Source organism: Hyla sarda, chromosome 1 (assembly GCF_029499605.1).
Source record: "Hyla sarda isolate aHylSar1 chromosome 1, aHylSar1.hap1, whole genome shotgun sequence".
NCBI lineage: Eukaryota > Metazoa > Chordata > Amphibia > Anura > Hylidae > Hyla > Hyla sarda.
In genome coordinates this window covers 594,116,383-594,404,740 of record NC_079189.1, presented here as the reverse complement: position 1 = coordinate 594,404,740, position 288,358 = coordinate 594,116,383, and the positions used below count along the sequence as shown (strand labels likewise).

The 288,358-nt window shown below is 44.9% G+C and overlaps 1 protein-coding gene and 1 non-coding gene across 3 annotated transcripts; both read left to right on the top strand.

Annotated features, from left to right (window-relative positions):
• The first annotated feature begins 50,699 nt into the window (after positions 1 to 50,699).
• SPEF2 (sperm flagellar 2) lies at positions 50,700 to 258,752 on the top strand. Of its 2 annotated transcripts, XM_056546656.1 has the most exons (37): positions 50,701 to 50,889; positions 73,708 to 73,810; positions 79,328 to 79,580; positions 83,239 to 83,409; positions 92,667 to 92,807; positions 95,942 to 96,009; positions 100,104 to 100,293; positions 112,477 to 112,665; positions 113,828 to 114,015; positions 120,167 to 120,320; positions 144,995 to 145,211; positions 146,314 to 146,441; positions 146,843 to 146,915; positions 148,601 to 148,671; positions 157,846 to 157,949; positions 163,513 to 163,769; positions 164,767 to 164,827; positions 177,397 to 177,554; positions 179,617 to 179,775; positions 186,208 to 186,273; positions 189,069 to 189,214; positions 192,910 to 193,037; positions 196,939 to 197,077; positions 202,168 to 202,305; positions 209,641 to 209,801; positions 215,430 to 215,613; positions 220,423 to 220,561; positions 223,638 to 223,769; positions 229,516 to 229,654; positions 231,506 to 231,735; positions 232,646 to 232,752; positions 235,828 to 236,010; positions 245,346 to 245,444; positions 248,327 to 248,497; positions 250,144 to 250,341; positions 256,756 to 256,878; positions 258,528 to 258,752. In XM_056546656.1, exons 1-37 carry the CDS (start codon positions 50,832 to 50,834, stop codon positions 258,609 to 258,611), a joined length of 5,310 nt encoding a protein of 1,769 aa, XP_056402631.1. In that variant the 5' UTR covers positions 50,701 to 50,831; the 3' UTR covers positions 258,612 to 258,752. The 2 variants fall into 2 exon arrangements, with proteins under 2 accessions (XP_056402639.1, XP_056402631.1); XM_056546664.1 differs by lacking the exon at positions 112,477 to 112,665 and having other exon boundaries at positions 50,700 to 50,889.
• A 14,968-nt stretch (positions 258,753 to 273,720) lies between these two features.
• LOC130343618 (U2 spliceosomal RNA) lies at positions 273,721 to 273,914 on the top strand. Its single transcript, XR_008882907.1, has one exon. It is a non-coding gene; the product is annotated as a U2 spliceosomal RNA (small nuclear RNA).
• Positions 273,915 to 288,358: the final 14,444 nt, after the last annotated feature.

Genomic DNA, 288,358 nt, shown 5'->3' with positions numbered 1-288,358 from the left:
TATATAATGTGAGGGGTGGACTCACTTATGGGAGATACTGTATATATAATGTGAGGGGTGGAGTCACTTATGGGAGATACTGTATATATAATGTGAGGGGTGGACTCACTTATGGGAGATACTATATATATATATAATGTGAGGGGTGGACTCACTTATGGGATATACTGTATATATAATGTGAGGGGTGGAGTCACTTATGGGATATACTGTATATATAATGTGAGGGGTGGACTCACTTATGGGATATACTGTTTATATAATGTGAGGGGTGGACTCACTTATGGGATATACTGTATATATAATGTGAGGGGTGGAGTCACTTATGGGATATACTGTATATAATGTGAGGGGTGGACTCACTTATGGGAGATACTGTATATAATGTGAGGGGTGGACTCACTTATGGGATATACTGTATATAATGTGAGGGGTGGAGTCACTTATGGGATATACTGTATATAATGTGAGGGGTGGAGTCACTTATGGGAGATACTGTATATAATGTGAGGGGTGGACTCACTTATGGGAGATACTGTATATAATGTGAGGGGTGGACTCACTTATGGGATATACTGTATATATAATGTGAGGGGTGGAGTCACTTATGGGAGATACTGTATATATAATGTGAGGGGTTGACTCACTTATGGGATATACTGTATATATAATGTGAGGGGTGGACTCACTTATGGTATATACTGAATATATAATGTGAGGGGTGGAATCACTTATGGGAGATACTGTATATATAATGTGAGGGGTGGACTCACTTATGGGAGATACTGTATATAAAATGTGAGGGGTGGAGTCACTTATGGGATATACTGTATATATAATGTGAGGGGTGGACTTACTTATGGGAGATACTGTATATATAATGTGAGGGGTGGACTCACTTATGGGAGATACTGTATATATAATGTGAGGGGTGGAGTCACTTATGGGAGATACTGTATATATAATGTGAGGGGTGGAGTCACTTATGGTATATACTGTATATATAATGTGAGGGGTGGACTCACTTATGGGAGATACTGTATATATAATGTGAGGGGTGGACTCACTTATGGGATATACTGTGTATATAATGTGAGGGGTGGAGTCACTTATGGGATATACTGTATGTATAATGTGAGGGGTGGAGTCACTTATGGAATATACTGTATATATAATGTGAGGGGTGGACTCACTTATGGGAGATACTGTATATAATGTGAGGGGTGAAGTCACTTATGGGAGGTACTGTATATAATGTGAGGGGTGGACTCACTTATGGGAGATACTGTATATATAATGTGAGGGGTGGACTCACTTATGGGATATACTGTATATATAATGTGAGGGGTGGACTCACTTATGGGATATACTGTATATATAATGTGAGGGGTGGACTCACTTATGGGAGATACTGTATATATAATGTGAAGGGTGGACTCACTTATGGGAGATACTGTATATATAATGTGAGGGGTGGACTCACTTATGGGAGATACTGTATATATAATGTGAGGGGTGGACTCACTTATGTGATATACTGTACATATAATGTGAGGGGTGGACTCACTTATGGGATATACTGTATATACAATGTGAGGGGTGGACTCACTTATGGGAGATACTGTATATATAATGTGAGGGGTGGACTCACTTATGGGATATACTGTATATAATGTGAGGGGTGGAGTCACTTATGGGAGATACTGTATATATAATGTGAGGGGTGGACTCACTTATGGGATATACTGTATATATAATGTGAGGGGTGGAGTCACTTATGGGATATACTGTATATATAATGTGAGGGGTGGAGTCACTTATGGGAGATACTGTATATAATGTGAGGGGTGGACTCACTTATGGGAGATACTGTATATATAATGTGAGGGGTGGACTCACTTATAGGAGATACTGTATATAATGTGAGGGGTGGAGTCACTTATGGGAGATACTGTATATAATGTGAGGGGTGGACTCACTTATGGGATATACTGTATATATAATGTGAGGGGTGGACTCACTTATGGGATATACTGTATATATAATGTGAGGGGTGGACTCACTTATGGGAGATACTGTATATATAATGTGAGGGGTGGAGTCACTTATGGGAGATACTGTATATATAATGTGAGGGGTGGACTCACTTATGGGAGATACTATATATATATATAATGTGAGGGGTGGACTCACTTATGGGATATACTGTATATATAATGTGAGGGGTGGAGTCACTTATGGGATATACTGTATATATAATGTGAGGGGTGGACTCACTTATGGGATATACTGTTTATATAATGTGAGGGGTGGACTCACTTATGGGATATACTGTATATATAATGTGAGGGGTGGAGTCACTTATGGGATATACTGTATATAATGTGAGGGGTGGACTCACTTATGGGAGATACTGTATATAATGTGAGGGGTGGAGTCACTTATGGGATATACTGTATATAATGTGAGGGGTGGAGTCACTTATGGGATATACTGTATATAATGTGAGGGGTGGAGTCACTTATGGGAGATACTGTATATAATGTGAGGGGTGGACTCACTTATGGGAGATACTGTATATAATGTGAGGGGTGGACTCACTTATGGGATATACTGTATATATAATGTGAGGGGTGGAGTCACTTATGGGAGATACTGTATATATAATGTGAGGGGTTGACTCACTTATGGGATATACTGTATATATAATGTGAGGGGTGGACTCACTTATGGTATATACTGAATATATAATGTGAGGGGTGGAATCACTTATGGGAGATACTGTATATATAATGTGAGGGGTGGACTCACTTATGGGATATACTGTATATAAAATGTGAGGGGTGGAGTCACTTATGGGATATACTGTATATATAATGTGAGGGGTGGACTTACTTATGGGAGATACTGTATATATAATGTGAGGGGTGGAGTCACTTATGGGATATACTGTATATATAATGTGAGGGGTGGACTTACTTATGGGAGATACTGTATATATAATGTGAGGGGTGGACTCACTTATGGGAGATACTGTATATAAAATGTGAGGGGTGGAGTCACTTATGGGATATACTGTATATATAATGTGAGGGGTGGACTTACTTATGGGAGATACTGTATATATAATGTGAGGGGTGGACTCACTTATGGGAGATACTGTATATATAATGTGAGGGGTGGAGTCACTTATGGGAGATACTGTATATATAATGTGAGGGGTGGAGTCACTTATGGTATATACTGTATATATAATGTGAGGGGTGGACTCACTTATGGGAGATACTGTATATATAATGTGAGGGGTGGACTCACTTATGGGATATACTGTGTATATAATGTGAGGGGTGGAGTCACTTATGGGATATACTGTATGTATAATGTGAGGGGTGGAGTCACTTATGGAATATACTGTATATATAATGTGAGGGGTGGACTCACTTATGGGAGATACTGTATATAATGTGAGGGGTGAAGTCACTTATGGGATATACTGTATATAATGTGAGGGGTGGAGTCACTTATGGGAGATACTGTATATATAATGTGAGGGGTGGACTCACTTATGGGATATACTGTATATATAATGTGAGGGGTGGACTCACTTATTAGGGATGTAAGAAAAAATCGATTCTCGCGATAATCGCGATTTTTCATTTGCCGATACAGAATCGATTCAAAATATTTTTGAATCGATTCTTTTAGGGATGTGGAATTTTTAATAAAACGCACTTTTCTTACCTGCCAACGAGCCCCCGGAGCTCCGGTACAAGTGTTCGGTCCCCGGGCTGTATTCTTCTTACTTCCTGTTAGCCCGGCACGTCACATGGAGCTTCAGCCTATCACCGGCCGCAGCGATGTCCCGCCTCCGCTGGTGATAGGCTGAAGCTCCATGTGACGTGCCGGACTAACAGGAAGTAAGAAGAATACAGCCCGAAGACCCAACACCTGTACCGGAGCTCCGCGGGCTCGTTGGCAGGTAAGATAAAGTGCGTTTTATTTTATTTTGCAGCACCGGAGTACTAGATCGCCGCTGTCAAAGCTGACAGCGGCGTCTATTGGGATCTATGAATGCTCCCAGGTGGGCGATATATCGCGATGTATCGTCACCTAGACGGTATCGCGATATATCGCGATATATCGAATCGTCACACTGGTATCGCGATTCGAATCGAATCGCCAAATTCTTGGCGATTCACACCCCTATCACTTATGGGATATACTGTATATATAATGTGAGGGGTGGACTCACTTATGGGAGATACTGTATATATAATGTGAAGGGTGGACTCACTTATGGGAGATACTGTATATATAATGTGAGGGGTGGACTCACTTATGGGAGATACTGTATATATAATGTGAGGGGTGGACTCACTTATGTGATATACTGTACATATAATGTGAGGGGTGGACTCACTTATGGGATATACTGTATATACAATGTGAGGGGTGGACTCACTTATGGGAGATACTGTATATATAATGTGAGGGGTGGACTCACTTATGGGATATACTGTATATAATGTGAGGGGTGGAGTCACTTATGGGAGATACTGTATATATAATGTGAGGGGTGGACTCACTTATGGGATATACTGTATATATAATGTGAGGGGTGGAGTCACTTATGGGATATACTGTATATATAATGTGAGGGGTGGAGTCACTTATGGGATATACTGTATATAATGTGAGGGGTGGACTCACTTATGGGAGATATTGTATATATAATGTGAGGGGTGGACTCACTTATGGGATATACTGTATATATAATGTGAGGGGTGGACTCACTTATGGGAGATACTGTATATATAATGTGAGGGGTGGAGTTACTTATGGGATATACTGTATATAATGTGAGGGGTGGACTCACTTATGGGATATACTGTATATAATGTGAGGGGTGGACTCACTTATGGGAGATATTGTATATATAATGTGAGGGGTGGACTCACTTATGGGATATACTGTATATATAATGTGAGGGGTGGACTCACTTATGGGAGATACTGTATATATGTGAGGGGTGGAGTCACTTATGGGAGATACTGTATATAATGTGAGGGGTGGACTCACTTATGGGATATACTGTATATATAATGTGAGGGGTGGAGTCACTTATGGGAGATACTGTATATAATGTGAGGAGTGGAGTCACTTATGGGATATACTGTATATATAATGTGAGGGGTGGACTCACTTATGGGAGATACTGTATATATAATGTGAGGGGTGGACTCACTTATGGGAGATACTGTATATATAATGTGAGGGGTGGACTCACTTATGGGATATACTGTATATAATGTGAGGGGTGGAGTCACTTATGGGATATACTGTATATATAATGTGAGGGGTGGAGTCACTTATGGGAGATCTGGTCCACAACTGGTTTTGTTCTTAACCTCTTCAGGACATAGGGCGTATGGATACGCCCTGCATTCCATGTCCTTAAGGACCGAGGGCGTATCCATACGCCCGTGGGAATTCCGGTCCCCACCGCTAGCCGGTTGCCTGGGATGCCTGGTGAAATCGTTAAGCAGGCATCCCGGCATATCGCCCAGGGGGGTCATTATGCCCCCCCATGTCGGCGATGGCCGCAGATCGCTGGACAATTCAGTCCAGCGATCTGCGGCGATTCCGGGTCAATCGGGTCTCCAGTGACCCGATGACCCGGAATTACTGGCTGATCGGCGCCGTCTCTGACAGCCCCGAACAGCCATAGCCAGCACGGGTGAGGTGGCACTGGTGCCACCTCACGATCGCCCTGATTCGTCGGCCGGTCGACCAATCAGGGCGCCTGCTACGGGTGTCACTCCCGCAACCCGCTCCGCCCCTCTTCCGGAGGACGTGAGCGGGTGCGGGAAGAAGACCCCGGGTGCTGGGGACCCCGATCCCTGGCGTCAATGTTGGGATCGGGGCGCCAGGAGCGGCGACGAGGGTCTGACCTGTGTCCCGGAGCAGCAGCAGGAGGTGAGTAACAGCCTCCTGCTGTTGCTTAGCAACAGCTCCCAGCATGCAGAAAGGGCATGCTGGGAGCTGTAGTTATGTAACAGCAGGAGGCAGACAACCACAACTCCCAGCATTCCCTTATGGGCATGCTGGGACTTATAGTTTTGCAACAGCTGGAGGCATATTTTTTCTATGGAAAAGTGTACCTTCAGCTGTTGTATAACTACAACTCCCAGCTTGCACAAACAGCTAAAGTGCATGCTGGGAGTTGTAGTGGTGAATCTTCTGGTTGCATAACTACAACACCCAGCAAGCCTGTTGGCTGTTGGTGACTGCTGAGAGTTGTAGTTTCGCAACAGCTGAAGGCACAATGGTTATGAAACTCAGTTTTTTTTTTTACCTAACTCAGTGTTTCACGACCGGTGTGCCTCCAGCTGTTGCAAACTACAACTCTCAGCAGTCATCGTACACCATGCACCGTACATGCTGGGAGTTGTATTTATGCAACAGCTGGAGGCACACTGGTTGTGAAACACTGAGTTAGGTCACGAACTCAGTGATACATAACCAGTGTGCCTACAGCTGTTGCAAAACTAAAACTCTCAGCATGTACAGTCTGTCAGTGCATGCTGGGAGTTGTAGTTTTGCAACAGCTTGATGTCCCCCCCCCCCCCCCCCCCCCATGTGAACGTACAGGGTACACTCACATGGGCAGAGGTTTACAGTAAGTTTCCGGCTGCAAGTTTGAGCTGCGGCAAATTTTCTGCCGCAGCTCAAACTGCCAGCGAGAAGCTACTGTGAACCCCCGCCCATGTGACTGTACCCTAAAAACACTACACTGCACTAACACAAAATAAAATAAAAAGTAAAAAACACTACATATACACATACCCCTACACAGCCCCCCTCCCCTCCCCAATAAAAATGACAAATGTCTGGTATGCCACTGTTTCCAAAACGGAGCCTCCAGCTGTTGCAAAACAACAACTCCCAGTATTGCCAGATAGCCACTAACTGTCCAGGCATGCTAGGAGTTATACAACAGCTGGAGGCACTCTGTTTGGGAATCACTGGCGTAGAATACCCCTATGTCCACCCCTATGCAAGTCCCTAATTCAGGCCTCAAATGCGCATGGCGCTCTCACTTTGGAGCCCTGTCGTATTTCAAGGCAACAGTTTAGGGTCCCATATGGGGTATCGCCGTACTCGGGAGAAATTGTGTTACAAATTTTGGGGGCTATTTTCTGCTATTAAAAAAACAAAACAACGTAGTCTCAAGGTGATAACAAGTGCTCAACCCCAAGTGCAATTGTGCACACATACAATGGGGTAGAGGACCCGCACCTATGGACAAGAGTGGGGTCTCAATCCTGTGGTTAATATATACAATGATATTAGCTAATCCTCAAAACTGATGTAAAAATTAGACATTAGCCAGTATATCCTTATATGAAGGACCTACCTATAATTCAAAAAATTCCATTAGCCCCAATAACTCAATAACTACAATAAGCCCCATTAACTCAAAAAATACCGTTAGCCCCAATAACTTAAATAACAACGTTAGACGCAATAACGCAAAAAATCCCATTAGCCCCAATAACTTAAATAATAACGTTAGACCCAATAACTCAAAAAATCCCATTAGCCCCAATAACTTAAATAGTACAATTAGCCCTTATAACTCAAAAAATGACATTAACCCCAATAACTCTGAAAATCCCATTAGTGAGACTATATGTGTAAAACTTAATGGAAATGTAAAGTGTATGTTCACAAATGCCAGAAGCCTAGCAAATAAAATGGGGGAGCTTGAGGCCTTGATACTGGAGGAACATATTGATATAGTTGGGGTCACTGAGACATGGCTGGACTCCTCGCATGACTGGGCTGTTAATCTGCAGGGGTTTACATTGTTTCGCAAGGATAGAATGAACAGAAAAGGTGGTGGAGTCTGTCTGTATGTAAGAAGTGGTATGAAAGTCAGTGTGAACGATGCCATAGTGTGTGATGATTCTGAGGATGTGGAATCATTGTGGGTAGAATTACAAAAGGAGGGAAATACTGAAAAAATAATATTTGGTGTAATCTACAGACCCCCTAATATCACTGAAGAGATAGAAGGTCGGCTGTATAAACAAATAGAGAGGGCCGCCCGGGCAGGTACAGTGGTAATAATGGGAAATTTTAACTATCCAGATATAGATTGGGGTCCGGGGTTGGCTAAAACTACAAAGGGGAGAAAATTCCTAAATTTATTGCAGGATAATTTTATGGGCCAGTTTGTGGAGGACCCAACAAGAAGTGATGCCTTGTTGGATCTGATCATTTCCAACAACGCAGAGCTGGTTGGTAATGTAACTGTGCGGGAAAACCTTGGTAATAGCGACCACAATATAGTTACTTTTGACTTAAAATGTAGAAAACAAAGACAGACGGGGAAAGCAAAAACATATAACTTTAAAAAGGCAAATTTCCCTGGGCTGAGGGCTGCACTACAGGACATAGACTGGGGGGAGGTGTTCTCAAATACTGATACAGAAGGTAAATGGGACATCTTTAAATCAACTCTAAATAACTATACAGCTAAATATATACCAAAGGGGAACAAATATAAACCATTAAAACTAAATCCTACATGGCTGACAAATGAGGTTAAAAGAGCAATAAACAACAAAAAAATAGCCTTCAAAAAATACAAATCTGATGGGTCAGCGATAACATTTAAACAGTACAAGGAGCTTAATAAAATCTGTAAAAATGTAATAAAAACAGCAAAAATTCAAAATGAGAGACAGGTGGCCGAAGAAAGCAAAACTAATCCTAAATATTTTTTTAGATATATAAATACAAAAAAACCAAGGGCAGAACATGTAGGACCCCTTAATAATGATAATGGGGAGGTTGTCACGTGCGATCAAGAGAAGGCGGAGCTACTGAATGGGTTCTTTAGTTCTGTATGTACTATGGAAGAAGGAGCTGACATTGGTCAGGTCAGTGCTGGTAACACATCATATAATGTATTGAACTGGCTTAATGTAGAGATGGTACAAGGTAAGTTAAGTAAAGTAAATGTAAGCAAATCTCCAGGGCCGGATGGACTACACCCAAGAGTTCTTAGAGAGGTAAGTTCAGTAATATCTGTACCCTTGTTCATGATATTTAGAGATTCTCTGGTGTCTGGTATTGTGCCAAGGGACTGGCGCAAGGCTAATGTGGTACCAATCTTCAAGAAGGGCTCTAGGTCTTCGCCAGGCAATTATAGACCGGTAAGTCTAACGTGCATTGTGGGTAAATTGTTTGAAGGACTTATAAGGGATTACATACAGGAATACATAGGGGATAATAGTATTATAAGTGATAGCCAGCATGGGTTTACTAAGGATAGAAGTTGTCAAACCAATCTAATTTGCTTTTATGAAGAGGTGAGTAGAAGCCTTGACAGAGGAATGGCTGTGGATATAGTGTTTCTGGATTTTGCTAAAGCATTTGATACTGTCCCTCACAGACGTCTGACAGGTAAGTTAAGGTCCTTGGGCTTGGAAACTTTAGTTTGTAACTGGATTGAACACTGGCTCATGGATCGTACCCAGAGAGTGGTGGTAAATGATTCGTACTCTGATTGGTCCCCGGTTATTAGTGGTGTACCCCAAGGTTCAGTACTGGGCCCGCTGTTGTTTAATTTATTTATCAATGATATAGAGGATGGTATTAACAGCTCTGTTTCTATCTTTGCAGATGACACCAAGCTTTGTAGCACGGTACAGTCTATAGAGGATGTGCATAAGTTACAAGATGACTTGGATAGACTAAGTGTCTGGGCATCCACTTGGCAAATGAGGTTCAATGTGGATAAATGTAAAGTTATGCATCTGGGTACTAATAACCTGCATGCGTCGTATGTCTTAGGGGGGATTAAACTGGCAGAGTCACTGGTAGAGAAGGATCTGGGTGTACTTGTAGATCACAGACTACAGAATAGCATGCAATGTCAGGCTGCTGCTTCCAAAGCCGGCAGGATATTGTCATGTATAAAAAGAGGCATGGACTCGAGGGGCAGGGACATAATACTCCCCCTTTATAAAGCATTGGTACGGCCTCACCTGGAATATGCTGTTCAGTTTTGGTCGCCTGTTCATAAAAGGGACACTGCGGAGTTGGAAAGGGTGCAGAGACGCGCGACTAAACTAATATGGGGCATGGAACATCTTAGCTATGAGGAGCGATTAAAGGAGTTACAATTGTTTAGTCTTGAGAAGAGACGTTTAAGGGGGGATATGATAAACGTATATAAGTATATAAATGGCCCATACAAAAAATATGGAGAAAAACTGTTCCAGGTTAAACCCCCCCAAAGGACGAGGGGGCACTCCCTCCGTCTGGAGAAGAAAAGGTTTAGTCTAAAGGGGCGACACGCCTTCTTTACCGTGAGGACTGTGAATTTATGGAACGGTCTACCTCAGGAACTGGTCACAGCAGGAACAATTAACAGCTTTAAAGCAGGGTTAGATACATTCCTGGAACAAAATAACATTAATGCTTATGCAGAATTATAAAACTACATCCCTTTCCCTTATCCCCTTACATCCTTCCCTTCAATCCCCTGGTTGGACTTGATGGACGTATGTCTTTTTTCAACCATACTAACTATGTATACCTGAGCCCGCACACCACGCCAAGGTTTCTCATGTGATGCGGGACCTATCCACTAACCTTTTTTGCCTGGCCAGATGCATAGAACCAGGAACCAGATATACAGCAGCCTAAGGTCCAACTTGCAGACTGCTCCCCAGTCGCCTCCAGTGTGAACTCAGCACACATACAATGGGAGGGGGGAGACAGGTTACAAGCCCCACCCTTGCTGGTTTATATATAGCAGGCCTCACAGGTGAAACCCCCAACGCTACCCAATAAGATAAAAGGGTGCATTGGTATAAGCCTTAAAAGACGCTTGCCGGCTTATATTTGCATGGACATGGCTATAGCAGGAAACTCAACCCCAAGTGCAATTGTGCACCTTCGCTGGGGTGGAGGCCCTGCACTTGTCAACCGTTGCTAAGGGCGATGTCCCCAGCAAAAATTGCATACAATGGAGGATGCCTGCAGACGGTCACAAGTACCACAATCACATCCTGACACCTGATAAACGTGTATATGGATGCGTACAACATGACTGACTTTAAACAGAAAAACAAAACAACGTAGTCTCAAGGTGATAACAAGTGCTCAACCCCAAGTGCAATTGTGCACAAATACAATGGGGTAGAGGACCCGCACCTATGGACCAGAGTGGGGTCTCAATATTTTCTGCTATTACCCTTTTTAAAAATACATTTTTGGGGAAAAAAAGCATTTTAGGTAAAAAAAATATATATTTTTTTTACATATGCAAAAGTCGTGAAACACCTGTAGGGTATAAAGGTTCACTTAACCCCTTGTTACGTTCCCCGAGGGGTCTAGTTTCCAAAATGGTATGCCATGTGGGTTTTTTTTTTTGCTGTCCTGGCACCATAGGGGCTTCCTAAATGCAGCATGCCCCCAGAGCAAAATTTGCTTCCAAAAAGCCAACAGAGCACTTTTCACCCCCATATGGGGTGTTTTCTGAATCGGGGGAAATTGGGCTTTAAATTTTGAGGGGTATTTTCTGCTATTACCCTTTTTAAAAATGTTACATTTTTGGGAAAACAAGCAAATTTTTATTTTTTTACATTTGCAAAAGTCATGAAACACCTCTGGGGTATTAAGGCTCACTTTATCCCTTGTTACTTTCCCCAAGGAGTCTAGTTTCCAAAAGGGTATGCCACGTGTTTTTTTTTTTTTGCTGTTCTGGCACCATAGGGGCTTCCTAAATGCAACATGCCCCCAAAAACCATTTCAGAAAAACGTACTCTCCAAAATCCCCTTTTTGCTCCTTCGCTTCTGAGCCCTCTACTGCACCCGCCGAACACTTTACATAGACATATGAGGTATGTGCTTACTCGGGAGAATTTGGGCTACAAATACAAGTATAAATTTTCTCCTTTTACCACTTGCAAAAATTCAAAAATTGGGTCTACAAGAACATGCGAGTGTAAAAAATGAAGATTTTGAATTTTCTCCTTCACTTTACTGCTATTCCTGTGAAACACCTAAAGACGACCATTGTATGTTGAAACCATTGTATGTTGAGACCAGAACTTTATGGAAACCTGGTAATTGGTTCTGAAGCCCCCAAAATGTCATCCAAAAATAGGAAAAAGTGAGTATTAAAGAAAAATAAGTAGATAACTAATATAAACAAAGCAAATCCTTCCATATAAAAGTAAGAAAGATCTGCTGGGAGCTGTAAATCACTGTCTATGTTAATGTTTCTCAAGCAGGGTGCCTCCAGCTGTTGCAAAACTACAACTCCCAGCATGCCCGGACAGCCGTTGGCTGTCCGGGCATGCTGGGAGTTGTAGTTTTGCAACAGCTGGAGGCACCCTGGTTGGGAAACAATGGTTTATGTAGAGGACAGGAGCTTCTTCAGGGTCCTATACAGTACACACAGTGTCCCAAATGGAGCCGCCCTTACCTGGTGTCCAAAGGAACAGCTAACCCTGGCACAGGTAAGGAGTAGTACAGAACTTGTAGTTCCTCCCTGTACTGTAGGGGGCGCTACCGGACAGCCAGTCAGTGCATACACTTCAGTAATACAGGTAAAGAGTAGTACAGAACATGTAATACCTCCCTGTACTGTAGGGGACGCTACCAGACACCAGTCAGTGCATACACTTCAGTAATACAGGTAAAGAGTAGTACAGAACATGTAGTACCACCCTGTACTGTAGGGGGCGCTACCAGACACCAGTCAGTGCATGCACTTCAGTAATACAGGTAAAGAGTAGTACAGAACATGTAATACCTCCCTGTACTGTAGGGGACGCTACCAGACACCAGTCAGTGCATACACTTCAGTAATACAGGTAAAGAGTACAGAACATGTAATACCTCCCTGTACTGTAGGGGGCGCTACCAGACACCAGTCAGTGCATACACTTCAGTAATAGAGGTGATTTACCAGTAAAATGCCCATTCTGATTGGTCAGTTCCTCCAGTTGTGACAGGTATCACAGATCTGGACTGTCCGTACATTGTATGTTGAGTCTGGTTTCAAGTTACAATGGTCCAGAAATGACCATTATATGCTGCAACTATTGTATGTTGAGGCCATTGTAAGTTGAGGGATCACTGTATAAATCAAGTTCTTTTTACCCCATACGTCATGTGTACTTCCCCCACATTTAATAAAGAAGTGCACATTCTTAATGAAGAGCAAAGTAGCCTAGATGAAGACAAGTTTCGTGGTGTGGTCCGGGTTGGTGGGAGGCCGCGTCAATTGAGTGATTACACAAAAATTTGTAACAATTTATATGACTTTTTGATCTATTACGTAAAAATGTTTACCTTTTTAACACCAAAAAAAAAGTGTGAAACCAATGATAATTTCCCCCAAAGTGTAAACAGTCATTTTTATAGCTGAGCTGAGAATGTCATGTGACATCATCTGCTCTACTATAACAATGCAGTTAAAGGGGACCTCTCATCAAATAAACTTTTGATATATTTTAGATGAATGAATGTTGAATAACTTTCCAATAGCATGTTAATGAAAAATATGCTTCTTTCTATTGTATTTTTCCCGATCAGTCCTGTCAACAAGCATTTCTGACTCATGCTGGAGTCCTAAACACTCAGAGCTGCCAGCCTGCTTTGTTCACAGCCAAACAGGCTGTGAACAAAGCAGGCTGGCAGCTCCGAGTGTTCTCCTTTGTGAACAAAGCAGACTGGCAGCTCGTAGTGTTTAGGACTCCAGCATGAGTCTGAAATGCTTGCTGCCAGGACTGGTAGGGAGACCCCTAGTGGTCATTTCTTCAAACTGGAAAATTAAATAGAAAGAAGCATATTTTTTAATAACATGCAATTGTAAAGTTATTCTGCATACATTAATCTATAATATATCAAAAGTTTTTTTGATGAGAGGTACCCTTTAAATCTTACATTAGCTTTTTCCTATTTTACTGCAAGTCAGGGGAGTACACAACATGGGGGTTACATGGTTAGAACCCCCCTCCCCCTTTGCAGTTGGCCATATCTTTTCTCTCCTCAGCACCGGCCCCTGGGATTCCTCCTGGTGCCGACAATACACAAGCTTACCTTGCTAGTGCACAGTATCAGCATTGGGAGTCCTGGCAGGTGTGAGCGCTGAGCAAAAGAGGATCTTGGCAAGTAAGTGGAAAGACGGGAAGGGCAGAGCATGGGGAGGGCTGGGATGGTGGCTTAGGTTTAGGTGGTTACCACATGTGGAATGGCAGGCTAAAATGTCGTATGTGTATGGTGTAGCGATAACAACTTACAGTTCGTGACAACAGGGTAGCGTTGACCTCCATGCTCCAAGGATTGTAGCTTCCTGGGTCAAGCGCTGGGGTAATAACGACCAGAGATGTGGGTTACGGAAACTACTAATTTTTACTCAGGAACTTGCAAACATTATACAGGAACAGTTCAAACAGTAGGGTAAACTTCACTGGAGTTGGCTTCTGGGATCACAGTTGCTTTAGGGAACTATGGGGCTTGTAGTTCTTGCTGATTAACTACCTTCTTGCTTGCTTAATATTGTTCAGACTAGGGATGTCCCGATACCATTTTTTTCAGACCGAGTACGAGTACCGATACTTTAATTCTAGTACTCGCCGATACCAAGTACGAGTACTTCTATTTTAAAGGGAATCTGACCCCAGGGTGACCCGGTTTCTGGCGCTGCTTACCGTATGATATGTGGGTCCTTGTTGTGTACAATGGAGGCGGCTGCTGTAGTATGAGCCAAGATTTCTCTCTTCTCCATTGGACAGAACAGGCCGATGACCACATGATGAGCAGCGGTAGAAACCGGGTCACCTGACCTATCTACATATAAATTCAAGTTAGTGCAGGTGACTCTGCAGTAAGATTACCTTTAATAGTAGGTAGTATCCCCTTGCAGACATTAGCAGCAGCCCCCTTGTAGACAGCAGCCCCCCTGTAGACATAAGTAGCAGCCCCCCCCTCCCTTTAGACAGTGGGCCCCCATTTAAACAGCAGCAGCCCCCCCCCCCTTTAGACAGCAGCAGGGCCTCCCCTTTAGACAGCAGCAGGGGCCCCCCTTCAGACAGCAGCAGGACCCCCCTTTAGACAGCAGCATGGCCCCCCCTTTAGACAGCAGCAGTGGACCCCCCTTTAGACAGCAGCAGGGCCCCCCTTTAGACAGCAGCAGGGCCCCCCTTTAGACAGCAGCAGGGGCCCCCCTTTAGACAGCAGCAGGGGGCCCCCCTTTAGACAGCAGCAGGGCCCCCCCTTTAGACAGCAGCAGGGCCCCCCCGTTTAAACAGCAGCAGGGCCCCCACTCCGTTTAAACAGCAGCAGGGCCCCCCCATTTCAACAGCAGCAGGGCCCCCCCCCCGGTAGACACTAGTAGAAGCCCCCCTCCTTGCAGGCAGCTCACCTCCGCTGTCGGGTGCTACTGCTCCACTGCCCCATTCTCCTCCGGTCCGCATCATGTGGTCTTATAGAGGAGCATGTGACATATACGTCACTCTGCTTCCTCCGTAGCGTTACGCCGGGTGCAGGGGAGGAGGCGGAGTGAAGTATATGTCACATGCTCCTCCATAGGATGACATGATGCGGCCCGGAGGACGGAAGAACGGGACAGTGGAGCGGCAGCAGGTATCGGGCATGGTATTGGGGACATTAAACGAGTCCCGATACCATGGAAATAGCTAGTATCGGCCCCGATACTGTTACCAGTATCGGTATCGGGACATCCCTAGTTCAGACTGTACTGGCTTGGATTGTTTAACTTATATGAGACTTGGGAGCTGACAGACACTAACTCTTCTCTCCTGTAGATTTATGGACTGGAGTTGTCCGAGGCTTTCTATCTCCTGTAATCCTCCTTTTTGCTAATGGGGTCCTTGGGCTCTCTTGGCTCTTCTCCAGACTTACTTCTGATTTGCCGGACAACCTGGTTGGTGGAATCCCGTAAAGGGTGCTGTAGATCTGGAACAATTTATTGCAGCAACCATTTTTTTAGGCCTGTCCTGAGGTGGTGAGGTACAGGTGGTCCACATCAGAGGTCTAATGGTGACCTCCACTCCCTCTCCTCTCTCCTCATAACTTTTAACTCCTCCCTGTCTAACAGACTTGGGGGGAGGGCAGGGCAGCAGCCCTGGTTGGCTAGCAGCAAACATGTGATCCCCTTAGAATCCTCCTGCACAAACAGGTTAACCCCTTAGGGCACAGTAGCATGAATGTGTATAGACAATATAATACAAGGCAACAAATACCACAAATAAACCTGCGTAGTGGGTCCAGAGCAGACATGATAGGGGAAATCCATCTGACAGGCCAGGAAGACAGGTATGTTCCGCACCGTGACACCACACACAGAGAAGGTAGGGGGGCACGGGGTCACAAATAGGGCAAGGATGGGGGTTTAGAGCACAGGAGAGGCAGAGAGGACACAGAAGACTTGGAAAGGGAAGGGATTATGGTTTAAAGTACATGGAAGGTGAAGAGGGCACAGGGAGATCGGAAAGGCAGGAAGAGCACGGGGAGAGCAGGGATGGCATTTTAGAGCACAGGGAAGGAAGGGAGGGCACAGGGAAGATGGGGAAGGCGGGCAGAACACGAAGAGGGCAGGGATGGTGGATCGGAGCACAGGAAAGGTGGAGAGGGTACAGGGAAGACGGGTAGGGTGGGTGGAGTGCAGAGAGGGTGGATGGTGTTGTAGAGCATCAGGAAAGGCAGATGTAATATGGGAAGGGTGGGTAGAACACTGGAGTTATATACAGAGGGCAACCAGAAGGGGGCCTGCTAATCCAATGTGGGTGGGTAACGGTCATACGTCACTTGGGCTCTGCTCCTTCTTCTGTTACAATAGAACCTGGGGGAGTGACAACTAGTACCAGTGACAGCAGCCCAGCCAACACTATTAGGCTAAGTATGTCATGTGACTTGACTGGGAGTACTGGTAGGATATCCTTACGACACTGGCTGCAGTCATTGCTTGCTAGGGGAGGTATAAGCAGTGGGGCAACTGCAGCCAGAACCATGTATGGAACAGGTGGAGCCTGATGGAAGTGCGGAGCTCATTTGCTTCTTCTCAGTCAGTGGCTTTAGTGCTTGGGAGACGGGGCAGCATTTTAGGTGTTCTCACTGACTGTGTACATAAGGCTCATTTTCTTAGAGAGTAATTGTTTTCCCTTAAAGGGGTAGTCCAGTGGTGAAAAACTTATCCCCTATCCTAAGGATAGGAGATAAGTTTGAGATCGCGGGGGTCCGACCGCTGGCGCCCCCTGCGATCTCTCTGTACGGGGGCCAGGCTCTCCGGCCAGATAGCGGGTGTCGACCCCCGCACGAAGCGGCGGCAGACACGCCCTCTCAATACATCTCTATGGCAGAGCCGGAGATTGCCGAAGGCAGCGCTTCGGCTCTGCCATAGAGTTGTATTGAGGGGGCGTGTCGGCCGCCGCTTCGTGCGGAGGTCGACACGCCCCCTTCCCGTGGGCTGTCGGGGCTCCGTACAGGAGATCGCAGGGGGCCCCAGCGGTCGGACCCCCCGCGATCTCAAACTTATCCCCTATCCTTAAGATAGGGGATAAGTTGTTCACCACTGGACTACTCCTTTAACTAAAAAAGCTTTTGTAAGTAGCAGCCAGAAACATAGCTTCTGGACCCTGATGCAAAATCTGCAACATGGCCCCATATGCCTATTATAACACTGGACTATACCTCTGCACCCACTATAGCTACACCCCTGGCAGCAGTGCCGAATTTTTTTTTTGCTGTCAAACAAGTTTCCAGAGCTGGTATCTGCTCCACTGTGCTCTAATCCATTTTGTACATTGAATTTCGATCTGTTGTTATTCAGGACTGGAGCAGCGCAGAAAAGAACATTCTGTTTTCTTCTACACGATTTTCTATTACTGCTTCGCACAGACATTTTCGGATTGATAAAGGCTCTGGCACTGTGCAAATTCATAAAAAAAAAAAAAGGTTAAATCCTTGAGAAACTTCTGCGTCGGTAAATCCAATCATAGTCTTAAGGGGTCATGTGACATGATGTTGTGACTTAGTGCCTTGTTCATGACCTTGTGCACTGCAAAGTCTAAGGCCGTAGAAGATGTGGTCATGGGATTGTATCATGAGACCACGGTGAAGGACATATTATTGATGTATATACTGCGCACAGTGATCACACACACTGAATATTAGTAAGTGCCCTGGCTTTATTATGGTCTAAAGTTAGAGTCTTCTCGGTAAACCTGGGACATTTCTAGTGTCATTCGGTTACCTTATAAATCAGGTTGCTGCCTGTGAAGAAATTCTGGGACCTTGAAAACATTTCGTGCCTGAATCGGAATTTTTTGCGTTATCTGAAAACAATCAGGAAAAAAGATTGCACAATATGATTCGAGCTTTAGCGCAACCCTCATCATAGATAGGCCCAACACTAGGGGTTGGTCTTGACCGATGATTGGCTAAGTGGGCACTTTCCTGTGTCTAGATGCAAAGCAAGAAGTGTTGAGCAGCAGTCATCAGCGTGGCAGTGCTACATCATGATACCGCCGCTCCCATTCCTGAACCTGGACCATTCCTGAACCCGGCGCTGCATACCATACCATATGCATCACCGTTCACTACATCCATCAATAGACATGTTACATCTGTACTGAGATAAATAGAAGCTGCAAAAACCACAGAGCTAATGCCCAACAGCTATTGGAAGTTTACAGCCACGTTTACGATGGACAGGCCCTCCAGGGTGAGAGATCCTCCTTATAGATGTTCTTCATCCTGGCCAAGAGATGAGAACTTCCCCTCTGTTAATTGCCCGTCACCACAATAAAGTCAACAGAGAGGTTGGCCCAGTTCTCCATGAACCCAACACCAGTTATTGAGCTACGTCTTTACCTCCCTAATCTCTCGCTGTCTCTCTGGTGTGGCATGTGCTACAGGTAATATGTCAGAAAATATGACCTTGAAGGTCCTTGTCCTAAGCTTATAGGCTAAGTCCTAGAAATAATTTATAAGGATCCTACACCTACCCCTTACGTTGTCATTTGTACACCACGACCACTAATCTGTCAACCTGATTTGCAATATGTCAAACACAAATGCCAGTCTGGCCCGCTGTCTGAATCTGGCCTGTGGAAGGGTACCAAGTACACAAAACAGCTGTCACCTTGTCAGATACCGGGTGTCCATGTCTCCCTGCTTTTAACTATGTGTTGTGTACTGCACACTGAATAAACAAATCCCCGCTTCTGATCCGATGAGTGCCGCGTTCCTCATTTCTCTGCAACGTCTTGCGGGTGTGCACCAGATCAGGACCAGCCACCCTGGAACTTTTCTCCCTGCCTTGCCTTCTTACAGTCACCCAGTTGGCTCCCTCATTCTCCTTCACCTAGCATGCACTACCTACTTCTTCCCCGATGAGTGCCCACTTGGTGAGCAGCAGACCTCTTGCCAAGTTGTCAATTGATCTCAATGTTGCAATCTGTTCATTTAGATCCAGAATCTGGGCTTCCAAACAAGAAATGTGCCCACATCTCACATACAGTAAAAACCCTGTAAATGGCAGCTCAGGGACTGGATACATTGCAGGTCAAAGTACAGTGACCCCCCCGACCTACGATAATTTCAACATGCGATGGCCTCTCAGAGGCCATCGTATGTTGAAGGCAGCATCAACATACGATGCTTTTGCATGTCGGGGCCATCGCACAAGCGGCTATCCGGCAGCGCAGGCTGCTTCAGCTGCCAGCGGATAGCCGTTTACGGTGCACCGTGTGTTCCGCTGACGATCACTTACCGGTCCTCGGGGCTCCAGCGCGTCCTCTTCAGGATCCCCTGCAATCGTTGGCTCTCTCCATCACGTCGATGCGCACGCCGTCCTGTCATCCAATAGAAGCGGCGTGCGTAGCAACATGATGGCGGCGATGGAGAGCGAGGAAGCAAAGGCCTTGCCGGAGCATCGGGGTCACCCCGGGAGGGCGATGGAAGGCGACATCCAGGGTAGCGGTGGCGAGTGGTGGGGACAGGTGTGTACAACTTCCTATGCCAGTGATCTTCAACCTGCGGACCTCCAGATGTTGCAAAACTACAACTCCCAGCATGCCCGGACAGCCAACGGCTGTCCGGGCATGCTGGGTGTTGTAGTTTTGCAACATCTGGAGGTCCACAGGTTGTAAACCACTGTTCTATACCTTACATTACACGGATCCCTCAACATACGATGGTTTCAACAAACGATGGTCCATTTGGAACGGATTACTATCGTATGTTGAGGGACCACAGTATAAACAATAGGAAGGGGCTTCTGTCAGCAGCCCCTACACTGGAATTGCAGGGGACAATTGAGTTGCTATGGCAGCCGGTTGCCTAACAAAGACCCCTATGGCTGCCATTGCTAAGTCCTTACTAAATACTCTCAGCCCTGAGAGGTTATTATTAGAGATGAGCGAACTTACAGTAAATTCGATTCGTCACGAACTTCTCAGCTCGGCAGTTGATGACTTTTCCTGCATAAATTAGTACAGCTTTCCGGTTCTCCGGTGGGCTGGAAAAGGTGGATACAGTCCTAGGAAAAAGTCTCCTAGGAATGTATCCACCTTTTCCAGCCCACCGGAGCACCTGAAAGCTGTACTAATTTATGCAGGAAAAGGCATCAACTGCCGAGCCGAGAAGTTCGTGACGAATCGAATTTACTGAAAGTTCGCTCATCTCTAGTTATTATTGTGCATTAGGCTCTCAAGGATTCTTCAGCTTTATTAGGCTTATCAGTAATGTGTGTTTTATGCTACATAAACTTTACACGATATTCATTTATATTTATGAAAAGTCTTCAGTGGATGGATATGGACGATGGCTGGTTTGCTGTTTTCTGATGGGAGTATTGTGACAGCACTCAGCAGTATGAAAGATGTTGTCCTGAAACAATAGGGTTAACACGTTTCTGCTCTGAGGATGGATGTTGGCATACATTATAAGTGGTCACAATTATTGTCGAGTTCTTTAATCAATGTTCTTATAATGCTCAGCTCTTCCCCGGGTCTCGCTCTGATCTCGGTGAGACATAATGTAATGCCATTAGTCTAATTATCTCCCTCCTACGTACACTTCTGTGATCTGACAAGGGATGACCACTCCTTTGTTTATTGTACAATTTGCACAAGTTTTTTGTTTTATACTAATGTATAATACAACCAGGAGCAAGAGCAGGAAATAGGCCTCAAAAGCCAGTATGCGACAAATACAGCAATATTACAGTGCTCCCTCATGTTACAATATTATCGGTTCCAGGACTTCCATTGTATGCTGAGACTATTTTATGTTTGGTAGACATGTGCAATTCGTTTCGGACGTAATTCGTTTTGGTCCGAATTGTGCATATTTTGTACATTCGGATTGATCCGAATGTACGAAATATTTACATCCGAATTAATCCGAACTCCGTACAAAACTAATTGTACATGCCTACGCAACTGTGAAAAACTGTGAATTTTATTTTTGTTAAAACAAAATTCGTTTTCATTTAGAAGCAAGGGACCATTATCGGGAGTGGGTGCACGGAAAAGAAGAGACCCGCGGAGATCAGAACATTAAGACAGGTAAGATAATGTATAATTCTATGTGATTCATTAATACATGATGTAATGTTAAATGAATTAATGAATAAATGAATGAATGAATGAATGAATGCTGTATAAATGATTGATGTGTTTGATCGATGTGTTTGATTGTCGGGTGATTTATGTATAACATGTCATGTCACTTGCGCTAACACTGTTTCTGTTACTGTTACCAGGGTGCCTCCAGCTGTTGCAAAACTACAACACCCACCCAGCATGCCCTGACAGCCAAAGGCTGTCTGGGCATGCTGGGAGTTGCAATTTTGCAACAGCTGGAGGCCCCATGGTTCATTGGCAAAGATGCGCAAAGCTATTTTTCATCTTTCATTTTTAAATTTCCCTCTATCTTTTCTAAACTGGATTAGTAGGTCAATGAAATGCATAGTAATTGCCGTGGGAACATTTTTCATTCATAAAACCGCAGACTTAATTGGATAATTGCCATTTAGAGCGTTTGGGGTCCCAACGTTCTAAACGGCAATTATCCAATTAAGTCTGCGGTTTTATGAATGAAAAATGTTCCCACAGCAATTACTATGCATTTTATTGACCTACTAATCCAGTTTAGAAAAGATAGAGGGAAATTTAAAAATGAAAGCTGAAAAATAGCTTAGCGCATCTTTGCTAATGAACCAGGGGGCCTCCAGCTGTTGCAAAACTGCAACTCCCACCATGCCCAGACAGCCTTTGGCTGTCAGAGCATGCTGGGTGGGTGTTGTAGTTTTGCAACAGCTGGAGGCACCCTGGTAACAGTAACAGAAACAGTGTTAGCGCAAGTGACATGACATGTTATACATAAATCAACCGACAATCAAACACATCGATCAAACACATCAATCATTCATACAGCATTCATTCATTCATTCAACATTACATCATGTATTAATAAATCACATAAAATCATATTAACTTACCTGTTTCTAATGTTCCGATCTCTGCGGCGGCCCTCTTTTCCTGCACACGCTCCCGATAATGTCCCCTGCTTAAAAAAGATTTACCCGAATGTACCCAAATACCGAATGTATCCAAAAAAAAATCAGCCGAACCCCCGAATACCGAATGTATCCGAAAAATCAAGCCCGAAAAAGTTACCGAAACGAAAATTTTACCCAAAACGAAAAAACAAAAGGAAACAAAATGAAAAATTTTCTTGTGCACAAGTCTAATGTTTGGACCATTGTATGTTGGGACCATTGTATGTTTGGACCATTGTATGTTGGGATCATTGTATTGTGGTGGCAGGGTGTGTGGTGCAGGGCAGATGTTGTTACCCTTGGGGCAGATGGCATTAACCCCTTGTATTCGTGACGCCAGGGCCTGGTTTAGCCTAAAACCACCTGAAGGTATACCGCTGGATCCTTGGCTTGGCACAGGGGCAATAAAGACTTCAACACCAAGTTAGGGACAACAGTAGCTTTACTGAGGGTAGACAGTTGGTAAAGTCTATACAGTTCAGCCAGGGCCCAAGGAGGTGACCAGTGACGCAGAGACCTTAAAGGAGAACTCCAGAATACAAAAATTGTCCTCCATACTGCCAGCAGTAAAAAAATAAATAGATACATACCTTCCTTCGCTCCCCCAGAGCCTACGGTAACCGGCTCCGGCCTCCGCCGCGATCCTCTTCCTGGTTGCCGGTGGTTGGCGAGTCATACTGCACTCAGCCAATCACTGGCCGCAGCGAAGTCCCGACTCGGCTGGCGATAGGCTGAGCGGCAGTGTGACGTTTTCGGCCCCGGCAGCAGGTGCCGGTGTAGTGAAGAATTGTGTGTCTTGAAGCGTTCTCACACTGCCGCTCAGCCTATCGCCGGCCGAGTCGGGACTTCGCTGCAGCCAGTGATTGGCTGAGTGCGGTATGACTCGCCGACCACCGGCAACCAGGAAGAGGATCGCGGCGGAGGTCGGAGCCGGTTACCGGAGGAGCGAAGGAAGGTATGTATCTATTTCTTTTTTTACTGCCGGCAGTATGGAGGACAAGTTTTGTATTCTGGAGTTCTCCTTTAAGGGCTTGCTGGGACTTGTAGTAGGACTGGACAATTGAATGCAGACCACGCTGACTTGACAGATGACAGGGACTGACTTGACTTGACTCATAAAGCTGTGACTTTATCTTACTTGACATGATGGTGGCTGCAGGACTTGACTTGAGGTCTCCAACACTCTGGATACACACACTAGGCGACTGCACTGGACCTCAGCTTAGCAGAAGAGCAGAGCCCAAAGAGAGGGAAGCTAGCTCCACCCAGGGCCAGGACCGTTTGAAGGAATTTGGGGGCCCCAAGCAAAATAGACATGGAAGCCCCCCCCCTTCCCCACATGGGGCATTATATGTGGGGGGCACGGGACAGGGGGGCATTATATGTGAGGGGAACATGACGGGGGCATTATATGGGGGGGCACAGGACAGGGGTTATTATAAGTGAGGGGCACATGTCAGGGGGGTATTATATATGAGGGGCACATGACAGGGGGGCATTATATGGGCACATGACAGGGGGGGGGGCTGTCGTGTGCCCCTCACATATAGTGCCCCCCTGACATGTGCCCCTGACTTATAATGCTCCCCTGTCATGTGCCCCTCACATATAATGTATAATGCCCCCCTGTCATGTGCCCCTCACATATAATGTATAATGCCCCCCTGACATGTGCCCCTCACTTATAATAACCCCTGTCCTGTGCCCCCCACATTTAATGCCCCATGTTCTGTGCCCCCCTGTTTTAATATTTTCCCTGTACCATAGCACCTGAGCAGCTCTTACCTTGCTCACACGCTGCTCCGTTCTTGCATTGTGAGCCGCGGGGACGTGATCTCCGGGCGCCGGTGCGATGGTGACGGAGTGGTGGTGTATAACTTCTATATATCCTGATCCCATAGAGATAGCAGCAGCAGTATACAGATAGAGCTGGGAGGGGGTTTGGGAGCTGCCAGAAGAACCTGGCCATCCTGCAGTTCACATGAAGTCAGCTGACCCAGGGCTGACGACCCCTGATACATTTAACATTGTGATTTCCTGTGGGTCAAACTGGTGATAACATGAGCCAGTTACTGTCATTTAAACAAATGGAGGCAGCTGTGCTGGTATAAAACAGATAGTGCTGCAGGACTCGTGATGATGAGTGTGAATTATAGGAGCAAAAAAGAAAAACCTGGAATGTTTCTTTAATAATTTTGATCTTTTGCCCTCTGCTGCCTCAAATACAAAAAAAAAAAAAACAATCCGATGTTGACTTTCCTTGGCGCTGGCTTTACACGTTGCTGATTCACTACATATGGGAACTACTACATTCTGCTGATGTGATGGGGGATAAGAACACGTTCACAAAACTCCACGGCCAATTCCTAAAATATTTGGTCCCCCCCAGGGAATGTTCCTTCATCACATCCTGATTCCTTTTACTTCTATCACATCCTGCTTTAATGAACTCCTGCGAGGTCTGTGCCTGTTATATGAGAGACATTAACTCGTTCATAACACATCATGCTCCATAAGTCATACTGCATGTTGCGTCTTACAATGTACTATACGTTGATACTTATTCCTTTTTTTTTCTTGTCTGTTTTGTTGTCTAATTATGTAGATTTGGTGATTTCCTGTACATGATTATGCTGACAGCAATTTTGCCTGGGCTGCTGCCCCATTTAGTTCCCTGCGGGGCCTGTGGTTAGTTGTCATATGCCGCGTTCCAGATGTGCATGTGAAATTTATACTATTTTGCTATTTCTGTTTTTATAATGATTTATGCTGTTATGCCATTGTAACTAGACTGACTGAGGTTGTCACATACAGATAAAAACCATGTAGAAGTAAAGAAGGAGCTTGCTATGGTCCAGCCTATATGCTGAGAGGATAGACAGATCAGTCCTAGACCAGCCTCTGTAAGGAGAGGAAATCTAGAGTAGCCTCTCTACTAAATGGTTGTCAAAGCAAAGTTGTCCAGGACCAAGGCAACACCATTTTCTGCTCAGAGTTTTATCCATGGAATACTAAACTAGTCCTTATCTGAGTGCAGAAGTTCCAGAGTTTGCCCTGGGTCCAATGGAATTCTAGTTACCCACAGAAGAATCGAAGAGCACCGTGTAACTTTAAAGGGGTACTCCACTGCCCCAGCATTCGGAACATTGTGTTCTGAACACTGGGTGCGGGTTGCAGGGTTCGTGGTGTAATGGCCATGCCCCCCATGATGTCACACCACGCCCCTCAATGTAAGTCTATGGGAGGGGGCGTGGCGTGATGTTGCGAGGGGCATGGCCGTGATATCACCACCCCCGCAGCCCACACCCAGCATTCTGAACACAATGTTCCGAACACTGGGGCAGTGGAGTACCCCTTTAACATTTCGCCATCCCACCTGTGCAGAGTTGTGTCCTACACAGCTCCGCCTTCCCCTTCCCCTCGCTGTATGTTTGGAAATCTAAGGACAGCTGAGGGGAGGGGCTGATGCAAAATTGCATGGGGCACAGTTTTGCACCTCACACCGACCATAAAAGGAAGCAGGAAGTCCCACCTCTTTAGTATGTCAGAGAGCACCAAGATGGCGTCTGGAGCACAGCATGTTGCAGCGGCTGCCGCAGAAGTCTTTACCTTGTTGGCAAAAAAAGCTTGTCTTCATTCTGGAGGATTAGCATTGTCTTCATGTCCCTCTGCAAGACAGCGATAGCAGCTGGCCAGCTACACCATAAAAATGTTGCTCGCGAATATTCGCAATGCAAATTTTATTTGCGAATATCGCATATTCGCGAATATAGCACTATATATTCGCAATTACGAATATTCATTTTTTTTTCTTTTCTTTTCACAGTACACATCACAGTGATCATCCCTCTCTGCTTCCAGCTTGTGTGGTGTAAAGAAGGCTCTAATACCAATGTGTGAGACTGGCGTGCGAATTTTCGCATATGTAAAAAATTTTTATGCAAATGTTTCGCATATGCGAAAATAAAACGCGAATATTACAAATATGCAAATTTAGAGAATATATGACGAATATTCGTCCATATATTCGCGAAATATCGCAAATTTGAATATGGCTTATGCCGCTCAACACTATTTAAGAGTTGTACCATGTGAAAAGTCATGTGATTGTTACCCAGGAGGTATCAGTGACCAAGTGACCCCAAGAGTGACCTATGGGCTCCCTGCTAGTCTCCCCCATATAAGCCCTGGGTGGAGCTAGCTCTCTCTCTTTGGAGATAAGTCTTAGCTTAGGTCATTCATGCCTAGTGTGTGTGTCCAGAGTGTTGGAGGCCTCAAAGTCCAGTCCTGCAGCCACCATCAAATGCAAGTAAGCAACAGTCATAGCTTTGTCAGTCTTCAGTCAAGTCAGTCCCTGTGAACTGTCAAGTCAGCGTGGCCAGCATTACATTGTCCAGTCCTACTAAAAGTCCCAACAAGCCCTTAAGGTCTCTGTATCATACCTCTGTGGGCCCTGGCTGAACTGTATAGACTTTACCAACTGTCTGCCCTCAGTAAAGCTGCCGTTGTCCATAACTTTGCGTCGGAGTCATTATTGCCCCAGTGCCTAGACCAGGATCTAGTGATATACCTTCGGGTAGTATCGAGGATAAACATCGCTATAAGGAGTTAATGCCACCTGCCCCCAGGGTAACAACATCTGCCCTCATCCCACCCCGTCACCACAACTTTTGGCGTCACAAACAGGATACGGGTGTGCGCCTTATGCCACAATTCCTCCCACCTAGTCTGAACGGTGTCCAATATTTTCTTCAAAAACCACATGCCGATGCGATTTAAGTCTGCGCCAAAAATTGTACGGGACTTTGTCTATGAAATGTGTTTTACCTGAGGCGCTTGTGAAATAGTGGGGGAGGTGAAGAAAAGTTTGTTGCCTGCTATTTGGAACAGTATGGAAGTCGTGAAAACCATGTGCGAGATCAGATCAGAAACTATGTTACATTGCCAAGTATTGCCTTTACCTACAAGGGTTAAAGATGTGCCGGAGAAGCGCAAGAAAATGTCCCGCGCTGGTCAGCGTCCCGCGTCTGGGCGTGGAAACCATATTTTTGGATCGATGCCGAAGTGGAACTTGTTCCCGGGGAGCGGAAGTCAGCGCTGCACTGCTGATGCACTTCCGTCCGGCGGCCATTTTCCCAAAGACCTGCATAAAAGGAGCAGCGCCGCCAGAACCTCTCAGTTTGACAGAAGTCAGTAAGAGGAGCAGCATGGCAGAACAGGCAAGCACACGTGCAGAGAGTCCCAAAATGGTGCCGGAGGCGTGGAAAGTTGCCGCGGCGCAGATGTTTCAGGAGCTGGCAGATCGTCTACAGCGCGTCTCAGTCGGGGCAAAGAGGCCTGCTACTATGTTTTGCTGCCCGAGGATGATGGAGACTGGCCACCAACCCCGGAGATGGGAACGCTAGCATCATCTAGTGCATCATCGCCAGTGAGGCTGTCCCCTCACCACCGGACCTGGGGGTCCTGGGCCGAAAATTCACACTGAGCAGTCAGAAGTGAGTACCCCGGCTTAGGCCGTGTTTTCTACCCCTCCTTCTACCCCTAGCCCAGAGCAAACCCCCCAGGCCCAGAAGTCTGTCATTCATCCCCAGTCACCACCATTACCTAAGTGGTTGATTGGCCTGGACTGATCCGATACATGAGGGAGCACCTTTTTTCCCTGCCAGGGAAGTCCCATCCCCCAGTCCCTCTGGCCCAGACCGAGAGGGCCAGAAGAGAGGCTCAGGTAGCTGAGATCGTAGAGGGACTGAGGGCACAAAGAGTGGAGAGATATGGGCAGAAGCTGCTGCCATATGAGGTGTGACAGGTGCAGCAACAGGACACCAAAGCATTAGAGGCCCTGTACATCAGAAAATTGGAACATCCCCGAGGAGAGCCACCTCTGGAACACCGCCACGCTACGGGGGTGAAATTCGACACAGTGCAGGCATTTGGCACCCTCATGGACTGTCGTCATGGAGGGACCATCCTGGTCAATCGTCGGGCAGTGCAGAAAGACTATCTCCCCTCATCATTGCATTCTCTAGAGAGCGGGGAGATCATGGAGTATATTCCTGTACAGAGCTTGAGAGGAGAGTGGGCGGCTGCGGTGAACTGTCCGAAGAATCCAACCCAGATTCTGTTGGCCTACTTCGCATCGTACGACTGGGACGCCATTCCCTTTGGGTGGCTGCCGCCTAAAGTCAGAGGTACAGTCCAGGAGGAGGAGGTCTACATGCCTGAAGTGCCTGTCATGGCACCAAAGTATCTACCACAGTCGTCTGTGAATATGCCCAGGCCTACTCCTGTGGTCGAGGAGGTTTGGCCTAACCAGCAGGCACCAACTGCAATGTTTCAGCCTACTTTCACAGAGGAGGTTTGGCCAGCCCAACAGGCACCAACCGTTGTTCTCATCAGTCACCATCAGCCCCACCATTACAGAGGCCATGTTGTCCCAAGTGAACTGGAACACCCGAGTGTGTCCATTAGAGGGGCACAGTCCCTTGGACCCAGTTACAAATCCCAGCCTTGGAAGCAGTCCAACCGGCGAGGCTGGGATGGCAAGTTCCGAAGTTAGGGAAGGCTACCCGTAATAATTTTGATATATCATTAACTTTGTTTGTGAAGTACTTTTGTTCTTCACAGATTATGCAACGTTTAAGAAAAGTGCCTGACGAACTTGTCAAGTGTAAAATATTCTATATACCGTTAGAGTAATATATTTTTGCTCATTACCTTTGCACAAGTAAATACTTATATTGGTGTACTATAGTGGTTATGGTGTGCTGTACTAAAATGTGTATAATATGTTTGTGTTAATGGTGGCAGGGTGTGTGGTGCAGGGCAGATGTTGTTGCCCTAGGGGCAGATGGTATTAACCCCTTGTGTTCGTGACGCCAGGGCGTGGTTTAGCCTTAACCACCCAAAACTATACCGCTGGATCCTGGGCTAGACACGGAGGCAATGGAGACACCAACGCCAAGTTATGGACAACGGTAGATTTACTGAGGGTAGACAGTTGTCACAGTCTATGCCGTACAGCCAGTATCCCAAGGTGGTGACCAGTGACACAGAGACCTCGCAGGTTTGCTGGGACTTGTAGTAGACAGGAGAATTTAGTGCAGGCCACACTGGATAGACAGAAGACTTGACTTTACTGAGAGGACTGTGACTTTAGCTTACTTTGCACTTGACATGTGGCTGCAGGACTTGACTTGTGGCTGCAGGACTTGACTTGTAGCTGCAGGACTTGACTTAAAGGGGTACTCTGGTGAAAACCTTTTTTCTTTTAAATCAACTGGTGGCAGAAAGTTAAACATATTTGTAAATTACTTCTATTAAAAAAATCTTAATCCTTCCAGTACTTATTAGCTGCTGAATGCTACAGAGGAAATTCCTTTCTTTTTGGAACACTGATGACATCACGAACACAGTGCTCTCTGCTGACTTCTCTGTCCATTTTAGCAACCATGCATAGCAGACGCATAGCAGACATATGCTAAGGGCAGCATGGTGGCTCAGTGGTTAGCACTGCTGCCTTGCAGTGCAGGGGACTTGGGTTCAAATCCCACTAAGGACAACAATGAATAAAGTGTTATTATTATTATAATAACATCAGCAGAGAGAACTGTGGTCGTGATGTCATCAGAGAGCATTCCAAAAAGAAAATAATTACCTCTGTAGTATTCATCAGCTAATAAGTACAGGAAGGATTAAGATTTTTTAATAGAAGTAATTTACAAATATGTTTAACTTTCTGCCACCAGCTGATTTAAAAGAAAAAAGTTTTCCACCGGAGTACCCTTTTAAGGGCACATTCCCACTTGGAATATACGCACCGTATTTCATGTTGCACAAATCCACCGCCACCTTGCTCACCATCCACCATCCGCCAAGGCAGCCCTATGTGTGCAGTGAGTTTTGGAGGCGGGGCCGTGTGCTGGCGTGACTGTGACTAGTGTTGGGCGCCAATATTCACATTTCGAATTGTTACCGCGTATATCGCAAATTCGCGAATATATTCGCTATATATTCAAAATTACGAATATTCGCTTTTTTTCCGCATATTCTTTCTTTTCACTTGTGGGCCAATTAGAATGATGCAAATACACTTGTCAGAGGTTATCAACAACATCCCTAACAACCAATAGTAAAGCTGCCCACCCCCTCACTGTTTTCTTCCTCGAATACGCGAATATGCGAATATAACAAATGTGCAAAATTCGCGAATATAGGATGAATAAATATTTGTCTATATATTCTCGAAATATCACAAATTCCAATATGGCCAATGCCGCTCATCACTAACTGTGGCACGGCTCATAGGGCTGCTGCCGGAAAATCTTGTGTGTATGTGAGCAAGGGATACGCAACGTACTTCCCGCTGCTGCAGATTTTGCGCACTGTAAAATACGCTGCATATACGCCAAGTGGGAACGTGTCCTAAAAGTATTTGGTTGGCAGCAGAGTTTCTACTTGACCAGCATTGATATTAACCCCTTAAGGACCCAGGCTTTTTCCGTTTTTTCATTTTCAATTTTTCCTCCTTAACTTGAAAAAATCATAACTCTTAAAAATTTTCACCTATAATTCTATATGATGGCTTATTTTTTGCGTCACTAATTCTACTTTGTAATGACATTAGTCATTTTACCCAAAAATCTACGGTGAAACGGGGAAAAAAAAACAATGTGCGCCAAAATTGATGAAAAAACACTATTTTGTAAGTTTTGGGGGCTTCCGTTTTTACGCAGTACATTTTTCAGCAAAAATTATACCTTATCATTATTCTGTAGGTCCATACGGTTAAAATGATCCCCTACTTATATAGGTTTGAATTTGTATCACTTCCGAAAAAAATCATGAATACATGCAGGAAAATGTATACGTTTAAAATGGTCATCTTCTGACCCCTATAACTTTTTTATTTTTCTGTGTTCAGGGCGCTACAAGGGCTCATTTTTTGTGCCGTCATCTGAAGTTTTTAGCGGTACCATTTTTGTTCTGATCAGACTTTTTGATCACTTTTTATTCATTTTTTTGTGGTATAAAAAGTGATCAAAAATGCGCTATTTTGGACTTTGGAATTTTTTTGCGCGTACGCCATTGAACGAGCAGTTTAAAAAGCGGTATATTTTTATAATTCAGACATTTCCGCACGCGGCGATACCACATATGTTTATTTTTATTATTATTTACATAATGTTTTTTTTATTCTTGGAAATGCCGGGTGATTCAAACTTTTATTAGGGGAAGGGATAATTGAAAGGGTTAATGATTTTTTTACACTTTTCTTATGCCATATTATAGCTCCTATAGGGGGGGCTATAACATTGCATTTACTGATCTTTTACACTGATTGATCCATCTCCATAGGAATGGATCTCAGGCTTGAAGCATTCATTCGGCGATCGGACAGCACAGGAGAAGGTAAGAAGACATCCTCCTGGGCTACAGCGGTTCGGGATGCTGCGATTATACCGCAGCGATCCCGAACAGCTCCCTGAGCTAACCGGCACATTTTACTTTCGTTTTTAGCCGCGCGGCTCAGCTTTGAGCGCGCGGCTAAAGGGTTAATAGCGCGCGGCACAGCGATCAGTGCCGCGCGCTATTAGAGGCGGGTCCCGGCTTCACTATGACGCCGGGCCCGCCGTGATATGATGCAGGGTCACCGTGTGACCCCGCGTTATATCGCAGGACCAGGACCCAGGACGTACCCATATGTACTGGGTCCTTAACCCCTTAAGGACTCAGGGTTTTTCCGTTTTTGCACTTTCGTTTTTTCCTCCTTACCTTTTAAAAATCATAACCCTTTCAATTTTCCACCTAAAAATCCATATTATGGCTTATTTTTTTGCGTCGCCAATTCTACTTTGCAGTGACATTAGTCATTTTACCCAAAAATGCACGGCGAAACGGAAAAAAAATCATTGTGCGACAAAATCGAAAAAAAAACGCCATTTTGTAACTTTTGGGGGCTTCCGTTTCTACGCAGTGCATATTTCGGTAAAAATTACACCTTATCATTATTCTGTAGGTCCATACGGTTAAAATGATACCCTACTTATATAGGTTTGATTTTGTCGCACTTCTGGAAAAAATCATAACTACATGCAGGAAAATTTATACGTTTAAAAATGTCATCTTCTGACCCCTATAACTTTTTTATTTTTCCACGTACGGGGCGGTATGAGGACTCATTTTTTGCGCCGTGATCTGAAGTTTTTATCGGTATGATTTTTGTTTTGATCGGACTTTTTGATCACTTTTTATTCATTTTTTTATGTTATAAAAAGTTACCAAAATACGCTTTTTTGGACTTTGGAATTTTTTTGCGCGTACGCCATTGACCGTACGGCTTAATTAATGATATATTTTTATAGTTCGGACATTTACGCACACGGCGATACCACATATGTTTATTTTTATTTTTTTTTACACTGTTTTATTTTTTTTATGGGAAAAGGGGGGTGATTCAAACTTTTATTAGGGAAGGGGTTAAATGACCTTTATTAACACTTTTTTTTAACTTTTTTTTTGCAGTGTTATAGGTCCCATAGGGACCTATAACACCGCACACACTGATCTCCTATGCTGATCACTGGCGTGTATTAACACGCCTGTGATCAGTGTTATCGGCGCTTGACTGCTCCTGCCTGGATCTCAGGCACGGAGCAGTCATTCGTCGATCGGACACCGAGGAGGCAGGTAAGAGCCCTCCCGGTGTCCTGTAAGCTGTTCGATTTCACCGCGGCGGTCCCGAACAGCCCGACTGAGCAGCCGGGATACTTTCAGTTTCACTTTAGAAGCGGCGGTCAGCTTTGACCGCCGCTTCTAAAGGGTTAATACTGCACATCGCCGCGATCGGCGATGTGTGGTATTAGCCGCGGGTCCCGGCCGTTGATTAGCGCCGGGACCCACGCGATATGATGCAGGATCGCGGCGCGATCCCGCTTCATATCGCGGGAGCCGGCGCAGGACGTAAATATACGTCCTGCGTCGTTAAGGGGTTAAGAGGTTAAAGGGGTACTCCGGTGAAAACCTTTTTTTTCTTTTAAATCAACTGGTGCAAAAAAAGTTAAACATATTTGTAAATTACTTCTATTAAAAAATCTTAATCCTTCCAGTACTTATTAGCTGCTGAATGCTACAGAGGAAATTCCTTTCTTTTTGGAACACTGATGACATCACGAGCACAGTGCTCTCTGCTGACATCTCTGTCCATTTTAGCAACCGTGCATAGCAGATGTATGCTAAGGGCTGCATGGTGGCTCAGTGGTTAGCAATGCTGACTTGCAGCGTTGGGGCCTTGGGTTCAATCCCACTAAGGACAACAATACATAAAGACTTATTATTATTATAATGACATCAGCAGAGAGAACTGTGCTCGTGATGTCATCAGAGAGAATTCCAAAAAGAAAAGAATTTCCTCTGTAGTATTCAGCAGCTAATAAGTACATGAAGGATTAAGATTTTTTATTAGAAGTAATTTACAAATCTGTTTAACTTTCTGGCACCAGTTGATTTAGAAGAAAAAAGGTTTTCACTGGAGTACCCCTTTAAGATTTTAACTAAATAGTCAACCGGTGGTGGGGTGGGGGAGTAGGTTGATACAGTACCAGTATTCCCTTTTTCCAATGTTGAATGAATACATTTTTGCCAAATTTTGAAGAGAAGATCTACACCCTGTCTTAGAAGTGAATGGAGCAAGTTCTGGTACTGTCTGGTAGGGTCACATTTTAATATTAGTGCAGCAGCCAGAGGTATAACTAGTAGCTAATAGCTTCTGTGCCCCAATGCAAAATCTACAACAAGGCTCCGTGTGTATTATAATACTGGTCTCTTATGGGGCAGAGATGCTTTGGGGCCCCCTTAGGGACCAGAGCCCCGTTGCGACTGTTAGCTCTGCACCCCCTCTAGCTACACCCTTGATTACAGCCATTTAATTGATGCAATGCCTCCTGTAAAAAATACTCCTTAACCCCTTAACGACGCAGGACGTATATTTACGTCCTGCGCCGCATCCCGCGATATGAAGCGGGATCGCGCGGCGATCTTGCATCATATCGCGTCGGTCCCGGCGCTCATCAACGGCCGGGACCCGCGGCTAATACCACACATCGCCGATCGCGGCGATGTGCAGTATTAACCCTTTAGAAGCGGCGGTCAAAGCTGACCGCCGCTTCTAAAATGAAACTGAAAGTGACCCGGCTGCTCAGTCGGGCTGTTCGGGACAGTAACGGTGAAATCGCGGCGTCCCAAACAGCTGATCGGACATCGGGAGGGCCCTTACCTGCCTCCTCGGTGTCCGGTCGGCGAATGACTGCTCCGTGCCTGAGATCCAGGCAGGAGAAGTCAAGCGCCGATAATGCTGATCACAGGCGTGTTAATACACGCCAGTGATCAGCATGAGAGATCAGTGTGTGCAGTGTTATAGGTCCCTATGGGAGCATAAGAGATCAGTATAAGAGATCAGTGTGTGCAGTGTTATAGGTCCCTATGGGAGCATAAGAGATCAGTATAAGAGATCAGTGTGTGCAGTGTTATAGGTCCCTATGGGACCTATAACACTGCAAAAAAAATGTAAAAAAAAAAAAGGGTTAATAAAGGTAATTTAACCCCTTCCCTAATAAAAGTTTGAATCACCCCCCTTTTCCCATAAAAAAAATAAAACAGTTTAAAAAAATAAATAAATAAACAAATGTGGTATCGCCGCGTACGTAAATGTCCGAACTATAAAAATATATAATTAATTAAACCGCACGGTCAATGGCGTACGCGCAAAAAAATTCCAAAGTCCAAAAAAGCGTATTTTGGTCACTTTTTATACCATTAAAAAAAATGAATAAAAAGTTATCAAAATGTCCGATCAAAACAAAAAATGAGTCCTCATACCGCCCTGTACGTGGAAAAATAAAAAAGTTATAGGGGTCAGAAGATGACATTTTTAAACGTATAAATTTTCCTGCATGTAGTTATGATTTTTTCCAGAAGTGCGACAAAATCAAACCTATATAAGTAGGGTATCATTTTAACCGTATGGACCTACAGAATAATGATAAGGTGTAATTTTTACCAAAATATGCACTGAGTAGAAACGGAAGCCCCCAAAAGTTACAAAATGGCGTTTTTTTTTCCGATTTTGTCGCACAATGATTTTTTTTTTCGTTTCGCCGTGTATTTTTGGGTAAAATGACTAATGTCACTGCAAAGTAGAATTGGCGACGCAAAATATAAGCCATAATATGGATTTTTAGGTGGAAAATTGAAAGGGTTATGATTTTTAAAAGGTAAGGAGGAAAAAAACGAAAGTGCAAAAACGGAAAAACCCTGAGTCCTTAAGGGGTTAATCAGGGGGAGAATAATAAGTGCAGGTGCGCAAAACAGTCCGTCGGCCATTGGTGCAATTGCGATCTGACTGAGTGTGTAATACGTGAACTATAATAGTGAGCGCCAATTGGATAATATTTATTGGCTGTGTTCACATTTGGATTGAGCACAAGTGGATTATTTACAGGAGTCTGTTAATGTGACTCTGCCGTGCACGGACTCAATCCAAAAAAACAGCGATAGTGCCAATGTAATTCCCATAAGGTGCCACTAGGTGGTGCCCTGCCATCATGAGGAATCCACACCGATGAGATAATGGATGGTAGAGAGATGATAAATGACGTACATCAGATGTGACTGGTAAAACGTCTCCCGTCTCGTGGCTATGAATGACAATTAGACCAATTCTTTCTTCAATCTGCGCTGCTGGAATATCCAGCACTCAAGATGAGCACAAAGGTCCAACACTTGATTTGTGCCGTAAATTGTGCTATCAGTAAACTTTCCGTTTAATTAAAAAAAAAAGGAATGAAAAATCCTCTTTAACCCATTAACTTAAAGGGGTACTCCGGTGGAAAACAAATGTTTTAAAATCAACTGGTGCCTGAAAGTTAAAAACATTTGTAAGTTACTTCTAAATGAAAATCTTAAAGGGGTACTCCACTGGAAAAAAAATTACAATCAACTGGGGCCAAAAAGTTAAACAGATTTGTTAATTACTTCTATTAAAAAAAATCTTAATCCTTCCAGTACTTATCAGCTGCTGTATGATTCCTTTCTGTCTGACCACAGTCCTTTCTGCCGACACCTCTGTCCATGTAAGGAACTGTCCAGAGCATGATGGGGATTTGCTCCTACTCTGGGTAGTTCCTAAAATGGACAGAGGTGTCAGCAGAGAGCACTGTGGTCAGACAGAAAGGAAATTCAAAAAGAAAAGAACTTCCTGTGGATCATACAGCAGCCAATAAGTACTGGAAGGATTAAGATTTTTCAATAGAAGTCATTTACAAATCTGTTTAACTTTCTCGCACCAGTTGATAAAAAAAAAAATGTTTTCCAGTGGAGTACCCCTTTAATTTTTCCAGTACTTATCAGCTGCTGTATGCTTCATAGGAAGTTGTGTAGTTATTTTCTGTCTGACCACAGTGCTCTCTGCTGCCACCTCTTTCCATATTAGGAACTGTCCAGAGCAGGAGAAAATCCTCATAGCAAACCTCTCCTGCTCTGGACAGTTCCTGACACGGACAGAGGTGTCAGCAGAGAGCACTGTGGTCAGACTGGAAAGAACTGGAAGGGTTAAGTTTTGATATAGAAGTAATATACAAATATTAATCAAAAAAAAGGAAAAGAGTCTCAGCTCACCTGGGGCGTGCACGGCTACCTCCAACCAAAGTAGAAAAAAGTAGAAAAAGGCCAGAACGGCTGAATGAAATCTTCAAAGCTTTATTCACGAATCCTCGTTAAAAACCTTCATGGTGGCAGAAAGACACGGACATATACAAAAATAGAAATATTGCACATGGAAAAACAGTCCCAAACAAGGCTGACGCGTTTCAGGTTGCTATACCCTTACTCATAGCTTGCCAATACTCAAATGAGAATGCCTTATATACTGCAAGGCCATCCCTTCCATTAGGAAGGGGAGGGACATCTTATGTCAGTGTGCAATCCAACACAAGTAAAACCAGGAAAATACATGTATCATTAAAAAACTCACATATAAAATCCAATGGGACTATATAACAGCTATGGGAAACAAAACAAGTGGTGGACTTTTTAGTAATGTAGTATTAAGTCCGTCTTGTTATTCAGGCCATGCGGATATGTACAATTCAACAAGTAAATCCACATAATCTCTCTATTATGAAGAATACGTATAAGATCACCTCCTCTTTTACTTCCTTTTATTTTTTCAATGCCATAAAAACGCAAGGACGATATGTCTGAATTATGTTTAAGAAAAAAGTGTTTTGAGACATTAGACATGCTAGGTATCAAAGGACCTGCAGCATGCCTGATATGCTCCTGCATTCTCTTTTTTAAGGTGCGTTTAGTGCTACCTACATAATCCATTTTGCAAATAGTGCAGGTGACTCTATATATTATGAAGGTACTATCACAGTTAATAAACTCGCGAATCATATGGATTTTACCATCTATTGTGCCTTCTATTTTATTGCCCTTTGTTGCATAGGGGCACACCACACACCTTGCGTTACCGCACTTATGGAAACCTTTAATTTTCAGCCAGGTTGACTGCTCCTCCTCTACACAAACCATACTAGGAACAAGCAGGCTCGATAGAGTTGGAGCACGTCGGGTGGAAAACCGGATCCCTGGTTTGATGATTTCCCCTACTACTGGATCTGCTGCCAGTAGAGGTAGATGTTTGTTCACAATTCTTTTGATTTCATTGAATTCCATACTATAAGTGGTGACAAAAGTCACCTGATCATGAGTACTGGAATGTTTCCTACCTGTTAACAGGTTGTTGCGGTCCATATGATCTACCCGGGCCCGGGCTTTGTTCAGGAGCCAAGGGGGATATCCACGCGCTGTCAAGCGGGTGCAGACCCTTTCGGCTTCCCTCTGATACACTTGTGATGAGGAACTGTTCCGTTTCATACGGATCAATTCCCCAACTGGTATGGCAGAAATGGTATGCTTAGCATGGCAAGAATCAGCTCTTAAGATAGTATTGCCCGTAATATCTTTGCGGTAAGGTTCTATTTCTACTTTTCTTGTTATGGAGTTACCCCGTAACAATAGATCCAAGAAGGGAACCTCCTGTTTGCTGTATGTGTACGTAAATTTTAGATTACAATGATTATCATTCATATATTGTATGAATGCAAATGCCTCCTTTGGATCGGATTTCCAAACCATAATCACGTCGTCCACATACCTCCCGTACCATGAGAGGCATGTGGAAAACCGATTCTGATCACAAAAAATGAAGTGCTCCTCCCACCAAAAAACATAAAGGTTGGCTAACGCAGGTGAAGATTTGGCCCCCATTGAGGCACCTGTGTGCTGTAAATAAAAATCCTTGCCAAACAAAAAGTAATTGTGCTTCAAAACATAATCCACCACCTCTATAATAAATTGCTTTAAATCAAAGGAATAATCTGAAAAACGATCCAAGATTTCCAAAATGGCAACCAGAGCCAAATTTTGGGGGATGCATGAATAGAGCGACTCAATGTCGCAGGTAATCCACGACAGAGAGTCGCTCCATGTGAATCCATCCATAATACCTAAAAGATGTTTCGTGTCTTTGATATAGCTTGGACAGAGGTTTACAATGGGTTGGAGAACAGAGTCCAACCACTCACACACATGTTCGTTTAGAGAACCGATCCCCGCTACGATGGGACGCATCGGCGGCGGGAATCGGTTCTTGTGCAATTTTGGTAGTGAGTGGAAGATCGGCAAAATTGGCGTCGGCACAAACATATAGTCCACTTCCTTCTGTGTTAAAATGGATCTTGACCTTCCCTCCTCCAGGAGTACTTTCAAATCCTTTTTAAATGTATCGGTGGGATCCCCACGAAGTTTGAGGTAAGTGTCTTCATCTGACAAAAGATTTTTATTTAATTCCACGTAAAGTCCAGTATTGAGGCATACAATTGACCCGCCTTTGTCGGCGGATCGAATAGTTAAGTCCTTGTTTTCTTTTAATTTTTTGATTGCGTTAGTTTGTTTCTTGGAAAGATTGTTGTGTTTTACTTCAGCTGATGCTTTTGCTTGTAACGTTATTAAATCCTTCATAATTAAATCCTGGAACCGATCAAAAATAGGAGGCCTAGTTTGTACTGGATAAAAATCACTGTTTTTTGTGAAAAAATTCTTTGCACTGCAGGTTTCTTCTTGTATTGTAAGACCACTACTTGCTAACGTGCATAGATCCCTATATGCCATTTGATCAGAAAGGGTCCGCATAACTGGTAACTCTGTATTACTTTGTATAGGTAGCTGTTCCACAATATTTGAAGGTTCATTATCTTGAAAAATACTATCTTCTATTTCGCCTTTGAAAAAATGTTTTTTCACCGTTAGCTGTCTCACAAATTTATTTACATCCAAAATAGTTTTGTATACATCAAAGTGGTGCGTGGGAGAAAAGCCTAGCCCTTTTGAAAGCACAGAGATTTCATCTGCCGATATGATGTATGATGAAATGTTAATGACTTGATAGTCATTTATTAGTTGTTTTTCCATTTCGTTTTGTTGCGTTCTGACGCTCTTCGTCCTATGCTTTCTGCCACCACGCCTACCCCGTTTTTTGACTGTTTCTTATCCTTGCGGTTTTTATTTTTGTTGTTCACATTTTGCGTTTCTGAATCTCCACTGGTGTCAGTGGTGTCTGATATTTCCGATGCATCGGACGTTTCATAATCCGATGAACCAAAAGTAACGCGTTGGGAGGTCTGATTTCTTTTGCCACGTTTATTGTGTTTTTTTAGGATCGATCTCGGAGTTTTAAAAACGTTTTCCCAATGTCCCCAATTAAATTGTCTAATTGGGGACATTGGGAAAACGTTTTTAAAACTCCGAGATCGATCCTAAAAAAACACAATAAACGTGGCAAAAGAAATCAGACCTCCCAACGCGTTACTTTTGGTTCATCGGATTATGAAACGTCCGATGCATCGGAAATATCAGACACCACTGACACCAGTGGAGATTCAGAAACGCAAAATGTGAACAACAAAAATAAAAACCGCAAGGATAAGAAACAGTCAAAAAACGGGGTAGGCGTGGTGGCAGAAAGCATAGGACGAAGAGCGTCATAACGCAACAAAACGAAATGGAAAAACAACTAATAAATGACTATCAAGTCATTAACATTTCATCATACATCATATCGGCAGATGAAATCTCTGTGCTTTCAAAAGGGCTAGGCTTTTCTCCCACGCACCACTTTGATGTATACAAAACTATTTTGGATGTAAATAAATTTGTGAGACAGCTAACGGTGAAAAAACATTTTTTCAAAGGCGAAATAGAAGATAGTATTTTTCAAGATAATGAACCTTCAAATATTGTGGAACAGCTACCTATACAAAGTAATACAGAGTTACCAGTTATGCGGACCCTTTCTGATCAAATGGCATATAGGGATCTATGCACGTTAGCAAGTAGTGGTCTTACAATACAAGAAGAAACCTGCAGTGCAAAGAATTTTTTCACAAAAAACAGTGATTTTTATCCAGTACAAACTAGGCCTCCTATTTTTGATCGGTTCCAGGATTTAATTATGAAGGATTTAATAACGTTACAAGCAAAAGCATCAGCTGAAGTAAAACACAACAATCTTTCCAAGAAACAAACTAACGCAATCAAAAAATTAAAAGAAAACAAGGACTTAACTATTCGATCCGCCGACAAAGGCGGGTCAATTGTATGCCTCAATACTGGACTTTACGTGGAATTAAATAAAAATCTTTTGTCAGATGAAGACACTTACCTCAAACTTCGTGGGGATCCCACCGATACATTTAAAAAGGATTTGAAAGTGCTCCTGGAGGAGGGAAGGTCAAGATCCATTTTAACACAGAAGGAAGTGGACTATATGTTTGTGCCGACGCCAATTTTGCCGATCTTCCACTCACTACCAAAATTGCACAAGAACCGATTCCCGCCGCCGATGCGTCCCATCGTAGCGGGGATCGGTTCTCTAAACGAACATGTGTGTGAGTGGTTGGACTCTGTTCTCCAACCCATTGTAAACCTCTGTCCAAGCTATATCAAAGACACGAAACATCTTTTAGGTATTATGGATGGATTCACATGGAGCGACTCTCTGTCGTGGATTACCTGCGACATTGAGTCGCTCTATTCATGCATCCCCCAAAATTTGGCTCTGGTTGCCATTTTGGAAATCTTGGATCGTTTTTCAGATTATTCCTTTGATTTAAAGCAATTTATTATAGAGGTGGTGGATTATGTTTTGAAGCACAATTACTTTTTGTTTGGCAAGGATTTTTATTTACAGCGCACAGGTGCCTCAATGGGGGCCAAATCTTCACCTGCGTTAGCCAACCTTTATGTTTTTTGGTGGGAGGAGCACTTCATTTTTTGTGATCAGAATCGGTTTTCCACATGCCTCTCATGGTACGGGAGGTATGTGGACGACGTGATTATGGTTTGGAAATCCGATCCAAAGGAGGCATTTGCATTCATACAATATATGAATGATAATCATTGTAATCTAAAATTTACGTACACATACAGCAAACAGGAGGTTCCCTTCTTGGATCTATTGTTACGGGGTAACTCCATAACAAGAAAAGTAGAAATAGAACCTTACCGCAAAGATATTACGGGCAATACTATCTTAAGAGCTGATTCTTGCCATGCTAAGCATACCATTTCTGCCATACCAGTTGGGGAATTGATCCGTATGAAACGGAACAGTTCCTCATCACAAGTGTATCAGAGGGAAGCCGAAAGGGTCTGCACCCGCTTGACAGCGCGTGGATATCCCCCTTGGCTCCTGAACAAAGCCCGGGCCCGGGTAGATCATATGGACCGCAACAACCTGTTAACAGGTAGGAAACATTCCAGTACTCATGATCAGGTGACTTTTGTCACCACTTATAGTATGGAATTCAATGAAATCAAAAGAATTGTGAACAAACATCTACCTCTACTGGCAGCAGATCCAGTAGTAGGGGAAATCATCAAACCAGGGATCCGGTTTTCCACCCGACGTGCTCCAACTCTATCGAGCCTGCTTGTTCCTAGTATGGTTTGTGTAGAGGAGGAGCAGTCAACCTGGCTGAAAATTAAAGGTTTCCATAAGTGCGGTAACGCAAGGTGTGTGGTGTGCCCCTATGCAACAAAGGGCAATAAAATAGAAGGCACAATAGATGGTAAAATCCATATGATTCGCGAGTTTATTAACTGTGATAGTACCTTCATAATATATAGAGTCACCTGCACTATTTGCAAAATGGATTATGTAGGTAGCACTAAACGCACCTTAAAAAAGAGAATGCAGGAGCATATCAGGCATGCTGCAGGTCCTTTGATACCTAGCATGTCTAATGTCTCAAAACACTTTTTTCTTAAACATAATTCAGACATATCGTCCTTGCGTTTTTATGGCATTGAAAAAATCAAAAGAAGTAAAAGAGGAGGTGATCTTATACGTATTCTTCATAATAGAGAGATTATGTGGATTTACTTGTTGAATTGTACATATCCGCATGGCCTGAATAACAAGACGGACTTAATACTACATTACTAAAAAGTCCACCACTTGTTTTGTTTCCCATAGCTGTTATATAGTCCCATTGGATTTTATATGTGAGTTTTTTAATGATACATGTATTTTCCTGGTTTTACTTGTGTTGGATTGCACACTGACATAAGATGTCCCTCCCCTTCCTAATGGAAGGGATGGCCTTGCAGTATATAAGGCATTCTCATTTGAGTATTGGCAAGCTATGAGTAAGGGTATAGCAACCTGAAACGCGTCAGCCTTGTTTGGGACTGTTTTTCCATGTGCAATATTTCTATTTTTGTATATGTCCGTGTCTTTCTGCCACCATGAAGGTTTTTAACGAGGATTCGTGAATAAAGCTTTGAAGATTTCATTCAGCCGTGCTGGCCTTTTTCTACTTTTTTCTAATATACAAATATGTTTAAATTTCTGGCACCTGTTGATTTGAAAACATTTGTTTTTCACCTTTACCTATAGTTCTGTTAACAATATGATAAAGTTGCAAGGTTTTGAAGTGCACTCCAGTACTAAAATATGTAAAACCTCAAAAAGTCACTAAAAGTGCTATGATAATAATAATCATACAGTTTATATTAGGATCATTATAAGTGTGATAATGTATGTGTGTTGAGGGAAGGAGGGGGAGGAGGGGAAGGCTGCTGCCTCTGTGTCCCTGAGATTGATTATTGTAAGACAGGTTGGGGAAAGGGGCAGAAGTGATTGTGATCTGTACTATAGGACGCCTAGACATCACTATCTACCTATGGTAAAGGAGAGAAGTTCTACTACCGCTGGTGTTTGCTGTTCATTGATAGTGTTGAGCGGCATAGGCCATATTCGAATTCGCGAATATTCACGAATATATGGACGAATATTCGTCATATTCGCATAGTCGTAATATTCTCGTTTTATTTTCGCATATGCGAAAATTAGCATATGCAAATTTTCGTAAATGCGAAAATTTGCACACCAGTCTCACACAGTAGTATTAGAGCCTTCTTTACACCACACAAGCTGGAAGCAGAGAGGGATGATCACTGTGATGTGTAATGTGAAAAAAAATATATATATATTCGTAATTACGAATATATAGCGCTATATTCGTGAATATTCGCGAATTCGCGATATTCGCGAATAAAATTCGAATTGGGAATATTCGCGAGCAACACTATTCATTGACACATCTGTGATTTGACTGTAATAAATAAACTATAAGTCTACGTCATTGAGCACCATGAGGGGCATTTACTAATCTTTTACTATGTAGTCTGGTTTTTACCCTGTTTTTTTCTACTTCATTTTTGACTATGTGCGACAAATTTACTAAATTGTTGAACGTCATTAATAAATTTGGCACACAAAGGCAAAAGTGGGAAATGTACTTCATGTAGTAGAAAAAAAAATTTGGGGTTGGTATTTGGCTGAGAATAAAAATAGGGGGGACCATATGTGTTTTAAAAAAATATTTAATTATTTATTAAAAAAAAAAAAAAAAAAACGCATAGGGTCCCCCCTATTTTCATTCTCAGCACAATACCAACCAAACAGCAACAGCCTGACGTTACCAGGGTGGGCGAGGACCATTGTTACTGGCCCTCCCCAGCCTAAATAACGCCAGCCTGTTACCGCCTAGGCCCAGGAGCGCCATTTTTGACGCTCCAGGCGTGTTGGTACCGGCTCTTCCCGGCATCCCTGTGGCGTTGGGTACCGGGTAATAATAGGGGGTTAGCGCTAGCTGTTTTTGTGGCTAACGCTAAGCCCAGCTTAGTAATGGACTCCGCCTATAAGACAGCTTCCACTACTAAGCCTGTCTAGTAAAGTAAGGAAAAAACACAACAGGTTTAAAAAAAAAATTATTGCAAAAAACACTCCCCCACAAGCCCTCGTTAACCATTTTATTAAAATCAAACAAAGAAAAATGCTGGTCCACCAAATCCGAAGGAGTCCACAGGATACACGGATCTGAAATGAGAAGAAAGAAAAAAAATGGGTTAGTACATTTATTATCACCTGCTCACACATCTCCCACCTCGCATGACTACAACTGCCAGCATGCCCTTACAGTAAGGACATGCTGGGAGTTGTAGTTGTGTGTTGCAGGAGATGTGTGGGCAAGTGACAAGCTTGTCCCCTGCCCCCAGCTGCAGGACTACAACTCCCAGCATGCCCTTAAAGTAAGGTGGGGCGGAGGTCGGGCACAGTGTTTCCCAACCTGGGACTTGTAGTTTTGCAACATCTGGAGGCACCCTGGTTGGGAAGCACTGTTTTAGGCCAGTGTTTCCCAACCAGGGTGCCTCCAGATGTTGCAAAACTACAACTCCCAGCATGCCTGGACAGCCAAAGGCTGTCTAGGCATGCTGGGAGTTGTAGTCTTGCAACATCTGGAGGCACCCTGGTTGGGAAACACTATTTTAGGCCAGTGTTTCCCAACCAGGGTGCCTCCAGATGTTGCAAAACTACAACTCCCAGCATGCCTGGACAGCCAAAGGCTGTCTAGGCATGCTGGGAGTTGTTGTCTTGCAACATCTGGAGGCACCCTGGTTGGGAAGCTTGGGCAACTTACCGGCTTCCGTAGGATCCAGCACCGCGCGACATTGCCGCCCGACGATCTCCGTCACCGATTGTCGCTGGAGCCTCGGAAGGGTAAGTGAACGTCTTCGCCGGTCCCCTTCAGCTGTTTAGTTTTGCAACAGCTGGAGGACTACAGTTTACAGACCACAAACCAGTGGTCTGCAAACTGTGGCCCTCACGCTGTTGCAAAACTACAACACCCAGCATGCCCTGACAGCCAAAGCCTTTGGCTGTCAGGGCAGGAGCCCGGGCTGACATTACAGTGCAGCCGCCCGGGGTCCTCATACGGCCTCCCCGGTACCCTCACTTATGGGGACACTGATATACATCCCCCCCTTGTCTCCCGCCCGCGCCGCTCAGCTCCCGCTGCTACAAGACTACAGCGTGTCCTCACTGTAAGGGCATGCTGGGACTTGTAGTCTTGCAACAGCAGACAGATGGGAGTTGTGTGGCGCTGGCAGGTGAGAGGGGGGGGGGATATAAATCACTGCAGTGCCCCGGTAGCGCAGTGAGGGTAGCGGGGAGAAAGTATGTCGGAGCCCGGGCGGCAGTAGCTTTTCCTGCTCCATGTTGGAGCTGGAGTAAATTTAGTCAATTTTTACGGCCGTTGCGACTGTTTATTGCGCAGCTGCGACTGTCGCAGTTAATACATTTCTGACCACTGAAAGTAAAAAATGAAAACTTGCGTAAATTAAGCGGGGAAAACAATTTGACTTTCTAGCTCTTGCTAGAGAAAGTCGCACAAAAAATAGGGTAGGCGCAATTGCGACAATTTTGCGCCAAAAACAGTCAGAAAAAAAATGACTAAACCCCTTAGTAAATGCCCCTCAATATGATCACTTTATTTATTGGTTAATATACTGAAATCAGTCTAAATCCTGCTGGTTATTATGGTAGGTTAGGGGATCGAAGGTGAACCAGGGGTATTGGACTGCTGAACCGGACTTACATGGGTGAAACTATGGGGTAGCGGTTGCATTTAGTAGGCAAAGCTTGAGGGGACCCAAAGGACACTCTGCCGAATAAGACACCAGTATTATAAGTGGACTATGGTAGGACAGGGACCCTTTTATAGATTTTGTACTAGGGCTTAAAGTTTCTCCTCTGGGTCCAAGGAACAAAAAAATATTTTTACAAAATATAAAATAAAAGGGTTTATTGCCCCATGTGCCTAGCCCAGGATCCAGCGGTATACCTTCGGGTTGTATCGAGGATAAACCATGCCCTGGTGTCACGAATACAAGGGGTTAATGTCATCTGCCCCTAGGGTAAAAACATCTGCCCTCATCACACACCGTTACCACAAATGTTATGGGGAGAAGTAGCTAAAGCCGATGGGCCCCATTAGCACAGGCATCAGGGTAGAGAGCCTCAGGCAGCACGATCCAAACCAACTATTGGCCACCAAGCAGTTTCACAACAATAACCTTGCTCAATTCATCCTGGTTAAATACCCCAAAAGACTGAGCATATATGGACATTGGGGGAGATTTATCAAAACCTGTGCAGAGGAAGAGTGGGGCAGTTGCCCATAGCAACCAATCAGATTGCTTCTTTCATTTTCCACAGGCCTCTTTAGAGGCCTGTGGAAAATTAAAGAAGCAATCTGATTGGTTGCTATGGGCAACTGCCCCACTCTTCCTCTGCACAGGTTTTGATAAATCTCCCCCATTGAGTAAAAAATGCCACATGGACTCTTCCCCAGTTCATCAGCCCTGTGAAGAACATTGGTGCAATGCCCCAGGAACTGTCTCAGTGGTCCCCAGTGGCCACTTTATTTCATCCGCCCTCCAGGACTGAGTGCCGAGGACGGCTGTTGTTAACCCCTTAAGGACCGACCCATTTTTTTACCTCTATGATTAGGCTCTTTTTTTTTTTTTACATGTATCTCTTTAAATGGTAACAACTTTGAAATGCTTTTTCTGAGCAGAGCGATTCTGAGATTGTTTTTTTGTGACATATTGTACTTTATATAACTGGTGCATTTTTGTTGACACATGAAGCATTTTTTGTGAAAAACGTCAAAATATTGTGAAAAACTGGAAAATTTCTGGGGGTTTTTAATAAAAAATTTTTATGGTGTACACTGTGCGGTAAAAGTGATGTTATTTATTCTGTGGGTCAGTACGATTATGGTGATACCAATTTTATATAGTTTTCTATGTTCTTTTTCCTTTTCTGAGCAAAATTCTTTTTCTGCCATTCATTTTCCAACAGCCGTAACTTTTTTATTTTTCGTCCGACGCCATTGAATAAGGGCTTATTTTTTGCAGGATGAGCTGTACTTTTTATTGGTATCATTTTTGTGCTACGCACTACCTTTTGATCTTTTTTATTCCACTATTTGTACCAAAATTGGCGAATCTTGCGCTTTTTTTTATGGCGTTCACCGTGCGGGATAATTTACATTATAGTTTTACAGTACAGATCATTACGGACGTGGCAATACCTATTATGTATATGATTTGTGTTTTTGATCTTTTTTGGTGATAATACAGGGCTTTTATTGGGAAAGGGGCATTTTTTTTTCTACACTTCATACTTTTATTGAAGAACTTTTTATTTTATTCTTTACACTTTTTACAGGTTATACTATGCTGCAATACATTTGTACTGCAGCATAGTATAACTTGATGAGCTGCAGACACTACAGCCTGTGCGATCCAGTCTCTGGCTGGATCTCACAGGCTTCCGTAGCAGGCAGACAGGAGGTCTTGATCTGACCTCCTGCTGCCATAGCAACCAACAGCGACCTGCGATTGTATCGTGGCGCCGCCGTTGGAGAACAGGGGGAGAGCGCTCCCCCTGTCAACACCATAGATGCCGTGATTAGGATTGATCACGGCATCTATGGGGTTAATGCTGCCGGGACCGGCGCGATCGCGACTCCGGCAGCTGCGGCGGGACTCCGGCTGTGACTGACAGCCGGGTCCCGTCGCCGATCTCGTGCGCTGCCCGCGGCAGTGACGGAGATCGCTATGACGTATGCATACGTCCAATTGCGCGAACGTCTCGGACGATTGGACGTATACATACGTCCTATAGGGGGAAGGGGTTAAGAGGGGTGTTTGTGGTGGTCCAGTACAGGAGTTGTACCCCTGTACCCTTGCTGTCCTGTGTGGCAGACTCTATTGCAGTGTCCCCTGAGTCCCCCTTAATCTGTGAATGCCTTTATAATTGTAAGACTCACGTTTCAGTAGACAGGAACACAGGAGGAAGTGGATCTGCTGGACCTGTGTGGCAGATGACACGGACCGTACCAGGGAGCGGAGTCTAAGGTGCCGCTGGTTTTCACCAGAGCCCACCGCAAAGCGGGATGGACTTGCTGTGGCAGGCGGCAAACAAAGGTCGGTACCCCTGGCATGGCTCGACCACACAGGCAGCTGAGGAATAAGGCAACTTGTGGTCAGGATAGCAGGAGGTTGGGGCAGGTGGCACAGTAGCGTAGTCAGGAACATGGCAGGTGGTCAGTAGGCAGGTAGCAAAGGAGCAAGGTCAGGTTACAAAATAAAGGGTACAATAAACGGCACGGCAATACTCAGGAACGCTTTCTCTCAGGCACTAGGGCAACAAAGATCCGGCAGGGAAGTGAGGCAGGTGGAGGAATTTATTAACTGTGCCACAGGTATCACTTAATTAATGGGCGCACTGGCCCTTTAAATCTCAAAGCTCCGGCACGTGCGCACCCTAGGGGACAGGGTCACGCGTGCCAGAGCATAGAGGCCAAGGAGGAGGCAGGAGGAACGGGCTGTGATTCGCATGTGGGTGCGTCCCGCGATGCGAATCCCAGCCCCGCCGGCAGCAGAAAAGAATGGGGCCATGCGCTCACGGCCAGCGTGTGCGGCCGGAGCGCATATCATAACAATAATGTTATATACCTTTAAATGTTGTTACCAAGTCTTGTAACCTGGGAAGGTGTCAGTGACCATATGACTTGTGGGTGACCTATAGAACCCCTCCCAAGTCTCCCCCATATAAACCCTGGGAAGAGCTAGCCAGTGCTGTTCTGTGCTGAGTGCAGTGAAGTCAAGACCTGAGAGTGTCTGGTGTCCTGAGGAGACCCAAGGCCTAGTGACGCAGCCACGCTTCCATCTCCAAGTGCCCCGCAGGTGAACGTCAAAGCCTGGTAAGCTACACTAGGTTTTCAGCATTCTATCCAAGTCCACTACAAGTCTCTGAAGTCACTGGTCACTTCCTTGGGCCTAACTGAGGTGTAAAGACTATTCCATGTGTCTGCCTCAGTAAAGCTGCTGTTGTTCCGTAACTTGACGTCAGAGTCATTAATTGCCCCGTGCCTAGCCCAGGATCCAGCGGCCATACCTCGGGTGGTGCAGAGGTTAACCACACCCTGGCATCACGAATACAAGGGGTTAATGCCATCTGCCCCTAGGGTAATAACATCTGCCCTCATCACACCCTCCCCACACTAGGTTTCAAATATAGAGCTGAATCCATTAGCAGCACGCTATATACTGAAGACTGGTGGCATCTCTATCAAGCAATACTGTCTAGTGCGTGCTCCGATTTGTGACATCACTAACAGGACGAGCAAAATTTTTTAAAAACTCCTGGCGCGTTTCATAGACAACGGTGTTCTTCATCAGGGATAGTTTCTGCCAGACAGTAGGACAGTGTTTCACAAACAGAGTACTTCCAGCTGTTGCAAAACTACAACTCGCAGCATGCCCGGACAGCCTTTGGCTGTCCGGGCATGCTGGGAGTTGTAGTTTTGCAACAGCTGGAGGCAGCCCGGTAGGGAAACACGGCAGTAGGTGTAGGGGGAAAAAGAGAGAGAGACCTGTGAGCCATTTTATGTCAGGGCATGTTTGATGTCAGGGCATGCTGGGAGTTGTAGTTTTGCATTGAAGAACACTGAATGGGTTCAGTAATAAATGATTCAGTTCTGCAGCGCCTGACAGCAGGTGGCGCGCCAGAGGAAGCAGCCAGTCAGCGCGCCGCGCTCCAGTCTCTATGGTGTACACCGTGGCCTTGGTAACAGTATCTATGGCACCGGTTGTCAGGGAGACGGGACGCGGCCTGGAAGCTCCCGTGAAAACTGGAAGATAAAGCGCGGCGTGTGATGATCCCGGGCGGCCGAGAACCATGACGGAGATCATCTGCCAGTGGCTGAACGACGAGGTGGGGCTGTCCAGGCGCGTAGGTGAGTGACGGGATACTCGTATAGTGCCCGAGGACATGCTGGTACTTGTAGTGCCACCACAGCTGAGGGGGTTCAGGGCTGTCACTATGTAAACCACAGGGTACCTACCCAGCTTTCCCAGGACCCTGTGTGCCAGGTATGTCTCTGTGCCCCGCGTCTTTGTCTGGGAAAGCTGTAATGACTGACACCCAGCTTTCCCAGGACCCTGTGTGCCAGGTATGTCTGTGTGCCCCGCGTCTTTGTCTGGGAAAGCTGTAATGACTGACACCCAGCTTTCATACAAAACAGTGAATGCTCCCTCACACCGCACGTACCCCTTGTTGAAGCCAGCATAGGACTGCTGCAGAACCTCTTACCATCCCATACACTGCTGCAGAACCTCTTACAATCCCATACACTGCTGCAGAACCTCTTACAATTCGATACACTACTGCAGAACATCCTACAATTCCATATACTGCTGCAGAACCTCTTACAATCTCATACACTTCTGCAGAACCTCTTACAATCTCATACACTGCTGCAGAACATCCTACAATTCCATACATTACTGCAGAACCTCATACAATCCCATAAACTGCTACAGAACCTCATACAATCCCATTAACTGCTACAGAACCTCATACAATCCCATTAACTGCTGCAGAACCTCTTACAATCCCATTAACTGCTGCAGAACCTCTTACAATATCATACACTGCAACGGAACCTTTTTCAAGCCCATACACTGCTGCAGAACTTCTTACAAACCTATGTACTGCTGTAGAAAACCCTTACAATCCCGTACACTGTTGCAGAACCTCTTACAATCCCATACACTGTTGCAGAACCTCTTACAATCCCATACACTGCTGCAGAACCTCTTACAAACCTTTGTACTGCTGCAGAACCTCTTACAAACCTATGTACTGCTGTAAAAACCATTACAATCCAGTACACTGTTGCAGAACCTCTTACAAACCTATGAACTGCTGTAAAAACCCTTATAATCCCATATACTGCTGCAGAACCTCTTACATTGAGGTTCTGCTCACTCACTGCAAGTTGTCTTGACCACTTGTACATGCCTAAATGCATTGAGTTTCTGCCACATGATTGGCTGATTAGCTATATGTGTTAACAAGCAAGTGGACAGCTGTACCTAATAAAGTGGCCAGTGGGTGTATACTTTGTGTAGTGTGTGTGGTGTGTACTGCTGTCCGGGCATGCTGGGAGTTGTAGTTTTGCGACAGCTGGACGCACCACTGTTTGGAAAACACTGCCTTAAAGGGAGACCCCGGTAAACAGAGGAGTTTCCCATAATTCAGGAGGGACTCCGACAGACTCCCCACAGAATAACTATACAGTGAGGTTTGGGCCATTGCCTGGTAACAGGAGGTTATAGAGCAAGAGGATGTGCTGCATTTACTTCTATCACTAATGGCACAGTCAGCTCTGCTACATCCGTCTACACTACAACTTACATCACTACTCCAAACTTATTACTGGCACAGTCAGCTCTGCTACATCTGTCTACACTGCAACTTACATGACTACTCCAGACTTATCACTGGCACAGTCAGCTCTGCTACGTCTGTCTACACTACAACTTACATTACTACTCCAGACTTATCACTGGCACAGTCAGCTCTGCTACGTCTGTCTACACTACAACTTATATCACTACTCCAGACTTATCACTGGCACAGTCAGCTCTGCTACATCCGTCTACACTACAACTTATATCACTACTCCAAACTTATTACTGGCAGTCAGCTCTGCTACATCTGTCTACACTACAACTTACATCACTACTCCAGACTTATCACTGGCACAGTCAGCTCTGCTACATCCGTCTACACTGCAACTTACATCACTACTCCAGACTTATCACTGGCACAGTCAGCTCTGCTACATCTGTCTACACTGCAACTTATATCACTACTCCAGACTTATCACTGGAACAGTCAGCTCTGCTACATCCGTCTACACTACAACTTAAATCACTACTCCAGACTTATCACTGGCACAGTCAGCTCTGCTACATCCGTCTACACTACAACTTATATCACTACTCCAAACTTATTACTGGCACAGTCAGCTCTGCTACATCTGTCTACACTACAACTTACATCACTACTCCAGACTTATCACTGGCACAGTCAGCTCTGCTACATCTGTGTACACTGCAACTTATATCACTACTCCAGACTTATCACTGGAACAGTCAGCTCTGCTACATCCGTCTACACTGCAACTTACATCACTACTCCAGACTTATCACTGGAACAGTCAGCTCTGCTACATCCGTCTACACTACAACTTACATCACTACTCCAGACTTATCACTGGCACAGTCAGCTCTGCTACATCTGTCTACACTGCAACTTACATCACTACTCCAGACTTATCACTGGCACAGTCAGCTCTGCTACATCGGTCTACACTGCACCTTACAATCACTACTCCAGACTTATCACTGGCACAGTCAGCTCTGCTACATCTGTCTACACTGCAACATATATCACTACTCCAGACTTATCACTGGCACAGTCAGCTCTGCTACATCTGTCTACACTACAACTTACATCACTACTCCAGACTTATCACTGGCACAGTCAGCTCTGCTACATCTGTGTACACTACAAATTACAACCAACCCAGCTTACAATAGTTTCGGTCTCTTCTGGACCATTGTAACTTGAATCCAGACTCATCATACAATGTACACAACATACAATATACACTACATACAATATACACTACATACAATATACACAATATACAACATACACATCATACAGCATACACATCATACAATATACACAATGTACAATATACACAACGTACAACATACACAACAAACAACATATACATCATACACAACGTACAATCTACACAACGTACAATCTACACAACATTCAATCTACACAACATTCAATATACACATCACACAATATACACAACATACTTGTTACTTATATGTCCATTGAAAATATAGGATAGTTAATTTAACCCTTAACTACCCCTATTTGTGAGGGTCGGGGTTTTTGTTTAAAGTCTCATGCAAATTAATGGGAAATGTATGTTCCCACATAACTTCTGTACGGCTGGAGATATTTCAATACCTGGTACACATATTACGGGACGGGATAGGAGGTCGGGATAGGAGGTTGGGATAGATGGACGGGATAGGAGGTTGAGATATGATGTCGGGATAGGATGACGGGATTTGAGGACGGGATATGGGGTTGGGATATGACAACAATATATGGGGACGGGATATGAAGTGAAAAGCTTCCTCTTTTGTTCATTTTCCTCCCCAACAAGGATTAAGAAGGAAAAACCGGGCAACGCCGGGTATTCAGCTAGTGTGTGTATATATATATATATATATATATATCTACATTCTACAGGCAGCTATTTTCCATGTGATCATGAAGGGTTAAATGGTAGTGTGTTTCCGATTTTTTTGGCAGCCGCCCTGTATTTGCTTTAGTTACAGCCGTGCTTTACCTTAGTGGACCTGGTGTCTGTCCCCAGCGTGTCACCTGTGTACACCTGGGAGGATCTCCCTTCACCGCAGCACAGCGAGGCCGCTCTTCATCCCGCTGACTTCCTGCCAGGACCCAGTCGTGCATCATTATCCTGCCGTCATCTTTTGGCTTCTGTTAACTATACCAATTTCTTTAATTGAGAAACAAAATATTTCATATTCAATGCAGATGGCAGGTTCTCACTGACCTCCACCGACCATTGAGTCTTTGGTATAAAACAATAAGGTGTAAACAGGAAAAACTCAACATGCCACCCTGGGACCATGTGGGTAAAAAAAAGGTTAGGATTTTTTTGTAAATGAGAATTATGAGATGAAATTTCTGAATAAGGCTGCATTCACATCACGTTTGGGGCATACGGCAGCCGTATCCGGCTGCCGTATGCCCCAAACGTGATGTGAATGTGCCCTAAGGCAGTTTTCACACTGCCACTTTAAGGGTAGGGTCACACAAAGCGCATCTGCAGCGTATTTGACACTGCGGATGCTCTACTCACCTCCCCTAGAGTGTGTCTCCTGCTGTCCCCGTGCATCTGCTTTGTCCGCTCGTAGCAGAAATCCACCGCTACGAGCAGACACACAGTGATCTGAGAGTCGCCGTGTGCATGCGCAGTGTACTCACCTACATTGTGGTCACTTCCCCCTGCTCCCTGAGCTATGCCGAGAGCGTCCGCGATGTCTGTGAGTACACTGAGCATGCGCATCGACTGTGTGCCTGCTCTTAGCGGCGGATTGCTGCTATGAGTAGACAAAGCTGATGCACGGGCACAGCAGGAGGCACACTCTAGGGGAAGTCAGTAGCACATCCACAGTGTCAAATACGCTGCAGATGTGCTACGTGTCACCTTACCCTTAAAGGGGTAGTCCAGTGGTGAAAAACTTATCCCCTATCCTAAGGATAGGGGATAAGTTTGAGATTGCAGGGGGTCCGACTGCTGGGGCCCCCTGCGATCTCTCTGTACGGGGGCCAGGCTCTCCGGCCAGATAGCGGGTGTCGACCCCTGCACGAAGCGGCGGCCGACACGCCCCCTCAATACATCTCAATGGCAGAGCCGGAGATTGCCGAAGGCAGCGCTTCGGCTCTGCCATAGAGTTGTATTGAGGGGGCGTGTTGGCCGCCGCTTCATGTGGAGGTCGACACGCCCCCTTCCCGCGGGTTGTTGGGGCTCCGTACAGGAGATCGCAGGGGGCCCCAGCGGTCGGACCCCCCGCGATCTGCAACTTATCCCCTATCCTTAGGATAGGGGATACGTTTTTCACCACTGGACTACCCCTTTAAGGGTAAGGTGACACGTAGCACATCTGCAGCGTATTTGACACTGTGGATGCGCTACTGACTTCCCCTAGAGTGTGCCTCCTGCTGTGCCCGTGCATCAGCTTTGTCTACTCATAGCAGCAATCCGGACTACTGGACTACTCCTTTAAGGGGTATTCCGGTATCAAAAAGAATTTGATATGTTGCAGGGGGAGCGGAGAAATCAAAAAACAAGTCATACTTACCTACTTTGATCCCCCTCAGTTCCCATTCCAGCACCTTCCTGTCTACCACTTCCTGCTACTTCTGAGGTGAGTCCTCATAGCAGAACCTGCCAATCGCTGGCTGCAGTGTTGGGCCGACAGGCCTTGCTCTGAAGTCTCATCTTGTAAGAAGCAACAAGCAGCAGGGGACTGGTAGTCATTGGAGCAAAAGCTGCGGGGGATCAAGGTAGGTGAGTATAACTGTGAGTGTAACGTATCAATAATGGTTTTTGATACTGGTATACACCTTTCAATTCATCAGAATCTATAGCAATGATTATTGATAATACGTTTGATGGAACCACTTCTTATTAACCCATTATCTTAAGGTCCTTATGCATTGCTTACATTTAGAAACTCTAATTCTTGGATAACTCCTTTCATCAAAATTGTTGTCCATTTTGTCTAGAGCACACATTGGTCCATTTAACTATCCCTCGGAAACGACTACTGTCATATCTAAATATTAAAGGGGTACTCATAGGATAGGGGATAAGATGTGTGATCATGGGGGTCCCACCGCTGGGATCCCCACGATCTTCGTGCAGCACCCTGCGTTCTGAACATTATGTTCAGAACACTGGGTTTGGGTGGCTCTGGTCGTGTATGGAGATAGCGGGGGTGTGTGGAAATTTAATAAAAAACTACTTGTCCAAGGGACAAAAACAGAAATAAAATAGTAAGTAAATAAGGTCTTTATTATTATATTTCGTTTTTGCACTCTCATTTTTTTCTTCCACGCCCTTTAATAGCCATAACTCCTATTTTACCTTCTACAGACCCATATGAGGGCTTGTTTTTTGCGGGGCCCTTTGTACTTTGTACGGACACATTTCATTTTTCCATAACATCTGCTTTGAAACAATCTAAAAATATTTGTGAGGTGAAATTGAAAGAAAATGCAATTTTGCTAATTTGGGTTTTTTATTTTTTACGCCATTCACCTTGTGGTATTTTGATACTTTAGGTCGCTCTGATTACAGCAATACCAAATGTGTTTAGTTTCTGTCATGTTTTACTATTTTAAAATTCTAAACTGTTTAGAATTTTTTTTTTTTATTGTCGTTTTCTGATCCCTATAGCATTTTTATTTTTCGGATTACTGGGCTGTATGAGGGCAAATTTTTGCACCGTAATCTGCGGTTTGTATCGGTACCATTTTGGTATTGATCGGATTTTTTAATGCCTTATTACTTGATCTTTTTCTGGAATATGATGTTATAAAAAAAGCTATTCTGGTTTTTGGTATTTTTTTACGTTTTTTAACGCCATTAACCGTAGGGGATATGGTATATAATGTTATATTTTATAGTTTGGACAATTACGCTCCTTTCAATACCAAGTACATTTATTTTTATTATGTTTACATGTTTTTTGTATGGAAAAGGGGGGGGGGGGTGATGTGAACTTACAATATGGAAGGGGATAACGTGTGTTTTTGAAACTTTAGTTAAACTGTTTTTTTTTTTTTTTTTTTTTTTTTTACACTTTATTAGTCCCCTTCATTAGATTCCTCATACAGATGAATGCAGTTCTATTGACCTCTATTGATCCGTGTCATCTGGGCTCATTTGGCTGTGCCTGCTCCAGGCAGGCTCAGTCACATTCAGATCCATGGGGCAGCCATAGATGAAATGGTTACCTCCACAGTGGATGTTTTTTGGTCACATAATAAAAAATCTTCTAAAAAGTAAAAACTCCCATCTACGGTATTCCAAAATGGTAAACATAAAAACTGCACATCATGGCGCAAAAATGCACCTTCATACTGCCCTGTAGATATAAAGATAAAAATGTTATAGGAGGCGGAACTGGGTGATTTTGAGTACATATATTTTTTTTTTACCAGTACTAAAATAAAACAAAAGCTATATAAATTTGGTATCAATGTACTCATACTGACCCTTAGAATAAAAATAAGGCCTGTTCACATTGCCGTCGGACTCCGCTATTCGGAGTTCTGGCCAAAACTACGGGAGTTTATATGAAATTTTGTGGGGGGAAAAATAGTGCTTGGACTATTTTTTTCTCCTCTTAATTCCTGTAAAATTATCGGATCATTGACTGACCCCATGCAAGTGAGTGGGGTCTGTCGGGACCCGGTGGTAGCCGTTTTAGGGTTCGATCGGCTAAAAAAAAAGAGCCGATCGGACCCTTGATGGGTCGGATGCGAATGGCAATGTCAACCTAGCCTTACATGCCAGTGCACTTTGTAAATTAACTGGTGCCAGAAAGTTAAACTGATTTGTAAGTTTTATATATATATATATATATATATATATATATATATATACAGACAAAGAATAAGTCAGCCAGCACTTTAGTTGATACCAAACTATTATATGGACCTGGCCTACAGGTGCACGCTACTAGGCTAGATATACAGCAACAGAAGAATAGCCTAGTAGCGTGCACCTGTAGGCCAGGTCCATATAATAGTTTGGTATTCACTAAAGTGCTGGCTGACTTATTCTTTGTCTGTATTGCACATACAGGGGAGTGGCTACCTCCATGTTGGCCTTGCACCCCACCCACCTCTATCAGGTGTGTATATAAGGTGTCTTGGATGTTCCAGACCCTGCCATGCTTACTGAACCGTTCACACAGAGGCATATACACAGTGTAGGGTCCGTCCCAATGAGGCCACCTTATCGCAGTGGGACGGTCCAAGCTATTTGACCGCCGGCGGAGACAAATTTGCGAGCTAAGTGCCTCACTATTTCATAGTTTCACATTTGCATCTATTACACCATAGCTGTATAGCTCTCCATATTTTATCTGCATGTTCATGTTTCACCTATATCCTTGTGCTGGCAGTGTGCTGCTGCATTGTTCTGTTGCTGTGTATATATATATATATATATATATAAATCTTAATCCTCCCAGTACTTATCAGCTGCTGTATGCTCCAGAGGAAGTTGTGTAGTTCTTTTCTGTCTGACCACAGTGCTCTCTGCTGACACTTCTTTCCATGTCAGGAACTGTCCAGAGCAGGAGAGGTTTGCTATGGGGATTTGCTCCTACTCTGTGCAGTTCCTGAAATGGACAGAGTTGTCAGCAGAGAGCACTGTGGTCAGACAGAAAAGAAATTCAAAAAGAAAAGTACTTCCTCTGGAACATACAGTGGGGATCAAAAGTTTCGGAACCCCGGGTAACAATCTGTATTAATGTCCATAAAGAAGCCAAGGAACGATGGAAGGAAAGATGAAAAATGTAATAACACAGTCTTAGGGGAGGTGTTATAACTACTATATATCCTGATCTTATATAGATTACAGCAGCAGTATACAGATAGAGTTGAAGTAAGGGTGTATATTTACTGTATGTCTTGATCTCATAGAGATAGCAGCAGTATACAGATATAGCTGGGTTGGGAGGAGTCTGGGAGCTGCAAGGAGGGAAAGGTAATTATATACACCTGTAGTTCACAGGATGTCAGCTGATCCTGGAAAGACACATTAAGAACTGTCATTTTCTGTGGGGTCACACTGGTGATCACATGACTCAGTTACAGTAACTAGATGCATGGATGAAGCCGTCCTGGAATAAAACAGATGACACTGTAGGACTAGGGATTGTGAGTTTGCATGATATGGGGGGAAACATCCTAGAATACTACTTTAAGACCTCATTCAGTACCCGGGCTCTTCTCTGCCTGCCCCTTTGGTCCCTCACTTCGGCATCTCTCGGCCTCCTGGGCCAGCGCCACCCACAACAAAGTCGTTCCCAGAATATCAACCCCCGTAAGGGCCCAGGCTCCATCCCTCCTTCTATCACCAAATGTTGGCCCCTGAGCTTACAATGAGGTTCCTGGTTAGGAGCCAATGTTATCATTTCCAGTCATTTATGACAGTTCTCCTGTTCTGTGAGTCACCTCCAGCAAACAAACAAGAACATGTGGGAGTAAGAAGGGAAAACAAAGGCTTCTCAGTCCCCATAGGACTGACTTCACATGCTTGTACTGGTCCGAGCCGATGCATTGGGCAAATAGTCAGATATTTATTCTGTAATGATTTGTTTTTCTCCCTCCTGCAGATATAGACCAGCTACCTAGTAATGTTGCTATAGAATTTGCAGACCCCTTTCTATAGCACAAATATTCATTTAGTTTAGTAACATAGTTGTAGTCTTAAGTTTTCATACCCTTAGGGTAAAGTAATTAAAGAGTACCTGTCATTGTCACGATTCGGCTAGCTGGATGTGGATCCTCTGTGTCAGCGAGGGATTGGCGTGGACCGTGTCGGTGGACCGGTTCTAAGATGCTACTGGTATTCACCAGAGCCCGCCGCAAAGCGGGATGGTCTTGCTGCGGCGGTAGCAACCAGGTCGTATCCACCGGCAACGGCTCAACCTCGCTGACTGCTGAGAAGGCGTGGGACAGAAGGACTAGGCAGAGGCAAGGTCAGACGTAGCAGAAGGTCGGGGCAGGTGGCAAGGTTCGTAGTCAATGTGGATAGCAGGAGATCTGGAAACACAGGCTTGGACAACACTAAACGCTTTCACTGGCACAAGGCAACAAGATCCGGCAAGGAAGTGCAGGGGAAGTGAGGTAATATAGCCAGGGAGCAGGTGGAAGCTAATTAGGCTAATTGGGCCAGGCACCAATCATTGGTGCACTGGCCCTTTAAATCATAGAGAGCTGGCGCGTGCACGCCCTAAGGAGCGGAGCCGCGCACGCACGCGCTAAGGAGCGGAGCCGCGCGCGCCAGGACATGCCAGCCGGGGGCCGGGACAGGTAAGTGACTTGGGATGCGATTCGCGAGCGGGCGCGTCCCGCTATGCGAATCGCATCCCCGCCGGCAATGTCAGTGCAGCGCTCCCGGTCAGCGGGTCTGACCGGGGCGCTGCAGAGAGAGGAACGCCGCGAGCGCTCCGGGGAGGAGCAGGGACCCGGAGCACTCAGCGTAACAGTACCCCCCCCCCCCCTTAGATCTCCCCCCTTTTTTGTCCGGCAATTGTTTCACATGGGACGAGGACACTGGGAGCGATTGTAGGGTTTCCTCAAAGGCAGGCAGTACAGCAGGAGTGGGAATGGGGAGGGAGGGCAGAGGGTGAAGCTTGGCACGGGGCAGGGTGTCACCAGGACGGGGGCCATGAGGAGGCACGGCACAGTCCTGATAGGCCTTGGGGAGACCAGGTGTAGGAGGAGGCACTGAGGCTTGCCTGACGGGACTGGGAGGAGATGTGAGGCATCTCTTGCGGCAAGCAGGACCCCAATTCTTGATCTCCCCGGTGGTCCAGTCAAGGGTGGGAGAATGATGCTGGAGCCATGGCAGACCAAGGAGAACTTCAGAGGTACAGTTGGGAAGGACGAACAATTCAATCTTTTCATGATGGGATCCAATGCACATTAAGAGAGGTTCTGTACGGTAACGCACAGTACAGTCCAACTTCACTAAGTTGACGGAAGAAATGTAGAGCGGCTTGACGAGACGGGTCACCGGGATGCAGAACTTATTCACCAAAGAGTCCAGAATAAAATTTCCAGAAGCACCAGAGTCCAAGCAGGCCACGTCTGAGAAGGAGGAGTTGGCAGAAGGAGAAATCCGCACGGGCACAGTGAGACGTGGAGAAGCAGATTTCATACCAAGAGACGCCACACCCACGTGAGCTGAGTGCGTGCGTTTCCCAGACATGGAGGGCGAATAGGGCAATCCACCAAGCAGTGTTCGGTACTGGCGCAGTACAGACATAAATTGTTATCCCTACGGCGAGTCCTCTCTTCGTGGGTCAGGCGAGACCGGTCCACTTGCATAGCCTCCTCGGCGGGAGGCACAGGGGTAGATTGCAGAGGATACTGTGAGAGAGGTGCCCAGAGATCAATGTCTTTTTCCTGGCGGAGCTCCTGGTGTCTCTCAGAAAAACGCATGTCAATGCGGGTGGCCAAATGGATAAGTTCTTGCAGGTTGGCAGGAATCTCTCGTGCGGCCAGCACATCCTTGATGTTACTGGATAGGCCTTTTTTAAAGGTCACGCAGAGAGCCTCGTTATTCCAGGATCATTCGAAAGCGAGAGTACGAAATTGGATGGCGTACTCGCCTACTGAAGAATTACCTTGGACCAGGTTCAGCAGGGCAGTCTCGGCAGAAGAAGCTCGGGCTGGTTCCTCGAAGACACTACGGACTTCAGCGAAGAAGGACTGGACTGTGGCTGTGGCAGGATCATTGCGGTCCCAGAGCGGTGTGGCCCAAGACAAGGCCTTTCCAGAGAGAAGGCTCACTACGAACACCACTTTAGACCGTTCTGTAGGAAATTGGTCCGACAACATCTCCATATGTAGGGAACATTGAGATAAGAATCCACGGCAGAGTCTAGAGTCCCCATCAAATTTGTCCGGCAGGGACAAGCGGAGGCTAGGAGCGGCCACTCGCTGCGGAGGAGGTGCAGGAGCTGGCTGAGGAGATGGTTGCTGCTGTAGCAGTGGCAGAAGTTGCTGTAACGTGGCGGTCAACTGCGACAGCTGCTGTCCTTGTTGGGCGATTTGCTGCGATTGCTGAGCGACCACCGTGGATAGGTCAGCGAGACTTGGCAGCGGCACATCCGCGGGATCCATGGCCGGATCTACTGTCACGATTCGGCTAGCTGGATGTGGATCCTCTGTGTCAGCGAGGGATTGGCGTGGACCGTGTCGGTGGACCGGTTCTAAGATGCTACTGGTATTCACCAGAGCCCGCCGCAAAGCGGGATGGTCTTGCTGCGGCGGTAGCAACCAGGTCGTATCCACCGGCAACGGCTCAACCTCGCTGACTGCTAAGAAGGTGTGGGACAAGGACTAGGCAGAGGCAAGGTCAGACGTAGCAGAAGGTCGGGGCAGGCGGCAAGGTTCGTAGTCAATGTGGATAGCAGAAGATCTGGAAACACAGGCTTGGACAACACTAAACGCTTTCACTGGCACAAGGCAACAAGATCCGGCAAGGAAGTGCAGGGGAAGTGAGGTAATATAGCCAGGGAGCAGGTGGAAGCTAATTAGGCTAATTGGGCCAGGCACCAATCATTGGTGCACTGGCCCTTTAAATCTTAGAGAGCTGGCGCGCGCGCGCCCTAAGGAGCGGAGCCGCGCGCGCCAGGACATGACAGCCGGGGGCCGGGACAGGTAAGTGATTGGGATGCGATTCGCGAGCGGGCGCGTCCCGCTATGCGAATCGCATCCCCGCCGGCAATGTCAGTGCAGCGCTCCCGGTCAGCGGGTCTGACCGGGGCGCTGCAGAGAGAGGAACGCCGCGAGCGCTCCGGGGAGGAGCAGGGACCCTGAGCGCTCGGCGTAACAGTCATGATCTTGTTAAATTTTATAATCCTCCCAGTTCTCTGCCCCCATCATGATAAACCACCCCCTGCCTTTATATTTTATTATTTTTAGTTTTCTACCTTGATATTGCTCCGTATTTTCTGCTCAGTCTCAGTCAGATTCCCAGACTGGGAAGGGGTGTTCTCCAGCAGGTGTGATATCATCTGAAGCCATACAGGGGAGAACTTCCTCACTCACTCTGCTACATACAGCTCAGAGCAGTTCAGTGTGAGATGAGCTATGGATTGGCTAAGGCTGCACACACTCCAGACAGCATTTCCTGATTTTGGACTTCTGCTAGGCCAACAGGAGTCCAAAGTCTGTGCAAGAGATGGGGGGGGGGATGTGCTCTGGACAAGTAGCAGCTTTTTTAAACACAGATAAAACAAAGAAAACTTCATTGTTATTTTTTTACACAAAGTAGAAAGATTTTTTTATTTACCATAAGGAGTGGAAGGGTGGAATAGCAAAAATTAGTTTTAATGACAGTGCCCTTTTAAGACTCCTATTACTTCCCTCCCCACATTCTAGTTCAACACACCATAGTCTCAGCAAGTCTTTTTAGGTACCTACTTTGTAAATGACAGAAATACCCCCCAAAAAACAAGCACAGAAAACAGAAGCAAAACACATAACCGTAAAAAAATAACACTAAAACACCTATGCAAAGTAGCACAGTAACTACCTCTAAATAGTGTAGGTGACATCATGTTGTGATCTCCGTACGGACATAACTAAGACAAAAAAATGAAAGTCACTTTAAATTTTATTAGTAAAAAAATGTTTTCATTGATAAAAAAAAATCTCGTAAAAAAACACTAATAAAATAGGCACCATTGTTTTTAAAAAATTTTGACATGTCATAGAGATATGTGAAAAGTTTTTATTGGTCGGAGTATCAGTGCTGAGATCCCCACCGATCAGAGGAAATCGCTCACTTTACTCCCCAGTTCTCGGTGATTTTTTTCCTGCTGCTCCGTTATAAGTCTATAACTGTGTGTGTGTGTATATATATATTCATGCTCGTAAATGTTGGCACCCCTGAAATTTTTCAAGAAAATGAAGTATTTCTCACAGAAAAGGATTGCAGTAACACATGTTTTGCTATACACATGTCTATTCCCTTTGTGTGTATTGGAACTAAACCAAAAAAGGGAGGAAAAAAAGCAAATTGGACATAATGTCACCAAACTCCAAAAATGGGTGGGACAAAATTATTGGCACCCTTAACTTAATATTTGGTTGCACACCCTTTGGAAAAAATAAGTGAAACCAGTCACTTCCTATAACCATCAATAAGCTCCTTACCCCTCTCAGTCGGAATGTTGGACCACTCTTCCTTTACAAACTGCTCCAGGTCTCTTATTGGAAGGCGCCTTTTCCCAACAGCAATTTTAAGATCTCTCCACAGGTGATCAATGGGATTTAGATCTGGACTCATTGCTGCCACTTCAGAACTCTCCAGCGCTTTGTTGCCATTCATTTCTGGGGGCTTTTTGACGTATGTTTGGGGTCATTGTCCTGCTGGAAGACCCAAGATCTCGGACTCAAACTTTCTGACACTGGGCTGTACAGTGCCAACCAAAATCCGTTGGTAATACTCAGATTTCATGATGCCTTGTACACATTCAAGGCACCCAGTGCCAGAGGCAGCAAAACAACCCCAAACATCATTGACCTCCACCATATTTCACTGTATACAAAAAAAGAGGATTGCAGCAGCACACATTGGTCAAAAAAATTGAGGCTCTTAGCGCACTTTTTGATCAAAACATGTCCCCCATCCACCACGGGGAGGTGGCCTCATTTAGGATGGGAACCTAGCACAAATTCTGAGCCTAACACTCAACTATCCACTCACCTCTGCTGGGCATACAGCCTCTGACTGGGTGACATGCTGGATCCATTTAAAACTCCACCTTTGAGAAAGGGGGAGGGGTGCACAGCTAAACAGGGTGCCATTACCCCCTGAATTGTACACACAAGAAAAAATAAAGATAGCCGGCACAACAGCCTAATACACGGGTGCACACTGCCATGGCATCAGAGTATACAAAAAAAGAGGATTGCAGCAGCACACATTGGTCAAAAAAATTTCACTGTAGGTACTGTGTTCTTTTTGTAGGCCTCATTCCGTTTTCGGTAAACAGTAGAATGATGTGCTTTACCAAAAAGCTCTATCTTGGTCTCATCTGTCCACAAGACGTTTTCCCAGAAGGATTTTGGCTTACTCAAGTTCATTTTGGCAAAATGTAGTCTTGCTTTTTTATGTTTCTGTGTCAGCACTGGGGTCCTCCTGGGTCTCCTGCCATAGCGTTTCATTTCATTTAAATGTTGACGGATAGTTCAGGCTGACTCTGATGCTCCCTGAGCCTGCAGGACAGCTTGAATATCTTTGGAACTTGTTTGGGGCTGCTTATCCACCATCCAGACTATCCTGCGTTGACACCTTTTCATCAATTTTTCTCTTCTGTCCACGTCAAGAGAGATTACAGTACCATGGGTTGCAAACTTCTTGATAATGTTGCGCACTGTGGACAAAGGCAAATCTAGATCTCTGGAGATGGACTTGTAACCTTGAGATTGTTGATATTTTTCCACAATTTTGGTTCTCAAGTCCTCAGACAGTTCTCTTCTCCTCTCTCTGTTGTCAATGCTTAGTGTGGTACACACAGTCACACAATGCAAAGACTAAGTGAACTTCTCTCCTTTTTATCTGCTTTCAGGTGTGATTTTTATATTGCCCACACATGTTACTTGCCCCAGGTGAGTTTAAAGGAGCATCACATGCTTGAAACAATCTTATCTTTCCACAATTTTGAAAGGGTGCCAATAATTTTGTCCAGACCATTTTTGGAGTTTGGTGACATTATGCCCAATTTGCTTTTTTTCCTCCCTTTTTTGGTTTAGTTCCAATACACACAAAGAGAATAAACGTGTATAGCAAAACATGTTACTGCAATCCTTTTCTGTGAGAAATACTTAATTTTGTTAAAAAATTTCAGTGGTGCCAACATTTATGGCCATGACTGTATATATTATGACCAATGCCACAAAGTGCACAAATAATTGGTATTTCAAAAAAATACACACCCAAATATACCAATATATGTGTATCTGGTGCACTAAGTTAATTTTGCCTTTAAAATGTAAATAGCTTTGAAAATTCTAGAATATGTGATGGTTTTAGAAGCTTCTTATAGGCTTATTGCCATCATGTGAGTTGTATCTGGGGTTTTTAAATGTCCCTGTACTTTAAAATATTTTATAAAGCTGCCTCTTTTTATTACATTAACCCTTCAGAGTGGTTACAAGGTGATTTTAGAGTGTATACTGCTGTTATTGAGCCCCTCCATGGTGCACAGATATTTCTCATTCTTCTCTTTCAGTGAAACCAGAGCTGAGCTTTTTACCAGTACTATGCACACAGGGACTTCCTTTCCCTTACTTGTCTAGCAGTAGCACAACATAGCACTCACTCCTCTTTACTATGCCATGACATAGTTCTGGGGAAAGTGCACTGAACTGCAGAGGCTGACATTGTGCTGGGGAATGGTTTACAACACACTACTATAGGTTGCAAGTGGATAAAAGGATTTATAAAGGGGTACTCCGGTGGAAAAATTATTATTATTATTATTATTATTTTTATTTTTATTTTTCAAATCAACTGGTGCCAAAAAGTTAAACAGATTTGTAAATTAGATCGTGACATGTACAGAGATGGCAGCAGGGAGCAATGTGGTCAGACTGAAAAGAACTACACAACTTCCTGTACTGGAAGGGTTAAGGTTTTTTAATAGAAGTAATTTACAAATCTGTTTAACTTTGTGGCACCAGTTCATTTGAAAAAAAATAGTTTTCCACCGGAGTACCCCTTTAATGCACTGACTTCTCAAGGTGCTATGAGAGAAATAAGAAAAAAAATGTTGCTGCAGATGATGATGACAAGCCTGTAGACCAATGTTACCCAACCAGGGTGCCTCCAGCTGCTGCAAAACTACAACTCCCAGCATGGATCAAAGAATCCTCTCCACTGGTGGTCTGTCTGGGCCAGTGTTTCCCAACGAGGGTGCCTCCAGCTGTTGCAAAACTACACATCCCAGCGTGGATCAAAGAATCCTCTCCACTGGTGGTCTGTCTGGGCCAGTGTTTCCCAACGAGGGTGCCTCCAGCTGTTGCAAAACTACACATCCCAGCGTGGATCAAAGAATCCTCTCCACTGGTGGTCTGTCTGGGCCAGTATTTCCCAACTAGGGTGCCTCCAGCTGTTGCAAAACTACAACTCCCAGCATGCCCGGACAGCCAACGGCTGTCCGGGCATGCTGGGAGTTGTAGTTTTGCAACAGCTGGAGGCACCCTGGTTGGGAAACACTGCTGTAGACTAAAGGCTTCAGGGTGGGGGACATTACTATTAGGAGGCAGCATTGGTTACATACCGTAACATTAACACTGTTATTTACGGGAAGGACAACTGCCCAGAACTTTTTGGGTGGTCAAAAATGAGAGGGGAGCCTCAATTTACCATTCAATGACAGCATGGATTCTCTGGAGCAAGCAGACAGGCTCACAGATTGCAAGTACACAGTCAATGCTCTCTCTCTCTCCTGTTCATAGCACTAGCTAAGCCCTGCCACCACTTCTTATGTGTCTTCTTGGTATCCCTGATAGTAGATACAGACTGAGCCTAACAACAAGCAGTGGACAGTAGATTGCAGAAAAGAGAGACACCTACAGGACAAGTTTTTAGGATTATTTTTCTGCAGTAAGGAGACAATTTTGGTAAATGAAGAGATTGCAAATATGTGAGGAATAATGAGGCTATCACGTGGATGGAAGTTGTTTGTAATGACAGTGAGTTCTGAGTGAAGCTCATAGGAGGCAGCACATGTAGCCAGGAGCTTTTCTGGTAGAAGGGACTGATGGGCGGGGGGACACTGATGATCATATTGTTATTGTTTCATTTATTTTTCTGTTTTCCTTTATGTTTGCCTTGTAATATTACAAAAAAAAAGAAGAAGGGACTGATAGTTATAGCGGAGAACAGAATTGGCAAGGCAAAGGGGCAGATGAGTGCAGGGTTAGTAAGTTAGACTGGCAGCCTAGGCACTTTTGAATATTACCTTCCGGAATACATCTTTAAAGGCAACGCTACCAAATACTAACTATGTGTATGTAAACTTCTGAGCCACTAATAATGTGATGAAATAAATAAAAGCAGAAATAAACTCCAGGGGTGCACTCACTATCCTGCTGGTGGAGTCACTGTGTACATACATTACATTACTTATCCTGTACTGATCCTGAGTTATATCCTGTATTATACTCCAGAGCTGTACTCACTATTCTGCTGGTGAGGTCACTGTGTACATACATTACATTACTTATCCTGTACTGATCCTGAGTTATATCCTGTATTATACTCCAGAGCTGTACTCACTATCCTGCTGGTGGAGTCACTGTGTACATACATTACATTACTTATCCTGTACTGATCCTGAGTTATATCCTGTATTATACCCCAGAGCTGTACTCACTATTCTGCTGGTGGGGTCACTGTGTACATACATTACATTACTTATCCTGTACTGATCCTGAGTTATATCCTGTATTATACTCCAGAGCTGTACTCACTATTCTGCTGGTGAGGTGACTGTGTACATTACATTTCTTATCCTGTACTGATCCTGAGTTATATCCTGTATTATACTCCAGAGCTGTACTCACTATTCTGCTGGTGAGGTCACTGTGTACATACATTACATTACTTATCCTGTACTGATCCTGAGTTATATCCTGTATTATACTCCAGAGCTGTACTCACTATTCTGCTGGTGAGGTGACTGTGTACATTACATTTCTTATCCTGTACTGATCCTGAGTTATATCCTGTATTATACTCCAGAGCTGTACTCACTATTCTGCTGGTGAGGTCACTGTGTACATACATTACATTACTTATCCTGTACTGATCCTGATTTATATCCTGTATTATACTTCAGAGCTGTACTCACTATTCTGCTGGTGAGGTCACTGTGTACATACATTACATTACTTATCCTGTACTGATCCTGAGTTATATCCTGTATTATACTCCAGAGCTGTACTCACTATCCTGCTGGTGAGATCACTGTGTACATACATTACATTACTTATCCTGTACTGATCCTGAGTTATATCCTGTATTATACTCCAGAGCTGTACTCACTATTCTGCTGGTGAGGTCACTGTGTACATACATTACATTACTTATCCTGTACTGATCCTGAGTTATATCCTGTATTATACTTCAGAGCTGTACTCACTATCCTGCTGGTGGAGTCACTGTGTACATACATTACATTACTTATCCTGTACTGATCCTGAGTTATATCCTGTATTATACCCCAGAGCTGTACTCACTATTCTGCTGGTGGGGTCACTGTGTACATACATTACATTACTTATCCTGTACTGATCCTGAGTTATATCCTGTATTATACTCCAGAGCTGTACTCACTATTCTGCTGGTGAGGTGACTGTGTACATTACATTTCTTATCCTGTACTGATCCTGAGTTATATCCTGTATTATACTCCAGAGCTGTACTCACTATTCTGCTGGTGAGGTCACTATGTACATACATTACATTTCTTATCCTGTACTGATCCTGAGTTATATCCTGTATTATACTCCAGAGCTGTACTCACTATTCTGCTGGTGAGGTCACTGTGTACATACATTACATTACTTATCCTGTACTGATCCTGATTTATATCCTGTATTATACTTCAGAGCTGTACTCACTATTCTGCTGGTGGGGCCACTGTGTACATACATTACATTACTTATCCTGTACTGATCCTGAGTTATATCCTGTATTATACTCCGGAGCTGTACTCACTATTCTGCTGGTGAGATCACTGTGTACATACATTACATTACTTATCCTGTACTGATCCTGAGTTATATCCTGTATTATACTCCAGAGCTGCACTCACTATTCTGCTGGTGAGGTCACTGTGTACATACATTACATTACTTATCCTGTACTGATCCTGAGTTATATCCTGTATTATACTCCAGAGCTGTACTCACTATTCTGCTGGTGAGGTCACTGTGTACATACATTACATTACTTATCCTGTACTGATCCTGAGTTATATCCTGTATTATACTCCAGAGCTGTACTCACTATTCTGCTGGTGAGGTCACTGTGTACATACATTACATTACTTATCCTGTATTATACTCCAGAGCTGTACTCACTATTCTGCTGGTGGGGCCACTGTGTACATGATCTGTACAATTGCTCCCACGGTATTTCATGTATAAAATAAAATAAATGCAAAAAATGCAGAGATTAAAAAGCTATAAAAGACTGATACTCTAGTGGTCATCCATAAGGGGGCGATACAGTAACACTTTCTCTAAAGTTATTATTGTGCCAGTCACTCAGTAAGCTGTAATGGATGTCGTGGACTTTTGTTTGCAGTCCTATTTCAGCTCTTAGCCTTCTCATTGTTGGATAGGTCTCAATTGTCGGACCCTGCTAGTGATATATGGTCCCCGTTCACCCACACTAAACCCAATGCACGGGGTTATAGTGCAGGTGAACAGGAGATCGATGCGGGGTACCCCGCATTGGTCTCCGGTTCACCTGCACTATAACCCGGTGTATTGGGTTTAGTGTGGGTGAACAGGGACCATTTTCCTTTAACCCCTTAAGGACTCAGCCCATTTTGGCCTTAAGGACTCAGACAATTTAATTTTTACGTTTTCATTTTTTCCTCCTCGCCTTCTAAAAATCATAACTCTTTTATATTTTCATCCACAGACTAGTATGAGGGCTTGTTTTTTGCGCGACCAGTTGTCCTTTGTAATGACATCACTCATTATATCATAAAATGTATGGTGCAACCAAAAAACACTATTTTTGTGGGGAAATTAAAACGAAAAACGCAATTTTGCTAATTTTGGAAGGTTTTGTTTTCACGCCGTACAATTTATGGTAAAAATGACATGTTCTTTATTCTGAGGGTCAATACGATTAAAATGATACCCATTATTATATACTTTTATATTATTGTTGCGCTTAAAAAAAATCACAAACTTTTTAACCAAATTAGTACGTTTATAATCCCTTTATTTTGATGACCTATAACTTTTTTATTTTTCCGTATAAGTGGCGGTATGGAGGCTCATGTTTTGTGATCTGTACTTTTTTTTGATACCACATTTGCATATAAAAAACTTTTAATACATTTTTTATAATTTTTTTTTTTAATAAAATGTATTAAAAAAGTAGGAATTTTGGACTTTTTTAATTTTTTTTTCGTTCACGCCGTTCACCGTACGGGATCATTAACATTTTATTTTAATAGTTCGGACATTTACGCACGCGGCGATACCAAATATGTCTATAAAAAATGTTTTTTACGCTTTTTGGGGGTAAAATAGGAAAAAACGGACGTTTTACTTTTTTAATTGGGGGAGGGGATTTTTCACTTTTTTTTACTTTTACTTTTACATTTTTTTTTACACTTGAATAGTCCCCATAGGGGACTATTCATAGCAATACCATGATTGCTAATACTGATCTGTTCTATGTATAGGACATAGAACAGATCAGTATTATCGGTCATCTCCTGCTCTGGTCTGCTCGATCACAGACCAGAGCAGGAGACGCCGGGAGCCGCACGGAGGCAGGTGAGGGGACCTCCGTGCGGCGTTATGAATGATCGGATCCCCGCAGCAGCGCTGCGGGCGATCCGATCGTTCATTTAAATCACGAACTGCCGCAGATGCCGGGATCTGTATCCCGGCACCTGAGGGGTTAATGGCGGACGCCCGCGAGATCGCGGGCGTCGGCCATTGCCGGCGGGTTCCTGGCTGCGATCAGCAGCCGGGATCAGCCGCGCATGACACGGGCATCGCTCCGATGCCCGCGGTTATGCTTAGGACGTAAATGTACGTCCTGGTGCGTTAAGTACCACCTCACCAGGACGTACATTTACGTCCTGCGTCCTTAAGGGGTTAAAGGGGTACTCCGGTGGAAAACTTTTTTTTTTTTTAATCAACTGGTTGCCAGAAAGTTAAACAGATTTGTAAATTACTTCTATAAAAAAATCTTAATCCTTCCAGTACTTATTAGCTGCTAAATACTACAGAGGAAATTCATTTATTTTTGGAACACAGAGCTCTCTGCTGACATCATGACCACAGTGCTCTCTGCTGACACCTCTGTCCATTTTAAAAACTGTCCAGAGTAGGAGAAAATCCATCCCATAGAAAACATATGCTGCTCTGGACAGTTCCTAAAATGGACAGAGATGTCAGCAGAGAGCACTGTGCTTGTGATTCAGCAGAGAGCTCTGTGTTCCAAAAAGAAAATCATTTCCTCTGTAGTATTCAGCAGCTAATAAGTACTGGAAGGATTACGATTTTTTTAATAGAAGTAATTTACAAATCAGTTTAACTTTCTGGCACCAGTTGATTTAAAAAAGTTTTCCACTGGAGTACCCCTCTAAACCCCCTTAAAAAAAAGCTGTGAAACTGTTCCTATACAAATGACCCGATCGGTATATATATATATTAGGGATCGACCGATTATCGGTTTGGCCGATAATATCGGCCGATAATCACGATTGTGGGCATTATCGGTATCGGCAATTACCTTGCCGATTAATCCGATAATGCCGCACCGCACCGCGTCGCACTCCCCACCGCAGCGCCCTGGCCCCATTGCCTCCCCCATCCCCGGTTTTATAATTACCTGTTCCCGGGGTCCACGCTACTTCTGGCTCCTGCTGCGTCTTGCGTTACGCTGTGCGCAATGACGAGTGACGTGACGCAACGTGACATCACTCTCAGTGCGCACAATGACAGCTCAGGAGGACGCTACCGGAACCAGATGTAGAGTCGACCCCGGGAACAGGTAATTATAAAACCAGGGTTGGGGGAGGCAATGGGGCTGGGGCGGTGCGGCGTTGGGGACGGTGGCGGTGATAGGTTTCAGGACTCCTGGACAGGCAGGGGGAGAGAAGCGGGTGGCGGCGGCGGTCTCTGGCACCGCAAAAGCCGCTGCAGTTCATTGATTTAAAGCGCCCGCTTTAAATCAATGATCTGCAGCGGTGTCGCGGGGGGATAAATAGCCGATAACTTATACAGATATTCCGGTATAAGTTATCGGCTATCGGCCCTAAAAAAACGATATCGTTCGATCCCTAATATATATATATATATGCTGCTATCATACATAGACAGATCTGGACGACACTACTGGATTCTATGTCATGTTCATTGCTGATCGGGTAATTTTTATAGGAACAGTTTCACTGCTTTTTTAAGGGGGTTTAAAGGGGTACTCCGGTGGAAAACTTAACTTAACTCAACATACACCCCATCTTCTCAGAGAATGGATCCATGCAGATAGCAGATGTGTAGCAGGGGTTCTCCCACAATTCTATATTCTCACCTTTTTTTTTTTTTATCTTTCTAGAACCAAAGAACTTTGCCAAGGAGTTTGCCACTGGATACCTGATTGGCGAAGTTTTACATAAATATGAACTGCAAAATGACTTTGATAAGTTTTCACAAAGCAGGTGAGTGGCCCCAAGTCTGTCGCATGTTCAGGGGTGATCTCCATCCGGTTGCCTGATTATAATATAGATTTCTATTACATAACTCAGCGCTCCCCATGTCACCACTTTTGATCAGTCTGGGTGTTCCGACCTGTACAGACGAGTGGGAATAGGATCAGCTGTGCACTTCGCTCCCCAACTTCCTGCAAGGAATCCATCTCCTGCAACGAGACGGGGAGGGAAGCATTCAGCCACCTGCTAGCGATCTGTTTGGGGCTAAATACCCAGCCTCTAAACTGATTGACTTTTGACATAACTCTGTGCCATGTTAAAAGTTTTAATATCAATTGGTGGTTTAACCACTAGAATTTCCATTGGTCTGCAAGGGTCTGCAGTGTTGATATAGTGCTTGTGTCCTCTTTTAAAGGGGTACTCCCGTGGAAAACTGGTGCCAGAAAGTTAAACAGATTTGTAAATCACTTCTATTAAAAAATCTTAATCCTTCCAGTACTTTTTAGGGGAGAAATCCAAAAAAGACAAGCATTTCCTCTGATGTCATGAACCCAGTACTCTTCTGCTGACCTCTGCTGTCCATTTTTGGAACTGTCCCACGCAGGAGAAAATCCCCATAGCAAACATATACTACTCTGGACAGTTCTTAAAATGGACAGCAGAGAGCACTGTGGTCATGACATCAGAGGAAATTAAATTTTTTTTGGATTTCTCTTTAGTACACAGCCCCTAAAAAGTACTGGAAGGATTTTTTAATAGAAGTGATTTACAAATCTGTTTAACTTTCTGGCACCAGTTGATTTAAAAAAAAGTTTTCCACGGGAGTACCCCTTTAAAGGAACATTTTGTTCAGAACGCTCGGAGCCAGCCGGAGGCTGTGATTGTGATGTCTCGTTCACGCCCCTCACGATGTCTAGCCACGCCCCTTCCATTCATGTCTGTGGGAGGGGGCTTGTCGGCAGATACGCCACTTTCCATAGACCTGAATGGAGGGGGTGTGGCGTGACATCATGAGGGGGCATGATTGAGATGTGATCGAGGGGACGTGGCTGTGACGTCAAGACCACTGCCCCAGGAACCCAGCGTTTGTTTAATTTATCATAACTACTTGTTTAAATCATAACTACATGCACCAAAATGTTGTATGTTTAAAATTGTCATCTTCTGACCCCTATAACTTTTATTTTTCCATATACTGGGCTGTATGAGGGCAAATTTTTTGTGCTATGATCTGTAGTTTTTATTGGTACCATTTTTATAGGACTTTTTTTTAACACTTTTTATTAGTTTTTTTATGGTATATGAAATGGTCAAAAATGCAGTTTTGGACTTTGGTGTTTTTTTATGTGTACGCCCCATAGGGGGCTATACCATGCAATCTTTTGATTGCATATACTGATCAATGCTATGCCATATCATAGCATTGATCAGTGTTATCGGTGCTCTGCTGCTCCAGCCTGCATTGTAGGTTGGGAGCAGCAGAAGACCGATTGGACGGCGAGGAGGCGGCAGGTAAGGGCCCTCCTGCCGTCCACTCAGCTGATCGGGACCCGCGTTGTCGCCGCAGAGGACGCGATCAGCTCCACTGAGCTATCGGCACCCTTAACACACATTTTAGATGCCGCTATCAATTTTGATCGTGGAGTCTAAAGGGTTAATGCGGGGCATTGGCTCTATTGACGATGCCGGTGTGAGGTGGTTTTTTGCGCCCCCGTAGATCCATGCGTCCGCTCCTCCCCCAGCTCTCCGAACATTTCCGAAGCTTGAACTGGGGGAGGGCAGAGCAAGGGGAGAGAGAAGGTCCACACCCCCTCCCTCATCTCCCCTCTCTGAGCTCGGCTGCTGGACGCAGATCTCTACGGCCACGCCCCCTCACTGAGGACTTAAATCTCCACGGCAGGTCCCCTCCCTCATCTCCCCTCCCTCAGGACGTAGAGCAGTGCTCCCAATGAGCTCTATGTGTAAAGGGGGACATACTGTACGGGGACATACTGTACAGGCTAAAGGGGACATACTGTACGGGCTAAAGGGGACATACTGCACGGGCTAAAGGGGACATACTGCACGGGCTAAAGGGGAACATTTAGCCCGTGCAGTATGTCCCCCTTTACACATAGAGCTCATTGGGAGCACTGCTCTATGTCCTGAGCTCGGGGAGATGAGGGAGGGACCTGCCGTGGAGATCTATGTCCTCAGTGAGGGGGCGGGCCGTGGAGATCTGCGTCCAGCAGCCGAGCTCAGGGAGGGGAGATGAGGGAGGGGGCGTGAACCTCCTCCCTCCCCTTGCTCTGCTCTGGGAGGAGCGGACGCATGGATCTACGGGGGCGCAAAAAAACACCTCACACCGGCATTGACCGTGGGTCCTGGCTTCCCATAGCAACCGGGACCTACTGGGTTTAAAGCGTTCTCCACTCGTGAGAACAGTTTAAACCACAGTAACGGGACCAGGGCATACAGATACGCTCTCAGTCCTTCAAGGGGTACTCCAGTGGAAAACATATTTTTTTTTTTTAAATAAACTGGTGCCAGAAAGTAAGACAAATTTGTAAATTACTTCTTTTAAAAAAAATCTTTACCCTTCCAGTACTTTTTAGCAGCTGTATGCTACAGAGGACATTCTTTTCTTTTTGAATTTCTCTTTTGTCTTGTCCACAGTGCTCTCTGCTGACACCTGATGCCCCTATCAGGAACTGTCCAGAGCAAGAGAAAATCCCCATAGCAAACCTATGCTGCTCTGGACAGTTCCTGATACGGGCATCAGGTGTCAGCAGAGAGCACTGTGGACAAGACATAAGAAATTCAAAAAGAAAATAATTTCCTCTGTAGCATACAGCTGCTAAAAAGTACTGGAAGGGTAAAGATTTTTTAATAGAAGTCATTTACAAATCTGTTTAACTTTCTGGCACCAGTTGATTTAAAAAAAAAAAATATATATGTTTTCCACCGGAGTACCCCTTTAAGTACCAGGACGCAAGGGCGTACCTGTACGTCCTTCGTCCTGGACGGGTTAAAGGATCCAGAATACAAAAATTCTCCCCCATGCTGCCGGCAGTAAAAAAAAAAAAAAAAAAAAGATACATACCTTCCTTCGCTCCCCCGGTGCCTCCGGTAACCGGCTCCGGTCTCCGCCGCAATCCTCTTGCTGGTTGCCGGTGGTCGGATGAATCATACTGCGCTCAGCCAATCACCAGCCGCAGCGAAGTCCCGACTCGGCCGGCGATAGGCTGAGCGGCAGTGTGAGAACGCTTCAAGACACACAATTCTTCACTACACCGGCACCTGCTGCCGGGGCAGAAAACGTCACACTGCCGCTCAGCCTATCGCCAGCCGAGTCAGGACTTCGCTGCGGCTGGTGATTGGCTGAGCGCAGTATGACTCTCCGACCACCGGCAACCAGGAAGAGGATCGCGGCGGAGACCGGAACCGGTTACCAGAGGTCCCTGGGGAGCGAAGGAAGGTATGTATCTATTTATTTTTTTACTGGCAGCAGTATGGGGGAACATTTTTGTATTCTGGAGTTCTCTTTTAAGGTGATAATACCTTAGGATATGATGGCACATCCTAGCAGCGGGCATACATTTTATACAGTGGGTCACTGCAAAAAAATAAGAAGTCTACTGTGCAGGAGATATTTTCCTACAATGGGACCCTATGGCGATCTCCGCCTATGCAGAGTAATACGTCAGAGTTATACGCCAGGAGTGTATTCCCCGTAGCAGAAGGCTTGAACATTGAGTGCACACAGGCTAATAGATGTCTTATGAGACATCATAAAGAGACATCATAGAGATTCATGGATTCTCAGGAGAAGAATTAACTTGCAGCTCTTGTACCCAATGTGCTAGATAAACTATTAACCCTGAAGGGACAAACTGAGAGAATAAAGCAATGACTGATGTGACACAGCCAACCTAAGCATAGGGGATAAATTTCAGATCGTGGGGGGGGGGGGCGGACCGCTGGGGCCCCCCGAAATCTCCTGTATGGGGCCCCGGCAGCCGGCGGGTAGGGGGCGTGTTGACCACCGCATGAAGCTGCCGTTGACACGCCCCCTCAATACATCTCTATGGCAGAGCCGGAGCGCGGCAATCTCCGGCTCTGCCATAGCGCTGTATTCAGGGGGTTTGTCGGCAGCCGCTTCATGCATTGGTCAACACTCCGCCTTCCCGTGGGCTTTTGGGGCCCCATACAGGAGATCGCGGGGGGCCCCGGCGGTCCAAACCCCCGCGATCTGAAACTTATCCCCTATCCTTAGAATAGGGGATATGTTTTTTAGGACTGGGCTTCTCCTTTAAGGGAGTCAGCAGGATTTTGTAGTGCTGAGGGGATCCATAGCCTACAGGTGAGGGTCCATCCTCGGAGGGAGTAGATGGGGGTGCTAGTGCCGTTTACTGCTGTCAGTGGCGGGATCTGTAGTACCGTGATACCCACTACCTTCTGATCACCAGAAGCTTCTACCTTGTAAACACATGGGAAATGTAGGCAGCATTAGGAAAACATTTCACTGATGGAATTGAAATCAGTATGGTTGCAAACTCATGCCTGCCACATCAGCTAAAGCAGGTAAGCACAAGGCATAAGCAAGAACCTCTCCATTGTTATCTAATAATAGCCTGTGCTGCACTTTATTAACATTTAATACATGTTAAGATTTTGCAAACATTTGTTGTCACTCATTGGGCTCCCTAAGGGTTACATTCCATGTCCTCCACTGGTCCACAACTTGTAGTTTTGCAAGAGCTGTGGAGCTCTGCTTTAGTAGGGGCTAGCCCTATGTTCATGCTGGGCTTTTAAAGTGGTACTCCGCCCCTAGACATCTTATCCAAAGGATAAGGGATAAGATGTCTAATCGTGGAGGGCCCGCCGCTGGGGACCCCCTCGATCTCCCTGCTGCACCCGGCGCTCGGTTAGAGCATCGGGTGCAGCACCGGAGGCTCGTGACACCACGGCCACGCTCCGCTCTTGAAGTCACAGCCATGCCCCCTCAATGCAAGTCTATGGGAGGGGGCGTGACATCGTCACGCCCCCTCCCATAGACTTGCATTGAGGGGGCGTGGCTATGATGTCACGAGTGGCATTAAACGTTGTTATTCTCTACCTCTCTCTCTCCCTCTCTTTCACTTTAGCTGATGATTTTTCGATTTGGTTTTGCAAACAGACAGGAGTAGTAATCTTTTTTAGACCTGGTCGGGAGGTGGTCTAGTTTTGCGGGTTTTTTGCGCCAGTTACGCAAAAAAAACACCCAAATAATAAATTTGTGACCACCGCATCCGTCACTTTAAAAGAATGGTCTAGCAACACCAAAAGGTCAAAATGACAGATTTTTGAACTTTGAATAAAAACAACACAAAAATAACAATAATTAGCAAATGTAGACAAAAAAAAAGCAATAGAACACAGTGATAAATAACCGCCATAGCCTTGTGGATAGTTTGATGTAATTTGGTGTAACTTGGTTTTGAGAATGTTGACATCGGAGATTACAGACTCTACATTAATGCTTTTTCTGTATCTGTTTTTCTGCAGAGCAACCAACTCCAAGCTGAACAATTTCACTCGAGTGGAACCCACCCTGCAACTTTTGAGTATTCCCTTTGACCAAAATGTGGCCCAGAATATCATGTCTGAGCAGCACGGAGCTGCTACCACACTCCTGTACCAGTTATACATTGCACTGCAGAAAAAGAAGAAAGCCGGGCTCACTGGTGTAGCCCTGGAGACATTAAGAGCAGCTGCCCCGGCAAAATTACAAAGCATTGGATCGGAAATATATAGGGAGGTAAGTGCTCCAAAATGTTCCATGTTCAGCAGTAGAGATGAGCGAACTTACAGTAAATTCGATTCGTCACGAACTTCTCGGCTCGGCAGTTGATGCCTTATCCTGCATAAATTAGTTCAGCCTTCAGGTGCTCCGGTGGGCTGGAAAAGGTGGATACATTCCTAGGACTGTATCCACCTTTTCCAGCCCACGGGAGCACCTGAAGGCTGAACTAATTTATGCAGGAAAAGTCATCAACTGCCGAGCCAAGAAGTTCGTGACGAATCGAATTTACTGTAAGTTCGCTCATCTCTATTCAGCAGTGTTCCCAAACCTGTAGCTTTCCAGCTGTTGTAAAACTACAAATCCCAGCATTTCCACTGTGGGCATTGTAATATGCACTATGTATGACAGTCTTCCCCATCTTCTGGCTCTCCAGCTGTTGCACAACTTCTACTCCCATAGTTTCCACTGCATTGTACGATGCATTATGGATGACAGTGATCCTCAACCCGTGACTCTCCAGCTGTTGTAAAACCACAACTCCCAGCATTTCCACTGTGGACATTTAAAGGGGCTATTTAATAAAAAAATATTTTTTATATTTCCACTGGCTCCAGAAAGTTACGCAGATTTGTAAATGACTTCTCTTAAAAAAAATCTTAAAGGGGTATTCCAGGAAAAAAAACTTTTTATTCATTTATATCAACTGGCTCTAGAAAGATAAACAGATTTGTAAATTACTTCTATTAAAAAAATCTTTATCCTTCCAATAATTATCAGCTGCTGAATTTGAGTTGTTGTTTTCTGTCTGGCAACAGTGCTCTCTGCTGACATCTCTGCTAGTCTCGGGAACTGCACAGAGTAGAAGAGGTTTGCTATGGGGATTTGCTTCCACTCTGGACAGTTCCCGAGACAGATGTCATCAGAGAGCACTTAGACAGAAAAGAACAACTCAAGTTTAGTAGCTCATTAGTACTGAAAGGATTAAGATTTTATAATAGAAGTAATTTACAAATCTGTTTAAGTCTCTGGAGCCAATTGATATAAACATTATTTTTTTCCTGGATAATCCCTTTAATCCTTTCAGTACTTATGAGCTGCTGAAGTTGAGTTGTTCTTTTCCTTCTAAGTGCTCTCTGATGACAGCTGTCGTGGGAACTGTCCAGAGAAGAAGCAAATCCCCATAGTAAACCTCTTCTACTCTGTGCAGTTCCCGAGACAAGCAGAGATGTCAGCAGAGAGCACTGTTGGCAGACAGAAGAGAACAACTGAACTTCAGCAGCTGATAATTATTGGAAGGATTAAGATTTTTTAATAGAAGTAATTTACAAATCTGTGTAACTTTCTGGAGCCAGTTGATATATAAAAATATTTTTTTCCCCTGGAATACTCCTTTAATTATGCACTATGTATGACATTGTTCTCCAACCTATGGCTCTCCAGTGGTTACACAACTACAAATCCCATAATTTCCACTGTGGGAACTTTACTGGGCACTATGGATGACAGAGTTACTCAACTTGTGACTCTCCAGCTGTTGTAAAACTACAACTCCCAGCATTTCACATGTGGACATTTTATTATGCACTATGTATGATATTGTTCTCCAACCTCTGGCTCTCCGGTGGTTACCCAACTACAACTCCCAGCATTTCTACTGTGGACATTTAACTATGCACTGTGTATGACATTGTTCCCCAACCTCTGGCTCTCCAGTGGTTACACAACTACAACTGCCAGCATTTCCACTGTGGACATTTAAAGGGGTATTCCAGGCCAAAACTTTTTTTTATATATCAACTGGCTCCGGAAAGTTAAACAGATTTGTAAATTACTTCTATTAAAAAAATCTTAATCCTTCCAATAGTTATTAGCTTCTGAAGTTGAGTTGTTGTTTTCTGTCTAACTGCTTTCTGATGACTCCCGTCCCGGGAGCTGTGCAGTTCCTATGGGGATAATCTCCCATCATGCACAGCTCCCGGGACGTGACATCATCATTGAGCAGTTAGACAGAAAACTTCAGAAGCTAATAACTATTGGAAGGATTAAGATTTTTTAATAGAAGTAATTTACAAATCTGTTTAACTTTCCGGAGCCAGTTGATATAGATATATATAAAAAAAAGGTTTTGCCTGGAATACCCCTTTAACTATGCACTATGTATGACAGTGTTCCCCAACCTCTGGCTCTCCGGTGATTACACAACTACAACTCCCAGCATTTCCACTGTGGACATTTTACTATGCATTATGTATGACATTGTTCCCCAACCTCTGGCTCTCTGGTGATTACACAACTACAACTCCCAGCATTTCCACTGTGGACATTTAACTATGCACTGTGTATGACATTGTTCCCCAACCGCTGGCTCTCCGGTGTTTACACAACTACAACTCCCAGCATTTCCACTGTGGGCATTTTACTATGCACTATGTATGACATTGTTCTCCAATCTCTGGCTCTCCACTGGTTACCCAACTACAACTCCCATCATTTCCACTGTGGACATTTTACTATGCACTATGTATGACATTGTTCTCCAACCTCTGGCTCTCCAGTGGTTACACAACTACAACTCCCAGCATTTCCACTGTGGACATTTTACTATGCATTATGTATGACATTGTTCCCCAACCTCTGGCTCTCCGGTGGTTACACAACTACAACTCCCAGCATTTCCACTGTGGGCATTTTACTATGCATTATGTATGACATTGTTCTCCAATCTCTGGCTCTCCAGTGGTTACACAACTACAACTCCCAGCATTTCCACTGTGGACATTTTACTATGCACTATGTATGACATTGTTCTCCAATCTCTGGCTCTCCAGTGGTTACACAACTACAACTCCCAGCATTTCCACTGTGTGCATTTTACTATGCACTATGTATGACATTGTTCTCCAACCTCTGGCTCTCCGGTGGTTACCCAACTACAACTCCCAGCATTTCCACTGTGGGTATTTTACTATGCACTATGTATGACATTGTTCCCCAATCTCTGGCTCTCCAGTGGTTACACAACTACAACTCCCAGCATTTCACATGTGGACATTTTATTATGCACTATGTATGATATTGTTCTCCAACCTCTGGCTCTCCGGTGGTTACCCAACTACAACTCCCAGCATTTCCACTGTGGACATTTTACTATGCACTATGTATGACATTGTTCCCGAATCTCTGGCTCTCCAGTGGTTACACAACTACAACTCCCAGCATTTCCACTGTGGGCATTTTACTATGCATTATGTATGACATTGTTCTCCAACCTTTGGCTCTCCAGTGGTTACACAACTACAACTCCCAGCATTTCCACTGTGGGCATTTTACTATGCATTATGTATGACATTGTTCTCCAACCTCTGGCGCTCCAGCTGTTGCACAAGGACATCTCCAAACATGCCCTGACAGCTGAAGACAGAAGCTAGGGAGCCTTGGTTTAGGGCAGTGTTTCCCAACCAGTGTGCCACCAGCTGTTTCAAAACTACAACTCCCAGCATGCCCGGACAGCCGAAGGCTGTCCGGGCATGCTGGGAGTTGTAGTTTTGCAACAGCTGGAGGCACACTGGTCGGGAAACACTGGTTTAGGGTATACTGATATTGAAAATCACATATGCTTCACAGTCCAGTGGGCTAAGGTTTGGTTTTTTGTTTCTTTCATTGACATTTCTAGAGGTTAAAGACCCTGGTCCCTCGGCAGTCTGACATAAGTCTGCAGCAAGTCACCAAACAATTTGAAATAAAAGCCAAAGAGATGGAGGAAAGACTCGCCCAGATTCAGAACGACGAGTTGAGGAAAATCCAGAAGATACAAGAAGAATTAAGAATACAAGATATTGAAAAGGTAAAATGTAATAAGCTAATTAGAGATGAGCGAACTTACAGTAAATTCGATTCGTCACGAACTTCTCGGCTCGACAGTTGACTTTTCCTGCATTAATTAGTTCAGCTTTCAGGTGCTCCGGTGGGCTGGAAAAGGTGGATACATTCCTAGGAAAGAGTCTCCTAGGACTGTATCCACCTTTTCCAGCCCACCGGAGCACCGGAAAGCTGAACTAATTTATGCAGGAAAAGTCATCAAGTGCCGAGCCGAGAAGTTCGTGACGAATCGAATTTACTGCAAGTTCGCTCATCTCTACTAATAATGGTGATAATAAAGGAAAGCTCTGGGCAGATTTTCACAATTGGTTAAAGGGAATTATGAGGCTATGTGCACGTTACGTTTTTATGGGGCTATATTTTATAGCTCAAAAAATTCAATTTTTTTCAAGAAAGACTTAAAAAAATGAAAATAAAATAGACTTTTTTTTAAACTAAAATATGGCCTTTTTGGGATATATTTTAAGCCGTTCATAGCCCAAAAAAGCGTAAGTTTTCATCCCAAATTGTCTGATCAGGGATGTGGAAATTGTATCGCTCGACGCCCGGGACATGAAGTTGTGGGCGCCGGGCAGGTGAATTCTTCAGGCATTTAGCCCTGCTTCGGGCAAGCAGGGCTAAATGCCTGAGGAATTCACATATAATGGGGCAATCATTCTCACCCCGTCACTAAACTCCTAGAGACTGCAGCCTATAGGGAGCCGTGCAGGACGTCGGGGTCCTGGCGTAGGCACATGTGATGATGTCACTCATCACGCACCTCCGTCAGGACTGAGGATGGGGTCCAGCAATGTCGGACAGGTAAAAGCAGAAAGAGGGGGTTTGGTTAATCAGTGAATGATGTGGCAGGGGAGGGTGTAATATAATGGCATGGGGGTTGAAATATAACGGCACGGGTGTGGGGGGCTGAAATATAATGGCACGGGTGTGGGGGGGGTTGAAATATAATGGTATGGGGGGGTTGAAATATAATGGCACGGGTGTGGGGGGGTTGAAATATAATGGCACGGGTGTGGGGGGCTGAAATATAATGGCACAGGGGGGGGCGCTGAAATATAATGGCACGGGGGGGGGGGGGGCGCTGAAATATAATGGCACGGGGGGCTGAAATATAATGGAACGGGTGTAGGGGGTTGAAATATAATGGCACGGATGTGGGGGGGTTGAAATATAATGGCACGGGGGGGGCGCTGAAATATAATGGCACGGGTGTGGGGGGGTTGAAATATAATGGCACGGGTGTGGGGGGGTTGAAATATAATGGCACGGGTGTGGGGGGGTTGAAATATAAGGGCACGGGGGGCTGAAATATAATGGCACGGGTGTGGGGGGGTTGAAATATAATGGCACGGGTGTGGGGGGGTTGAAATATAATGGCACGGGGGGGCGCTGAAATATAATGGCATGGGGGGCTGAAATATAATGGCACGGGTGTGGGGGGGTTGAAATATAATGGCACGGGTGTGGGGGGCTGAAATATAATGGCACGGGTGTGGGGGGTTGAAATATAATGGCACGGGTGTGGGGGGGTTGAAATATAATGGCACGGGTGTGGGGGGCTGAAATATAATGGCACGGGTGTGGGGGGCTGAAATATAATGGCACGGGTGTGGGGGGGTTGAAATATGATGGCACGGGGGGGCGCTGAAATATAATGGCACGGGTGTGGGGGGTTGAAATATAATGGCACGGGGGGGGGGCGCTGAAATATAATGGCACGGGGGGGCTGAACTATAATGGTACGGGGGGCTGAAGTATAATGGCACGGGGGGCTGAAGTATAATGGCACGGGGGGGGGGGCTGAAGCATAATGGCAGGGGGGGGCTGAAGTATAATGGCACAGGGGGGGGGGGGGCTGAAGTATAATGGCACGGGGGGGGGGGGGGGGGCTGATATATAATGGCCCCGGGGGGGGGGGGCTGAAATATAATGGCACGGGGGGGGGGCTGATATATAATGGCACGGGGGGGGGCTGAAATATAATGGCACGGGGGGGCTGATATATAATGGCACTGGGGAGGGGCTAAAGTATAATGGCACGGGGGGGGGGGGCTGATATATAATGGCCCCGGGGGGGGCTGAAATATAATGGCACGGGGGGGCTGATATATAATGGCACGGGGGGGGGGGCTGAAATATAATGGCACGGGGAGCATCAGAGAAGGGGGAATATAATGGCACAGGGTGTGATAAAGGGGGGAATGAACTGGCACAGGATGGTAGCAGCTTTTCTAATGCTGTTACTCGTACTATGTTGTGCATTGTCGACACGCAATGTGATGCATGCAATTGGCAGTATAGCAAGGAGTGTGTCATCAAACTATGTAAGGGCGTCACCATGAAAAGTTTGGAAAGCTCTGACTCAGAGAGTATAATTGTTTAAATGGGAGCCCTACCTGCCTACCTGATGGGGGTCATATCTATCTGGGGCCTGTCTACCTACTGGGGGAGCTCTACCTAATTGGGGTCATTTCTATCTGGGGCTCTGTCTGGGAGCCCTAACTTTTTACCAACTGGTGGAATATATATATATCTGGGGCCCTATTTCCATACTAGGGGAGCCTTTCATGCCTGCCTACGTGATGAGGGGATGTACCTACCTGATAAAGGGACATACCTACCTGAAGGGGGGACTACCTATTTAATGGGGCAGACTTATCAGGGGCCCTATCCACCTAATGGGGTGACATACTGGTCTGCCTATTAAGTTTCTATTAATAAAGACCTTATTTACAGACTATTTTGGTTGGAATTATTTTATGTACCAGGACAAGTGGATCGTCATGAGGGACAAATAGATTGTGTTCCATTTTATTCCCTTGGACAAGTAGTTTTTTTTTCACACCCCTGTGATGTCATACCGTGCCCCCTCCATTCATTTCTATTGGAGGGGCGTGACGGCCGTGATGTCACTAGGGGGCGTGGCAGTGGCAGCTCCCGGCACAGAATGCTGGAGGCTGCACCGAGATCACGAGGGTCCCCAGCAGCGGGACCCCAGCCATCATACATCTTATCCCCTATCCTTTGGAATACCCCATTAACTCTGATCTCCAGTTATACTGGGTGTATACAGAGGCTAAAAAACAGATCTTGTCTATGTGTTCTGGAATCTTCTATGCAACATTACCCCAAAAATGTCAATAGATGGCAGTGCTGCTTAGCTTATAAATCTAAATACAGTGTGGGTGGTACTATATGGTAACTCTTTCATTGCCTGTCAGGAATACTGGTACAGGTAATAAAAAGTGAATAACATAAAAAAGAAAAAAACGATATATATCATAGATAGATATTTGTTACATTTGGAATATTTACACAACAAATACTGGAGGATACTTGAGCATCCCTTGATAAAGTTCCTTAATGAAACGTACGCCGGGGTTGGCTGGACCGGTGTCACTATGGAGGAGTGTTCAATGGCGATGTAACCCATTTGGGGGGAGTTAATCTTTGGGGTCCACAGGCCTTAAAGGGGTACTCTACCCATACATATCTTATCCCCTATCCAAAGGATAGTAAATAAGATGTCTGATCTTGGGGGTCCCGCCGCTGGGGACCCCCGCAATATAGCATGCAGCACCCACCTGTATCTGCTTCTGGCAGCACTGGAGGCTCTGGCTCCCGACCAGGGGAACGGAAGATCGTGACGTCACGACTCCGCCCGCCTGTGACGTCTCGCCCCACCCCCTCAATGCAAGTCTATGGGAGGGGGCGTGGCAATGGGGAAGATTTATCAAAACCTGTGCAAAGGAAAAGTTGCCCATAGCAACCAATCAGATCTGTTCTTAAATTTTTGCAGAGGCCTTGTTAAAAATGAAAGAAGGAATCTGGTTGCTATGGCCAACTGGGCAACTTTTCCTGGGGTATTAACCATATAGACACATGAATATAATACAGTGTTGTAATGTCCCCAGCTTCCTAACCATCATTATAAAGAAAAACACAAATACAAATGGTGGCAGTCATAGCATTTATTGACAGCAAAGATGGTAGAAAATAAGGTCAGTTATTGTGGATGATCATATAAGGCATGGATGTGGTTTCGGGTATTAGGTTTTCTTTCTCCTGAATGCCCTGAATATCCTTTTATCCATGCGATTGTCCTCGGTCTGAATGATGACAGGATGATAATAATCCGACCATGCAGGACACACAAAGCTAAAATCATTAAAGATCTTGTGAGTTTTAGCTGTGATTTCCAATGGTTGTTCCACAAGGTGCCCAGTTTCTTCAGCATTTGGGTAAATCATAGCAGGACCTGCCGTCATGTTTGCTGGTGGTCTCATCCTTCTGGCTTCCACATCTTTCCAGTTAATGTCTGAAAAAAACTGATGTGTCCTGATGTTGCATGTAACTCCTAACCTCTGAAACTGGTCTTTACAAAGCAGTCCTCTTATGATGTCTACGGAGTCAGGAGTCAGGAACCATGGGTAAAATGCATCATGATCATTCATCATGTAAACTGTAAGTCGTCCAGTTAGCATTTTATAGAGGATGACGCCAATGGAATAGTAGTCCACTCCTCTCCCATGTGCCTTGTTCTTTACAAGTTCTGGGGCTGCGTACCCCGGTGTACCTCTGATCTTCAGGAAAACATCTCTCGCAGCAAGGCCAAAATCTGTTATCTTGATGTGGCCGTCTTGGGTTAGGAGAATGTTTCCCGGTTTGAGGTCCCTATGGACAATGTCTTTACTGTGTAAGAACTGTACGCCACAAACCACCTCAGCTGTGATAAATTTAGCTGTTCTGACACCAAGAGGACTGTTCCTTAGGATAAAGTCATTCAGATCCCCTCTGGTGGCCACCTCCATAACATAGTAGACACTTCTTAGTGATTGGAAGGCTGCCAGGCCATGGATTAAATAAGGGCACTGGTGGGAGAGTTGGAGGACATGGCGCTCTATGAACGTGTGTCCATATCTTGTGAACCACTTCTTGTTTGTTTCTTTAATGGCCACATATTCTTTTCGTATGATGTCTCTTCCTAAGTAGACTTTGCCATAACCTCCTTTCCCAAGTATACTGTGTAAAGTGAAGCAGTGTAGTGATAGGGGGACTGTTTTAGATGACGTACCAGGCTGTAGGATGGTATCATCCCCCTCATCATCTTTTTCCTGCTCTTTACATGTACTGGGTCCTGGGATTTCCTCTCTGACCACATATGACCCTCTCCATTTTAGATCAGAAAGCCACTTCCAAGGTGCCTGTAGCTTGGCTAATGAGACCCTTGGACATTTCTTGGCTTCCTGTGCTGATGCCTTGTGACCTTTTACGGAGGAAATGTATGGGGTTTCCTCATTGAGTACATATGATCCTCTCCATTTTAGATCAGCAAGCCACTTCCAAGGTGCCTGTAGCTTGGCTAATGAGACCCTTGGACATTTCTTGGCTTCATGTGCTGATGCCTTGTGACCTGTTACGAAGGAAATGTATGGAGTTTCCTCATTGAGTACATACGATCCTCTCCATTTTAGGTCAGCAAGCCACTTCCATGGCGTCTGCAGACGGGCTAAGACACTTGGCCTTTTCTTGTCTTTCTCCAGTCCCTGGTTATTACAAGAGGTCCTACCTTTGCCGTCCATCTCATTAATGTTGCTGGGTCCTTGGAGTTCACTTAAACTTCTCTTCTCTTTGTCAGAAGTTTTTCTCATCCAGGTCCCGGGGTTTTGCAGGTAATCTAAGAACCTGTTCTTTTTTGGTTTCTTAGTCTCCTGCCCATTATCTCTCTGCTCGATGGCAGTTTTCTCCTCCTTCTTCTCTCCTTCTGTTTCTAAATGATTTCTCTTCTTTGTTGCCTTCATTGTATGAAGAATGCGAAGAAAAAAATCTCTATATAATCGCGGAAATCGCAAGTGAGCACTCACATGTAACTCTCCTGAGTAAGTAGTAGCAAGTGAATGAGGGAAAGTCAGCGAGTCTGTCTGAATAGAACCTTCATGATGTCATTGTGATGTCATCAACTGTACTTTGTACTTCAGTTAGTGAAGGGATAGATATAAGTATAAATATATATATATATATATATATATATATATATTTATTTTTTTTATTTTTTATTTATCTTTTATTTATTTATTTATTTATGTAAATAATATTTAACCAAAGAATCTTGTTTCTCTCAGTCTTTAAGTGTATCTTTGTAACCATATTGGTGGAGTGCTGCAGTGACATTTGACCTTCTGGAGGTTTCTTTTATCCGTACTCATCTGTTTCCTTCATGCGTCCTTCTTTCGTGCTATAGCAATACAGCTCACCGTCCATTTTCAGCTTTTCCAAGGCAGCTAGAACTATAGTGCCATGGCTGGTCATCATGGTCGTCTTTGGTCATCATCATCACTGTCTATGTGGGGGCTTTTGAAATTTTTTTTATTGATAGCCACCATAGGTGGGCATCCAATGTAGTGTTATTTAAACCATACATAGATGACACCATATTTATTTGGAACAGAGAGGTGGTGGATATTTTGGACACTTTATTTTTCATCATACTTTAATGTGTTGAATTCTTGGACTTCATTCTCCACAGCACCGTCCCCCATGTGTGACCCAGCGCCATGTGGAGACAGGTGCTGTGGGTATGGGAACCTCTGTCATATCGCCTCTATAGACTATTGACTATGGTGCCCAATGCTGCATGGTATCCATCTGTCTACAAAACATTAGCTTTAAGGATATACTACCAAATGATACAGGACACAGTTGGCAATTTTCATTCTCATGTGTCGGGTGAAATGTTCTCCATTAAATATTATATAAACTGTCCATCCATCTATATTATACGATATTCTATATCTGATAGAGTGCTGGTATAAACAACAATATGTGGGGTGGTATACCCGGCCCCTACATCGTCACTTAATCATAGATGGAATATAACATTATAATCAAGAAATACACAGATCTCTGAATTTAAAGGGGTACTCCGCCCCTAGACATCATATCCCTAATCCAAAGTATAGGAGTAAAATGTCAAATCATGGGAATTCCAACCACAGGGACCCCCAGGATCTCCGGCCTGGCACCCAAGTAATCTGCTGCACGGAGGGAACTCCGCTACAGTCCGTATTATGAGCGACCACAACCATCACCCCCCTCCCATAGACATTAAGAAAGAGGTAGCAATGACCATGGCCACCTGCAGTCTAGGGCAGCTGGCATTCTTAACATAAAAGCTCAGAATGCCAGGGTGCCGGACCGAGATCACGGGGGTCGAGCGTCCGAACCACCAGCGATCAGACATCTTATCTCCAATCTTTTGGATAGGGGATAAGATGTCTAGGGGCGGAGTACCCCTTTAAACACACTTTGATAATCCTGACAAGATGGCCAAAAGAACACATCCAGACAAAATTACACAAAATATCCTATAGATTTTATTTTATTTTATATTTAGTTTTTATTTTATTGTATTTTCTCTTTCTCATATACAATCCATAGAATGCCATAAAACCCATAAACATATTGGACAAATTAAAAACTGTGGTGGCGGAACACGAAATATGATGAAACAAATGGTAAATCTACATACAGTCATCAGGGATGTGGAAATTGTATCGCCCGACGCCCGGGACATGCAGTTGCGGGCGCTTGGCAGGTGAATTCTTCAGGCATTTAGCCCTGCTTCGGGCAAGCAGGGCTAAATGCCTGAGGAATTCACATATAATGGGTGAATCATTCTCGCCCCGTCACTAAACTTCTAGAGACTGCAGCCTATAGGGAGCCGTGCAGGACGTCTGCGTCCCGGCGTAGGCATGTGCGATGATGTCACACATCGCATGCACCTCTGTCAGGACTGAGGATGGGGTCCAGCAGCATAACCACCAACCCCTTGAGCCTGCCGGAGTGCAAATGGTGACGGAGGACAGGTAAAAGCAGGGGAGGGGGTTTGGTGAATCAGTGAATGATGTGGCAAAGGAGGGGAGGGGGGGCTGAATTATAATGGCACGGGGATGAAATAATGGCATGGGGGCACTGAAATATAATGGCAAAGGTGGAGGGGGGGCTGAAATATAATGGCACAGGGGGAGGGGAGGCTGAAATATAATGGCACAGGGAGCATTAGAGAAGGGGGAATATAATGGCACTGGGTGTGATAAAGGGGGGAATGAACTGGCACAGGATGGTAGCAGCTTTTCTAATGCTGTTACTCGTACTATGTTGTGCATTGTCGACTCGCAATGCGATGCATTCAATTGGCAGTGTAGCAAGGAGTGTGTCATCAAACTATGTAAGGGCGTCACCATGAAAAGTTTGGAAAGCTCTGACTTAGGGAGTATAATTGTTTAAATGGGAGCCCTACCTGCCTACCTGATGGGGGTCATATCTATCTGGGGCATGTCTACCTAATAGGGGTCATTTCTATCTGGGGCTCTGTCTGGGAGCCCTAACTTTTTACCAACTGGGGGGACATATATATCTGGGGCGCTATTTACATACTAGGGGAGCCTTTCATGCTTGCCTACATGATGAGGGGATGTACCTACCTGATAAAGGGACATACCTACCTGAAGGGGGGACTACCTTTTTAATGGGGCAGACTTATCAGGGGCCCTATCCACCTAATGGGGTGACATACTGGTCTGCCTATTAAGTTTCTATTAAATAAAGACCTTATTTACAGACTATTTTGGTTGGAATTATTTTATGTCCCAGGACAAGTGGATCGTCATGGGGGACAAGTAGATTGTGTTCCGTTTTAGTCCCTTGGACAAGTAGTTATAATTTTTTTTTTTCACGCCCCCGTGTGATGAACCTTGACTGTATTTTGCCAAGACGGAGCAAATAACAAGCCATGAACTGCCTGTAGAGCTCAGATACAGGATTGTATGAAGTCACAGATCTAAAGAATAACTCCCCAGAATAACTCCTTTTAATTTTAAAGGGATTGTCCAAGTGTATGGTATATGGTATCAAAAAGTATAATAAAGCAACTCACTAATAAAAGGTTATTAGCCAAAGTGCAGAGATCTTCCATTTCAGCTGTTCTCTCTCCCTTGTAAGCTGTGACGTCACGTCACAGGAGGGAAGAGGGGAAAGAGGGATGGGAACTTTCTGCTTTTAGAGACTGTCAGCACATGTTGAGACTGCAATACTGTATACAACCTGAGTACAGTGGTGGTGCTGTATTTTTTTTTTTAGATATTATCAGCTTTGTTTTTATAATCCTGAATAACCCCTTCAATGTTAACTCAGTGGGCTCTGACATATATATTTGTTTTACAGCTTCGTCGAGCAAGAAGGAGACAAAATGAAATCATGGCCAGAATTCAAGCAGCAATTGTGCAGATTCCTAAACCACCACCAAACCGCACATTAAAGGCCATTGAGGCGCAGAAAATTCAGAAAAGAAAGAAGGAAGCAGAGGTTGGTTGCATAGGCAGGATTCTGTGCCCATTGCATATATATATAGTAACAGTTTGGTGTTGCAAAGACTGAGGACATAATAGATTTGAACCTGTAACTCTACCAGCTTCTGATTTCACATTACCAGCTCTGAATGGGGGAACAGTGGACTGGCGGACACAAACTCCAACTATACAGAACAAATGATGCTGAACTATTGTAGGGTGTTCTGAGTAAACAGAGGGGTCACTTTTTTAGGACTTCATCTATTAGCCAGAGTGGAGAATGACTGCAAAGAGCATCTACCTTTTAGATAACTAGGCATGGCACAGGCAGGGGACTGATTTCAATGTCCAGCGTGCAATACTATATTCTGCTTGTGTTGGCTTTGCAGAGGAAACCCTTGTGGAAAAATCCGGGCTGGGATGATGTATTAAATGGGAGAACACTTGGGGCGACTGACATGGAAAAGGACTCTGGGGTCTTAGTTAACAGTAAATTTAGCTGTAGTGACCAGTGTCAGGCAGCTGCTGCCAAGGCAAATAAAATCATGGGGGGCATCAATAGCGGTATAGATGCCCACGACAAGGAAATAATTCTACGGCTGTACAAATCACTAGTCAGACACACATGGAATACTGTGTACAGTACTGGTCAGACCACACATAGAATACTGTGTACAGTACTGGTCATACCCCACATGGAATACTGTGTACAGTACTGGTCAGACCACACATAGAATACTGTGTACAGTACTGGTCAGATCACACATAGAATACTGTGTACAGTACTGGTCAGACCACACATAGAATACTGTGTACAGTACTGGTCATACCCCACATGGAATACTGTGTACAGTACTGGTCAGACCACACATAGAATACTGTGTATAGTACTGGGCACCAGTGTACAATAAAGATATAGCGGAGCTGGAGAGGGTTCAAAGACTGGCAGCCAGGGTAATATGGGGAATGGGAGGACTACAGTACCCAGAAAGATTATCAGAATTAGGGTTATTTAGTTTAGAAAAAAAGAAGGCTTAGGGGAGACCTAATAACTATGTATAAATATATCAGGGGACAGTACAGAGATCTCTCACATGATCTATTTATACCCAGGACTGTATCTATAACAAGGGGGCATCCTCTACGTCCAGAGGAAAGAAGGTTTCTACACCAGCACAGACGGGGGTTCCTTACTGTAAGAGCAGTGAGACTGTGGAATTCTCTGCCTGAGGAGGTGGTCATGGTGAACTCTGGAAAATAATTTAAAAGGGGTCTGGATGCATTTTTGGAGAGTAATAACATTACAGGTTATGTATACTAGATTTATAGGGACAGAACGTTGATCCATATAAACAACAAATCCCCCGGGGATTCCAGGGCAAAATATGCAAACAACAACTTTTAGGGGTGCTCCCCCAAAGGGGTTAACCCTAAAACTAGAAATCCCCCCCCCCCCCCCCCCCATTTAAAACTTCAATGTTTTATTATAACTCTTAAAATGAAACAAATAGAAAACAACATTAGTCTTTGGTGCACATTTAAAAACACGACCATTGCTCAGCTTATTGTATCTATGAGTCCACTAATATGTCAGCCTTTCACTCTTTCATATGGCTTTTAGCTGTGGACTCATATATGTCTTTCTATCTATACTGGCTTTATGGTCGCTGCTTAAAATAAATCACTAGCCATCCGCCCCCCGACTTCTGACTTTATCAAGGGAGTCCGGCTATATGGAACGATGATCCAAGGATTTATTCTGATGCCATATTTGGAGTAAGGAAGGAATTTTTACCTCTAGTATGAGGGTTTTTTGCCTTCCTCTGGATCAACTCAGTAGGGACTCAGTAGGGATATAGGTTGAACTTGATGGACGCTGGTCTTTTTTCAATAGCAAAATAGCAGTAGGATACCTTGAGATCAGTTTATTGCCAGGGGACCCTTTTCACAAATTGCCCATTGTAAACGTACAGGTCTGTGGGATTGTCTGGTATCAAAAACATATATATATATATATATATATTTTTTTTTTTTAATACTCCATGAAAGGATTCACAAAAAATGTTCCATCACTTTCCATCACTTTTAATCTCCTTCATTCATTCACTCCTTATTTCATATTACAGTTAAAACTGAAAATATATATGGAAATATTCTCTATGAGTCCGAGAAAATCAGCCAAGTCCTCCTTCTCCTCTTTACAGTCCTTTTCTGGCTTTAATAAGGTTGGCTTCAGCAGGAGCATCCCCCCTCTGCCCTTCTGTGTTAGGACACAAAAGGTTTTTAAGCTCCACCCCTTAGCGACACCCCACCCCCTTAACCATTCACTACCTGAAGAGAGCAGCAGGAAAGTAACTTCTATTTTCTTAGCAGAATTTCTACAACACTATTTGTTCAGAAACACCCAGAAAACATTCACTCTGCCACCTCATTCGCCAGGGGGGACACTTGACCTCCTTTCTTGTGACCTGGGATTTGCACTGATCAATTAGTTGTAACTTTCTTTCATTCTTGAAAAAAAAACCTTTATGGTCTATGCACACATACAGTATCCTGCGCATATTTACATATTTGATGCGCAGGATTTGAAGTTTCAGATTTGATGCTGCATTCTGTTATTTAGTTTACATTGAAATTTGCAGCATAAAGTCTGGAGCTTCAAATTCTGTGCATCCTGCACACCCTTAAAGGGGTATTCCACTGCTAGACATCTTATCCCCTATCCAAATGATAGGGGATAAGATTTTTGATCGCCGGGGGTCCCGCCGCAGCACCCGGCGTTCTAAACAAACACCAGGTTCCTGCGGCAGTGGTCATGACGTCACAGCCACACCCCCTTGTTACGTGACACCACGTCCCCTCCATTCATGTCTATGGGAGGGGGCGTGTAAGCCGACATGCCCCTACCATAGACATGAATGTAGGGGGCGTGGCGCCATGACACGAGGGGCGTGGATGTGACATCACGATCATGGCCTCAGGCTCTTAGCGTTCTGAACAGAGTGTTCAGAACGCTGGAGCACCGGAGTACCCCTTTAACCTGGTTGATACTGTCCAGCTTTAAAACTAGGGTTTTCTGTGTTGGCTTTTCATTTGTTACCTTGTAACTAATTTATTCAACATTAACAATGTTATGTTATGTTTTCCTAGGAGGTTTATAGTGAATTAACAAAATTTGAGAAGTCGGTGAAAAAGGACAGTGTCACCCCAAATGGCAGGTAATTCATTGGGGTGTATTCGCTAATTAAACCCCCACAGTTGTAGGAACACATGCTTGTTGATAACTTGACAGACTGTTCTATGCGGAAGCCCCAGAAATCTACAACATCATCTATGATCTGGTGTAGATTTCAGATATAATTTACACCTGCTAGTAAATTCACTGCAGGAGGGTGGGTGGGCACGCCCCCTTTTCACAAAACCACACCCCCTCTGTGCCAATTACTTGATGGGCACAGCAGAGATCTGTGAAGAATCACAATATTGTGCGAAAACCATGTGTTTGGGCAAATATTTACAACTATATATCAATATACGCCAGGCACAAAGTTTCATAAATATCCCCCTATGTGTTTATCTGAGCTTTTTTCATGGTGTTGCTGTTGTTGTTTTGGCTTTTACAGGCCTATATGATTTGTTTGGTCTCCCCTCATAATTATAGCAATCTACATGCGCTGTTGCATCTGCTTCTCCATTAAAGGGAACCAATCATCAGATTTTACCCTATATAACGCTTGGCAAAGCGTTATATAGGGTAAAATCTTTATTTTCACCATTCCCGGGGGACGATCCTGCCCCCAGGGATGGTGAAGATAGAAGTTATAAACTAGTCCCCGCCGCCGCCGTAAGTAGTCACCTGGGCGGGGAGCTCTTCTCACCTACTCCCGTTCTTCGGCCGGGAGCGACGCCCCCTCCGCTTGATTGATTGGCCGCGTCATTGTTCCGCTCACTGAACAGACGGAGTAGAGTGATGACACGGCCCGTCAATCAAGCGGAGGGGGCGTCGCTCCCGGCCGAAGAACGGGAGTAGGTGAGAAGAGCTCCCCGCCCAGGTGACTACTTACGGCGGCGGCGGGGACTAGTTTATAACTTCATATCTTCACCATCCCTGGGGGTAGGAGCGTCCCCCGGGAATGGTGAAAATAAAGATTTTACCCTATATAACGCTTTGCCAAGCGTTATATAGGGTAAAATCTGATGATTGGTTCCCTTTAATACTCTGTTTTTTCTCTAATTCTTGGTGGCCACAGCCTTTTGGACTTACTTTTATTAATCTCTTAAAGGGGTACTCCACTGCTCAGCGTTCGGAAAAAAACTGTTCCGAATGCTGGAGCGGGCGCCGGGAACCCGTGACATCATAGCCCAGCCGCCTCAATGCAAGTCTATGGGAGGGGGCGTGACGGCCGTCACGCCCCCTCCCATAGACTTGCATTGAGGGGGCTGGGCTATGATGTCACGAGCTCCCGGCGCCCGCTCCAGCATTCGAAACAGTTTGTTCCAAACGCTGAGCAGCGGAGTACCCCTTTAATGCTCATTGACAAACATGTAATTCATTGGTAGGATATAATTCCTTCATAGTGCCATACGTGTAGGTCACGGAGATTGCATGAACACAACAGCTGTACTCTTGTAGCTATCATATTTTTGCTGCAGATTTGCTGCCCATAGATTTCAATAGGTAGCAAAATCCCCTACAGCAGATCTGCAGCAGAAAATATGCTTGTGTGCCCTTACACTAAGGGCTCGTTTACATGGACAGATCCGGAGCGTATTTTGATGCTGCGGATCCCTCGACAATGGACCCCTACATTGTGCCTCAAACTGTGCCTGTTGGTAGCAGCGATCCGCCGATACGATCAGAAATGCTGCGATGTGTGAGTCACCGCGCTCATGCGCAGTATACTCACACACATTGCGGCCGCTCCCCCTGCACCCTGAGCTAGGCCGAGAGCAGCCCCAATGTGTGCGAGTATACTTTGGAGTGCTGCTTTGAGCAGGTACAGATGGAGGGACAATGTAGGGGTCCATTGTAAAATACGCTGCGGATCTGTAAGTGTGAATGTGGCTTAAGGGTCTATTCACAAGGGCAGAATTTTCGCACATCCGCACCAATTCCGCTTCCGCATTCATTTGGGTGGTTTCTGGCTTGTGAGGAATTGGCGCGGAATCCGCATGCGTAAATTCAGAAGTGTGAATGGGAGTGCGGAATCCGATAGAAGTCTATTGGGCTTCAATTTGAGGCAGAATCCGCATGCGGAATCTGTGCGGAATTCTGCATGCTGAGATTCTGCCGTGTGAATAGACCCTTACAGCTGTTTAAAGTGATTCTGTCACCTGTTCTATGCTGCCCAAACAACAGGCAGCATGAAACAGGTGCAGGTAGCGGAGTCCCAGAATACTATGATGTACTTTGAATCACTTGGTCCTTTCAGAGAAATCATAGATTAAACAAAGCCTCTGGGACCTGGGTAACTTGTCATTGGTGCAATTATACACAGATAGGAACAGATGTTCACAGTGTGGATTGTCCGCAGAGAAGATTTCCGTGCGTACATTCCACAGACAGCGGAGCACCAACAGAACATGCAGGCGCTAGGACTGCTTAGAAATGCACCGTCTCTTAGACTGCAATCCACAAAAACATTGGACAGGTTTCTGCTGCTGTGGAAATTATGCCATGTGAACAGCGCAGCACAATTACACTAAAATCAATGGGACTCTGCTGCTGCAGAATGTCCTTGCAGAATATTCATGCGGAATTCCACACAGATATGCCGTGTGAACATAGCCATAGGGAGAGAGGTGTCACTATGTAATCCTGACCTGGAAGTTGTTTTAAACTATGATTTCTTTGAAACTCCCCAGCGTTTCAGAGTAAATTGTAGTGTTCTAGGACCCAGTATGCTGCTCCTGTTTCATGCTACCCGCTGTTGGGTAGCATAACAGGTGACAGGTTCTCTTTAAAAGGGGCTTTCCCACATTCTACATGTAACACGTATGTGCAGATCAACTACAGAGATCCCTAAGATCACTAATAAGTCCTCCATTTCTCCTCATCACATGACTATGGTGAAGAGGGGTTTGAGGCGTTCATTGAACATGTGCCGTACTGCTTCATTTACAGAGGTACTCCGGTGGAAAACTTTTTATTTTATCCAACTGGTGCCAAAAAGTTAAACAGATTTGTAAATTACTTCTATTAAAAAATCTTAATCCTTCCAGTACTTATCAGCTGCTGTATACTACAGAGGAAAATATTTTCTTTTTGGATTTCTTTCCTGTCTGACTACAGTGCTCTCTGCTGACACCTCTGTCCATGTCAGGAACTGTCCAGAGCAGGAGAAAATCCCCATAGCAAACCTCTCCTGCTCTGGACAGTTCCTGACCTGGACAGAGGTGTCAGCAGAGAGCACTGTAGTCAGACAGGAAAGAAATCCAAAAAGAAAAGAATTTCCTCTGTAGTATACAGCAGCTAATAAATACTGGAAGGATTAAGATTTTTTTTATAGAAGTAATTTACAAATCTGTTTAACTTTCTGGACCTGGTTAATTTAAAAAAAAAATAAAAAAAAAGTTTTCCACTGGAGTAACCCTTTAATCTCTGTGGGGCTGACAGAAATAACAGTCACTGAATGAGAACTGCCTTAAAGGGGTTATCCAGGATAAAACTTTTTTGGATCAACTGGCTCCAGAAAGTTAAACAGATTTGCAAATTACTTCTATTTAAAAAATCTTCATAATTTCAGTACTTATGAGCTGCTGAAGTTGAGTTGTTCTTTTCTGTCTAAGTGCTCCCTGATGACACGTGTCTCAGGAACCGTCCAGAGAAGAAGCAAATCCCCATAGCAAACCTCTTCTACTCTGTGCAGTTCCCAAGACAAGCAGAGATGTCAGCAAAGAGCACTATTGCCAGACACAAATGAACAACTCAACTTCAGCAGCTGATAATTATTGGAAGGATTAAGATTTTTTAATAGAAGTAATTTACAGATCTGTTTAATTTTCTGGAGCCAGTTGATATAAAAAAAAAAGTTTTTCCCTGGAATACCCCTTTAATCCCTTTTGCACTTTGGTGAGTACTTATTGTGATAAGACAGATTGTAGGGCCCCACTTTGTCCTGTGACCATCATGCCGGACATTGTGATCACTGGGCTTGAAATCTTTGGCCTAATAAAGTATTGACTAATAACTAGCCTATAATTTATTCAATTCCAATGTCCAGAACAGTATTACATTATAGTCCATCAAAGGTAGGTGCAGCCGTTTTGACTGTGCATCTCCGTAATAAATGGCAACACCACTGTTTTTCAGGAGCCCAACCTTAGAGAGACTCAGGGGCGCAGCCAGCATTGGGACGGCCCTGGTAAAGGTGGATTGTTCTGAAGATTATGTCAGGAAAATTCAGAAGAGGGTTGAGGAGGACACCCTAGCTCGTGAGCAGCGGGAGAAGCGTCGGCGCAGAATCCTAATGGAACAACTTGTTGCTCATGGGGCACAAGAGGTAACGTATAGATGTATTTTGTATCTTTGCTCATAAAAGGTTTGATCAGGGTTTCCCAACCAGGGTGCCTCCAGCTGTTGCAAAACTACAACTCCCAGCATGCCCGGACAGCCGAAGGCTGTCCGGGCATGCTGGGAGTTGTAGTTTTGCAACAGCTGGAGGCACCCTGGTTGGGAAACACTGGGTTTTATAATGGTTAAACCACAGGCATAACATGAAGTATCTCACTGTATGGGTGTATACCATTGTGGTGACACTTAGGCTCCTTATGTACATGAAGGACATAGTAAATCTAATATTGCAAAATATATAAAAAATTTCCAGGAGCTTTGCAGAATTCTTTTAAAAGTCACCTCAGAGAGGAATATTTCATACATTCGATGCAGCCGGTGTAATGTGTCTGGCTTCGGAAAACCCAGGCATACAGCTGAATTTGCTGGAGGATGACAAAGCCAACCAGGCATTTACACTGTATTAGGGTACGTTCAGACGTGCGGATTTACAGCGTATTTTAGGCTGCAGATCCACCGCTAAAGGACCTCTGTATGCTGCCTTTACATGTGCCTGCTCGGAGCGGCAATACGCCTTCGCTGTGCATGCGCGGTGTACTCGCACACATAGCGGCCGCTCCCCCTGCTCAATGAGCTAGGCCGAAAGCTGCCACCATCGCACATCGCAGTGTGTCTGCTCGTAGCGGCCTATTACCGCTCCAAGCAGGCACATGTAAAGGCAGCATATAGAGATCCTTCAGCGGCAGATCCGCAGCGAAATACGTGCGGAAAATCCACTCGTCTGAACCCTTATATGGTAGCATTGCTTGAGTCTACCAGAACTAGATGCAGTAAATGGGTATCTTAACCCCTTCAGGACGGAGCCCATTTTGGCCTTAAGGACCGGAGCGTTTTTTGCACATTTGACCACTGTCACTTTAAACATTAATAACTCTGGGATGCTTTTAGTTATCATTCTGATTCCGAGATTGTTTTTTCGTGACATATTCTACTTTAACATAGTGGTAAATTTTTGTCGATACTTGCATCCTTTCTTGGTGAAAAATCCGTAAATTTGATGAAAATTTTGAAAATTTTGCATTTTTCTAACTTTGAAGCTCTCTGCTTGTAAGGAAAATGGATATTACGAATACATTTTTGTTTGGTTCACATATAAAATATGTCTACTTTATGTTTGCATCATAAAATTGACGTGTTTTTACTTTTGGAAGACACCAGAGGGCTTCAACGGTCAGCAGCAATTTTCCGATTTTTCACAAAATTTTCAAACTCACTATTTTTCAGGGACCAGTTCAGGTTTGAAGATGATTTGAAGGGTCTTCATATTAGAAATACCCCATAAATGACCCCATTATAAAAACTACACCCCCCAAAGTATTCAAAATGACATTCAGTCAGCGTTTTAACCCTTTAGGTGTTTCACACGAATAGCAGCAAAGTGAAGGAGAAAATTCACAATCTTCATTTTTTACACTTACATGTTCTTGTAGACCCAATTTTTGAATTTTTACAAGGGGTAAAAGGACAAAATTTTTACTTGTATTTGTAGCCCAATTTCTCTTGAGTAAGCATATACCTCATATGTCTATGTAAATTGTTCGGCGGGCGCAGTAGAGGGTTCAGAATGGAAGGAGCGACAAGGGGATTTTGGAGAGTACGTTTTTCTGAAATGGTTTTTGGGGGGCATGTCACCTTTAGGAAGCCCTTATGGTGCCAGAACAGCAAAAAAAAAAAGCACATGGCATACCATTTTGGAAACTAGACCCCTCGGGGAATGTAACATGGGATAAAGTGAACCTTAATACCCCACAGGTGTTTCACGACTTTTGCAAATGTAAAAAAAAAAATATTTTTTTTTACCTAAAATGCTTGTTTTCCCAAAAATTTTTAATTTTTAAAAAGGGTAATAGCAGAAAATACCCCTAAAAATTTGAAGCCCAATTTCTCCCGATTCAGAAAACACCCCATATGGGGGTGAAAAGTGCTCTGCTGGCGCACTACAGGTCTCAGAAGAGAAGGAGTCACATTTGGCTTTTTGAAAGCAAATTTTGCTCTGGGGGCATGCCGCATTTAGGAAGCCCCTATGGTGCCAGAACAGCAAAAAAAAAACCACATGGCATATCATTTTGGAAACTAGACCCCTCGGGGAACGTAACAAGGGGTTAAGTGAACCTTTATACCCCACAGGTGTTTCACGACTTTTGCATATGTAAAAAAAAAATTTTTTTTTACCTAAAATGCTTGTTTTCCCAAAAATTTTACATTTTTAAAAAGGGTAAAAGCTGAAAATACCCCCCAAAATTTTTAACACAATTTCTCCCGAGTACGGCGATACCCCATATGTGGCCCTAAACTGTTGCCTTGAAATACGACAGGGCTCCAAAGTGAGAGCGCCATGCGCATTTGAGGCCTAAATTAGGGACTTGCATAGGGGTGGACATAGGGGTATTCTACGCCAGTGATTCCCAAACAGGGTGCCTCCAGCTGTTGCTAAACTCCCAGCATGCCTGGACAGTCAACGGCTGTCCGACAACTACTGGGAGTTGTTTTGCAACAGCTGGAGGCTCCGTTTTGGAAACAGTGGCGTACCAGACGTTTTTCATTTTTATTGGGGAGGGGGGCTGTGTAGGGGTATGTGTATATGTAGTGTTTTTTACTTTTTATTTTATTTTTTGTGCTAGTGTAGTGTTTTTAGGGTACAGTCACACGGGCGGGGGTTCACAGTAGTTTCTCGCTGGCAGTTTGAGCTGCAGCAGAAAGTTTGCAGCAGCTCAAACTTGCAGCCCGATACTTACTGTAATCCTCCGCCCATGTGAGTGTACCCTGTACGTTCACATTGGGGGGGACATCCAGCTGTTGCATAACTACAACTCCCAGCATACCCGTTGGCTGTCGGTGACTGCTGAGAGTTGTAGTTTTGCAACAACTGTAGGCACACTGGTTATGTATCACTGAGTTTGTGACCTAACTCCGTGTTTCACAACCAGTGTGCCTCCAGCTGTTGCAAAACTACAACTCCCAGCATGTACGGTGCATGGTGTACGGTGACTTCTGAGAGTTGTAGTTTGCAACAGCTGGAGGCACACCGGTTGTGAAACACTGAGTTAGGTAAAAAAAACTCTGAGTTTCACAACCAGTGTGTCTTCAGCTGTTGCAAAACTACAACTCTCAGCAGTCACCGACAGCCAACGGGCATGCTGGGAGTTGTAGTTATGCAACCAGCAGATGCACCACTACAACTCCCAGCATGCATTTTAGCTGTTTGTGCAAGCTGGGAGTTGTAGTTACACAACAGCTGAAGGTACACTTTTCCATAGAAAAAATGTGCCTCCAGCTGTTGCAAAACCATAAGTCCCAGCATGCCCATAAGAGAATGCTGGGAGTTGTGGTGGTCTGCCTCCTGCTATTGCATAACTACAGCTCCCAGCATGCCCTTTTTGCATGCTGGGAGCTGTTGCTAAGCAACAGCAGGAGGCTGTCACTCACCTCCAACGATCCACGCCGGAGAGTCAGTCCCGCCGCCGCCGCTGCTCCTGGGGCCCCGATCCCAACATTAACGCCGGGGATCGGGGTCCCCAGCACCCGGGGTGCACGTCCCGCACCCGCTCACGTCCTCCGGAAGAGGGGCGGAGCGGGTGCGGGAGTGACACCCGCAGCAGGCACCCTGATTGGTCGGCCGGTAATCCGGCCGACGAATCAGGGCGATCGTGAGGTGGCACCAGTGCCACCTCACCCCTGCAGGCTCTGGCTGTTCGGGGCCACCAGAGACCAGAGATCAGCCAGTAATTCCGGGTCACTGGAGACCCGATTGACCCGGAATCGCCGCAGATCGCTGGACTGAATTGTCCAGCGATCTGCGTCCATCGCCGACATGGGGGGACATAATGACCCCCCTGGGCGATATGCCGGGATGCCTGCTGAACGATTTCAGCAGGCATCCGGCTCCGGTCCCCAACCGGCTAGCGGTGGGGGCCGGAATTCCCACGGGCGTATGGATACGCCCTCGGTCCTTAAGGACTCGGGATGCAGGGCGTATCCATACGCCCTATGTCCTGAAGAGGTTAAAGGGGTACTCTGATGGAAAACTTGTTTTATTTATTTATTTATTTTCAAATCAACTGGTGCCTCAAAGTTAAACAAATTTGTATATTACTTCTATATAAAAATCTTAATCCTTCCAATACCTATCAGCTGCTGTATGCTCCAGAGGTAGGGGCAGATTTATCAAAACCTGTGTAGAGAAAGAGTAATGCAGTTGCCCATAGCAACCAATCAGATTGCTTCTTTCATTTTTAAAAGCCTGTGAAAAATTAAAGAAGAAATCTGATTGGTTGCTAGGGGCAACTGCTCCATTCTTTCCCTACACAGGTTTTGATAAATGTCCCCTCTAGTTCTTTTCTGTCTGACCACAGTGCTCTCTGCTGACACCTCTGTCAGTTTCAGGAACTGTCCAGAGTAGGAGCAAACCTCTTCTGCTCTGGACAGTTCCTGACATGGACAGAGGTATCAGCAGAGAGCACTGTGGTCAGACAAAAAAGAACTACGCAACTTCCTCTGTAGTATACAGCAGCTGATTAGTACTGGATGGATTAAGATTTTTTAAAGGGGTACTCCGCCCCTAGACATCTTATCCCCTATCCGTAGGATAGGGCATAAGATGTCAGATCGTCGGGGTCCCGCTGCTGGGGAGCCCTGGGATCCCCTCTGCGGCACCCCGCTCTCATTACAGCACAGAGCGAGTTCGCTCTGCACGTAATGACGGCCGATACGGGGGACGGAGCAGTGTGACGTCATGGCTCCGCCCCTCGGGACATCACGGCCCGTCCCCTTAATGCAAGTCTATGAGAGGAGGCGTGACGACCGCCACGCCCCCTCCCATAGACTTGTATTGAAAGGGGCGGGCCGTGACGTCACGAGGGGCGGAGCCGTGGCGTAACGATGCTCCGGCCCCTGTACTGCCCGTCATTACGTGCAGAGCGAACTCGCTCTGTGCTGTAATGAGAGCGCGGTGTTGCAACGGGCATCCCAGGGCTCCCCAGCAGCGGGACCGCGGCGATCTGACATCTTATCCCCTATCCTTTGGATAGGGGATAAGATGTCTAGGGGCGGAGTACCCCTTTAAATAGAAGTAATTTACAAATCTGTTTAAAGGGTACCTCTCATGAAATAAACTTTTGATATATTTTAGATTAATGAATGTTGAATAACTTTCCAATAGCATGTTAATGAAAAATATGCTTCTTTCTATTGTGTTTTTCCCGATCAGTCCTGTCAGCAAGCATTTCTGACTCATGCTGGAGTCCTAAACACTCAGAGCTGCCAGCCTGCTTTGTTCACAGCCAAACAGGCTGTGAACAAAGCAGGCTGGCAGCTCTGAGTGTTCTCCTTTGTGAACAAAGCAGACTGGCAGCTCGTAGTGTTTAGGACTCCCTCATGAGTCTGAAATGCTTGCTGCCAGGACTGGTAGGGAGACCCCTAGTGGTCATTTCTTCAAAGTGGAAAATTAAATAGAAAGAAGCAGATTTTTTAATAACATGCAATTGTAAAGTTATTCTGCATACATTAATCTATAATATATCAAAAGTTTTTTTAATGAGAGGTACGCTTTAACTTTATGGCACCATGTGTTTTTCACCGGAGTACCCCTTTAAGGGGGAGGGTTCCCCTTCTAATATACGTCTTCGATTGTATTGTGGTTGCACGACAGGCACAGTAAATCGTGTCCGCAGCTGTCATATGACGTCAGTGCTTCTTTGTGTGGAAACAAATGCAGGCAATCTGCAAGAATCACAACTCATTACCTTTATGACTCACAAAGGTAAGGATTAAAGGGGTTATCCAGGGTTAAAAAGAACATAGCCACTTTCTTCCAAAACAGCGCCACTTGTGTCTTCAGGTTGGGTGTAATATGACAGCGTGGCACCATTTACTGCAGGAACTGATTGTCACTGTTTCCAGAAGTAATTAGCTTAGTTTATTTCTTCTTTCTTTTTTTTATATATCCTGGATAACCACTTTAAATCTGCTTGACTTTCATGGTGACCCATGATTTTACTGTAACCAAAAGTTGCTGTGAAGCCCTAGCCCAGTGTTTCTCAACCAGGGTGCCTCCAGCTGTTGCAAATCTACAACTCCCAGCATGCCCGGACAGCCAAAGGCTGTCCGGGCATGCTGGGAGTTGTAGTTTTGCAACAGCTGGAGGCACCCAGTTGGGAAACACTGACCTAGCGTCATGCACTTCAGTTGATGTTCTACAGTATACATATATGCCCAGATTTATCAAACTGAGAAAAAGTGGAGTGATTTTCGCACAGCAACCAATCACAGCTCAGCTTTCACTTTACCAAAGCTATTAAGCTGAGCTGTGATTGGTTAATATGGGAAAATCACTCCACTTTTTCTCTCACACAGTTTGATAAATCTCCGCCATTTAGTTTATTATTATTCTGAGATCATGAAAATTTCCACTTGCAAATATAAGTTATTTGTCCTTGTTTGTCAATACGTTAAAAGGTGTTTCCAGGCACACTCTTCTGTCCAGTCTGAAATCGATCTTGGAGTGACTATACTGTGAATCCATGCACGATACTCTTTGGGTGTTGGTTGGTTATCCCAGCAACTGTGATGCCCCATGAGCATAATTGTTACGAGTATCGCCGCTAGCCGCGGGCGCTTTCCCTGCCCGTCTCCCCGTACAGACAGTCTGCGCTTCGCATGATGCAATTAGAAAGTGCGCGGTCCGCTGCTTCTCACCTGCCCCGCCATTTTCCTGCTTCCTCCGTTCTCCCTGCTTGCCGGCGCACGCATACCCACCTCCTAGGGCACGCACGTCCTGGTTCTCAGAGATTTAAAGGGCCAGTGCACCACTGATTGGTGCTTGTCTGGAACTGACCCTATTTAACCCCGCACTTGCTCCTGTTCCCTGCCTGATCTTTGTGCCCTGTTGCCTTAGAGAAAGTGTTCCCTGTGTTATCTGCTATTCTGTGTACCAATTTTCTTTCTACGTTTCCTGACTACAGTTCCTTGCTGCCAGCCTTGACCTACCTGCCTGTCCCCGACTCTGAGTTCATCTCTTCCTTCTGTGCCTCGCATCACCTCGGCTGCCTTTGTGGACGAGTCGTGCCAGGGGTAGCGAACTGGGAGACGCCTGCTGCAACAAGTCTATCCCGCTTTGCGGCGGGCTTTGGTGAAAACCAGCGGATCCGTAGACTCCGCTCCCTTGTGCGGCTAACTCCATCGTCCACACAGGTACAGTGGATCCACACCACCAGCCGTTACAGTATGATCCAGCCATGAATCCCGCCAAGGTGCATCTGCCAAATGTCACTGATCTATCTGCCATAGTGGCACAACAATCTCTGCAGATTGAGCAACAAGCTGAATCAGCTATCCACAGTGATGCAGTTCCTCCTCTCCGTTCAACAGTCCCAGCAGCCTCCACCTGCTCCAGTGGCTCCTCCGGTGTCTGCAGCTTCCGTGGCTTCCATTGGTTCCAAGTTACCTCTGTCTCTGCCGACGAAGTTCGAAGGGGACCCTAAATTGTGCAGAGGGTTTGTGACCCAATGTTCTATGCATTTGGAACTTATGGCTGATGAGTTCCAGATGGAGCGTGCCAAGGTGGCGTTCGTGGTCAGTCTTATTTCTGGGAAAGCCCTGGCCTGGTCCACACCTCTCTGGGACAGAAATGATCCAGTGTCCTCCAATCTGCAAGCCTTCCTTTCGGAATTCTGCAGTGTCTTTGAAGAGCCTGCAAGAGCCTACTCGGCCAAAACCGCACTTCTGAACCTCCACCAAGGGGACTCTACTGTTGGTGACTACGCGGTCCAGTTCTGCACCCTTGCCTCCGAATTGGCCTGCAATGATGACGCTCTGTGTACTACTTTTAAAAAGGGACTTTCCAGTAGAGTTAAGTATGCTCTCGCTGCACGAGATCCTCCATCTTCTCTGAGTGAGCTCATTCTCTTGTCCACTCGCATCGATGTGCGTTTTGCAGAGAGGCAGGAGGAACTTCACCAAGAACATAAACCAGTTCAGACACGTTGTTTTCCCCGATTGGCCCCAGTGTTCCAGCGGCCACCTCATCCACCAACGTTGCCTCCTGACGAAGAGGCTATGCAGGTGGACCGTGCCCACTTGTCCCAGCAAGAGAGGTCCCGCGGATGTGAAGAGAACTTGTGCCTGTATTGTGCCAGCATGGAACATTTCCTCAGAAATTGTCCTCTACGGCCACCACGTTCTGGAAACGCACGCACCTAGGGCACGTGGGAAAGGCGTCTCTAGGTGTGAATTCTCCCTCTCCTCAACTAAATTCTATTACTCACCTCTGCAGGAGCTTCGTTCCATGCCTCTGCCTTCCTGGATTCAGGTTCTGCAGGAAATTTTATCAACGCTTCCCTGGTTCACAAGCACCGTCTTCCAGTGACATGGCTCATCAAGCCTTTATACATTTCCTTCATCAATGGTGAAAGCTTGAAATACGCAGTGCACTTCCACACTGAACCCCTTTGGTTGCAAGTGGGTGCTTTACACAAAGAGAAGATCGAGTTCTATGTGCTTCCTCAGTGTACTTCGGAGCTTATCCTCTGTTCTTCCCTGGCATCACGCCCCGGTTCTCGACTGGCAAACTGCTGAAGTCATTCGCTGGGGATCTGTCTGCCAAAATCGCTGTCTGGCATCACCACGGCCTAAGTATTCTCTACCTCCTTCATCTATGCCGGGTTTGCCTGTTCCTTACCAGGACTTTGCAGACGTGTTCTGCGGAAAAACAGGCTGAAAGTCTTACTCAGCACCGTCCCTATGACTACCCGATTGACCTTCTGCCAGGGACTTCGCCTCTTCAGGGAAGAATCTACCCCTTGTCTGTTACCGAGACCCAAGCCATGACTCAATACATCAAGGAGAATCTCCAGAAGGGCTTCATCCGGAAGTCCTCCTCCCCTGTCGATGCAGGATTCTTCTTTGAGGAAAAGAAGGACGGGTCTCTCCGCCCTTGTATTGATTACCTGGGACTTAACAAGATCACTATCAAGAATCGGTACCCCTTATCTTTGATTTCTGAGCTCTTTGATCGCCTGCAATGTGCCAAGGTCTTCTCCAAACTTCATCTGCGAGGAGCGCACAACCTTGTCAGAATACGGGAAGGAGGAGATTAATGGAAGACGGCCTTTAATACCCGTGATGCGCACTTCAAGTACCTTGTGATGCCATTTGGTCTCTGTAACGCCCCGGATGTTTTCAAGAATTTGTCAATGACATCTTCCCTGATCTTCTCTACACTTGTGTCGTGGTGTATTTGGATGATATCCTGATCTTCTCTCCCAACTTGGAGGTCCATCGCACACGTGCGTCAGGTCCTACGACGCCTGCGGCATAATCACCTTTACGCCAAACTCGAGAAATGCATTTTCGAGAAGACAAGTCTTCCGTTTCTTGGATATATTGTCTCCAACCAAGGCCTCCAGATGGACCCTGATAAGCTGTCTTCGGTTCTTAACTGGCCTTGACCTTCTGGCCTGTGGGCTATACAACGCTTTCTGCAGTTCGCCAATTATTTTCGACAGTTTATACCGCACATCTCATCGTTGGTTGCACTGATTGTGGCTCTCACTAAGAAAAATGTTATAGGGCTACTCTGCCCCTAGACATCTTATACCCTAGTAATGATAGCGGGGTGCTGCAGCGGAGATCCTGGGGGTCCCCAGCAGCGGGACCCTGGCGATCTGACATCTTATCCCCTATCCAAAGGATAAGATGTCTAGGGGCAGAGTACCCCTTTAACCCCAAATCCTGGCCTCTTGAGGTCGAAGAAACGTTCTCCCGACTGAAATCGGCATTTGCCTCTGCACGAGTATTGTCAAGACCTGATCCAGAAAAACCCTCCTTTCTCGAAGTAGATGCCTCTTCTGTAGGAGCCAGAGCAATACTGACACAAAAGACCTCCAGGGGTAAAACCGTGATTTGTGGGTTTTTCTCCAAGACGTTTTCGCCTGCCGAGAGGAATTATTCAATTGGAGACCGTAAACTTTTGGCCATTAAGCTCGCCCTGGAAGAATGGCATCATCTACTGGAAAGATCTACTCGTCCAGTCAGTATCTACATGGATCATAAGAATCTTTTGTATCTTCAATCTGCTCAGTGTCTGAATCCCCGGAAGGCCAGGTGGTCTCTTCTCTTCTCCAGATTCGATTTTCTTATTCATTTTCTTATTCATTTTTATCGGCCCGCGGATAAGAACATTAAGGCCGATGCTCTATCCGGGGCTTTGATGTGGTGGGTCTGGACTCCTCCCCTAGGCACATCGTGCCTCCTGAACTTTTGATCTCAGTCGCTCCTCTCGGCCTACAGCAAGTTCCACCAGGAAGGTCTTTTGTGCCAGCTCACCTGAGAATTAAGTTATTGAATTGGGGACACTCTTCTTTACTGGCCGGGCATCCAGGAATACGAAAGTCCACTCCGCTCATCTCCCGACATTATTGGTGGTCGAGATGTTTCAGATTTTGTCTGTTCCTGTGTTACCTGTGCCCGTGACAAGACGCCTCGACTTAGACCTGCGGGTCAACTACAACCTCTGCCCAGTCCAGAGTGTTCTTGGACAGACATAGCCATGGACTTCATCACTGATCTACCACCCTCCTCTAACAACACGGTCATCTGGGTGGTCACAGATCGTTTCTCCAAAATGTCCCATTTTGTTCCTTTGCCTGGACTTCCCTCTGCTCCACTGCTGGCGGATCAATTCTTCTGGCATATTTTCCGTTTACATGGTTTACCATTACTTATTGTCTCTGACCGAGGGGTCCAGTTTGTTTCGCAAGTTTTGGCGAGTTCTTTGTTCTCGTCTCAAAGTCAAGTTGGACTTTTCCTCTGCATATCACCCGCAGACCAATGGCCAGGTAGAGAGGGTGAATGAAGTTTTGGGCGACTACCTCCTTCACTTTGTTTCTGCACGACAGGACAATTGGACCAACCTACTTCCTTGGGCGGAGTTTTCATATAATCACCGAGATTCCGAGGCTACTAGAAAGTCACCATTCTATATTGTCTACGGCCGCCATCCTTGCCTTCCTTTTCCTTTACCTACTTCTTGTGGGGTACCTGCTGCTTCTCACCTGCCCCGCTGTCTTCCTGTTTCTTATGTTCTCCCTGCTTGCAGGCACACACATACCTGCCTCCTAGGGCACGCCGATTCCCAGAGATTTAAAGGGCCAGTGCACCATTGATTGGTGCCTGTCTGGAACTGACCCTATTTAACCCCGCACTTCTTCTGTTCCCTGCCAGATCTTTGTGCCCTGTTGCCTTAGAGAAAGTGTTCCCTTTATCTGCTATTCCGTGTACCAGTTTTCTTGCTACTTTTCCTGACCACAGTTCCTTGCCGCCAGCCCTGACCTACCTGCCTGTTCCCGACTCTGAGTTTGTCTCTTCCTTCTATGCCTCGCATCACCTCGGCTGCCTTTGTGGACGAGTCGTGCCAGGGGTAGCGACCTGTGAGCCGCCTGCCGCTTTGCTGCAGGCTCTAGTGAAAACCAGCGGCACCTTAGACTCTGCTCCCTTGTGCGGTTCATGCCATTGTCCACACAGGTACAGGGGATCCTCACCACTAGCCGTTACAATCATTTTTACTGCAAAAGTGCCATTTTCCTGCTATTTTGGTAAAACCACACAGCATGTGGACAAAGACGCAGGTATGGTGTATAACTACTGTAGTGGAGGGGAGGAGTCTGGAAGCTAGTAGGAGTGATTTGATAGGTGATGATGATGTCATCCTGTCCAGGAAGTCAGCTGACCTAGGACAGACTACTTCCACTCACTCATTAAGCACTGATTTTCTGTAAGCCACACTTGCGATCACATGACCCAGTTGCAGTGATGAAACGCATAAATGCATCTGCGCTGGAGTGAAACATGGTACTGTATGACTAGTGATGGTGAATGTGCATGATATGGGCAACAAAAAACTTTTTTTATTTTTTATTTTGTGAGAGCTTCAAACCATGTGAACTTTTTCCTTTCTAAAGGGGAAATTTTCTGTATTAGGGCATATAATGGCCAAACAGAAGGCACGTATACTGACAAAGTAATGCAAAGATGTGAGTGAAAACATATAACTAGATTGTGATAAACTTACCAAGTACACTGGGCTACAGTTACATATCATAAAATGTTGTCTTCTCAGGAAGCTTTTCGGGAAGAGCAGCTTATTAACCGTCTGATGCGACAGTCTCAGCAGGAACGCAGGATTGCCGTACAGCTAATGCACGCTCGACATGAGAAGGAGGTCATGAGACAAAACAGAATTTTTCGGGAAAAGCAATATCAAGAAAGACGGGAACGAGAATTCCAAGAGGCTCTTGATATAGAAGCGGTATAACAGAATTATACATATATATATATATTTTTTTTTCACTTACTATAGGCATTGATCCTTTGCACAGTCTGTGTTTCAGGCTCTGTTCTATTAAAGGGAACCTGTCACCTGTTTCATGCTGCCCAAACTACGGGCAGCATGGAACAGATACTGGCAGTGGATGAGGTTACACTATGATTCACTCTGAAACACTCGGTAGATTCAGAGAAATCGTAGTTTTAAAAAGCCGCTGGGACCTGGGTAGTCACAGGTACGGTTTCCCACAGGTTGCTCTTCGCACCCAGACAGCCCTTAGTGATGCATCTCTCCTTATACACTACTAGGTAGAGACGCATTACGAGTGGCAGGAGCAGCCGCAAGGAACCCCTCAAGGACTAGTTACCCGGGTTACAGCGGCTTTTGAAACTATGATTTGAGAGTATATCATAGTGTCTCAGCATCTCACCGCCTGTATGTGTTCCATGCTGCCTGTGGTTTAGGCAGCAAGAAACAGGTGACAGGTTCCTTTAAAGGGGCACTCCGCCAGAACCCCCGCGATCTCCGGGCCAGCAGTGGTGGCCTCCGGAACATGTAGGCTTGGAGTTTCTGTGTTCGTGATGTCACGCCACAACCCCTCCATTCATGTCTATGCCAGGGGGCGTGACGGCTACTACGCCTGGAGGGGGCGTGATGGATGTAGTCGCCAGTCATCCGGCACGGAGCGGAGTTCGCTCTGTGCACTGGATAACTGGGGTGCCGCAGCGGAGATCGTGGGGGTCCTCAGTGGCGGGATCGCATCGATTAGATATCTTATCCCCTATCCTTTGGATAAGGGATAAGATGTTTTCCGGCAGAGTTCTACTTTAAATGCATTTGCAATATGTTCCCATATATACATCTATATCCAACATTGCTCCTTTATTAAATTTGAGCAATTCAAGTCGGAGAAGGCAATATGCAGAGCATTCGGATTCTATATGGCTTTCCCCCCATGTGGTATAGAAGACAACTTGACAAAACTGCTCTTATTCATTAGAGAATTTCTGCTTATTCATAGGAGAAAAGTCTGGGAACAGAAAAACAAACAAACCCTTTTTAAATGTTAAAAATTCAGTTTCAGTATTATTTGAGATGATGAACCATTGGTCTTATCTTCATCATTCTAATTCTTATGGCGCAGGCCCTGCTAAAACAAGCCAAAGTGGACCGCGAGGAGGAGATCCAAAATGCCCAGAAACTGTATGACCATATAGCAGCAGAGAGAGCCAAGGCCCGATACGAGAAACACTACTCCACCTGCCGGGCAGTAGCGAGTCAGATTGTGGATCTGGTCACAAAAATTGCAGAATACAGAGAACTTACAAATAAGTAAGTGGTTTAATCCTAATACGCTTGTGTACATCAGGGGTGTACAGGGAAATGGGGGGCATTTGTTAAAGGCAGTGTTTCCCAACCAGACTGCCTCCAGGTGTTGCAAAACTACAACTTCCAGCATGCCTGGACAGCCGAAGGCTGTCCAGGCATGCTGGGAGTTGTAGTTTTGCAACATCTGGAGGCACCCTGATTTGTTAACACTGGTTAAAGGAGTACTCCGCTGAAAACATCTTATCCCCCTATCCAGCAACAGTGGTGCCTGGAACACGGAAGCTTGCAGCTTCCGCGTTCGTGACGCCACGCCACACCCACTCCATTCATGTCTATGTACTAGCCGTCACGCCTTCTCCCATAGACGTAAATGGAGGGGGCTTGGCAGCTGGCTTCGCCAGTCATCAGGCACGGTGCAGAGTTTGCTCCGTGCACCGAATGACAGGGGTGCCACTTCGGAGATCGTGGGGGTCCCCAGCATCGGGCCCCCCCGTGATTAGACATTTTATCCCCTTTCCTTTGAATAGGGGATAAGATATTTTCAGCAAAGTACCCCTTTAAGTGACTGGGCCTATTTTTAGGAACAAAAAAATCACACTTTTGTGCAAGCTCTTAGTTAGTCCAAGAAATGTGTACATTTTTATTTTTTTTACCTTCTACACCAGTCGTTGTCATGCTGTTTAAAAAAAAAAAGAAAAAAAAAGAATGGGCAGGGCTTGGTGTAAAAGGGGGTGTGACCTAAACTCGCCTAATTTAAAGGGGTATTCCAGGCAAAAACTTTTTTTTTATATATCAACTGGCTCCGGAAAGTTAAACAGATTTGTAAATTACTTCTATTAAAAAATCTTAATCCTTCCCATAGTTATTAGCTTCTGAAGTTTTCTGTCTAACTGCTCAATGATGATGTCACGTCACGGGAGCTGTGCATGATGGGAGAATATCCCTTGCATGATAGGAAAATATCCCCATAGGAGCTGGACAGCTCCTGGGATGTGAGTCATCAGAAAGCAGTTAAGACAGAAAACAGCAACTCAACTTCAGAAGCTAATAACTATTAGAAGGATTAAGATTTTTTAATAGAAGTAATTTACAAATTTGTTTAACTTTCCGAAGCCAGTTGATATATATATAAAAAAAGTTTTTGCCTGGAATACCCCTTTAATACAATATATGCCAGCAATTAAGCATATATTGTACCCGAAATCTACACCAGCCCAGAGCTAGTGTAGATTTCAAAGTGCATCATGTGGGGCGGCTGTAGCAAAAAGTATTGAAAGCATATTACCACCACATGGCCTCTGAATAATGCCACCATATTGTTACTCAATGTAAGACCATGCCTGTAGCTCTCCTCTAACAACTTTTCGATGCCCAGTGTTAGTTGCCAGACGCGACTATAGAGGAGATCCAGCGATGCCCTGGAAGCCAAAACAATTGAGGCAGTATCACCTCTGACGTTGCCTGACACCATGACACATCTGGTGCACGTGCAGTTTTGGCCATGATTTTAGGAAATTTTAGATAAGTAATTCTAGGAAACTTGTTTCTATTTAAAAGGTTTTGTAAAACAGCTAAATTTATAGATTTTACATTCTGTTTCTATATCGTTTTTCCACTGTCATTGTGGAAAACATTACACAAAACTTCCCTAAATCTCCTCAAGATTGTTCTGTAGTTCAAAAAAAGATGCAATGTGCTGAAATGGCAAAATGAGAAGTCAGCAGCATCAGACTCTCATGACAGGGGATATATTGTATTGTGTAAAAAGCCCTCCGGCCACATTATTTATTCTGATTGTAGATTCACATAAGCCCCTTGTTTTTTGGTGACAGATCATTGTCCAGAGCCATTGTCTGCAGTAAGATCTTTTGACATTCCTACAGTGCCATTTGTTTCATTCCAGCACAGCCGCATCATTGCATTTCATTACTGTAACTGGGTCGTGTGATCAGAAGTTTGACCCATAAAAAAAAAAAAAAAATCAGTGTTTAATGTGTCAAAGGAAGTGGTCAGTCCTGGGTCAGCTGACTTTCTGTAAACAACAGGATGACAGCATCACTTTTCAGACTCCCTTGGCAACTCCATGAAGCTATGTTCACATGTACACAGTGCAATTGCGCAACACCCAGTAAAATCGTGTACATTTTTACAGCAATTTTCGGAAACTCCTGTCAAAACGTTAAAAAAAAAAGTGTCAAATAAAATGTGAAGTGTGAAGTTTGATGACCGTCTAACAGTATTCTCTGGGCCTTTTTTTCTAATTGATTAATTTATTAGACAGAGACACAGAGGGGGTTCTAATACTATACAAGGACACAGATGGGAATCTACTACTATACAGGAGCACAGAGGGGGTCTATTACTATACAGGGGCACAGAGGGAGACCTAATACTATACAGGGGCACTGAGGGGGATCCAATACTATACAGGGGCATAGAGGGGGGGGGGATCTAATACTATCCAGGGGCACAAAGGAGACCTAATACTATACAGGGCACAGAGGGGGGGGGGGGGTCTAATACTATCCAGGGGCACAAAGGAGACCTAATGCTATACAGGGACACAGAGGAGACCTAATACTATACAGGGGCACCGAGGAGGATCTAATACTATACAAGGACACAGAGGCGGATCTAATACTATACAGGGAGACCTAATACTATACAGGGGCACAGAGGGGGTTCCAATACTATCCAGGGGCACAAAGGAGACCTAATACTGTACAGGGGCACAGAGGAGACCTAATACTATACAGGGGCACAGAGGGGGTTCTAATACTATCCAGGGGCACAAAGGAGACCTAATACTATACAGGGGCACAGAGGGGGATCTAATACTATACAGGAGCACAGAGGGGGATCTAATACTATACAGGGGCACAGAGGGGGTCTATTACTATACAGGAGCACAGAGGGGGATCTAATACTATACAGGAGCACAGAGGATGATCTAATACTATACAGGGGCACAGAGGGGGATCTAACACTATACAGGGTTACAGAGGGGGATCTAATACTATACAGAGGCACAGAGAAGACCTAATATTATACAGGGGCACAGAGGGGGATCTAATACTATACAAGGGCACAGAGGGGGATCTAATACTATACAGGGGCACAGAGGAGACCTGATACTATACATGGGCACAGAGGCGGATCTAATACTATACAGGGGCACAGAGGAGACATTATACTATACAGGGGCACAGAGGGGGGATTTAATACTTACAGGGGGATCTAATACTATACAGGGGCACAGACAAGGATCTAATACTATACAAGGACACAGAGGGGTATCTAATACTATTCAGGGAGACCTAAAACTATATAGGGGCACAGAGGGGGATCTACTACTATACAGGGGCACAGAAGGGGATCTACTATACAGGGGCACAGAGGGGGATCGAATACAATACAGGGGCACAGAGGGAGATCTTATACTATACACAGGCACAGAAGGGACCTAATGCTATACAAGGGCACAGAGTGGGATCTAATACTATACAAAGACACAGAGGGGGTTCTAATATTATACAGGGACACAGAGGGGATCTTATTCTATTCAGGGGCACAAAGGGGACCTAATACTATACAAGGGCACAGAGGAGGATCTAATACTATACAAGGGCACAGAGGAGGATCTAATACTATACAGGGGCACAGAAGGGACCTAATACTATACTGGGGCACAGATGAGGATCTAATACTATACAGGGGCACAGAGGAGGATCTAATACTATACAAGGACACAGAGGGGGATCAAATACTATACAGGGAGACCTAAAACTATACAGGGGCACAGAGGGGGATCTAATACAATACAGGGGCACAGAGGGAGATCTAATACTATACAAGGACACAGAGTGGATCTTATTCTATTCAGGGGCACATAAGGGACTTAATACTATGCAAGGACACAGAGGGGGATCTAATACTATACAAGAACACAGAGGAGGATCTAATACTATACAAGGGCACAGAGTATGATTTAATACCTTACAGAGGCATAGAGGGGGATCTTATTCTATACAGGGGCACAGAGGGGATCTAATATTATACAGGGGCACAGAGGGGGATATATTACAATACAGGGGCACAGAGGGGGCTCTGATACTATACAAGGGCACAGAGGAGGAGCTAATAATATACAGGGGCACAGGGGGGATCTGCTACTATACAAGGACACACAGGGGTATCTAATACTATACAAGAACACAGAGGAGGATCTAATACTATACAAGGGCACAGAGTATGATTTAATACCTTACAGGGGCATAGAGGGGGATCTTATTCTATACAGGGGCACAGGCGGGATCTAATATTATACAAGGACACCGAGGGGGATCAGATACTATACAAGGGCACAGAGGGGATCTAATATTATACAGGGGCACAGAGGGGGATATATTACAATACAGGGGCACAGAGGGGGCTCTGATACTATACAAGAGCACAGAGGAGGAGCTAATAATATACAGGGGCACAGGGGGGATCTACTACTATACAAGGACACACAGGGGTATCTAATACTATACAAGGACACAGAGGAGGATCTAATACTATACAAGGGCACAGAGGATGATTTAATACCTTACAGGGGCACAGAGGGGGATCTTATTCTATACAGGGGCACGGGCGGGACCTAATATTATACAAGGACACCGAGGGGGATCTAATACTATACAGGGGCACAGAGGGGATCTAATATTATACAGGGGCACAGAGGGGGATATATTACAATACAGGGGCACAGAGGGGGATCTGATACTATACAAGGGCACAGAGGAGGAGCTAATACTATACAGGGGCACAGAGGGGATCTACTACGATACAAGGACACAGAGCGGGATATTATACTATACAGAGTCACAGCGTTGGATATTATTTTATACAGGGGCCCAGAGGGGACCTAATACTATACAAGGGAACAGAGGGGGATCTAATACTATACAGAGTCACATCGGGGGATCTTATTTTATACAGGGGCACAGATGGGACCTAATTGTTTACAAGGACACAGGAGGATCTAAAACCATACAGGGCCACAGAGGGGGATCTAATACTATACAAGGACACAGAGTGGGATCTAATACTATACAAGGACACAGAGGCGGATCTAATACTATACAGGGGCACAGAGGGGGATCTAATACTATACAGGGGCACAGAGGTGGATCTAATACTATACAGGGGCACAGAGGGGGATCTAATAATATGCTAGGACACAGGGGGATCTAATACTATACAAGGACACAAAGGGGGGTCTAATACTATACAGGGGCACAGAGGGGGATCTAATACTATACAGGGGCACAGAGGTGGATCTAATACTATACAGGGGCACAGAGGGGGATCTAATAATATGCTAGGACACAGGGGGATCTAATACTATACAAGGTCACAAAGGGGGGTCTAATACTATACAGACACAGGGGGATATCCTACTATACAGGGGCACAGAGGGGGATCTAATACTATACAGGGGCACAGAGGGGGGTCTAATACTATACAGGGGCACAGAGGGGGATCTAATACTATAAAGGGGCAGAGAGGGGGATCTAATACTATACAAGGACACAGAGGGGGATCTAATACTATACAGATGCACAGAGGGGGGTCTAATACTATACAGGGGCACAGAAGGGGATCTAATATTATACAGAGGCACAGAGGGGGATCTAATACTATACAGAGGCACATAGGGGGGTCTAATACTATACAGGGGCACAGAAGGGGATCTAATATTATACAGAGGCACAGAGGGGGATCTAATACTATACAGAGGCACAGAGGGGAGTCTAATACTATACAGGGGCACAGAAGGGGATCTAATATTATACAGAGGCACAGAGATTACATCAAGGCACTGGCAAGTGCATTAAACCTGTACCAGATGAACTCTACTGAGCAACTCTTTGTATTAGACCCTACTGAATACAGCAAGACTACAAATGCCACATAGTCATTGATGGATGCTCATTGCTTCCTTTGCAAATCTGCAGGCAGGAAAATGCACTCGATCTATCAGCCACAAAGGATTAGGAACCCCAAGCCAAGATAGGGCTCCCCAAACAAGACAAGGAAGCATTTCTGTGCTCTGTTACTGCTGCTGACTGTGGGTATCATATTGTCATAGTTCTTTATGTTTCTTCAGACTTATCCCTGGTAAACTAATGCGAGAATGGAAAGAAATCTTTTTTACGGGATTGCCTCTGTATAAAGAAGCTTCTATAGATCCAACTACTGAGCAACGTGTAGAACTGGAGAAAGAAAGTGTGCTGGATGAGAAAGACTATGAAGAATACAAGGTACAGCGAGAGTCACCCCCACATTGTACACTGCCCTCCAGCTGTGAATCATTGGAATAATAAAATCCCAAACGTGAGATTTTGCCTATGATTGACTTCTCTTTTGTTAATCTCAATTTATTCAATTATTAGAATGAATTAGATTTGGGTGAAATAAAGGGTATTGCAATCAAATGTAGACATTGTAGACATTACAGATGATACCATTGGTTGGGGCTGCAAGTTCCTCAGGCTTTGATATCAGTAGGGGGGTGTCCGTGTTTATGGACTTTTTTTTCTGATGTCATAGGATATATCACAAGGTTACTTTGCATTGATTTTTCTTATACCTGGTTGCGGGTTTAGAGTGAATGTGTCACCTAGATTTTTTTCTTTTTTTACTGAATAGATCCAGATCCTGACACATATTTTATTATTATTTTTTAAACTGTTTATTGTGATGTAAGTGCAAAACAGAATAAAGGATAATATAAAATAGAGGTAAGAGAGCATTGGATTCCGACCGGCACGTCAGGCACAGCATGTAAACAAAATACAGAGTCACAACAAATACATCACAAAGCCAGTTCTAATACAATCAAGAAAATATAACCAACCACCATAGTGGGAACTGGTGACACTCATGTCAACTAAAGGAAAACAAACTAAACAAGGACAGACCCACATCAAAAGACAGACAAATAAACAATGCTCGCTCAGCTGACCCCAGAATTCTCATGAAGTGATGAAGAACTAGAGAGAGGGGGAAGAGAGTAGGGAGGAGAGGAGGGAAGAGCAAGGGGAGGGAGGCATCGGGGGGGGGGGGGGGGGGGGGGTCAAGGGTCAGGGAAGGAAGGGGGGGGGGGGGCCTGAGACGTTTTTAACAGCATTTAAAGATGTGCTTTACAGCAGGCCTCGTGGACATAGGTGACAATAGACCGAAGCTAGTTCAATATAGATATGTCGGCACTTCTGTGGAATCTGCGGTGGTGCACGAGATAGGGTAAAGCCACAGGTAGAAGAAAGATGATACCCAGCACTCTACCTAGGCAGACAGCTGCGGAAGGCTCCCATGCCGAAATGCATCCTTGTACTACACTATGGCATAAAACATTTTCACTGTACATTACTTGTGAGTGCTTGGTATCCTCTTTCTTCTACCAGTAGACAGAAGCTCTCCCATTGACATTAATGGGAAAGTGTTCTGGTCGTGCTCTGTCACCTTTGCTGAAGTCATTCTGGAGGGAATTGGGGGCCGATCTGTGAGCAACAGCTGTTGTGTGTACCGTTGTTAGGTTTCAAGGGTTAGACCTAGATGGGCTTCTGCTCTTAGCCCCAGGTCAGACTTCTTTATAATATAAAAAATACCTTTTACTGCTAAATAATAAAAACCCAATGTTATAGGAATAGCTATACAGATAAAACATTACACCCAGGTATAGGTAAAGGGGTTATCGAGGAAATTTTTTTTTCCATATATATATATATATATATATCAACTGGCTCCAGAAAGTTAAACAGATTTGTAAATTACTTCTATTAAAAAATCTTAATCCTTTCAGTACTTATGAGCTTCTGAAGTCAAGGTTGTTCTTTTCTGTCTAAATCCTCTCCGATGACACGTGTCTCGGGAAACGACCAGTTTAGAAGCAAATCCCCATAGCAAACCTCTTCTAAACTGGGCGTTTCCCGAGACACGTGTCATCAGAGAGGATTTAGACAGAAAAGAACAACCTTAACTTCAGAAGCTCATAAATACTGAAAGGATTAAGATTTTTTTTATAGAAGTAATTTACAAATCTGTTTAACTTTCTGGAGCCAGTTGATATATATAAAAAGTTTTTCTTGTACCTTTCTTATTGGAAAACCTTCAATAAACTTCTACTGTTTAAAAAAAAAATAATAATAAATAAATTATTGCTCCTAGCTGGAGAAAAAATAAATAAATAAATAAATAAATAAATAAATAAAAGTTTTTCTTCCAGGAATACTCCTTTAAACAATACATGTGAACAATAAAAACCTATATGGAGCGGAAATCTTTTTTAAAATTTTTTTTTTTTTGCAGTGCAGAATTGGGGCCGCACAACTTGTTACTACTATCCCTCTAGGTGGTGTATGGAAAGTGCTGTTTGCACAAGTAGATGTTCTACTGATAGCTGTTTGCAGCATTGTGTTTGCTTCATCTCCACTAATCATGTTCCTGAATCTACCTTGATTGTAATCTCTCCTGCTGAGATGCACAGTGCAAGAAATGGAAGAGCTGTGACCTGGGTTAGCTGAGGACGTACTGGCAGTCTTCCGCACCATCAGAGATATTGAGAGTCATAAGTCAGCCATTTAACGTAACCTAGGGGGAAGAACTTTTTTTTTAAATTGGTGCCAGAAAGTTATACAGATTTGTAACTGTTACTTCTATTTAAGAATCTTAATCCTTCCAGTACTTATCAGCTGCTGTATTTTTTTTCTTTTCTTCATAAAATACATCAACAAGTATAAATTTCCATAAATAAACCCCCCTCCCCTCCCTAATGTGTATGCGTGGGAAGGAGGAAAAAAAACAACAAAAAACACAAAGCACCTCTTACCACAATCCCCAAGTAAGATCAAATTGTTTCCTTCTTTTCTTGGAGCCTCCAATTCTCACCCTTTCAATCTTTTTTGTTTCATTGACTAACTCTTTCCAATCATTGATAGTAGATACCTTTGGCACAAACCATGTGCAAACAATAAGATATTTAGCCAGAATGGTAAGTTTTGGTAGTAGATTCTTCAGCATGCCCATCTCCGAACCCTCCCATAGCACCACAGATTTAATATCTCAAACACCATCATAGTTAAACTTATTTTCGAGGAGCTGCTGTATATTACAGAGGAAGTTGTGTAGTTCTTTCCAGTCTGGCCACAGTGCTCTCTGCTGACACCTCGGTCCGTGTCAGGAACTGTCTGGACATGAGTGAAATACTCATAGCAATTCTCTCCTGCGCCTGACAGTTCCTGACATGGACAGAGGTGTCAGCAGAGAGCACTGTGGTCAGACTGGAAAGAACTACATAACATCCTCCGGAGCATACAGCAGCTGATAAGTTTTGGAAGGCTTAAAGGGGTACTCTGCTGCCCCTGCTTTCGGAACATTTTGTTCCGAACGCTTGGAGCGGGTGGCAGGGTCGTTACGTCACTACCATGCCCTCTTGTGATGGCACGCCCCTCCTATAGACCTTCATTGAGGGGGTGTGTTGTGACGCAAAGAGGTGTTTGGCCATGACGTCACAACCACCCCGCTCACACCCAGCGTTCTAAACAAACGTCGGGTGCTGCACAGTGATCGCGGGGGTCCCAGCAGCGGAACCCCCACGATCAGACATCTTATCCCCAATCCTTTGGATAGGGATAAGATTTCTAGGTGCGGAGTACCCCTTTAAGATTGTTATAAAGAATTAATTTTGAAATGTATAACTGTCTGTCACCAGTTGACTTGAAAATGTTTTTCATTCCGGAGTACCCCTTTAAAGGAATACTCTTATCGTCAAAAGTCATTCCCTATCCAGAGGATACACCATAGATAGTGGATCAGCAATATTCGGAAGGCCAACACGTAGGCTGCCACTCTTTAGGATCAGTGGATGTCCAAGCAGTCGAACCTCCACCAATCATATTCTTGGGAATTGAAGTGAATAACAGCTCTGTTTGTCTATGCATACATGAGTCGGCAGCCGCGGCAAACAGCTGATCAGCGGGGTTGCTAGATTTTGGACCCCTGCCTTAAGATAGGCCATCATTTTGTTGCATAAGCTGTATTATATAATAACGCCATATTGCCATACATAGAGTGTCTCAATGTTACATACATATATGAGGGCTTGTTTTTTATGGGATGAGCTGTATTATATTATAGCACCATATTGCCATACATATACAGCGTCTCAATGTTACATACATATATGAGGGCTTGTTTTTTGTGGGAGGAACTGTATTATAAACTAGCACCATATTGCCATACATATAGAGTGTCTCAATGTTACATACATATATGAGGGCTTGTTTTTTATGGGATGAGCTGTATTATAAACTAGCACCATATTGCCATACATATAGAGTGTCTCAATGTTACATACATATATGAGGGCTTGTTTTTTATGGGATGAGCTGTATTATAAACTAGCACCATATTGCCATACATATAGAGTGTCTCAATGTTACATACATATATGAGGGCTTGTTTTATTGTGCGATAAGCTGTGTTATATTATAGCACCATATTGGCATACTTATACAGCGTCTCAATGTTACACATATATATGAGGGCTTGTTTTTTGTGGGATGAGCTGTATTATAAACTAGCACCATATTGACATACATATACAGTGTCTCAATGTTACACACACATATGAGGGCTTGTTTTTTGTGGGGTAAGCTGTATTATGTAATAACACCATATTGCCATACATATAAAGTATCTCAATGTTACACACATAAATGAGAACTTGATTAAAGTGGGACGAGCTGTCTCATATAATAGCACCATATTGCCATGTAGTATCTCAAAGTTACATACATATATGAGGGCTTGTTTCTGTGGGAAAAGCTGTATTATATAACAGCACCATATTGCCATACATATACAGGATCTCAATGTTTCATTTCTGTTCATTTCTTTTGGGCATTAGTGCAAACAAAATTCAGTTTAGGGTGGGTTCACACTACGTTTTCCCCCATACGGGAGCGCATACGGCAGGGGAGAGCTAAAACCTCGCGCTCCCGTATGCCTTCGTATGCGCTCCCGTGTGTCATTCATTTCAATGAGCCGGCCGGAGTGAAACGTTCGGTCCGGTCGGCACATTTTTGCGCCGTATGCGCTTTTACAACCGGACCTAAAACCGTGGTTGACCACAGTTTTAGGTCCGGTTGTAAAAGCGCATACGGCGCAAAAATGAGCCGACCGGACCGAACGTTTCACTCCGGCCGGCTCATTGAAATGAATGACACACGGGAGCACATACGAAGGCATACGGGAGCGCGAGGTTTTAGCTCTCCCCTGCCGTATCCGCTCCCGTATGGGAGAAAACGTAGTGTGAACCCAGCCTTAGCGTTATGCTGCAGCTTGTTACATTAAACAGTGATAACAAATACTGTATACTTATTATGTTTGATAACTTTTATTTAGTCTATTTATTTTAAAGGAAAAATGAAGATTTATTAAATAATTTTATATGCTTTTTTTTTTTACTTACTACCTACAACTTTCTACAACTTTTTTTAATATTGTTTTGTTTTTTAATTACAATTTTTATTTTTAGCAAATCAGAGTATTTCTGTATTAGTGCAGTCACATATAGTAGCCATATGATCCTTTTTTCAACCCCTGGCTGACCATTTTTTATTAATTAGCCGTGTATTACAGGTTTTGGATATGGGACAGCATGGATGAAGCCATCTCCCTTTGTTTTGATCACTTAGACGCCATAGTCACTAGTCCAAAAGATAGAGGAGAGTGCCTGTGAGAGTCTGACCTCTGGGACCCCCATTATCTCCTGTACAAGGCCTGACTCTCACCTTTGCATGTACAGGTCAAACCCTTCTTACCAGTGCACTGTGGCCCCCACCTTCGTAGACGCACTGGTGCTGAATCGGTGTCCCATGGGGAGTGGGCCGCCACTTCTGTTCAGCAAGAGAGCACATCCGAAGACTGAAACTAATAGCGCTGGGGAGAAGCGACAGACCTGGGCATGCAAAGATAAGAAATGAGCCTTGACCAAGAGATCGCGGGTGGTCCCAGAGGTCACACACCGCTACCCAACCCCAATCCAGATCCAAGGGAGTCTTCATGTGCTCCTAATCTACAGGAAACAATAGCAAAAAAATTTGTGACAGTGCTAGACTTTTTTTTTATTTTTTACATTGCATGGGGGCTTTTAACTGTATATAAATATACAGTGGTCCCTCAAGTTACAATATTAATTGGTTCCAGGACGACCATTGTATGTTGAAACCATAACTCTATGGAAACCTGGTAATTGGTTCTGAAGCCACCAAAATGTCATCCAAAAGTAGGAAAAAGTGACGATTAAATAAAAAATAAGTAGATAACGAATACAGATAAAGCAAATCCTTACATATAAAAGTAAGAAAGATCTGCTGGGAGCTGTAATCACTGTGTAGAGGACAGGAGCTTCTTCAGGGTCCTGTACAGAACACAGTGTCCTAAAAAAGTAATGGAGCCACCCTCACCTGGTGTCCAAAGGAGCAGCTAACCCTGGTACAGGTAAAGAATACAGAACATGTAATACCTCCCTGTACTGTAGGGGGCACTACCAGACACCAGTCAGTGCATACACTTCAGTAATACAGGTAAAGAGTAGTACAGAACATGTAATACCTCCCTGTACTGTAGGAGGCGCTACCAGACACCAGTCAGTGCATGTACTTCAGTAATACAGGTAAAGAGTAGTACAGAACATATAATACCTCCCTGTACTGTAGGGGGCACTACCAGACACCAGTCAGTGCATACACTTCAGTAATACAGGTAAAGAGAAGTACAGAATATGTAATACCACCCTGTACTGTAGGGGACGTTACCAGACACCAGTCAGTGCATGCACTTCAGTAATACAGGTAAAGAGTAGTACAGAACATGTAGTACTTCCCTGTATTGTAGGGGGCGCTACCAGACACCAGTCAGTGCATGTACTTCAGTAAGCCTGCATTCACACCACATTTTTGTAATACAGTTCCCTTATCAGGTTTTGGATAAAAAAACGGATTCCTCAAAACCGTACTAAACTGTATGAAAACGTGTGTACAAATTTTGACCTATACTCGATTAAAAAACGTATACGGTTTGAAAAATCATGTCTGGTTGCATCCATTTTTTAAGAAAAAAAGTATATGTTTTAATTTTTTCACTTCATTATGAATAAAGTTTCACTTGTTTGATTAAAATTCCAAGAAAAAAAAAGTGTGCAAAGTCAAAAACTGTACGGTGCAAACCGGATGGAACCTTACGCACATATGGTTCTGTACGGTTCCCATAGACCACCATTTATTTTTTAAACGTATACAGTTTGTATCAGTTTTTTCACCTGGACATAAAACCGTAGTAGACCCATTTTTTGGGTACAGGGAAAAAAAACTGATTAAACCTTAAATGATGCAAAACGTACACAACCGGATACTACGGTTGTCATACGGTTTTCAATGACATGTCTATACATACGGTTTGCAATACAGTTCCATACGGTTTTTACACTAAAATTGTATACAGGAACAGTATTGCAAAAACGTGGTGTGAATGCAGCCTAATACAGGGGTTTTATAAGTGAATGCCTATTCTGATTGGTCAGTTCTTCCAGCCGTTGACACGTTTCACAGATCTGAACTGTCTTTAGCATTGTATGTTGTGTATATTGTATGTTATGTCTGTTTTCAAGTTACAGTGGGCCAGAAAAGACCATTGTATGTTGAGGCCATTATAAGTTGAGGAATCAATGTATATATGTGTATACATGCGTGTGTCTGTATATACATATTTATTTATATGAAACCTACAAACGATTGACACCAAAAAATGGTATACAATACTTTATTAATAATCAAAAATTACAACAAAAGAATAGACCTCCCACTTAAAATAAAACCCCCTTAAAATGTGCAAACCCCAAAAGAAGAAAACCCGTATGGGGAGTACCCACAAAAAGTAATCCCCTATAACAAATTACAATTCAGAAGGTGTAACTACATAATGCCACATCCATCTTCTGGGGTGGTCCCAGAAGTGTGTGACCTCTAGGACCACCTGGGATCTCCTGTACAAGGCTCGTTTCTTATCTCTGCATTTCCAGGTCCGTCGCTTCTGAAGTACTGTATATCGTTTTTTGGTGTCAATCGTTTGTAGGTTTCACATGTGGTTAATTGGTTTGCACCTTATGTGTTAGCCGGGTTGTAGGTATATATATATATACACAATGGGGCAAGAAAGTATTTAGTCAGCCACCAATTTTGCAAGAAGATGAGAGAAGCCTGTAATTTTCATCATAGGTATACCTCTACTATGAGAGACATAATGAGAGAAAAAAAAAATCCATAAAATCACAGTCTGATTTTTAAATCATTTATTTACAAATTATGGTGGAAAATAAGTATTTTGTCAATAATAAAAGTTCATCTAAATACTCTGTTATATACCCTTTGTTGGCAATGACAGAGGTCAAACGTTTTCTGTAAGTCTTCACAAGGTTTTCACACGCTGTTGCTGGTATTTTGGCCCATTCCTCCATGCAGATCTCCTCTAGAGCAGTGATGTTGTGGGGCTGTCGCTGGGCAACACAGACTTTCTGTTGAATATATTTTTATTGTTATTTTCCAAATACAATTATTGCTCATACATGTCACACATATACATACTGTAGACATTCTAAACAAGAACAAAAAATAAAACAATTCCATCTTCTCCCCTGTACTCACTCACCTCCCTTCCTAACCTTCACACTGCTTCTTTCTTCCACTCACGCCCAGAGTTCCATTTGATATTTGGGAGTTACCCCAAGTTATTCGCCTGGTTTCCAAAATATTCCCAAATCTCCCGCCACTTATCCTTCGATTTATTCTTTGCAAACTTATCTAATCTTAATTTCTCCATAATACATATTTGTTTAAGTGATCTGATTATGAGAGATGTATTTGGGAGGTCTTGGCTTCTCCAATAACTTGCGATTGCGTCTCTTGTTGTAGCTGGAGTATGGAAAACTATTACAGACTGTTTTAACGGTAAATGATCCAAACCCATTGACATTAGCGCTAAACCTGGCCCCCAAATAATGTTTGTATCCTCTCCGCACAATTGTTTCTGTAATTGGTATATCTTCGCCCATAACCTTTTTATACACGGACTTTCAACTCCCTCCAAATGTTTTCTATGGGATTGAGATCGAGGGACTGGCTAGGCCACTCCAGGACCTTGAAATGTTTATTATGTTGCCCCTTCTTCGTTGCCCGGGCGGTGTGTTTGGGATCATTGTCATGCTGAAAGACCCTGCCACGTTTCATCTTCAATGCCCTTGCTGATTGAAGGAGATTTTCACTCAAAATCTCACGATACATGGCCCCATTCATTCTTTCCTTTATTTACACAGATCAGTCGTCCTGGTCCCTTAGCAGAAAAACAGCCCCAAAGCATGATGTTTCCATGCCCATGCTTCACAGTAGGTATGGTGTTCTCTGGATGCAACTCAGCATTCTTTCTCCTCCAAACACAAGTTGAGTTTTTACCAAAACTTTCTACTTTGGTTTCATCTGACCATATGACATTCTCCCAATTCTCTTCTGGATCATCCAAATGCTCTCTAGCAAACTTCAGACAGGCCCGGACATGTACTGGCTTAAGCAGGGGGACACGTCTGGCACTGCTTGATTTGAGTCCCTGGCGGCGTAGTGTGTTACTGAGGGTAGCCTTTGTTACTTTGGTCCCAGCTCTCTGCAGGTCATTCACTAGGTCCCCCCCATGTGGTTCTGGGATTTTTGCTCACCGTTCTTGTGATCATTTTGACACCACAGGGTGAGATCTTGCGTGGAGCCCCAGATCGAGGGAGATTATCAGTGGTCTTGTATATCTTCCATTTTCTAATAATTGCTCCCACCGTTGATTTCTTCACACCAAGCTGCTTGCTTATTGCAGATTCAGTCTTCCCAGTCTGGTGCAGGTCTACAATTTTGTTTCTGGTGTCCTTCGACATCTCTTTGGTCTTGGCCATAGTGGAGTTTGTAGTGTGACTGTTTGAGGTTGTGGACAGGTGTCTTTTATACTGATAACAAGTTCAAACAGGGGCCATTAATACAGGTAATGAGTGGAGGACAGAGGAGACTCTTAAAGAAGTTACAGGTCTGTAAGAGACAGAAATCTTGCTTGTTTGTAGGGGAACAAATACTTATTTTCCACCATAATTTGCAAATACATTCTTTACTAATCAGACAATGTGATTTTATGGATTTTTTTTCTCTTTATGTCTCTCATAGTTGAGGTATACCTATGATTAAAATTACAGGACTCTCTCATCTTTTTAAGTGGGAGAACTTGCACAATTGGTGGCTGACTAAATACTTTTTTGCCCTACTGTGTGTGTGTGTGTGTGTGTGTAGATATGCAATATATTGTCTTTTATATACCCTGAACCAGTGGTCTCCAACCTGCGGCCCTCCAGATGTTGCAAAACTACAACTCCCAGCATGCCCGGACAGCCGTTGGCTGTCCGGGAATGCTGGGAGTTGTAGTTTTGCAACATCTGGAGGACCACAGGTTGGATACCACTGCCCTAAACTGTTACTATAACACGGAAAGATCAAAAATAAATATCTGATATAGGTTCCTTTTCCTTCTGCAGGGTCAGCGCTGTAGTAAAAGAGTTTTATTAATCGCCTTTTATCTTTTTAATTCAACCTTCTGATCTGTTCTTCTAAGTGTTGAATAAAATGAATGAATATTTTGTATCTTTACTAGTACTAAACACTTACAATTATGATCTATTTCCTGTTGTGTTTGGGGAACATTTACCACAATAATCAGGCCTTCAGGCCACTTCCTGACACTGTGCTGCACCCTTATCTGAGGAGGAAGTAACAGCATTATTTTAAGTACCCGCTACCTGAAATATAACCCTTTCATCCATCTTCACAAGACACTTTACAGCAGACGTGTCTTGCTTTATTGTCCTTAGAGGTGTGCAGTAATAAGTAAACAGAGAATTTTAGAATACTTTATTTTACCTTAAATCTCCAGATTAGTCACCTTGTCATCATGATAGTATTAGAGAATCACTTCTGTTTTTTTATTTTGCTTAAATAGTGTAGGCTATTATTAGAGAATAATGTAGGGGGTTCTTGTGCATTCCTTGTGCTTACCTGTTTTAGCTCATATGGCAGGATAGGTTTTCAGCTATATTGATTTTATTTCATCAGTCAAATTATTGCCTAATGCTGTCTACATATACCTTGAATCATCTGGCTTTGCACAGAGAGGGGGTGAAGTCTCATCACTGGGTTGTGGTCAGTTCACATTATATGCAGTAATGATGCGTTATTGAGAGCGATATTGCGATGAGGCGAAAGTTATTTGACCTTTAATTACAATTGAGGTGTTTTATGAAGATTTCAAGTCTATAGGCTGTGTTCGCACATTGAATTGTTACAGTATTTTTCACCATTTATTTATTTTTTGCAATTGGTTTGATTTTCCTTAATTGCAGTAAAAAAAAGTGATATTTTCCATGACTGCAGTAAAATATCACTATTTTAGCTGTGGCTTTTGAAAAATCACAGCAAAAACAGAACACAGCCTCAGGGGAGGTTTATAACTACCATATATTCTGATCCCATCCACAGAGCAGCAGCAGTATACAGATACACCTGGGAGGGAAGGGGTCTGGGAGCTGCCAAGAGAATATGATAGGTGATTATGATATCCTGTAGTTCACAGAAAGTCTGCTGTCTCAGAAGTGACCACTTTATTTTCTGTCAGACTGGTAATCACACAACCCAGTTAGAGCAATAAAATGCATGGATGCAGCTGTTCTAGAATAAAACAGATGGTACTCTAGGATTAGTAATGGTGTGTGTGCATGATATGAGCCTTTAAAAAAAAAAAAAAAAAAGATACATTGGAAAGTAGACGAAAATTTACTTTACAGTTACCGATTTACTCAACAAACATGAAATGCAGGAGAGACATGTATTGTGTGTCCCTTGCATTTCCCTTAGTGACCCTGGCACAGATTTCTATTTCTGTAAGGTATTCCTTTCTTTTTGGGTATTTTATTTTGGAACAAATTGCTTGGGTCAACTGTTTGGCTGCTCAGAAGAAAAGAGATACAGTATATGGACAAACGTATGGAACGTTACAGGAACTTAAAGTGGTACTCTACCCCTAGACATCTTATCCCCTATCCAAAGGACCCCTGCGATTTCCCTGCTGCACCCGCCGTTTAGAGCATCGGGTGCAACGCCGGAGGCTCCTGACGTCTCCGTCACGTCCCCTTAATGCAAGTCTATGGGCCCCGCCACACCCCCTCCCATAGACTTGCATTGAGGGGGCGTACTCGTGACGTCATGAACGGGCGTGACCATGATGTCACGAGCCTCCGCCCCGCATCGCCAGTCATCAGCACGGAGCAAAGTTCGCTCCTTGCACTGGATGTCTGGGATGCCGCAGCCAAGATTGCGGAGGTCCCCAGCGGCGGGAGCCCCGCGATCAGACATGTTATCCTCTATCCTTTGGATAAGATGCCTAGGGGCGGAGTACCCCTTTAGTGACATCCCATTCTAAATCTTTTGGCATTAATATGGAGTTACTCCAACCTTTGCAGACATAAAAGTTTACGCTCTTCTGAGAAGACTTTCTACATGATTTTGGTGGTGCCTGTGGGAATTTTTGCCCATTCAACCGGAAGAGGGCAGACACTGTTGGATGAGAGGACCTGGCTCACAATTTACATTCTAGTTCATCCTAAAGATGTTGGATGAGGTCAGGAATCCGTGTGGCCAGTCAGGTTCTTTCATACCAGACTCCCTGCATGTTTTTAGGAACCTTGCTGAGTGGGGCAGAAACGGGCCAAAGCCAAACACCGATGTTTCAGAAAGGATGGAAGTAACAATAGTTCACATTGTCTTCATAGCTAAAGCATTTCTCTTCACTAAATTAAGGTGCCTGGGCCAACCCCTGAAAAACAACCCCAGCATTATCCCTCTTTCACCAAACTTTAATGCATCACTCCACACAACGCGTTTCGTCTTTCTTCCAACACTTAGCATTGTGCTTGGTGATATAAGGCTGGCATGCAGCTGCTGAGCTATGGAAAAACATGCCATGAGGCTCCCGATGGGCACAGGTTTTGTGCTGATTTTTTTTTGCCAGCGTTTTGTTCTCTACAGTTACGGAGTCAGCAGAGTACTGGCGACTCTTATTCACTATACTCAGCGCTGGTGATCCCGCTCTGCAACTGTACGTGGTCTACACTTTATGGGAGTTGGTGTAGTTCCTAAACTCTTTCACTTCCCAACAATACCGATCACAGCTGATGGTGGAAGAAATTTCAGGAACTGACTTGTTGCTGCAGTGGTTCTAATTACAGTCAATCTAATGGCAAAGCCGTGACAGGAAAAGATGCCAGAACAGTGTGGTTGGCACTATTATGGGTGCGCTGAAATATATACAGGGTAGCTCCTTCTGTGTTTGTAAAACTAAAACCAAAAAGAAAATACTTATTGTTCCTGTTGGTCTGGTGGTTAACTGAATAAACTGCTAATTCTCTGGTGGTTAGCCGCTCAGTTAGAGATATCCAGAGGTATATTCAGTGTGGTCAATAGAAGTAGCTGTAAGACTCACCGCAGTCGACTGGCACTCGGGAGGAAGTAGATCCACTGGACCACAGTAGTCTGGAGCACGAGAGGTCGTAGATCCGCTGGACCTGTGTGGCAGATGACGTGGGCCGTACCAGGGAGCGGAGTCTAAGATGCCGCTGGTTTTTGCCAGAGCCCACCGCAAAGTGGGATGGTCTTGCTGCGGCAGGCGGCACCCAGGTCGCTACCCCTGGCATGACTCGACCACACAGGTGGCTGAGGTGATGCGAGGTACAGAAGGGAAGAGACAGGATGTAGTCTGGATAGCAGGAGGTCAGGGAAGGCGGCACAGGAGCGTAAACATGGACATAGCAGAAGGTCAGTAGGGGACCACGCCCCTTTTGTTGGGACCACGCCCAACATATTTACTAAGGTTTCCACAGAAAATGTGGTGGATTTGAGCTGAGGAAAACCAGACAGATCAGAGCAGGTGTAAAAAAAGGAAAATGTAGGGAAAGTGGAAAATGTAGGCAAACCTTAGTAAATACCACAGAAAATACCAGTCGGAAATCAAAACCCACTACACTCCACTCTTAGTAAATAAACCCCAATATGAAACAAAGAAAAAACAAGAGTCACTTACATGAAAATATACCTAAAATATAAATCTTTATGGAAAAATCTTATAATAAAAAGGAGGAATGCATCCATAGAAAGAACAAAGCAACATCGCCAGAAACCTGCACACGTGGCCAGACAAAGGTCATGCCGAAATGCGAGTTGAATTGGCATCATCCCGATTCCTGCACCACCTCTCTGCCTGCATTTAGGGTTCGTATAGTCCTTTTGGCTGCATTTTACCATATGCATATGGCACTATGAGATATTAGTAGCATTTGCTTCACCTTTATTACTGTCTGTTTGCTTATACGCACATATCAGTACCAATTGTGTTGCCTGTTATTCCAAGAGTATACTGTAGGTATCTTCATGACTGGTCAACACAGTCTGTGACTATACTTTATTTACCCTGTGATATTAATTTCTTATCTGTGAAAGTGCAGGTTTATGGTGATGTCAATTTGTTCTTTTGAATTTCTCATTTGATATGCATATTTTATTATATATTTTTTAAATAAAGATTTATAATTTATTTCTCATGTAAGTGACTTTAAAAATAAATATATCTGACTAACAGATACTATATGAGCCTGTGGGTGATGAATGGCCAAACTCTGGCATCCATCACATGTATGAGTTTGTTTAAAGGGGTACTCCAATAGAATTTTTTTTTTTTTAATCAACTGGTGCCAAAAATGTTAACGGAATTTGTTAATTACTTCAATTTAAAAATCTTAATCTTTCCAGGACTTATCAGTTGCTGTATGCTCCAGAGGATGTTGTCTAGTTCTTTCCAGTCTGACCACAGTTGTTACGCCGAGCGCTCCGGGTCCCTGCTCCTCCCCGGAGCGCTCACGGCGTCTCTCTCTCTGCAGCGCCCCGGTCAGACCCGCTGACCGGGAGCGCTGCACTGACATTGCCGGCGGGGATGCGATTCGCATAGCGGGACGCGCCCGCTCGCGAATCGCATCCCAAGTCACTTACCCGTCCCAGTCCCCGGCTGTCATGTTCTGGCGCGCGCGGCTCCGCTCTCTAGGGCGCGCACGCGCCAGCTCTCTAAGATTTAAAGGGCCAGTGCACCAATGATTGGTGCCTGGCCCAATCAACCTAATTAGCTTCCACCTACTCCCTGGCTATAATACCTCACTTCCCCTGCACTCCCTTGCCGGATCTTGTTGCCTTGTGCCAGTGAAAGCGTTTAGTGTTGTCCAAAGCCTGTGTTTCCAGATCTTCTGCTATCCACATTGACTATGAACCTTGCCGCCTGCCCCGACCTTCTGCTACGTCTGACCTTGCTTCTGCCTAGTCCTTCTGTCCCACGCCTTCTCAGCAGTCAGCGAGGTTGAGCCATTGCCAGTGGATACGACCTGGTTGCTACCGCCGCAGCAAGACCATCCCGCTTTGCAGCGGGCTCTGGTGAATACCAGTAGCATCTTAGAACCGGTCCACCGACACGGTCCACGCTAATCCCTCGCTGACACAGAGGATCCACATCCGGCTAGCCGAATCGTGACAACAGTGCTCTCTGCTACCACCCTCTGTCCATATCAGGAACTGTCCAGAGCAGGAGTAAATTTCCATAGCAAACTTCTCCTGCTCTGGACAGTTCCTGACACGGACAGAGGTGTCAGCAGAGAGCACTGTGGTCAGACTGGAAAGAACTACACAACTTTCTCTGGAGTATACAGGAGCTGATAATTATTGGAAGGATTAAGATTTTTTAATAGAAGTCATTTACAAATCTGTTTAACTTTTTGGCACCAGTTGATTAAAAAAAAATTTGTTTTCCACCGGAGTACCCCTCCTCTATGGGAGGCTGCCACGCCCCCTCCCATATTGAGGGGGTGTGGTGTGACGTCATCACCCCCGCCGCCCGCACCCAGCGTTCTAAACGACTATGATGATTTAAGATACATTGTGGCTTCTTTCCTGCAGCTGCATGCTCAACAGCAATTGTTACATGTGTACCCATTAGGCTGCTTTCACACTATAAAAATACCTCCGTTATAAACGCCCTTATAAAAACCCTGGAAATCGGCCGTTTAAACGGACGATAGAAAATCCCATTATTGTCTATGGGATTTTTCCAATAGTCATTTTAACCCGTTATTGCCCATTATTAATATGCATGCACTATTTCTTCCGTTCATTCGCCCGTCACAAAACGGCCGATTTCCAGGGTTTTTATAACGGGCGTTTATAACAGAGGTGAAAGCAGCCTTAGTATTACTTTGTGGTGACCCAATTTTATTTATTTATTTTTATACAGTTATCTAATATTTCATTGTTCATCCACAGGGGTCCTTTGGGCGTTCTATATAACTAATATATATATTACGGTATATAGTAATGAAATCTCATATATATATATATATATATATATATATAAGTGTTACCAGTGTCTGTATATATCTAACAGACTTTACAATTGATTTCTATGGCTTTCACACCTGGGGTGTAGATGTATTTTCTGGCCGGCCCGGTCTGCTAAATTGAGTTGTGAATAGTGAGCCATCGCAGCAATTTTTTTTATTTTTTTGCGGTTTCATTATTTCCTCCTCACCTTTTAAAAGCCATAACTCTTTAATTGTTATATGTTTTTTGTAGGACCAATTATTCTTTGTAATAACATTTGACCTCAGAACTCCTTTTACCTCAAAATCTGCAGCGAAACACTTTATAAGCCCCCATAAGGGACTATTGATCAGTTAGATTGGCACTCTGCTAGTACATTCTTACTCTATCAACAAATCTTATATGGCAGCCTGCCACTTTAGAGCAGTACTCCAGGATAGAAAAACGTATCCCCTATCCTAAGCATAGGAGATTAGTTTCGGATCGAGGGTGGCCCAACTGCTGCTACAGGAAAACGCGTTTCGGTGCACTCTCGCGCCTTCCTCAGGTCCACAACAATTTACAGTCTGTAGTCCTGACGAGGTTCCCTGTGTGTTGGCTCGGCGTTTCGGCGCACATTCGCGCCTTCCTCAGGTCAACAACAATTTACAATCTGTAGTCCTGACGAGATTCCCTGTGTGTTGGCTCGGCTTTGCCGAGCCAACACACAGGGAACCTCGTCAGGACTACAGACTGTAAATTGTTGTGGACTTGAGGAAGGCGCGAGTGTACGCCGAAACACGTTGTCCTGTACCATTTTGACTTTTTTAATAAAAGCCAGTCCTGTGTAACGTTTGGCGTACGTTGAAATTAATTCATCTCTGTATGCAGTAGCGCTCTCAAGAACCCCTCCATTTTGCATGTTCTTTCTCACTACACGTTCTCGCTACCCTTCGGGATTACAGATAAAAAAAGGGGTCAGGGAAGCAAATTGTCTTCCAATACTCCCGCACACCCTGAAACCTCATGGTATAAGGTGTACTTGCCCCATTGTATATCCACAGAAGGTTAGTATGACACCTTGGGTTTTGGCGGTGCGTATTTGCAGCATTTATCCATCCAATTTGCTTTTAACTACTAAATAAGGGAGCGCCCAGTATTTTTTTTCCTCCCTCCCGTCTATCACACAAAGTGGTGGCCGACATACCTCCTCCATGCATCTCTATGGGAGAGCCGGAGATTCCTGAGTTCAGTGCTCCGGCACTACCATAGAGATGCATGGTTGGGGGCGTGTTGGCCACCTATTTGTGCAGTGGTCGCCACGCCCCATTCAGAGGAAAGCCGGGACTCCAGGCAGGAGATCGCGGTGGTCCCAGCAGTCAGACCCCCCCGTGAGTCTACACCTTTCCCCCCCCTCACCTTTGGATAAGGTATACGTTTTTTAATTCCAGAGTACTCCTTTTACTGATCGGCACCCCACAATTGCATTATAGGGTGGACAATCAGTCACCCGTAACCCCTGGCAGCTGTCATTAGTCCTTTAAATGCAGCGATTAATAGCCATCATGACATTTTAAAGGGTAAAATGACTAAAATCAGCATGATCACGGATGTCGCTCATAAAGGTGAATGCCAGTATCCGCAATCTATGATACAAGCTTAGCTCCTGAGCCTTCAACCATAGTCTCTGATAGCATGTCATGTGTGGCATATAATGACTTTTAAAGCCACCTTCTGATAAAGCTGAACAAAGGTAACTATTCAAATAACCAGTGACCCACTTATCCCCATCAATAAAGCAGTTTTCCTTACTAATAATTTTTGTACAAGTAGTTTCTCAAGTTACAATATTAATTGGCTCCAGAACAACCATTGTAAGTTACAAGTTATTGTATTTTGAGACCAGAACTCTATTGAAACTTCGAAATTAGTTTTGGAGCAACCAAAATGTCATTCCATAAAGAAAATGGACATTAAAGAATACAATAGTTTAGTTGACTATAAGTTATCCCTTTTAAAGGAGAAGTCCCATGTAGGAAATGTTATCCTCTATCCAAAGGATAGGGGATAAGTGTCTGATCCCCGGGGGTCTGACCACTGGGACCCTCCGCGATCTTTACGAAGCTCCAGCTCTCCTAGCACACTTCCTCCATGCATCTCTATGGAAGAACAGGAGATATGCAAGCTGGTGTCCTCGTATATTTCTGGCATAGCGATGCATGGAGAGCGCTTGCCGCCCCCCGCTCCGTGCGCAGGGGGCGGCAAGCGCTCTCCATGCATCTCTCTATGCCAGAAATATACGAGGACACCAGCTTGCATATCTCCTGTTCTTCCATAGAGATGCATGGAGGAAGTGTGCTAGGAGAGCTGGAGCTCCGTAAAGATCGCGGAGGGTCCCAGGACAACTAGAGCACTGTACAGGAGATACAGGAGATCGCTGGGGGGTCCCAGCGATTAGACCCCTGGCGATCAGACAGATTATGCTTTGGATAATTATCCCCTATCCTTTGGCTAGGGGATACATTTTCCTACATGGGACATCTCCTTTAATAGTCTCCATTGGTTTTTAGATGTGATGCACAGAAAACTAATGGTTAACATTAAGAAGTTAGTAGCTTCTGTCCTTGTTCAACAATACATTGTTTCTGCCTCTTATGGTGAGGCATATTGACATTTAACCGCAGCGTCATCCTATATGGTTAGAAGCATATGACCTACTTTCATGTAAACTTTGGATGGGTAAACGATGCACATCTCTCGGTCAGCATGGTGTTTGAGGGACCAGGAAAGTATGTAATAATGTCATATAACAAAGCTATGAAGAAAGTATTAAATTAGACTAAAAGGTCTTTATTATTGACAGAATTATTGACATCTGATTTTTAAGCAAAAAAGCAAATATTTAAAGATAAATGGGGGTTGGGAGAACTGAGATCCTGGAGGTTGGACCTAAATCTATCAACGTGTTATGTATGGTATATCCTAGCAGTATTCCATGCAGGTCTCCTCCGAAAGGGGAAGAACTCACTCTACAATGACACCTATCATGTTTTAAGGCACATTGAAGGAGGCCTTAAAGGGGTTCTCCACCATAATGTGATTTTAGTACGTACTTGGCAGACAGTAATGGACATGCTTAGGAAGGATCTGCGCTTGTCTTGGGGCTAAATGGCTATGTTGTGGTTACCTTTTTGTGAACTGGTATTTCCTGTTTGAGTTTTCTTTTTTGCCTACAAATCCCATAATTCCATTTCCCTCCCTCCCACACATCAGCCACCCCACCCATTGAAACATAATAGAACTACATCCATTCAAAAGACCTGTGTTTTCCAATCAGGGTGCCTACAGCTGTAGCATTAGTTGCAGATTGATCTCTCTCCCACCAAGCGATCGCTTTACCCATTGAAGCAGACAGGCTCCCTGTCATCAGCTGACTAGTGAGTCAGGTCTCGGCCGCATTGCAACCTGGGAAAAATCCGAGACATCAGTCATTTTGTATGCTGTTAAAAATAAATATTGTGGTGAAAATCACAGAAGAATTGTGAGAAAACCGTCACACACAGGTACAGACACTATATTATGAACTACACTAACTTTACAGCCCCTGTAGCATAGTCAAATAAAAAAAAATCCTGGAATACCCCTTTAAGGCACTTCAGCAGCAGGCATTGTAGAGCAAATTAGTTTCCTTTCGGGGACAAGCCTTTTTACATGCTTTTTTCCCATAGGGCATTGCATGGCTTTTAAAGGGGTACCCCTCTGAAAACATCTTATCCTCTATCCAAAGGATAGGGAATAAGATGTCTAATCGCGGGGGTCCGTGTCGGCAACGACGGCGTCCGGGAACACGGAAGTTTGGAACTTCAGCGTTCGTGACGTGACTAGTACGTAGGAATCACGCCATAAACTTGAATGGAGGCATGGCGGCTGTGTTCGCCAGTTATCGGATATGGAGCGGAGTTCTCTCTGTGCACCGAAGGACAGGGGTGCCACAGTGGAGGGCGATTAGACATCTTATCCCCTATCCTTTGGATAGGAGATAAGATGTTTTCAGGAGAGTACCCCTTTAAGACTTTATAGTAAAGGAAACACACTACCTCCTTGATAGTATATCATAAAATTACAAGATGGGAATATCCCTTTAAACAGAGTTGCAAATGGGTGACCATGTATTACATGGTTACGATAAATTGGCCAGATCTGGGGCCACTTTATGTGTATATGTGTTTATGTTTAGTATGCTTTTACTAGTTGTTGATCCTGATTCTTTGACCCAAATTCTTTGGCCTCCCGATATTCCAACATGTCAGAATATCAAGGGTTAGCCAACTGTGACACCTGCTTTAACAACTTACTTAAATAGTTAGATTTAAATCTACAGATACTTGCTTTATGTATAGTGTCCCTGTCATTTAAACAAAAATTTCAGACATGTCAAAGAGACATGTCAAAAGTTTCAATCATTCAGGGTCTCAGTGCTTTATTATAGCTGGCTATTATATAACTTGTTTATGGCTTTTTTTTTAATCGGATTCATGCTTTGTAGGCTTCATCTATAACTTTAAGTTCTCCCAGAGCTGATGGGTGAAGCCTAATATATATAGTTTTGTTTATACACTGCACACACAGAGGAGGAGATCCTGCACTTCTATATCTCTATACACTGTACACAGAGGAGGAGATCCTGCACTTCTATGTCTCTATACACTGTACACACACAGAGGGGGAGATCCTGCACTTCTATGTCTCTATATACTGTACACACAGAGGAGGAGATTCTGTACTTCTTTGTCTCTATACACTGTACACATAGAGGATGAGATCCTGCACTTCTATGTCTCTATACACTGTACACACAGAGGAGGAGATCCTGCACTTCTATATCTCTATACACTGCACACACAGAGGAGGAGATCCTGCACTTCTATGTCTCTATACACTGTACACAGAGGAGGAGATCCTGCACTTCTATATCTCTATACACTGCACACACAGAGGAGGAGATCCTGCACTTCTATATCTGTATACACTGTACACAGGAGGAGGAGATCCTGCACTTCTATGTCTCTATATACTGTACACACAGAGGAGGAGATCCTGCACTTCTATATCTCTATACACTGCACACACAGAGGAGGAGATCCTGTACTTCTACGTCTCTATACACTGTACACATAGAGGATGATATCCTTCACTTCTATGTCTCTATACACTGTACACACAGAGGAGGAGATCCTGCACTTCAATGTCTCTATACACTGTACACAGAGGAGGAGATCCTGCACTTCTATATCTCTATACACTGCACACACAGAGGAGGAGATTCTGTACTTATATGTCTCTATACACTGTACACACAGAGGAGGAGATCCTGTATTTCTATATCTCTATACACTGCACACACAGAGGAGGAGATCCTGCACTTCTATGTCTCTATACACTGTACACACAGAGGAGGAGATCCTGCACTTCTATATCTCTATACACTGTACACACAGAGGAGGAGATCCTGCTCTCCTATGTCTCTATACACTGTACACACTGAGGAGGAGATCCTGCTCTCCTATGTCTCTATACACTGTACACACTGAGGAGGAGATCCTGTACTTCTATATCTCTATACACTGTACACACAGAGGAGGAGATCCTGCACTTCTATATCTCTATACACTGTACACACAGAGGGGGAGATCCTGTACTTCTATGTCCCTATACACTACACACAGAGGAGGAGATCCTGTACTTCTATATCTCTATACACTGCAAACACAGAGGAGGAGATCCTGTACTTCTATGTCTCTATACACTGTACACAGAGGAGGAGATCCTGCACTTCTATATCTCTATACACTGTACACACAGAGGAGGAGATCCTGCACTTCTATATCTCTATACACTGTACACACAGAGGAGGAGATCCTGTACTTCTATGTCTCTATACACTGTACACAGAGGAGGAGATCGTGTACTTCTATGTCCCTATACACTGTACACACAGAGGAGGAGATCCTGCACTTCTATATCTCTATACACTGTACACACAGAGGAGGAGATCCTGTACTTCTATATCTCTATACACTGCACACACAGAGGAGGAGATCCTGTACTTCTATGTCTCTATACACTGTACACAGAGGAGGAGATCCTGCACTTCTATATCTCTATACACTGCACACACAGAGGAGGAGATCCTGTACTTCTATGTCTCTATACACTGTACACACAGAGGAGGAGATCCTGCACTTCTATATATCTATACACTGTACACACAGAGGAGGAGATCCTGTACTTCTATGTCTCTATACACTGTACACAGAGGAGGAGATCCTGTACTTCTATGTCCCTATACACTGTACACACAGAGGAGGAGATCCTGCACGTCTATATCTCTATACACTGCACACACAGAGGAGGAGATCTTGTACTTCTATATCTCTATACACTGCACACACAGAGGAGGAGATCCTGCTCTCCTATGTCTCTATACACTGTACACACTGAGGAGGAGATCCTGTACTTCTATATCTCTATACACTGTACACACAGAGGAGGAGATTCTGCACTTCTATATCTCTATACACTGCAAACACAGAGGAGGAGCTCCTGTACTTCTATGTCTCTATACACTGTACACAGAGGAGGAGATCCTGCACTTCTATATCTCTATACACTGTACACACAGAGGAGGAGATCCTGCACTTCTATATCTCTATACACTGTACACACAGAGGAGGAGATCCTGTACTTCTATGTCCCTATACACTGTACACACAGAGGAGGAGATCCTGTACTTCTATATCTCTATACACTGCAAACACAGAGGAGGAGATCCTGTACTTCTATGTCTCTATACACTGTACACAGAGGAGGAGATCCTGCACTTCTATATCTCTATACACTGTACACACAGAGGAGGAGATCCTGTACTTCTATATCTCTATACACTGTACACACAGAGGAGGAGATCCTATACTTCTATTTCTCTATACACTGTACACACAGAGGAGGAGATCCTGCACTTCTACATCTCTATACACTGTACGCACAGAGGAGGAGATCCGGTACTTCTATGTCTCTATACACTGTACACACAGAGGAGGAGATCCTGCACTTCTATGTCTCTATACACTGTACACAGAGGAGGAGATCCTGCACTTCTATATCTCTATACTCTGTACACACAGAGGAGGAGATCCTGCACTTCTATATCTCTATACACTGTACACACAGAGGAGGAGATCCTGCACTTCTATATCTCTATACACTGCACACACAGAGGAGGAGATCCTGTACTTCTATGTCTCTATACACTGCACACACAGAGGAGGAGATCCTGCACTTCTTTGTCTAGAAGTATAGCCTAAACAGAAGTTGCCACAGCTTGGAAGGCTTGGTTAAGAAGTAATGAGCAGTCTATACTGAAGGGGTGAAATCTCTTAAAGGGGTACTCCGCCCCTAGACATCTTATCCCCTATCCAAAGAATAGTGGATAAGATGTCAGATCGCCGGGGTCCCGCTGCTGGGGACCCCGGGGATCGCTGCTGCAGGACCCCGCTATCATTACTGCGCAGAGCGAGATCGCTCTGCACGTAATGACGGGCAATACAGGGGCCGGAGCATCGTTACATCACGGCTCCGCCCCCCGTGATGTCACGGCCCGCCCCCGTCAATACAAGTCTATGGGAGGGGGCGTGGCGGTCGTCACGCCCCCTGCCATAGACTTGCATTAAGGGGAGTAATGATAGCGGGGTGCCGCAGCGGCGATCCCCGGGGTCCCCAGCAGCGGCACCCCGGCGATCTAACATCTTATCCCCTATCCTTTGGATAGGGGATAAGATGCCAGGGGCGGAGTACCCCTTTAAGGAGTTGTCTCTTTACTGTCTTTCTGCTCTTTTTGCAGCTTGTGTGTGTTTCGAGGCACCTTCCCTCCCATCTCCCTCCTCCTCCCTGCTCCAAAGATTTGTATTTCCTGTAAAACAGGACGTAAACACAGGACAAAATTCTGTTGATTTTTCAGAGAGGATGACTATTAAGCACGACAGCCGGATGGGGATTCTTGATAACAAGAGAGAGAAGCATTTTTATCTGATACGCTATTACATTCACTTGATCTATTCAGAGTTTGTTGAAACGACCATGCTTATTTAACAGTTATTTTAGTGTAAACATTTCCCCAAAATTTCTGATTTATAAAGAGATGTTTTATGGGCTTAAGCTTTTTCTGGAGTGCAAAAAATGGTCTCAAAATACAATACGTGCAAAGAAAGCATAAATGATAAAAATAAAAAGCAAAGAACATCTGTAAGAATGTCTGAAAGTATCAGATGTTTTTTGCTTGGAAAATTTAGCACGTAAACATTGCCTAACCTGAATAACCTGATATGCACTGACATTTTTTCTTTATTCTTTCTTAGACCATGACCGGAGAATGGATATTGCCAGATACTGGGACAATAAAACCTGCCCCCAATAATAACATTCTGGGCCATGTAGTTCACAGATTGATGGATATCGTCCATCCACCCCCTGCACCGTCAGCGCCACCCAAGTTTCCTCCATTTCCCATTAAAGGCTGCGTACTTGGAAATATTTATTCCGGAAAGAGCACCTGCCTGAAGCACTTAGCACAAGGTATCATCATATTATTGGATTATTTATGGATTATTGGATTGTGTTCTCAAGAAGTGCTAATAATTCTAAATCTTCCTTATTGCAATACAGATGGAGCAGAACTGTAGTTGGCAGACCTAGTGATCCTGAGCTCCCATTTGGTTTTATATAGGACTTTAGCAGGGGCACTTAAGTCCTATATAAAACCACTTATATACCATTCTCAGGTGGCGCCACGTCCTTTTAGAGGGGGACAGCACAAAGGGGACAAGAAAAACCATTCCCCTCCAAGATGTACATTTACTTTGTTGGTCAGGTGAAGGGGTATGGCCATGCTCCGGAGCCAAGCCAGCACCATACCTAGTGCCTGCCAGCTGCTTTCTACTGCTGACACCAACCGGTAATGACTGACATTGGATCTCTGGTGTCCAGTGGTTTGATTGGCATTCTGCAATGTAATCACGGGGTCAAATTGGTTGTCAGGGCAGACTTGGCCCTTGGTATAGAGCGCTGATCTAATAGATCAGTGTAAAAGAAAAGTATTTAAAAAAATAGTCAAAATTAAATACAAATGAAAAAATAAATAAATAAATAAACAAATTAACTCTCTCCTTTAGTATTTTCCAAATAAAAAAAATGTAAAAAATAAAAGCTGCGTGTAAAATTGTCAGAGCTATTAAGTTATCATATTCCCGATCTCGGACTGTCAATGAAGTTAATGCAAAAACATCCAAATGCCACAATTTATTGCATCACAGAAAAGAAAATGATAAAAAGTGATCAAAAAGTCAAAACTACACAAAAGAGGTAACCTTAAAAAGTGGTATTCCGGCCATAGACATCTTATCCACTATCCAAAGAGAGGTTTCCGAGACTGGAGCAGCTGCCCGCCATAGAATGTGGGTGCTGCACGGAGATCACGGGGGGTCCTGATCAGACATCTTATCCCCTATCATTTGGAAGGGGATAAGATGTCTATGGCCAGAATACAATACCCCTTTAAAAACTAAATCTCATTGCGCCTGTGTGTGTATAATATGAAGAGCACGAGCAGCAGAACTCTTGTTGCTTCAGTCCATAAAAGTTTGATATATTAGGCTGTTGTTGTGTTTTTTGTTGCCAGTATATGGTATCTACGTGCTCAGTGTGGATGACCTAGTGAAGCAGTCTTTGACGGCGTATCAGGAGAATGAAATGGGAGAAGAGGTCACTGTGCCTGCAGCTGAGCCTGAGGAAGCAGATGGCAACAAGGTAAAGAATAGAATGGACGCTGAGTTCTTTTCCTTCTAGGATTTTCCAGTAAAACATATATGGCTAGTCCCTAAAATAAGCCATCAATGTGTGAATGATGGATATCCATTCCGTGGGAGCCACACTGCCACGCCTCCTTCCCTAGACTTGCATTGAGGGGGCGTTACGTGACGTAACGGGGGGTTTGGCCATGACGTCACTACCCCCGCAGCCCGCACCCAGCGTTCGGAACAAAATGTTCGAAATACTGGGGCAGTGGGGTACCTTTTTAAGAAGTTTTACCTATAGAAACCACAAAGATCATCACAATTCTGCGACAGTCTGGGGTAAAACCACATGCTGGATCAGTTCTCAGCAGCCTTTATGTGTGACATATTTTGTATTATTTTGTTCCCATACAGCTGACAGAGAGTTTTCCTGCTGCTCCTGATGGGCCTGAAGCTCAGTTCTCTGAAAGTATTAGTGCTGCTAAAAGTAAGTCACTATCTAAAGTGATCTCCTTGTAACATATTATACACATGACATCACAGATTCATAATCTTTTACAAAATAACAATTCCAGTTAGGTAATATCAGCGTGACATCACCGCCATGTCATTTTCTCCAGTAAAGCTCCTTTGAGCTCTCCATACAGCATATGTGGTGAGATCTGTCACCGGATTGCTTATTGCAAACATGCTCCATCCCCATGAGAATGCCCCTATCTTTAAAGAGGATCTACTAGGTTCCTGGGGCCTTACAATCTGGCCACAAAGCTAAAAAGTAAGCAGCCTGACTGTCTGAATGCAGGGAGGGATAAAGTTACAGCTACATAGAAAAGTCTATGAGGAGGGGAGAGGGAGGAGGAAGGAGCTGCAGAAAGTGGCTGCAGAACGCTCAGGTAAGTGTTATATCTCACTCACCAGTGCTTTGATACCCAGCACTATAATGTCCTCCATGCTGCTTCTGATTTTGAGGGTGTGCTATAGAAAAATAGGGGGAAAGGATCACCTCTTCTTTGTGTGTTCAGTGTATAGGAGGCATCACCAAGGCTAGGCTCTGCCAGCTAGCTCAGGGACAACTGAAAGTTAAAGAGGAAAACTGATGAAAAATGTGATATACAAGTCAGATAATGGGCAGAAATAGCACTACTCCTTATGTACACACACATGGCAGCTTATCCTGAAAAGTTTTTTTTTTTTTCCGGAAAAGTTACCTGTAAGTTTAAAGACTCGTACAGCTACTCATAAAGTCTAAGGAGAGAGAAGGGTTGAAAAGAAAGGGAGCTGCAGAATAATACATAGGCCTTTACATACACGCATACATGTACACACATGCTCATATACTCATGTACATACACACACTTATATACACACACACATACACACACTTTGCTTATCCTGCAAAGATACCTGTAAGTTCAGACACTCATCCTGCTACTCATAAAAGTCTATAGAGAGGGGAGGGGGAGGGAGCTGCAGAGTGAGACATAGGCCTACACACACACACACACACATACATGTACGCACATGCACATGTACTCATGTACATACAAACACATCAGCTTATCCTGCAAAGATACCTGTAAGTTCAGACACTCATACTGCTACTCATAAAAGTCTATGGAGAGGGGAGGGGGAGGGAGCTGCAGAGTGAGACATAGGCCTACACACACACACACACACATACATACATGTACACACATGCACATGTACTCATGTACATACAAACACATCAGCTTATCCTGAAAAGTTACATGTAAGTTCAGACACTCATACTGCTACTCATAAAAGTCTATGGATAAGGGAGGGAGCTGCAGAGTGAGACATTGTCAAAAAACAAAGCTATTTCTCATGCACACACACAACAGGTTATCCTGAAAGGTTACCTGTAAGTTTAGATACACTTCAGCTGTATTTCTACTTTTGCATTTTATTTTTGCACATTTCTTTAAAAAAAATAAAAAAGGGACAAAGCAAGTAGTAAATATAAGGGTATAAAAGCATGACTAGAAGACGTTATAAAGTGAGGGCTATTTATTTGCTTATATCTATAAAAAACAAGATGTTATCTGGATTTCTGCTAATAACATCCAGTATCTGTACGCTGAGGAACAGTACATTCTGACTGCATCTCTTATATGTGTTTGTATAATAAATGGTTCTATTCACGTCTTTTAGGCAACAGTGACTCATCTGACCCGCAGATCACAAAAACACCGAGAGAACAGATAGTACCAAAGGATCAAACGGTATAGTACAGCTTACTTCAATGTAGATAACATTGCAGGGCACCTTTAAAGCTTTCCAGAGAGGAAAGAAACAGTCTTAAAGGGGTACTCCGCTGCCCCAACGTCTGGTACATTTTGTTCCGAATGCTTGGAGCGGGCGACGGAGTTGTGATGTCACATCCACGCCCCTCTTGACGTCACACCACACCCACTCAATGAAAGTCCCATAGACTTTCATTGAGGGGGTGTGGCGTGACATCACAAGGGGTGTGTCCATGAGTCACAACCTCGCCGCCTGCACCCAGCATTCTAAACGAACACGGGGTGCTGCACAGAGCCCGGGATGGTCTCAGCAGCAGGACCCCCGCGATCAGACATCTTATCCCCTATCCTTTGGATAGGGGATAAGATGTCTATGACTGGAATACCCCTTTAAATTGACCAAAAAAGTAACCCTTCTAAACAAACCTCAGGTTTTTTACCATTTTTGTGGGCCAGGTCACTTGTTCCCATATTGCTGTTTGTACATGTGATGAGCTGATGACAGTCATCACTACGCCATGACAGACGATCTCCATGGTGACATGACTACAGACGTCACCCTGGTGAACAGCAGAGTCTATATAATCTGTGCAGCAGGCTGTCCTTTCTGGGGGGAACTGACCATTTGGAAATCCAGTGTTGCCCAACCTGTGAATTCCCAGCGGTTGAAAACCAATAAATCCTAAGGCTGTTTTGAAACAGACAGAAAACCACAGGCTGAGGAACACTGCCTTAAAGGGGTACTCTACTGCTAGACAACAAGGATAGGGGATAAGATGTCTGATCGCGGGGGTCCTGTGGTAGTGGTTGTGACGTGACGGCCACGCCCCTTTGTTCCGTCCCACCACACCCCTTACATTCATGTTTATGGGAGGGGGTGTGTCAGCCGACACTCCCCTTCCCATATGAATGGAGGGTGTGTGGCAGTGACGTCACGATCACAGCCTCTGGCTCCGAGCGTTCGGAATAAAATGTTTAGAACGCTGAAGCACCGGAGTTCCCCTTTAACCCATTGAAGGAGTATTCCCGTATCCAAAAATTGTATTCAATTAAGACTATTACCCCAAGTTATATTACTTACTGTACTGGCTTCAGCGTGTATATACTTGAATTTCCCCTGACAGGAAGTTGTTTAGCTGTTTTATTGTCAGTGAGGTGTTGTCTCCAGCTCCCCGACTATTTCTCCTCTTCTGAGACGACGCATTTTCAGACAGGAGAGGTTTGCTATGGGAATTTGCTCCTTCTCTGGACAGTTCCTAACACAGAGGTGGCAGCAGCGAGCACTGTGGTCAGACTGGAAAGAATATATAAACTAAGGGGTACACAGCCTGATAAAAAATAACTTTTAATTGAAACAATGATAAAAATACACAATACCCCACGGACACTAAAGCCAGTCAAAGACTGTGATAATCCGACAGCCAAATATACAAACTGACCAAGATTTCACCAACCATGAGTAAAGACAATAAAGTCCCGGAAGGGAAGCAATAACAATGTGATATAGAGTGTTCTCACCTTGGAAGGTTGTCGTCAGGTCTGGAAGGTCCGTGTAGTCAGATGGCGATGTTTTAGTCCAGCAAATTAAATAAGAGGTACTAGAGTGCAGGGGTAAAGGACAATTATGTAAAGTGTTGTCCCTGGAATTCCCTGGGTGTCAGTGGTCTGAGATTGGCCTCCTCGCACGGGGATCCAACGGGGCACTCGCCCTAAAAAGGGCGACCCCTGCCCCTACCTACCCCTTGGAATGACCCTAGAATGCCCTACTAAATAGGTTCCCACGAGTTTCAAGCTACATCGGCAGCTCTCCTCAGGGGATACATAAGTAGGGGGGGGAAAGTACATAAAGAGTTAAAGGAATCAATAGGTTCCGGTTTACCTCAAGTATTTTCAGAGGAGGGGCTGCTACTAATAGGGATAATGCTCCCCCAATGTCACTTTTTAGGGCGAGTACCCCGTTGGTTCCTTCTGCGAGCAGGCCTGTCTCAGACCACCGACACCCAGGGAATTCCAGGGACAACACTTTACATAATTGTCCTTTACCCCTGCACTCTAGTACCTCTAGTAAGACATCGCCATCTGACCACACGGACCTTCCAGACCTGACGACAACCTCGTTCCAAGGTGAGAACACTCTATATCACATTGTTATTGGTTCCCTTGCGGTACTTTATTGTCTTTATTTTTGGTTGGTGACATCTTGGTCAGCTCGTATACAGTGGGGATCAAAAGTTTTGGCACTCCAGGTAAAAATTTGTATTAATGTGCATAAAGAAGCCAAGGAAAGATGGAAAAATCTCCAAAAGGCATCAAGTTACAGATTAGACATTCTTATAATATGTCAACAAAAGTTAGATTTTATTTCCATCATTTATACTTTCAAAATAACAGAAAACAAAAAAATGGCGCCTGCAAAAGTTTGGGCACCCTGTAGAATTTATAGCATGCACTGCCCCTTTTGCAAAGCTGAGACCTGCCAGTGTCATGGATTGTTCTCAATCATCATCTGGGAAGACCAGGTGATGTAAATCTCAAAGGTTTTAAATGCCCAGACTCATCTGACCTTGCCCCAACAATCAGCACCATGGGTTCTTCTAAGCAGTTGTCTAGAAATCTGAAACTGAAAATAGTTGACACTCACAAAGCTGGAGAAGGCTATAAGAAGATAGCAAAACATTTTCAGATGTCAATATCCTCTTTTCAGAATGTAATTAAGAAATGGCAGTCATCAGGAACAGTGGAAGTTAAAGTAAGATCTGGAAGACCAAGAAAAATATCAGACAGAACAGCTCGCAGGATTGTGGGAAAAAACTATCAAAACCCACGTTTGACTGCACAATCCCTCCAGAAAGATCTGGCAGACACTGGAGTTGTGGTACATTATTTCACTATAAAGAGATACTTGTACAAATATTGTCTTCATGGAAGGTTCATCAGAAGAAAATCTCTTCTACGTCCTCACCACAAAAATCAGCGTTTGAACTTTGCAATTGAACATATAGACAAGCCTGATGCATTTTGGAAACAAGTTCTGTGGACCGATGAGGTTAAAATTTAACTTTTGGGCCGGAATGAGCAAAGGTACGTTTGGAGAAGAAGGGGAACATCATTTTATGAAAGGAACCTGTTACGCCGAGCGCTCTGGGTCCCTGCTCCCGCTGACCGCGAATCGCATCCCAAGTCACTCACCTGTCCTGGTCCCCGGCTGTCACGTCCTGGCGCGCGCGGCTCCGCTCCTTAGGGCGCGCGCGCGCCAGCTCTCTTAGATTTAAAGGGCCAGTGCACCAATGATTGGTGCCTGGCCCAATTAGTCTGATTAGCTTCCACCTGCCTCCTGTCCATATAACCTCACTTCCCCTGCACTTCCTTGCCGGATCTTGTTGCCTTAGTGCCTAGAGAAAGCTACTACTGTGTTTACCATTACTGTGTGCCTGACCTCCTGCTATTACTATTGACTACGAACCTTGCCGCCTGCCCCGACCTTCTGCTACGTCCGACCTTGCTCTTGTCTACTCCCTTGTACCGCGCTTATCTCAGCAGTCAGAGAGGTTGAGCCGTTGCCGGTGGATACGACCTGGTTGCTACCACCGCTGCAAGACCATCCTGCTTTGCGGCGGGCTCTAGTGAAAACCAGTAGCAACTTAGAACCGGTCCACCGGCACGGTCCACGCCAATCCCTCTCTGACACAGAGGATCCACCTCCAGCCAGCCGAATCGTGACAGTAGATCCGGCCATGGATCCCGCTGAAGTGCCGCTGCCAAGTATCGCTGACATATCCACGGTGGTCGCCCAGCAATCCCGACAGATCGCCCAACAAGCTCACCAGCTGTCGCACTTGACCACCATGTTACAGCAACTTCAGTCGCAGCTACAGCAGCTGCAACAGCAGCTACCATCTCCTCCGCCAGCTCCTGCACCTCCTCCGCAGCGAGTGGCCGCTCCTAACCTCCGCTTGTCCCTGCCGGACAAATTTGATGGGGACTCTAGACTCTGCCGTGGTGTCCTGTCTGGGAAAGCTTTGTCTTGGGCCACACCGCTCTGGAACTGCGATGATCCTGTCACCGCCACTGTACAGTCCTTCTTCTCTGAGGTTCGCAGTGTCTTCGAGGAACCAGCCCGAGCTTCTTCTGCCGAAACTGCCTTGTTGAACCTGGTCCAGGGTAGTTCTTCTGTAGGCGAATACGCCATCCAATTTCGTACCCTCGCCTCTGAATTATCTTGGAATAACGAGGCCCTCTGCGCGACCTTTAAAAAAGGCCTATCCAGTAACATCAAGGATGTGCTGGCCGCACAATAAATTCCTGCCAACCTGCATGAACTTATCCATTTGGCCACCCGCATTGACATGCGGTTTTCTGAAAGACACCAGGAACTCCGCCAGGAAAAAGACCTTGGTCCCTGGGCACCTCTCTCACGGTATCCTTTGCAATCTACCCCTGTGCCTCCCGCCGAGGAGGCTATGCAAGTGGATCGGTCTCGCCTGACCCTTGAAGAGAGGTCTCGCCGTAGGGATAAAAATCTATGTCTATACTGCGCTAGTACCGAACATTTCTTGGTGGATTGCCCTATTCGTCCTCCACGTCTGGAAAACGCACGCACGCACCCAGCTCACGTGGGTCTGGCGTCTCTTGGTACGAAATCTGCTTCTCCATGTCTCACAGTGCCCGTGCGGGTTTCTCCTTCTGCCAACTCCTCCTTCTCAGCCGTGGCCGTCGTGGACTCTGGTTCTTCTGGAAATTTTATTCTGGCCTCTTTGCTTGATAGGTATTGCATCCCGGTGACCCGTCTCGTCAAGCCGCTCTACATTTCTTCGGTCAACGCAGTGAAGTTGCACTGCACTGTGCGTTACCGCACAGAACCCCTGCTTATGAACATTGGACTGCATCACGAGAAAATTGAATTTTTGGTCCTGCCCAACTGCACCTCTGAAGTCCTCCTCGGTCTGCCATGGCTCCAGCTTCATTCTCCCACCCTGGACTGGACCACCGGGGAGATCAAGAATTGGGGTCCTGCTTGCCGCAAGAAATTCCTCACGTCTGCTCCCAGCCCCGTCTGTCGGTTCTCAGTGTCTCCTCCTGTGCCTGGTCTCCCCGAGGCTTATCAGGACTGTGCCGTGCCTCCTCATAGCCCCCGTCCTGGTGACACCCTGCCCTGTGACATGCTTCTCCCTCTGCTCCCCCTCCCCATTCCTTCTGTACTGCCTGCCGTTGATCTGTATACCCAGGACTTCTCTGTCCTCCAGAAGGAGACTCTACAATCGCTCCCAAAGTCCTCATCCCTGGTGGAGCGACAACCGGACAAAAAGAAGGGGAGACCTAAGGGGGGGGTACTGTTACGCCAAGCGCTCCGGGTCCCTGCTCCTCCCCGGAGCGCTCGCGGCGTTCCTCTCTCTGCAGCGCCCCGGTCAGACCCGCTGACCAGGAGCGCTGCACTGACTCTGCCGGCGGGGATGCGATTCGCATAGCGGGACGCGCCCGCTCGCGAATCGCATCCCAAGTCACTCACCTGTCCCGGTCCCCGGCTGTCACGTCCTGGCGCGCGCGGCTCCGCTCCTTAGGGCGCGCGCGCGCGCCAGCTCTCTTAGATTTAAAGGGCCAGTGCACCAATGATTGGTGCCTGGCCCAATTAGTCTGATTAGCTTCCACCTGCCTCCTGTCCATATAACCTCACTTCCCCTGCACTTCCTTGCCGGATCTTGTTGCCTTAGTGCCTAGAGAAAGCTACTACTGTGTTTACCATTACTGTGTGCCTGACCTCCTGCTATTACTATTGACTACGAACCTTGCCGCCTGCCCCGACCTTCTGCTACGTCCGACCTTGCTCTTGTCTACTCCCTTGTACCGCGCTTATCTCAGCAGTCAGAGAGGTTGAGCCGTTGCCGGTGGATACGACCTGGTTGCTACCGCCGCTGCAAGACCATCCCGCTTTGCGGCGGGCTCTGGTGAAAACCAGTAGCAACTTAGAACCGGTCCACCGACACGGTCCACGCCAATCCCTTTCTGACACAGAGGATCCACCTCCAGACAGCCGAATCGTGACAGAATCTCTGTCCAACTGTTAAGCATGGAGGTGGATCAATCATGCTTTGGAGTTGCATTGCAGCCAGTGGCACAGGGAACATCTCACAAGTAGAAGGAAAATGGATTCAATAAAATTTCAGCAAATTTTGGATGCTAACTTGATGCCATCTGTGAAAAAGCAAAAGTTAAAAGAGAGGATGGCTTCTACAAATGGATAATGATCCTAAACACACCTCGAAATCCACGGTGGATTACATCAAGAGGCATAAGCTGAAGGTTTTTGCCATGGCCTTCACAATCTCCTGACCTCAACATAATTGAAAATCTATGGATAGACCTTAAAAGAGCAGTGCGTGACAGACAGCCCAGAAATCTCAAAGAACTGTAAGACTTTTGTAAGGAAGAATGGGCAAATATACCTCAAACAAGAATTGAAAGACTCTTTGCTGGCTACAAAAAGCGTTTACAAGCTGTGATACTTGCCAAAGGGGGCAGTACAAGATATTAACTCTGCAGGGTACCCAAACTTTTGCAGACACCATTTTTTTGTTTTCTGTTATTTTGAAAGTGTAAATGATGGAAATAAAATCTAACTTTTGTTCACATATTATAAGAATGTCTAATCTGTAATTTGATGCCTTTTGGAGATTTTTCCATCTTTCCTTGGCTTCTTTATGCACATTAATACTAATTTTTACCTGGGGTGCCCAAACTTTTGATCCCCACTGTATTTGGCTGTCGGATTTTCACAGCCTTTGATTGGCTTTAGTGTCTGTGGGGTATTGTGTATTTTTATTGTTGTTTCAATTAAAAGTTATATTTTATCAGGCTGTGTACCACTTAGTTTATATATTTGGATTGTCTGTTCTTCTGGGGCACTGTGACTACGGTATATATAGCTCTTTGATTCAGACAGTAAAGAACTACACAATTTCTTCAGTAGTATACAGCAGCTGATAAGTACTGGAAGGAATAAGATTTTTTTAATAGAAGTAATAAGAAGTAATTTACTGGCATCAGTTTATTTAAATGGGTACTCTCATTAAAACAAATTTTTGCTATTGCACTCCTTATGGTAAATAAAACATCTTTCTTATGTACTTATGTCTCCCTACTTGTCCAGAGTACATATTCCCCCATCTCTTGCACAGACTTTGGACTCCTGCTGGCCTGGCAGAAGTCCAAAATCATGAAATTATGAGGGGGGTATGTGCAGCCTTATCCAATCATAGCTCATCTCACACTGAACTGCTCTGGGCTGTGTGCAGCAGAGTGAGGGAGGAAGTTCTCCCCTGTATGGCTTCAGATGACGTCACGCCTGCTGGGGAACGCCCCTTCCCAGTCTGTGAATCTGACTGAGGCTGAGCAGAAAATACAGAGCAATATCAAAGTAGAAAACTAAGAAATAATAAAAATAAAGGCAGGGGTGGTTTATCATGATAGGGGCAGTGAACTGGAAGGATTAGAAAATGTAGAAAGATCATGAGAGGTACTCTTTAAAGAGGTTATCCACCGGAGTACCCCTTTAAATTAGAGAGTTATTGAGCTGCTCAACGTCAGAAAAGTAGTGGTTGACTCAGTTCACAATGACAGCTGTTCTGTCAAGTTTCTGTTCCTCTGGATGACAGGGTGACATGGCCGTCTCTTCCATCTGCTCAAGAAACCCAGAAACCTGACAGATTCATTGTCTCATAGAGCAGCCATCATTTCTAGAATTTTGAATTTGAATAATATGAATAACTAATAAAGAGAACGGCTCCTAAAAATCCCACCACTAAGAGTCCCCATACCTACTGAGACACTAACCAGTCCTGCAGCAGCGTCAGGCTTGTCCATGAGTCATAGACAAGAGATGACTCATGGACAAGGCTGCATGAGCAGACAAACCAATCCCTTCCCACCACCCCATAGGAGGGACACGCCCCCTTCCACCACACACCAATCACCTCCCACCACCACAAGGAGGGACATGCCCCCTCCCACCACACGCCAATCAACTCCCATCACCACAAGGGAGGGACACGCCCCCTCTGACCACACTCCAATCAACTCCCACCACCACAAGGGAGGGACACGCCCCCTCCCACCACACACCAATCACCTTTCACCACCACAAGTAGGAACACGCCCCCTCCTACCACACACCAATCACCACCCACCACCACAAGGAGGGGCATGCCCCCTCCCACCACACACCAATCAACTCCTACCACCACAAGGGAGGGACACGCCCCCTCCGACCACACACCAATCAACTCCCACCACCACAAGGGAGGGACACGCCCTCTCCCACCACACTCCAATCACCTCTCACCACCACAAGTAGGAACACGCCCCCTCCCACCACACACACCAATCACCTCCCACCACCACAAGTAGGAACACGCTCCCTCCCACCACACACCAATCACCACCCACCACCACAAGGAGGGGCATGCCCCCTCCCACCACACACCAATCAACTCCCACCACCACAAGGGAGGGACACGCCCCCTCCCACCACACACCAATCACCTCTCACCACCACAAGTAGGAACACGCCCCCTCCTACCACACACCAATCACCACCCACCACCACAAGGAGGGGCATGCCCCCTCCCACCACACACCAATCAACTCCCACCACCACAAGGGAGGGACACGCCCCCTCCGACCACACACCAATCAACTCCCACCACCACAAGGGAGGGACACGCCCCCACCCACCACACGCCAATCAACTCCCACCACCACAAGGGAGGGACACGCCCCCACCCACCACACTCCAATCACCTCTCACCACCACAAGGAGGGACACGTCCCCTTCCCCTGAGAAGATTTCTAACACTGTGAGCTAATGAAAAGAGGCATTTTTTATAATAAATATAGGTGATAGATGTACATGGTCAGGATTAAGTACCGAGTAACATTTTATTTTATTTTATCTTTTTGTGGGATCTGACAGGTACGCTTTAATACACTGACCCAGACTGCCATTTTGAGCAGAACATGGTGGTTACAGGAGAAAGTCTATTTATTTGTGTTTATGTTTCACCATAACAATAATTACCTTTACACTCATTTTTACATATAGTTTGGGGGGTACATAATCCTATTGTGCATTCGCCCATATGTTATCTCTTTTTCTTGAAGCTCTCAAGGCGGGCTCAGCTGGGAGGGATGATGGAGGCACATCTGAGAAAAGGAAAGCCGGTACCAGATGAGCTGCTTGTACAAATTCTTGTAGAGGCCATCAGGTAAGATGTTATTTCATGATTCCTTTTTTTGAAGTCCTATTACATGCATCACATTTTTGATTTTGTGCTACTCTATCGGTTTAGTACACCACAAAGTTGCACATACAGAAGAAGGGACTCCTGCCCTGTACATGGAGCGGTGCCGCATACCATACAGTATTATAGTATTGTATCACTTACTGTATTGTATTGTATTGCCGATCTCATTCCACGTTTTTTTTTCTTTAAATTTTGCACACTCACCATTAGAGTCCTACAGTCCCATCTTTTTTTATTCCAGCACAGCTGCATCCATGCTAAAGCTGGGTCATGTGATCACCAGTCTTTCACACAGAACATCACAGTGCTTAAAGGGGTTCTCCACTGGAAAACATTTTTTTTATCAACTGTTGCCAGAAAGTTAAACAGATTTGTAGATTATTTCTATTAAAAAAATCTTAATCCTTCCAGTACTTATCAGCTGCTGTATGATCCACAGGAAGTTCTTTTCTTTTTGAATTTCCTTTCTGTCTGACCACAGTTCTCTCTATTGACACCTCTGTCCATGTCAGGAACTGTCCAGAGCAGGAGAGGTTCGCTATGGGGATTTACTTCTACTCTGTACAGTTCCTAAAATGGACAGAGGTGTCAGCAGAGAGCACTGTGGTCAGACAGAAAGGAAATTCAAACAGAAAAGAACTTCCCCTGTAGTATACAGCAGCTGATAAGTACTGGAAGGATTAAGATTTTTAAATAGAAGTAATTTACAAATCTGTTTTATCTTTCTGACACCAGTTGATTTAGAAAAAAATGTTTTCCCCTTTAATGGAGGTCTGTCCTGAGTCAGCTGACTTCCAGTGAACTACAGGATGACATCATCACCTCATCAGATAGCCCCTCCTAGCTCCCAGCTCCATCTGTATACTGCTGCTGCTGTCACTACCAGATCAGGATTTATATAGAAGTTATACACCTGTCCTGAGGCTGTTCACACATTGTGTTTTTTTTTTTTTTTTTGTTTGTTTTTTTGTCTTTGTTATTTTCTTAAAAACACAGCAAAATGGTAATATTTTTCGTCAAATATGAAAAAGAAACAGCAAAAAAAAGTAGCATTTTTACAGTGATTTTGGCAAATTGCAGCAAAAATAACCAAAATGCTGTAAAAATGTGTGAGAAATGCTGTAAAAATTCAACGTGTGAACAAAGCTAAAAGTCTTTAAACCTTCATTTAAACCTCAAGTACGATTAAAAGACAAATCACCTTTGCCTAACGGTAATATTTCTCGCACCTTGAATAAGAAAATGCATCAAATCTGCACACAATGTAAACTAACCCCAGACCCACTTATGAGTCTAGTGAGTTTACCTGGGTGACCTCCAGCAACAGCAGCCTAACAATATGACCAGGTGCAGTGATTAGACTCCACCCCCTCTCTCTACAAAGACAGAGAATTAATTTCAAATGTAGACATCAGGAAATTGTTTCAGTGATGGAATTGCAATCAGTATGGAGCCAAACTCATGCCTGCCACATGACCTAAAACAGGTAAGCACAAGGCACACACAAGAACCTCTACATTATTCTCTAACAATACCCTATTCTGCACTTTATAAGCAATAATGCCCACGCTGTTGTTTGGGAGGAGGTCTATGAAGTGAGTGCACAAACTGCTCTTACTTAATAGATGGGGAATGACGCTGCTATCGGCAGCCGGTATTCACCCCTAATGAGCACCATCACCTGTTAGCGCCCGACACCTGTCGGATCACCTGTTGGCGCCTGACACCTGTCGGATCACCTGTTGGTGCCTGACACCTGTCGGATCACCTGTTGGCACCTGACACCTGTCGGATCACCTGTTGGTGCCTGACACCTGTCGGATCACCTGCTGGTGCCTGACACCTGTCGGATCACCTGTTGGCACCTGACACCTGTCGGATCACCTGTTGGTGCCTGACACCTGTCGGATCACCTGTTGGTGCCTGACACCTGTCGGATCACCTGTTGGCACCTGACACCTGTCGGATCACCTGTTGGTGCCTGACACCTGTCAGATCACCTGTTGGCACCTGACACCTGTTGAATCACCTGTTGGTGCCTGACACCTTTCGGATCACCTGTTGGCACCTGACACCTGTCGGATCACCTGTTGGTGCCTGACACCTGTCAGATCACCTGTTGGCACCTGACACCTGTTGAATCACCTGTTGGTGCCTGACACCTTTCGGATCACCTGTTGGTACCTGACACCTGTCAGATCCCCTGTTGGTGCCTGACACCTGTCGGATCACCTGTTGGTGCCTGACACCTGTCGGATTACCTGTTGTCACCTGTCGGATCACCTGTAGGTGCCTGACACCTGTCGGATCACCTGTTGGTGCCTGACACCTGTCGGATTACCTGTTGTCACCTGTCGGATCACCTGTAGGTGCCTGACACCTGTCGGATTACCTGTTGTCACCTGTCGGATCACCTGTTGGCACCTGACACCTTTTGTATCACCTGTTGGCTTCTGGCACCTGTCGGAACGCCTATTGCCGCCTGTCACCTGTCAGCACCTATCACCTATCGAATCAAACTCACCCTGTGGAAACAACACCTTCTATGCTCTTACACTGATTTCACTTCTCAGAATCATGTAAAGAAAACATTTGGTATCTCATCTCATTAGATTTCATAAAGGAAGTGAATGGCCTGAGGTTCAGATTGAGGACACTCATATGTCAGCTCGTATGACTGAAGAACCACATAACATCAAACATCTTATAGACTGCAAGTCACATAGGAAGCTGTGAACTAAAACCCAAGTCATCAGAACATAAGGGGCAGATGTGCCAACTAACACCAGTCAGAAGGGCAGGTGGTGTCCATATTAAACCATCAGGTTACAGCTGTCACTTTTCAGGGGCCTTTTGGAAAGGGGCAGTGTGGTTGGTTGCTATGGGAAACTGCACTTTTTTTCATTTACACTAGTTTTGATAATTCTCTGAGTTTGCAGCCGCAAGATTGTGCCATGTTTGTGTCACATGCTTTGTAGGTCTCTATGGACAGCTGTGTGGATGTATTTGTATAAATTTACTATACTGCATAGTGTTCTGCAGCTGCTACCCCCAAGAGAATAGTGATGTAGAGAGATCTTTAGAACTCTGGAAAATTAGTTCAAAAAGTAAAAAAACTGAATATTCATTAAAAGTAGGATTCAACCATTGGGACCCCCCCCCCCCCTCCCAACAATGTCAGAAACTATGGTTTGCAGCCCCCATGTACAGTCATGGCCGTTAATGTTGGCACCCCTGAAATTTTTCAAGAAAATGAAGTATTTCTCACAGAAAAGGATTGCAGTAACACATGTTTTGCTATACACATGTTTATTCCCTTTGTGTGTATTGGAACTAAACCAAAAAAGGGAGGAAAAAAAAGCAAATTGGACATAATGTCACCAAACTCCAAAAATGGGCTGGACAAAATTATTGGCACCCTTAACTTAATATTTGGTTGCACACGCTTTGGAAAAAAGAACTGAAATCAGTCTCTTTCTATAACCATCAATAAGCTTCTTACACCTCTCAGCCGGAATGTTGGACCACTCTTCCTGTGCAAACTGCTCCAGGTCTCTCTTATTGGAAGGCGCCTTTTCCCAACAGCAATTTTAAGATCTCTCCACAGGTGTTCAATGGGATTTAGATCTGGACTCATTGCTGCCACTTCAGAACTCTCTAGCGCTTTGTTGGCATTCATTTCTGGGTGTTTTGTTACGTATTTTTGGGATCCTGCTGGAAGACCCAAGATCTCAGATGCAAACAGAACTTTGTGACACTGGGCTGTACAGTGCGACCCAAAATCCATTGGTAATCCTCAGATTTCATGATGCCAATCCCAAAACATCATTGAACCTCTAGCATATTTCACTGTAGGTACTGTGTTCTTTTCTTTGTAGGCCTCCTTCCGTTTTCGGTAAACAGTAGAATGATGTGCTTTACCAAAAAGCTCTATCTTGGTCTCATCTGTCCACAAGATGTTTTCCTAGAAGGATTTTGGCTTAGTCCAGTTCATTTTGGCAAAATGTAGTGTTGCTTTTTTATATCTGTGTCAGCAGTGGGGTCCTCCTGGGTCTCCTCCATAGCATTTCATTTCATTTAAATGTCGATGTATAGTTGCTCTGACACTGATGCTCCCTGAGCCTGTAGGACAACTTTAATATCTTTGGAACTTGTTTGGGGCTGTTTATCCACCAACCGGACTATCCTGCGTTGACACCTTTCATCAATTATTCTCTTCCTTCCACGCCCAGGGAGATTAGAGCTACAGTGCCATGGGTTGCAAACCTCTTGATAATGTTGCGCACTGTGGACAAATCTAGATCTCTGGAGATGGACTTGTAACCTTGAGATTGTTGATATTTTTCCACAATTTTTGTTCTCAAGTCCTCAGACAGTTCTTTTCTCCTCTTTCTGTTGTCCATGCTTAGTGTGGTATACACAGACACACAATACAAAGACTAAGTGAACTTCTCTCCTCTTTATCTGCTTTCAGGTGTGATTTTTATATTGCCCACACCTGTTACTTGCCCCAGGTGAGTTTAAAGGAGCATCACATGCTTGAAACAATCTTATTTATCATCAATTTTGAAAGGGTGCCAATAATTTTGTCCCGACCATTTTTGGAGTTTGGTGACATTATGTCCAATTTGCTTTTTTTCCTCCCTTTTTTGGTTTAGCTCCAATACACACAAAGGAAATAGACATGTGTATACTGCAATCCTTTTCTGTGAGAAATACTTCATTTTCTAGAAAAATTTCAGGGGTGCCAACATTTTCGGCCATGACTGTATGTGCATGTACTATTACTGCACTTTATAGTATGGAAAATATAAAATTTGTTTATGTATCTTCTATACACTCTCCGGGAGAGAAATTGTAAATATATGGCCAGAAATGGTGTCTCTGTATCCCTTTTCTTGAGATCAGTGTAAGGCTGGGTTCACACCACGTTTTGTTAAATACGGTTCCCGTATATGGCTGGGAGGAGGGGGGGCGGGGCTTAATCGCGGCACCCGCACTCAGCCGTATTCGGGAACCGTATTTAATGTATGTCTATGAGCCGACCAGAGTGAACTGCAGCCTCCGGTCAGCCTTCGTTTTCGGCCGTATGCGGTTTCCCGACCACAGGCAAAAACGTGGTCGACCGCGTTTTTGCCTACGGTCGGGAAACTGCATACGGCCGAAAACGAAGCCGACCGGAGGCTGCGGTTCACTCTGGTCGGCTCATAGACATGCATTGAATACGGTTCCCGAATACGGCTGAGTGCGGGCGCCACGATTAAGCCCGCCCCCCTCCTCCCAGCCGTATACGGGAACCGTATTTAACAAAACGTGGTGTGAACCCAGCCTAAGTCCCAGCAGTAGGTTATTATCAATACTTATATGGAAAATAAATATAGAAACACAGAAGATTTTCAGCAGAAAATATAAGCATGGTTTGTCTGGTCGATGCTTTATCTCAGTATAGATATATTATTCTGCCAGTTATGTTTACATTCACTTACAATATTCTCTAATATGAATATCTGATCATTGCTTTTAGTCATATCCCGGCAAATACCGGTTGGATTTTGGATGGATTCCCAGCTACTCTGAATCAGGCAAAACTCCTTGAGAAGTCTCTCACAGGAGAAGATCCAGAGAAAACTGCTACAAAAAGCAAGAAAAATAAAATATCAACTTTAGTGGAAGATCCAGCAGCATCACAGGAGCCTCCGCCACATTCACCAGCCTTGGACTTTGTCGCCTTCATTGATGTATCAGACACAATAGTGTTACAGCGAGCTGCTGCATTAAATGGTAGGTATATTATAGTAAAAAAAATCTTAATCCTTCCAGTACTTATCAGCGGCTGTATACTACAGAGAAAGTTATTTTCTTTTTTAATTTCCTTTCTGTCTGGTCACAGTGCTCTCTGCTGACACCTCTGTCCATATCAGGAACTGTCCAGAGCAGGAGAGGTTTGCTATGGGGATTTGCTCCTCCTCTGGACAGTTCCTGACACGGACAGAGGTGTCAGCAGAGAGCACTGTGGTCAGACAGAAAAGAAATTCTGATAAGTACTGGAAGCATTAAGATTTTTTAATAGAAGTAATTTACAAATCTGTTTCACTTTATGGAGCAGGTTGATTTAAAATAAATTGTTTTCCACCAGAGTACATTTTTAAAGATAACGAATTATATGGTAAGGCTGGGTTCACATCACGTTTTTGCCATACTGTTTTCAATCCGTTTTTCTAAAGAAAACCGTATGGCAAAAAAACGGATGGAACAGTATGGAAAAAAAGTAAACCGTATGCGTTTTTAAACAGTATACTGTTTTTAAAAGTGCATACAGTTCCGTCAGTTTTTATAGAAACAAAAACCATACGTTTTTGAAAATTTTGTCCATTTTTAATGGGAGGGGTCTTGGGTGGGGACTTTAGGATTCAAATGCGCATGTGCAAAGTAAAAACGTATAAGTTTTTCCCGTATGGAACCGTATACATGTGCGTTTCCCATTGACGTCCATGTTAAAAAAAAACGTATGCGGTTTACTTTTTCCCATACTGTTCCATCTGTTTTTTGCCATACGGTTTTCTTTAGAAAAACGGATTGAAAATAGTATGGCAAAAACGTAGTGTGAACCCAGCCTAACTCTGGCATAGGAAGATGTGTGGTGTAATATAGAGGATCCAGTTATATAGTGCCATATTACAAGGACGCATTGTGCCATTAGATATATATGGTTTGTGCACGGACTCCCCATTATCAGATAAAATAACAGGTTATAAAATTCCTATTATTATTTCCACAGGTGGAATGGATGGTGCAGCATGTCCAGGTGATGTCTCCGCTATGAACCAAGTCCCACACAGGTGAGTGCTGAATTGTGATATGGTCCTAGTAAGGACTGTCATGAACTCCCCCCCCCCCCCCCCCACCTGAATGTTAGGAGAAGATAGTATATATAAGACAGGTGCAGTTATATGTAATCAATATAGCTTCTCAATCCAAAAAACAACAAGTACATGAAGCTCATATAACAATTTATAAAAGTCCAAAAACCCTACCATATAAAAAAAACTATACATATATCAGAAGAACATAATTCTCCAATGATGAACACCTGTATATCCCAACGCGTTTCCCCGCGGTTCATCAGGGGATCACAAATACAGTTTACACATAGGATTGGGGATTCTCGAAGAGAAAGCGGATAGTGATATCTATATGGAGCAGATTTATATATGGCAAAAATAAGCAAGCAGACACAAAACAATGTAGATGTTTCATATAAATGTTGCACTTTAAAGGCCAGATAAACAGCCTCGGTATGTGTTGTTTGAAGTATCTTGTCTGCTGTGCAACCTCAAAATAGCAGCGGATTAATACACAAAAATCTATGATAAGTTGGATACAAATCCACCAGATAGGTCACATAGACTCCATTTTCCTCCACATGACAAGTAGATTGCAAATATGTTGGTATTTCCAAAGGGCAAAAGATGCGTCCTCAATTAATCAGATACAGTAGTCTAAATTACGCCTACTATTTGGATATCAGGAATAGAGATGAGCGAACTTACAGTAAATTCGATTTGTCACGAACTTCTCGGCTCGGCAGTTGATGACTTATCCTGCATGAATTAGTTCAGCTTTCCGATGCTCCGGTGGGCTGGAAAAGGAGGATACAGTCCTAGGAGAGAGTCTCCTAGGAATGTATCCACCTTTTCCAGCCCACCGGAGCACCGGAAAGCTGAACTAATTTATGCAGGAAAATCATCAACTGCCGAGCCGAGAAGTTCGTGACGAATCGAATTTACTGTAAGTTCGCTCATCTCTGATCAGGAATATCACACCTATTAACACAATAATATGTGTATGATCACTCCTCAAGTCCAGTCACTTTAGCTCCGTTTACGTACTTATACCCAATCCGATATAAGCATAGATGAAAGGCCCTGCAGCTGACTGTCCACGTGTTGGGATATACAGGTGTTCATCATTGGAAAATTATGGGTTTTTTTTATATATGGATATTTTTTTTTTATATGATAGGGTTTTTCGACTTTAAAGGGGTACTCCGGTGAAAACCTTTTTTCTTTTAAATCAACTGGTGACAGAAAGTTAAACATATTTGTAAATTACTTCTATTAAAAAATCTTAATCCTTCCTGTACTTATTAGCTGCTGAATACTACAGAGGACATTCTTTTCTTTTTGGAATGCTCTCTGATGACATCACGAGCACAGTTCTCTCTGCTGACGTTATTATAATAATAAAAACACTTTATTTATTGTTGTGCTTAGTGGGATTTGAACCCAAGTCCCCAGCACTGCAAGGCAGCAGTGCTAACCACCGAGCCACCATGCTGCCCTTAGCATACATCTGCTATGCACGGTTGCTAAAATGGACAGAGATGTCAGCAGAGAGCTCTGTGCTCATGATGTCATCAGTGTTCCAAAAAGAAAGGAATTTCCTCTGTAGCATTCAGCAGCTAATAAGTACTGGAAGGATTAAGATTTTTTAATAGAAGTAATTTACAAATATGTTTAACTTTCTGCCACCAGTTGATTTAAAAGAAAAAAGGTTTTAACCGGAGTACCCCTTTAATAAATTCTTATATGAGCTTCATGTACTTGTTGTTTTTAGCAGTTATATGTAACTCTCTTATACACACGTTGTAGCAGAATGTGCAGGAGGAAATCAAATACCGTATATACTCGAGTATAGGCCGAGTTTTTCAGCACGATTTTTCGTGCTGAAAACACCCCCCTCGGCTTATACTCGAGTGAACTCCCCCACCCGCAGTGGTCTTCAACCTGCGGACCTCCAGAGGTTTCAAAACTACAACTCCCAGCAAGCCCGGGCAGCCATCGGCTGTCCGGGCTTGCTGGGAGTTGTAGTTTTGAAACCTCCGGAGGTCCGCAGGTTGAAGACCACTGCGGCCTTCAACATCATCCAGCCCCCTCTCACCCCCTTTAGTTCTGAGTACTCACCTCCGCTCGGCGCTGGTCCGGTCCTGCAGGGCTGTCCGGTAAGGAGGTGGTCCGGTGAGGAGGTGGTCCGGGCTGCTATCTTCACCGGGGAGGCCTCTTCTAAGCGCTTCGGGCCCGGCCTCAGAATAGTCACGTTGCCTTGACAACGACGCAGATACGTCGTTGTCAAGGCAACGGCTCTATTCCGGGCCGGAAGCGCGGAGAAGAGGCGCCCCCGGTGAAGATAGCAGCCCGGACCACCTCCTCACCGGACCACCTCCTTACCGGACAGCCCTGCAGGACCGGACCAGCGCCGAGCGGAGGTGAGTACTCAGAACTAAAGGGGGTGAGAGGGGGCTGGATGATGTTGAAGGCCGCAGTGGTCTTCAACCTGCGGACCTCCGGAGGTTTCAAAACTACAACTCCCAGCAAGCCCGGACAGCCGATGGCTGCCCGGGCTTGCTGGGAGTTGTAGTTTTGAAACCTCTGGAGGTCCGCATGTTGAAGGCCGCAGTGGTCTTCAACCTGCGGACCTCTGGAGGTTTCAAAACTACAACTCCCAGCAAGCCCGGACAGCCGATGGCTGCCCGGGCTTGCTGGGAGTTGTAGTTTTGAAACCTCTGGAGGTCCGCATGTTGAAGGCCGCAGTGGTCTTCAACCTGCGGACCTCCGGAGGTTTCAAAACTACAACTCCCAGCAAGCCCGGACAGCCGATGGCTGCCCGGGCTTGCTGGGAGTTGTAGTTTTGAAACCTCTGGAGGTCCGCATGTTGAAGGCCGCAGTGGTCTTCAACCTGCGGACCTCCGGAGGTTTCAAAACTACAACTCCCAGCAAGCCCGGACAGCCGATGGCTGCCCGGGCTTGCTGGGAGTTGTAGTTTTGAAACCTCTGGAGGTCCGCAGGTTGAAGACCACTGAGGGCGAATGATGAGAAGAGGATGATGAAGGGGGGGGGGGGGGTGTGGGGATGATGAAGGGGGGTGGGGATGATGAAGGGGGGGGGGGGGGTGTGGGATGATTACAAGGGGATGATGAAGGGGGGATGTGTGGGATGATAAGGGGATGTGTGGGATGATGACAAGGGGATGATGAAGGGGGGATGTGTGGGATGATGACAAGGGGATGATGAAGGGGGGGATGTGTGGGATAAGGGGATGTGTGGGATGATGACAAGGGGATGATGAAGGGGGGATGTGTGGGATAAGGGGATGTGTGGGATGATGACAAGGGGATGATGAAGGGGGGATGTGTGGGATGATGACAAGGGGATGATGAAGGGGGGATGTGTGGGATGATAAGGGGATGTGTGGGATGATGACAAGGGGATGATGAAGGGGGGATGTGTGGGATGATGACAAGGGGATGATGAGGATGTTAATGACGGGTCTGGATGATGACAGGGGGGGATGAGGTATTTCCCACCCTAGGCTTATACTCGAGTCAATAACTTTTCCTGGGATTTTGGGTTGAAATTAGGGGTCTCGGCTTATACTCGGGTCGGCTTATACTCGAGTATATACGGTAATTTGTACTTGTCCATGAAGCCACCATTACATAACATGCCCCCGATTGTAAGCGCCACCTATGCATCCTTATTTCGAATGACTCCCAGGAGTCCTCACCGCTGTTCTCAAGTGTCCGATGTGAGCGAATCCTTTAATAAATAATATTGAGAGCTTTAGTCACTAGTTGAGCGCAAAGGGAAGTTGAAGCTGTGTCTATAAACAGTTGTCCAGTGTAGTTTACATTAAAGGGGTACTCCGCTGCTCAGCGTTTGGAACAAACTGTTCCGAACACTGGAGCAGGCGCCGGGAGCTCATGACATCATAGCCCCGCCCCCTCAGGACGTCACTCCCTGCCCCCTCAATGCAAGTCTATGGGAGGGGGCGTGACTGCGTCACGCCCCCTCCCATAGACTTGCATTGAGGGGGCGGGGAGTGATGTCATGAGGGGGCGGTGCCATGACGTCATGAGCTCCTGGCACCTGATCCAGCTTTCGGAACAGTTTGTTCCAAACGCTGAGCAGCGGAGTACCCCTTTAAAGATGTCTGATGATCTAAGATGTCTGATCACGGGGAGTCCCGCTGCTGGGATAGAGAATTTCTCCTGTGTGGTTTAGTATACTATACTACACCTCTAAAGGATTGCAGGTGAGCTCTGATGAGACACTGGGCCTTGCCACAAGAGGGCATAAAAGTGCCTCTCCCGCTGACCTATACAAAGGCTCTCAGGCTACTTTAGGGTAGGGTACTTTTTGGTGAGAGATCGGTGACTGTTAAGACTGTTAAGCCACTATGGTACACTTGAAGACATTTTGCTCAGTTGACAGACTTGGAGAGGAGAATCATTGAACAAGATGGTCATTTCAATGAATTGCCACCATCTAGGTCATTCTGACCAAGCAGCGGTAATAAGATGTTCCTGGTGGGCCAGAGAGACCACAAGTAGAGATTGGTTTATCTCGACGACAAGCACGAGCAGCTTTTACAGTTTCCTTGTCCACCGTCCAGACACAAATGGCTCCTTTATTACACACCCCTATCTCTATCAGGACCATTTCCAGCAACTTGGCAATGGTGGCTGTATGTCAATGGCTGGACATGTAATGGGGTCTGCGACACCAAAATTGTTTTTGTTTAAGGGTTACTCCGCTACCCAGCGTCCGGAACATTAATTTTCGAACGGTGTGTGTGGGCTTCCGTGTTCCCGCCCGCCCCCCCCGCCCCCTGCAGTCACGCCCTGTCATGTGATGTCACGTCCCGCCCCCTCAATGCAAGTCTATGGGAGGGGGCGTGACAGCCGTCGCGCCCCCTTCCCATAGACTTTTATTGAGCGGGCAGGCCGTGACGTCACGAGGGGGCGGGCGTGAACACAGAAGCCCGCAGACAGCTTTCGGAATTCAATGTTCTGGACGCTGGAGAGCGGAGTAACCCTTTAACAAAAAACAAATTTGGTGTCACAGACCCCATTACATGTCCAGCCATTGACATACAGCCACCATTGCCATAGAAACCTAGACTGCTATGGACTTGAACTGCATCATCTTTAGTGACTAGTGTTGCTCGCGAATATTCGCAATTCGAATATTATTCGCGAATATCGCATATTCGCGAATTCGCGAATTTCGCGAATATAGCGCTATATATTCGTAATTACGAATATTCGTTTTTTTTTTTTTTTTTCTTCACAGTACACATCACAGTGATCATCCCTCTCTGCTTCCAGCTTGTGTGGTGTAAAGAAGGCTGTAATACTACTGTGTGAGACTTGCGTGCGAAAAATCGCATATGCAAAAATTAGCATATGTTGATTTTCGCATATGCGAATTTTCACATATGTTAATTTTCGCATACGCGAATTTTTGCATACACGAAAATAAAACGAGAATATAACGAATATGCGAATATTCGCGAATATATGACGAATATTCGTCCATATATTCGCGAATATTCGCGAATTCGAATATGGCCTATGCCGCTCAACACTATTAGTGACCAAGCCAGGTTGTGTTTAGGATCTGATGATGGTCGGGTTGTGGTATGAAGGCCTCATGGTGAGCACTTCAGTCCATCCAGTGACACACTGCCCCTACTGGTGATGATCTGGGGAGCCATTGCACACGGCTTGTCAACCCTAGTAGTTCACTAGATAATGCTTCTCCACACACACAATAAGGGTTTCCCAGGAATGTCCCAACCAGATGTTAACACTTCCTTGTCCTGGTCCGGTCACCAGATTTATCACCAAACAAGTATTTATGTGACCAGTTTTGATGCCAACTTCAGTTACCTACAAGTGAGCAGGATCTACAGGACCAGCTGCAACATCTGTGGGCAAATGTGCCAGAGGATGCCATATGGAACCTGTATGCCTCCATGTATCCAAATTGTATCTCACTTTGTATTCAGACAAGAGGCGACCGACAGGGTACTAGAGCCTGCTTTCAATCAAGGTGCATTCACACCATGTTTATGCAATACAGTTTTCGTATCAGGTTTTTAATGAAAAACTGATTCCTCAAAACCTGACTAAACTGTATCAAAACGTGTGTGCAAATTTTAATCTGTATACGGTTAAAAACCGTATGCGGGTTTAAAAATGATGTCCGGTTGCATCCGTTTTTTAAGAAAAAAACGTATACGTTTTTAACTTTTCACTCCATTATGAATAAAGTTTCACTTATTTGATTGAAATTCCAAGGAAAAAAAGCTGTGCAAAGTCAAAAAACCGTACGCACATATGGTTCCCATTGACTCCCATGTTAAAAAAAAAAAATGTTTACGGTTTCAATACGGTTTTTCACCCGGACCAAAAACCGTGGTAGGCTATGGTTTTGGGTACAGGAAAATAAATGGACAAAACCGTACAAGACGCAAAACGGATGCAACCGGATACATCGTTTGGCATATTATTATACAGACAGACTATTTTTCCCTGGGCGTTGTGTAATGCCTAATTTCTCCTGTCGTGGCACTGTAGGTTCCCACAGTGATCTATAAAATAGGGAGCTTCTAAAAGTAAATGCCCCCCCCCTCCTTAAAGAGGTATTCCCATTCCACAACAGTTTTTCCACTGCTTTATTTTATGACAGCAGATAGATATGTATTTCATCGAAATATTGTGTTGTGTCTCGGTGTTGTTGGTTTGTTGGGTTTTGCACCAACAATATATACAATATAGAAAACCACATTAAAAACCGCTGGTGTTATTCTAATAGGAAACATTTGTAGAGACAAATTCTAAGACTGTTCATTCAAAAAGGTGTGATCATAATTTGTTCAGTTATGGTGGGGTAGTAAATTGTCCTCTTACTTAGAGTATGGACACTCATGAGCCTCAACTGAGTGCCGCTCTATTTATTTTTTATTTTATTTATTTTATATAGCGCCTACAGATTTTGCAGCGCATACAATTATGGGGTACAAACAAAGACAAGTATCAGACATAATATAACTCCTCCTTGTATTATATGGAAGGCAATTCATCTGAACGGCTGCCAAGTGTCATGGAATACGACTTTTTCCCTTCAGATTCCCTTTGGCAATTTTAGCTGTGTGCCAGCCTTGTCAGGAAAAGTCTGATTGTCATAGGTTTTGTCTCCAAAGATATAGTCGTTTTGTATTTTAGTTTAATTAAATTAGTTTAATGAAATAATTTTTAACATTTTTTTTTATTCATTGTTGTAGTTATTTATTTAGTTATTTATAAAAAAAAATTGAACATTGCCCTGAGGCTGCCATATTGGAGAAACACGCTTACTTCCTGCTTTATTTGTCTACCAGGGTGTGTGTACTGTATGGTAGCTGTAATAAATGGGAGTTAAAGGGGTACTCCGGTGCTCCAGCGTTCAGGATACACGGAGCTGGAGGCCGTGATCATGACGTCACAGCCATGCCCCCTCGTGATGGCACCTCACGCCCCCTCCACTCTTTTCTATGGCAGGGGACGTAGTGGCCCGACACGTCCCCTCTCATAGACATGACTGGAGGGGGCATGGCGAGATGCCACGAGGGGCGTGATGTGATGTCACGACCACTGCCTTAGGAACCCAACGTTTTTTGCAGGTGATTGCGGGGGCAGGGGGGGGGGCAGCAGCGGGACCCCAGCAATCAGACATCTTATCCCCTATCCTTTGGATTGAGGATAAGATGTCTAACAGCGGAGTACCTTTTTACAACGGGGATCAAAAGTTTGGGCACCCCAGGTAAAAATTTGTATTAATGTGCATAAAGAAGCCAAGGAAATCTCCAAAAGGCATCAAATTACAGATTAGATATTCTTATAATATGTCAACAAAAGTTAGATTTTATTTCCATCATTTACACTTTAAATATAACAGAAAACAAAAAAAATGGCGTCTGCAAAAGTTTGGGCACCCTGCAGAATTTATAGAATGCACTGCCCCCTTTGCAAAGCTGAGACCTGCCAGTGTCATAGATTGTTCTCAATCATAATCTGGGAAGACCAGGTGATGTCAATCTCAAAGGTTTTAAATGCCCAGACTTATCTGACCTTGCCCCAACAATCAGCACCATGGGTTCTTCTAAGCAGTTGTCTAGAAATCTGAAACTGAAAATAGTTGACGCTCACAAAGCTGGAGAAGGCTATGAAAAGATAGCAAAACTTTTTCAGATGTCAATATCCTCTGTTCGGAATGTAATTAAGAAATGGCAGTCATCAGGAACAGTGGAAGTTAAAGTAAGATCTGGAAGACCAAGAAAAATATCAGAACAGAACAGCTCGCAGGATTGTGAGATAAACAATTCAAAACCCACGTTTGACTGCACAATCCCTCCAGAAATATCTGGCAGACACTGAAGTTATGGTACACTATTCCACTATAAAGAGATACGTGTACAAATATGGTCTTCATGGAAGAGTCATCAGAAGAAAACCTCTTCTACGTCCTCACCACAAAAATCAGCGTTTGAACTTTGCAAATGAACATATAGACAAGCCTGATGCATTTTGGAATCACGTTCTGTGGAGCAATGAGGTTAAAATTGAACTTTTTGGCCGGAATGAGCAAAGGCACGTTTGGAGAAGAAGGGGAACAGAATTTAATGAAAAGAACCTCTGTCCAACTGTTAAGCATGGGGGTGGATCAATCATGCTTTGGGGTTGTATTGCAGCCAGTGGCACAGGGAACATCTCACGAGTAGAAGGAAAAATGGATTCAATAAAATTTCAGCACATTTTGGATGCTAACTTGATCCCATCTGTGAAAAAGCTGAAGTTAAAGAGAGGATGGCTTCTACAAATGGATAATGATCCTAAACACACCTCGAAATCCACAGGGAATTACATCAAGAGGCATAAACTGCAGGTTTTGCCATGGCCTTCACAATCTCCTGACCTCAACATAATTGAAAATCTATGGATAGACCTTAAAAGAGCAGTGCGTGACAGACAGCCCAGAAATCTCAAAGAACTGGAAGACTTTTGTAAGGAAGAATGGGCAAAGATATCTCAAACAAGAATTTAAAGATTCTTGGCTGGCAAAAAAAAGCGTTTACAAGCTGTGATACTTGCCAAAGGGGGCAGTACAAGATATTAACTCTGCAGGGTGCCCAAACTTTTGCAGATGCCATTTTTTTTTTGTTTTCTGTTATTTTGAAAGTGTAAATGATGGAAATAAAATCAAACTTTTGTTGACATATTATAAGAATGTCTAATCTGTAATTTGATGTCTTTTTTTCCATCTTTCCTTGACTTCTTTATGCACATAAATATACATTTTTACCTGGGGTGCCCAAACTTTTGATCCCCACTGTAGTGAGTAAAGTCAATAGATGTATTACAGTCTAGAAAGTGATGAACTACATCCCCTTCACAAGAGGCCACGGAGGGACAGGACAGCTGCATGCAGAGTCTTATCTGTGTGAATCGTGCATACTGTTACTACCCGGCTGCCATCAGTATGACAGAGCTGTCATTACTTCCCCATGATCATTTGATCAGGAGATGACTCTGCTTATTTTTCCCAATCTAAACAGCAAAGCTGACAAGGCTGAAAACCGGAATCATCAGCTTATTTTTTGTTCTGGGTAGGGGGCAAGGGTGAAAATGTATATAGTTTTCTTTTTTTTACATCTATAGTCGTCTATATATATATATATATACTGTAAACTATAGGAAACTATGCATATACAATGTATTTGGAAAGTTTTTTGACTTTTTTTTCTCTTTTTTCACATGTTGTTATGTTGTGCTTTTGTGCTAAAATAAAAAATTATGTTTTACCCCATCATTCTGCACTCAATTGCTCATAATGACAATGTGGAAACAGAATTTTAGAGATAAAGGCACAAGTAGAGGAACAGCGGGGTGGCACTACTGAAAAATACCTCTAATGCACCTAAACATTGTGACTAAACCAATGGCAGGCGAATATATGAATAGCGGTGCACAATGACAAAAGATAAAAGTATGAAAAATGTAAAAAACTGTGTACTTTGGCACTTGCCTATTATAGGCATACTTTATAGGAATCCATTAAAAATTGCACATTCCAGCAGGAGCGGTAGAGCGCATCAGCCGCAGCTGCGGCTGATGCGTTCTACCCCTCCTGCCGGAATGTGCAATTTTTAATGAACTCCTATAAAGTATGCTTATAATTTCTATCTCTCCTGCATGGACGTGCAATTTTTCAGAATTTAAAAAATGTTTGCAAATTTATTCAAAAGAGAAAACTAAAATTTCAGACCCTTTGCTATAACACTTGAAATTTAGATCTGGCTCCTCCCATTTCTCTTGATCATCTCTGAGATGTTTATGCACCTCGGTCGGAGTCACCTTTGGTAAATTGGACTGATTGGAGAGGATTTGGAAAGAAACAGTCCTGTCTATATAAGGTCTCACAACTGACAATGTATATCAGAGCAAAAACCAAGACATGAGGGAGAAATAACTGCCTGTAAAACTCAGAGACAAGATTGTGTAGAGGCACAGATCTAGAGAAGGGGACTTATACGTTTCTCTTGCACTGAAGTTCCCAAAAGCACAGTGGCTGGTCAGGGATGAGAAAAAGCTAAGTGGAGAAAAGTAAAGAGTTATTCTTAAAGGGGTTCTCCACCATAAGGTGATTTTTAGTACATACCTGGCAGGCAGTAATAGACATGCTTAGGAAGGATCTGCGCTTGTCTTGGGGATAAATGGCTATGTTGTAAGATTACCATAACACTGTGGCTAGCTTTTTGTGAACTAGTATTTCCTGTTTGACTTATTTTTTTGACTACAAATCCCATAATTCCATTTTCCTCCCTCCCACACATCAGCCACCCCACCCATTGAAACATAAATGAGCGGCATCCATTCAAAAGACCTGTGGTTTTCAATCAGGGTACCTACAGCTGTTGCATTAGTTGCAGATTAATCTCTCTCCCACCAAGCGATCGCTCCACCCATTGAAGCAGACAGGCTCCCTGTCATCAGCTGACTAGTGATATCAGGTCTTTGCCGCATTGCAACCTGGGAAAAATCTGAGACAACAGTCATTTTGTATGCTGGTAAAAAAATTTATATTGGGGTGAAAACCGTCACACACAGGTACAGACATTATATTATGAACTACACTAACTTTACAGCCCCTGTAGCATAGTCAAATAAAAAAAAATCCTGGAATACCCCTTTAATAAAAACCTGAACCAGAGCACTCTGGACCTCAGACTGGGGTCGAAGGTTCATTTTCCAACAAGACAGTGACCCTAAAGACACAGCCAAGACAACACAGGAGCGGCTCAGGGACAACAGTGAATGTCCTTCAGTGGCTCAGCCAGAACCCAAGCCCAATGGAACATCTCCGGAGAGACCTGACAATGTCTTTCATTGATGGTCCCATCCAACCTGACAGAGCTGGAGAGGATCTGCTGAGAAGAATGGAGGAAAATCCCCAAATCCGGGTGTATAAACCTTGTGGCCTCATCCCCAAGAAGACTGGAGGCTGGAATCGCTGCCACAGGGGCTTCGACACAGAACTGAATAAAGGGTCTGAATACTTATTTCACTGCAAGATTTTAGTTTTTCCTCTTTAAGGGTCTATTCCAGTGGTCTTCAAACTGTGGCCCTCCAGATGTTACAAAACTACAATTCCCAGCATTCCAGGACAGCCGTTGGCTGTCCGGGCATGCTGGGAGTTGTAGTTTTGCAACATCTGGAGGGCCACAGTTTGAAGACCGCTGGTCTATTCACACGGTATTCTGTGCAGATTTGATGCACAGGATTTGAAGCTGCGTTCAGTCATTCAGTTTACATTGAAATCTGCAGCAGAAAATCCTGCGCATCAAATCTGCGCAGAATACTGTTTGTGTGACTAGACCATAAAGGGGTACTCCGGTGGAAAACATTTTTTTTAAAATCAACTGGTGCCAAAAAGTTGAACAGATTTGTAAATTACTTCTATTTAAAAATCCTAATCCTTTTAGTACTTATCAGCTGCTGTATGCTCCACAGGAAATGGTGTAGTTCTTTTCTGTCTGACCACAGTGCTCTCTGCTGACACCTCTGTCCATGTCAGATACTGTCCAGAGGAGGAGCAAATCCCCACAGTAAACCTCTCCTGCTCTGGACAGTTCCTGACATGGACAGAGGTGTCACCAGAGAGCACTGTGGTCAGACTGGAAAGAACTAGACAATTTCCTCTGGAGTATACAGCAGCTGATAAGTACTGGAAGGATTCAGATTTTTATAGAGAAGTAATTTACAAATCTGTTTAACTTTGCGGCACCAGTGGATTTAAAAAAATTAATCCATTTATTTATTAAATCAGAAGAGATTTCTTACGTTCTGTTTCCGCTTTGTCATTATGGGGAATGGAGGGCAGAATGATTTTTTTTAAATGCAATAAGTATATGTGGAGTTTCCTATTGTTTACAGACTGTAAGTACAAGGGAGGTGTGTGAGATAAAATTGTAGGTGCTCGTGTGTTATTGATATATTTACATTGGTAATAAGGTTTTTGTCTTGTAGGATAAAGGGTTTCCTCGACAACTGGCCCAAACTAGAGATGTGGTTTTCAGCACAACCAGATATTTTAGTGAAAGTAAATGGTGAAGTGGAGGACGACGTCCTGTGCAAGAAGATTGAAGAAGTATTTTTATCAGCTTTATACAATAAACAAAATCAAGGTATGCCGTAGCTTCAGACCCGCATTGTTTTCCTGGTTTTCCACTAAAACATTTTCAGTGTGGTATTGGTTGAAGCATTTTGCAGCGCACCCTTTCTACTACATTAGAAACAAATTTAGAGGGGGCATGAAAGCCATGATTTTGGGAGTAAGTCTATGTTCACTCATCGGAATTCCACTCAGAGATTCCGAAGCAGCAGGGCCCCATTGTATTCAATGGGATTCTGCTGCACTGTGCACACAGCAGAATTTCTTGTCCACCAGAATTGAACTTGTTCATTCTTTCTGCAGACTCCGCACAGAATGCTTTGCCGTGTCTGTGCGGACATTCTGACATGTGAACATAGCTTAAAGGGGTACACTGCCCCTAGACATCTTATCCCCTATCCAAAGGATGGCAGGGGTCCTGACGTGATCTCCCTGCTGCACCCGGCATTCGTTTAGAGCATGGGGTGCAGTGCCAGAGACATGAGGTGCAGTGCCAGCGGCCACGCCCCCTCCCATAGACATCACTAGGGGGCGTGGCCGTGACATCATGACCCCTGCAGCCCGCACCCAGCATTCAAAACAAAATGTTCTGGATGCTGGGGCAGTGGAACACCCCTGCCAGCTGCAATTAATGTTTGTAACTACTGTTAGGACAAGGAGACACCTGGGACCTTTCATATATCTGTCTTACTTCCATAGCAGAGAAAAATGCTTTTGTTCTCTAAAGCAAAGAGACGTTCTCAAGCCCCTGATGTGCTGTGGTGTGGGACACGCCTCGCTCCCACTCCCATCCCTTTCTCTGCTTGATTGAGAGTTAGCTGGAAGCCAAGCCCTGTTTTCACATTTTACACCTGGGCACATTTTGTATGCACAGCGCAGAAACAAGATTTGGAAACAGGGCTTGGCTTCCAGCTGACTGTCAGTCAAGCATAGGCAGGGATGGGAGCGGGAATGAGGTGGCGATCCAGCCCGCAGCACTTCAGGGGCCTCTTTGGGATGCATCCTGTGCTTCCAAAATGTTTAACATTGATCAAATCTAAAATCAAACAAATGCTCTTTGTACAAGGTGCTATTGCTAGTCATAACATAACTTTCAGTACTGATGTATATGAACTTTTGGAAACAAGAATAACTCCGGATTTTAGAGCGTGGTTCAGATAAAACCTGTCAATAGTCACACGTGGGCAGGGACCACAGGGTCTAGACCATTGCACTAAAACAAGGACAAAAAAAGCCTCATACCATGGGGGGGAAGTTATAATTGATAGACACTGTTTATTTATAATGAGTTTTGCGCATGCCACAAATTGTGCAAAAAATCTGCAACTTTTTAGAAATGCACATGATTCTGACTTTCACATATGTTAGGTATGGGCAAGCTTTTCGACAGGGTCTGTATTATTTTCTGAATTTATAAAATGCTACTTTTAATGTTTTACAGAAAAAAAGTCAAATTCTAATGCCATAAGGCGGGGGTTCAAGCTTAAAGGGGTACTCCGCCCCTAGACATCTTATCCCCTATCCAAAGGATAGGGGATAAGATGTCTGTTCGTGGGGGGTCCCGCTGCTGGGGACTCCCACGATCTCGGCTGTGGCACCCCAGATATCCGATGCACAGAGCTAACGTTGCTCCGTGCCGGATGACTGGCGATGCGGGGTGGAGGCTTGTGATGTCACGGTCAAGCCCCATTCATGATGTCACAGCCACGCCCCCCTCAATGCAAGTCTATGGGAGGGGACGTGACGGCCGTCATGCCTCCTCCCATAGACTTGCATTGAGGGGACGTGGCCGTAACGTCACGAGCCTCCGGTGCTGCACCTGATGCTCTAAACGAACGCCGGGTGCAGCTGGGAGACATCTTATCCCCCGTCCTTTGGATAGGGGATAAGATGTCTAGGGGCGGAGTACCCCTTTAAATCAAAGGATGGTGTATTATATGGTTTATGTACTATTGGCGCACAGGCCATGATATAGACGAGCCGCTCAACGGATAATTACATCGCACACTGGGAATCAAGAGAAACTGAGCAAATAAATGGTGTTTTATAATATGATGTTATCCCTTAATGCACAGAAAAAAATCCAGAGAAGAAAGAGGAGAGTCCTCCGCCTCCTGCCACACCGCCTCCCCCACCACCACCTCCTGCAGAGACCACCCAGGAGCCTCCCGCTACAACATCAGACAAAAAGACCTCGGCTAAAAAAGGAAAAGGACGATCCAAATCTCCTAAAGGTCTTGTAACTTCTGTTTCTTCTTAATTGAGGATTTCCTACATAAACGTCTTATCACTGACCTTCTACGCTGACATAGATCCTCATGTCCTCTATGGGAATGAAAGCCAACTAGAAAACTCCTGCCCCTCTGTGTCCCCCCGACATCCCCAGTACTTCCTTCACTTGTGCCATCCTCCTTGCCCCGTTCCTTTTCTCTTGCCCTCACATGTCCTCTGCTGGACCAACACCTGGATCATTCCTTCGGGTTGTCTTCTTTACTAACCACCTTTCAGATGTTCCTTTATGATTCGGTCTGATCTTCAAGTTTTCTCAACTCTTCGTCTTATCTTTGCTGGACACGTTTTATTAACCACTTTATATGGAACTCAACTTGTGTAAAACTTTTTCTAGCACTTTAGACTGTAAGCTCTCAGGAGCAGCACTGTCTTTATACCTTGTTGTTAGTTTCTGTATTTACAGCGGCAATCATCATTTACTTGTTTTTACAGTGCTGCAGTATAAGTTTGGCACCTTTTTAAATAAATATATAGGTGTAAAATTGTGGGCAGGGGGTTACAGTAAGTGCAACAGTGACCATGGACATGACCTTTGGCTGTGACACCAAAATTACCATAGCTCTGCACCATAGCTATTGCAAATCCACCTGAATTCTAGTGCTGTTGGCATCACATTTTTCCCCTCCTTGTCTGAGAAAGAGGTGTGGCCACATTATGAGGGGTGTGGCTTTTAAGAAAAGGGCGTAGTTTGATATTGGGCGTAGTTCAAAACTGTGCACATTAGAGTGTACCTGTCGTCAACAAAAACTTTTTATATAATGTAGATAATGCCATTATATGTATATTTGTAATACACATTGGTTAAAAAATGTGTATATTTTTGGGTGAAAAAATGCCGTCCTTGCAGCTATTGCCTGTGTGTCTCTATGAGGAGTCCAAAAACAGGAAGTGAGGGTAGGACAAGCAGGGCTCTGTGCAGACTCCTGGCTTGTCAATCATCCCGATGTATGAGCCAGGAGCATGTTATAGAGCAGGGGTCTCAAATTTGCGGCCCGCAGAATGAAAGTTTGTGGCCCGCACCAGGTATATGCAGTTTGTATTGCCCGATGCCCGGGACATGCAGTTCCGGGTGCTGTGCAGGTAACTTCTTCAGGCATTTAGCCCTGCTTCGGGCAAGCAGCGCTAAATGCCTGAAGGCTTCACTTACCACGCCCCCTCCGTCTCCCGTTGGCCAGACCGAGTCTAATGAGGGCATCTCGCATGTGACGTCCCTCCGCAGACCCGCACAGGAGGACGTCAGTGACGTCACTCGTTAGGCCGCTGCCGAAGAGGAGAAGCGCAGGACAGGTAAGTTTGTCGGGGGGGGGGGGGGGGGGGCGGCAATGCTACCTAATGTGGGGAACCTGCTACTATCTAATGTGGGGAACCTGCTACTACCTAATATGGGGAACCTGCTAATACCTAATGTCGGGAACCTGCTGCTACTAATGTGGGGAACCTGCTGCTACCTAATGTGGGGAACCTGCTTCTACCTAATGTGGGGAACCTGCTAATACCTAATGTTTGAAACCTGCTGCTACTAATGTGGGGAACGTGCTGCCTTCCTAATGTGGGGAACTTGCTGCCTTCCTAATGTGGGGAACCTGCTGCCTACCTAGTGTGGGGAAGCTGCTGCTACCTAATGTGGGGAACTTGCTGCCTACCTAATGTGGGGAACTTGCTGCCTACCTAATGTGGGGAACTTGCTGCCTACCTAATGTGGGGAACCTGCTGCCTACCTAATGTGGGGAACCTGCTGCCTACCTAATGTGGGGAACCCCCAGAAATAGCACCCCCATCATCCGTCAGCTCATGCTATTACCACACGGGGTAGGGGGAATGGGGGCTTTGCTGGTGGATGATGGGGGTGCTACTGCTGGTGGGGGGTGTTGCTGGTGGATGATGAGTGGCGCATAATGGGGGCATTATATGTAAGGGGCACATGCGGCCCAGCCTCACCCAGCTGCTACCTGCAGTGGCCCCCCGGATAATTTGAGTTTGAGACCCCTGTTATAGAGCCTTAGTGCACACTGTCCTGCTTTTTCACTTTCACTTTTTCACTTCCTGTATTTGGTCTCCTCATAGAGACACACAGGCAATAGCTGCAGGGACAAAAATATACACATTTTTTAGCCAATGTATATTACAAATATACATATAATGGTATTATCTACATTATGTAAAAAGTTTTTGTTGACGACAGGTACACTTTAAAGGGGTACTTCGTTGCCCCAGCATTCTGAACATTTTGTTCCGATTGCTTGGAGCAGATGGAGGCGGGGGTTGTGACGTCACTGCCACACCCCCTCATGACATCATACCACTCCCACTCAATGCAAGTCTATGGGACGGGGCGTGACGGTCACCACGCCGACTCCCATAGAATTGCATTGAGCGGACGTGACGTCATGAGGGGTCGTGGTCGTGCACCCAGCGTCCTAAACTAATGCCGAGTGCTGCACAGAGATTGTGGGGGTCCCAGCTGCGGGATTCCCGCGATCAGACATCTTATCCCCTTTAAAGAGGTTATGTATGGTGTTACAACTCGACTCCATTTACTTAAATACAGTTTAGTTTCAATACCTATCAAAAACTATCCAGAGATTAGGGAATAACTAGCCAATCTGTGGAGGTCCAACTGCTGGGACCCAAACTGTCATGATCTCAGAACCCGTCAATGTTCATAAGTACCATAAAGAATGATAGTGTGCATGCTGTGCATACGTAATGCACTCTGTTTGTTCCAGAGGATATTTCACCTCCATTTTCATGGTTGTTGGGGGTACCAGCAGTCTTAAAGCGGTACTCCGGTGGAAATTTTTTATTTTAGTTATTTATTTATTTATTTTTTATAATCAACTGGTGCCAGAAATTTAAACAGATTTGTAAATTACTTCTATTAAAAAAAATCTTAATCCTTCCAGTACTTATTAGCTGTTGAATACTACAGAGGAAATTCTTTTCTTTTTGGAACACAGAGCTCTCTGCTGACATCACGAACACAGTGCTCTCTGCTGACATCTCTGTCCATTTTAGGAACTGTCCAGAGAAGAAGATGCTTCTCTAGACAGTTCCTAAAATGGACAGCAGAGGTCAGCAGAGAGCACTGTGGTCAGGACATCACAGGAAATCCATTTCTTTTTGGATTTCTCTTTAGTATAAACCCCTTAAAAAGTACTGGAAGGATTAAGATTTTTTAATAGAAGTGATTTACAAATCTGTTTAACTTTCTGGCACCAGTTGATTAAAAAAAAAAAAAGTTTCCACGGAAGTACCCCTTTATGACCACTTTCAGCAGGGCCGCTACTAATAGCTGGCACAGAGCCATCTCCATTACCAGCTACTTTAACTGTTTAGATGCCTCTGTCAATGTTGGTAACGGCATTTAAAGGGGTACTCCACTGGCCAGTGTTCGGAACTAAATGTTCCGAACGCTGTTTTTGCGCTGCGGGGGCTTGCCACGCCCCTCATGACATCACATCCACGCCCCCTCAATGCGAGTCTATGGGAGGGGCGTGATGCAGCGCAAAAACAGCGTTCGCAACATTTAGTTCCGGACGCTGGACAGTGCAGCAGCACATGTCATTGCTGTTGGAGCCAACAGATCAGCTCCTTGCAATCGCAGGGATCCATTCTGTCGTCATGGCATAATTGCCTCCATAGTTGCCAGGACTCTGCTGTTGATACAGTCTCACTATGGCAAGCTGTACCAACAGAACGCAGATCTGATGGATCAATGCAGTACCAAAGTACTGCATTGATCTTTATGAGCAACTGAACGATTGCTCACACAAGTCCCCTAGGGGACTTAAAAAAAAAGTTCAAAAATTTCTCTAAAATATAAAATTCTAATCACCCCCTTTTCTCATTTTTCAAATAAAAAAAAACAAAAACATATATATTTGCTATCCAGAGGCGTCGTTTGTAGCTTCTTGCCCTGACGCAAAATCTGCAACAGGGCCCCATATGCCAATTATAATACTGGTCTCTTATGGGGCAGATGTGCTTTGGGGACCCCTTAGCCACCAGGGCTCTGGTGTGACTGTTACCTCTATAGCTACGCCCCTGTTGCTATCCCTTCATGTGGAAGTGTCTGAACTATGAAAATCGGCACAGTAAACTGCAGAAAAAAAAATTTAAATTCCAAATATATTTATTTTTGTTTACATTACATCCCCACCAAAAAAATTAAAATAAACTTTTGACAATATGTCAATAGTTTTGATCAGTCCGGGTCTCAGTGCTAAAATCAGGAGAACGAACAAGGGGAAGCGGTCAGCAGTACGCTTCACTCTCCAGCTCTCGGCGATCTCCATCTTGCAGCCCCATTATAAGACTATGGTACCATCCAAAAAAGCAGGATGGAGATCAATGCAAGCCAGGGAGTGAAGTGCGCTACGACGTGTTTCTCCCTGCTCATTCTCTTGATCGGTTGGCGTCTCAGATTTTTGCCATGTCTCTGTGCTTGACAAAGGCCTATGCTGAGGCGCATGCACTTTTGGAATGTCTTTTTCTAGCATGAACTGAATAAAAATGTTAGTTTTTGAGACTACTGTGGCTGATGCATGCAGTTTACCCTATAAAGAAAATGTAGGTTCTTAAAGGGGTACTCCGCCCACAGACTTCTTATCCGCTATTTAAAGGGGTTTTCCAGGAAAATATATCAGCTGGCTCCCATAGACTCGCATTGAGGGGGCGTGGATGTGATGTCATGAGGGGCGTGGCAAGCCCCCGCAGCACAAAAACAGCGTTCGGAACATTTTGTTCCGAACACTGGCCAGTGGAGTACCCCTTTAAATGCCGTTACCAACATTGACAGAGGCATCTAAACAGTTAAAGTAGCTGGTAATGGAGATGGCTCTGTGCAAGCTATTAGTAGCGGCCCTTCTGAAAGTGGTCATAAAGGGGTACTCCCGTGGAAACTTTTTTTTTTAATCAACTTTTGCCAGAAAGTTAAACAAATTTGTAAATTACTTCTATTAAAAAATCTTAATCCTTTCAGTACTTATGAGCTTCTGAAGTTAAGGTTGTTCTTTTCTGTCTAAGTGCTCTGTGATGACACCTGTCTCGGGAAACGCCCAGTTTAGAAGCAAATCCCCATAGCAAATCTCTTCTAAACTGGGCGGTTCCCGAGACATGTGTCATCAGAGAACACTTAGACAGAAAAGAACAACCTTAACTTCAGAAGCTCATAAGTACTGAAAGGATTAAGATTTTTTAATAGAAGTAATTTACAAATCTGTTTAACTTTCTGGAGCCAGTTGATATATATAAAAAAGTTTTTCCCTGGATAACCCCTTTAAAGGATAGGGGATAAGTTGTTTGATCGCGGGGGGTCCTGCCACTGGGACCCCCTGCGATCTCTGTGCAGAACCTGTGCCGCACCCCGCATTCTAAACATGTCATGCCCCCTTGTGATGTCACGCCACACCCCCTCCATTCAGGTCTATGGGAGGCGGTGCGACGGCTGCGGGACCCCCGCTATCAGACATCTTATCCCCTATTCTTCGAATAGGGAATAAGATGTCTGTGGGTGGAGTACCCCTTTAAAGGGGTATTCCGCCCCTAGACATCTTATCTCCTATCCAAAAGACAGAAAATAAGATGTCTGATCGCGGGGGGGGTCTCTCCTGCAGCACCCCCGTTCTTCAGCTGCACGGAGCGAAGATCGCTTCGTGTCTGATGACAGGCGATACAGGGGCCAGAGTATCGTGACGCCAAGACCCCGCCCCCTCAATGCAAGTCTATGGGAGGGGGCGTGCCCTATCTAAAGGATAGGGGAGAAGATGTCTAGCTGCGGAGTACCCCTTTAAAGATGACATGATGATAAAAGGTTCAGATTTACTTTTAATACGTCGATTACCTGATGGATTACCTCTATGGCGCTGGACATTCTGTACCTTTAGGCACCTGAGCTGTACATCTGTTCTTGTATATAATAAAGATAATAAAGTAAAAAACACTCATCAGCTTTATAATAGACATTGTCGCATACATCAGTTTGCCACTGGTGGGCAGATTCTCTGGTAACCTGTTATGCCCGGCTATAATGTTATGTAATGTAAATTATTTTTCACCAGGTTTTCTCTAATTCTAGCTGATTGGTCCATAGAGTGGTAATAAATACAGTGTGTAGCTCCTAGCTGGAGGATTTCATCGTCTATGGGAATAATACCTAAGCTACTGTGTATAGCAGTGTTTCCCAACCAGGGTGCCTCCAGCTGTTGCAAAACTACAACTCCCAGCATGCCTGGACAGCCTTCGGCTGTCCAGGCATGCTGGGAGTTGTAGTTTTGCAACAGCTGGAGGCACCCTGGTTGGGAAACACTGGTGTATAGATACTGTGCACACCAAGGTAAAGTTTATAATATTTTATTGTTATTTTCTGCTCATAGATAGTTCTGTGGAAAAGAAGGACACACCTCGTGGCAAGGACTCTGCGCCAAAGTCTCCAAAATCAGGTAGTGTAAGATCCTTGTGAGAGCTCAAAGTCCTGTTGTGCCCTGTACACACTGTTATTTTAGTGTCTGACAAAGTTATGTCATGAAATACTGCAGACATATACCTTCAGCGGATACCAGCTTACAGTGACATAGATAACACCTAGCAACAGAGTAAAGGTATTGAGCACTGTTCCTTGGGTTACTATTGATTTTGGCCAAAGCCAAAATGCCAACGGCTCCAAAATAAAATTCCTTGCTTCATTAAAGCGGTGGTAAAAAAAAAAATATATATATATATTTAAATCAACTAGAGCCAGAAAGTTAAACAGATTTGTAAATTACATCTATTTAAAAATCTTAATCCTTCCAGTACTTATCAGCTGCTGTATACTACAGAGGAAGATCTTTTCTTTTTGAATTTCCTTTCTGTCTGACCACAGTGCTCTCTGCTGACACCTCTGTCCATGTCAGGAACTGTCCAGAGCAGGAAAGGTTTTCTATGGGGATTTGCTCCTACTCCAGACAATTCCTGACATGGACAGAGGTGTCAGCAGAGAGCACTGTGGTCAGACAGAAAGGAAATTCAGAAAGAAAATAACTTTTTCTGGAGCATACAGCAGCTGATAAGTACTGGAAGGGTTAAGATTTTTAAAAAGAAGTAATTTGCAAATCTGTTTAACTTTCTAGGATCAGTAGATTTATTTATTTTGCACTGGAGTACCCCTTTAAAGGGGTTATCCAGGTATAGAAAAAAACAAAAAACAAAGCTAATTTCTTTCAAAAACAGCTCCAAGTCTGTCCCCAGGTTGTGTGTGGTATTACAACTTGGCTCCATTCACTTCAATGGAGGCAGAGCGTTTTTTGAAAGAAATTAGCTCTGTTTTTTCTATTCCTGGATAACCCCATTAAATCTAATTTAAAAACACAGTCCAGTATCTATCAACATTTCTGATATACATAAAGGGGAAGATTTATCAAGACCTGTCCAGAGGAAAAGTTGGCCAGTTGCCCATAGCAACCAATCAGATCGCTTCTTTCATTTTTAACAAGGCCTTTGCAAAATGAAAGAAGCAATCTGATTGGTTGCTATGGGAAACTCAGCAACTTTTCCTCTGGACAGGTTTTGATAAATCTCCCCCTTAGTCATGACTGCTCTATGTTTGCTCTATGTATACAATAAAGTACAATACTTGAAAAGTGGATGCTGATAATACCGGGGCACCTTATGGTATGCATGAGTATAAGCCTCAAGAGGCATCGCCATTCATATAAAACTACAGGTGGTCTTTGTTATATGCATGGAGCCAGCACAGAGCAACCATGACTAAGGACCAAAGGTATGTCCAAAACACATCAGAAGAAACTAGACTGTGATTTTAAATTAAATTACTATGCCGCTACGAGCAGGCACATGTAAAGACAGCTTAGAGCGGGCCTTCACCAGCGGATCCGCAGTGTAAAATACGCTGTAAATCCGCTCGTGTGAACGTACCCTTAGGGTGCGTTAACACGCTCTTTGTTTTTGCGGGTTTTCCGCTGCGTATTTGAAAGGGGCGGGCTCTTCTCGGCTGTCCATAGCACATTTTCCGCTGCAGAATTTACGCTGTGGAAAATCAGCTGCAGTCCCTACTGACTTCAATGGGGCTTGCGGTGGATTTTCCGCAGCATAAATTCCTCCGTGGAAAATCTGCTGCGGATAGCCGAGAAGAGCCTGCCTCCTTTCAAATACGCAGCGGAAAACCTGCAAAAACAAAAAGCGTGTGAACGCACCCTTAAACACACTTCCCCTTTCTGCTTCCTCATTAATTAGGCCACAGGTGGAGGTTTCTCCAGGGTAAGCCAGGGAAACACACCCTTTCCTTGCCACAGCCTCATAGTACGTTCACAAAATCTGCAAATCTGCCTTTATTGCGGATTTTTTGCTGATCCATTGAAGTCAATGGTAGTAAAATCCACTGCAGATTTTCTGCAGGTAATCTGCCGTGTGTACGTACCCTTAGGAAGTGACTGCTGTAAAGTGATCTATACAGAACTAGGCTATGTTCACACCTCAAAAATTTCATGCGCAATTCCACATTCGAATAGTCCGGAACACTTAAATTAAGTGTTATTCTGCTGAGCTGTGCACAGGCGGAATTTCCATTTTCGCAGAAAGACCGAACCTGTTCATTCTTTCTGTGGACCCTGCACGGAATGCATAACCGTCTATGGGACAGCGCATTCCCGTGGTTATTAGATGGAGGGAGCAGGTTGTGGACAGGTTTGTTAGTAACTAGAACTCTGAACTGGAGTAAATAGGCAGCTAGAATATTAGTAGGTCAACATAAAACTGATTCTGTATACCTTGAGTAATAAGTGAAGCAAAGACAGATCCCTCCAGGACAGCACAGGATAGAGCTGGCGCACAAGACTTCAAGGTAAAAACAGATTTATTCTACTCTGCATGCAACGCGTTTCGCTGGGTAACCAGCTTCATCAGGCATTCATGCCTGATGAAGCTGGTTATCCAGCGAAACGCGTTGCATGCCGGGTAGAATAAATCAGTTTTTTACCTTGAAGTCTTGTGCGCCAGCTCGATCCTGTGCTGTCCTGGAGGGATCTGTCTTTGCTTCATTTCGTGTTGCCAGGAGCGGCTGCCGAGTTTCGCCCGCATAGGGTTTATGCCTGCACCGTTGTTGTGCTTGGTCGCGGTGCAACCTACATCGGTGAGCGATATTGCTTAAATTGTACCTTATTCATTTACGGTATCACACTAGGAGCGCCGTCTCGCTTTGTCTATAGTTGAGTAATAATTGTTATTATGTATTCAAAAGGGTCTCCGAGAGGTCGATCTCCAGGCAAAAAGACTAAATCTGTTCCAACTACACCAGAGCCATCATCAACTCCGCCACCTGCTGGTCCTCCCCCTATAATGCCTGGGTCTGTTGAATGGGTGTATGTGAAGGAGCCCCTCCCACAGGTATGTTTATAGGTACATGTGTCTTAACAATTGTCTAAGGTTTTAAGACGTTATTGTTTTTATTTGCAAGAGATCCTTTTAGTTTCAGCTTTTAGAAGACATTAGTTCCATAGACTGGATAGGGAAGTTGTATACATTGTTTAACCCCTTAAGGACCGGAGGTTTTTCCGTTTTTGCATTTTCGTTTTTTGCTCCTTGCCTTTAAAAAATCATAACTCTTTCAAATTTACACCTAAAAATCCATATGATGGCTTATTTTTTGCGCCACCAATTCTACTTTGTAATGACGTCAGTCATTTTGCCCAAAAATCTATGGTGAAGCGGGAAAAAAAATCATTGTGCGACAAAATTGAAAAAAAAACGCTGTTTTGTAACTTTTGGGGGCTTCCGTTTCTACGTAGTACATTTTTCGGTAAAAATTACACCTGATCATTATTCTGTAGGTCCATACGATTAAAATGATCCCCTACTTATATAGGTTTGATTTTGTCGGACTTCTGGAAAAAATCATAACTACATGCAGGAAAATTAATACGTTTAAAATTGTCATCTTCTGACCCCTATAACTTTTTTATTTTTCCGTGTATGGGGCGGTATGAGGGCTCATTTTTTGCGCCGTGATCTGAAGTTTTTAACGGTAGAATTTTTGCATTGATAGGACTTATTGATCACTTTTTATTCATTTTTAAATGATATAAAAAGTGACCAAAAATGCACTATTTTGGACTTTGGAATTTTTTTGCGCGCACGCCATTGACCGAGCGGTTTAATTAATGATATATTTTTATAATTCGGACATTTCCGCACGCGGTGATACCACATATGTTTATTTTTATTTTTATTTACACTGTGTTTTTTTTTTATTGGAAAAGGGGGGTGATTCAAACTTTTAATAGGGGAGGAGTTAAATGATCTTTATTCACTTTTTTTTTTCACTTTTTTTTTGCAGTGTTATAGGTCCCATAGGGTCTTTATCATTGATCTCTTATACTGATCATTGTTATCCCATAGGGACCTATAACACTGCACACACTGATCTCTTATGCTCCCATAGGGACCTATAACACTGCACACACTGATCTTCTATGCTGATCACTGGTTTCTCATAAGAAACCAGTGATCAACGATTCTGCCGCATGACTGCTCATGCCTGGATCTCAGGCACTGAGCAGTCATTCGGCGATCGGACAGCGAGGAGGCAGGAAGGGGCCCTCCCGCTGTCCTGTCAGCTGTTCGGGATGCCGCGATTAGCCGCGGCTATCCCGAACAGCTCGACTGAGCTAGTCGGGAACTTTCACTTCTAGCCGCGCGGCTCAGCTCTGAGCGCGCGGCTAAAGGGTTAATAGCGCGCAGCGCCGCGATCGGCGCTGCGCGCTATTAGAGGCGGGTCCCGGCTTCACTATGACGCCGGGCCCGCCATGATATGACGCAGGGTTACTGTGTAACCCCGCGTTATATCAGAAGAGCAGGACCAAGGACGTACCGGTACGTCCTTGGTCCTTAAGGGGTTAAAGGGGTACTCCGGTGGAAAACTTTTTTTTTAATCAACTGGTGCCAGAAAGTTAAACAGATTTGTAAATTACTTCTATAAAAAAAAAATCTTAATCCTTCCAGTACTTATTAGCTGCTGAATTCTACAGAGGAAATTCTTTTCTTTTTGGAACACAGTGCTCTCTGCTGACATCATTAGCACAGTGCTCTCTGCTGACATCTCTGTCCATTTTAGGGACTGTCCAGAGCAGCATATGTTTTCTATGGGGATTTTCTCCTACAGTTCTTAAAATGGACAGAGATTTTTTTCCACGGTATTTACTAAGGTTTCCCTACATTTTGCTTTTTTTACACTGATGCTCTGATCTGTGGGGTTTTCCTCAGCTGAAATCCACCACATTTTCTGTGGAAACCTCACGCCCCTTTTCAGTGACAACCCCCCCTTTTCCCAATGACCACGCCCCTTTTTTGGGTTTTCTCAGTAAAACGGAGAGTTAGTCTGTTTTTTTACCATTCTGGCGCAAATTCTGGCACATACAGAATTTCCGGCGCACAATCCGATAAAACATGTCGGGTTTGAAAAGGTAAATCAGGGCCATTGTGTTATAGGGCGGGTAAACAGGAGTGCAATGAGGGCTCACTTACTTAAATATGTTCAGTAGGTCCTGAGATATGTCCCCCAGAGGATCCTCTGCTAAATTCAGTACATGCAGGAGGCGGGACTTCTCCGGCTCAATTTACATATTCATGGTCTGTGACTCCACATCCTAGTAAAGGGGAGTCACAGACAATGGATATGTAGCTTGACGTGACAGCCGTCACGCCCCCTCCCATAGGCATGAATGGAGGGAGCGCGGTGGGACTGGAGCAGCAGCCTGGCATAGAATGCGGGTGCTACGTAGAGATGGTGGGGGGTCCCAGTGGAGGGTCCCCTGCGGTCTGACATCTTATCCCCCTATTCTTTGAATAGGAGATAAGATGTCTTTGGTCGGAATAGACCTTTAAACTGTGATTTCTTGGTACCAATGTTTCCTGTAAGCTTTTGCAGTTAGCTTGGCAGTAATGGACCTGAACATTGTTCCCTTTAACCCCTTAAGGACCAGGGTTTTTTCCGATTTTGCACTTTCGTTTTTTGCTCCTAGCCTTTAAAAAATCATAACTCTTTCAATTTTGAACCTAAAAATCCATATGATTGCTTATTTTTTGCGCCACCAATTCTACTTTGTAATGACGTCAGTCATGTTGCCCAAATATCTACAGTGAAACGGGAAAAAAAATCATTGTGAGACAAAATTGAAAAAAAAACCGCAGTTTTGTAAATTTTGGGGGCTTCCGTTTCTACGTAGTACATTTTTCGGTAAAAATTACACCTTATCTTTATGCTGTAGGTCCATACGGTTAAAATGATCCCCTACTTATATAGGTTTGATTTTGTCGGACTTCTGGAATAAATCATAACTACATGCAGGAAAATTAATACGTTTAAAATGGTCATCTTCTGACCCCTATAACTTTTTTTATTTTTCCGCATATGGGCCGGTATGAGGGCTCATTTTTTGCGCCGTGATCTGAAGTTTTTGACGGTACCATCTTTGCATTGATAGGACTTATTGATCGCTTTTTATTCATTTTTGTCAAGATATAAAAAGTGACCAAAAATGCACTATTTTGGACTTTGGAATTTTTTTGCGCGCACGCCATTGATTGTGCGGTTTAATTAACGATATATTTTTATAATTTGGAAATTTCCACACATGGAGATACCATATATGTTTATTTTTATTTACACTGTGTTTTTTTATGGGAAAAGGGGGGTGATTCAAACTTTTAATAGGGAAGGGGTTAAATGATCTTTATTCACTTTTTTTTTTAACTTTTTTTTTTTGCAGTGTTATAGGTCCCATAGGGAACTATAACACTGCACACACTGATCTGGGTTAACTAGGACTGGTGGACTAGGAGGACTGTGTATCCGTGACTGATCTAGGAGACTTTGTGGTGGGGAGTTGTTAGCCATTAAAGGGACGGTATCTGGTAGCGTCATGTATATAGGAATATTTGGATGATATTTGCATTTTCATTTCTCTCCATTCCTTCCATTTGATATTAAGGAATAAGATTTTTTGGTTATGTTACTGTAAGGCAATGATATGACTCATACAATATCGAGTACTTTTAGGATCTTACTTTTTTTTCCAATACAGGAAGTTCCTGAATTCCTTGTTTCTTACTGGGAAACCATAGAAAAGACCTATGAAAACCATGTTAAAGTTGGATTGAGGAGTCTCAGACAGGAGCAGCTTATTATGATTCATTATCTGTATGATATCAGGTACAAGTTCTTATTTACATCCTAAAACCTACCTGAAAAGTGTACCATAACCACTCAGAGGGGGTGTCTGGGGATCTGGGTGAATATTAGTGAAAACCTTATGATCCATCATTGCACCACTTGTCACTCACCTCCCCTGAGGACATGCGGATTTGGCTCTGTTCATGTGTTCACAGATTCCATCGCAGTTTCTGTTGTTTTTTGAAAGAAATAATAAAACTGAATTATGTTCACCTCAAAATGACCGACCCCTCCGTGAAGCTTGACAGACCTCATTACAAGTCAGTGGTTGCTGGCAGCTGTACCAGAATGTTTATGTGTATAGGGATCAGAAGAGATAGCTTTCGGCTATCATTCATGGTGTATGTGTATAGCTACCTCTAGTTATGTGATGCACACACAGGGGCTCAGCATGTTACCAGACAAGCTCTGATGTATGCACAGTAACTGTAACAAACCCCGCACCTGTGTGTCCATCACATGACCAGGACTGATGTAACGAGCCCTGCACCTGTGTATCCATCACATGACCAGGACTGATGTACCAAGCCCTGCACCTGTGTATCCATCACATGACCAGGACTGATGTAACGAGCCCTGCACCTGTGTGTCCATCACATGACCAGAACTGATGTAACGAGCCCTGCACCTGTGTGTCCATCACATGACCAGGACTGATGTAATGAGCCCTGCACCTGTGTATCCATCACATGACCAGGACTGATGTAACGAGCCCTGCACCTGTGTGTCATCACATGACCAGGACTGATGTAACGAGCCCTGCACCTGTGTATCCATCACATGACCAGCACTGATGTAACGAGCCCTGTACCTGTGTGTCATCACATGGCCAGGACTGATGTAACGAGCCCTGCACCTGTGTGTCCATTACATGACCAGGATTGATGTAACGAACCCGACACCTGTGTATCCATCACATGACCAGGACTGATGTAACGAGCCCTGAACCTGTGTGTCATCACATGACCATGACTGATGTAACAAACCCGACACCTGTGTATCCATCACATGACCAGGACTGATGTAACGAGCCCTGCGCCTGTGTGTCATCACATGACCAGGATGGATGTAACGAGCCCGGCACGTGTGTCATCACATGACCAGGACTGATGTAACGAGCCCCGCACCTGTGTGTCCATCACATGACCAGGACTGATGTAACAAGCCCTGCACCTGTGTGTCCATCACATGACCAGGATTGATGTAACGAGCCCTGCACCTGTGTGTCCATCACATAATCAGGACTGATGTAACGAGCCCTGCACCTGTGTATCCATCACATGACCAGGACTGATGTAACGAGCCCTGCACCTGTGTGTCATCACATGACCAGGATGGATGTAACGAGCCCGGCACGTGTGTCATCACATGACCAGGACTGATGTAACGAGCCCCGCACCTGTGTGTCCATCACATGACCAGGACTGATGTAACGAGCCCTGCACCTGTGTGTCCATCACATGACCAGGATTGATGTAACGAGCCCTGCACCTGTGTGTCCATCACATAATCAGGACTGATGTAACGAGCCCTGCACCTGTGTGTCCATCACATGACCAGCACTGATGTAATGAGCCCTGCACCTGTGTGTCATCACATGACCTGGACTGATGTAACGAGCCCTGCACCTGTGTGTCCATCACATGACCAGGACTGATGTACCGAGCCCTGCACCTGTGCATCCATCACATGACCAGGACTGATGTAACGAGCCCTGCACCTGTGTATCCATCACATGACCAGGACTGATGTATATAACTATGCACCTGTGTATCCATCACATGACCAGGACTGATTTAACGAGCCCTGCACCTGTGTGTCCATCACATGACCAGGACTGATGTAACGAGCCCTGCACCTGTGTGTCCATCACATGACCAGGACTGATGTAACAAGCCCTGCACCTGTGTGTCCATTACATGACCAGGATTGATGTAACGAGCCCGGCACGTGTGTCATCACATGACCAGGACTGATGTAACGAGCCCCGCACCTGTGTGTCCATCACATGACCAGGACTGATGTAACGAGCCCTGCACCTGTGTGTCCATCACATGACCAGGATTGATGTAACGAGCCCTGCACCTGTGTGTCCATCACATGATCAGGACTGATGTAACGAGCCTTCACCTGTGTGTCCATCACATGTCCGGGACTGATGTAATGAGCCCTGCACCTGTGTGTCCATCACATGACCAGGACTGATGTAATGAGCCCTGCACCTGTATATCCATCACATGACCAGGACTGATGTAACGAGCCCTGCACCTGTATATCCATCACATGACCAGGACTGATGTAACGAGCCCTGCACCTGTGTGTCCATCACATGACAAGGACTGATGTAACGAGCCCTGCACCTGTGTGTCATCACATGACCAGGACTGATGTAACGAGCCCTGAACCTGTGTGTCCATCACATGACCAGGACTGATGTAATGAGCCCTGCACCTGTATATCCATCACATGACCAGGACTGATGTAACGAGCCCTGCACCTGTGTGTCCATCACATGACCAGGACTGATGTAACGAGCCCTGCACCTGTGTGTCCATCACATGACCAGGACTGATGTAACGAGCCCTGCACCTGTGTATCCATCACATGACCAGGACTGATGTAACGAGCCCTGCACCTGTGTGTCCATCACATGACCAGGACTGATGTAACGAGCCCTGCACCTGTGTGTCCATCACATGACCAGGACTGATGTAACGAGCCCTGCACCTGTTTGTCATCACATGACCAGGATTGATGTAACGAGCCCTGCACCTGTGTGTCCATCACATGACCATGACTGATGTAACGAGCCCTGCACCTGTGTGTTCATCACATGACCAGGACTGATGTAATGAGCCCTGCACCTGTGTTTCATCACATGACCAGGACTGATGTAACGAGCCCGGCACCTGTGTGTCCATCACATGACCGGGACTGATGTAACGAGCCCTGCACCTGTGTGTCATCACATGACTAAGAATTATTTCTATTCTCTAGAAACAAACAATGAAGTTACTACTATATGATAGCAAGCAAAGATCATGAAAACCATACAACATTAAAGGGGTTATCCTGGGAGCAGAAAAGGGTCTACCTGTTTTGGTCTCTGTTGCTCCACTTCCCCTTCCAGGTCATTTTCGAAGAATATTGTACCGAAACTGGATGGAGCGGGGACTGTTCTGGAACAGTATAGTTCCGAGTCAACCAGGGAGGGGAAGTGGAGCTCTGGGGAGCTAAACATGTAGAACCTTTTCCTCTCCCCGGATAACCCCTTTAATAGCGAAAATACACTAGAAAATTGTATATTATTAGTGTACAGTCAATAACACTTTATTTGTTGAACCTAAAATATGTCTGGAACGTCCTTCCTGTGGTTTCTGTCACCTCTTAAAATTTAAAGGGGTACTCCGCTACTCAACCTTTGGAACAACCTGTTCCGAACGCTGGAGCTGGTGCCGGGAGCTCCTTACGTCATAGCCCCGCCCCCTCATGACATCACACCCCGCCCCCTCAATGCAAGTCTATGGGAGGGGGCGTGACGGCTGTCACGCCCCCTCCCATAGACTTGCATTGAGGGGGAGGGGTGTTATGTCATGAGGGGCGGGGCTATGACTTCACAAGCTCCCGGCTCCAGCGTTCGGAACAGTTTTGTTCCAAACACTGAGCAGCGGAGTACCCCTTTAACATGTCTCTCAAGGTGAAATGGGCAACCCCTTCCCATGTGCACTATTAGGAGGGGGCGCCGTGGAGGTCAGAGAGACTTTGCTGCTAAATGTCAAGTCTTCCAAAAGTTGTTACACAATCACCTCACATTTGTGTTGAGTAATTTTGCTATGAAAATATTACAATATTATCATTTATTTCTTTTTTTCTTTTTTAGAAACCAATTCAAGGAATATTTGCGGCGGCCGGACCATAAGCAGGAGTTTGTGTCTCAGTGGCAATCGGACTTCAACTCTATCGCTGAGGACATGCGGGAAGACGAGGAGACAAAAGCAGAACTGCACCAAAGAGTTGATGTAGGTGATGACTAAAGTGGTAAAAAAAAAAAATTCTAAATCAACTGGAGCCAGAAAGTTAAACAGATTTGTAAATTACTTCTATTAAAAATTCTTAATCCTTCCAGTACTTATCAGCTGTTATATATACTACACAGGAAGTTCTTTTCTTTTTGAATTTCCTTTCTGTCTGACCACAGTGCTCTCTGCTGACACCTCTGTCCATGTCAGGAACTGTCCAGATTAGAAGCAAATCCCCATAGCAAACCTATCCTGTTCTGGACAGTTCCTGATATATACAGAGGTGTTAGCAGAGAGCACTGTGGTCACGCAGAAAGGAAATTCAAAAAGAAAAGAACTTCCTGTGGATCATACAGCAGCTGATAAGTACTGAAAGGATTAAGATTTTTTTATAGAAGTAATTTACAAATATGTTTAACTTTCTGGCACCAGTTGATCTTTAAAAAAAAAAAAAATTCCGGTGGAGGACCCCTTTAAAGGGGTTATCCAGGAAAAAAACTTTTTTATATATATCAACTGGCTCCAGAAAGTTAAACAGATTTGTATTAAAAATCTTAATCCTTTCAGTACTTTTGTGCTTCTGAAGTTAAGGTTGTTCTTTTCTGTCTAAGTGCTCTCTGATGACACGTGTCTCGGGAACCGCCTAGTTTAGAAGAGGTTTGCTATGGGGATTTGCTTCTAAACTGGACAGTTCCCGAGACAGGTGTCATCAGAGAGCACTTAGACAGAAAAGAACAACCTTAACTTCAGAAGCTCATAAGTACTGAAAGGATTAAGATTTTTTTTATAGAAGTAATTTACGAATCTGTTTAACTTTCTGGAGCCAGTTGAGATATATATATATATATATATATATATATATATATATATATATATAAATATATATATATATATATATATATATATATATATATATATTTAAAAAAAAGTTTTTTTTCTAGGAATACCCCTTTAATGAGGAGATAATATAATGAAATATAAATTTTTCTGGTACACCGATAGGGGTGAAGCTGACACAATGCCCCACTGCCACCTAAGACAAAAATGCTGAATCAACAGGGGCCCCCACCAGCTGTGTACCATTTATAGTAATACATAGTATTATAAATGACAGGTGGGTGCATGGTACAGATTAGGGGATAAGTGTCTGATCATTGGGGTCCAACTCTGAGAGCTCCTGCTCCCACCTTCTGAGAACTGGTTATGAGAATTACGGCACCCTCTGCAAATCACCGGCTGAGAACGGACATTGCTGCGGCGGCTGGCAGCACAGGCCATCACTCCTGACACCAGTTAGTCTTGGAAGGTGGGGTCCGGAGTGCTCCCAGGTAAAAGACGTGCCCCGTTTTGGAGATCATACACTTATTCCTTATTCTGTGCACCTGGTCATCTAACTAGGCTGCAGTGTTTTAGGAAGAGTTTAAATGGGTACTCACCCCTAGACTTCTTATCCCCTATCCAAAGGATACGGAATCCGATGTCTGATCACGGGGGTCCCGCCGCTTGGAACCCCCGTGATCTTGGCTGCGGCACCCCAGACATCCGGTGCGCGGAGTGAACTTCGCTCCATGCCGGATGACTGGCAATGCGGGGCGGAGGCTCGTGACATCAAGGCCACGCCCCGCTCATGACCTCACGGCCGCGTGCCCTCAATGCAAGTCTATGGGAGGGGGCGTGACGGCCGTCACGCCCCCTCCCATAGACTTGCATTGAGGGGGCGTTGCCGTGACATCACAAGCGGGGCGCGGCCGTGGCGTCACGAGCCTCTGGTGCTGCACCTGATGCTCTAAACGAACACCGAGTGCAGCAGGGAGATCGCGGGGTCCCCAGTGGCAGGACCGTCGCGATCAGACACCTTAGGGATAAGATGTCTAGGGGTGGAGTACCCCTGTAAGTCTTTAGGTTGTGTTCACAGGCTGCATTTTCTACTAAATTTTTCACAAATTTTTACTGCATTTTAGATATGTTGCTGCTTTTTTTTACCTAAAAATTGTGGTAAAAATTACACATTTTTACCATGATATAGACAGTTTCAGTAAAATAGCACCATTTTTGCTGTGATTTTGAGAAAATTAGGTCACAAATAGAAAAAATGCAGCAAAAAAAAATTTTGAACAAAGAGCAAAGCCCCAGAGGAAGCATATAACTATATACATACTGATCCCATAAAAACAGCAACAGTAGTATACAGATAGAGCTGGGAGGGAAAGTGTCTGTGAGCTGCCAGGAGCGATCTCATAGGTGATGATGTCATCCTGTAGTTCACAGGGAATCAGCTGACTAAGAACTAACCACTTCCACTGTTTATTTTCTGTGGGTCAGACTGGTGATCACATGACCCAGTTACGATAATGAAACCGGAGTCTGGAAACTGGTATTACAGCACTGGTGGGCTGTAGTACCATAATGTCACACAGCCAGGCCCATGATGGGAGCAACTATATCTGTAGTATAGTCTAGAAGACAGATCCCTCACGGATTTAAAGGGGTTATCCAGGGCAAAAAACAAAACTTTTTTTTATATATATATCAACTGGCTCCAGAAAGTTAAACAGATTTGTAGATTACTTCTATTAAAAAATCTTCATCCTTTCAGTACTTATGAGCTGCTGAAGTTGAGTTGTTCTTTTCTGTCTAAGTGCTCTCTGATGACACCTGTCTCGGGAACTGTCCAGAGTAGAAGCAAATCCCCATAGCAAACCTCTTCTACTCTGTGCAGTTCCCGAGACAAGCAGAGATGTCAGCAGAGAGCACTGTTGTGAGACAGAAAAGAACAACTCAACTTCAGCAGCTGATAATTATTGGAAGGATTAAGATTTTTTAATTTTAGAAGTAAGTTACAAATCTGTTTTACTTTCCGAAACCAGTTGATATAAAAAAAAAAATAATAATTTTTTTTTTTTCAATGGAATACCCCTTTAATAATACAGTTTGTTCCGGCCATAGAATCGTATCCCCTTTTCAAACGGAAGGGGCTAAGATGTCTGATCGTGGGGGGCCCCCCACTGGGACCCCTCGCGTTCTCCATTTAGCACCCACATTCTATTCCGGGCTGGAGATGTGACGCTATTGTCCCCTTGTGACATCACACCACGCCCCTCCATTCATGTCTATGGGAGGGGGCGTGGCGGTAGTCACGCCCCCTCCCATAGACATGAATGGAGGGGCGTGGCGTTATGTCACGAGAGAGATACTGACATCTTATCCCCAATCCTTAGGATAGGGGATAAGATGTATATGGCCAAAATACCCCTTTAAAATCATATATCTGACATACAAACAGACATTGTCGCGTTTCGAACCCTTGGTCCATGTTCACAGCATCAGTGATCCAAGAGGATCCAAAATGTATCAATGTCCAAAATCGATGCAAAAAAATGGTGCTATTTAGCAAAATTGTACATTTCATGTTAAAACCGTGTAATTTTTACAGCGATTTTGGAAAATTGCATGAAAAACAAACAAAATCCAGTAAAAATATGTGCAAAATGCAGTAAAAAGACTTCAAATCTTCCTAAAACACTTCAGTGGTGATTATAGGATAAATCCTGTTCACCTTATGGCAATATTTCTCTAATCAAAACTACACGTAATGTGAACTGACCTCTACCCACTTATGGGTTTGACCTCTAGCACCAGCAGCCTAATTAGATGAACTGCAGTGATGAGACTCCACCCCCTCTCACTGCCAGAGGATTCTTGGGAAATGTAGGCAACATGAGGAAATCATTTCAGTGATAGAATTGCATCCTGTATGGAGCCAAACACACGGATGACATCATCACCTATCAGATTCTCTTGGCAGCTCCCAGACCCCTCCCCTCCCAGCATTATCTGTATACTGCTGCTGCTCTGTCTATGGGATCAGAATATATGGTAGTTATACACCTCTCCTGAGGCTGTGTTCTGTTTTTGCTGAGATTTTTCATAGGCCGCAGCAAAAAAAAAGGGATATTTGACTGAAGTCATGCAAATCATGGTAGAAACATGTAATTTTTACAGCAATTTTGGAAAAACAGCCAAATCTCAAAATATAAATTTTTTTAAAAATACTGTAAAAATTCAATGTGGGAACACAGCCTATAGCAGTATTTCCCAACCAGGGTGCCTACAGCTGTTGCAAAACCACAACTTCCAGCATGCCCGGACAGCCTTCGGCTGTCCGGGCATGCTGGGAGTTGTAGTTTTGCAACAGCTGGAGACACCCTGGTGGGGAAACGTAGGCCTATAGACTTGAAATCATCATAAAACACCTCAATTGTAATAGAAGGTCAAATAACGTATACCTCATCGCAAAATCACTCTCCATAATGCATCATTACTGCCCATAATGTGAACTGACCACAACCCAGTGATGAGACTTCACCCCCTCTCTGTGCAAAGCCAGATGATTCAAGGTATATGTAGACCGCATTAGGCAATAACTTCAGGGATTAAATAAAAATCAATATAGCTGAAAACCTATCCTGCCATATGAGCTAAAACTGGTAAGCACAAAGCATGCACAAGGCATTATTCATTATCCCTTAAAGGGGTACTCCGGTGGAAAACTTTTTTTTTCTTTAAATCAACTGGTGCCAGAAAGTTAAACAGATTTGTTAATTATTTCTATTAAAAAAAAAAAAAAAAATCTTAATCCTTCCAGTACTTATTAGCTGCTGAATACTGCAGAGGAAATTGTTTTTTGTTTTGTTTTTTTTGGAACACAGTGCTCTCTGCTGACACCTCTGTCCATTTTAGGAACTGTCCAGAGCAGCATATGTTTACTATGGGGATTTTCTCCTACTCTGGACAGTTCTTAAAATGGACAGAGATGTCAGCAGAGAGCACTGTGGTCATGATGTCAGCAGAGAGCTCTGTGTTCCAAAAAGAAAATAATTTCCTCTGTAGTATTCAGCAGCTAATAAGTACTGGAAGGATTAAGATTTTTTTTAATAGAAGTAATTTACAAATCTGTTTAACTTTCTGGTACCAGTTGATTTAAAAAAAAGTTTTTTTCCACCGGAGTACCCCTTTAATAATAGTCTATTACTTACAAGACGTAGGTGCAATTCTACATTCTAAATTCTTTTGCTTTTCCACCCATAAAGGATTTAAGAGATTGTCTGTGGGATATCTGTGACAACAGGAAAGAGGAAAACGAGCAGGAGCGGGCGGATGTCATGAGCGATGGATGGCTGGAGGATCATTTGGGAATACTCATTAACCATTACTTTTCATTGATGCAGGTATTTCTAGGTCAAAAGATTTTGATTATCATAAACAGGTCTAGAAACACATGGCTGCTTTCTTCCAAATAATGTGCCGCCCCTGTCCACAGGTTGTTTGTGGTATTACAGCCAAGCCCCCATTTACATCATTAAAGGGGTACTTTCTGGTGCCAGAAAGTTAAACAGATTTGTAAATTACTTCTATTTAAAAATCTTAATCCTTCCAGTACTTATCAGCTGCTATATGCTCCACAGGAAGTTCTTTTCTATTTGAATTTCCTTTGTCTGACCACATTGCTCTCTGCTGACACCTCTGTCCATGCCAGGAACTGTCCAGAGCAGGAGAGGTTTGCTATGGAGATTTGCTTCTACTCTGGACAGTTCCTAAAATGGACAGAGGTGTCAGCAGAGAGCACTGTGGTCAGACAGAAAGGAAATTCAAACAGAAAAGAAATTCCTCTGGAGCATACAGCAGGTGATAAGTACCCCTCACATTATATATACAGTATATCCCATAAGTGAGTCCACCCCTCACATTATATATACAGTATCTCCCATAAGTGATTCCACCCCTCACATTATATACAGTATCTCCCATAAGTGACTCCACCCCTCACATTATATATACAGTATATCCCATAAGTGAGTCCACCCCTCACATTATATATACAGTATCTCCCATAAGTGAGTCCACCCCTCACATTATATATACAGTATATCCCATAAGTGACTCCACCCCTCACATTATATACAGTATATCCCATAAGTGAGTACACCCCTCACATTATATACAGTATCTCCCATAAGTGACTCCACCCCTCACATTATATATAGTATATCCCATAAGTGACTCCACCCCTCACATTATATATACAGTATATACCCTAAGTGATTCCACCCCTCACATTGTATATACAGTATATCCCATAAGTGATTCCACCCCTCACATTGTATATACAGTATCTCCCATAAGTGACTCCACCCCTCACATTATATATACAGTATATCCCATAAGTGAGTCCACCCCTCACATTATATATACAGTATCTCCCATAAGTGAGTCCACCCCTCACATTATATATACAGTATATCCCATAAGTGATTCCACCCCTCACATTATATACAGTATATCCCATAAGTGACTCCACCCCTCACATTATATATACAGTATCTCCCATAAGTGAGTCCACCCCTCACATTATATATACAGTATATCCCATAAGTGACTCCACCCCTCACATTATATACAGTATATCCCATAAGTGATTCCACCCCTCACATTATATATATAGTATATCCCATAAGTGACTCCACCCCTCACATTATATATACAGTATCTCCCATAAGTGACTCCACCCCTCACATTATATATACAGTATCTCCTATAAGTGAGTCCACCCCTCACATTATATATACAATATCTCCCATAAGTGAGTCCACCCCTCACATTATATATACAGTATATCCCATAAGTGACTCCACCCCTCACATTATATATACAGTATATCCCATAAGTGACTCCACCCCTCACATTATATACAGTATCTCCCATAAGTGAGTCCACCCCTCACATTATATATACAGTATCTCCCATAAGTGAGTCCACCCCTCACATTATATATACAGTATATCCCATAAGTGAGTCCTCCCCTCACATTATATACAGTATCTCCCATAAGTGAGTCCACCCCTCACATTATATATACAGTATATCCCATAAGTGAGTCCACCCCTCACATTATATATATACAGTATATCCCATAAGTGAGTCCTCCCCTCACATTATATACAGTATCTCCCATAAGTGACTCCACCCCTCACATTATATATACAGTATATCCCATAAGTGAGTCCACCCCTCACATTATATATACAGTATATCCCATAAGTGACTCCACCCCTCACATTATATACAGTATATCTCATAAGTGAGTCCATCCCTCACATTATATATACAGTATATACCCTAAGTGACTCCACCCCTCACATTATATATACAGTATATCCCATAAGTGACTCCACCCCTCACATTATATACAGTATCTCCCATAAGTGAGTCCACCCCTTACATTATATATACAGTATCTCCCATAAGTGACTCCACCCCTCACATTATATATACAGTATCTCCCATAAGTGACTCCACCCCTCACATTATATATACAGTATCTCCCATAAGTGACTCCACCCCTCACATTATATATACAGTATATCCCATAAGTGACTCCACCCCTCACATTATATATACAGTATCTCCCATAAGTGAGTCCTCCCCTCACATTATATATACAGTATCTCCCATAAGTGAGTCCACCCCTCACATTATATACAGTATCTCCCATAAGGGAGTCCACCCCTCACATTATATACAGTATATCCCATAAGTGACTCCACCCCTCACATTATATATACAGTATATCCCATAAGTGACTCCACCCCTCACATTATATACAGTATATCCCATAAGTGAGTCCACCCCTCACATTATATATACAGTATCTCCCATAAGTGACTCCACCCCTCACATTATATATACAGTATATCCCATAAGTGAGTCCACCCCTCACATTATATATACAGTATATCCCATAAGTGAGTCCACCCCTCACATTATATACAGTATATCCCATAAGTGAGTCCACCCCTCACATTATATATACAGTATCTCACATAAGTGACTCCACCCCTCACATTATATACAGTATTTCCTATAAGTGACTCCACCCCTCACATTATATATACAGTATATCCCATAAGTGAGTCCACCCCTCACATTATATATACAGTATCTCCCATAAGTGACTCCACCCCTCACATTATATATACAGTATATCCCATAAGTGAGTCCACCCCTCACATTATATACAGTGTCTCCCATAAGTGAGTCCACCCCTCACATTATATATACAGTATCTCCCATAAGTGACTCCACCCCTCACATTATATATACAGTATCTCCCATAAGTGACTCCACCCCTCACATTATATACAGTATATCCCATAAGTGAGTCCACCCCTCACATTATATACAGTATCTCCCATAAGTGAGTCCACCCCTCACATTATATATACAGTATATCCCATAAGTGACTCCACCCTTCACATTATATACAGTATTTCCCATAAGTGAGTCCACCCCTCACATTATATACAGTATATCCCATAAGTGAGTCCACCCCTCACATTATATATACAGTATATCCCATAAGTGACTCCACCCTTCACATTATATACAGTATTTCCCATAAGTGAGTCAACCCCTCACATTATATATACAGTATCTACCATAAGTGAGACCACCCTTCACATTATATATACAGTATCTCCCATAAGTGACTCCACCCCTCACATTATATACAGTATATCCCATAAGTGAGTCCACCCCTCACACTATATATACAGTATATCCCATAAGTGAGTCCACCCCTCACATTATATACAGTATCTCCCATAAGTGAGTCCACCCCTCACATTATATACAGTATCTCCCATAAGTGAGTCCACCCCTCACATTATATACAGTATCTCCCATAAGTGACTCCACCCCTCACATTATATATACAGTATCTCCCATAAGTGACTCCACCCCTCACATTATATATACAGTATATCCCATAAGTGAGTCCACCCCTCACATTATATATACAGTATATCCCATAAGTGACTCCACCCCTCACATTATTTACAGTATATCCCATAAGTGAGTCCACCCCTCACATTATATACAGTATCTCCCATAAGTGAGTCCACCACTCACATTATATATACAGCATCTCCCATAAGTGACTCCACCCCTCACATTATATATACAGTATATCCCATAAGTGAGTCCACCCCTCACATTATTTACAGTATATCCCATAAGTGAGTCCACCCCTCACATTATATATACAGTATCTCCCATAAGTGAGTCCACCCCTCACATTATATATACAGTATCTCCCATAAGTGAGTCCACCCCTCACATTATATACAGTATCTCCCATAAGTGAGTCCACCCCTCACATTATATACAGTATCTCGAATAATTATTTGCCAGCTAGATGCTAACTGTGATCCCTTTACTATATATAGAAACTAGAATATCACTATACATAGGAGCTGCCTGGAGAAGCTGACATGTTGTGCGGTGGTGCAGGTGGGAGAGGAGATGAGTAGTAACCGATGTGATAACCATACGTTGCGTCTCTCCTCTTACCACTGGGAATGTGGTTTTTGCATGGCTCCCAGGCTCGGGCATTACTGGTTTCCTCAATTCTTCATACACTTCCACTGCTGGCACCATAAATCTCACTGTCAGCTGCTGCAGCTGCCCCTGATAGGGTTATGCCAGGTAAAAGGACACATATGCCTCCAACTCTCTCTGCCCTACAGATGTCTGTGATACACATAGAAACAATCCTAAAACTTACATATAGCCCAGACATATGGCATGAGATTGTGGATTAAAAGATAAATAGTTACTCCACCCCTAGACATCTTAGCCCCTATCGAAAGGATGATCTCGGGGTTACCGACGCTGTCACATTATGAATTGACATCACGACCCCCTGCGTTCTGCTCCAAGCATTCGGAACAAAATGTTCCGAACACTGGGACAGCGGAGTACCCCTTTAAGTTTTACAAAGGGCCGTGCTTTACCTTAAATGGGCACTGTCATTAAAACAAATGTTTGCTATTGCACTCCTTATGGTAAATAAAAAATCTTTCTAATGTACTTTGTTTAAAATAAATGAAGTTTTCTATGTTTATTTGTGTTTAAAAAAGCTGCCACTAGGTGTCTCCCTACTTGTCCAGAGCATATTTCCCCCCCATCTCCTGCACAGACTTTGGACTCCTGCTGGCCTGGCAGAAGTCCAAAATCAGGAAATGCTGAGAGGTGTGTGCAGCCTTAGCCAATCATAGCTCATCTCACACTGAACTGCTCTGAGCTGTGTGTAGCAGATTGAGGGAGGAAGTTCTCCACTGTATGGCTTCAGATGATGTCACACCTGCTGGGGAACACCCCCTTCCCAGTCTGTGAATCTGACTGAGACTGAGCAGAATATACAGAGCGATATCAAGGTAGAAAACTAAAAAATAATAAAAAATAAAGGCAGGGGGGGGGGTTATCATGATGGGGGCAGTGAGCTGGGAGGATTATATAATTTAACAAGATCATAAGAGGTACTCTTTAAAGAGGTTGTCCAGGAATAGAAAAACAGCACCATACATGTCCTCAGGCTGTGAGTGGTATTACAGCTTTTCAAAAACCTTTTATTTTTTTTTTACTGATATACAAAGTAAATTAATTGAAATGAAAAATTAATTTAAAAAAAGATATGCAATATTAGGCTATGTGTATTATTGTAAACTACTGTTTACTGATGTTTTTTCTGTTTTACTGTCAGATTTAGCTATTCCTGCTGACTTTCATACAACACATTATTTTGCAAAAATACATCTGTAACTTTAACTGTATTTACGTTTGACACTGATTGAACATAGACTAAATGCACACATAGCTGGAAAAAGTACAAATCTCAATGTATGGATGAAATCCACTGCAAAGTCTACTTGTTTCACTACAGATTTGTCAGAGCATCTCCAGAACAGCTGAGCTTGTGGAATGTTCCTGGTGTGAAATGGTTAAGGGTACGTTCACACGGGCAGATTTATTTGCGGGTTTCCCGCTGCATATTTGAAAGGGCGCGGGCTCTTCTCGGCTGTCCACAGCAGATTTTTTGCTGCGTAATTTCCGCTGCGGAAAGTTCGCCGTTAGCCCCATTGAAGTCTGTAGGGTCTGCGGACAGCGGAGAAGAGCCCGCCCCTTTGAAATCCGCAGCGGGAAACTCGCAAATAAATCCGCCCGTGTGAACGTACCCTAATACCAATGAAGGAAGGACACGCTCACTGATGTGTTTGGGGGTGCAGGCCTGCCGGTGTGCTCCAGTCCCACAGAAGAGCCACTGTAGACCACTTTGCTTCAAAAGTCCCTGCTGGCTACGATAGAATGGAGTCTTGCTCTGTAGAGGGCCCCGCAGCTCAGTCAGAGTACCCAAGTTGACCCCTGTTCTCTTCCAAAAGTATCTATAATTGACACATGAACATCAGAACTGGAACAATGGAAGAAGGCGGCCGGATCTGGTGGATCACATTTTCCATCAGGTGTGCAGCTGGGTGCATGTGCCCCACTTACCTGGGGAAAAGATGGCACCAGGATGCTGTATGGGAAGAAGACAAACCGGCGGAGCAGTGTAATGGGCAAAGTTCTGCCGGAAACCTTGGGTCCTGGCCTAATGTGGATGTTACAGTGACATATTTCATCTACGTAAACATTGTACAGACCAAGTCCACCCATTCATGGCAGCCGGATCCCCTAATGGCAGTGGACAAGCTACTCGAGGTGTTGACTTGGCCTTCAAATTCCCCAAATCTCAATCCAATCACACATCTGTGGGATGTGCTGGAGAAACTAGTCCGATCCATGGAGGCCGCACCTCACACGATCTGCTGCTCATACCACAGGCCCCATCACGTGTATATGGAGTTTGGGCCTCAGTGGGTCAGAGAACGAGGGGGACCTGCACAATATTAGGCAGGTGGTTTTATGATGGGCATTAGAGATGAGCGAACTTACAGTAAATTCGATTTGTCACGAACTTCTCGGCTCAGTAGTTGATGACTTTTCCTGCATAAATTAGTTCAGCTTTCCGGTGCTCCCGTGGGCTGGAAATGGTGGATACAGTCCTAGGAGACTCTTTCCTAGGACTGTATCCACCTTTTCCAGCCCACCGGAGCACCTGAAAGCTGAACTAATTTATGCAGGATAAGTCATCAACTGCCGAGCCGAGAAGTTTGTGACGAATCGAATTTACTGTAAGTTCGCTCATCTCTAATGGGCATACATAGAGTTGTGTATGTAGCAGTCGAGGAGGAAGTGGGAGACTGCAACTGCCCACCCGTCCCTGTGACTACACTATTGTCCATGTAGGATGATTTCTGTAATGGTGCATGTAGTCAGTGAGCAGTTGTTAAAGGGGTACTCCTCTGCTCAGCGTTTGGAACAAACTGTTCCAAACGCTGGAGCCGGGAGTTCGTGACATCATAGCCCGCCCCCTCATGCCATCACACCCTGCCCCCTCAATGCAAGTCTATGGGAGGGGGCGTGACGGCTGTCACGCCCCCTCCCATAGACTTGCATTGAGGGAGCCGGTCGTGGCGTTATGAGGGGGCGGGGCTTTGACGTCACGGGCTCCCGTTTCCAGTGTTCGGAACAGTTTGTTCCAAACGCTGAGCAGCGGAGTACCCCTTTAAAGGTTTCATATAATCCAAACATTAATGCTGAATTCTCTTTTGGATATGTAAATGCAGGTGGAAGTGGATCGTTTCCAGGATACAATGCGATATCTTCGTAATTACTATGACAGAATGGAGAATAAAATCCCATCGGAGGGGGCTCAAGAGTTTGTCCGTATCCCGCTCCTGGACATGTCTAATACGAGCTCACCAGAAGAATCTGACAACCCAAGAAGGTAAAGAAGAGATCATATACAGTAGTGTAGTCACCAAAGTATGGGAAGAATCTAACTTCTACTATCTGCACCTTCATGTCTGGGGGGATAACAATTGGAGGGGATTCAGGGGTGTGGAAATTGAATAAAAACAGATAAATACACTAAGGGACGGGCACCACTGAAAATACAAATTATGAGGCTGCAACCAATTACTGAAAGGAATATATGAAAACCAGCAAGAGAAAGCCAGCAAATAAAAATAAAAAAATAAAATAAAAACATCTTGTCCTAGGGACTAAAACAGGAGCACAATCCACTTGTCCAGGCCAATTTTAGTTTTTTCCTCCTCGCCCTATAATAGCCATAATTCTTTTTTTTTTCCCCATCTACAGACCCATATGAGGGCTTGTTTTTTGCGGGACCGATTGTACTTTGTAATGACACCTTTTATTTTTCCATAACATATGCCCCCCAAACAAAACAAAAAGTATTGCTGAGGTGAAATTGAAAAAAAAAAAAACATAATCCTGCAAATTTGGGGTTTTGCTTTTTTTACGTATTTACCTTGTGGTCAAACTAGCACGTTATTTTGATACTTTATGTGTACCTGATTACAGCAATACTAAATTTGTATAGTTTCCGTCACGTTTTACTAGTTTTAAAAAAAATCTGAATTTTTTAGAATTTGTTTTTATTATTTGCCATTTTCTGACCCCTGTCACTTTTTTTTTTTTTTTTCGTATACCAGGCTCATGAGGGCTCTTTTTTTGTGCTGTAATCTCTTGTTTGTATAGGTACCATTTTGGTATTGACCTGACTTTTTAATCGCTTTTTACTTAATTTTTTCTGGGAAATGCAATTCTGGGATTTGGAATTTTTTTTACATTTACGTCATTTACCGCAGGGATATATAATGTTATATTTTAATAGTTCGGACAATTGCGCACCCAGCGATACCAAATATGTTTATTTTTATTTTGTTTTCATGTTTTTTTTTTATATTGGAAAAGGGGGTGATTTAAGCTTTTAATATGGGGTTTATGTGTGTCTTTTAAACTTTTATTAAACTTTTTTTTTTAACACTTTATTAGTCCCCTTAGTGGACTTTTAGGAGGAATCATTAGATTCCTCCTACAGATCAATGCAGTTCTATTGAACTCCATTGATCTGTGCGCTTCATTGATAAAGCCTGGTCCGGACATCAATGACAGAGCCATGGACACCACAGAAGCAGAGGTAAGCCCTCCGGCTACCTCTACAGTGGATCGCTTCCCTGCGATCCACCCCACTAGACCAACAGGGATCATTTACATGTCCCTTTAGATGTTGCTTTCAGCTTTAAAGGTTTAAGACCGAAACTGGTCTTACCAGAAACTTTACCTATTCCCTTAACAATGGGCTATACTGCATAATGTAAACTACATAGTGGTAAAGATCACGCTCACTTGAGCATTTGTGTGCAAAAGTGTGAAAGACTCTCTGTACAGCCGTCTATAGTGGAAAACTCAGTGATGTTTACCTTAAAGGGGTATTCCAGGTAAAACCTTTTTTTACATATATCAACTGGCTCCGGAAAGTTAAACAGATTTGTAAATTACTTCTATTAAAAAATCTTAATCCTTCCAATAGTTATTAGCTTCTGAAGTTTTCTGCTCAATGATGATGTCCCGGGAGCTGTGCATGATGGGAGAATATCCCCATAGGAACTGCACAGCTCCCGGGACGTGAGTCATCAGAGAGCAGTTAGACAGAAAACAACAACTCAACTCCTGAAGCTAATAACTATTGGAAGGATTGAGATTTTTTAATAGAAGTAATTTACAAATCTGTTTAACTTTCCAGAGCCAGTTGATATATAAAAAAAAAAGTTTGGGCCTGGAATACCCCTTTAATGCAGAGTAGAGGTGCTCGTGACAATGTATCAGTGACCAGAATTGCGAGACCCCCATGAAACACAGGTACAGACACTATATTATAAACTACACTAACTATACAGCCCCTGCAGCACAGTTAAATAAAAAAAAATCCCGGAATACCCCTTTAACTTCTCCCGAAAGCTCCCTGACTTTTAGTGGACACCCTGTCAGTGTGGAATAGGCTAGATCAGTGTTTCTCAACCAGTGTGCCTCCAGCTGTTGCAAAACTACAACTCCCAGCATGCCTGGACAGGCTTCGGCTGTCCAGGCATGCTGGGAGTTGTAGTCTTGCAACAGCTGGAGCCACACTAGTTGGGAAACACTGGGCTTGGTGATAGACAAACTCGATCTCTCTGTGTCTCTCTTTTTGGTTCTCTTCTCGCTCTTAAAGGGGTACTCCGAAAGTTAAACAGATTTGTAAATTACTTCTATTTAAAAATCTTTCTGCTACAGAGGAAAGTCTTTTCTTTTTGAATTTCTTTTTTGTCTTGTTCACAGTGCTCTCTGCTGACACCTCTGTCCGTGTCAGAAACTGTCCATAGCAGCATAGGTTTGCTATAGGGATTTTCTCCTGCTCTGGACAGTTCCTGATACGGACAGAGGTGTCAGCAGAGAGCACTGTGGACATTCAAAAAAAAAAAATTAAAAAAGAAAAGAATTTCCTCTGTAGCATACAGCTGCTAAAAAGTACTGAAAGGATAAAGATTTTTTAATAGAAGTCGTGTACAAATCTGTTTAACTTTCTGGCACCAGTTGATTTAAAAAAAAAATGTTTTCCATCGGAGTACCCCTTTAACTTGCACTTCAGGACAGGGTCTTACGCATCAGCCATATGCTCTGGCCTTTAAAGTGGACCTAACTCTTGTGTAACCTGCCAAATGTGTGTGTAGTGCATTAACCCTCGTGATACCTTGCAGCAACAGCTGAACATGAGAAAAATACATAGAATCACATATATATTAAATAAAAAATATTTACTGGTATGAAAGACTCAAGCGTTCCTCCGCCACTAAGACTCTACCCTAGTGTTTTCCAACCAGGGAGCCTCCAGATGTTGCAAAACTGGCTGTCCAGGCATGCTGGGAGTTGTAGTCTTGCAACAGCTGGAGGCACACTGGTTGCCAAACACTGCTTTACCCATTGGGATAACTTTTTTAAAGAATTATTTTCCATCACTAGTCCTACAGCGCCAATTGCTTTATTTCAGCTCCTCTTCATCCATGCATTTCACTTCTGTAACTGGGTCATGTGATCACCAGCGTTACTCACAAAAAAAATCATGGGGTTTAATGTATCAGAGGAAGTGGTCAGTCCGGGGTCAGCTGACTTCCTGTGAACTACAGGATGATAGATCCGATTGCTCCTGGCAGCTCCCAGACGTCTCCCCACCTAGCTCTATCTGTATACTGCTGCTATCCCTATGGGATCAGGATATGTAATAGGTTTACGACTTCTCTAAGGTTGTGTTTAGAGATGAGCGAACTTACAGTAAATTCGATTCGTCACGAACTTCTCGGCTCGGCAGTTGATGACTTATCCTGCATGAATTAGTTCAGCTTTCCGGTGCTCCCGTGGGCTGGAAAAGGTGGATACAGTCCTAGGAGACTCTTTCCTAGGACTGTATCCACCTTTTCCAGCCCACGGGAGCACCGGAAAGCTGAACTAATTCATGCAGGAAAAGTCATCAACTGCCGAGCCGAGAAGTTCGTGACGAATCGAATTTACTGTAAGTTCGCTCATCTCTAGTTGTGTTCAAACACTGCTTTTCTGTATTTTTGCTGTGATTTTCCCCAAATCGCTACAAAAATATGGCGGTTTTACCCCGATTGTGCAAATCACTGTAAAAGCGCATCAAAACTGCACAAGATGTGAACTATTGCCAAACCACTTATGAGTCTTATCGGTTCATTAGATTACCTGGCTGAACTCCACCCACAGCCTTACTAGATGACCAGGTGCAGTGATAAAACTCCACTCCCTCTTTCTGAAAAGCCAAAGAGTTAAAGGGGTACTCTGCCAAAAAACATCTTATCCCCTATCCAAAGGTTAGGGGATAAGATGTCTGATCTCGAGGGTCCCACCACTGGGGACCCCCGCGATCTCCAGGCCTGCAGCGGCGGGGTCCGGAACACTCCGCCTCCATTCATGTCTCTGGGAGGGGGCGTGGCAGCTGTAGTCACCAGTCATCCGGACATCTGATTCATCAGCCATGGCCTCTTAATTTACAGTGGGGCAAAAAAGTATTTAGTCAGCCACCAAAGTTCTCCCACTTAAACAGATGAGAGAGGCCTGTAATTGTCATCACAGGTTATAACCTCAACTATGAGAGACAGAATGAGAAAAAAAATCCGTAAAATCACATTGTCTGATTTTTAAAGAATTTATTGGCAAATTATGGTGGAAAATAAGTATTTGGTCAATAACAAACAAGCAAGATTTCTGTCTCTTACAGACCTGTAACTTCTTCTTTAAAGGGGTACTCCGGCCCTAAGACATCTTCTCCTCTATCCAAAGGGTAGGGAATCAATCTGACCGCGGGGGTCCCTTGCATTCAGCACCCACCTCAGGGAGCTGCATGCCACGCTGCCACCTCCGAATCTGCCGCGTGACGACCACTGGGCCGGAGTATTGTGCTATGCAAGTCTATGGGAGGGGGTGTGAGCTGAGAGCAGGACTAGCTATGTACAATGTATCAGTCTGGACTCCAGGATGTTTAGCTCACAGAGCATTGTCTAGACTGGATACAATTGTATATACTTCTCAGCTGAGAGCAGGACTAGCTATGTACAATGTATCAGTCTGGAGTCCAGGCTGTTTAGCTCACAGAGCATTGTCTAGACTGGATACAATTGTCTCCTTCTCTGCTGAGAGCAGGACTAGCTATATACAATGTATCAGTCTGGAGTCCAGGATGTTTAGCTCACAGAGCATTGTCTACACTGGATACAATTGTCTCCACTAGCAGCAGCCATCAATTAGTTTTCATCAAGATCTGCAGCAGATACTGTACGTGTGAATGTGCCCTTAGGGTAGGGTCGCACACAGCCCATCTGCAGCATGTTTAACTCTGCTTACTGTATTTATCGGCATATAAAACGCAGTTTGTAGGCTAAAATTTTTAGCCTAAAGTCTCTCTGCATATTATACAGCGATGAACTGTTTCTGGCCCCACAGAAGCCGCTGCAGTTCAATGATTTAAAGCGGGGGCTTTAATTAATTGAACTGCAGCGGCTTCTGCGGGGCCAGAAACAGTTTATCGGGGTATACACGCACACACGCACCCTCATTTTAACAAGGATATTTGGGTAAAAAAAACTTTTGGACCCAAATTCCCTTGGAAAAATGAGGGTGCGTGTTATAGGCTGATGCGTGGTATACCCCAATAAATATGCTGCCGGCAATGGCAGAGCGAGCTCCCTCTAGCTCTGTGTGTCTGGTCATAGCGGCAGATTTCTCGCTGGCAGTCATGAACTACCCAGAGCTGCCTGGCCGCAGTAGGGAGCTCGCTCTGCAGTTACCCAGTGACTGCCGGCAGCGCATCCGCAGTGTCAAATACACTTCGGATGCGCTGAATGTGACCCTTCCCCAAGAGTGCAGAATTACCATCAAAATTGTGTACCCATTGGCTATCACGTGTAGTTGTGATATTGCCCACATACAACTTGACAACCAATTTTTATTTGTCAAATAAAATGACTTTTTACTTATTTTTTATATTCCCTGTTTGAAGGATTCCATTGATTCCCAGAAGACCTCAGACCCCAGAGGTGAACTCAGCGAAACAAAAAAGTAAGCCTGCTGCTGGGAAAGGAAAGGAGGATCCCAGCGCGGAGGTGACCGGGCAACTCTCTGAAGGCGATCACAAGCTCATTCATGATGCATGGCAGACAGCCCTAACAGCCATCGCTAACATGGTAACACATACAATGGTGCTCCAATATGCAAATGTCAAAGGGGTACTCCGCCACAAGGCATCTTATCCCTCTCCTAAGGATAGGGGATAAGATGTCTGATCGCGGGGGTCCCGCTGCTGGGCCCCCCCCTGCGATTTCCCTGCTGCACCCGACGTTCGTTTAGAGCGTCAGGTGCAGTATCGGAGGCTCATGACGTCACGACCACGCCCCCTCTCATGACATCATGGCAACACCCCCTAAATGCAAGTCTATGGGGGTGACTTGCATTGAGAGGGCGTGGCCATGATGTCATGAGCCTCCGGCCTCGCATCGCCGGTCATCCGAAGTTCACTCGTGCACGGAATGACTCTGGGGTGCCGCAGCTGAGGTTGCGATCAGGCATCTTATCCCCTATCCTTTGGATAGGGGATTAGATGTCTAAGGGGAGGGGGGATACCCCTTTAAGGACAGATATAGTGGAAGGAATTGGATAAAATATATATCAATATTCATACAGTCATGATACGGATGCATTTTAACTTCTATATTACAGCTGACTTAATCACCTATCAGATCCCTACTACTAGCTCCCAGACACCTATACTTCCTTCCCAGCTCTATCTGTATACTGCTGCTGTTGCTATCTCTTTAGTAGTTATAGTAGTAGTTATAGTAGATATACATCTCCCCTGAGGCTGTGTTCACACATTGCATTTGCAACAAAAAAAATAAAAAATTCTGTGATTTTCCCCAAATCACAGAAAAATTATGCTATTCACCGCAGTTGTGCTACCTCCACCCCCTCTATCTACAAAACCAGAGGATTGATGGGAAATGTAGGCAGCATGAGAAATTCAGTGATGGAATTGCAATCAGTAATGGCTGCAAACCAATTCCTGCCACATCAGCGAAAACGGGTAAGGACAAGGCATACACAAGGACCTCTTGCAATAAAGTTGCACTATATGAGCAAAAAACGATATATATATTTCCCAGAGGTCTTCTTTAAGTGACTTCTAGCATCGACAGTAAAGAGCAAATCACTTGAGATCTTCTCCTTCCTCAAATTATAACGTTTTGTTAAAGCGTACCCGTCAGATCCAACAAAAAAACATTTTTTTAAATATATCACTCAGTACCTAATCCTGACCATATACATCTAATTTTTAGGTGTCTAGCACCTTTATTTTTTCATTACACTTTTAATTTAGCTCACTAGTCTGAATTCCTCTCAAAGGGAGGGGGTGTGGCCTCACTGTGCAGGTCTCCGCCCCCTCCCTCAGTATGCTGTCTGCACACATCTCCCCTAGCATTAGCAAAACTACAACTCCCAGCTTGTCCTCACTGACAGTAGTGGAACACAAGCTGACAGTGGGAGGATTTTTCCTCGAGGTGTGATCCCTGCACTCACAGCTGTCAATCAAGGAAGTATGTCCATGACATAGGTGATGACGCATGGACACAGCAGGACTAGTATGTGTCCAAGCAGGCAGGGGTGCAGTTGTTTGACTGGCTTTTTCAATATGAAATACTGAAAATGTTCTAATGAAAGCAATTGCAAAACCTATTACCGTATTTTTCGCCGTATAAGACGCACTTTTTCTTCCCCAAAACTGGGGGGAAAAAGTCGGTGCGTCTTATATACGAATACACCCCTATCGCGGCGGTCCCTGCGGCCATCAACGGCCGGAACCCGCGGCTAATACAGGACATCACCGATCGCGGTGATGCCCTGTATTAACCCTTCAGACGCGGCGATCAAAGCTGACCGCCGCGTCTGAAGGGAAAGTGACACTAACCCGGCTGTTCAGTCGGGCTGTTTGGGACCGCCGCGATTTCACCGCGGTGGTGCCGAACAGCCCGACTGAATAGCCGGGTTAGTGCTTACAGGACTCCGGGAGGGACCTTACCTGCCTCCTCGGTGTCTTCTCCGTTCAGGGATCCCCTGTATGGCCGGCGCTCTCCTTCCTCGTCGTCGCGTACGTGCGTCGGCGTGCGTAACGACGTGATGGCGGTGACGGAGAGCGAGGATACCCGGCCGGCAGCAGAGACGTTCCGGAGTGACGGGGACACGGCGACAGCAATGGAGCGACATCCAGGGCAGCGGTGACGGGTCCGGAGCGGCGGGGACACGTGAGTATTACCTCCTATGCAGTGGTCTTCAATCTGCAGACCTCCAGATGTTGCAAAACTACAACTCCCTGCATGCCCGGACAGCCAACGGCTGTCCGGGCATGCTGGGAGTTGTAGTTTTGCAACATCTGGAGGTCCGCAGGTTGAAGACCACTATTGGGTTCAAAATCTTTATTTTTTTAGATTTTGCCCCTAAAAATTGAGTGCGTCTTATACGCCGGTGCGTCCTATAGGACGAAAAATACAGTAGTTATACATGCTTTACAACATATCAAAAGTTTTTGTCTCTGACAGTGGCCATTTAAGCAAATTTTTTAAGGGGTTTCTCCTGCAAATTATTATTATTCTGCTTAACCCTTCCTGTGCATTAGAATATTACATTTTTCGGTGCCCATTGCCACCTTGTTCTTCCTCCTCCTGATGATGACCCGTGCCCGCAGGAGCTGCCCAGTGATTGGCTGAATGGACACAGAACGTCATATGAAGGAGGAAGAGCAGGACAGCAGCAGGGAAACCCCTGTAACTGTATCTGTTTCTGAGAAAGAGATTTATGTCAGTCATTGTGGGGGCAGCGAGGAAGGTTGGAGGGGGAGGTGACAGGTTCACAGAGCAGTTGTCACTCAGGGGTGAACATTATTTACATTATATTATATACTGATTTGCCATAACATTGAAATCACAGACGGCCAAAGTGAATAACATGTATTTTTTATGCCAGAATGTATAGGTGAGGAAGCAAGTGAACAGTCATTTCTTGAAGTTAAAGGGGTATTCCATTAAAAAACTTTTTTTTATATCAACTGGCTCCAGAAAGTTAAACAGATTTGTAAATTACTTTTATTAAAAAATCTTAATCCTTCCAATAATTATCAGCTGCTGAAGTTGAGTTTTCTTTTCTGTCTGGCAACAGTGCTCTCCGCTGACATCTCTGCTTGTCTCGGGAACTGCACAGAGTAGAGTAGAAGAGGTTTGCTATGGGGATTTGCTTCTCCTCTGGTCAGTTCCCGAGACAGGTGTCATCAGAGAGCACTTAGACAGAAAAAAAAACAACTCAACTTCAGCAGCTCATAAGTACTGAAAGGATTAAGATTTTTTAATAGAAGTAATTTACAAATCTGTTTAACTTTCTGGAGCCAGTTGATGTATAAAAAAAAACCTTTTTTCCTGGATAACCCCTTTAAAGGGTACTCCCACTTAGGTAAAAAAAAAACATAAAGTACTGCAGCAGCATATAGCATTTCTTACCTGTCTGCCCCAGTTCTGAAACCACCAAAAATCAATTGGGGGGGTCTGTACTGTACTTCCTAGTTGAGCAGTTGCTCAGTACTACAATTCGCAGAATGGCTAATTTCTTTGTCACAGTCCTCCCATTCTGCCAGCTCCCCACCCAGAACTCTTGCAGACCCTCTCATTTTACAGCAGACGATGACGGTAGGGGCTCAGAGGTGGCGACCCCATACCGGGGGGTTGCTGGGGGACAAGGTCCAGCCATGCTTCCTGAGACAGCAAAGGATGCTGCTGAGACAACCACACTGACAAAGGACTACACAACTTTCTGTCGGTGGTATTTCAAGCAAAAACATTCCGCAGCCAGTACAGTTAATGCTATATTATGTATCCTAGGGGGATTGCTTTATTCAGATATATTTTTCTGATAATGGAGTACCCCTGTAATGTTGGAGGAAGGAAAAACGGGCAAGGACCTAATTGTAATGTCTACATGACTGGATCAGAACATCTCCCGAACAGCCAGCCTTGTGGGGTACCCCCCAGTATGTATGAGATTAGTACCTCCCAAAAGTACCTACCTAACAGTATAGTCATGGGCCCCCCCATTGGGGTGATGCCTAGCCTGTCAGGTCTCCTCCCACAGAAGAGCTGCTGTAGAGCAAACTGCTGAAAAACGTCCTACTGTCTATAATAGAACAGAGTCCGGTCACACAGGACATGTGCAGACCGGTCAGAACGTCCATACGGATCCCTGTCCACCACCTAAAGTTTCTAAGATGGGCACATAAGCATCAGAACTGGAGGATGGAGCAATGGAGGAAGGTGCCGCGTATGATGGATCACATTTTACTTGGGGAAGAGATGGCACCAGGATGCTCTATGGGAAGAAGACAAGCTGGTCGGGGCGGTGTGATGGGAAATGTTCCTTGGGTCCTGACATCATATGGATTTAAATGTGACATGTATTACCTACCTTAAAGGGGTATTCCAGGAAAAAACTTTTTTATATATATCAACTGGCTCCAGAAAATTAAAAAAATCTTAATCCTTTCAGTACTTATGAGCTTCTGAAGTTAAGGTTGTTCTTTTCTGTCTAAGTGCTCTCTGATGACACCTGTCTCGGGAACCACCCAGTTTAGAAGAGGTTTGCTATGGGGATTTGCTTCTAAACTGGGCGGTTCCCGATACACGTGTCATCAGAGAGCACTTAGACAGAAAAGAACAACCTTAACTTCAGAAGCTCATAAGTACTGAAAGGATTAAGATTTTTTAATAGAAGTAATTTACAAATCTGTTTAACTTTCTGGAGCCAGTTGATATATATATATAAAAAATTTTTTTTTTTCCTGGATAACCCCTTTAATGTTATGGTTTGTTATTGTATTTGCTATACATTGTATTTATGTTCATTTTTGCTTTGTTCCCATTTGTGTGTGTTTTATACCAACTCAGACATTTTGCCCTTAGATATCAACTGAAAGACAAGCACTGGAGGCGGAGGAAGAGAAGGAACGCCAGATGTTGGAACTAAAAGAAAAAGAAAGAGTTAAAGTCTCCCAAAGCAGCCAAAAAGGGGCAAAAAAGAAATCACCTGACAGGAAAAAAGGTGAGCACCCCCTAGTGGTGGTGGAAATAAAGGACCACCTATATGTGATATTTTAAACGCCGATATTAGCTGGGATTTTCTAATATTTTATTGTGTGTTGCTGGATAAGAAGATTGTTAGTACTAGGATTATTATATATACATTGTGGTGACATCAAATTACTCTGTTAGGCTGGGTTCACACTACGTTTTGTACTTACAGTTCCTGCATACGGCTGGGAGGAGGGGGGTGGGGCTTAATCACGGCGCCCGCACTCAGCCATATAGGGGAACCGTATTTAATGCACGTGGTCGACCAGGTTTTTGCCTGCGGTCGGGAAACCGCATATGGCCGAAAACGCAGCCAACCGGAAGCTGCGATTCACTCGGGTCGGCTCATAGACATGCATTAAATACGGTTCCCCTATACGGCTGAGTGCGGGCGCCGGAATTAAACCCCGCCCCCTCCTCCCAGCCATATACGGGAACCGTAAGTACAAAATGTAGTGTGAACCCAGCCTTACACTTTACAGGCTTATTATTATCCATTTGAGCCATTAAAGTTCAGCTGATCACATTGCGGCACTATAAATGACTACTTTGGAGGCACTATGGGTGACATTGCTATGGAGACACAGTGGGTGACATTGTTATGGAGGCACTATGGATGACATACTTATGGAGGCACTATGGATGACATAGTTATGGAGGCACTATGGATGACATAGTTATGGAGGCACTATGGATGACATAGTTATGGAGGCACTATGGATGACATAGTTATGGAGGCACTATGGATGACATAGTTATGGAGGCACTATGGATGACATAGTTATGGAGGCACTATGGGGGACAAAGTTATGGAGGCACTATGGATGACATAGTTATGGAGGCACTATGGATGACATAGTTATGGAGGCAGTAAGGATGACATAGTTATGGAAGCACTATGACTGACAATGTTATGGAGGCACTATGGATGACATAGTTATGGAGGCACTATGGATGACATAGTTATGGAGGCACTATGGATGACGTAGTTATGGAGGCACTATGGATGACATAGTTATGGAGGCACTATGGATGACGTAGTTATGGAGGCACTATGGATGACATAGTTATGGAGGCACTATTGTTGACATAGTTATGGAGGCACTATGGATGACATAGTTATGGAGGCACTATGGATGACATAGTTATGGAGGCACTATTGATGACAATGTTATGGAGGCACTATGGGTGACATAGTTATGGAGGCACTATGGATGACATAGTTATGGAGGCACTATGGATGACATAGTTATGGAGGCACTATGGATGACATTGTTATGGAGGCACTATGGATGACATTGTTATGGAGGCACTATGGGTGACATAGTTATGAAGGCACTATTGTTGACATAGTTATGGAGGCACTATGGATGACATAGTTATGGAGGCACTATGGATAACATAGTTATGGAGGCACTATGGATGACATAGTTATGGAGGCACTGGCTGACATTGTTATGGAGGCACTATGGATGACATAGCTATGGAGGCACTATGGATGACATTGTTATGGAGGCACTATGGATGACATAGTTATGGAGGCACTATGGGTGACATAGTTATGGAGGCACTATTGTTGACATAGTTATGGAGGCACTATGGATGACATAGTTATGGAGGCACTATGGATGACATTGTTATGGAGGCACTATGGGTGACATAGTTATGGAGGCACTATTGTTGACATAGTTATGGAGGCACTATGGATGACATTGTTATGGAGGCACTATGGATGACATTGTTATGGAGGCACTATGGGTGACATAGTTATGGAGGCACTATGGGTGACATAGTTATGGAGGCACTATTGTTGACATAGTTATGGAGGCACTATGGATGACATAGTTATGGAGGCTCTATGGATGACATAGTTATGGAGGCACTATGGATGACATAGTTATGGAGGCACTATGGATGACATAGTTATGGAGGCACTGGCTGACATAGTTATGGAGGCACTGGCTGACATAGTTATGGAGGCACTGGCTGACATTGTTATGGAGGCACTATGGATGACATAGCTATGGAGGCACTATGGATGACATTGTTATGGAGGCACTATGGATGACATAGTTATGGAGGCACTATGGGTGACATAGTTATGGAGGCACTATTGTTGACATAGTTATGGAGGCACTATGGATGATATAGTTATGGAGGCACTATGGATGACAGTTATGGAGGCACTATGGATGACATAGTTATGGAGGCACTATGGATGACATAGTTATGGAGGCACTATGGATGACATTATTATGAAGGCACTATGGATGACATTGTTATGGAGGCACTATGGGTGACATAGTTATGGAGGCACTATTTTTGACATAGTTATGGAGGCACTATGGATGACATAGTTATGGAGGCCCTATGGATGACATAGTTATGGAGGCACTATGGATGACATAGTTATGGAGGCACTATGGATGACATAGTTATGGAGGCACTGGCTGACATTGTTATGGAGGCACTATGGATGACATAGTTATGGAGGCACTATGGATGACATAGTTATGGAGGCACTATGGATGACATAGCTATGGAGGCACTATGGATGACATAGCTATGGAGGCACTATGGCTGACATAGTTATGGAGGCACTATGGATGACATAGCTATGGGGGCACTATGGTTGACATTATTATGGAGGCACTATGGATGACATAGTTATGGAGGCACTATGGATGACATTATTATGTTGGCGCTATAGCTAGCATATTTGTCCCTGCTATACTTGGCATGGAGGACATAGCTTAGTGCTCTTTCTGGGTTCGTTACAAGGGTTTAGGGACTTACTCCTTGCTAATCCTGTTCTGAGGGAGTTGTGAAGGTGATAAAGGAGGAATGTGATGTTCTACCTATCTTGGACAGAGTGTTGAATGGTCATATAGTGTTATCAGAGAGTGCTGGCTTTATTGTGGAGATCCAGCTGGTGTATGAGCTATACAGCCAGTGCTTCATGGGAAGAAATATTCAATTCTTTATAAGGAAAAATGGAGTAAGGTATAATCTCTAGTCCAGATTTATATTTCTGTTCTTTATTTTAGGGGGGAAATCACCGGGGCCTGCAGCTCCCACTCCTCAACCCTCATCCCCGGAGGACAACTCAGAGCTGCAGAAGAAACAGCAATGTAAAATGAAGATGAAGCAGGAATATATGGCCGCTCTTGAATGTGAAGGTCAGTGCGGGTAACAGGGGTGTGCATTATCTACTGCATAGATGTAGCTATAAAGAACATTCCGCATTGTTTTGGCATGACAAACCACTTTCCTAATGCAGCTCCCTAAGCTATTCCCGTGGGATCCTGCTGCAGGAACATCCAGTGATCAGATGGTTACATTATACATTCTCTATGATGACCATTTGCCCTAACTGGAGACAAGAGCATGGACTGTGTCAGACCATCGTATACACCAGTGTTTCCCAAACAGTGTGCCTCCAGCTGTTGCAAAACTACAACTCCCAGCATGCCCGGTCAGCCAACGGCTGTCCCGGCATGCTGGGAGTTGTAGTTTTGCAACAGCTGGGGGCACCCTGTTGGAAAACACTGGTAAACACGGAGTCACATCTGCCATGAGGCAAGATGAGTATCTTGTCTCAGGCAAGAGATTCCCTAAAGGGGTGGTGCCAGTGCCAGCACCTACAGCAGGGGTCTCAAATTTAAATTATCTGGGGGCCACTGGAGGTAGCAGCTGGATGAGGCTGGGCCGCATGCGTTCCTCACATATAATGCCTCCATCATGCGCTCCTCACATATAATGCCCCCATCATGGGCTCCTCACATATAATGCCCCCATCATGCGCTCCTCACATATAATGCCCCATCATGCGCTCCTCACATATAATGCCCCCATCATGCGCTTCTCACATATAATGCCCCCATCATGTGCTCCTCACATATAATGCCCCATCATGTGCCCCTCACATATAATGCCCCCATCATGTGCCCCTCACATATAATGCCCCCATCATGTGCCCCTCACATATAATGCCCCCATCATGTGCCCCTCACATATAATGCCCCCATCATGTGCCCCTCACATATAATGCCCCCATCATGTGCCCCTCACATATAATGCCCCCATCATGTGCCCCTCACATATAATGCCCCCATCATGTGCCCCTCACATATAATGCCCCCATCATGTGCCCCTCACATATAATGCCCCCATCATGTGCCCCTCACATATAATGCCCCCATCATGTGCTCCTCACATATAATGCCCCATCATGCGCTCCTCACATATAATGCCTCCATCATGCGCTCCTCACAAATAATGCCCCCATCATGCGCTCCTCACATATAATGCCTCCATCATGCGCTCCTCACATATAATGCCCCCATCATGCGCTCCTCACATATAATGCCCCCATCATGCGCCCCTCACATATAATGCCCCCATCATGCGCTCCTCACATATAATGCCCCCATCATGTGCTCCTCACATATAATGCCCCCATCATGCGCTCCTCACATATAATACCCCCATCATGCGCTCCTCACATATAATGCCCCCATCATGCGCTCCTCACATATAATGCCCCATCATGCGCTCCTCACATATAATGCCTCCATCATGCGCTCCTCACAAATAATGCCCCCATCATGCGCTCCTCACATATAATGCCTCCATCATGCGCTCCTCACATATAATGCCCCCATCATGCGCTCCTCACATATAATGCCCCCATCATGTGCCCCTCACATATAATGCCCCCATCATGTGCCCCTCACATATAATGCCCCCATCATGTGCCCCTCACATATAATGCCCCCATCATGTGCCCCTCACATATAATGCCCCCATCATGTGCCCCTCACATATAATGCCCCCATCATGTGCCCCTCACATATAATGCCCCCATCATGTGCCCCTCACATATAATGCCCCCATCATGTGCCCCTCACATATAATGCCCCCATCATGTGCCCCTCACATATAATGCCCCCATCATGTGCTCCTCACATATAATGCCCCATCATGCGCTCCTCACATATAATGCCTCCATCATGCGCTCCTCACAAATAATGCCCCCATCATGCGCTCCTCACATATAATGCCTCCATCATGCGCTCCTCACATATAATGCCCCCATCATGCGCTCCTCACATATAATGCCCCCATCATGCGCCCCTCACATATAATGCCCCCATCATGCGCTCCTCACATATAATGCCCCCATCATGTGCTCCTCACATATAATGCCCCCATCATGCGCTCCTCACATATAATACCCCCATCATGTGCTCCTCACATATAATGCCCCCATCATGCGCTCCTCACATATAATGCCCCATCATGCGCCCCTCACATATAATGCCCCCATCATGCGCTCCTCACATATAATGCCCCCATCATGTGCTCCTCACATATAATGCCCCCATCATGCGCTTCTCACATATAATGCCCCCATCATGCACCCCTCACATATAATGCCCCCATCATGCTCCCCTCACATATAATGCCCCCATCATGCGCTCCTCACATATAATGCCCCCATCATGCGCTCCTCACATATAATGCCCCCATCATGCGCTCCTCACATATAATGCCCCCATCATGCGCTCCTCACATATAATGCCCCCCTCATGCGCTCCTCACATATAATGCCCCCATCATGCGCTCCTCACATATAATGCCCCATCATGCGCTCCTCACATATAATGCCCCCATCATGCGCTCCTCACATATAATGCCCCCCATCATGCACTCCTCACATATAATGCCCCCATCATGCGCTCCTCACATATAATGCGCCCATCATGTGCTCCTCACATATAATGCCCCCATCATGCATTACTCACATATAATGCCCCCATCATGCGCTCCTCACATATAATGCCCCCATCATGTGCTCCTCACATATAATGCCCCCATCATGCACTCCTCACATATAATGCCCCCATCATGCGCTCCTCACATATAATGCCCCCATCATGCGCTCCTCACATATAATGCCCCCATCATGCGCCCCTCACATATAATGTCCCCATCATGCGCCCCTCACATATAATGCCCCCTTTATGCGCCCCTCACATATAATGCCCCCATCATGCGCTCCTCACATATAATGCCCCCATCATGTGCCCCTCACATATAATGCCCCCATCATGTGCCCCTCACATATAATGCCCCCATCATGCGCTCCTCACATATAATGCCCCCATCATGCGCCCCTCACATATAATGCCCCCATCATGCGCTCCTCACATATAATGCCCCCATCATGCGCCCCTCACATATAATGCCCCCATCATGCGCTCCTCACATATAATGCCCCCATCATGCGCCCCTCACATATAATGCCCCCATCATGCATTACTCACATATAATGCCCCCCTCGCTGTGCTCCTCACATATAATGCCCCCATCATGCGCTCCTCACATATAATGCCCCCATCATGCGCCCCTCACATATAATGTCCCCATCATGCGCCCCTCACATATAATGCCCCCTTTATGCGCTCCTCACATATAATGCCCCCATCATGCGCCCCTCACGTATAATGCCCCCTTTATGCGCTCCTCACATATAATGCCCCCATCATGCGCTCCTCACATATAATGCCCCCCTTGCTGTGCTCCTCACATATAATGCCCCCATCATGCGCTCCTCACATATAATGCCCCCATCATGCGCTCCTCGCATATAATGCCCCCATCATGTGCTCCTCGCATATAATGCCCCCATCATGCGCCCCTCACGTATAATGCCCCCTTTATGCGCCCCTCACATATAATGCCCCCTTTATGTGCCCCTCACATATAATGCCCCTATTATGCGCCCCTCACATATAATGCCCCCATCATGCGCCCCTCACATATAATGCCCCCATCATGCGCCCCTCACGTATAATGCCCCCTTTATGCGCCCCTCACATATAATGCCCCCATCATGCGCCCCTCACGTATAATGCCCCCTTTATGCGCCCCTCACATATAATGCCCCCTTTATGTGCCCCTCACATATAATGCCACCTTAATGCGCCCCTCACATATAATGCCCCCTTCATCATCCACCAGCAACACCCCCCACCAGAAGTAGCACCCCCATCATCCAACAGCCAACAGCACCCCCATCATCCAACATTCCCCCTACCCCCCTGTGGTAATAGCATGAGCTGATGGATGATGAGGGGTGCTAATTCTGGGGGGGGAGCATTAGGTAGGCAGCAGTTTCCCCACATTAGGAAGGTAGCATGTTCCCCACATTAGGAAGGTAGCATTGCGCTTCTCCTCTCCGCGGCGGCCTGAGGAATGACGTCACTGACGTCCTCCTGCGCGGGTCTGCGCGACGTCCCTTATCAGACTCGAGCCAGCTGGCCAACCGGAGACGGGGAGGAGGAGGGTGGGGTAAGTGAAGGTAATGGGCCCTATTTGACAGGGCGGGGGTGAAGTCTTCCGGCATTTAGCGCTGCTTGCCTGAAGCAGGGCTAAATCCCTGAAGAAGTCACCTGCCCTGCGTCTGGAACTACATGTCCCGGGCGTTGGGTAATTCAAATTGCCCCTGACCTACAGAGTGTAGGACCATGTGCCCAAACTGGAGACAAAAGCATGGACTTTGTCAGACCATCATATACACCTTCCCTGAGGCTGTGTTCACCCGTTGTGTTGCCTTTTTTCTGCGTTTTTGCTGTGATTTACCCGAGATAGCAGCAAAAATATATATTAAAATTTAGACTGCAATTTTGCAAACTCACAGCAAAAGCATAGCCAAAACGCAGTACAAATGCTACAAAAACGCTGTAAAAATGCAGCAAGTGAACATAGCCTGAAGACTTCAGATCTTCGAAAAACATCTCTGTTGTGATTAGAGGTCAAATCGCCTCTTTCGCCTCATGGCAACACACTTTGAATAATAAAACGCATCAAAACTGCACATATTGGGAACTGACCTCAACCCACATGTGAGTCTAATCTGGTCACCTGGCTTCAAGGGGTACTCCACTGCCCCAGCGTTTGAAACATTTTGTTCCGAACGCTGTGTTTGCGCTGGCCACGCCCCCTCAATGCAAGTCTATGGGAGGGCACCATCACGCCCCCTTCCATAGACTTGCATTGTGGGGGTCTGACATCACGAGGGGGGCGTGACCGACCCCCGCAGCCCAAACATAGCATTCGGGACTAAATGTTCCGAACGCTGGCCATTGGAGTACCCCTTTAACTCCAGCAACAGCAGCCTTGATAAAACTCCACACTCTCTTTCTGCAAAGTCAGAAGATTTATGGGAAATGTAGGCAGCATAGGAATATCATTTCTGTTTTGAAACAGGAATTAGTATGGCTGAAAACTCATGCCTACAACTTCAGCTAAGGCTGCATTCACACCACGTTTTTGCAATACAGTTCCCGTTTACGTTTTCAATTTGAAAACCGTACGGAACCGTATTGAAAACCATATGCATTGACTCTCCATTGAAAACCGTATGCCAAACTATGCATCAGGTTGTGTACTTTTGCATGTACTTTTTTTTTTTTTTTTTGCTGTACCCAAATCCGTAGCCTGCCACGGTTTTTGGTCCGGGTGAAAAAACATATTGAAACCGTAAACTGTTCTTTTAACATGGGAGTCAATGGGAACCGTAGAGAACCGTATGTGCGTACGGCTCCATCTGGGCTGCACCATGCAGTTTTTTGACTTTGCACATGCGCAGTGCACACCAAAAGTTTTTTACTTGGAATTTCAATCAAATAAGTGAAACTTTATTCATAATGGAGTAAAAAGTTAAAAACGGGTTAATTTTTGTACACATGTTTTGATAAGGTTTAGTTCGGTTTGGTGGAATCCGTTTTTCATCAAAAACCTGATACGGGAACTGTATTGCAAAAATGTGGTGTGAATGCACCCCTAAAACGCGTTAGCACAAGGCATACACAAGAACCCTTTTACTGAAGCATCTTTGTTATTACTTTCTTTGTTCAGAGACTTCTGTGAACTCCAGGCTTGAACTTGTAAAAGCGAAAGCTCTGGAAATGTGCCAAGAGATTGTGACAAGAGCGGAGCAGGCTTATAAGGACATGGACATGTGGCTGGGAGCACAATTTCTAGCAGAGATGTCAAGGTACAACATTTCATGAAGAACATTACAATAATAATAATAATGCATTACAATAGTAATAATAATAATAAAAAAAACATTACAATTAGAGATGAGCGAACTTACAGTAAATTCGATTCGTCATGAACTTCTCGGCTCGGCAGTTGATAACTTTTCCTGCATAAATTAGTTCAGCTTTCAGGTGTTCCCTCGGGCTGGAAAAGGTGGATACAGTCCTAGGAGACTCTTTCCTAGGACTGTATCCACCTTTTCCAGTCCACCGGAGCACCTGAAAGCTGAACTAATTTACGCAGGAAAAGTCATCAACTGCCGAGCCGAGAAGTTCGTGACGAATCGAATTTACTGTAAGTTCGCTCATCTCTAGTTACAATAATAACAGTCTCTAGAACAGTCTTCTACAACTTGTATCTCTTCAGAGGCTGTCAGGTTGTGCAGCAAGCTGTAGTTTTGCAACAGGTAAAGAGCCGCAGGTTGGGAAGGATCTAGATAAAGATCCATTTAGAGGTCACCTGTGTGGATCCAAATTAGGATTAGAGGTATCATTTGGCCAAACAAGAAAAGCTACATTAATGAATACACAGATAAGCTGGTACGAAGTCTGTAATGTACTGATCTGTTCATTAAGCAGAGCTACCCACTTTTTATACACTGGATATATACTAAAAGTGTACGCCACAAGTTATACATAGCAGTTAAAGGGGTACTCCAGTGAAAACCTTTTTTCTTTTAAATCAACTGGTGGCAGAAAGTTAAACATATTTGTAAATTACTTCTATTAAAAAATCTTAATCCTTCCAGCACTTATTAGCTGCTGAATGCTACAGAGGAAATTCCTTTCTTTTTGGAACACTGATGACATCACGAGCACAGTGCTCTCTGCTGACATCTCTGTCCATTTTAGCAACCATGCATAGCAGATGTATGCTAAGGGCAGCATGGTGGCTCAGTGGTTAGCACTGCTGCCTTGCAGTGCTGGGGGCTTGGGTTCAAATCCCACTAAGGAAAACAATAAATAAAGCGTTATTATTATTATAATAACATCAGCAGAGAGAACTGTGCTCGTGATGTCATCAGAGAGCATTCCAAAAAGAAAAGAATTTCCTCTGTAGTATTCAGCAGCTAATAAGTACAGGAAGGATTAAGATTTTTTAATAGAAGTAATTTACAAATATGTTTAACTTTCTGCCACCAGTTGATTTAAAAGAAAAAAGGTTTTCACCGGAGTACCCCTTTAAAGGGTTACTCCGCTCCCCAGCGTCCGCAACATTGAGTTCCGAACGCTGTCTGCGGGCTTCCGTATGCACGCCTGCCCCCTCATGATGTCACGGCCTGCCCCCTCAATGAAAGTCTATGGGAAGGGGGCGCGACGGCAGTCGCGCCCCCTCCCATAGACTTGCATTGAGGGGGAGGGACGTGATGTCACAGGACGGGGCGTGACATCACGAGGGGGTGGGTGTGAACACGGAAGCCCACACACAGCGTTAGGAACTCCATGTTCCGGACGCTGGGTAGCGGAGTAACCCTTTAACCAGGGGACACCTGCTTGCTATCTCAGCCCTTGGTCAATCTCCCAGAAATTCCTCAGCTGACTGTTATCAGCTCAGCCGTTCCTTCCTGAGAACTCCTCTACTACTACCAATTAGAGTCACCCCTAGCCTTTCTCAAATTCAGCCTATTTTATAACAAATTCTGTGCTTTGAGAATATTAACTGTTTAATTAACATAATAGGAAACACTGCTCTAGAATCTGTGGGACACCTTTTATAGGGATGGGTACTTCAGAGAAGTCCCGGGAGGGCACTGCACTGCTTATCTGACTTACTGGTGACGTGGAATCCACCTTTGTGTTCACAGCATTGGGAAACTGATTCAGATCGCTCATCACTGTGTCGAAACCAGCACAAAAATACAGTACGAACTGGTCCTGGAGCAAACCGACTTCTACATAAACTCAGATATAAAAGTGATCGCCGATCCAGTACCACAACCGAGACCTCCACCGGTGGAGAACCCTCCGGGGGCAACCCTCACTGTGTCTCAGCTCCGCCGTTTGCACAAGCAGTTTTTGCAGGTAGCGCCTGATGGTAAGTCCTACAGTGTCATCTGTTTTATGCAAGCACAGCTGCCTCTGTGTTTCCCATAACTGTAACTGGGTCATGCGATCACATGTCTGACCCACAGAAAATCACAGCGTTTAATGTGTCAGAGGAATTGGTCTGTCCTGAGTCAGCTGACTTCCTGTGAACCACAGATTAGCTCCCAAACCTCTTCCCATCCCTCCCCTCCAGCTCTATCTGTATACTGTCGATGCTGTTATCTCTGTGAGACTATATCGTAGTAATACGCCTCACGTTAAGGTGCAAACACAGCCTAAAGACTTCATATCTTAATAAAGCACCTCAATTGTGAAAAAATGTAGGCAGCATTAGAAAATCATTTCAGTGATGGTATTACAATCTGTAATGGCCCATGCATGCCACATTTGATAAATAGGTAAGCAGAAGGCATACACAAAAACCTTAAAGGGGTACTCTGCTGCTAGGCGTTTGGAACAAACTGTTCAGAACGCTGGAGTTGGCGCCGGGAGCTCATGTCGTGGCCCCGCCCCCTCATACCGTCACGCCCCGCCCCCTCAAAGCAAGTCTATGGGAGGGGGCGTGACGGCTGCACTATATAAGCACAGCAATATATAAGCTTCATTATACATTAGAAGGGTACTCTGGTACTCCAGCGTTCTGAACATTTTGCTCAGAATGCTCAGAGCTGGAGGCTGTGATCTAAAGAGGCCTGTGGAAAATGAAAGAAGCGATCTGATTGGTTGCTATGGGCAACTGCACCACTCTTCCTCTGCACAGGTTTTGATAAATCTCCCCCTTTGAGTTTTAGATACTGTATATATATTATATTTATTCATTTATTTATTGATATATTTCTCGTTTTTAATTGTAGCAGTTAATGCTTTTTATAGAATTGCATTATATATCCATTTCATAGGGCTTATGTCAAGCAAGTTATTCTCTGATATTTTGGTGGATCTCACTTCGATGACTCTTGGAGACGATGCTCTCCCAGATGTATGGATGCATCTCCCACTATCTGAGGTAAGTTATAAGTAACATCTTCTGAAGAGGCAAACCTCAGTCTCCTGTCCCCCTCTGCTTTATGGCATACCATAGAGTGCCCAAATAGTACATTGATACAGTGTACAGATAACACTGCCCTAATGTAAACTACATTTTTTTAATTTATTTTTTTGTAGCTATATCCCACAGGATAGATGATATGTTCTAATGGTGGGACAACCCCTTTAAAGGGAATGTCCACATTTTAACAATATGTTGTTTTTAGGTCCAACTTGAATTATTATTAAATGGCCACTGTCAGATCCAAAAACTTTTTATATGTTGTTACTGATGAAAATTAAAGACCTTTTGTAGCTTTTGTAGTTTAAAATATTTTGGATATTTAATAAAGAAAACAGCTCCTGAAGATCCCACCACTAGAGGTCCCCATACCCACTGGGACACTAACAAGTCCTGCAGCAGTATCAGGCTCGTCCATGAGTCATAGACAAGAGATAACACATAGACAAGGCTGCATGAGCAGATTAACCAATCACCTCCCACCACCGCAAAGGAGGGACACGCCCCCTCCAACCACACACCAATCACCTCCCACCACCACAAGGAGGGACACGCCCCCTCCAGCCACACACCAATCACCTCCCACCACAAGGAGGGACACGCCCCCTCCAACCACACACCAATCACCTCCCACCACCACAAGGAGGGACACGCCCCCTCCAACCACACACCAATCACCTCCCACCACCACAAGGAGGGACACTCCCCCTCCCACCATACACCAATCACCTCCCACCACCACAAGGAGGGACACTCCCCCTCCCACCACACACCAATCACCTCCCACCACCACCACAAAGAGGGACACGCCCCCTCCCACCACACACCAATCACCTCCCACCACCACAAAGGAGGGACACGCCCCCTTCCACCACACACCAATCAGCTCCCACCACAAGGAGGGACACGCCCCTCCAACCACACACCAATCACCTCCCACCACCACAAAGGAGGGACACGCCCCCTTCCAACACACCAATCACCTCCCACCACCACAAGGAGGGACACGCCCCCTCCAACCACACACCAATCACCTCCCACCACCACAAGGAGGGACACTCCCCCTCCCACCACACACCAATCACCTCCCACCACCACAAGGAGGGACACTCCCCCTCCCACCACACACCAATCACCTCCCACCACCACCACAAAGAGGGACACGCCCCCTTCCTATGAGAGGATTTCTAACACTGTAAGCTAATGAACCTCGCGGCTCGGCCGTTAATTACTTTAGCCTGCATAAATTAGTTCAGCAAAAATAGAGAAACATAGCCGCACATCCGCCATTTGTATTTTGATCTACTTGCTTCTCAGCATAATTTAATAAACTAACAGGTTGTTATTATACATTTTGATCAAAAAGTACAAGCCCACTCACCACGTCAAGGCCACCTAGTCAGAGAGGGTAATTCTCATATCCCGTCCTCATATCCCGTCCTCATATCCTGACCTCCTATCCCGACCTCATATCCCGACCTCCTATCCCGACCCATAATATGTGTCCCAGGTATTGAAATATGTCCAGCTATACACAAGTTATGTGGGAACATACATTTCCTTCTATTAAAAAATCTTAATCCTTTCAGTACTGATGAGCTGCTGAAGTTGAGTTGTTCTTTTCTGTCTAAGTGCTCTCTGATGACACGTGTCTCGGGAACCGCCCAGTTTAGAAGCAAATCCCCATAGAAAACCTCTTCTACTCTGTGCAGTTCCCGAGACAAGCAGAGATGTCAGCAGAGAGCACTGTTGCCAGACAGAAAACAACAACTCAACTTCAACAGCTGATAATTATTAGAAGGATTAAGATTTTTAAATAGAAGTAATTTACAAATCTGCTTAACTTTCTGGAGTCAGTTGATATAAAAAAAATATAGTTAAAAGTTTTTTCCTGGAATACCCCTTTAAGATTGATTAAAAGAAAAGATACAGAGTGTCTCAGGAACTGAGTATGCTCCATGTCCATTGGGTGCTGGCTGTTTATAATAGCAGTTACCAGGGTCAGTCCTATCCCGGCATGTTAACCCTCCCTAGATGTTCAGTCAATAGCTACCATGGCATCTAGGAGGTAAGATGATAGGCGCTGATCCTGTCATGTCTCTGATCTGATTTCACATCTGCAGGGTGCCATTTGGTTGTCTTGGAAGCCAGAGATATCTCTGAAGGCCGTCAACAGGACTTCCATTACACCGTAGACAAACTGTAATAGGAGATCAACATTTTTTTTTATTTCTTTTTTTTTTTGCAATACATTATATAGTAAAATGAAGACTGTTAACAAAAGTACATTTGGTCTAGCAAAAAACAAGTCCTCATACAGTTCTGTCAATAAAAAAAAATAAAAAACATTAAAGGGGTACTACGCTCTGCGTTTGGAACAAATTGTTCTGTACACTAGAGCCGGGAGCTTGTGACGTCATAGCCCCGCCCCCTCATGATGTCACGCCCCACCCCCTCAATGCAAGTCTATGGGAGGGGGCGTAACGGCTGTCCCATGGACTTGCATTGAGGGGGCGGGGCTATGATGTCACGTGATCCCGGCGCCGACTCCAGCGTTTGGAACAGTTTGTTCTAAACGCTGAGCAGCGTAGTACCCCTTTAACGTTCTTGGAATGTGAGGAGGAGATAACGAAAACAAATGAAAATATTCGGGTCATTAAAGGGATTGTGCGCTACCCTGACTTTCGGAGATCCACTCACAGCGTCCGGAAGTTATGGGAAAGGGGGCGCGACTGCTGCCACGCCCCCTTCCCATAGACTTTGGTAGAGGGGGCGGGCGTGACGTCACGAGGGGGCGGGCGAGACGTCACGAGGGGTCGGGCGTAACGTCACGCCCGGCGGCCTTTGAACATGGAAGCCCGCACACAGCATTCGGAGTAATGAACTTCCGGACGCTGTGAGAGGAGCTCCGAAAATCAGGGCAGCGCACAACCCCTTTAAGGGATTAAGCAATTTCTGAATAAAACTCAGAAGATGACCAATGAGATGTAGAATTCTCTCCATCATATTATGGCCATTGTAACTGTATTGCAGATTCAGGAAATAACCTCTGTGCTGTCTGACAGCTCAAATTCCATACATTGGCGAAAGTTCTTGTTATCAGTTTCTTCTCCCTGGCCGTACCCATCTCTGCCCCAGCTCCTGAAGACCCTACAGAGATTCAAGGCTGTAGATGACACTGGATGTGGCACTGTCCGTGAAGAGCAGTACAATAAGGTAATGTAAACAAACCCCACTCACTATTCTGCTGGTGGGATCACTGTGTATATACATTACATTACATTACTTATCCTGTACTGATCCTGAGTTATATCCTGTATTATACTCCAGAGCTGTACTCACTATTCTGCTGGTGAGGTCACTGTGTATATACATTACATTACTTATCCTGTACTGATCCTGAGTTATATCCTGTAAATCTTTTTTATTAGAAAAATGTAAATCATAACAAACACAAAAACCAGCACAACTTTGCCATAACTGAAAACAACAACATAAAATAACATAAACCCAAACTTTACATTTCAAATAAAAGAACATAAATCCTGCCTAACCGGCCAGCCCAGTTTTCCCTAGAAAATACTAGAGACGCACCTTACATAACCAAATATCTAACAACACTCACATACATACTCAACTTGCATTACCAAAAAAGAAACATAAAAATAGCACAATTTAGCTGTAACTCAAAAACACCCAAACTTGGGAAAACACACACAACAAGGACTCCCACTACACCCCATTAATTTAATATATATATGTATATATACACATACTTTTTTTTTTCCCCTAATTGTTAAGAAAGAAAATTAAATCTATAACTCAAAAACACCCAAACTTGGGGAAAAGAAGACCTAGACCAAAGAAAAACGAAATCCACTACGGGATACAAAAATACCAAAGAAAAATTACTACAAAAATAACAACTGGTTCGACTGCCATAATATAAGATAAACAAAATTATAACATATTATTTATATAGACTATATACACTATATACACCTAAATATACAGAAAATACACCTACAAATACAATAAAACAACCTACACTAAACTGTCCCTTCACCCACACCACCCGCCCTCCTGTACATGGGTCAGAGTCCATACAGTTCATAGTCCTCAATGTCCAGTCCATAACTGACCCATGCCAGGTCCACCAAAACAAACAACCACCACCACCCACAAATACACCCTCCCAACCTAGAACTCCTCCCAATCAACTTTATCATTATCAGCATTACAATATACATAAACAAACAATACAACCCACTTTAGGCCCAAGTTCGGTGCCTGTAAGCCCTTCATAACCTTAACATCTGAAAACAAAACAAAAAGCTATGGTGCACATGCATTAGCCCACCACCAGGAAGAAGGATGGCAATCCTGATACATACAAAATTTATATTCTTTCCCTAACTGCACCCTACCTCTCTCCCTACCATTATCCCTAAAAATAAACTGACCCTACTATCACCCTAACCCTGTCCCTACATCACTGTCCCTAACCAAATCAAGGGTACTCTACCCAAAAGGTCTAGTACCTAGGGCACATCAAAAGAAAACCCTCTCCATAGGAGAGAAGCCCTACTGGTACCAAGACTGCCATACTCCAAAGACCTGATCTTCCCGAGGTCACCAGTGATGTTCCTACAGACCTCCACCTCGGAGAGGACTTTCCGCTGTGTAGACACTAAACACCGTGCATTCCACGTGTAGTACCTAACCACTAAGCTGACTAAGAATAAAGTGCCCCGATCACAGCCACCCAGGGTCCTGAATGCCCCATAAGCCCACTCCGGATAGGTAAGGCCGGCAAGTTGACTCCAGCCGATGGAAGCGCCCACCCGGTTGTAGACCCCTATATTAAAGGGACAATGAAGCAGGAAATGGTCCATGCTTTCCAGCATGTCCCCGCACTCTTCTCGGGGACACCCCCGGTCATCAGATCTCCTACACTTCAAATTGTCCCTCACATATAGCTTCCCCTGAAAGCAGCGCCAGGCCAAGTCCCAAAACTTCTGGGGGATCCTTTTCATGTTTAAAAGATACAACCCCACCCTCAGATCCCGACCTGGGCAGTCCCTGAGTGCCAGAGGCTTCTGGAAGTGGGTCAACAGAACCCGTTTGTCAAGGAACTGCCTTGACTGGGTCCTGATCTCCCACACTCCCAGACCCCACCGACGTATCGCCTTCAGAGTCGGGGTAGCGTAAGCCGGAAGATATCCATGGGGCGTACGGAGGTCCTTCACTTGCCCTCCTGTCTCCCATTCCTGGAAGAAAGGCCGAAACCACTCCCTGCAGGAGAGTACCCATGGAGGAGCCCTCTCTGACCAGAGGTTCGAGATGTTAGCTTTCAAGAAGGTGTCCGTTAAGAACACCACAGGGTTTACCATAGATAAACCCCCTAGTCTCCTCGTGCGGTACGTAACCTCCCTCTTGACTAGGTTCATCCTGTTCCCCCATAACAGTTGGAAAAACAGGCTGTAGATCCTAGTATAGTAAGCCTCTGGCAAGATACATACGCTGCCCAGATAGATAAACAAGGGGAGCAGGTACGATTTGATCAGGTGTACCCTTTCCCTGAGGGTCATAGACCAACCCTTCCACTGGTCCACCTTCTGAGTGGCATCCTGGAGCTTACCATCCCAGTTTTTGGTGGGATAATCATCCTGGCCGAATGTGATGCCCAGAATTTTTGCTGACTCTTGGGGCCCTGGAAGGGTGTCCGCGAGATCAAACGTGGGATCTCCCCCTCCCAGCCAAAGACTTTCACACTTATCCCGGTTGATCTTAGACCCGGATGCCTCCGAGTAGCGTTCCACCTCCGACATCACCACATCAACCTCCTCTCTCGAGGACACGAAAATGGTGACATCATCAGCGTACGCCACTACTCTCTGGGCAACATCCAGCTCCGCCAGACTCATCCCGACTCCCGCCAACGGCCCACAATCTACCCTCCGGACGAAGGGGTCGATTGCGAACACGTATAAAAGCGGGCTCAAAGGACAACCCTGACGGACTCCGGACCCCACCTCAAAAGAGTGGCCAGACCAACCGTTCACCAGCGGGAAACTCTCTGCCCCTGTATACAAGATCTTAAGCCAATTAACAAAAGTACACGGTAAGCCATATCTCAGTAGGACGGACCAGAGGTAGTCATGGTTCACCCGATCAAATGCTTTGGCCTGATCCAGGGACAGCAGGTACCCCTTCCAGAGACCCGCACTACTCCGCTCCACTGCCTCCCTGACACTAAGGACCGCACTTAAGGTGCTTCGGCCTGGAACAGAGCAGTGCTGAGCCCCCGAAAGGAGCCGGGGTGCAAACTTCACCAGCCGATTAAACAGTATCTTGGCCAGAAGCCTCCTGTCCGTATTGAGAAGAGCTATGGGCCTCCAATTCTCAATACGGCTGGGATCTTTACCCTTTGAGAGAAGAATCAGGGCTGACCTCCTCATTGAATTCGGCAGAGTGCCCGAGGAGAGACACTCATTGAATACCTCAGTCAAGAGGGGAGCTAAAGACTCCTTAAAGGCCCTGTACCACTCGGATGTTAAGCCATCCGGACCTGGTGACTTCTTGGGGGCAAGCCCCTCGATCGCCAGTCTCACTTCCTCTTCCCTGATTTCTTCTGCCAAAACATCAAGAGAGGGGTCTACCCCTGGCTCAGGAATGGTTTCAGCCAGGAAAGCCGACATCCTGTCTCGATCTAGATCCTTCCTTCCCAAGAGGTGCGAGTAGAAGGATCTGACGACCTCCAGGATCCCTGATCTGGACCGATTCAGAGATCCTGTACTATCGATCAGTCCTGAAATGACTTTACTACTCACTGACATCTTACAGTTTCTGTAAGGGTCGGGCGAGCGGTATTTCCCGAAATCCCTCTCAAAAACCAAGGATGCGTGCCTATCGTACTGACACCTCATCAGCAAGGATTTCACTCTGGAGATATCCTCTCGGCTACCTCCAGTCGAAACAAGAAGCTCGAGTTTCCTCCTCAGTCCCTGATATAGGCGATACCTGTTCAGGGACCTGAGGCTCGAGAGCTGGCGGAAGAACCCCGCAACCCTCTTCTTGAATATCTCCCACCACTCTGACTTACTACTACAAAGGTCCAGTAAAGGTACCTGACTCTGAAGAAAATCCTCAAAGGACTGTCTTATCTCAGCTTCCTCCAGGAGGGACGAATTCAGCTTCCAATAACCTTTACCCATCCGGGGGGTCTCTGAAACATTCAAGGAAAAAGAAATCATACAGTGATCGGAGAACTCCACCTCAACCACGGACACTGCGGAAGAGACGGCTTCCTCCTTCAAATAAAACCTGTCTATTCTAGACCTGCAGCTACCTCGATGATAGGTGAAACCCGCGTGGCCTGAGGGGCTCCGAATGTGGGCATCCTCTAGGCGAGCTTCCCTAACTATACTATTGAGAGCTATGCTATCATAAGCCAACCGATCATTGGAACCTCTCCTATCTTGGGACCTTGTGACAGTATTGAAATCCCCTCCAAAGATCACCTGTCGGCTTGTAAAAAGAAAGGGCTTAATCCTCATAAAGAGATCTTTACGGTCCCACTTGGTTTGTGGGGAGTAGATGTTAATGAGCCGGAGCTCTTGTCCCTTCATGAGGACATCTAAGATCAGGCACCTCCCCATTTCTAACTCAATAACCCGTCGGCATTCAACCGGAGCGGTAAAAAGGACCGCCACCCCACTATACGGCTCAGCCGCAAGAGACCAGTGGGAGGGGCCGCGCCTCCACTCTCTCCTGGCTTTTACCAGGGAGGCTAGATCTGACAACCTGGTCTCTTGTAAAAAGAAAATGTCGGCATCAACACGGCCGAGAAAATCAAAGGCTGCGAATCTAGCCGTATCAGACTTTATGCTGGCACAGTTAATAGATGCCAGCGTCAATGGGGTGAGTGCCGCCATCATGGGTGATTGAGTTAGACGGCCCTAACCCCATCATTTCTGTCTTTTCTTCACCCCCTCATCCCCAGACGAGGAGGCTTCCTTCTCTTTGGACCGTTTTTTTGATTCTGACAGGTCCATTTTTGAATCCCCATCTCCACCTGGCTTCGGTTTGGCCCCATCCCCTGAGGAAATTGCCCCTTCAGGACAGGGCCTAGTTCCCCCTGGAGGCTTCCCCACTTCAGGCACCCCATCCTCGACCCCCTCCTCCAAGGAAGGGGAGGAGATGTCTTCAAGGACAGATTACCGATTAGACAGATCAATCAGAGGGGGGGCAGGTAAGCTTCCGCTTGGGACCTGGTCCGTAGCACGGGGACTAGAGGGCTCCGACCTCTTCTTTCCCCTTTTATTGCCCTTCTTTTTTGGCCGCTCTTCACCCTCCTCATCCACACTTTCATAGTGGGAGGAATCGGAAAGATCGGCCTTGCTGCCCTCTTCTCTACAGATTCTCCTCATTTCCTCATCCAGCACATTCTCCTCCAGGGCCTCAGCAGTTTCAGGACTAACCTCTGGAGCAGGGTCAGAAGCTACCCCTGCCACATGGGAACTCTCCAGCTCCCTGCTCCTTCTGCGATTAGCCTCCCGCCTCAGCTTGGCGGGACTTTTCCTCTTCACTGACCCTGTTGCACCTTCACCCGCACTCGTGCCCTCCCCAGCTGAAGCAACATTACTGCCATCTCCAGCCAAGGTGACCGTCGCACGGGCAAAAGCGCTAGGACAACGGCTGAAAGGGTGTCCTAAGACACCACACAGATGACACCGGATCTGCCTACAGGATGCGGCAAGATGGCCTACCCCACCGCACAGTGCACAGACCTGCACGGTACAGGCTGCGCTAAAGTGAGTGGGGCTGCCACACCTGTGACAGACCTTGGGCTGCCCCTGGTAGAAAACTTGGATTCTGTCTCTCCCAAGAAAAGCAGCTGATGGGATGTGGGCAACAGTGCTCCCCGAACGCTTCAGTTTGACGGAAAACGTCCAGGCCCCAGACCAGATCCCATGTTCATCATAGTTCTTTTTTGGCATGTCCGTCACATCCCCATATCGGCTGAGCCAGGTCATGATGTCATAGCAAGATAGTGACTCGTTACGTGTCAAAACGGTCACTTTCTTGACCAAATTCTGACGGGATATTGCCTTTACGGCAAAATCCCGCCAGCCGGGCTCGCTTTTCACCACCTCATAGTTCGACCAGAAAAGTTCCAAACCCTCTGGCCGAGCGAAGCTGATGTCAAACTCGGAAGTACCGTAGGGGTGGATCAGGGCAAAGATGTCACTTGCCCTGAATTCCATCCGAAGGAGGAGCTCAACCACCTTTCCCCGAGGCGGACACGCATCTTCGCCCCTCCACACTAAACGGACCACATTCCTACGGCCACTTTCCTGCCCGGATGTCGGGAGGGACCAGACCACCTCCCCATTTTGTTCTCGGAAGGCGCCTAAGCCGTGTCTTTCTATCCAAAAAGACAGGTCAACCTCACGCCTCCCCTCTACCTGGATCGACCTGTCTCCCCTACGTAGAGCCTCCAGGAGGCGCTGTTGCAAGTGACCCCCAGAGCCAGATGGAGATGGGGATCCCCCGGCAGTGACGCTGGCATAGCTTCTGGGAGAAGCAGCCACTACCGGGGGGGCAGTCGAACCAGAAACCAAACCAGGACCATTATTCTTGACAGAAATATCAGCCATAACACCTCTCTCTCCCATTCCACTACCGCTCCTCACCTGCATTTCAATAGCACCCCTCTCTTGCACCCCACTTGCACCCCTCTCCTGCACTCCACTTGCACTCCTCTCTTGCACCCCTCTCTTGTACCCCACTTGCACCCCTCTCTTTCACTCCACTTGCACCCCTCTCTTGCACCCCTCTCTTGCACCCCACTTGCACCCCTCTCTTGCACCCCACTTGCACCCCTCTCTTGCACCCCACTTGCACCCCTCTCTTGCACCCCACTTGCACCCCTCTCATGCACCCCACTTGCACCCCTCTCTTGTACTCCACTTGCACCCCTCTCTTGCACCCCACTTGCACCCCTCTCTTTCACTCCACTTGCACCCCTCTCTTGCCCACCACTTGCACCCCTCTCTTGCACTCCACAAGTTCCCCCCTCATCCACACTGCTACCACAACTCCTCCCATGCACACCACCATAATTCACATTTTGCACATTACCATTTTTGCTCTCACTTTCACTCTTGCCTACACTCTCCCTTGATGTGTTACAGACTGGGCTGGCTGGGTCTTTTGCATATTTAATGGCTGCCGGTTTCAGAATTGGCACTGCATAGTTCTTTCTTCCCGTCTCTTGGGGTGCAGACACACGCTCCGCATCTGACATAGGTGGCCACGCCCCCTCGCAAAATGACTGTCCCTCCGGACTCACTCCCGCTACGCCTGCTACAGCCGACGCACAGGGAACCTCCCCCTTTACAGCGGAGTGCCCCCTGGCGCCAGAACCGGTACCAACCACATCACCTAGGGGACCGCCCCCTGAACCAACAGGGTCCGGTGCCCGGACACTCCCCCCCCCCCCCCTCACAGGAGAGTGCCCTGCAGCGCCAGGACCAGTACCGCCCACTTCAACTGAACGGGTGAATCTGCCGCCATTTTCTGGTGACTGGACACCCTCCCCCCTCACAGGAGGGTGCCCTTTTTTTCTATAGCACCCACGGCCATTTTGGGTGCACTACTGTATCCCCCATGCTGGCCCCGCTCCACTACAGAAACGGGGTCTGGCAGGTTGGGGGACCCAGCACCCCGAACCGACTTTTCAGCCGACTCAGACTGCTGGAAAGGAGAAAAGACAAACTTCACTTGTCCCTCAGTTTTCTTTCTTTTCTTGCCCTTTTTTTTTAATTTTTCCTCTTCTCTTCTGGGCCCAAATCGTCTCCAAAAGAAAAATTTTCTAGACGGGTGGGTGACTCCTGCATTACAATCGCCCGCAGGAGACCCCCGTCTGCCAAGCCGCTGCCTTCACCGCAGTCACTGCCATCATCATCCTCACTGGAGAGAGGTAAGGCCATCTGAGCCGGGTTTATATAGTCTGCACTCAGGGTAAGTGGGGGGTCAGGGGTAGCAATGGTGGCACATACAGTGTCCATTTCCCCCTCACTCACATTGCCCTCCTCACCTCCTTCACCTTCCTCCATCTCCTCCTCCTCACTGCGACAATCCTCATCTTGCTGACTTTCACAACCTCTGGAGGCCCTCATGCTGGAGAACCTCTCTTCATGAATTAGCTTCTCAGCAAGAAACCCAGCACCCTCCACAATGTCCGATCTCCTCCTCACAAGCTCCTCCACCTCTTTCCTCAGAGACCTCACCTTGGTGTTGAATGCTGATCTCTTTGCCTTAGGTGCCTGATCCGCTTGATAGATGGCAAACTTTAGATCTTCTCTAAGGCCACGAAGCTGCTTTCCAAGCTGTTCATATTCAGCCATCTTCGCATGGATTCTCGATCCAAAAGTTTCCAGGGATTCTCTGTTCCCCTTTACCCCCCATTGCTGGGGTTGTGAGGGTCCAGAGACTGCTGCCTTCACTGCACTCCTCTGCCTGGAAGAGCTTCTTTTCCTTGCAGGGCTTTTGCTGGAGGCTTTGCAGCTCCCAGCTGAGGACGGGGGAGGGGGCACCACATTACTGTGAGCCCTGGTTGTTCTCCTAATTCCGTCCGGATTGTTGGCCGTGGCATTTTCCTTGACACCCCCCGCCGGCCGGGTACGGGGAGTGCAAGATGAAGCTCCAGATCCCCTGGGCTCCATAGCAGGAGAACCTACCCAGGTGTATGCCACACACCTGGGGAGGGGCGGAAGGAAATCACTGCTTCTGTGGAAGTCTCAGGAGCTCAGCAGAACACAACCTCTCTCCAGAGCTGTACTCACTATTCTGCTGGTGAGGTCACTGTGTACATACATTACATTACTTATCCTGTACTGATCCTGAGTTATATCCTGTATTATACTCCAGAGCTGTACTCACTATTCTGCTGGTGAGGTCACTGTGTACATACATTACATTACTTATCCTGTACTGATCCTGAGTTATATCCTGTATTATACTCCAGAGCTGTACTCACTATTCTGCTGGTGAGGTCACTGTGTACATACATTACATTACTTATCCTGTACTGATCCTGAGTTATATCCTGTATTATACTCCAGAGCGGCACTCACTATTCTGCTGGTGAGGTCACTGTGTACATACATTACATTACTTATCCTGTACTGATCCTGAGTTATATCCTGTAATTCTTTTATTAAAATTTTAAACATAACAATAAGTAATTACAGATATAAACATTCCATAACATAACAAAATAATGAAGAACAATCATAAAACTCCAGAGCTGTACTCACTATTCTGCTGTCTTACATTCTTTAAGCATAACTTTTACATTAGGCACTGTACAGTCATGTAAGGTAGGATAGGATATTTAGGGCTGTTTCTGGTGACATATGTGGAGTATTTCCAATGACGACGAATGCAGAGACAACACTGGAGATAAATACCCTAGCACCTGAATTGATATTGCAATTCTTATGTGTTTTGGATAAATATCTTACTATCTTCTCTCATGTAAGGTGGAGCTGTGGTTTACAGGGAAAACTGAAACTGAAGAGACTGAACCTGAAGACCCAACAGAACCTCTTCCATTTAATAGGCTGGAGCATCTCATAAGGGTACTGTGGGTTATCTACTGTAATTAAACAAATCTACGTGGTTAAAGGGGTACTCCACTGCTCAGCATGTGGAACAAGCTGTTCCGAATGCTGGAGCCGGTGCCGGGAGCTTGTGACGTCATACCCCCGCCCCCTCATGATGTTGCCCCTGCCCCCTCAATGCAAGTCTATGGAAAGGGGGCGTGACCGCTGTCACGCCCCCTTCCCATAGACTTTGGTAGAGGGGGGCGGGCGTGAGATCACGAGGGGGCGGGCGTGACGTCACGAGGGGGCCGGGCGTAACGTCACGCCCGGCGGCCGCGAACACGGAAGCCTGCACACAGTGTTCGGAGTAATGAACTTCCGGACTCTGCGCGCGGAGCTCAGAAAGGCAGGGCAGCGCACAACCCCTTTAAAGGGGTACTTCTGTGGAAAACTTTTTTTTTTTTTTTTTAAATCAACTGTTGCCAGAAAGTTAAACAGATTTGTAAATTTACTTCTATTTAAAAATCTTAATCCTAACAGTACTTATCAGCTGCTGTATGTTCCAGAGGAAGTTGTGTAGTTCTTTTCTGTCTGACCACAATGCTCTCTGCTGACACCTCTGACCATGTCAGGAACTGTCCAGAGCAGGATAGGTTTGCTATGGGGATTTGCTCCTACTCTGGACAGTTCCTGACGTGGACAGAGGTGTCAATAGAGAGCACTGTGGTCAGACAGTGGAGCATAGAGCAGCTGATAAGTACTGGAAGGATTAAGATTTCTAAATAGAAGTAATTTACAAATCTGTTCAACTTTCTGGCACCAGTTGATTTAAAAAATAAAAAAAAAGATAGTTTTCCAACGGAGTACCACCTTAAATAGTTTTCAGCCTAGACAATACTCTGTGAGCTAAAGATATCAGCAGAAGCTGCACAAATCTCTCTGTTAGTTTGTTAGGGATTTTAGAGGCCTTTCTAGAATGGATGCAATTGTAGCAAACTCTCAGAAATACAGACGTAGCCACCCCCAAACACTTCACCGCTGTACTACTATTTCCATGGCTCACTACTCTGTCGGCATACCGTGCCATGTTTGTAGAGGAGCAGGGGCTCGTGGGTGTTGTTGGACTCTCTGCTTCTGTAGATACAGTATTGTAGTAAGCTGCAGTGCACACAGAACTATGTATGCATAACGTACCATGTGATCTCATGCTACTGCAATGTGTGTGCCACTAGTCTGTGTTAGAGCAGGGTTTTAAAGGAGTACTTCTGTGGAAAACAATTTTTTATTTTATTTTTATTTATTTTTTAAATCAACTGGTGCTAGAAAGTTAAACAGATTTCTAAATTACTTCTATTAAAAAATCTTAATCCTTCCAGTACTTATTAGCTGCTGAACACTACAGAGGAAATTCTTTTCTTTTTGGAACACAGTGCTCTCTGCTGACATCTCTGTCCATTTTAGGAACTGTCCAGAGTAGAATGTTTTCTATAGGGTTTTTTTTCCTACTCTGGACAGTTCTTAAAATGGACAGAGATGTCAGCAGAGAGCAGTGTGCCCGTGATGTCAGCAGAGAGCTCTGTGTTCCAAAAAGAAAATAATTTCCTCTGTAGTATTCAGCAGCTAATAAGTACTGGAAGGATTAAGATTTTTTAATAGAAGTAATTTACAAATCTGTTTAACTTTCTGGCAGTTGATTAAAAAAAAAAAAATAATAAGTTTTCCACCGGAGTACCCCTTTAATGCATCTACATTTTCATCCACTAACAGTTTTGTAATATATCTTATTATGGAAAAAAGCCCCTTTCTCTACTCATCCAATGCTTCTTACCTTTCCTAAACACTTCATTAATTCTGACTTCACTAGTAAATTCCATCTTCAATTAGGGAGATTGTAAGACACATTATCAGCTATGGGAACAGGTTACAGCTGCTGCTTATAGAAGTCTATGGAAAGGGAAGGTAGAAAGAGGTTGTAGCTGTTGCTGCTGCTTCTAGTAAGTGTTATATCTCCTGCAAGTGCTTGATTCACCGCTTGCACTACTCTATAATGTCCTCAATGCTGCTGCTGTTACTAGTAAAGCTGGGTTCACACCCTGTTTTTACTTTCGGTCATACGTATCCATCATCATCCCATTCTCGGCTGCATCCCATATACTGTGGCAGAGAGCAGAGGTTGCCATTCATTTCAGTGGCCCAAGCAAAGTGAGCTAGCAACTCAGCTTGGACCGTGTACACTAATCTAACAGGACCCAGTAGCATGGCAGACTACACTGTTGAGTCCTGTTAAAATTGCGCATACTAGTGGAACACGGCACGAACAAAGTACCTTTGTGACTCAATTCGGGCCATTGAAAAGAATGGTAACCGCTGCCCTCCACCACAGTACATGCCAGCATCCTGTTCTCGGCAAGATCCCAACAGATACCTTTGACAGATAATGAAAGTGTTATTTATTACCCCAGTGCTGAATTCACAGCTTACACTGCTCATTACTAATGTCCTCCATACTACTGCTATTTCAGTGGATGAAAAAGAGCTAGGTTTCATACACATCACATTTTTTTGCCATACATTTAGCATTAATTCTAGAAAAGCTCTAGGTCCGAAAGGAACAAGGCCAAAAGAAGCATCCAATGGGCTCTGTATGGCCAGTTTATTTCAGTATATAACTAAAAAAGAGGATGTAATAGAGCAGTAGACTACCCTGTTCCATCTAACAGTATCCAGTTAAAAATATATTTAATATGTTACAAATATTCCTAATATCTCACTGCATTGCTAGATCAGCACTAAGGGGAAACGGGAAAGCAGCCGACAGTGCTGAACTATAATAAACATGATAGGTTAAATTCTTTATAAACTTTTTCATATAGTATTGATCATTCATTTTTGTTGTTGTTGTTCTTGATGTTTTTTAGTTTTTCTTTGACTTGTTTGCTGAGCACACGGAGCCTCCTTGCCTCGACTACACAGATATGTTGTTGTATTTTGCATCTTACCCGGACCCGCAGGAAGGATTCTATAGAGCACTAAGTGTCACAATTGGGAGACCAGTCATAAAGCCGCCAGATGACAATCTGCTTGTAAAGGTAACGGAGCATGACCCAGCATTGGGACTTAAAGAGTACCTGTCACCAAATAAAACTTTTAATATAGTGTTCCTTGTGTAATTAGCAGACACTTTCCCATTCGCTTGCTTTTAAAATGTCAACATAAATATGTTTAAAATGTAATATAAAAAACGGCCACTAGGTGGCTCTGTTCTTTTCCCTTCCACAATTAATACAGTGAGTTCGGTCTCCTCCCGGCCTGGCAGGAGTCCAAACTCAGGAAGTGCTTCTCACTGCACTGAGCTTGATTTACAGCTGCACAGAAAGTGAAAGCTCCACAGAAAGCTGCACAGACTGAAAGCTGCAGAAGAGCCTCACTGATAGCAACACAGACTAGAACATTCACAGAGCCTGAGGTCTTCTATTTATCACAGTGCTGCAACCATGTTAGGGCAGAAGTGGTCCCCCAGCAGGCTTCAGTGATGTCATGCCTGCTTGGAAATTCCCACTTTCTCTTGCTGGGAAATTGCACTGTGTGAGCAAGAAGAAAGGTGAGATACACAGCTTTTTAAAGCTCTGAAAGGGCTGAAGGGGTGTTAGGAGTAGTTAGGGAACATAGACTGAGTTAGTTTAGAACAGTTTATTTGGTCACAGGTACTTTTTAAATATGTACAAAATATGCACAGGCAGGTGAAGGGAATTACTTTATCTGGTGACAATGGCACCTGTCAGGAGGAGATATTAGACAGCATGTTGATGGATTGAAAGCTTAAAGTGGTACTCCGCTGCTAGATATAATATCCCCTATCCAAATGATAGGGGATAAGATGTCTGATCGCGGGAGACCCCCGAGATCTCCCGCAGCATCTGGCATTCTAAACGCCAGGTTCCTGCAGCAGTGGTCGTGACGTCACGGTCACGCCCCCTCATGACGCCATGTCACGGCCAACACACTCCCTCCCATAGTCATGAATGGAGGGGGAGTGGCGTGACTGCACAAGGGGCACAGCCGTGATGGCACGATCACAGCCTCCGGCTCCAAGCGTTCTGAACAAAATGTTCAGAACGCTGGAACACCAGAGTACCCTTTTAAAAATGGGCAGTCTTAAGTGCCCTGACTCTTTACAGGGGCCAAGCTGTGATGTCTAGACAACTGGGTCAGAGTATCTCCAGAATGGCCGGTCTTGTGGGGTGTTCCCAGACTAGCCTGTCTGGTCCTATTCCACAGAAGAGCTGCTGAAAAAGGTCCTGCTGGCTGGCAGATCACACAGGGCATTGCAGCTTGCTTTATATGGGGCTGTATAGCCACAGAATGGTCAGAGCACCCGTTTACCACCCAAAGAGGCTTGAATCTTAGCATAGCGCTAAGTGGCCCTGATTTACTATGAGTGGGGTGTAGTTTTCTTTGTGGGTTTTGATTCCCATCAGGTAATGTTTCCCTATGTTTTGCACTTTTCCATACATTCTGCTTTTTTTTACAACTGCTCTGAGATACGAGGTTTTCCAGAGATCAGGTTTTTAATTTTTTTGGCGCTAATTCTGGCACAATTTGTGGTGCAATGCGACATGCAATGCGCAACATTCTGGCGCACGACCCGACAACTCAGTAAATCAGTGCCAGTGTCTCTGATAGTGGAGCTCCCCTTTGGTATATAGGAGCACTACTCATACATAGAATTTTTCAGTCTTTTCCAGCCATGGATGCCGTAGAAGAGAATAAGGAGAGAACCCTAGAGAAAGATGATGATGATATCTGCCCAAACATAGAAGCACCAACGATCACAATGCTGGAGGTTCTGCGAGTTTTCCAACATGGCGCTGGAGATTATGGGGATACTCACAGGTTTCGTCAGCTGGAAAGAGAAGCAAATAATTATCACAAGGTTAGATATGGAATTCTTATACAAATGATTGTGCTTCTCTGATGTCCCAAAAAGGGAGGCTTGTAAAAAGCAGTGCAATGTGGAAGAGAGCACAGAGGGGGCATAATTATAGGGGATGCAGATGTAGCAGTAGCAACTGGAGACACCAGGACACCAATAACAAGACACCAAGCACATGGTTAGTGGGGGCCCTGTTACAGATTTTGCACTGTGGACCCAGGAGCTTACATCTATATTATTCATATGGAGTTAAGTTTCCTAAGGCTATGTTCACATGGCAGAATTTCCGTGCGGAATTATGCACAGAGATTCCGCAGCAGCAGAGTCCCCTTGAATTCAATGGGATTCTGCTGCGCTGAATGCGCAGAAAGAATACACATGTCCATTCTTTCTGCGGACTCCGCATGGAATGCATTGCCATCTATGAGACGGCGCATTCCTGTACAGTCCCAGTGCCGCCATGTCATGGTGGCACCTGCAGAAATGTCCGAACAGAGAGTTTCTGTGTGGACATTCTGCCGTGTGAACCCGGTCTAATAGACACATATGGCAATGAAGCAATGTGCAGCCCTACACACTAGTGTTCTGCCAAGCAGCCATGAAGAGTGTTTTTTATGAACTTAAAGGGAAATTGTCAGCCTGATCACCCACTACAAACCCAATACATGGTTATAGAGTGGGTGACCAGAAGTCCACAGAGGGGTCACTTACTAAATTCTGCCCACTTCTTCTGTGAAGAAATAGGTAGGATCTCTGATCTGAAAAAAGTTGGTGCTTTGGAGCGCTCCTTTCCAGCAGGATGAGTGGGGAATTAGTAGCCACCCAATCGGAAGTTAGGTAGAAAATAAAGATTTATTCCGGTATAGTACAATCATAGGATAAGGCGTTTCGAGGGGTGGGACCCCCTCTTCGTCAGATCTGACGAAGAGGGGGTCCCACCATTCGAAACGCGTTATGCTATGTTTGTACTATACCGGAATAAATCTTTATTTTCTACCTACCTTCCGATTGTGTGGCTACTAATTCCCCACTCATCCTGCTGGAAAGGAGCGCTTCAAAGCACCAACTTTTTTTTGATCGGAGATCCTACCTATTTCTTCACAGCAAACCAGACGCCCGGGATCCTTCTCCTTGAGGCGGCAGAGTGCGAGCAGCCCTTCCTGAACCATATGATCCTGGTATACCAGGGATCCAAGCCAAGTGTGCTGTTGTGCCCCGAGCGCAACACGAGAAGGTGAGCATACCTATACTCACAGCTAAATCTATATACCCTCACCCGAATAACGGCACATTGTTGCGCTTTTTTTCTGTTTTTTTTTTTTACATATTTGAGTCTTCGTGCCCACTTCTTCTGGCCACCCCTGCCATCGTCAGTCAGTTCGTAATACCAGTCACGTTATTGCTGCACTGTCGGTAGAGCGCATGCGCCAGCAGATTACATACAGCTCTCAATTCCCTGAATTTAGCAGCGGGATTTCTGCAGCGCACATCTCTGGAAGAAGTTATTCCGAATTTAGTAAGTGACCCCTCTGTGGACTTCTGGTCACCCACTCTATTAACCCAGTGTTTTGGGTTTAGAGTGGGTGATTAGGCTGACAGTTGTCCTTTAACATAACTTTTCCTAAGTCTCAGCACACTGTTCTTGTACAGGACCCCCTGGTTTGAGTGAGATTGATTGTATCCAGAGTCTTAAAGGAAATCTCCACAGGATAGGCGATCCAGCGGTTGGACCCGATGTGATCTCCGGGACGAGACCCGGCTCTCATTGAGCACTGTGTGCTGCAGACGGCAAGCGATCCATTCATTTCTATGGCAGCACTCTGTATAAATGGAGGAAAAAGAGACTGACGGGCGGCGCCTCGTGTATTACCCTAGGAGGTATAGAGAAGCTGTATAGGGAATATCCCCACGGAGCTTATAAGTGGCCGCTTTCCTCAATGTAAGCAATGATAGGTTATATTGGGGTACCATCTAGTGCGAGTCGCTGTCCAGCCAATGGGTTGCAGGAGAAGAACACGGTCGTCCTGAAGAGCAAGTGAAGAAACTGAAGAAAAAGAACCCTCAAAGTCTGGCGCTGCGGACTCTTAGTGATGGAAGAAGCGAAGTCCAGATATATTGAGCAAAAGTCCTCAGCAGGACCGTTTATTGAAAAAACAATAAAATAATACAAAATAACAAAAGAGTACGCGTTTTGGGAGGAGCCCTCCCTTCCTCAGATCAGGGTACAGTAGTCATGACAAGCACAGCTATATAAAGCCCTGAAATGGGCACCAAAAACAAGGGGGAGTGGTGTACATAAAATTCTCAAATATACAATAAACATATGCAAGCATACATTCATAAGTATATATAAACCATATCAGGCGGAGATTCAAGTTAAAATTACATATATCATGGATAGAAAGAAAGATAGCATTATATTCCGCACCGCTGGAATACCTCTGGGGTATCAGTAAACAAAAAAACGTGGTGAGCGCTGGGCGCAGGGAGCGCTGTGTGACAGCGATTGCGAGTGACAGGCTCTCAGGCTGGTAACCCAGGACGCGCGCCAGTCACGTAAGCGCTATTCCACCAATGCGCACTGTATCTCTTTTACTATCGGCTCCCTGTAATAGAATGAACATCAGGCAGACCGCAGATGCTGGTGATGAAGAGCGCAAACAAACCGCAGTATCAAACGGCAATTAAACATGCTAATGTGGGTAGGACGAGCATAAAATATAAGATGTGTTCAGTAAGGGCATTTATATATAGAGTATGATATATATATATAACGTATAGACAATCAGTAATAATACATAGAAATACAGCAGGGTAATGGAAGGGGATGAGCTCGAGGTATGATGACTTATTCTGTATAGGGGCTAATGCTGGAATTTTGCACTGATAATCCACACAACTCTGCTCCAGTTACCGTATTTTTCGCCATATAAGACGCTCCGGCATATAAGACGCACCCAATTTTAAAATCTAGAAAAAAAAGATTCTGAACCTTCAACCTGCGGACCTCCAGATGTTGCAAAACTACAACTCCCAGCATGCCCGGACAGCCGTTGGCTGTCCGGGCATGCCAGGAGTTGTAGTTTTGCAACATCTGGAGGTCCGCAGGTTGAAGACCACTGGTATAGGAGGTAATATTCACGTGTCCCCGCCGCTCTGGACCGTCACCGCTCGTCACCGCTGCCCTGCGTGTCGCCCTCCATCGCTGTTGCCGCGTCCCCGGGGTGTCCCCGTCGCTCCGGAACGTCTCTGCTGCCTGGTATCCTCGCTCTCCTTCGCCGCCATCACGCTGCTACGCATGCCGCTCCTATTGGATGACGGGACAGTGTGCCCGACGACGTGAGGACGACTAAGGAGAGCGCCGGGCATGCATGGGATCCCGGCACGGAGTAGACACCAAGGAGGCAGGTAAGGTCCCTCCCAGTGTCCTGTAAGCTGTTCGGGACGCCGCGATTTCACCGCGGCGGTCCCAAACAGCCCGACTGTTAGTGTCACTTTCGCTTCAGACGCGGCGGTCAGCTTTGATCACCGCGTCTGAAGGGATAATACAGGGCATCACCGCGATCGGTGATGTCCTGTATTAGCCGCGGGTCCTGGCCGTTGATGGCCGCAGGGACCGCCACGATAGGTGTGTATTCGCTGTATAAGACGCACCAACTTTTCCCCCCCCAGTTTTGGGAAAGAAAAAGTGCGTCTTATACGGCGAAAAATACGGTACGTGCAGTGTAAAGAATCTAAGCAGATTTTAGGTTACGCTGCAGAGTGTCATGTTAGTTTAGATATGGATTTCATCCTACGCATTGGCAAACATATGGACATCGTGAATTAAACTAGAGAAGAAAAAAAAACAGACCATTTCGCACATCCATAAAATGCACCTTGATCTAAGGCTTCTCAGCAACATTTTGCAAACTAACAGGTGGTTAGTGTACTTTTTGATCATGAAGTGCAAGCCCGCTAGCCACGTCACGACCAACTGTAAGAAGCGGGTCCCTAGCATAAAATGGCGCAGCACTGAGTGGCGAACACCACCGCCCCATCACCAATACCCACAGGGGGAACAACCCACTGGAAGAGCAGCCCCAATGCCACTCAAGCCAGTCCCTGGGCTGCGCCTCCCCACAGACATAGCACCGCACTAGTGTGAACAGATGTAAAAAGCTCACTCACCATGTGCTCCCAGACAGAGACTGGGAGGCTGTCAGAAAAGAATAGGGCCCTAATTTATATAGGCCTGGGCTGAGGGGGAGGGGCAGAATGCTGACCAAGTGAAAACAAAAAAAGAGGGGGATAGAAAACACAATGTCAATTCAACTAGAGAAAAAAATAAACAGACATGGTCGCACATCCACAAAATGCACCTTGTTCTAAGGCTTCTCAGCAACATTTATTAAACTAACAGGTGGTTAGTGTACTTTATAATCATGAAGTGCAAGCCCACTAGCCACGTCACAGCCACCAGTAAGTAGCAGGTCCCTAAAATCCCTAGCACAAAATGGCACAGCACCGAGTGGCGACCACCACCGCCCCAACACCAGTGGCGCAGGGGAAACAATGCCCTCAAATCAGTCCCTGGGCCACGCCTCCCCACAGACACGGGTCTGGGGCCGTGTCTGTGGGGAGGTGGTGCTGTTTGGCGTCCGTTGCTGCCCCTGCGCTGTGTTTGTGAGGTGGTGTGGCCCAGGGACTGGTTTGAGTGGCATTGGGGCTGCTCTGCCAGTTGGATCGTTCCCCCTCTGTGCACTCGTGTTGCGGCAGTGGTGGTCGCCACTCAGTGCTGTGCCATTTTATGCTAGGGATACTAGGGACCCACTGTCACGAACCGCGACATGCGGGTGGAAGGGTTATCTATAAAATCACTATTTGACTACACTAGACCGAAAATAATGATAAAAAATCCCTCTTACACCACCCAATTTAAGGTATCGCTGCCACCACCTGTCAATTTCAAGCCGACAGGAAGCTATCAATCCAATCTGGATATGCTACAATTCCCAAATATAATCTACTATCCCCAGTAGTATATAAAAACAGGGAAAAGATTAATCCGAATCTATAATGTAGCCGAACAGGTACGTAAATTTAAGACTATAACTTCAATCTCTTCAAGGACAATGTACGTCGGTTTTACCAGACATAAGGCGGTAATTAATAAATGAATGTTTTATTATGAAAGAAAAATATTCACAGTACATGTAAAAATAGTTGTTAACAAGACAAAGTTTCACCACACAGAAAATAAAATAAATGGGAAAAACATAGAATCCTTACTTACAAAAAGTTGCAGAGTTCTATCCCATGGGGTCTGGTATGAAATGGCGTCTGGCATCCAAAATTAGATCTTGTCCCCCATGCAAGCGCCCCTAGTCACCCCAGGTCTGCAGTTTTATATCCTGCTATGGACAAGAGACACCTCTATGTTCAGCCCCTGGGCAGGACAAGGAGGAGAGGTAGATGTTGCCATTCCCTTATGATACCTTTATGCCCAAAGAATAGGAAATGTCTTCTATCTTCTATCATGGGCCAGGCACCCACATCATTTCTAATATTTGGGTTCTCCATCAAATCCTCTTTCTAGGGGTACCTGACATGACCCCCTTATTGTGTATGATTTACCCAGTGCATACAGTTCGAGCAGGGATCAATACACAAGGGTCATGTGAGAACTCATTTTAAAGGTAGTATGATGGAGAATCTAATCGTACAAGATAGGGGCTGCGGACATACTTCCCTGACCCCCATATCTAATATTTGGAAGATACGGCATTTACACAGGAGGAATATGTCCCAAACATTTCTTTGATCTACTTGGAGTATATTCGCCTGGTGCAGGCATCAAATTTACCACCCAGGCAAGCAGTGTCCCTTAAGTGGCACAGCTTTGTTAATTGCCCCCCCCCCCCCCCCCCCCCCCCCACTGGCCACTGGATGCTATCGCTCAGATTGTCGTCTCTGGACAGTTAGACCAAACAGAAGGGATTCTTTGAAATGTTAAGCAATGCAGATAGGTGTGTAATGGAATTAACAGTTGTGCATACCGATAGAAATTTTGCAGAACATGTATCACCAGTAATAAATGACAACAATCGCCCTGCAACATGGATATATTTTTCCATGGTATATGACACCCACTACTTACAGTTGGCCATGACATGGCTAGCGGGCTTGCACTTCATGATCATAAAGTATACTAACAATCTGTTAGTTTAATAAATATTTCTGAGAAGCCTTAGATCATTGTACATGTTGTGGATGTGCGACCATATCTGTTTTTTCTCAAGTTGAATGAACATATGGACGTCATCGCAGATTTGCATGGGTTTGTGCCCTGGTGCACAATGCAATCTTTCAGATTTTATTATTATAAATGTTTAGTTTTTTTGGTATATTTTTATCATTTTGTTTCATTTCCAGATAATCAAGAACATATTCAATGAAATGGGTCCAGATGCATTGGGCCACGTGTCCCTTCCTGCTCTCCTCAAACATCCAATTTTTCACGAACTTGTTGAAGATTGTCAACTATATAAGCTCACAGTGAGTAACTTATTACCTCTACTTAACCCATTAGGGTAGGGTCACATGTAACGGGTCCGCAGCGTATTTTCCGCTGAGCATCCGCCAGTGACCAAACCCTATATTGTGCCTCCAGCTGTTCCAAACCCCCAAGTGCTGCTCGCAGCAGCAATCTGCCACTACAAGCAGCCACACAGGGACGAGCGAGTCGCCGCAGCCACTTCAAGATGTCTGTGAGTACACTGCGAGTGCGCCCAGCTACTCGCAGGTCCCTGTGTTTCTGCATCCGCCGCTGCGAGCAGCACACGCATGTTGGGAACAGCTGGAGGCACACTATAGGATTGGGTCATCGGCGGATCCGCAGCGTAAAATATGCTGCAGATCCGTTATGTGTGACCCTACCCTTAAAGTGGTTCTTTCTTTGTACTAATATACTTTTTAGAAGGGTCCCATGACTATAAGCGGATCACACAGTGTCCCCTTCCTTCCCAGTGACGATATGTAATCTGTGGGGGAACCCTGCAAAGTAAGTGTTTCGTTTCCCTGTGGATAGGGGATAAGTTTACTTTCGCCAGAGTTCTACTTTAATAGGAGTTGTGCAACTGGCATAGTCCTGCATGCAACGCCGAATACGTAACTCTGGTTAGAGTTCATGGGAATTGAGCAAATTTGGCGGCTTTCAGCTTCCCAAAAAAAAAAAGGCCAGAGGGGGCTGAGGAGCCATGTTTTAACAAGGTGAGAATGCCCCTTTAAAGCAACCCAGATAGGGTCTCCAGAGGGTCCCTATAGGAGGACACTTTATAGCTACAGATTACTGCCCAGCCACAGATCTAATGGCCTAGACAAGACCTGCAGACAGGCCAGGATTTGGAAAAATTTGCATGTTTTGCACTTTTGTGAAACTGTCCTTACTTTAAAGGGGTACTCCGCTCTTAACATCTTATCCCCTATCCAAAGGATAGGGGATAAGATGTTGGATCGCGGGGGTCCCGCCACTGGGGACCCCCGTGATCTCTGGGCCGACAGCGGCGGAGGCCGGAACACGGAAGCTTGCAGTTTCCGTGTTCGTGACGTCATGACATTTATGTCTATGGAGGGGGCGTGACGGCTAGTATATAGCCGTCACTCCTCCTCCCATAGACGTGAATGGAGGGGGCGTGGCAGCTAGCATCGCCAGTCATCGGGCACAGAGCGGAGTTCACTCCGTGCACCAAATGACAGGGATGCCGCAGCAGAGTCCCTATATATTCCCCTCTGTGATTGTCCTAGTTGGACAACCCATTCAATAATTGCCCTGTCCTTGTTGGGGTTGTCTCATGAAGATGACCCCTTTTGTAAATGGAAGCCGACTGTCAGCCTGCTGGCAAACCCTAGAAGGACTGAAAATTTTGGGCAATCACTAAATGGGTTGATGCTGCTGCCAGTTTCTGTGTTCCCTCTTGGTCTCTCTGCTGTTAGAGATGGAATTCTCCTAACAGGCCGTGGATAGCAGATTACATTGAAGGGAGACAGCTAATGGCGAAGACTTTAGACCATTTTGTCTGGGGTAAGGAGTCATATTTGGTAAACAAAGTGATTTCAGATGAACCAGATGACCATTTAACTACCTTACAAAGGAAAATGTTATTTTTTGATGTAGTAACACAGAAGAACATGTCTTATATTGACAGGATATCCGGGACATCGTTGAGAAGAACAAGGCCACACAGTCAAATGAAGTAGAAAGTGTGACAACCAGCTCTGCCGGGACATAACCGCAGGAACTCCATCACTTCCAGTATTTTATAGATCTTTTTTTTCAATGCTTGGGGACAAAAAGACATCTTCCCTGTATGAATCTGTATCCTAGACTGACCACATTAATCTAAGAGAAAATAAATCCAAATGGCAACTGTGTACAAGCCTCAGTATTATTGTTCCTATCCTGTCATTCCGCTTCTTTTCACATACTTAGCACCACTGTCTTGACAGCGGACCTAGTATTAACAGTATATTATCGGCCGATAATCACGATTTTGGGCATTATCGGTATCAGCAATTACCTTGCCGATAAGCCGATAATGCCCCGCCCGCACCGCGACCGCCCCCCCCGACCCACCGCACCGCGACCGCCCCGCGACCCACCGCACCGCGTCGCACCCCCCACCGTAGTGCTGGGCGATATACCGGTATGCACCGGATACCGTTTTTTTTTTCTCCCACGGTATGGATTTTTGCCCATACCGCTATACAGGTCGGGCCCCTCCCCCACCCTCCGAGTCAATAAAAAAATATTAAACTTACCCTTAATGGGGGTGGTCCGGGCCATCCATCCTTCCTGTAGTGTCCGGCGGCATTCCGGGTGGAGGGTGAACCGGTCCGGGCTGTCCTTCTCCGGGGGTTCTCTTCTCCACTCTGGGCAGGCTCCGGCCTAGTACGCTGCATAGATGCCGTGACGTCAGGTGCGTCGCTGCGCAGCGACGTCTATGCAGCGTTACTAGGCCGGAGCCTGCCCGGAATGGAGAAGAGGACCCCTGGAGAAGAACAGCCCAGACCGGTTCACCCTCCACCCGGAATGCCGCCGGACACTACAGGAAGGATGGATGGCCCGGACCACCCTCCCCGGACGGTCCCTGCAGCAACTGGGAAGGTGAGTCAGGGTTCTGGGATGGACAGGGGTCTGTATAATATACTATACCTACAGTAGGCCCTCCAGCTGTTGCAAAACTACAACTCCCAGCATGCCCGGACAGCCAACGGCTGTCCGGGCATGCTGGGAGTAGTAGTTTTGCAACAGCTGGATGCACCCCTAGGCGCGGTGCGGCGCGGCGGAGGGGGCGGTGGCGGTGATAGATCTCAGCACCCCCGATCAGGCAGGGGGATAGAAGCGGGTGGCGGCGGCGGTCTCTGGCACCGCAAAAGCCACTGCAGATCATTGATTTAAAGCGCCCGCTTTAAATCAATGATCTGCAGCGGTGTCGCAGGGGGATAAATAGCCGATAACTTAAAGCGGAAAATCGGTATAAGTTATCGGCTATGGGCCCTAACCTCCACCGATTATCGTATCGGTATCAGCCCTAAAAAAACGATATCGGTCGATCCCTAATTAACATTATATACTCTGTTGCTAAGAAACATATGAGGAAAATTCTGGCTTCAGTAAGCAGTTAATTGTGGCTTTAAAACAAGGTTTTACCCTTGAACTTGCATTTTACCAATGACTTGTATGTACCATTCACATCTGGAGCTGCATTCATAATTCTGCTAGATTACATTTACAGAAGGCACGATTCTACATGTCCCTTCAGGTAAAGTCTCCTTGTTATGTTAAAAAAAAAAAAAAACATTTAACATGTCACACAGACATGTCAAAAGTTTTGATCGGCCAGGGTCTGTTGTACAGACCCCGACCCATCATTACAACAAGCCAGGAGAAGCACAAGGCTGAGGGCTTCTCTCCCTTGCTTCTTGCCTCTTCTGTCTGGCTGCAGGGGATGAGCTCCACTGTTCGTCTAGTCAGCCCATCTTATGAAACCTCATGCTCTCAACCTCATGCTTCTCCCAGATCATTTTAACGATTATTGGGGGTCTGATCACCCAGATCTTGACTGATCAAAACTTCTGATATGTCTGTGTGGCTTAAATACTTTGAAGAAGCACTCCAGGTTCTATTTGCCCATATCATGCACACTCACCTTCACCAGTCCTACAGCACCATCTGTTTTATTCCAGCACAGCTGGATCACTGCATTTCACAGCTGTAACTGGGTCATGTGATCACCAGTCTGACCCACAAAAAATCACAGTCTTTAACGTGTCAGAGGAAGTGGTCAGTCCTGGACTTCCTGTGAACTACAGGATGACATCATCACCTATCAGATCCCTTCTGCTAACTCCCAGACCCCTCCCCACCCAGGTCTATCTGTATACTGCTGCTGTTTTCTTTATGGGATCAGGATATCTATTAGTTATACACCTTCCCTTCAGCTTTATCTGTATACTGCTGCAGTCTCTATGGAATCAGGATATATAGTAGTTATACAGCTCCCCTCCAGCTCTATCTGTATACTACTGCAATCTCTATGGGATCAGGATATATAGTAGTTATACACCTCCCCTCCACCTCTATATCCTGATCCTATAGAGATTGCAGCAGTATACAGATAGTAGTTATACAGCTCCCCTCCAGCTCTATCTGTATACTACTGCAATCTCTATGGGATCAGGATATATAGTAGTTATACACCTCCCCTCCACCTCTATATCCTGATCCCATAAAGATTGCAGCAGTATACAGATAGTAGTTATACAGCTCCCCTCCAGCTCTATCTGTATACTACTGCAATCTCTATGGGATCAGGATATAGAGCTGGAGGGGAGCTGTATAACTACTATATATCCTGATCCCATAGAGATTGCAGAAGTATACAGATAGAGCTGGAGGGGAGCTGTATAACTACTATCTGTATACTGCTGCAATCTCTATGGGATCAGGATATATAGTAGTTATACACCTCCCCTCCACCTCTATATCCTGATCCCATAGAGATTGCAGCAGTATACAGATAGTAGTTATACAGCTCCCCTTCAGCTCTATCTGTATACTGCTGCAATCTCTATGGGATCAGGATATAGAGCTGGAGGGGAGCTGTATAACTACTATATATCCTGATCCCATAGAGATTGCAGAAGTATACAGATAGAGCTGGAGAGGAGCTGTATAACTACTATCTGTATACTGCTGCAATCTCTATGGGATCAGGATATAGACTCCTTTGGATAGGGGATAAGATTTCTAGGGGCGGAGTACCCCTTTAAGTGCGAATGTCGCACAAAAAGTCACAAACCCCTCCAAAACACAGCAAATCTACACCAGCCCAGACCTGGCTTACAAAGCTGCCTTCAGAAAGCAATTTCAAAAAGTTGCACAAAAAGCTCCACCCTGCTTTAGGGTGCGTTCACACTGAGGAATAGGAGAGGAATCCTCACGTAAAAATTCCGCTGTGGAATTAACTTTTTTTTTTTTTTTTTGCGCTAAAATTGCGCGGAATTAACATGGAATTCCGCGCAGAATATAGGAGGAAACTGTTTATTTATTTATTTTTTGCTGGACTACAACCACCAATTGGAATTTCCCTTTTTTTTTTTTTTTTCGTGCAAATTTCGTGCGGAAACGATTTCAAGAGGAAAAATATTTACCATTGACTTCAATGAACTTCTGCTCGCGTATTCCGCAAGAAGAATGAACATGTTCTTCTAGTGGAATGGAATTCCGCGAGCGGAATTTACGCAGTGTGAACAGTGCCGAGTAAAATACATTGAAGTCAATGGCAAAGCAGATGTTAATTATTTCTAAGCGGAGAATTCTAGAGGAATTACTCGAGTAAATTCCTCTTGAATAACTCAGCGTGAACGCACCCTTAGTATGATAAATATTTCACACATAAGCAAAACTGAGGCAAAAATAAATGACTTCAAAACTGACTTTACAAAGACTGCAATGATACATCCCCCATGTGACAAAGCTGAATGGAGCAAAGTACAGAGGTATTCTTAAAGGTGTACTCCACCCCAGACAGGAGATAAGATGTCTAATCACAGTGGGTCCTACTGTGGGGACCCACCACGATCTCTGGGCATTCTGAACGCTGAAGCTTGGGGCCTCCGTGTTCATGACGTCACCCCAACGCCCCCTCCATTCATGTCTATGGGAGGGGGCATGGCGGCCAGTACACAGCCATCACACCTCCTCACATAGACATGAATGGAGGAGGCATGACGGCTAATGTCCGCTCTATGCAGCGGCTTTCTGGGTGCTGCCATGCCAGGAATTTTAGGGGGTCCCAGCGGCCGAACCCCCACGGAGTACCTCTTTAATGAAAAACCTGATCCAGAGTGCTCTGGACCTCAGACTGGGTCAAAGGTTCATTAACAAGACAATTGGGGCATTTATCATTGTCTTTAGGGCTGTTTTTGTGTGTATATTTGTCGCAAATTTGGTGCAGTGCTGCACCTCGGGCAGTTTTTTTGGGGACTTTTTGGTTTACACAGCCTATTAAAGGAGTACTCTGGTGGAATTATTTCTTTTTTCTTTTTAAATAAACTGGTGCCAGAAAGTTAAACAGATTTGTAAATGACTTCTATTAAGAAATCTTTACCCTTCCCGTACTTTTTAGCAGCTGTATGCTACAGAAGACATTCTATTCTTTTTGAATTTCTTTTTTGTCTTGTCCACAGTGCTCTCTGCTGACACCTGATGCCCGTATCAGGAACTGTCCAGAGCAGCATAGGTTTTTCTCCTGCTCTGGACAGTTCCTGATACGGGCATCAGGTGTCAGCAGAGAGCACTGTGGACAAGACAAAAAAGAAATTCAAAAAGAATAGAATTTCCTCTGTAGCATACAGCTGCTAATAAGTACTGGAAGGGTAAAAATGTTTTAATAGAAGTCATATACAAATCTGTGTAACTTTCTGGCACCAGTATATTTAAAAAAAAAATGTTTTCCACCGGAGTACCCCTTTAAGGTTAATCTTATGGAGTGCTAATATATATATATATATATATATATATATATATATTATTTATTTATAATTTTTTTTTAAGTCACAAATATTTGTGCAAAACTACACCAGCCCAGACTTAGCTTAGCTTTTTGTTGTATGTGAAGAGTGAAATTTCAGAAAATGTGTATCCTCCGCAAAATGTATCAATTGCCCCGTGACCATTTAATAAATTTGGTGCACCTATACCAGCATGCAAAAAAATCTACAAAAATGCTTCACTTACACCTACAATGATAAATGCCCCCAAATGAGCCTAAGCACACAGCCAAGATGCAGAGGACACAAAACTTCCTGTTGTCCACCTGACCTGATGTGTTTTTTACCTTATTAAATAAAGCAAAACGTTATTTAGGGCTTATGGACAACTTTGAATGTCCTTGAGTGGCCCAGCCAGAACCCGAACCCAATGGAACATCTCTGGAGAGACCTGAAAATGGCTTCCACCAACGGTCTCCATCCAACCTGACAGAGCTGAGAGGATCTGCAGAGAAGAATGGAGGAACATCCCCAAATCCGGGTGTATAAACCTTGTGGCCTCATCCCCAAGAAGACTGAAGGCTGGAATCACTGCCAAAGGGGCTTCAACTAAGTCCTGAGCAAAGGGTATGAATACTTAGGTCACAGATTTGAGTTTTTAATAAATTTTCAAAAATGACTATAATTCTGTCTTCACATTCTCATTATGTGGTAGTGAGGGCAGAATGAGGGGGGGAACTGGAATTTAGTTGATTTTAACTTTTCGAAGACATTGTAGAAGCTTATGGCTGGGTAGTTCATCTTCGTTCTATTTTTGCATCGGTCTTAAAGGGGTACTCCACTGCCCCAGCGTTCGGAACATTTTGTTCCGAACGCTGGGTGCGGGCTGCAAGGGTTGTGATGTCATGGCCACGCCCCCTTAATGCAAGTCTGTGGGAGGGGGCTTGGTGGCTGCCACGCCCCCTCCCATAGACTTGCATTGAGGGGGCAAGGTGTGACGCCATGAGGGGTGTGGCCATGACGTCACGACCACCGCACCAAGCGTTAGTAACATTTTGTTCCGAGCGCTGGGGCAGTGGAGTACCCCTTTAACCCATAGAGATCATAGAGAGATCGCCATCTACATGCCGTCATGATCTTGCAGAGTTAGCCATGTTTTCTTGTTTTTTGGTTAAGGAACGTAACACCATGTTCTTGTTTTCTCACCATAGACCCGTGTATGACAGCAGAAATGTTTCCCCAGACTTCTTGTTCTTACCACGCAGGGAACATAAAGAACAAAGCCTTATATCAGGGGCCGCTATCATACAACTATACCCCACTGAGCCACAGTGCAACCACAACATCCTTCTTTGTCATTTGCTCCTCATTTCATGTTGATCATAATCTTTTTGATTTCACGTATTGAAGCAACATCAAGCTGCTAACCACCATGCGCTCATGCTTCTGCAGGTTCCTCTGCATCCTCTGTTGTGCCTGTAGACCAATACATAATAATCATATTGAGGGGCATTTACTAAGGGGTTTAGTCATTTTTTTCTGACTATTTTTGGCGCAAAATTGCCGCAATTGCACCTACCCTATTTTTTGTGCGACTTTCTCTAGCAAGAGCTAGAAAGTAAAAAAAAAATTCCTGCTTAATTTACGCAAGTTTTCAGTTTTTCCTTGCAGTGGTCAGAAATTTATTAACTGAGACAGTCGCAGTTGTGCAATAAACTGTCGCAACGGCCATAAAAATTACTAAATTTACTCCAGCTCCAACATGGAGCAGGAAAAGCTACTGCCGCCCGGGCCCTGACATACTTTCTCCCCGCTACCCTCACTGCGCTACCGGGACACTGCAGTGATTTACATCCCCCCCCTCTCACCTGCCAGCGCCACACAACTCCCATCTGTCTGCTGTTGCAAGACTACAAGTCCCAGCATGCCCTTACAGTGAGGACACGCTGGGAGTTGTCGTCTTGTAGCAGCGGGAGCTGAGTGGCGCGGGCGGGAGACAAGGGGGGGGGGGGGGTAGCGGGGAGGCCGTATGAGGAGTCCGGGCGGCTGCACTGTAATCTCAGCCCGGGCTCCTGCCCTGAGAGCCAAAGGCTTTGGCTGTCAGGGCATGCTGGATGTTGTTGTTTTGCAGCAGCTGGAGGGCCACAGTTTGCAGTCCACTGGTTTGTGGTCTGTAAACTAGTCCTCCAGCTGTTGCAAAACTAAACAGCTGAAGGGGACCGGCGAAGACGTTCACTTACCCTTCCGAGGCTCCAGCGACGATCGCTGACGGAGATCGTCGGGCGGCAGTGTCGTGCAGCGCTGGATCCTACGGAAGCCGGTAAGTTGCCCAAGCTTCCCAACCACGATGCCTCCAGATGTTGCAAGACTACAACTCCCAGCATGCCTGGACACCCTTTGGTTGTCCAGGCATGCTGGGAGTTGTAGTTTTGCAACAGCTGGAGGCACCCTTGTTGGGAAACACTGGCCTAAAACAGTGTTTTCCAACCAGGGTGCCTCCAGATGTTGCAAGACTACAACTCCCAGCATTCCTGGACAGCCTTTGGCTGTCCAGGCATGCTGGGAGTTGTAGTTTTGCAACTTATGGAGGCACCCTGGTTGGGAAACACTGGCCTAAAACAGTGTTTCTCAACCAGGGTGCCTCCAGATGTTGCAAAACTACAAGTCCCAGGTTGGGAAACACTGTGCCTGGCCTCCGCCCCACTTAACTGTAAGGGCATGCTGGGAGTTGTAGTCCTGCAGCTGGGGGCAGGGGACAATCTTGTCACTTGCCCACACATCTCCTGCACCACACAACTACAACTCCCAGCATGTCCTTACTGTAAGGGCATGCTGGCAGTTGTAGTCGTGCGGGGCGGGAGATGTGTGAGCAGGTGATAATAAATGTACTAACCCATTTTTTTTTTCTTCTCATTTCAGATCCGTGTATCCTGTGGACTCCTTCGGATTCGGTGGACTACTTCGATGACCAGCGTTTTTCTTTGTTTGATATTAATAAAATTGTTAACGAGGGCTTGTGGGGGAGTGTTTTTTGAATAAAATTTTTTTAAAACCTGTTGTGTTTTTTCCTTACTTTACTAGACAGGCTTAGTAGTGGAAGCTGTCTTATAGACGGAGTCCATTACTAAGCTGGGCTTAGCGTTAGCCACAAAAACAGCTAGCGCTAACCCCCAATTATTACCCCGGTACCCAACGCCACAGGGGTGCCTGGAAGAGCTGGTACCAACAGGCCTGGAGCATCAAAAATGGCGCAACTGGGCCTAGGCGGTAACAGGCTGGCGTTATTTAGGCTTGGGAGGGCCAGTAACAATGGTCCTCGCCCACCCTGGTAACGTCAGGCTGTTACTGTTTGGTTGGTATTTGGCTGAGAATAAAAATAGGGGGGACCCTATGCGGTTGTTTTTTTAAAATAAATAATTCAATATTTAAAAAAAAAACACATAGGGTTCCCCTTATTTTTATTCTCAGCCAAATACCAACCAAACAGTAACAGCCTGACGTTACCAGGGTGGGAGAGGACCATTGTTACTGGCCCTCCCCAGCCTAAATAACGCCATCCTGTTACCGCCTAGGCCCAGGAAAGCCATTTTGACGCTCCGGGCCTGTTAGTACCGGCTCTTCCTGGCACCCCTGTGGTGTTGGGTACCGGGGTAATAATTGGGGGTTAGCGCTAGCTGTTTTTGTGGCTAACGCTAAGCCCGGCTTAGTAATGGACTACGTCTATAAGACAGCTTCCACTACTAAGCCTGTCTAGTAAAGTAAAAAAAAAAAAAAACACAACAGGTTTAAAAAAAAAATTATTACAAAAAAAACACTCCCCCACAAGCCCTCATTAACCATTTTATTAACATCAAGCAAAGAAAAACGCTGGTCTTCGAAGTAGTCCACCAAATCCGAAAGAGTCCACAGGATACACGGATCTGTAGAAGAAGTAACCAAAAAAAAAGTGTAAGTACATTTAGGGAGAAAAAAACTGTGTTAAAAAAAATGTAGTACACACACACACTAAACGGCGTTTACCACTATTCTGAGCCATGACTACAATTTAGTTATTGAATTATTTAGATGTGGGGAAAAAGCTAAAAAAAAAAACTCAAAAACATAAGATCCAGAGGGAAACCTAGCAGCCAAACCTATTCAGACAGCAGGAAAGAGGAACAGACTATTTTTTCTACTACATGAAGTAAATTTCCCACTTTTGCCTATGTGTGCCAAATTTATTAATGCCGTGCAACAATTTAGTAAATTTGCCACACATAGTCAAAAATGAAGTAGAAAAAAACAGGGTAAAAAACCAGACTACATAGTAAAAGATTAGTAAAGGCCCCTCATTATTGGTACATGAGCAAAATAGATAACCAAAGCGGGCAAAAATCATAATGCATGCCCAACAGATATTCAACATGTGACCACGTCACCAGACCACCAGTGAAGTTTGGAGGTGGGAACATCATGGTCAGGGGCGGCTTTTTAGCAAATGGTACTGACAAACTCCACATAACTGAAGGAAGGATAAATGGGTAAATTTACCAAGACATTCTTCTGCCATCTACCAGGATGATGAAGATGAAACGAGGGCGGGCATTTCAGGAGGACAATAATACCAAACACAACCAATGAAACTCTCAAATGGCTTAATAGAAAATAAAGCTTCTAGAATGGCACGATCACCTGACTTATATCCCTTTGAAAATCTATGGAAAGAACTAAAGATCATGATTCATAGAAGAAGCCCGCAGAACCTTCAGGATTTGAATACTTTGTGTGTGGAAGAATGGGCGGCCAAAATCCCCCCAGAGCAATACAGGAGGCTTCTTGGAGCTGTCATTACCAACAAAGGCATTTGTATAAAATAAATATCAGTAAGCACTAAATATTTCTCATATACAAGGGAAAGAGGAAACTTTTTAAGCTTTTGCTTCTTCTTGCTTTGCAGTTAAAAAGATTAACAGGCTGGATCTGAATGAGCCTTTTTATGGTTCTGCAAAACAATGCCTCCGTCATATAGAAAACATTATGCTGCACGAGTAGGACATCCCAAAGAAAAAAATAGAGAAGATTTTTTTGATGCTAAGTCAAATGGAGTATACTATGGGGAAACAGATGGCAACTCATAAGATTTAAAGCAAACTAATGGTACTGTGGGAACATTAGCCAAAATGGACCATTATTGACTTAAAGGGGTACTCCGCTCCTATATACATTATCCCCTATCCAAAGGATAGGAAATAAGATGTCTGATGGCGGGGGTCCCGCTGCTGGGGCCCCCCGCGATCTCCTGCTGCACCTGGCGTTCGAAACAAACACAGGGTTCCCGAGGCAGTGGTCGTGACATCTACCGACATGCCCCCTCCCATAGACATAAATGGAGGGGGCGTGAGGTGACGTCACAAGGGGACGTGGCTGTGACGTCACGATCATGGCCTCTGGGCGTTCTGAACAAAATGTTCAGAATGCATGAGCACCGGAGTACCCCTTTAAGAAATATTCTGATTATACTGAGGTGGAACATGTTATCGGAGTTCTATATAGCTAGGAGGACAGAACAGATGGACCACTGTTTCAGTGGGACAAAAAAGTATTTAGTCATCCACCAATTGTGCAAGTTCTCCCACTTAAAAAGATGAGAGAGGCCTGTAATCTTCATCATACGTATACCTCAACTATGAGAGACAGAATGAGAAAAAAAAATCCATAAAATCACATTGTCTGATTTTTAAAGAATTAATTAGAAAATTATGTGGAAAATCAGCATTTGGTCAATAACAAAAGTTCATCTAAATACTTTGTTATATACCATTTGTTGGCAATGACAGAGGTCAAACGTTTTCTGTAAGTCTTCACAAGGTTTTCACACACTGTTGCTGGTATTTTGGCCCATTTCTCCATGCAGATCTCCTCTAGAGCAGTGATGTTTTAGGGCTGTCGCTGGGCAACACGGACTTTCAACTCCCTCCAAAGCTTTTCTATGGAGTTGAGATCTGGAGACTGGCTAGACCACTCCCTCCAGGACCTTGAAATGCTTCTTACGAAGCCACTCCTTCATTGCCTGGGCAGTGTGTTTGGGATCATTGTCATGATGAAAGACCCAGCCACGTTTCATCTTCAATGCCCTTGCTGATGGAAGGAGGTTTTCACTCAAAATCTCACGATACATGGCCCCATTCATTCTTTCCGTTACAGAGCATGTAGGTAAGTCGGAGAAAGAAATTGAAGAATTTTTTAAACCAATAAATCTCACTCAAATATAGGGGAATAGGGGAAAATAAATGGCTCAATTACTCTGGGTGAAGTCAGGGAGGTTCTTGGATCAATATCGGGTAACTCCTTCCCTGGATTCGATGGGTTGACATATGAGATTTATAGAGTATTCGAGGATGTCTTGCTCCCCTGCCTTTTGGAGGTCATAAATTAATCCTTGGAAATTGGGGAATTATCCCCTTCAATGGCAGAGGCCAGTATAATATTGATACCTAAAATAGGCAGGGACCTCTCGGAGGAAGGCTCATACCGTCCTACTGTATAACCCTCCTAAACACAGATTGTAAGGTCTTTGCTAAAGTTATAACAAATCGGGTCCAGAGAGTTATTAAACATGTCATAGGGAAAGAACAAAGAGGGTTCATCTCCGGTAGAAATTTATACGGTAATATATTTAGAACGTTTCTTAATATGCAGGCCGAATCTGGGGGTCCCCGCTCCATCCTGTCGCTAGATGCGAACAAAGCCTTTGACAGGGTGGAGTGGGGATTTCTGTTTCTGGTCTTGGGAAAAATGAATTTTGGAAATGTCATTATTGATGGAATTAAGGTTTTATATAAAGGCCCTAGAGCTAGAATCACTGTTAATGGCTCCCAAACAGAAAGATTTGCACTAAAAAGGGGAACCAGGCCAGGATGCCCACTCTCCCCGTCACTGTTCGCCCTAATATTGGAACCACTTGCACAGGATATAAGAACAACTGACCTGTTCAAGGGGTTTGGAGTGAACTATGGCAGGGAGAGAATATTACACTGGTCCCTAAAGTTACAATATTAATTGGTCCCAGGACGACCATTGTATGTTGGGGCCATTGTATGTTGGGACCATTGTATCTTGGGACCATTGTATCTTGGGGCCATTGTATGTTGGGACCATTGTATGCTGAGACTAGAACTCTATGGAAACCTGGTAATTAGTTCTGAAGCCACCAAAATGTCATCCAAAAATAGGAAAAAGTGAGGATTAAAGAAAAATAAGTAGATAACTAATACAGATAAAGCAAATCCTTACATATAAAAGTAAGAAAGATCTGCTGGGAGCTGTAATCACTGTAAATTTTAGTGTTTCCCAACCAGGGTGGCTCCAGCTGTTGCAAAACTACAACTCCCAGCATGCCCGGACAGCCTTCGGCTGTCCGGGCATGCTGGAAGTTGTAGTTTTGCAACAGCTGGAGGCACCCTCATTGGGAAACACTGGTCTATGTAGAGGACAGTAGCTTCTTCAGGGTCCGGTACAGAACACGCAATGTCCTAAAAAAAAAAAGGAAAATGGAGCCGCCCTTACTTGGTGTCAAAAGGAGCAGCTAACCCTGGCACAGGTAAAGAGAAGTTCAGAACATGTAGTACCACCCTGTACTGTAGGAGGCGCTACCAGACACCAGTCATTGCATGTACTTCAGTAATACAGGTAAAGAGTACAGAACATGTAATACCTCCCTGTACTGTAGGAGGCGCTACCAGACACCAGTCATTGCATGTACTTCAGTAATACAGGTAAAGAGTAGTACAGAACATGTAATACCTCCCTGTACTGTAGGGGGCGCTACCAGACACCAATCAGTGCATGTACTTCAGTAATACAGGTAAAGAGAAGTTCAGAACATGTAGTACCACCCTGTACTGTAGGGGGCGCTACCAGACACCAGTCAGTGCATGTACTTCAGTAATACAGGTAAAGAGTAGTACAGAACATGTAATACCTCCCTGTACTGTAGGGGGCGCTACCAGACACCAGTCAGTGCATACACTTCAGTAATACAGGTAAAGAGTAGTACAGAACATGTAATACCTCCCTGTACTGTAGGGGGCGCTACCAGACACCAGTCAGTGCATGTAGTTCAGTAATACAGGTAAAGAGAAGTTCAGAACATGTAGTACCACCCTGTACTGTAGGGGGCGCTACCAGACACCAGTCAGTGCATGTACTTCAGTAATAGAAGTAAAGAGTAGTACAGAACATGTAATACCTCCCTGTACTGTAGGGGGCGCTACCAGACACCAGTCAGTGCATACACTTCAGTAATACAAGTAAAAAGTAGTACAGAACATGTAATACCTCCTTGTACTGTAGGGGGCGCTACCAGACACCAGTCAGTGCATACACTTCAGTAATACAGGTAAAGAGTAGTACAGAACATGTAATACCTCCCTGTACTGTAGGGGGCACTACCAGACACCAGTCAGTGTATACACTTCAGTAATACAGGTAAAGAGTAGTACATAACATGTAGTACCACCCTGTACTGTAGGGGGCGCTACCAGACACCAGTTAGTGCATACACTTCAGTTATACAGGTAAAGAGTAGTACAGAACATGTAGTACCACCCTGTACTGTAGGGGGCGCTACCAGACACCAGTTAGTGCATACACTTCAGTTATACAGGTAAAGAGTAGTACAGAACATGTAGTACCTCCCTGTACTGTAGGGGGCGCTTCCAGACACCAGTCAGTGCATACACTTCAGTAATATAGGTAAAGAGTAGTACAGAACATGTAATACCTCCCTGTACTGTAGGGGGCACTACCAGACACCAGTCAGTGCATACACTTCAGTAATACAGGTAAAGAGTAGTACATAACATGTAGTACCACCCTGTAATGTAGGGGGGCGCTACCAGACACCAGTTAGTGCATACACTTCAGTTATACAGGTAAAGAGTAGTACAGAACATGTAATACCTCCCTGTACTCTATGGGGTGCTACCAGACACCAGTCAGTGCATACACTTCAGTAATACAGGTAAAGAGTAGTACAGAACATGTAATACCTCCCTGTACTGTAGGGGGCACTACCAGACAGTCAGTCAGTGCATACACTTCAGTAATACAGGTAAAGAGTAGTACAGAACATGTAATAGCCCCCTGTACTGTAGGGGGTGCTATCAGACACCAGTCAGTGCATACACTTCAGTAATACAGGTAAAGAGTAGTACAGAACATGTAATACCTCCCTGTACTGTAGGGTGCGCTACCTGACAGCCAGCCAGTCAGTGCATGCAGTTCAGTAATACAGGTAAAGAGTAGTACAGAACATGTAATACCTCACTGTACTGTAGGGGACACTACCAGACACCAGTCAGTGCATACACTTCAGTAATACAGGTAAAGAGTAGTACAGAACATGTAATACCTCCATGTACTGTAGGGGGCGCTACCAGACACCAGTCAGCGTATGCACTTCAGTAATACAGGTAAAGAGTAGTACAGAACATGTAATACCTCACTGTACTGTAGGGGACACTACCAGACACCAGTCAGTGCATACACTTCAGTAATACAGGTAAAGAGTAGTACAGAACATGTAATATCTCCCTGTACTGTAGGGGGCGCTACCAGACACCAGTCAGCGTATGCACTTCAGTAATACAGGTAAAGAGTAGTACAGAACATGTAATACCTCCCTGTAATGTAGGGGGCGCTACCAGACAGTCAGTCAGTGTATGCACTTTAGGAAAACAGGGGGTTTACCAGTTACCATTTTACCATGGGGTTTACCATTCTGGTTGGTCGGTTCTTCCAGTCATTGACATGTTTCACAGATTCCACAGCATTGTATGTTGAGTCTGGTTTCAAGTTACAATGGTCCAGAAAAGACCATTGTATGTTGAAACAATTGTATGTTGAGGCCATTGTAAGTTGAGGGGGTCACTGTACTATGCGCAGAAGATGTTTTGTTATTTATCAAAAACCCAGTGGCAAAATTACCAGGTATAATTGAAAGGGTAGAGGAATTTGGAGAATACTCCGGATACAAGATCAATTGAAGTAAATCCTCCCTTCTTCCCTTAGAAGGGGAAGTTATAGAACCAATTGGGAGGGTACATATGTTAAAACCTGGTGTGAATCTGGAGTATCGGGGTACAAATTTCTGACAAAATAGAGGACTCCCCAAACAAAATTTAAACCCAGTGTTGAAGAAATTGAGGGACAAAATCGAAGTATGGAGTAAACTTCCCTTGAATATGGCCGACAGAATCTCCTTGAGTAAGATGGTGATCTTGCCGATAGTGCTACATATACTGTAATTAGAAAACAAAAATAGAGAAACAGAAACATAGCCGCACATCCACCATTTGTATTTTGATCGCTTCTCGGCCTTTTGGCTAAGATCAAGTGTAGTATCTGTTCTTATCAGTGGTTTGGTCTTCGCCATTGATGTAGGATGGATGCTGCATGGAGGGGGCAGGTGTATCGGGGCATTCCGGGGCTTGTGCCACGTAACCAGCTCAACGGCTGCCCAGATGTGACCTGTTTCCTCTGGATCTCGCCATGAGGTTGGGGGGTGTAGAGCCGAGGTACTTCTGCGCCTCGGGGAGTGGTGACCCTGAGGTGCTATAACTCACTGTGTGAACGCACTGCACCATATACTCTTCACCTTTGGCACTCACCTTTGGTATCCTGGCCTTCTGGCTAGGATTGGGTACATTTTTATAGATCCGGCCGAATAACCGGGCAGTATATCTGCACTTCATTCACTTATTTATAATTTTTTTGTTTGTCACTGTGCCACTTTTACGCGTTGTTTTTGTACACAGGATTGTCAGGATGCGGTAGCCCTTCTCGATGTCCCTCCTGGCGGTCTAGGGGAGGTGTGTGTGGCCATTAGGTTCCTCACCTCCCTGCAACCCCTGGGTATCTTGGCTTTGGTCAAGATGCCATCAGTATACGGCTCCTCAGCTGATACCTTGGTTAACACCTAGGTTGAAGCCAGGTGCACTTAGTAGCTTCGGTGAAAAGGGGCATCGAACCTGGATCCATGCAGGTCCCTTTTGGCTCGGAGGTGAAGGGTAGGTTTGTTGGGGGGCCTCTCTCCTATTGGAGAAGGGCTTAGCGATAGACCGCATCCTTTGTCCACGTTTTTTTAGTATGACACGTTTGCACTTTTTCTTGCACTTTGGGTGATAGAGAGCATTTGCCTCGGCTCTTTAAAAAAAAAATTGTATTTTGATCTACTTCGCATAAATTCAAAAACTAACAGGTTGTTAATATACATAGGAACAATATAGAAAAGGACAAGCGTCCTGCACTCACCGCGTAAGACCTGGTCACTCGGCTCCCATCTCGGGTTGCTCCTCCGGAGGGGTCTTCCAAGACAGCGTGGGGCGCTCAGAGGCGACTGCTGGCAGTTTCACGCAATGAATGCGCTTCGTCCGGCCTCGTTTACGTCATTGCGCTGTGGGAAGGATATAGTGCAGCTGATGGTCACATGACCAGGAGTGAGCTCACACCGGAGCTAGTAAGTAAAAAAACAAACAAAGAAACCCATGCAAAACAAATAAAGAGGCTATTTACTGGTGAGTATATCTATACTACTAACTATCTAAGCAAGTTTTAACTGATTACTCCTCTACAGAAAAGGGGAGAGATCCAGCCAGTCATTTAACCCCAACGGTCCCCGAGCCTCCAAGTGTAGGATCCACCGGGCTTCTGCTTGTAACAGTGCCCTACGTCTATCTCCTCCATAAGTATCCCGAGGGGTTAATTCTAAACCTCCAAATCCCAGGGAACTACAGTCACTGTTATAATGCACTTGCATAGGACTAACAAATCTTGGACAGCCTCCTCCATTATGTACAGAATAAAGATGTTCTCTGATTCTCAAACGTACCGTATTTTTCGTCCTATAGGACGCACCGGCGTATAAGACGCACCCAATTTTTAGGGGCAAAATCTAAAAAAATAAAGATTTTGAACCCAATAGTGGTCTTCAACCTGCGGACCTCCAGATGTTGCAAAACTAAAACTCCTAGCATTGAAGATTGAAGACCACTGCAGGAGGAGGTAATACTGACGTGTCCCCGCCGCTCCGGACCCTTCACCGCTGCCCTGGATGTCGCTCCATCGCTGTCGCCGTGTCCCCATCACTCCGGAACGTCTCTGCTGCTGGCCGGGTATCCTCGCTCTCCATCGCCGCCATCATGTCGTTACGCACGCCGACGCACGCCGACGCACATATGCGACGACGTGATGACGAGGAAGGAGAGCGCCTGCATACAGGGGATGCCTGAACGAAGAAGACACAGAGGAGGCAGGTAAGGTCCCTCCCAGTGTCCTGTAAGCACTAACCCGGCTACTCAGTCGGGCTGTTCGGGACCGTCGCGGTGAAATCACGGTGGTCCCGAACAGCCCGACTGAACAGCCGGGTTAGTGTCACTTTCCCTTCAGACGCGGCGGTCAGCTTTGATCGCCGCGTCTGAAGGGTTAATACAGGGCATCACCACGATCGGTGATGTCCTGTATTAGCCGCGGGTCCCGGACGTTGATGGCCGCAGGGACCGCCGCGATAGGGGTGTATTCGCCGTATAAGACGCACCAACTTTTTCCCCCCAGTTTTGGGGAAGAAAAAGTGCGTCTTATACAGCAAAAAATACGGTAGTTGTCTTTCCGTTTTTCCTATATAAATAAGTTCGCAGCTGCAAATCATAAAGTACACAACGAAAGTACTGCAGCAAGTGATAAGATAAGAATCCTCCTAGATTGAGGGGACATTGGGGACAGAAGCCACATTTCTTATTACCCTTGGGAGTGTTGGAGGATAGCCATGACTTATTAGAGTTGCTTTTATTTTTAGACAAAAAAAGAACAAATAGAGAAAAATAGGGGGAGATTTATCAAAACCTGTGCAGAGGAAAAATTGCCCAGTTTCCCATAGCAACCAATCAGATCGCTACTTTCATTTTCATGAAGGCCTGTGAAAAATGAAAGAAGCGATCTGATTGGTTGCTATGGGCAACTAGACAACGTTTCCTCTGCACAGGTTTTGATAAATCTCCCCCATAGACTCCAGCTCACCGTTTTGAGAAGGTTGCAGGTGGAAGGTGTTAATTTGTTGGGAGCACGAGAGCTTGTAGCCGAGCCATATCCTCGGATAGTAACTGGAATTTAAGGAAGGACTGGTGGGGGAAGGGAATCTCAGCTCCACTTGAAGTAAAAGGTATTCTTTAATAAAGTTCCATTAACCCTTTAACGAAGCAGGACGTATATTTAGGTCCTGCGCCGGCTCCCGCGATATGAAGCGGGGTCGCGCTGTGACCCCGCATCACATCGCGTCAGTCCCGGCGCTCATCAACGGCCGGGACCCGCGGCTAATACCACACATCGCCGATCACGGCGATGTGCGGTATTAACCCTTTAGAAGCGGCGGTCAAAGCTGACCGCCGCTTCTAAAGCGAAAGTGAAAGTATCCCGGCTAGTCAGTCGGGCTGTCCCGAACAGCTTGCAGGACTCCGGGAGGGCCCTTACCTGCCTCCTCGGTGTCCGATCGACGAATGACTGCTCCGTGCCTGAGATCCAGGCAGGAGCAGTCAAGCGCCGATAACACTGATCACAGGCGGGTTAATACACGCCAGTGATCAGCATAGGAGATCAGTGTGTGCAGTGTTATAGGTCCCTATGGGACCTATAACACTGCAAAACAAAATGTAAAAAAAAAGTGTTAATAAAGGTCATTTAACCCCTTCCCTAATAAAAGTTTGAATCACCCCCCTTTTCCCATAAAAAAATAAAACAGTGTAAATAAAAATAAACATATGTGGTATCGCTGCATGCGTAAATGTCCGAACTATATTGTTAATTAAACCGCACAGTCAATGGCGTAAGCGCAAAAAAATTCCAAAGTCCAAAAAAGCGTATTTTGGTCACTTTTTATACCATTAAAAAATGAATAAAAAGTGTTAAAAAAGTCCGATCAAAACAAAAATCGTACCGAGGACATTTTTAAACGTATACATTTTCGTGCATGTAGTTATGATTTTTTCCAGAAATACGACAAAATCAAACCTGTATAAGTAGGGGATCATTTTAACCATATGGACCTACAGAATAAAGATAAGGTGTCATTTTTACCGAAATATGCACTGCGTAGAAACGGAAGCCCCCAAAATTTACAAAATGGCGTTTTTTTCTTCGATTTTGTCGCACAATGATTTTTTTTTCCATTTCATCGTGAATTTTTGAGTAAAATGACTAATGTCACTGCAAAGTAGAATTGGTGACGCAAAAAATAAGCCATAATATGGATTTTTAGGTGGAAAATTGAAAGGGTTATGATTTTTAAAACGTAAGGAGGAAAAAAGAAAGTGCAAAAACGGAAAAACCCTGAGTCCTTAAGGGGTTAAAAGAGAAAAATAGACAAAACGAACAAAATCACACGTGCATGGTGGGTTAAAAAACGCACGCCACCGACGCGTTTCGCGTCGGTGACGTGCGTTTTTTTTAACCGACCATGCACGTGTGATCAGATGATCCGCAATTGTAGCATTTTTTCTAAATGTCACTATGGGTCTGTTTTTCACTGTCGTAGCAATATCTGGATCAGCTAGTAACAAATGCCAGTTCCGTGTAATGGCTGATCTGATGGTTCCATTAAGAGGGCTGTTTTTAAAAGCAAAGACGAATCTCTTCAGGCTGTCGTCGTCCTTAGCAACCACTGGTTGCAACCACAGCTTTTAATTGATTGTTCTCAACGAACAACTGCAGATCAAGGAATTCTATGCACTTCTCCCCATATACACTGGTAAATGCCATATTCATATTATTCTCATTGAGGTATTTAACAAAATTGTTAAAGGACTCTTAAGACCCGTCCCATACAATCAATATGTCATCCATATACCTCCAAAAAGCTCGGATAATTCTCACGAACGGATTGGAGGTACTGAACACATACTCCTGCTCAAAAACCGCAAGGTATAAATTTGCGTAAGAGCAGGAGGTGGGGCCGTCCCCTCACATTGTCTGAACCACTGGTTATTGCACTTGAAGGTATTATTACTAAGGATAAAGTGTAGCGCTTCACATATGAAGTTGTGGAAATTTGACGACTTGTCAGTCATTGTCAGTACTCTGTGGACGGCCTGTACACCCGCATCATGCGGGATGCGGGTGTACAGAGCCTCCACATCGATAGAGGCCAGAACAAAAGAATTCTCCCACTGAAAATCCTCCACAAAATGTACCACATCACTCGTGTCTTTCAGGTAGGTTGGGATCGAAGACAGTAAAGGTCTCAGGGCCCAATCCAATTGTTAGTATACATTTTGATCAAAAAGTACAAGCCCGCTCGCCACGTCAATGCCACCTATTAAGAGTGGGTCCCTAACCTAACACCAGCGTAGCGCCGGGCGGCGACCATTGCCACCGCAACCCCATGCCTACAGGGGGAACGACCCAGTGGCCAGGCAGCCACACTGCTGCCCGACCAGCCCCTGGCTCCAGGCCGCCCCACCCCACAGACAAGGCATCACAGGAACAATGACCACCGCAGTGCAACCACACCAATGTGAACACCTACCATGTGCTTTCTGCCAGAGGGCTGGGAGAATGCTAGGAGGAAACACATATGCAGTCTCCTGCTAACTAAAAACTTATATTATTGTGTACTAACAACCTGTTAGTTTTTTAAATTATGCTGAGAAGCAAGTAGATCAAAACACAAATGGTGGATGTGCGGCTGTGTTTCTCTATTTGTGTTCTACATATAATTAGGGCGACCCTAATATGGATTACAGATACATTTTATAAGGGGTTAGAAGGGGCAATTAATGATCTGGTATGGGGAAGGAAATGGGTTAGGATTAGAGATGAGCAAACTTACAGTAAATTCGATTCGTCATGAACTTCTCGGCTCGGCAGTTGATGACTTATCCTGCGTAAATGAGTTCAGCCTTCAGGTGCTCCGGTGGGCTGGAAAAGGTGGATACAGTCCTAGGAAAGAGTCTCCTAGGACTGTATCCACCTTTTCCAGCCCATCAGAGCACCTGAAAGCTGAACTAATTTATGCAGGAAAAGACATCAACTGCCGAGCCGAGAAGTTCGTGACGAATCGAATTTACTGTAAGTTCGCTCATCTCTAGTTAGGATGAAGCAGAAATTTTTAAATCCTCCCTACAGTGCAGGCGGTTTTGGGATACCACATTTTCAAATATATTATCTCAGCCCACTTGAGTGCGATGTTCACAGAAGAGCACACAAATTGCCCAAGGCAGGGAAGGGGTACAATTTATTATGAAAACCAAACTCCAGTCACCTAGGTGACGGGGTATAAACCCCTAAACAAAATGTCTCTTAACCCCTGAGTGTTGAAAAGTTGAGGGGAAAAAAATGGACTTGTAGCGCAAACCACTTGGACAGCAAAGGAAGGTATAATGCTTCTTTATTTCAGCCAATAACAACATGTTTCGAGGCTACACCGCCTCTTCAACAGGTAAACAGACTTACATGCATGAACATTGAAACATCAGTATTTATAAAAAGCTTTTGGCGCCAAGTGGTGAAGTGATACCGCCCCCCTGGGCATGGGATCGTAATACCTACACTCGCCAGGTATTGCTCATCTATAACAAACATTCTTAAAATCAGGTGTAAGGCTAATAGTGTTATTATAGCATAAAAGTGTGGGATATTAAAACCATATATTAATGTACAGTGGTCCCTCAACATACGATGGTAATTCGTTCCAAATGAGCCACCGTTTGTCGAATCCACTGTATGTTGAGGGATTCGTGCAATGTAAAGTATAGGAAGCTGTACTCACCTGTCCCGGCCACTCGAGATGGTGTCCCCGGGCCTCCGCTGGGCTCTCCGCTGTCTTCTCCGGTCCTTCGCTGTCTTCTCCGGTCCTCTGCTGTCTTCTCCGGTCCTCCGCTGTCTTTTCCGGTCCTCCGCTGTCTTCTCCAGTCCTCTGCTGTCTTCTCCGGTCCTCTGCTGTCTTCTCCGGTCCTCCGCTGTCTTCTCCGGTCCTCCGCTGTCTTCTCCGGTCCTCCGCTGTCTTCTCCGGTCCTCCGCTGTCTTCTCCGGTCCTCCGCTGTCTTCTCCGGTCCTCCGCTGTCTTCTCCGGTCCTCTGCTGTCTTCTCCGGTCCTCCGCTGTCCTCTCCGGTCCTCTGCTTTCTTCCGCAAGGCCTTACTGGGCCTGCATAGCGACGTCATTACGCCGCTGCGTACGCCATTCCTATGTCCCCGGGCCTCCGCTGGGCTCTCCGCTGTCTTCTCCGGTCCTCCGCTGTCTTCTCCGGTCCTCAGCTGTCTTCTCCGGTCCTCCGCTGTCTTCTCCGGTCCTCCGCTGTCTTCTCCGGTCCTCTGCTGTCTTCTCCGGTCCTCTGCTGTCTTCTCCGGTCCTCTGCTGTCTTCTCCGGTCCTCTGCTGTCTTCTCCGGTCCTCCGCTGTCCTCTCCGGTCCTCTGCTTTCTTCTGCAAGGCCTTACTGGGCCTGCATAGCGACGTCATTACGCCGCTGCATACGCCATTCCTATTGGATGACGTGCGCAGCAGAGTATTGACGTCATCGGAGAGGGCCGAGAAGACACCAGAAGACCAGCGCTGGACCCGGAGGGCACCCCGGAGCATCGTGGAGGGGTAAGTAATACTTACCGCACCACACGGGGAACATTAAGCTGCTATCCGGCAGCAGCTTAAGCATTTTGCGCTGCCAGATAGCACTTAATGCGATGGCCCCGACATAAAAAAAAAGCATCGCATGTCAATTTGATCATATGTCGGGGCCATCGTAGGTCGGGGGGTCACTGTATAATGAGAATATGTGGATCGGGGTTGAAAAATAGTAATGATGATGGCGCAAGCACTGTATCAGCGTTCTGTGACCAATTGAAAGGTTTCCGATAATTCTTGGAAAGGTATAAAGACTGCAAGAATAAAAAGGGTACACCTTAATAGAGATAATAGAGAGTCATTTGATAGCTCGGTTGAAGGTGGGAATTCTCACAATTGTAAAATGTTGGTTAAAATATGGAAATATACAAGACAAATCACAGTGAAGGGCATTATAAAATTCACACCTATATGGAATAATGTTTTTTTATCCAGAATTCCTGAAAATTATGGAATACACGAGTTGGGGGAAAATGGGGATCAAGAATGTAAATAAAATTATCACAAAGGACGGGTTAATAAGTTGGGAGGCACTGAAAAGTAGTTATATTTTGAAAGAGGAAAATAAATTTTCTTATATTCAAGTCTGGGGTTATTTCACTGATAATTACAATTATAGGAGTGGTCCAGTCCTGAAAAACATTTCCCCTATCCTAAGGATTGGGGACCCCTCGTGATCTCCTGTACGGGGCCCCCGGCAGCCCATGGGAAGGGGGCGTGTTGACCACTGCACAAAGCGGCGGCCGACACACCCCCTCAATACTGCGCTATGGCAGAGCCGAAGATTGCCAAAGGCAGCGCTCCGGCTCTGCCATAAAGTTGTATTGAGGGGGCGTGTCAGCCGCCGCTTCGTGCAGTGATCAACCACTTGGGCGGGGATACGTTTTTTCAGAACTGGACTAGTCCTTTAACCCGATAACGACCATGGACGAGTATAGACGTCCAGGTTGGCGGCCGTTCCCGCACCTGGATGTCTATACTCATCCATTATTCTCGTGGGTGCTGCCCAGTGCACCCACGAGATCGCGGCAGGGACTCGGCTGTATCACACAGCCGGGATCCTGCTGCACTGCCGGGAGTGAAGTTCACTTCACTCCCGACAGCTTAACCCTTACAACCGCGGTCAGAAGTGACCGCGCGCTGTAAGGAGTTCTAACAGAGGGAGGGGGCTTCCTCTGTCTCTCCTGCAGCACCCCGGAGCATCGCGGGGTGCTGCTGCATACCTGGGCAGCCGGGGGTCCTACAAAGACCCCCAGGTCTGCCCTGGGTATTGCCTGTAAGGACATGCCAGAGGCACGTCCTAATATGCTGCCTGCTAGTGAAAACTGGCAGGCAGCATATAACTGCAATGCTTTGGAATACTAAGTATTCCAAAGCATTAAAAAGTGTAAAAATAAATAAATAAATAAAAGTGTAAAAATAAATAAAAATGTAATATAAGTGTAAAAAAATAAAAAATATAAAAAAATATTAAAAATACATTTATTAAATGAATCTAATAAAAAAAAATGCATGATGTGTAGGATCGCATTGGCGGACATGGCGGAGCATGTAATATGCTGCGGATGTCCACCATGTGATCCTACACATTATGCAGCAGTCACGGTAATGAGCTCCCTGCTGCGGCTGGGTAGCTTTGTGTGTCCACTCATAGCGGCGGATTTCCCGCCAGCAGTCATGAGCGGACACACTGAGCTACCCAGCCGCAGCAGTGATGGATATATTCGCCATGAGCGGGTGCTTATTCCCACAACATGGCGGATATATCCATCAGGAGCCCTAACTGTCACAGACAGACGCGTTATACTGCTAGCCGACCAAGGACCAATCAGAGAGGTCCCTCGTCCAGCCAATAACTTGTAGAGGTGCGGTATATAAATGGGGTCACTTGTGGGGGTGGGGGTACTGTTCTGCCCTGAAAGCCAAATGGCGCTCCTCTCCTGAGTCCTACCACACGGCCAAGGAACCATATATGGCCAAAGCGGGGGTATTTCCGAACATGGGACAAGCAGCTAAATAAAATATAGGGTGCATTTCTTTCAATATCAGAACTGATGTACAAAAAATATGCCCCCCCCAAATTATGCATTTGTGAAAAATTGCAAATTTCGAATTTTTAACACTGACTTTGTAATAATTCCTGCCAAAAAACTATGGTGTTAAAATACTCACTGTACCCCCTAGCGAATACCTTGAGGGGTCTAGTTTTTAAAATGGGGTCATTTGGGGGGGGGGGGTGTTCCTATGTTCTACTACCTTTTAATTTCTGCAAACCTTGCATAGCACATAAAAAAAGATGTACTTTTCAAATTTTCTAAATTTTCTAAATTTCAAGTTAAATTGTTATGCTTCTAACTAATTTAAAATGTTAATTAAAAACAAAAAAATGATGTAAAAATAAAGTAGACATCTGAAAGTATAAGTTTCATAAACTATTTGGTCAGTATGTATAAATATATGCAACCTATTAGTGTTAAAATAGCAAAAAATCGTAATTTTTTGTAAAAATTTCATGATTTTTTGCATTATAAAAAAAAACTACAAATGATATCGGCTTACTTTTACTATGTACATGAAGGAAAACTTGTGACAAAAAAACAATGTCAGAATTATCGTGATTGGCAAAACGTTACCAGAGTTATTCTCTAATAAAGACAGACATCCACGATTTGAAAAAACAGGCCTGGTCTTTCAGGGGCGTACAGGTTTTTTTGCATTGATCCTTAAGGGGTTAAGGTGTGCTATGTAGACAGTATTTCGGCTGTGTTCACATGTTCAATTTTTACTGCATTTTACCACACATTTATACAGGGTTCAGTTTTACAAAATTGTGGTAAAAGTGTTTTACAGTGTTTTGCACGATTGTGGTAAACTAGAACCATTTTTGTGCCGTTTGTAGGAAAATCACAGCAAAAAAATGAAAAAATTTGCAAAAATGCAACATGTGAACACAGCCTCAAGGGAGATGTATAATTACTTTATATCCTTATGCCATAGAAATAGCAGCAGTACAGTACATACTTATACAGTATACCGTATTTTTCGCCCTATAGGACGCACCGGCGTATAAGACGCACCCAATTTATAGGTGCAAAATCTAAAAAAATTAAGATTTTGAACCCAATAGTGGTCTTCAATCTGCGGACCTCCAGATGTTGCAAAACTACAACTCCCAGCATGCCCGGACAGCCGTTGGCTGTCCGGGCATGCTGGGAGTTGTATTTTGCAACATCTGGAGGTCTGCAGATTGAAGACCACTGCATAGGAGGTAATACTCATGTGTCCCCGCCGCTCCGGACCCGTCACCGCTGTCCTGGATGTCGCTCCATCGCTGTCACCGTGTCCCCGTCGCTTCGGAACGTCTCTGCTGCCGGCCGGGTATCCTCGCTCTCCATCGCCGCCATCACGTCGTTACGCACACTGACGCACGTACACGACGACGTGATGACGAGGAAGGAGAGCGCCGGCCATACAGGGGATCCCTGAACGGAGAAGACACCGAGGAGGCAGGTAAGGTCCCCCTCGGTGTCCTGTAAGCACTAACCCGGTGAAATCGCGGCGGTCCCGAACAGCCCGACTGAACAGCTGGGTTTGTGTCACTTTCGCTTCAGACGTGGTGGTCAACTTTGATCGCCGCGTCTGAAGGGTTAATACAGGGCATCACCGCGATCGGTGATGTCCTGTTTTAGCCGCGGGTCCCGGCCAATGATGGCCGCAGGGACCGCCGCGATAGGTGTGTATTCGCCGTATAAGACGCACCGACTTTTTCCCCCCAGTTTTGGGGAAGAAAAAGTGCGTCTTATTCGGCGAAAAATACGGTATATATACACACATACATACTCATAGGGGGAGATTTATCAAGACCTGTGCAAAGGAAAAGTTGCCCAGTTGCCCATAGCAACGAATCAGATCGCTTCTTTCATTTTGCAGAGGCCTTGTTAAAAATGAAAGAAGCAATCTGATTGGTTGCTATGGGCAACTAGGGAACTTCCCCTATTGTTTTGATAAATCTCCCCCATAGAGTATATATATATACTCACATACATACCTATACAGCATACATACACACACATCTTGAGTTTTACATGTATAGATGGAGACATTTACTGTCACATGAAAAATGTTGTACTGACAGAGGTGCAGGGCTTGTTACAGTGTGTTAGATCTGTCTTTTGGAATGAATCTAGAATTTTACACAACACAAGAGGTTACCACAGAGCCGTAGACAACAGCTTGTGATGGTCGAAATGCCAAGTAGCTAAGCAACCGGAGTCGTGTAAACAATCACTGCAGACACGACAATGGGTCTGATGGAAGGACTGACAAAGTCCTCTCACTAATCCCAGAGCACAACCTCCTGTGACTGGAGAGAACATACTGGACTTTCTCCTGAATGTATTGTCTCTGGAATGGATATCTTTCCCAGGTTAAGGTCCTTAGGATGTGTGGTGTGTGGTGATCCGGTGTCCCCATGCCCATCTCCAGCATGCCCACCTGAACTTTTCAGGGATGTGGCTTCGGTGGTCTACAGGTCTGTCTTGCTATCTTCTTCGTACCCTCAGTTTACCAGACAAGAACTCGAATCTAAGTTGAGGACGGGTGAGATTGACAGATTCCTACCCTACCCACATAAGGACCCTCCTAAATCGTGTGAGGACCGACATAGCTATGGACACCGTAAACAGTTCCCAGCGCTGGCTGCCAAGGACTCCATGACTGTGTCACGGCCATACCAGAGAACCTCTCCTGGCTTCTTTTCCGATCTGGGCCATTTGCAGAGGCAGCTTGTTTCTGGTAGGTGCATTTTAAAAATGGCTGTTTGTGTAGCTGAATGTCCATTGTCTCTTATCAGTCATGTGACCTTGGAGAGTAGAGTCATAAGAGAGTTCTCCTATATGTGGCCAGAAAAATCCTTGTAGTAGAAGAAAAAAAAGAGACCTCACCACGACGCCTCCTGTATTACCCAGGAAAAGGAGGGAAAAATGAATAATATATATATATATATATATATATATATCCAAAATCATCTGTATATATATATACAACCACCGAGACCAATGTCTTTAGTAGAAGGAAGGAGGATTTAAAGGGGTACTCCCATGTCCCAGCCTTTTGAACATCCGGTTCAGAAGGCTTGGAGCAGCAGCCAAAGTTGCGACCTCCCAACATGCGCCCTCCATTGATATCAATGGGAGGGGGCGTGACGATAGCATAAGGAGATTCATAGACGCTGGGATCTCCTTATGCTATTATACTACTCTTTTATAATACTTTACTACTTATATATCTTTATGAATTAACTATGCATATTCCTGCGTGTGACCATTATGGAATGATATATCTATCTCCCACTAGCAACAATCATGTCATGTAATTCATAGAGGTTGTTATAGGTGCCAAATATATTTTAATAGCTTTTATGAATTGATTGTAATATGTCTTATAAAGATTATTGATTTTTGAGCATAACGTTTGTGATAGTGTTTGCATTTTTGGGGTAGAGTTGTTTACATAACACTTCACTAACCTATTCTGACAGGGGTTGTCTATACTCTGTTTGTTCTCTTTTTGGTGTATAACTTTATGGGGATGCAAACCGAGTACTATTACTGTGTGTGACAATAAACATGGGGAGTTTGTAAATAGGTGGGTATTGTACTGCAGAAAGAAGCCTAAAATGTTTGTTTGGCTGGTTCTCTGGAAAAGTATTTTATTGGAGAAATCTTAATGGTGGTCTAGGCCAGATAGTGAAGAAAAGAAAAGTAAACAACTCCGGTTAGAGAAGACGTCACCTGTAAATCGGGGGACTGGGGAGATAGGGAGAGGAACAGGTGGCCTGTAGTAAAAGAAAGTAAAGTAAAAGGCTCTAATATGGGGGTACAATTTTTGGGGAATGGGCTGTCAAGGGGTACTCAGGCAAAAAAGGTTGAGAACCACTGCTATAGGGCACTGTTCCTTAGACACTATAGGGCACTGTTCCTTAGACACTATAGGGCACTGTTCCTTAGACACTATAGGGCACTGTTCCTTAGACACTATAGGGCACTGTTCCTTAGACACTATAGGGCACTGTTCCTTAGACACTGTAGGGCATTGTTCCTTAGACACTATAGGGCACTGTTCCTTAGACACTATAGGGCACTGTTCCTTAGACACTGTTGGGCACTGTTCCTTAGACACTATAGGGCACTGTTCCTTAGACACTATAGGGCACTGTTCCTTAGACACTATAGGGCACCGTAGCTTAGACACTATAGGGCACTGTTCCTTAGACACTATAGGGCACTGTTCCTTAGACACTGTAGGGCACTGTTCCTTAGACACTATAGGACACTGTTCCTTAGACACTATAGGGCACTGTTCCTTAGACACTATAGGGCACTGTTCCTTAGACACTATAGGGCACTGTTCCTTAGACACTATAGGGCACTGTTCCTTAGACACTATAGGGCACTGTTCCTTAGACACTATAGGACACTGTTCCTTAGACACTATAGGGCACATTTCCTTAAACACTATAGGGCACTGTTCCTTAGACACTATAGGACACTGTTCCTTAGACACTATAGGGCACTGTTCCTTAGACACTATAGGGCACTGTTCCTTAGACACTATAGGGCACTGTTCCTTTGACACTATAGGGCACTGTTCCTTAGACACTATAGGGCACCGTAGCTTAGACACTATAGGGCACTGTTCCTTAGACACTATAGGGCACTGTTCCTTAGACACTGTAGGGCACTGTTCCTTAGACACTATAGGACACTGTTCCTTAGACACTATAGGGCACTGTTCCTTAGACACTATAGGGCACTGTTCCTTAGACACTATAGGGCACTGTTCCTTAGACACTATAGGGCACTGTTCCTTAGACACTATAGGGCACTGTTCCTTAGACACTATAGGACACTGTTCCTTAGACACTATAGGGCACATTTCCTTAAACACTATAGGGCACTGTTCCTTAGACACTATAGGACACTGTTCCTTAGACACTATAGGGCACTGTTCCTTAGACACTATAGGGCACTGTTCCTTAGACACTATAGGGCACTGTTCCTTAGACACTGTAGGGCACTGTTCCTTAGACACTAGAGGGCACTGTTCCTTAGACACTATTATAGGGCACTGTTCCTTAGACACTATAGGGCACTGTTCCTTAGACACTATAGGGCACTGTTCCTTAGACACTATAGGGCACTGTTCCTTAGACACTATAGGGCACTGTCCCTTAGACACTATAGGGCAATGTTACTTAGACACTATAGGGCACTGTTCCTTAGACACTATAGGGCACTGTTCCTTAGACACTATAGGGCACTGTTCCTTAGACACT

Bases quoted from the DNA above. Each gene is read 5' to 3' on its own strand.
- SPEF2 (XM_056546656.1), top strand. From the start codon at position 50,832: ATGACGGAGATCATCTGCCAGTGGCTGAACGACGAGGTGGGGCTGTCC. The intron at 83,410-92,666 runs GTAAAATGTAAT...TTTGTTTTACAG, and splicing joins GAATACAAGATATTGAAAAG to CTTCGTCGAGCAAGAAGGAG. The intron at 163,770-164,766 runs GTAGGTATATTA...TTATTTCCACAG, and splicing joins GCGAGCTGCTGCATTAAATG to GTGGAATGGATGGTGCAGCA.